This window comes from Pipistrellus kuhlii, unplaced genomic scaffold (genome assembly GCF_014108245.1).
Source record: "Pipistrellus kuhlii isolate mPipKuh1 unplaced genomic scaffold, mPipKuh1.p scaffold_m20_p_9, whole genome shotgun sequence".
Taxonomy (NCBI): domain Eukaryota; kingdom Metazoa; phylum Chordata; class Mammalia; order Chiroptera; family Vespertilionidae; genus Pipistrellus; species Pipistrellus kuhlii.
Window position 1 is genome coordinate 11,997,598 of NW_023425595.1, and position 231,547 is coordinate 12,229,144.

A 231,547-nucleotide genomic window follows, 5' to 3' on the forward strand; every position below is an offset into this window, starting at 1 on the left:
ATTTCATGAGTCTAAAATAAAAAAAAGTGATATGGGTATTTAAATAAAGATATATGCTTTTCTTGGCATATTTTATTCAGAACTACATATGCATAATATTATAAAGGAATTAATATTTCTGTCTTCAGTAAGTCTACTAGTAGAACCAGTTTGCTTGCATATATAATTTTCAAAAGCAAAATGGCCAAAGTATCAGAAAAGATGATTGAGAAATAATACAGGAATTTTTCAGTTTTTCTGTATATGACTACCTTATCTTATATTTTGTAAACAAACAACACTGATTAATAATAATATTATTCATTTTTCTCATTGAAAATAGAAAAGGTTAATGTCACTCATTCAGGGATGCTTCAGTGTTAGATGAGCTCTGTCCTGTGTTATTCCTTTCCTACTCGTTTACACTGAGTTCCTTGCTTGTTCTGGACAACTCCAAGCATGCGCCTGCATCAGGATCTTTGCCCTTGCTGTTACCAATGCTCAGAAAGCTCCCTTACTTCCTTCAGCTCTTTGCTTAAATGTTTCCACACTGTAGTCACCCCACCCACCCGTGGACACTGTTCCTTCTTTGCACTTCTTGCTTTAGTCTTTATAGTTCTGACTAGTACTCAGTTAAGTATTATCATTATTCCTTAATTTTCCTACTGAGAGCCTACACTACCTCAGAGGGGTCACTTTGTCTTCCTAACAACTTCATTTCCAATAGATAAATTACAACCTGCTTTATAATAATTTCTCAACAAACATGTTAATGAATATATTAGTCAAAATTTGGATCCAGCAGTCAATATATTTGAACCACTGATAGTTACATGAGTTCATTATCCATTATAAAATTCTTTAAAAAGGAATTTAGAGACCCTGCCTGGATAGCCTCAGTTAATTAGAATTGCTGTCCATATACCAAAGTTGTAGGTTGGATTCCCAGTTCTTTTATGTTGAAGCTTGCCACATGCATGAAGCAACCAATGATTTAATAAATAAGTGGAACAATAAATCAATGTTTTTCTCTCTCTCAACTCAATCAACTAATCAATACAATTTTAGTGCATTTCATGAGACGTGGCTAGTTTTTTCCCCCCCAATATTATCACTCACTGTATTTACCACTTTTGGACAAATTAATTTTTCAGAAACCGTACTATCAAATGGATCATCAAACCATCTTAATTCTTTTACATTAGTATTTCTCATTAAGTAGAAAACAACACATGAAATAAGTTTTGTTTAATAAATCATAAAAATGAGATTATAATAAGTTTTCTACCTGATTGAATTTGAAAAATATATCCATAAATAATGATTATTTATTGAATGTCAATGGTTATAAACAGAAAAATCTTATGTACCTTTCACCAAATTTCCTCTTTAGTTAATATTTTACTTTATCATATTACATTTGTGAAAACTAAGAAACCAACATTGATTATTACTATTATCAAAAACTTCAAAAAATTATTCAGATAATTATTTTTAACTAAAGGTCATTTTGCTCTTGCAAAATACAATCCAGGATGCAACATTGCACATATTTGTTCTGTTCCTTTAATCTTCTCTGATCTTTACAGCATCTCAGTATTTCCTTATTTTTCATTACCTTAATACATGTTTTGTAGAATGCCTTTCAGCTTCTGTTTCTCTGATGTTTTTTTTTCCACATATTTATACAAAGGTATCAGCTTTGAGAAAGAATAAGAAGTGATCTTTTCATCATGTCCTATTAGGGGATACATGTTACCAACATGACTTGTCACTGGGGGCTTTATCTTGATCAATTAAACAAGATGGTCACTTAAACTTTTGCCAGGTTCTTCCATGTAATGCTACCTGCCCTCTTCCCCATACACTATATACTTTAGAAGCAACTCACCAAATTTCAATGCACACTCAGGTGGAAGAGACTACATTCCACCCCCTAGGAGAGGTCTATATAGATTACTAACAACTTTATTAGGGAAATGCGTATCAAAACTACAATGAGACATCATCTCACCCCTGTTAGAATGTTTATTATCAACATGATAAGTAATACCAAGTGTTAGAGAAAAAGGAAAATTCATTCACTACTGGTGGGAATAAAAAACTGGTACAGCCACTATAGAAAACAGTAGGAAAATACCAAGGAAAAATACCAAGGAAAATACCAAGGAAAATACCAAGGAAAAGGAAAATACCAAGTGTGTGGAGAAAAAGGAAAATTCATTCACTACTGGTGGGAATAAAAAACTGGTACAGCCACTATAGAAAACAGTAGAAATCGATTGAAATGTATATTTTCTTAATTCTAATGATAACTGTTTATGTGGAGAGTGAAAAGGTTCCTAAAAAAATTAAAGCTAGAGTTAACATATATAATTTAGCAACTCCTCTTCAAGGTGTCACCCCCAAAAGTTGGAAACATTTATTCACAAAGATATGCCTCCCTATATTAATTGCAGCACTATTCATGGTTGTCAAGACATGGAAAAAATTGAAGTGTCCTTCAATAGACGATTGGATAAAAGAAATGTGGTACATATAGACAATGGAATACTACTCAGCCATAAGAAAAGATGTAATACTGCCATTTGTGACAACATGGATGGACCTTGAGAATATCATGCTAAGTGAAATAGGTTAGTTAGAAAAAGCTAAGAACCATTTGATTTCATTCATATGTGGGATATAAAACTGAAACTCATAGACTCAGACAACTGTATTGTGGTTACCAGAGAGAAGGGGTTTTGGGGTATTAAAAGGTAAAGGAATCCAAATATGTGGTGACAGAAGATTTTTTTTTACTTAGAGTGGTGGGCACACAATACAATATATAGATCATGTATTATATTAATGTACATTTGAAACCTACATAATCTTATTAACCACTGTTATCCAATAAATTTAATAAGAAATAAAATGTATCTCTAAGGAAGAATTGTTTGTTTGTTTGTTTGTTTGTTTATATCAGGAAAACCCAAACTAAGATTGTGAAGCAAATTGTCAAGAATCCACCCTGGCCAGGGTGGCTCAGTTGGTTGGGTGTCATCCTGTGCACCAAAGGGTTGCTGGTTTGGTGCCAGGTCAGGTGTATGCCCAGGTTGTTGGCTCAATCCACACTGAGGGGTATGAGGCAGGCAGCCGATCAATGTTCTGCTCTTGCATCAGTGTTGTTGTGGGGATTGAGCCCACAACTGGGCCATGTGCCCTGACTGGAAATTGAACTGTGGCCTCTGAGCCATGGGGGCCTGGCAACAATGGTATTACTTGAATTATGGGTCACAGAAAAGCCACTAAGAAGATGAAGGTCCTGTTCAATAATTCTGAATCTGGTTGGTGATAACCACCTAAATTTAAATTATTGTAATTATTGGGCCAGTCTAACTCTACTGTAACAGTGAGGGTTGCGTTGTTTTTCTCTTTAATGGAATTATAAGGCCACCTTGACTCCTCATTTTTCTCCCTTATTACAAATTCTTGGAGAGAAATGGTCACACTATGAGAATGCTGGCCTGAAAATACTATGGAAGAAGACTGGTACAACCTCTGGAGGATGAAAGACCATGTGGAGCAGAGGTAGACAGTATCTAGAATCAGCATGCAGAAATGTAAGGCCATCTTGAACCTTTCAGCCCAACTGACCATGCAGAAGATATGCAACCTCATGAATGAACCCATGTGAAAGCAGCAAACTACCTGTTCTTAGAATTATGATAAATGAAACTGTTGTTTAAAGCCACTAAGTGTTGTGGTAATTTGTTGCATAGCAATAGACAATTGAGAGGTATAATCTCTCTAACCAAAACTATGTGCTGAGCAAGACCTTCATCTTCTTAATGGCTTTTCTGAAAGCATTATTAACCTCTTTATTCCGTAGACTATAGACAATGGGGTTCAACATGGGGACTATTATTGTATAGAACACAGATGCCAATTGGTCGTTGTCCATAGAATGACTAGAACTGGGTTGTAAGTACATGAAGATTACAGTTCCATAGAATATGGTTACAGAAGTGAAGTGAGAAGCACAGGTAGAGAAGGCTTTCTTTCGTCCCTCTGCTGAGCGCATCTTCAAGATGGCAATGAATATGAACAGATAGGAGGTCAAAATAACTGTTAGTGCAAAAGAGACATTGAATGCTGCTAAGATGAAGAGCACAATCTCATTTGTGTAGATGTCAGAGCACGAAAGAGCCAGGATTGCAGGGATATCACAGAAAAAGTGATGGACCACATTGGAGCGGCAGAAGGAGAGACAGAAGGTAAATCCAGTGTGAAGGGCAGATTCAATCAAGCCCCAGACATGGCAGCCTAGGGACATTTGAACACATACCCTATTGGTCATAGTGCTGGTGTAATGTAAGGGTTTACACACAGCTGCATGGCGATCATAAGCCATGACGGCTAGTAGAAAACAGTCGGCACTGGCAAAAGCCACAAAGAAAAACATTTGAGCAGCACATCCCCTGTAGGAGATGACTTTATCCCCTGTGAGGAACCCAGCCATCACTTTGGGAGTAACAGCCGAGGAGTAAGCACAGTCTACCAGAGACAAGTTACTGAGGAAAAAATACATGGGAGTGTGGAGGCAAGAGTCCAACAGAATTAACATGATAATCCCAAGATTTCCCAGGAGAGTGATGAGATAAATAAGAGTGAATATTATGAAGAGAGGGACCTGTAACTCTGGGGTATCGGTCAGTCCCAAGAGTCTAAATTCATTCACTTCTGTGCTATTCTCCATGGAGGTCATTTTAAAATTGTATTTCACCTGTCGAAACAAGAGAAGCAAAATGGATAAATTACTAATGCATGGGAAATGGCTCACAGCATACCCAAGTCACCATGATGCCATTACTAGTGCAAGGTTGCCAATAACCAAGAGACTGCATCTTCTGGCTTCCATCTTTCAACTTGTAAGCGTTTGCACACATTTATTAGTTCCTGACTTCACTCAGATATTCCAGACGCCCTTATCTTCAAAATATCTACTGTTTATTTTCATTTGGGTTGAAAGTTTCTTGCTTTCTCTGTTAATTACTTGGTCATCACTAAGCCATGTAACACTCATATTAATGGAGCACTTACTATGTGCCAGGTAGTCTGAGAATAATAACTACTACCTCATTTAATCTCCCAGCTGTCCTGTTAGTTAATTACATGAGAAAAATGATGTGCCAATGCCTTTCTGGATGTGAAGTTCTATAAAGATTGTCATTTAAGAATTGTGATCCATCTGAGATCTAAGAAAAAATAGTTTCCCTTTCTCTCCTCAGAGAAAACTGTCCCCTGGAAAGATATGCCCACCCCCAAAAGTGTAAAAATCTCAAAACTGTGACCATTCAAACATCTTGCTTCAACTTCTTGAAGGAAGTAGCAGAGAGTGGAGAAAGATACTTGTCACCATTTTATCCCCTTGGGGAGCAATGTAAGTGTCCCCGAGCTTGAATTTCTTCAATAAATAAATAAATAAATAAATAAATAAATAAATAAATAAATAAAGCAAGCATGTGTTTCCTACTCTTGCACAGAATTCTTACAGCAATTTTAAAAGGGAGAGGCAGCATCTCGTGTTGGTAAGAACATGGTCCCTGGGGTCATTCAATTCTTACATTTCCACTTGCCAGGTGGGCAACCTTTGGAAAGTCACAACTTTTCTGAGCCTCAGTTAAAAATAGGGATGTTGATAATAGGATTTTGCAAACTTGGAGAAGTTAATGAGTTGGCATGTTTAAATCACACAGAATACTGCTTAATACATAGTTAGCATGCAAAAAGCCATAAGTTTTATACTATTATAAATAAAAATAAATATTATTATTATTATTAATAGTAGTAGTATATAAGATGGCTGAAAGAAAGTAACAAAAGAAACCTAGCAAAATGGTTGGAATCACGTTATTAAAGAAACTTATGTAACTTCATAACTTAAATCCAAATTTGCTTAAACAAACACTATTTTTACAAATGTTAACAAAAAATTGGGGATCTTTTGCTGTGGATTCTTTGTTCAAAAAAGTCTAAAACATTTGCTCAGGAGCCTTGGGAAAGTTTGTGCAAAGTTACACATGAGAATATGTTTTAATAATACAGGACAATGAACTTCAGAATGTATTTAATAAACAAGTGCAATAAACAATTCATTCAGTGATTCACTCACCCATTTATTTATTTGTTTGTTCACTCATTGCCTCAACAAAGATTTATTTGGTATTCACCATTTTCTAAGTGCTTTCCTAAACACAGAAATTTTAAATGATAAGCAAAATACCATCCTCTGTAATTTGCAAAAAATCATCATTTTCCTAATTAATGGAGGTTGTTGTAACATCTGGACTCTAGCTAAATAAATAGCATGAAAGCATAAGAGTAGTAACACTTGGAATATTAAGCTCTGAAAAAAACATAGGAAGATGTTGCCCTTGTAACTTAACACAGCACACCTAATACCATAATCTAAACAGATCAGAGAATTGAGCTAGAAATTTACCTTGCTCTTCAAAGAAAATAACACAACTTCACATATGATCCTCAAATTGTTACTCCCACTCGAAAAGAAAAGCAGGGTCCTGTTGAAGTTCGTACTAATTGTCTCGTCACAAAGATTCAAGTTCTCTAGAGGCTGGGGAAAAAAAAAAAGGTAATTATCAGGTGAGGATTATAAAATATTCTCCAACCTGTCACACAGGGATACTGTTGGGAGGACAAATAGGAAAAATGTACTCTGTAAATGCTGAGCAGCTCCAAGAAGGAACCATCATACTCACCATGGGGGTTTATCCCTAGCCATTGTTGAAGGCTCAGAGTAATATGCCAGTGAAATAAGGCCACTTAGTAAAATGGACAACATTTTACATTAAGAACAATTAAAGAACACTAAGAGTCTTTGGCATACATACTGGTAGCTAAAATGATGTCAGAGTAATGTTGGCATGTTAGAGGCCAATGATTGGGAACCAGAGGGATTTATACATACATGAAGGTGCCAGGGGACTAAGTACTCAAGAGAGCAATGTGAGTCTTCCATCCCAGTCATTTAGAATAGAAGCAATTGGACTGTAGAGACCTAGCTTAGTTCGTGAAGGCATAGCAGTAATGGGTTTGCATTACTTGGGGATATGTCTTCTTGAAAATGCAGATTCTAGAGCAGAAGAGATTCAGACTTAACTATCCCAGTGGCAATCAGGCAGAATCATGAGGGGGTGATGGAAACAAAGTGGAAGGTTATAAAAGTTGTGCTGACTCAAACCAACACGACTTCCTGAAATTCAAGTAAAAACAGTTACAAGTACTGCAATCCCTCAGAACTTCAGTTCCCTCCATTGTAAATAGAGATGATGATAGTGTCTGCTTCACACAGCATTATGAGGTGCATATAAGTTAATATGTGTAAGAGTTTTAAAGCAGAGCCTGGTATATTGTGAACTCTCATCAAACACTATGAAACAATTACAAAATCTTACTTTGTGTGAGAAAGACTCCATTCACTTTTGAAAGAGTGTCTATTTTATCTAGAATAAAACATTTATCCTTTAGAGACCTTAGAAGTCACCATGAGTTAATTCCAAAGACCCTAACATGTAGTTGTGGGGTTGGAGTGTGTGTTAATAATTAAGGATTCAACCAAAACCGGTTTGGCTCAGTGGATAGAGCGTCGGCCTGCAGACTGAAAGGTCCCGGGTTTGATTCCCGTCAAGGGCATGAACCTTGGTTGCGGGCACATCCCCAGTAGGGGGTGTGCAAGAGGCAGCTGATCGATGATTCTCTCTCATTGATGTTTCTAACTCTCTATCCTTCTCTCTTCCTCTCTGTAAAAAATCAATAAAATATATATATATAAAAAAAAAGGATTCCTCGGTGATACGTTACACACACACACACACACACACACACACACACACACACACAAACTTCCAGGTATATTTCTATGTAGAAACTATAACATGGCCACCAGGAGCTAAGATATGACATTTTTGTGCATGCTCTTTACCCAAACTCTTCCTATTTTTAATAATTCCCCACTGTATGAAAACTGGTGTAAAGAAAAGAACTAAAGAAAATCTAGTTTAAAAAAATTAAGGGACATATTAAAGCAATGTCTCACTAAATAGATAAACCAATAAAGAAATAGATTTCAAAAAACAAATAGCAATTCTTGATTTAAAAATGAAATTAAATAACAAATATTTCATTAAAATGGATCAGTAGCAGATTTAAACAGGCAGGGGGAAATATCAGTGCACTTTAAGATAGGTGAGTTGAGAAATCCAGTCTGAGAAGCAGAAATAAAGAATTTTGAAGGAAAACCATAGTCTCAGAGAACAGTGAAATACTATAAGAGTATTAACCTATGCTTAATGGCAGTCCAAAAAAGGAGAGAGAAAAAGGGCCAGAAAGGATATTTGAAAAAATAAATGGTCAAAAATTTCTCAAATCTGAGGAAAGAAATGGATATACATATAGATTCAAATTTTATCATAGTTAGGTTTAAAATATGAGCACATATGTATACAGTATATTAACAAATTTATATACAAATAAGTTATTAGTGTTGTCTTTTTGGTAATTAAACTTTAAAAATTAAATGTTATATTTTTATTTAAATGAATTAAAATATGCTTTTGTCATTCCTTTTCCCCTTATTTTGTAATATGTTTCCTTCATTAAAATTGTCACATACCTCATTGTGGGGTTGGGGTGATGAGAATAGCTAAACCAAAGAAGTTATATACTTATATGTATAACCCATGGACACAGGCAATAGTAATAGACCTGGGAGGTGGATACGGGCTGGGAGGAGGGGGGTAAAGAGGAGAAATATTTTTTATTTTTAATATATTTTTATTGTTGATACTAGTATTACAAATAGTGTCAACAATAAAAATATTTTTAAAAATAAAAAATAAAAATTTCATATAAACATTATTTTTAGATATGACCTAATTTTTATTATTAGATTTATTGGGGTGACATTAGTCAACATGAAGATACAGGTTTCACGTGGGGGTTTTTATGTTACAAGATCTGTATATTGCACCATGTGTCCACCACCCAAAATCAAATCTTCTATCACCTTATAGTAGGATCCCATTTTCCCTCCATCTCCTTTCCTCTGACTACTACCACACTGCTGTTTGTGTTGATAAGTTTCAGTTTTATATCCCTAACTAGAGGCCTGGTGCATGAAATTTGTGCACAGGGGCAGGGGGGAAGGTGTCCCTCAGCCCAGCCTGCACCCTCTCCAATCTGGGACACCTTGACAGATGTCCGACTGCCTGTTTAGGCCTGATCCTGGTCGGACATCCCTCTCACAATCCAGAACTGCTGGCTCCAACTGCTCGCATGCCTGCCTTCCTGATTTCCCCTAACCGCTTCTGCCTGCCAGCCTGATCACCCCCTAACACCTCCCTTGCCAGCCTGATTGATGTCTAACTGCTCCCCTGCCAGCCTGTTTGCCCTCAACTTTCCTCCTCTGCCAGCCTGGTCACCCCTAACTGCCTTCACCTGCAGGGTTGATCACCTCCAACTGCCTTCCCTTGCAGGCCTGGTCCCTCCCAACTGCCCTCCCTCCTGGCCATCTTGTGGTGGTCATCTTGTGTCCACCTGGGGGCAGGATCTTTGACCACATGGGGGCAGCCATATTGTGTGTTGGAGTGATGGCCAATCTGCATATTACTCTTTTATTAGATAAGATATGAGTGAAATCATATGTTCTTAGCTTTTTCTGACTGACTTATTTTATTTAGAAAAATGTTCTCAAGGCCCATCCATGTTGTTGCAAATGACACTATTTCAGCCTTTCAGACACTATTATAGCTTATTAGTATTTCATTGTGTATATGTACCACATCTTCTTTATCTAGTCCTCTATTGCAAGACTTTTTGATTGTTTCCATGTCTTGGCCACCGTGAATAATTCTGCCATGTACATAGGGGTGCATATTTTTTGTGAATATATGATTTTGAGGTTTTTGGGTATATCCCCAGAAGAGGGATTGCTCGGTTATATGATAGGTCTATACTCAATTTTTTTGAGAAATCACCAGCTTGCTTTCCATAGTGGTTGTACCAGTCTATATTCACACCAGCAATGAATGAGGGTTTTCTTTTTTCCACAACTTTTCCAATACTTGTTAATTCTTGTCTTATTGATAATGGCCATTCTAACAGTTTTGAAGTGGTCTCATAGTTTTTATTTGCATTTCCCTAATTGCCAATAAGGTTGAACATTTTTTCATATATCTAATGGCTGTTTGTATGTCTTCTTGGGAGAGGTGTATTTCCAGGTCCTCTGCCCACTTTTTGATTGGGTTGTTTGATTGTTTGGTGTTGAGTTTTATGAGTTCTTTATATATTTTGGAAATTAAACCTTTGTTGGAGCTATTGTTTGCATATGTCATCTCCTAACTGATTGGCTGCCTCTTTATTTTATTGTCAGTTTCTTTTGCTATGCAGAAGCTTTTTAGTTTGATATAGTCCCATTTATTTTTGCCTTTAGTTCCCTTGTCTTTGAGGTGAAGTTCACAAAAAGTTCTCTATGACCAAGGTAGTTTGGTACCTATATTTTCTTTAATCTTATTGTTTCAGTTCCTATATTAAGGTCTTTGATCTATTGTGAATTAATTTTTGTATGTGGAAACAAACTGTAATACAGTTTCATTTATTTGCATATGGCTTTCCAGTTTCCCCAGCATCATTTGTTGAAGAGACTATCTTTACTCCATTGTGTGTTCCTGGATACTTTTTCAAAAATTATCTGAATATTCATGGATTAATTGTATATACATGTGTTTTTATAGCTGGCCTCTTTATTTTGTTCCATTTGTCTGTGTGTCTGTTCCTATGCCAATACCATGCTGTTTTGATTGCCATAGTTCTGTAGTATAACTTCAAATCAGGTAGCATGAAGATATGACTTATTAACATGAAAATTTGGCAAGGAAAGAAAATGCCTGTGTAAAAGCATGCATTTTCATTACAAAAAAATAATAAATATACACTCAAGAAAGTATTTTATAAGATTAATAAAAATATAAACTCTATTGCTTTTTATATGTAAAAGATAAAGTGAAATACAATTTAACAAACAAACACAGGATATATAACATATATTTTTACTAAGTTAAATATTTATATTAATATGGGGTGGGAGGACTGGATGAAGGAAGGTGAAAAGATTAGTCACAGAACCTATAGGCATAACCCATAGACACATATGTGATGGCCAGAGGGAAGAGAGGGTAGGGGCTGGGTAGAGGTGAGAAAAGTTGGAAAGAAGGGGACATATGTAACAATGTCAACAATTAAAAAAAGAATATGTTCTCAGACACAAAAATAATTGTTTTAAATTCTACTATAACAATGGACTTATGTCATGCACATCTTTTTTAAAATTTAATAAATCTTTATTGTTCAGATTATTACAATTGTTCCTCTTTTTTCCCTCCATAGCTTCCCTCAACAGGGTTCCTACCCTACCCTCTGCCCTTTCCCCACTGTCCTCATCCATAGTGTATGATTTTTGTTCAGTCTCTTCCCACACACACCCTCCCCTTTTCCCTGAGAATCATCAGTCCATTCCCTTTCTATACCCCTGATTCTATTATATTCACCAGTTAATACTGTTCATCAGATTTTTTATTCCCTTGGTTTTTAGATTCACTTGTTGATAGTTAAGTATTTGTTGTTCATAATTTTTATCTTTATCTTCTTCTTTCTCTTCTTAAAGAACCCTCTTCAGCATTTCATATAATTCTGGTTTGGCGGTGCTGAACTCCTTTAACTTTTTTTTATTTGTGAAGCTCTTTATCTGGCCTTCAATTCTGAATGATAGCTTTGCTGGGTAGAGTAATCTTGGTTGTAGGTTTTTGCTATTCATCACTTTGAATATTTCTTGCCACTCCGTCTGACCTGAATAGTTTCTGTTGAGAAATCAGCTGACAATCATATGGGTGCTCCCTTATAGGTAACTAACTGCTTTTCTCTTGCTGCTTTTAATATTCTCTCTTTGTCTCATGCACATCTTAACTAATTTCTCCTTCTATAGTTATGTGGGTTTCACGAGTTTCTCATAAATGATACTTGTGTATACATATACTTATACATACACATTAGTGCACATGTTCATATGGGAGTGGGAGTGAGCACATTTATTTAAAATATTTAAAAAATAATAATTGTATATTTATTGATTAGTATTCTTAACCTATTGTTCCTAGGTGTCATATTTTTAAAGTTTTTTGCATTACCCTAAATGAAATGTCCGTCAGAAAAAGCTAAGAAACATGATTTCATTCATATGTAGGACATAAAACTGACACTCATGAACACAAACAGAAGTGTGGTGGTTGTCAGAGAGAAGGGAATGGGAAGAAAAGGGGGTCCTAATATAAGGTGACAGGAGAAGATTTGACTTTGGGTGGTGGATACACAAGGCAATATACAAATCTTGTAACATAGAAACCCACACCTGAAACCTATGATCATGTTGACCAATGTCACCCCAATCAATTTAATAAATTTAAAAAAAGACATTTGCTTTAGAGATGTAATTGTTGGAGAAATTACTTCAAGGAATTGAGAATTTTGTGGCCAGAAAGGTAAGTATTTTATCCAGATAGATCTGAGCTATATGAAACTGTCTTACTGTTGGTTCTATATAATTAAACTATGAATCCTATAGAGGACTTTGCCTTTCCTACAGCCTTTTTAAAGGCACTCTTGACCTCTTTGTTCCTCAGACTGTAGACCAGAGGGTTCAGCATGGGTATGACCATGGTATAGAACACAGATGCAATTTTGTCTGTGTCCATGGAATGACTGGAGCTGGGCTGTAAATACATGAAGATGCTTGTCCCATAAAAGATGGAGACTGCAATGAGGTGGGAAGCACAGGTGGAAAAGGCCTTTTGGCGGCCCTGAGATGAGTGCATTCTCAGGATGGTGATAAATATAAACAAGTAGGAGAACAAGATGATCAGGACAGAAAAGAGGACATTGAAACCAACCGTCAAAAAAATAACCATCTCAGTGATGTATTTGTCTGAACATGAGAGAGCCAAGAGAGGAGGAGCATCACAGAAAAAATCATCAATCACATTGGACTTACAGAAGGAGAGACTAAACATGTCCCCAGTGTGGATGGAGGCATTCAGGAAACCACAGATGTAGGAGCCTATGACCAGGCGTGCACACACACCTGACGTCATGGTGGTGGTATAATGCAGGGGTTTCCACACTGCTGTGTAGCGGTCATAGGCCATGGAGGCCAAGAGAAAATTCCCTACAGTGATGAAAGCTGCAAAGAAAAAGAACTGGGTGACACAAGCATTATAGTTGATTATTTTTTCTCCTGTGAGGAATCTTGCCATCACTTTGGGAGTGACAGCTGAGGAATAACCAAAGTCCACCAGGGAGAGGTTACTGAGGAAAAAGTACATGGGTGTGTGGAGACGAGAGTCCAACAGGATAAGGTTAATCATCCCCAAGTTCCCAAGCAGAGTGATGAGGTAGATGAGGAAAAAGACTATGAAAAATGGGATCTGCAGTTTCGGATCATCTGTTAGCCCCACAAGAATGAACTCAGTCACCTCGGTACTGTTTTCCATGAGGATCAGTTGAGATTTATGTGGCTGCCCTGTAGCAATGAGAAAACAGAATCAGAATGACAAATGGGGATAAGACTGCTGAAATCAACCAGCATGTCCACTCTTTGGCTCATTTCACTATTGCAACAGCATGTTTCCAGGAGTCTGTAGATCTGAAGGATGGCTATGACAATAAAATGCAGTTATAAATTATTGATAGGTCATGGAATATCCAGGTATAAAGATTTAGAGATAATATATCCTAATCTCCTAACTTCATACAAGACTGAATTAAGATAAAGAGAAGAAAAGAAAGAACGTCTGCAATGTTATCTGACTATAGTTGCTCATGGAAGGAGCACAGACTCCCAATTCAAAGTTTACAGAGCAACCACAAATTATTCTTTATATTAAATTAGAATAACTTCATAAAATTAATGAGAAATTGAATTAATATTACTTCAACTGGCTTTTTTTTTTTTTTGTCTCTTCCATTGAATCAACAGTGAAATTTCAGGTCTAGTAATAATTAATGTCGTTTTTAAACATTCGTTTAAAATCTTGCTTGGCGTTGACTTGTATTGACATAACCTTCAAACACGTGGTATCTACAGAACGTGTGAAGTGCAATTAACAAGTTTTGCTTGAAAAAGTTTGTGTTTGGTTTGGTTTTTGTTGCAAAACTAGGGCTAAGAAGATGGCGGATGAAGAGCATATTCGGCATTGCATGCTTTACGAGTTCCAATTAGGAAGAAAAGCAAGTGAGGCTGCAAAAAACATCTGTAGTGCTCTTGGTCAAGAAGCAGTTAGCGCCAGAAAATGCCAGCACTGGTTTGAGAAATTTCACTAGGGAAATTTTTCGTTAGATGACAAGAGTGGTCGAGGCCGTGTGTCCAATTTTGATCAAGAAGCTCTTCAAGCTCTTTTGAAGAGCTTAAAAATCCTCAAATTACCCAACAAGAGCTTGCGACAACTTTAAATTGTTCACAAAAAACAATTTCCAATCAATTGCGTGCACTTGGCAAAGTCCAAAAGTTTGGAAAATGGGTTCCTCATGAGTTGACCGACAACAACCGTAATCAAAGAGTCACAATTTGCAGTTCGCTCCTCTCTCATCAAAACCAAACCGTTTGCCGTTTTTTAGAGCAAATTGTTACTGGAGATGAAGAATGGGTGCTGTATGTTAATTTGAAAAGGCGGCCTCAATGGTTGGACAAAAATGAGGCTCCGCAGCCCATGCCAAAACCTGACTTGCATGTGAAAAAACTTGATGTTGTGTGTTTGGTGGAATTTTAAAGGAATTCTTCATTATGAACTTTTACCATCTAACCAAACCATTACAAGTGCAGTGTATAGTGCCCAATTGGAAAGGTTAGCCCAAGCTTTAAGAGAAAAAGAACCCGCGCTGATTAATCGGAAGGGCGTAATTCTTCACCACGATAACGCACGACCGCATACTGCAAGAATCACTGCTGAAAAACTGTGCCAGTTGGAATGGGAAGTTCTCCCTCAACCTGCAAATTCTCCTGATATTGCCCCTTCCGATTACCATTTGTTTCGTTCTTTGCAAAACTTTCTTCTTGGAAAAAAATTTAATAATGAAGAATACCTCAAAAATGCATTGACCGAATTTTTTGCATCAAAATCACAAGAATTTTACAACAGAGGGATTAAAATGCTTCCTGAGCGTTGGGCACAAGTAGTAGAAAACAACGGCAACTATATTGTTGATTAAATTTTGTTGTATTGTTTAAATAAATTCGATTTAAAAAAAGTATTAGAAAACGACATTAATTATTACTAGACCTAATATGATAGGGGAAGAGTTAAAACATGTCCTTAGCCTAAAATGCTCTCAATATAGTACATAATGTGTAATTTATCAAATAAGAAGAAGACAATAGAAATTCATTACACTAGTACTATTTTAAACTTCTGCATTCAGATGTCTCTGATCTGGGGACCATGTAAAAGCCATGTTAAAATATGAAAATCCCACCTCCACTACTTACATAATCAATGAACTTGGGCAATGTGCAACATTTTCCCTATCAAAATGAATTGGTCATGAAAACTGGAACTATGTAAGTTGTTAAATATTACAACTTAGAGGGCTAGATCTACTTGGTATAAGAGAAGTGGGTAATATAAGATGGAACTTCCAGATAAGGGCAAAACCAAAGGTTTGATAACATCACTTCTGCTACTTACCATCACAGATAAAAACAATAACAATTTTTAGACATTGCTGATGTTATAAATTATGTAAGGAAATTTTTGCAACCTATATAAAAGCCTATCATGGAATATCTATTTATTTTTTTAAATCAAGAATCATTTCAAAATGAAGTCTAATAATTTTATCTATTTAAAAATTTTAGCTAAGTATTTTAGAGATTAAAAACCTTTAAAAGATTAATTATATTTCAGTACTAATATATTTGGTCCAATGATGCATTTCATTAAAAAAATCTAGTTGAGTGGCTACTATAAGCATGATAATGCCATATACACTGGACATAAAAGGAAAAACAGTAATTTCTATTTTGAAAATGGAGGCAGAAATAGAATAAAATCAATAGGAAAATATATAATATATTTGGATATTTTTTCAAAAGCTAAGTGGGAGATGGGTAACTTTAGAGATAGGTAGGTATATAATTTTAAACATGGTGGTCTAGGAGAGACTCATCCATAAAAGGAAACTTTTGAGCAAATACGTAAAGGAAGCAGGGGAGTAGGGCTTGAACTTTGGGGAAGAATATTTAAGGCCAAAAAAACAAAAACAAAAAACAGGAAATACAAGATTGCTGGGGTTTGAACATGTCAAGATTGTTCAAGGACAGCAAGAAAACATTATGGCTGCAATGCGAAGAGGAGATTGGGTCAGAGAGGTGCAGTGGGGTGAAGCAAGAACTTAATAAATTACTTTTTAAGTTATTAGACTTTTATTCTGAGTGATATTGGAAAGCATTATAGGATTTGAACCATAGGTGACAAAATGGATTACTTATTAAAAAGGATCACTATATTAGATCTGTCGGTAATTAAATTTAGCAGGATAAGAATGAAAGGTGCTGCAGAAACCGGTTTGGCTCAGTGGATAGAGCATCGGTCTGCGGACTGAAAGGTCCCAGGTTTGATTCCGGTCAAGGGCATGTACCTTGGTTGCGGGCACATCCCCAGTAGGGGATGTGCAAGAGGCAGCTGGTTAATGTTTCTCTCTCATCGACATTTCTAGCTCTCTATCTCTCTCCCTTCCTCTCTGTGAAAAATCAATAAAAATAAAAAAAATGAAAGGTGCCAGAAAATTAGGTCATTATCATTCTAGGTAAAAGATGATGATTTCTGGGACCAAGATGATAGTGTGAGGGATAATGAAAAGTTATCCACTTTGGTATATATTTCAAAAGGAGAAGGAACTAAATTTCCTGATATATTGAAAAAGGGGCATGAGAGAGAGAGCAGAGTCAATGCTGACTCCAATTTTTGTACAGCGATATACAGAATAGTGTAAGAGAAACAAATGTTTGGGAAAATGAGGGGGAGATAATTTCATCAAGTTTGAGATCCCTTTTGGATATTCATGTAGAAGTATTGGATAAACAATTGGACATGCAATCTGGAGTTTAGAGATGAGAATGGTTACAACAGATTCATGAATTTGAACTATGTTGGTAATTTCTAATGGTTCAATGCACATATATGTTACTCGCTTAAGGCTAAAGAAAGATGCAGAGCTGGAATTTGAAGCCAAGTTACTGTGAATCTAAATCTTGGCTCTTTATCAAGAAGAAATATTGCCTTAAACTTTTTACATTTAACCTAAACTGGAAACAACTCGTTTAGTTGACTGGTTGATTAACTGATTAAGTCAATCTCTCATTGGAAGTCAATGTGAATAATTAAAAAGTCCAAAGTGAGAATCAAATGGTTGTGTGATTAAATAACTACCTTTCTGGATCTTAGTTGAATAACAAGAACTGGATCCACAAATGTTTACAACCCACTTCAAACCTCAAAAATCCTCAAATAGTTAAAAAAAAAAAAAAAAAAGAGAGAGAGAACCTAACTAATAACACCAACTGGTAAGCCACAGAAAGTGCTGGATGCTGTCCATGACTTCATTCACTTCTTGAATACCAAGTCCCTATAGTGCACCAAGCTGTGTGCTGATTTCCAGGCCTGCTGAGATGCACAAGCAAGATACAGTCCCTGACCCCAGGATATCAGTGGAGTGAAACAGTTATATAAACTGATGAATATTATGAGCTAGTTCAATTTTCCATTCCCAAAAGTAAGCATTGTTTTCTCATTTGCTTAGACTGTGTAATGATAGTTTATCTCATTTACATTGTATTCCATTAGTCAGCCCAAGTAATAGTTAATAAATCAAGTGCCCAACCCCAGATAACTCTTTAATAACAAAGTAGAACTTGAGATCAGATCTATTTCCAAAATTAGTTAAGTCTAAAATGATTTCAGCAATCTTCATTTTAGTTCATTTTATGACTTATTCCTAAGCCTGATTTTTTCTCATTATTATTCTATGTTTCTTTTTTCCCTTTTTAATTATTAGCTCCAATATTACAAGAAAATTTTATATTGATACTCCATTTGATTTTCTCAGCAATTCTGGGATTAGTCAAAATAACTAATACTGTATCACCACATTCCCTGAAAGAGAAAACTGAAGTTAAACTAATTTAAATCAGCTTACACTTAGCAGAGACTTAAATCTTTATGTGTTTTTCCTCTATGTCACATGATAAACATATATGTTCTAACAGGTTCTCTATAATGTTTAGACTATACGATGGCCAGAGGGAAGGGGGCAGGGGACTGAGGAGAGGTGGGGGAAATAGGAGCATCTGTAATAGTGTCAACAAGAAAAGTAGTAAAATGTGGCCCAGCCAGCAAGGCTCAGTGGTTGAGTATGGATTTATGAACCAGATGATTATGGTTTGATTCCTGGTCAGAGCATATGCCTGGGTTTCAGGCTGGATCCCCATTATGGAGTGTGCAGGAAGCTGCAATTCAATGATTTGCTCCCATTATTGATGTTTACATCTCTTTCTCCCTTTCCCTTCCTCTCTGAAATAAAAAAAAAATATTTAAAAAAAAGAAAATCAAAGTTTAAAAAAAGAAATATTCAAGACATTCAAGCACAATCTTTAAATAAATCAAAGGATAAATTACTTTTTGATGCATTTTCTTGATTACCTTCAGCCATGCAAATTTATGCAGACAGCAGACTTGATCTAGTAGATATATAGGTTTACCTTATTCCCTGAAAAAATACATCATACAAGTTCAGCATCTTCATATCTGAGTGAATCTTAAATCAGAAGTTCAGTCTGTGATAAAAGTAACATTCTTTTGGGATGTTCTTCATTAGTGTTTGGCCAAAGTGTTTAAAGTTCTCTGAAGGAAAAAAATGCTATTTTCTTTGGAATCAGCTAACAAAAGATCTAAATCTGAATCTGCTGCTCATTTTTCTTAGGTAAATCACTTCACCATTTTGACTCTTGATATGTTCATATATAAAATGGAAATAATAAAAAGGCAGCTCAATAACACCCTCTCTAAATACTGCTGCTATGTAAGAAAATAAGGACTTCCCTAAAATGTCTTACACTTGGTCAAGGGTGTCCATCATAATCACACTCATTATCACTATTATTTGCAGTTGTTTTCTTTTGACATTGCTTCTTGTTCTTAGAACTATCACAAGGTCATTATGGGGGAAGGTAATTATGGCTACTAGACCACTACTTAAAAATTAGATGAATAAATGAATGGCTAAAGGAACTCTGGTTCTTAGGCTGCCAAATGGAATTAAGTAGGTCTTGAAAAATTAAGGAATAAAACCAGAAGGAAGTTATATAGTCATGGAACTCTCAGAGGATTATACCCTAAGAGAGTTACAAAACTATCTCATTTAACTGGAGAACAAGTGATTAATGTGTCAATGGGGATCCAGCTTTGATTGTTGAGGGATATAATGGGTTCATTTGCACTATACTTTTTCTTTAATAATGAACAAAGCAAGCCATAGCATGACCTCCAGGACTCTAATCTATATATATAAAAGCCAAGTGACCAAACAACCAGAAAGAGTGGTCACTATGACATGCATTGCAGCTGGCCAACCAGCCTGATTGGGGATAGGGCCAGCTGGCCAACCTCTCTAAATCCCTCCCCCACAGCTGGCTGGCCCCAATCAGGAAGGGCCAGCCAGACCCCACCAGTGCACAAATTCGTGCACCGGGCCTCTAGTTTGACATAAATGCTAGAGGATGAAGATGAGGGCTATGCTATTAAACAAGATAACTAGAATTAGTGTTTCACTTAATTTATTGTAAATATTTGTACCACTGAGATAAAATATCAATTTGTTCAACTCTTGATCAATCCCAAATGTGTTTAAGCCATAATGATGAGTCCTGAGAACACACACACACACACACACACACACACACACACACATACACACACACACAAACATGGACCCCAGAGTTTTTGTATTCAGGGTGTTAAGTCTAATAGCGAGGACAGACAGTAAACAACTAAACACTGAGAAGCACATGATTCCATGTAGAACAAAATGCCTTGTGCATGTTTATGTATAGAACTAGTGCCCCAGTGTGTGGATTCATGCACATTGAAAGGAAATTAATTAGAAGGTGGCCATTGGGGCAGGATTGGGCAAGAAAGGCCAGACATGCCCTGGAGCCAACCTCCCACGGTCTCTCCCCAGCTGGCCGCCCTTGAATTAGAGGGGTGGATGTTGTAGTAGATTGCAGAGAAGTATGAAATTTAACATCCCATATACTCACTATTTTCATTTTTTTCTAACCCAAATTCCTTCCACTCTTTATTTCTTCCATACGTCCCCCCACTTCTCCAGACCACTTGTCCTCAGTTACTTCTGTGAAATAAAAATAATAATCACCAAACAATAATATTAATAATGACAACTCATACTTACTAAATTTTAATATGAGCTATGCATTAGGTTGTAAGAATTATGTCAGATAATCTCTAAAAGCCTTATAAAAAACATTACTATTATGATTGCCACTTTATAGGTGGAATTCTAATACTAAGAGATTTTAGTAATTTCCCTAGTGTTGCATCACCTGAAAATGATAAAACAATATTTAAAACTAGGAAGTCTGATGGAAAGAAGCCACAGTCTAAGTTACATAATAAACTACCCTCCTGATTAAATAAAGTAATTATACAATAGCAAGCACTCAATAGGTCAAAGTGATGACTAGTATTTTGTCTAAGTACTGCCTTTGTGCATTCATACTTTGTGCTAATCTACAGTCAAATATTTCTTTTCAGTATCAGAATTTATTTACCGTCTTTGCAGGTTTTTCCCTCCCAGCATTCCTGCTGAAATGAAGGCTCAAAATTCTCTTAGAGAACAAGATTTTTTAATTCTTAAGAAGATATAGCATCTCTCCAGTATGCTCTGCAAAGTTCAAACCTCTGGATTGGTGTCCTTTATCTTCTGTGCACTTATGTGCTCATCACATTTTGAAAGGAAGTTCCTGAACAACAACAATGAGAAAGGTTAAGAACCACAGCTTGGGTGATTATGGCTAAAGCTCGGCTGCTCTATTTATGACAATCTGGGATTTAGTGCCTTCCTCCCTAGTTTGTATTTAATGCCAGGTACCACCTAGATTCTCTTTCTGTCAAAGCTCTGTGGGATGCTGGCATCATTTTATAAGTCCTAAAAATAATTCTGTGATATTAGAAACTCTTTAAAGTTTGAAAACAATGTTTAAGATATCCTAGAGTCAAATGCCCATTAGCCGATTAAAGATGCTGAGAAGTATTGCAATAGAGAAAGCTGTTTAACTGTAAATTGCCCAAGGAAACACTTTTTCCTGTGTAAACCTATTAACTCCCCACAGCATTAGTGTTTGGGGAAAAGAATTTCCTAGTAGACAGAAGTTTGTAATCCATGAAATTCCAAATGTGCCTCCTCCCCCGCCCAGCCAGGAGCAATGCCTTTCAGAGTTACACAGTTCATGCCAAGTTTCAGAGGATCAGTTATAATTTTCTCAATTTCATGATTCTTTCTCTTAGCTTGAGAAGTCTATAAGAACACTGCCTTGCATACCTTCCAAATACCTTCAAAATGTCTAAAATGCATCAGTTAGTAAATACTTTGTGAATAAATGAATAAATCAGAACCTACTGTTTGTTTCATTAGTGGAGAATATAGTAACCAACCATTCCCATTTACCCAGGACTGAGAGATTTCCTGGTACTTTTGGTGCTAATCCAGAAAGTCTCAGGCAAATTGGGGCAAGGTATTCATGCTAGGTGGTGGTGATTCTTTTTTGTTGATTTTTTTTTATTTTAGATTTTTTTTATTGTTGTTAATCCTACTAGAGGATATTTTTCCATTGATTTTTTTTTTAGAGGAAGTGGAAGGGAGGGGGGAAAACCGAGAGAGATACATTGATATGAGAGAGACACACCTATTGGTTGCCTTCCACAGGGCTGAGGATGGAGCTGGCAACAGAAGTGCATGCCCTTGACCAGAATTGAACCCCTGGACCCTTCAGTTTGTAGGCCGACACTCTATCCACTGAGCCAAACTGGCTAGGACATTTTTAGTTATCTTATATGTGCACTACCTCTGTGTTGGGAACTGAGTTAAACACTCGTGATGAATTATTTTGTTTTAATCCTCATAACAATGCCAAGAAATAGGTACTTTTTTGTCTCCATTTCTATGATGAGGAATTTAAGACAAAGGTTTCATGCTTTGCCCAAGAAGACACAGCCTTAACCCCCATCTGGCTCTAGAGCCTATGTCCTTAACCACTTGTTTTGTGCCTTCCAAAATGAATTCTGCAGGGACAGCAAAGAGAATAGGGTCATGAAATTCGTCTTTGAAAATAAGCTCTCAGTAATTCATGTGGAAAATAATGTGGGCAGGCATAATCCACTCCCTGCTGAGTGATAGAGAGCCAGGGAGAGAAACTTGGAAAGCCATAATCTTAACATTAATCCAAGAGGTGAGTAACTTTGAATATGAACTTTTAATATGTTATGAACAGACCAAGCAAGCTGGGAACTACTTTCAGCTGAGTTATGAAATGCAATCACATGGACAGGTGGCCTACATTTTAGTTTCATACTTGGTGAAGAGTTTTGTGTTTGTTTTTTAAATCTAAGTGTGGATGCCACTCTACCAACCATGTTTGGGAAAGGCATCTGGAGTCCTAGAGATGCTGGGTAGAAGAACTATCTGATATTGTCAAGTGGGAGATAGAAAACCTGGGTTTAGCTTCTGCACTGCCATTCTCTAGCAAAATGACTTGGAAAGAGCTATGTAAGGTTTTTGTGCCTCAGTTTCCTCACTAGGAGGTGGAGGAGAGCAATCAAGATACAGTTGAAGGCATAGGAGAGCCAGAAAATAGAATAAAGTCCTGGTTCTACCACTTAGCACCTGTGTATCTGAGCCTGTATCACCATCTGTAAAATAAAAAATTTAACTCATCCCTCACAGTTTTATCATGAATTTTAAAGAAATAATGTACATTATGCTATAGCAAACATATCTGGCATGATAAAGGTACTCAATAATATAATTCCCATTCGTTGAATGTTTAATTGTTCATCACTCATTGAGAATCATTGAGCACCTACTATGTTCCAGGAAGTGAGAGTTACCTTGGGTGAGGTGGCTCCCTTCAGTGGAAGGCAATTCCTGGAAGAAGTTCAGCTATGAGATCCAGGCAGCTCATGGCATCCACTGCGTGAAACATTATTATTGACATATGGAATTGAAATTAAAGAAGGAAAGTGTTAAGATTAGCTAACAGGGAACCTAAAGAAAAGGGATTGCTACAATTAACTTGATAGGCAATATATTGGCTCTCCAGCTGTGAACAGGCCAACATGCCATTCAGGTATAAAATGATCATTATTTGAGGAGAGAATGAGTAATGTGTTTATACAAACAAAGGGTGACTCTATCAAAAATATCCAGGGAGAAACAAGCACGAAATGGGTTGTGGCCAGCAGCTATGGCAGCTGTGGGGTATGCGGTATAGTCTGCAGTGGTGGAATACGGCACAGGATCTGCTGGGCCACTTCCTGAATGAAAGACCCTCAGAGGCCACTTCCCCTCCCCAAGCCTCAACTTCCTTGTCTGTAACTAGCAAAAGTGGAATAAACATAGCCCTAAGATCTCTCTCATTTCTATGTACCAATAATTCCAGGTCTTTATCAGCATTGTTAGCAAGAAAAAAAATGATTATATAATAAAATGGATGACTTGGTAATGACTTCCCTTTCTGCTGGTAAGATAAATTTTGTGACAATGCTTTCCCTGCACTATTAATTCTCATACAAATTTGTTAGTTGAATGCTCTGGTTTCTCTTCAGACCGCATAAATCTTTCGCCTTTTACAAATTTGTTAGTTGAAATCCTTATAGATGCCTCTTGTGTTATTGAGAGTTTTTCAATCCTATTGTTTAGCATTTTACATGTCATTCTATTTTTCAATTTTTTGGAGGACAGGGACTTATCACTTGTTGACTACACAGTTCTTGAAGGAGAAACTCTCATGTAGTAGATAAATCAGTTATATTTTATTACAGAGACCAACTCAGGCTAATGTAAAGAAAAACAAACAAACAAACAAAAAACAAATAGGAGTTAATTGAAAGGATATCAAGAGCTCCACAGAATCAAAGGGAAACTAAGCAAAAGGTAAGAACCAAGGGCATTACAGAGGGTGAAAGAGCAGAAATCAACAGCAAAGAAACTATCAGGATGGCTCAGCCAGAATCCAATCTCAGACAAATGAGCTCTAAGTCCTCATGTTGTCATTGCTTTAGATTCAAATCTGGGGAAGTGAGAACTTGTTATTGGCATAATTTATGACTCATGCCTGCCTCTCTATGTCCCTCTACCCATTTCTCTAGAGAGTGCGGTAAATAAAAAGCTCTCCTTGCCCGAGTTTCCATAGACTTAGGTGGGCATGTGGAGTTATTCTTCACCTACACAATGATTAGGAGATCATTCTTCAAAGAAGTCAATGTTTTGAAGAAGGAAAAATGGATTCTGGATACAATGTCTGCTACAACTGCTGCCCAAATAACTTTTTAGGAAGATATGTGCTCACACATAAAATGCTGAACAATTTGGCTAAAGCAACAGATACTTTACCTTAACATAGGCATGTAAGCAAAATTGTTCCAAATGTTCTTCTACAGCAGATGGAATTCCACTCTTAGCTCTGGCATCTGCATGATGCCCAGACTTTTCCTGTGGAGTTTGAATCTGAAGTTTAAATTTGAAAAATCTTAATCCTCTACCAGTTGGGTACCAATTTATAGCATTTCAAACTTATTTTCCATTATTTCTTTTCATGAATATTATACTCCAGATGAACAGAACACTGTTTGCCTAGCATATCTGCCTAGCTCCCTTCCTATTTCTCTAAACCTATCTTTTTTTAATATATATATTTTATTGATTTTTTTTACAGAGGAAGAGAGAGGGATAGAAAGTTAGAAACATTGATGAGAGAGAAACATCAATCAGCTGCCTCCTGCACACCTCCTGGGATGTGCCCACAACCAATGTACATGCCCTCTACCAGAATCGAACCTGGGACCTCTCAGTCCAAAGGCTGACTCTCTATCCACTGAGCCAAACCGGTTTTGGCTAAACCTATCTTTTTTTGTCCAGACAATGTTATCTTCTTTATTTCCCCAATCTGGTATCTATTCCTTTCTCTATTCTATCTTAGCATTTTATATATATATATCTCAGGTTGGTTTTTTTTATCATTTTCTGCATGGAATTAAAGTTATTTATATGTAGATGCTATCTCTATACTATAAATTTCTTAAATATAGAAGCTCTGTTGAACATACCTTTTTTAAACATTTCAATTGTGATAAATATTGTACATATGTATATACATAAAACATCTAGCTTGAGTTTATTAATAATTACAAAGCAAACACCAATATATAGTTTATCCACCATCCCAGTCAAGAACAGAGCAGAGGCCTCTGTACATGCCTATTCCCATACATTCTGTTTATATCAATTGTGGTTTTCTTTATTTTTACACAACAATAGAAAGATGGCTGAAAGACTTGGGAAGCCCACCCCACAAAGGGGTGTTTAATTTCATCAGCAGTCATGGAAATGCAAGTTAAGACAATATTAACACTAATGTCTCTCCAAATTGGTGTAATTTAAAAGCCTAGAAATAGCAACTGTTGGCAGTGGGAACTCACACACTGTTGATGGGAGTATAAATTGGTACAAGCATTTTGTAAAATAGTGTCACATTATATAGTAAAGTTGAAAGTATATATAACCTATGATTTAGCTATTCCATTACCTGGTTCTTTCTACATTCTCTCTTCAAAGCCTGGATCAACTTGGACTAGAAGCTAAGTCTCCTTTCTTGAAATTCTGGGCTCTTTCTACAATTCTCTCTTCAAAGCCTGGATCAACTTCCACCAGGGAGCTTTCCCTGCCCACAAGATTCTTTCTCATCTCTTTAGAGTTCTAATTATTATTTCTATTTTACTCCCTTGACACTGGCCAGATATGCCTTGAATTGTTATCTATCTTGATGCATGTGTCCTGTTTCATTGCACTGCTTGCATGCTGCTCCTGAAGCAAGAACAGTGTCATGCAGCACCTGGTTCCTTCACAATGTGAGCACCCTATCTCTCCTGCAGCTTGTGCCCTCTAACCACTGTATGAAACTTGGCTATCTCTGTGGGCTGCAGCATTCAAAGAGCCAACACTAACTATCAAGGCTAAAACAAATGTGCTCTGGTCCATTTGTGTTCCATTGAGTATGGGGGAAATTGCTGCTCAGTTACTGAACATTGAGTCATTAATCTCCAAGTACATTACATCAGTCACCCTATATTCAGGAGGATTTACTTTGTTGAAGAAAGAATTACATCTTATAGTCTTATATTTTTATTCTCCAGAGTGCCTTTCCACACAGTAGGAACTTACCATGAAAGAGTAACTTTGAATGATTCATACATCAAATAAGTCCTCTTTGAAATTTACTATAATATAAGGCAACTTTTCTCAGATAATTGGGCAAAGAAGGCAAGACTGGCTCCTCTTGTTAACAGCAGACAGTCAAGTTAACAGCTCAAAGCTTTGGTTTCCTCAACTGCAAAATTAAAGCACAAAAATCTGTCTCATGGTGAACAAATAAGGATAAAAATGTCTTTTGACACATCAAGAAATTTCTGGAATTTACAAGATGAGTAAGAATCAAGTAAGATTTGGTTGTCTGTGAGTTTAAGCAAGTTAAATTGTGGGAATCGGAGTTTTCTATTATAAAATGAGAGGGTTGGTTTAGATTATTTTTAGAAACTCTTTGAGGGTAAAAGTTGTGATTCTGCAATACTAGCCTCAATTGTCAAGAACTCCTAATATTTTATTTTTTCTTTTCCTATACATAAAGCTAAACAAATCATCTAATGCACAAAGGGGGCCTCCTATTTGGATTAATGTGTTTTCACATTCTATTCTCAAACATTTCAGAAAGGAGGTTCTTCTATGCTTTTCCTGCATTATCTTGATCTACAGGCCTTACTCACATTGCCTCTCACTCATCAGACCAGTCCTGCAGGGAAAGGGTGGTGTCATTAATAGCCAAATGGGCATTTGGCTTCCATTTGACAGATTTCCCATGTGGAAGTGAAAAAGCTCCTTATAGGAATGTGTATTCTGGCAACAAGACATCTCCTTTTGCATAGCTTCTGCAAATGGATTCTCATGTAGTGAAAGCTTGAAATTTGTCTGCTGTGGACTGGGAGTTTGGAGGAAAGAAAGTTAAACCATGGATGAAAATAAAGGCTTGGATTTGGACAGGGTGGAGAGAGTGAGAGTCCTCAAAAATGGTAAATACAGGGACAGATACATGAGAGCTATTCCAGTAATCTCAGTGTATCAAATACACATTACGACAAAACTTCTTCATATACTTTATTAAATGTATCTTCACAGTTTGTCCTGTATGTTGTGTTAAAAGAGATGAAATGACTCTTGGAGGTCACACAACTGATATGAAGAATAAGGATTTTCATCCAGTTTTTATATCAGAGCTAGTACTCTTTTATACCTATTTGCAGTTAACTGTAACACTGTAACAGTTACACTGTAACTGTAACACTGTGGGACTTCAACAGAAAATTGAAATATATAGACATTAAGCCTTTCACTCTTAGAAGATCCACAAACATTTTTGCCTTAACTGAAAATGGTAGAAATAAAGAAACATGCCCAGAAACACACTTGACTATGTAATGCCATAATTACAATATACAAACTATAGACTTTAATTTCTTATGTAGACCTAATGGCTTAGTGCTGAGGAAAGTTCTTGTTTGGGCTGAAGACAGAAAGAATTTGAGGAGGAAGGAAGAGGAGGGGAAGAAAGGAATAGAGGAAGTAGAAAAAGAGGAACAGGAAGAAGAGGAAAAGGAGGCAATTCCATCAACCAAAGAGGGAAAGAAACTAAGCTAAGACTAGAATGTGCTCAGTGCTTGAATAGCAAATCTCCAAATTTGGGTACCTTAGCTTTATATCTTCTGTAAGTCACTGAGAAGGACTTCTACATGTAGTGGATCCTGACCTTTCAAGGCTGTTCTATGTGTGTTGCTGGGCAGGCTCCATTGTTAAAAAGGGAAGCAGGAAAACGGATGAAGCAGATCTAGGTTGTCATGGCCTGGAATCCAGGAGAAACTCCTGATCTCTTAGGAGATGGTGGCCTTATGCTGGCCACCTCCTACAAACTAGCCTCATGTTCCAAAATTCTTTCTTGGCTCCTTTCTCCACAAGACTCATGATCAACTCTTCTTAGACTGACACTGCCCTGTGCATAATAGAATTTGATCATCTCAAAGCTGATTTTCTTGATTTAGCACATCAAGATTTCTGGTTTTCAGATTTAAAATATCCAATTTTTTTTTTTTGTGTGTGTGTGTTATCTTGAAATCATGAAAAATTGGGTGACTTAGACTAATTGTAGCTATAAATGCCATCAAGCAGTTGATATGTGAGAAGTTAAATTAATCTGCACACATATTCACTCACACCCTCTAGCACATGAAATAAGACCTGCTGGTAGACTTGCATTGTGCGTCATAATGCCTTTCCTATCTTAAGAATGCAATTTCCACAGGCTTTCTTATTCTCAGAGCATCTAATTACAGAATATCAGAAAGCAACAGGAATCCAGAGGTGAACTGATTATTGAAGAAAGAAAAAACAGAGGAAAAGAGGGCACAGAGAGTTATTATGTGTGTTTTCAATAGATTCACCAAACTTAAGGGTGCTGAGCAAGGCAAGCATTTAATTCAGAAGACAAATATCCTCTTTTATAACTCTTGTGGGAAATTGCTTCTTTTTTTCCAAACCTTCTCTGCAAGTTTTAGTAATGATGTTAGAAAAAGGCCAAAAGCATAGAACAGAATGCAGCTCTTTAAAGAAAGATATGTTTATTCAGGTTAAAGTTTAAACAATTTATCTGCCGAAACTGTCACTTACGAAAGGTAATTTATTGTTTTCTACCAAGGCTGTCCCAATACTTCAATGGAAGGAGATGAAGAATATGACACGCAACTGGTGAGCTAGAGTGACCTATGAGTGGGCACAGAAGGTGGGGCTGGGAAGGATTTAATACTGGGTCACCTGACTCTTGGTCCAGTGCTCTCTAAGACATAACAACCTTCTCTCTAAGGAATTATTAAAAATGCTGAATCATTTTTTCAGCATTTACTTTGCAACCCATAGACCACAGAAATAGAAAGCAACACACTGTTCATTCCAGTTGAAAAATATTATACAGGGACAATATGATCCTGACACCAAATTTTAATAGTGAGTGGAAATTTCTTCCCATTAAAAATAGGAAGGGGAAATTCAGTGCATTCAGCTTGTTTTCATCTTTAGCTTTAAACCATGTCAAGAAACAAATGCAAGAAGGATATAAATGTCCCATGCTGCCATTCACCAAAAATAAAATTATCTTCTTGAGTGAGACATTTCAAAGGGCTGCTTTTACAACATCTGTTAATAGCAGAAGTAGCCATTGTTTCTGATAAAGAAAAAACAAATCTGTCAAACCTCAAAAGTCATGAAGGCATTTAGGTCTGATATTTGAGGTATCTGCCTATTTCCTTCTCACACCTGAAGATTGGGAGTGAAGTATGTTGAGTATTTTCCAGAGAGCATTTTTCACTTCTTTGTTTCGAAGGCTGTAGATCAAGGGGTTCAGCATGGGAATCACCAGAGAATAGAACACAGATGCTATTTTGTCCATGCCCATGGATTGGCTGGAGCTGGGCTGTAAGTACATAAAGATGATTGAGCCATAGAATGTGGACACTGCCGTGAGATGGGACGCACACGTAGAGAAGGCTTTCTTCCTTCCTTCAGCAGAATGTATCCTCTGAATGGTAATATATATGAAGAGGTAAGAGATGAGGATGACCAGGAAGGTGAAAAAGACATTAAAGCCAACAACACAGAAGACAACCAATTTGCTGATATGTGTGTTGGAGCACGAAAGCGCTAGGAGTGGGGGAATGTCACAGAAAAAGTGATTAATTTCATTAGAACCACAGAAGGAGAGCCTGGAGGTATTTGCCGTTTGAATGGAAGCATTGAGGAGGCCACAGGCATAGGAGCTGATTGTCAGGAGGGCACACACACCTGTGGTCATGGTGCTGGTATAATGAAGAGGCCTGCAGATAGCTGCATGGCGGTCATAGGCCATGGAGGCCAGGAGGTAAGCCTCAACAGTGGCAAAACCCACAAACAAAAATAACTGAGCAGCACAGCCATTGTAGGAGATGACTTTGTTCCCTGACTGCAATGCAGCCACCATCTTCGGAGCTACAGCTGATGAGTAAACCAGGTCTACAAAGGACAGGTTGCTGAGGAAGAAGTACATTGGAGTGTGAAGGCGGGAGTCCGAGTGGATTATCACCATGATCCCCCAATTCCCAACGAGAGTGATGAGATAGATGAACAAAAATACAAGAAGAAGGGGAACCTGAAGTTTGAGGTCATCTGTTAATCCTAAGAGGATGAACGTTGTCACTTCTGTGCTATTCTCTATTGAGGTCATCTTGAGTTTACTCTGGCAATTAAAGAAGAGAAGCCAATGATACTCAGATGTACAAAAGGAATTTGGGGGCGTTACTGTCAGGAAGGGGGAGAAATCCCCTCTCTGCCCTTTCTACAACTGGACTAATAATAAAATAATAACATTGATGCAAGACTAGATTATTAGGGAAAAAATAATTTAATATGTGTGCACACAGGAGAATCATAATATGATGCTCAGATCATAAAATGAGGCCCAAAGAAATGATCAAACTAGGCAATTTTTTGTAGTTTTTAAGACAAAGAGACAATAAACTTATAAGAAATTGACAGGACAAGTCAGGCCTCACTAGGGAGGAATCTAAGCAAGGTTGGGCTTGGGTAGTAAAGATTATGAAGTGTGTTTTACAGACTTTTTTAAACTGTGACTTGGGGTGTTTTTGTTTTTTTAATATAATAAGTGTTTTATATATTTATTTGTACATAAATAATATTATGCATAAACAACTGTTACCTTTTTGTTTGTGGAGATAGATTCTCCAAGTATTTTTTATTTTATTTCCCAAAGGCCAGTCATATTTTTTAAATAGGAGGATGATAGCTCAACTAGAATCTTAATAAGATTGCAAGTAATCAGAAGCCTAAAATAACCAGAATTATTAGTAATGCACATATAAGGAATGATAAATGATTAGAAAACAATGTTATTCTTTTAAGAATGCATTGTATCAACACTGACAAAATTTAGCTCATTTTTCTATCTTCTAAAAATCCATACCAACCTTGCTGATTTGGTTCAGTGGGCAAGCATCAGCTTGTGGACTGAAGAGTCTTGGGTTGATTCCAGTCAAGGGATTGGACCTTGGTTGCAGACTTGAACCCCAGCCCTGGTTGGGGCACTTTTGGGAGGCAACCAATGGATGTGTCTCTCTCACATCAATGTTTTTCCTTCTCTCTTCCCTCCCTTCCACTCTCTAAATATCAATGGAAAAGTATCCTCGAGTAAGGATTTTAAAAAATCAATATCAGTAAAATGGGATAAGTCCCAGATATAAAGTCTGAACACCTATCTTTAAAGTTAAACTGAACTTCAAAGAGCCTTAGTTAATCTCTATTCTGGATTTTTATTTTTTAAGAGTTGTGATCAGGTTGTCACTCAGTCCTCAGGAATGGAGAGGTCACCTATCACACAGAGATTTATTTCCTGTATTTAGAGAGACAGAGAGCTCCTCTCATTCCTGCTGCTCCTCAATTCACTTTAGTTTGAAATAATCAATATGCCATTGTGGGATATCTTGGGGTATCATGACCTGGGTCCTGACAATATAAAAATAGAAAACTAATATATATTGAGAATATACTATGTGTAAGGTATATGCCAGACCCTTTCATTATATAATGCTGTTAGATTAATGCTATTATACCAATTTTATAGATGAGAAAGTTAAGGCTTTGAGAGCTTAATGTTGACCAAAATAATCTAATCATTAGAGGTCAGACTCAAAGTTCACATCTTTATATTTTAAAATCCAAAGCCCATACACTCAGAGTTTGAGTTTTTCTACCTGTTTACATAATATAAAACAAATTATAATGTGCCTGGTAGTATAATTTTTAAAATTTTTTATATATACATACATATATATGCATACATATACATATACATATACATATACATATACATATACATATACATAAGCCTAAGTGACCAGTTGACTGTTCAACCAGACAACCAGTAGCTATGATGTGCACTGACCACCAGTGAGCAGATGCTCAAAACAAGAACTACCCCTGGTAGTCAATGTGCTCTCACAGTGGAAGTGCCATTCAGCAAGCTTACTGAGCAGTGGCAGGCACAGATGGGCCGGGATGAGCAGGAGTGGCATCTGGCTCCTCCCCAGCTGCCTGCTGCTTCTCACAGGCCAGGCTGAGGGACCCCACTGGTGCACAAATCCATGCACCAGGCCTCTAGTTTTAAAATAAAAAAGAGAGAATAGTATAAAGTAAAAAGTACAAATCCTCCATTCCTAGTCTTCTTATTTCACTCCCAAGAATATAGCTTCTATGGAGATTTCCTGACATTTTCTATGCACATATAATTACCTGATATTAATCATACTAATCACTTATTATATACCAGGCATTGTTCCAAGGGCTTTACTTTCTTGGAATAATGCCTGGAATACTCATTTGGTTAATTAATTTAATTCTCATACCAATTTTTGGGGTTGATTTTCTTATTTTACACAGGAGTAACTGTACAGATGAACATACTCCACTACCTCATTTCCAACTTGTCACCTTCACAAACAATACCCCAAAGGATAAAACATGCAAACAGAGCATTTTGCTTTCTTACTAGGTTATATCCAGCTATCATTCTAATGTTACACTTGGTCTCCTTTTTCTGGCTACTCTCTGCTCCTAAAGTGTAGTAGCTTTTAGATGGGGACTGGAGAGCTATTATTATAAAATGATGATAATAACAATAATAATAATAAGAAGAAGAAGAATTAGAACTACTGTCCAAAGTCAGATGACTGGTAAGTGTTGGAAGTAGAATTCAAACCTTGGTCTGTTTGATATTATTAAATCTAGAGCTATGAACTTCAATATTTAATGTCTTTATGAGTTTACCTTTTAACAACAACTTAACTGAAAGTCATATTTGTATATTTACATGGAGATAGCTATATCGCCACATCCTATCAGAAGTCTTTGTTATTGATCCCAGTTACTTACCATTATCCTTCCTTCTCTGCTCTCTCAAAGCACACAAGTCTTGGTTGATTATCACACAATTTGTTGGACAACCACCCAGCTCCTTAATGGGTCCTAAGCCCTTTGGGATACAGACTATCTTCATCTCCTCTGCCCTCCAAGCCTACCATGGTCCCTTGCACACATAAACAAATATTTAAAAGAATATCAATAGCCAAAACTGATTTGGCTCAGTGGATAGAGCGTTGGCTTGCGGACTGAAAGGTCCCAGGTTTGATTCCGGTCAAGGGCATGTACCTTGGTTGCGGGCACATCCCCAGTAGGGGGTGTGCAAGAGGCAACTGATCGATGATTCTCTCTCATCGGTGTTTCTAACTCTCTATCTCTCTCTCTCTTCTTCTCTATAAAAAATCAATAAAATATATTTTAATAAATAAATAAATAAAAGAACATCAATAGCAAAGGGTTTAAAAAAATTTGTCATGCTAACTCTACAACAAACAGCTGATTGTTCTCTTGTCTAGTTGGATCCAAGTTTCCTGCCAAAATATTGTCTTCGACTTGTGGTATGAAAAATATTCAGAAGTAAAATGAGATTGGGGATGGGCTGGCCTAGAGAAAGGCTGGTGTCCTGGTGTCCTAATTCTAGGGTACTGTCTCTCTCATTGTTTTTCCTCAGCCTGAGGTGTTTATAGGCCTTCCTGTCCCTGGTCACAGAGTGGATGGCAGCAGGCCCAGACAAGGGGTGGGTGTGGAGCAGCCCAGCCTTTCCTGCCAGGACAACAATTACACACACAGTATGTGGCTGGCATCCTAAGAACTGGCTCAACCAGCTTATGAACCACTACTGGTCAGGAACCAGGATGCCATTTCACTGCTTGTTCCCAATGTTTCACCTAAAAGCCATGCTCCAGAGAATACCCTCAGATATGTGTTCTCACCTTTCTTTCTCTTTCCTTAGAATAAATTCCTAGAATTCTATACTTTTCATCTGCTTTTTGTTTATTGGTAGAGTTCCATCCAACAATGTGCCAATTGACTTTCTTTTTTTTTTTTTTTAATGTATTTTATTGATATTTTACAGAGAGGAAGGGAGAGAGATAGAGAGCTAGAAACATTGATGAGAGAGAAACATCGACCAGCTGCCACTTGCACACCCCCTTCTGGGGATGTGCCCGCAACCAAGGTACATGCCCTTGACCGGAATCGAACCTGGGACCCTTCAGTCCACAGACCGACACTCTACCACTGAGCCAAACCGGTTTCGGCAATGCCAATTGACTTTCTAACCAACAGAACTTCTTGTTACATTTATTCATTCCTTTTGATTATTTTTCTTTTGACATTTGGCATATGCATTACTCCCTAACTTAACAGTGTCCTATAATCTGTTACAAGTAGTTTCCTGATCTTACCTATTAGAAAATTGAGGTATGTGATGTCCTTAAAGGTCACACAATTACTTAACAGAAATATCTATACAATGCTTCAGAGCAGAACTTTTCATCCTTGGCTCTATTAGCATTACAGCTGGACAGTTCTTTGGTTGGAGGTGGGTTGGGTCTGGGGGAGGCTGGCCTATGCATTGCAAGGTGTTTAGCTGTATCCCTGCACTCTACCCACTAGATGCCAGTAACACCTCCCTTCCCCAGTTGTGACAACCAACATTGTCTACAGACACTATCAAATGTTTCCTGGGTGGGGTTAGGGGAAGGCAACAATATCATTCCTAGTTGAAAATTCTAGAGTCTTTAAAACTCTGTTTTTCCTTTTTCATGTACCAGTAATCACAACTATTTCATGAGCCACATATTTTATATATTTTACAGCATACATATATATTTTATGTCTATGTGAGAAAAAGTGGCTAGTTTAAGGTCTAGAGTACCAGCCAAATATTGCCGCATTGGTGGGGGGAGCCAAGAAGAGAAAACTCCTTGCTAAGTACTATGGTTTTTTGACTAAAGAGATATTCACCCTCTTACCTTATAAACCAACCACTTTCCCAATTCAAGCTAGAATAAGCAACCTGGGAAAACTCCAAGAATGAACAGCATGGATTTTGAATTCTATTCCAAAATACCTTCTCAAATGCTTAATCAATAAATTTCATTTTATTACTGACCACCCAGTTACATTCAGCTATAGGTATGATGTCTAACAATTATCACACACTGCCTATATTGAACTGCCCCAGATTGCCATCTTTATACAGCAGCAATTAATACTCAAGACATGGTCTGTGTTCTCTTGATGGGCAACTCTTCCCATTATGCATTGCAGTCACTGTTAATAATTGTGTCTGGATCCAGAGCAGGAGAGAGAAATCTGGATTCATGCAATGAGAGGAAAGACCCCCAACCCAAATCTCATTTGCTTCTGATGCTGGTGTATTTCCTCCCATCCAAGTCCTGCCAAGGCCAATATCCACTGTATAGGCCTAAAATAAATATCACAAGGAGCCTCAAATAAGCAAAGACATTTTAAAAATATTTGAAGATAATACAGGTTGGCCTGTTTTATTGCATAGCAAATGAGAAACTGTGTTAAGGAATTATAGAAGTCTAAGCCACCAAGATAGACAGTCTGAAAATAAAACTTTTATCAAAATTGTTTCTAAAGGGATTTGAAGAATTACCCCCTAGTCATCACATTCCATTTGGGGAGTTCCAAAGATTTTAGTAGAAAACTATCAGACTAAATTCCATGAAGAGACAAATTTGTCACTGTTTTGTGAATCAGTATTCATGGCCTAGACTAGTGCCAGGCATATAGTAGATTTTTAAATATTTGTTAAATGAATGAATGGACTAGAAGCTGAACTGTTGAGTTAGAATAATGGTCGAAAGCTTAATAGCTGTGGGGCTATAAGCAAGTCAAGTTCTCTCCATTAATAGAGAATTAACAAGATAAAATATGAAAAAATAAAGCCACTGTGCGGCCTATGGTGGGTTCTCAACACAGACTAATTTATTTATCTTATTATTAAACTACTGCTTGATCATATGGACTTGGTTCCTGGGTTTTATTAATGCCAGTTGGTAGCAACATTCTATCTAGCAATGACTATGTCCCTCTGACCTGAAATTACCTATGGGAGGCTCACTCTATTTCAATTTTTTATAAGATTGTGGCAGAGGAGAGCAGGGAAAATAGAACTGAATCATTTTTTTTTAAACCGATTTCTGAGCCCTTTCTCCTAGACAAACCCATTATTTCTACCCACAATGTGAAGAATGCGGCTTTAAAAAAAGGTCAGGGAAAACATACCTGGCTCCTTGGGAATTGAGAGATCTAGATCTCAATTTAGAGCTGCCTTCAACTACTGGGCTTTTTGAAGTCTGAAAAGGAAAAGAAAAGCTATTTGGTCTCTGAGGACCTCAGATTTCAAAGAGGAAAAGTCTACCTGAGGCTGTGTGGTAAAGGGGTAAAGACATTTCAGCTTCCTTTGCAGTTGGTTTCAGAGTGAACGGTACCAAACTATGGGATAAGGCTGGGGTCCGCCAGAAGCTGGCTTCTATGTAGATCTGGGAGGGAAGGTCCCTAAGGTCTCAATCCCAAGGGAACCCTAAGGTTCAGTGACAGTCAAATAAGTAATCAAGTGAGGGGTGCTTTCCTGAGGGAGTGAAACATTATTATGCCACGGAAGCAAAGGCTCAGGGGAAGTCCGTTCTTCAGGCTAAATGATGGATGATGGAGTTCCATCATAAATGCCTTCAAAGGAGCTGGAAGGTCCAATCATTCCCCAATCAACCCACAGAGGAGTATTGCTGCGAATATTGGGATCTGGCTCTTTCTCTAAAACCAAACGAAAATTTTTAAATGTCAAATAGAGATGATAAACATCAGAATCTCTATTTTGCCTAAACCCAGCTCTGACCAAAGAGCCCCAAGTTCTAAGGAGCTCTGGATCAAAACACTTTCAGAAAAAAATATTTCCCAATCAACATGGTTTTAAATGAACTTTAGTTTACAGAAAGCAAAAGGTTTTTATTTCAGCCCCTACTGGATTATCACATTCTGGATGCCTTCTGTATTTCAGGCCATTGTTAAGTACTATATGTGTGATAGTTCCCTTAATGTTCACAGAACCCTATGAGAAATGTATTGTCCTTCCAATTTTACAGATGTGCAGTATATAACCAGTGCCCAGATCTTGGTTTCTAAAAACATTTTTCAATAGAATGAATCAGGGCTTCTTGGAGAAATGACTGATTCTAGAACTAAAGCAGGAAATACACCATATAGACTTGGAGCATCTTGTAGTTCTAGAAAGGGATGCTCAAGTCTGACTCGAAGTCTATATACTTTTACACTGTGCCTATCGCTCCTATCAATGCATCATTTCCAATCAATATAGACGAGCAGACTCTAGAAAAAATTCATAATTCCCACGGGGACTCGCAAATGCGTCTTCCAGTAAAGTCAGCTACAAAAGTGAAGCTTGTTTACCTTTTTTTCTTTCATAATACTGTAGCAGAAACTTTTTAAAAAAGATATTTTATTGATTTTTTACAGAGAGGAAGAGAGAGGGATAGAGAGTTAGAAACATCGATGAGAGAGAATCATTGATCAGCTGCCTCTTGCACACCCCCCAATGGGGATGTGCCCACAACCAAGGTATATGCCCTGACCAGAGTCGAATATAGGACCTTTCATTCCGCAGGCCAACACTCTATCCACTTAGCCAAACCGGTTTCGGCTGTAGCAGAAACTTTGGACAGGAACACACAGTGTTCCCCTGGACTAGAACCTGGATTCTTTGTCTGCCAAAATCAAAGAATGAATCCACAGACAGAAGGTACTATAGCAAAGGTGGAGACTATTAAAGAATAAGTACAGACTCCCACATGGGGAGGAGGAAAGGGTCCCAATGAGTTCTTTTTCCCTATGGCTTATAAAGGTTGCAGATTCTGGTGCTTTGATAGCCCCTCTGATTGATCACTGTTCCCTTAGACTGGTTACTATAGTAACTCCTAAGCTCAAAGGTCAAATCTCACTTGGGACAAGTAAAGTTCTCCACCTTCTCCTTCCTTATTATTTTCCTATTCCCATTGAGTTTTCTTCTTTTGGATGAAGGGTTTCCTTCTTTTTATTTTGTAAATGAAGATCTTTTGCTATTCCCAGCTCCCTCATTCTATGGAAATATACCTGTTGCAACTTTCCAGCTTTGCCTATTCTATGGAAATATACCTTCTGCTGCTCTATAGCCCTGTGCTTCTTCCATGGTCCCCTTAGTTTCCAAAATTTTTAAAATTTCCTAAACCTGTCCTATTTGACCCCTAAAATTTCTGTTTCAATACTATTTTTATGGGAGAAATTTTCATTAAAATCTTTTTTAAAAAGAAGAAGAAGAAGAAGAAGAAGAAGAAGAAGAAGAAGAAGAAGAAGAAGGAGAAGAAAAAGAAGAAGAAAAGAAAAAATGAGAAAGGGTCAATTAAGTAGCAAGCAAGTGATAGGCCAAGTATATTTTTGTACCACTCTTGTACAAAAATATAGCACAATATCCTGATCCCAAAGGCTAGATTTCCTCCTCATTATTATATCGAATCAATACAACAACCAAGGAAAAACAAACAAGAGGAAGAGGGGGAGAAAGAAAGAAGAAGGAAAAAAAGGAAAGTGGAGAAGAAAAGCAAGGAGGAGAAGGAGAAAGAAGTGGGAGGCAGAAGAGGAGAGAGAGAAAAGAAGAGGAAATTTCACCTGTAGCTTGAAAACCCCAGCAACTGAGACAATCTAACCCAAACAACTGGCTCTATGAAATAAATGAGTACTCTACTTTATCAGGGTTAAACATTCTTTAAAAAATTAAATAGCCTATGAAGCCTATTATCGTGGCAATGTGCAATGGTACTGAATTTTGGTGAGTGAGAGACCTAGAATCTGCTACTTACTGAATGAGTATCTTAGATCAATCTTTAACCTCTTTGAGACTCATCAATTCCTCATGGCACTGAATTTATCTTTCTTTTCCCTCCCAAATGCTCTTCATTTCTGGGTCAATAATTCTGCTTTGACTTCTCTGGTTTCTTCACTGTTGGCCTTCTTAAAAAATCAAATAGTGTATGTTGAGGTTTTGGAACAATAAAGAAAGGAGAAGAAAGAGGCCAACTCTGACTTGAGTTAGTTCAAGGCCAAATGGCAGTATCTGTCCATCCATCTTCAAGTTAATGCTGCCACCTATTGGCCATTTCTAGTCTTTCATGTGATGAGCTATTTCCCATGGTGCTGTCTGGGTAAAAGGAAAGGCTGTCTTCCTCTGAGGCATTAACAAGTAAATTCATAGAGGAAAAATGCTTTGGACTTAGAAGAGGAATTAAGAAGCTACTAGTTTGTCTAAAAATGTTATGTTCATGGTCACATCGGATGTCAGTTGTCAGAGGCTAAAGCAAACAGCAGCATAACCAATGGATGCAAGACACCAGGGGTGGGGTGGAGGAGGAGGGCATGTGTCAGGGAGGTAAAGGAAACTGAGGGAAGGTCAATGGGGGGAAAAAGGAGACATATGTACTACTACTTGTAATACTTTAAACAATAAGATAAAATAAAATAAATTTAAAAAGGAATCATTGGAAGGCCAATGGAATTTAATATTTAACAAGGCTGAAAATCAGCATAATATTGCCCTGCTGTAGGCTCAATGGCTCAAGGCAATTTCCTAACCTGATAATCCTTATACCGTTTACCAAATGTTACCTTTGATCTGCCTATATGCATTGCTAAAGGGAAAATGTGTATTCAAGTATAATAAGAAGCAGACCAGGAGAGAAATCAGTGAGTCTCTTCAAGAAAGAGGCTCCACCTGGCCCCCAATGGCTTCTAAATTCATATTTCTTGCATAGCATTTGCAATTGTGCATTGGCCCCTCCTTCAGATCCTGGAACCTAATTACTAGTTGTTAAGGTGCTAAAGGCATCATAGCCAGAGGTGATAAGTACAGTCTCTAAAGCCAGATGCATGGATTCAGATCCCAGTTCTCTCTTTTAATGCCTGGAAGGCTCAGCCAACTCATTTAGCTTCTCCAATCTTCTTTTTCTCATTATAGGGTTGTTGTGAGAATTAAGTTAATAAATGTAAAGTACTTATGAAACTGAGCACTATATAAGTATGTCTTGCTTTGCAAATATCTAATTTGATCAAGGAAAAGACTGAGATTCTCAGAGGTGATCTGCCTAAAGCCACTTGAAACCTGTGGCTTATTTCTTGACTTATTTCTGTTCATCCATTTCCCCAGAATTTCCTGAGTTTCCATTGACTCTTCAGCCCCATTCAGGTATCTGCATCTTCTGTGGATGGCATCTTCGTCTCCTTTACTAAGATTGGGGCCATCTAATGTTAATTTTTTCCTTAACCTCTCCATTTAAATCAATCTCATCCTCTTCTGCCTTCCTATCTCAGGATCTCTCCTCTTTTTCTCTTGACCCTTCCATCTATACTGTTGATTCTCTCTCTACTTACTTTTGAGAGCTCTTTCAATAGCAATTAGTGCCTGTTCTTTATATTCTTTTTTTCTTGCTCCTACCAAACTTACCCACAAATATGCTTGTTACCAGAACTGTGAGAAAATAAATTCAATCTCCAGAACTGTGAGGAAATAAATTTCTATTGTGTAAGCCCCCAAGTTCAGTGTTTCATTAAGACAGCCCTAGCAAACAATACAAGTAACAATGATGATGGAAATTTTCCTGGGAATTTCCCTTGAACTATGGTTAGGCCATTGATAGGCAGTGAAAATCACCGCACTGGAAGCTCCCTGAACTTTTTTTCACATGGCTCTGCTCTGTTAAACAAACGTAGCTGTTCTCTATCTGTGGGAAACAGCTAACTGGATGGGTTTCCTGTGCCGCGGAAATCATTCACTCTGGAGCATTTCTTTGTCAATATGTTGCCGCAAAGGAAGATTATGAGCTCAACTCAAGCTCTTCTCCTAATCTTCCAGTATTTTCAGTTCCATCAGCTTTCATCCTGAGCCTTTGAAAAGATTTCTGAAATCATCCCAAAACAACGGAGGGCTGGCTACAGTTTCATAGTCTCTCTGGAAATGCTAGAAGTTGACTTCTTCACTTAGCTCTTGGACTATTTTGCTAATGCCTCTCAGCCTTTCATGTATGGTTCTTGGCAGTTTACAAAGCCCCTTCTAATTTATTATCTTGGTTAATCCTCACTACAAACCCACATGGGAAGTATTATTGCCCATGTTTAGCATACTATGAAACTGAAGTTTGAAGAAGATAAATAGCTTAACTGGGGTTTACACAGTCTGTATGTGGTAGAATCAACATTGAGTGTTGGTTTGTCTTGTGCCAAGGCTACTGCTCTTGTTACTATGCCCCAAAACAACGTAAACTACAGCCGTGAATTATTGTCCTGCCCTAGTGCCCTCATTTGTCCCTTAAAAATTCACCCTGTGGGCCATGTTTCTGAAACGTGTTTTACATTGTTGATATAGAGCCTTACTTTAAAAAGGAGGGGGGAAGTCTTGGGCAAAGACTAAGCAAACCTTGGTCTGGTTCTAGTGTTATCACTAAAATTGAATGATCTGTTCATGTAATATATCATTTTTTTCATAAGTAAAATGAAAATAATAATCCTTGCCCACTCCCTTCCTTAATCCTCTCCCCCATTACAGCACTAGATTAATGCATTAAACTTTAAAGAGCTAGGAAAATTGTAAAACTTTGTAAATAATCGATTACCACACATTCAAAGTATTGTGATTTTTAGTGACTTGAATAGCTTTCCAATGAATTTTTTCTTATATGCTTACCCCTTCCTAACTGTCCCCAACAGATGCTGTAAGATCCCCACTCATATCTGTTGGAACTTACTGCTAGGTACAAGTTGATGCTTTCAGGCTCCTGTGATTTATTCTAAGGACTTTCTCTAACCAGAGAAGTATGTCCAGCTTGTACACAAGCCAGGCCAAAGAAGGCAGATGTGGGGTGGAGGAGATGGATGGACATTCCATGTGTCCTACACTAAATCCCAGAGGTTCTCAATAATATGAACTCCAACTTCATATAGCAGAGACCTGGCCTTTAATACATACTGCATTGGCCTAATTCCCTTTGCTATCTTATTTCCCCACTCTCCTACCTGTGAATCTAGAGTTGCTATAATAAATAGACTATTGCATCTAATCCTCACTCAGGGTCTGCTTCAAGGAAAACCCAAATTAAGAGACACCATAGGGTAATAGTTTCCCAAGGCAGTTTGTATAAAGCAAGTAAATTAATGAAAAGACACACCACCACCACAGCATTCTTATTTACATTAAGATTCATTATCAGTAGCAAAATTACAGTTATGAAGTAGCAATGAAAATAATTTTATGGTTGGGTGTCACCACAACATGAGGAACTGTATTAAAAGGTCGCGGCATTAAAAGGTTAAGAAACACTAGTCCAGAAGAACAAAATAACTTAATGGTCAGGCCTGACACTTGTATATATTACAGGAGCTGATAGTAAAGTTAGCCCATCATAAATAACCACATGGACCAAGTAGGAGAGAGATGTGGTTCCTTGTGGAAAAACTAGACTGAAAAAAAAATGATGCTGAGAAGTGTGCTCCCATTCTATTTCACATCTTCCATTATGTTCAGTCATATTAGTTGTCATAATGTATCACAATCTAACAGCCATAATCTAAAATCAAATGGTTTCATCTCCTTCAAGTTCAAGTTTAAAGGAAGTAAAATCATCTGACTTATTGGTGTGCTCATCTCAGCTATAGAAATTGTTCCATAAGTATCTACAATCTGAGGTATTTCTCACAGATTTATCCCAGTCAAAACCTTATTCCTAGAGTAGTTTTATTTTTTGTGTTATTTTCTAAAAATACATTTTTATTGATTTCGGAGAAACAGGGAGAGGAAGGGAGAGATAGAAACATTAATAATGAGAGAGAATCATTGATCGGCTGTCTCCTGCAGGCTCCCTACTGGAGATGGAGTCCACAACCTGGGCATGTGCCTTGACCAGAATCAAACCTGAAACTCTTCAGTCCACAGACCAACGTTCTATTCTCTGAGCCAAACTGGCTAGGACCCTTGAGTAATTTTTGTTGAGATTTGGTGATATCCAAAATACAAAGGGAAGATGGATCATTCTCACCAAGATGCCAGGAAGTCCATGTGATTGTCCAGGCTATGAATCTAAACATAATTAGGAGCTTTCTTTGCACAGAAAATTAATTTGGACACAGTACATTTGATTAATTTAGGCACAATCAGAAGGTGGAGCCTCCTACATAAACTGTCTCCTTTTTTAAAGAATCAATTTGAGACATTGCTGCTTCCCAGAAAAGTTATACATATGCAACAAGCACAACTCAATCACCAACTCTTATCTGACATTTCTTTCTTTCTCATCCTACAAATCTCAGTAGATTCCAAGTTCTCCTTAGAGTGTGTTCTCAGCACTTACATGTGTGGGGGCAGACAGTCATTCTTTAGTCCCGTATTTTAGTGGCTGCCACCACTACCCTTAAGACACTTGCTTCTAAAGAAAATTGTCCCATCTTTTCACCTTTCTTTTAGCTAGAAGAGCTCCCTTTCCAGATTCTCAGACTGACACTGCTGAGGATGCTTATTACTACTGTGCCATAGGGGCCTAGGGAAGACCAGTATCTCTGGCCTGGCGTATTATTTATATACTAATATGTATACTAGTATAACACCATTATTCCTGGCTCTCCTCTATTTTTTAACTCTGCAGAGTTTTCAGACATGTTCCCTCAGGGTACTGGGAATACCTATTTGCTTACTTTCTGTATTACCTTGAAACTCAGAAAACACTTTAATATTTTTGCTTTAAACATATCTGAAATGTAAAACTCTTTTTAATTAAAGTATAGTTACACACAATATCATATTAATTTCATGTGTACAATATAGTAAAATGTCACATTTATTACAAAGTGATCACTACAAACAGTCTACTACCCATCTGTCACCGTACAAAATTATTGTGATATTGGAACATGTAGTCATGTAAATTGAAGATTTGTTATCTCATTCCTAGCAATACCCAGATTTTTTTTAAAAAAAGTATTCACATCTCCTCCACAAAGTCCTTGTGTTTTCAGGAATTTAGTCCTGCTCCTAATTCTGGGAATAGTCCAATTTGGTTTAAGCCAAGCTGTATAGTCCATTCCCCCAGGGGGAAAAAAAAAAAAAATCACTTGCTGGTGAATGACCTAAGCTAGCCCAGTTAGGAGAATCTCTGAACTTTTCTTACTAAACTAGGAAAAAAGCACTCTTTCTCCCTCTACTGGTCATGAAAAAGAAGTTTATGTGGCTGGCAAATAATTGTTTTTACCATAGTATCACCTTTGGAGGATTATATGCTTATTCTAAAAAAATAAATAAATAAATAAAAAATTGGCCAACAAATTGAAAAATTTCTATTTCAGAATATAGTTTTCAGTATACAGCATATTCTTTTAGGTATATATACCTCACTGGTAGAAAAGCCCTGCTCTTTGAGTGTAACTTTTATTATTATTATTATTTTTTAAAAAACTATGAGTTACTCAGAATCAAGAGTTTGAGTAATAGTATTTATGGTTTTTTATTTTTTTCAAATCTCCAGCTGCCTGAGTAACTTCTTTTTAAAATTTCTTTATTGATTAAGGTATCACATATTTATATACTTATGGTTTTTTAAAGGAAAATGTTTTACTTGCAAATGGCTTCCTTGTGGCTAAAACATTAGTCCCAAAGGCATCATTTCTTTTTGAACAAGTAAACCACCTATATTTACTGTGAGAAGAAAACATCTTCACTTCTCAATTGCACCTTATTGAACTCTGGCTTTTCCCTGATATTTAAAAATATTTAGACCTACTGGTATTTCAAAATAGCTCATCCTTAACAAAAAGTTTTAGCACCCGAACATTCTTTCTTAAAGGCTAAAACCTCAAGTTTACTCAGGCAACCATGAACACTGCCATATTAACACCTGCTTATGACATCATATAGTCAAATGCAGTAAAGGAGATGTTTAGAAGTTGAACGCAAATTTTGCTTAGTCTGGTAAGAAGTTGAATGTAAATTTTGCTTAGTCTGGTACTCTCAGCCAACCAAATAGGACATGAGGCCAGATGGCTTCCTATCTGTGTGGTCTGCTATATAGCTTAGATGCATTTGAAGTTTCTATAACTTTTACCACTTCCTCTTAACTCTCAAACCCCTTATCATTCATTCTAACAAATGGGTGCATGTGAAAAATATATCTGCAAAGGCACTAGATAGCAGGACCCAGATAGATATCATATAATAAAGCTTGGCAAGAATCATTTAATCTATCAGTTCTCCAAGAAGTTCTGTGCCCATACCAATCTAGACACCAAATTAGTTCTATTTTCAATAAATATCTTTAGTTAAGGAGTTTTCCAGTCATTTAATCTATTTTTAACAAATAATCCTGTATCTTTAAGACCATGGTACAAATGATATAATTCAGATCTCATCACTATCTCTTTTGAGTAAGGATGACTTCTTTGAAGCTTACTTGAGGTAAGACATGAGAAAGTCAGATTCTTTAATAACCTGACTAGCTTTTCTACTTTACTTATAATATTTTGCAGAGGAAGAAATAATTAAGTGGAGACTTTCATTGGGGGTTTGAATTTCCTAATCCTAACCAGAAAATGGTAAATGATCTTTTATAACATCTTTCTTCAGAGACATTCTAAGAACAGCCATTGTATTTGTCTTCATGAGACAATTGTGATGTTAAGGAAGACACATTTTCATTTTTTAAAGAATAGCTATATATATTAATAAAAGAGAAACATGCAAATTGACCATCCCTTTGCTATGCCCACCATCCAATCAGGAGTTCGTATGCAAATTAACCCAACCAAGATGGTAGCGACCATGGAGCTGGAGTGAGCAGGAAGCTTGGGTTGCCCCTGGTAATGAAGGAAGCCAAGCTTCCCACCTGCCCTGGCCTCCACTCAAGAAAGGACTAGAAACAAAAAAAGAAAAAAAATGGAGGAGGGGCTAAGAACCTGGGTCACCAGGGGCATGGCCAGCCTGCAAAGAGCCATCAGCCCCTCACTTAGGCTGGTCACACCCCCCTGGAGTAAGTGTACCTGCTGGGGGCCATGATTAGCCTGCAAATAGCCATCAGTCCCTCACCCAGGCTGGCCATGCACCCCCAGTAGTGACTCTCACCCCATGGGGGCATGGCTGGCTTGAAAACCACCACAAGCCCCTAGCTTAGGCTGCCCCACCACCCAAGGGAACCCCTATCTTGATCCGGGATACCCTTCAGGGCAAACCAGCCAGCCCCCATCCATGCACCATGCCTCTACCTATACTAATAAAAGGGTATTATGCTAATTAGACTGGGAGACCTTCCAGGAAACCTTCCAGATATTCTTCTGGATAAAGCCATAGTGGCGGGGCTGAGGTAGAGGTGGTTAGAGGCCAGAGGGAAGGGCAGTTGTGTGTGATCAGGCCAGTGAGGGGAGGAGGGGCATTGGGAGTAATCAGGCCAGCAAGAGGTGAGCAGACCAGCAACAGGGGCCAGTTAGGGGTGAGAAGGCCGTCAATTAGGGTCAGTTGGGGGTGATCAGGCCAGTCGGGAGGGCAGGTGTGGGTGAGCAGGCCAGTAGGGGGGGCAGTTGGGGGTGAGCAGGCTGGCAGGGGGGCATTTGGGGGCAAGCAGGCTGGCAGCAGGGGGCAGTTGGGGGCGAGCAGGACAGCATGCAGAGTGGTTAGGGGCAATCAGGCAGGCAGGCAGGGGAGCAGTCCCGGATTGCGAGAGGGATATCCAACTGCCGGTTTAGGCCCAATCCCTGTAAACCAGCAGTAGGACATCCTTCGAGGGGTCCCAGACTGAAAAGGGTGCAGGCTGGGCTGAAGGAAACTATCTCCCCCCACACATTAATTTCATGCACCGGGTCACCATATAATGCAAATTAGCCGGGATGCCTGCTTAAGGCATCACGGTCGGCTCCAGATGAACTGCGCATGCAGATAGGCTAGAGGGGACTGTGTGCCACCCCCAGCCCCAGTGGCTACAGGGAGACTTAGGCTGGGGCAGGCCGAAAAATAGACACAACATCAGGGCTGGGGGCATGCTCTGAGCAACCTTGACGTGGTTCGGAGCTATCCCCACCCCAGGGGACACAACATAAGGGGGAAACACCTTTTCTGATTTCTCATTGGCTAAGCTCCCTGTACACTGCCATTCACAGTGTTCTTGGTAACTTGGGTATTAAGAATCCAAGAAGGTGATCTAGAGTTTTTCCACCTTACTCCTGGAGGAAAAATGAAGGTCCACTGCTGGAAGGGCTAAGAAATGTCATATTCTGCCCTAGCTAGTTTGGTTCAGTGGATAAAGCCTTGGCCTGTGGACTGTATGGTCTGGGTTTGATTCTGTTTAAGGGCATATACCTAGGTTGCAAGATCGTTGATGGGGGTGACACCTTCTTCTGATCAGCTGGTCACCTCCCACAGAGGGAGGCCAGTCTGCAGCTAAGCCATCAGTAGGACATCCTCTGAGTACTCTCAGACCATGAGAGGGGGTAGGCCGGGCTGAGGGACCCTCCACCTCAGTGCACAAATTTCATGCACCCGACCTTTAGTTGAGATATAATTGATATTCAAGAATCTGGACATATTTAATATATACTTTTTTTAGTTTGGAGACATGCATTTATATGCAAATAAAGATTTGCAAGTGCCTAGTACAAATCCAGTTTTTCTCCTTTAGTAAACAAAGTGATGATAACAATTTTATGAAGCTTTGCCATCTTTTAAAATGATTCATTTATCTAAGTACAAATAAAATAAAATAAAATGAATGTTATTGGTTCAAATTAATAAAAAAAAGTTAGTGACTAGGAGTAGTACATTAAATTAATTAATGTACTTTTAATTTAAAAATGCTTATTTTATGGATGTAAACAAGAGGTATGATATAAATGTAATTAATTGCACAAAGTGCTTAGTTTATTAATATGAGAAGCAGAAGGATCAACTACCAAACTATATTGTATTGAGTCATTAAAACACAAGCTACTTGCCCTGGCCAGTATGACTTGGTTGGTTGGAGTGTTGTCCCATACATCAAAAAGGTTGCAGGTTCAATTCCTGGTCAGGGTGTATATGGGAGGCAACTGATTGATGTTTCTCTCTCACCTCAATGTCTCTCTCTCTCCCTCTCTCTAAAAGCAATGAAAACATATTTAAAACACACACACACACACACACACACACACACACACACCACTTTATTTGTCAATTATGTCAGCACTCAAAATTGTCCAGTTAAAATCTAATTCCTCTTGAAAAAGATAAATATACTGAAGGGAAATGCAAGGAACTTAAGACTGCTACCATGATTGTGAGGAACTGAGTCACAGGGAAATATGGCAAGCTTGAAAAGGAGAGATGTGAGCAGGGCCATCATAGGGGTGAAAAATGGAGAAATCTGAGATAACCAGTTACAAAATGAATGTGTGTGTGTGGAAAATATATCTGCAGAGTCACTAGCTAGCAGGCTCCAATTCTAAATCCAAGTACCCAATTAAAAAAAAAATAAGACTAGAAATCTGAAACTTAAGGCTACAAGTCTAACATCTAGACATTCCCTTCATAGGCTTTACTTTATAAGCCTATTGAACAGAAGGTCAGTAACAGCAAATGTACTCTTTCCTCTCTTGGTTTCAATGTTAAAGGGTATCTGGGGGGGCTGTGGGTTCAGCTGAGATTATACTTGGAAGAGCTTATTGAAGCAGGGTGGACAATAGGTCTTGCCATTCTGTTCCTTAAAGATTCCCTTTGACAACTGCGTCAGGCAGAAAGCACAGACGAAGTGCTCAGGATGGAACTTGTAGCCCATGGCACTGATGCAGCGGCCGGCGATGGGCTGCCCACACCCATGGCAGAGGGTTCCTCGGCGCTGATGGTAATGGAGCTCGCAGAATGGACGTCCATCCAGTTCAAAGAAGGAGCCAGTGGAGAAACTGGTGAAGCAGTCCTGGGGGTGGATAGAAGAGAAAGGAAAGGAAGGCGGATGTCAAGAATAAAACATCAGCAAAGTAAAACTTTCAGCCTAGAAATTCCTGCCAAATGAAGGCTAGAATATGGTCCACTTGCAAAACGGAAAGCAAATGCCACAACAAATGCTGTGTTACATGTCTCCTTTAGAAAGTCCACATCAAGCCCTCATCCCAAGCCCTGACCCCTCTTAGCAGCTCCGCCTCTCAGAGAGGAGAACCCCTGACTTTCCTTAAATCCAAAATAATAATAATAATAATAATAATAATAATAATAATAATAACTGAGTGCACAGACCCCACAAACAAAGCACTCTGGGTGCCAGACAGTGTCCATGGCTGAAAGGTAGTTTTCCAACACTGGGCGGTTGCAGCCCCCACACTTGGGTGAGAACATGGCTAAGAAATCCTTCCGGCAATATGGCTTCTTGTCCTTCTCGTGAAAACCTAGAGAGAGAGAAATCAAGGATTCATTGGTGCAGTTTGAGACCAGAAGCCAAGTTGGAGGTTGAAAAGAGGCCAATGATTTTAAACTCTCCCAAACTCAGTGTATTTGTGTTCAAAATAATGGAGCTAACAACAAATATCTACCTCAAAGGGCCATTCTGAGAAATACAGTGATAATGCAGGTAACATATTTCAGTATTGTACCTGAGTCATAATGAGCATTAACAGTGGTAAGGGCTATTGCTTCTTGATGCCTTAGTATTAACTATTCCCTTCGCCTGGACAGTTCTGCCCCAGATCTCAATATGGCTAGCCTCACCTTGTCATTTATAAATCAGCTTAAAAAAAATCATCTTATCGAAGAGGCATTTCTTCAGCCTGTATCTTGGTCTTTTTCATTGCCTTTATTTACTGTTATCTAAAATCATCTTTGTGGTCTATCTTTCCTAGTGGAACATTAGCTCTGAGAGAAACTAGATCTTGTCACACTGTATCTCCAGTATCTAAAATGGCACCTGGAAAAAATCTGTCTCATATTTAAAAATATAGAACTATGAAATAATAATTTCCAAATAGATGTAAGATCTAAATGTAATAATTCAAACCATACAAATACTTGAATTTAAAAATTGGTGTATTCTTCTTTAATCTGGGAATGAAATAAGAACTGTCATAAAATATCTCAAATTTTAAAAGCAAGTTAAATATTAATAAATTAAGCTACATAAAAATATATATTAATGACATGTGCATAATCAAAAAGCACTATAAGCAAAGCTAAAAGGGAGGAAAAACAAAGGAAATGATTTGTTAGTTATATCTCAGAGAAATATAATGAATATAAAGGTTCCTAAATAATTATATGATTTAGCATGGCTGGTGTGGCTCCACTGTTGAGCATTGAGCCAAGAATTAAGAGGCCGCTGGTTCCATTCCAGGTCAGGGTACATTCCCAAGTTGTAGGCTCAATCCCCTGTCAGGGGGCATTCAGGAGTCAACTGATCAATGATGTTTCTCTTATTGATGTTCCTACCTCTCTATCCCTTTCTATTCCTCTCTAAAATATATGTTTAAAAATAATATGGTTTCAATTATTGTTTTATAAAATGTCTTCCTAAAAATTGAATCAAGTGGAAACAAATTGGTGATATGACCAAGGAAAGGCAATAATTCATTCTAGTGTCCTTAAAACACCGTATTTTGACTGTACAGTCCTACTGGATGAATTCTAAAGACAAAAAGAACTACAAAAAAATCTCAGTACCTCTCTGTGGGACCTGATAGTGTTGGTTGAGCACAAATATCATAAGCCAATATCTCTGCAAATCTGAAAGCTCCACCTGTGCCTACTAAAATAGTGTGAAAGTAAAGCATACTCAGTGGATTGGAAAGTAGCCCACCAAGAGCATTATTTCTAGAAATCTATTTTGATAGTAGCAGCCGAATTAAAAAAGAGAAAAAAGGCAATGGGACCCAAATCAGGTGGTTGTAATCTTCCCATAATCTCCAGTCACTGTTAGATATGTCTTGCCTTGTTCAATGATGCTGTCTTGGAAAAAGCAGATAGCCTAACAGACTTCTGAGGCCTATGGATCTAATAATCCAAACTATAATTGTTTTCTTTCCTCTGAGACAGAGATGAGATTGCTGACTTTTTTTCACTTTATCAAAGAATTTCTAGAGTCTGATCAAGTGCAACTGACTGTGGACAATTCTAGTATTTAAGAAAAACAAACAAAGATGCACAGCCACCTTTCTTGCTTTTGTGTGCCCCAATATTTCTTACACATTCTTGTGCATCCATCACCTGGTGAGATTACTGGCTGGGCCCCACCCCAGAGTGTCTGATTCAGTAGGTCTGGGATGGGGCCTGAGAATTTTTATTTCAGACAAGTCCTCAGGCAATGCAAATGACCTAAAAGTGAGCTTGTTTGTAAGTCAGTGTAACTTGAGAAAACTATAAGACAAGACATGCCAACTGATCTAGGAATGACCCCCATCTAGGCATTTGTAGGGTAGCCGGTCATAAGAATGAGACAACAGAGAAGTGACAGCCTCTGTTTGAACTCAGGTGAGTCTCAGGAGAGGAATCGAAAGCAATAAGCCAAACTTGCTGTGATACCCCTGCATATGTTATGCAATAAGTTGAGAAAGTTTCAGCACCTACTTGCCTAGAGGCTCTCTCTGGGGCCAATTACCTCTGGAGGAGAGACAAGAAACACTAACAATTAAAAGTGCCACACTCTGTGAGGCTCTTATCCGCCAGGGAAATTAGGGAGCACCTGCATGGCCTGGATAATGAACAATTAAAAAGAAGGTAGGCGATGAGGACCTATTCCCTATGGGAGGATGTTAAGGCCTGGTATACTTAGAAGCTTGAGGCTTAAAGAGCAATTCCCTGAACTGAAACAAAAAATGCAGATGAATTTAATTTCCCAGGAGGCCCAAGGAGTTAGCTGTCATTATAGAAGCTCTGTGTGTGACTTGAGTAAAGCAGGATACTACCTAATTGATGGACTAACCCTATAGTAGGAGACCCATTTACAGAAATCAAAGAATAAAAACAAAAATGCTATTCAAGAGGAGCTTCTGATTAGTAGATGGCCTTTTTATTCAATTTTCTAAATAAATATTTCTTAGGTGTGGCTTCATATTTATGTGAATTTATAAATAACCCAAGCTGCCTGTCAGTTTAGAAGAGGCTCAAGTCAAAAGCAATGATGCTTTCTATTCGTCCTATGGATAGGATATTTTCCTGTTGTATCTAACTTACATTTCTTCTTGAAATTCATCTGTATCCTTTTGTTTTGCTCTTAGGCAATGTCCACATCGTAATTATCTCTGGGTCATATTCTATTTACTATTCTATTCAACTAGCTCTTAGAATTCTATGGCTATTGCAATATAAATTCTATGGCTACTGTGCAATATAAATTTGCCATGACACATTTCAATATGCTTTAGATTAAACCCCAATGAAAAATATGCTTAACTAAAGTGCAATCTAGTAATGAAAGGCCTAATGATTTGTGAAAAGCATTGAACAAGCTTCAGTGAACATGCAAATTACTATAAAGCACTTAGCTAGTGGATTATATCAGTGCTATTCAATCCAGGTCTATCTTCAAATAAAGTGCATTATGTTGGTGCCAAAAAAGTACAAAGTTCCAACAGTAGAAGAGGAATTGAGACTTTGTCAAAGAGCACTTAGGATGCTGTAGAAAAGCAAACAAACATGAAACTTGCAAAAACAATACTTTAATTTAAATTCCAATTTTATGACTTTAAGAAAATCACTTTTTGCTGAAATTGAAACCAGTTTGGCTCAGTGGATAGAATGTCGGCCTGCGGACTGAAAGGTCCCAGGTTCGATTCCGGTCAAGGGCATATACCTTGGTTGTGGGCACATCCCCAGTAGGAGGTGTGCAAGAGGCAGCTGATCAATGTTTCTCTCTCATTGATGTTCTAACTCTCTATCCCTCTCCCTTCCTCTCTGTAAAAAAAATCAATAAAACATATTTTCAAAGAAAATAACTTTTCCTTTCTGAGGTTCAGTGTTTTCATCTATAACTAGATAAAGTGGGAATAAAATTAGTCTTACACAGTTGTGGATGGGATTAACTGAATGGTAATTATGAATATACATAATAACAGGCCTGACATTAGTAGAGTCCACATTGGTGAGGGTAAGACTCATGGGATTATCTTCACTTCCATTTGAAACATCACTGACATAATAGTTAAATAATAATCTAAAATAGAAAGACCCATAGGAAAAGGAGAAAAGGAAAAGAGATGCCACAAATGAGATATCAATAAAATTTTTGAAATTTTGAAGTAGGTATAAGTATGACAACTAGCTTGGCAAAGACAAGAACACTGAAATCTACCCGTGTTTCTCTGAAAATAAGACATCCTCCGAAAATAAGACCTAGCGCATGGAAAGATAAGACATCCCCTGAAAATAAGCGCAACTTTGGGAGAAAAAATTAATATAAGACACTGTTTTATTTTCAGGGAAACAGGGTATGTCTCCAGAGAGAGGAGGTCCCAATAAAACTTAAGTTATCTGGAGCTCCAGATTATCAGCTCAGGAACTGAATGCATAAGATAGTCTCAAGACTAAAAACAGGATTGGTTACAATTCTGAGGAGCTGTTAGAAGATCAGATTCCCCACCCTACCATAAGATGCAGTAATTAATTCTGGAGATATCAAACTGGAGATTCTGGGCACCATGAGGAAAGAAGTAAATCTTTCTACTGGGGGAAAAAAAAAGGGGGGGGGGAAAGGGGGGATTACATACAAGCTGGCATTCTGAATGGTGAAACCTCATTTTCTAATCCTTTTAAAAAATTTTCGTAATGTTGGCAGAGAGAACATCTCTTGAATTGATTCAAGATTAAAGGCCGAGCCCTAATCAGTTTGGCTCAGTGGATAGAGTGTCAGCCCACAGATTGAAGATTCTTGGGTTCATTTCCAGTCAAGGGCATGTACATTAGTTGCAGGTTCCCCAGTCCTGTTTGGAGTGCATGCAGGAGGCAACCAATGGATGTGTCTCTCTCACATTGATGTTTCTCTCTATCTCTCCCTTCCACTCCCTCTAAAAATCAATGGAAAAATATCCTCAGATGAGGATTAAGCTGTGGTACATTTGCAACATGGAATACTATGCAACAGTAAAGAAGAGGGATGATGATTATTATTATTATTATTATTGATTTCAGAGAGGAAGGGAGAAGGGAAGAGAAATATCAATGATGAGAGAGAACCACCGATTGGCCATCCCCTGCACACCCCCCATTGGGGATCGAGGTGGCAACCTGGACATGTGCCCCCAATGGGAATCGAACCCAGGACCCTCAGTCTGCAGGCTGACATTCTATCTACTGAGCCAAACTGGCCAGGGCAGAAGAGGGATCTTTTATGCCTTGAGACAGAATGGGGGACCAGTCAAGCATATGCCAAGCAAAATAAGCCAGTCAGAGAAAGACAAGCATCACATTATCTCACTCATATGTGGAATCTAGAGAACAAAATAAACTTATGAACAAAATAGATCCAGAGACATAGAAGCATGGTACAGACTGTGGCATCTCAGAGAGAAGGCAGGGAGAAGGTGGGTAGGTGGGAAGAGATCAACCAAAGAACTTGTATGCATAAATGCATAACCAATGACACAGATAATAAGGTAGTGAAGGCCTAGGGCAGGGGGTGAAGGTGGGCTAGAAAAGGTCAATGGGGGAAAAAGAGGATATATGTAATACTTTTAACAATTTTTAAAAAAGATTTTTAAAAATCATAAAAAGACAAAACAAAAATACTTCTCAACTGTGGAAACTGGAAGACAGTGAAGCAAACAAAGTCTTTAGAATTATGAGGGAAAATAGTTTCCACCTAGAATTGTCTGCCCAGGCAACTGAAGATAGACAACAGATCAAAAATATTTTTAGATATTCAAGGTCTCAAAATTTTTACCTGTTCTCAAGAGTTACTACAGGATGTGTTTTATCAAAATAAAGACAGTAACATGTATTAAAAGACTTGAGGTCCAGGAAACAGAGGATCCAAAGAGTAAAACAGTAAAAGGAATTCCCAAGATAATGGCCCAGAACAGTGGTTGGCAAACTGCAGCTCATGAGCCATAGGCGGCTCTTTGGCCTCCTAAGATTTTAGCAAAAACCAGCTTAGGAGTACCCTAATTAAGTTAATAACAATGTACCTACCTATATAGTTTAAGTTTTAAAAAATTGGCTCTCAAAAGAAATTTCAATCGTTGTACTGCTGATATTTGGCTGTTGACTAATGAGTTTGCTGACCACTGACCCAGAATAACTGCTTCTGAATAGGCCTCAGGCTGGAGCAGGAATATGGGTGTCTCTGGGACAGATGTCTATGAGAAAGAACAAATGGAACTGACCTATCACCACATGTGGTTGACTGCTTTGAGAAAGACTTCATAGTTCTGTCAGAAAATTAGTAATAAGTATAATGAAAATTAAGCTAATGAAAAAAGGATCCAAATGTTGACTTCAGGAAAAAAAAAAAAAAAATATATATATATATATATATATATATATATATATATATATATATATATGTAATTTTATATATGCACTCCATGTGCCAGACACTGTTTTAAGCCTTAATAAAGACTCTTAAAATCCTCATAATGATCCTACAAGGTAGGCATAATTATTAGGGCCATTTTACTGATAAGGAAAGTGAGATACAAAGAGGTTAAGTGACTGGAACAACATCATCCTATATTATAAAACCCTAATATGCAAATCGACCCAACAGTGGAACAACTGGTCACTATGATGCACACTGACCACCAGGGGGCAGATGCTCAACACAGGAGCTGCCCCTTGGTGTCAGTGCTCTCCCTGTGGGAGAGCACCATTCAGAGAGAAGCTGGGCTCATGGCTGGCAAGCTCAGTGGCGGTGGCGGGAGCCTCTCCCACCTTTGCTGTAGGCTGGTGGTAAGGAGTGAGAGGTCCTGGACTGCAAGAGGGATATCTGCCTGCCAGCTTAGGCCAAATAGCTGGCTGGCAGACATCCCTTGAGGGGTCCCGGACTGCAAGAGGGCACAGGTCAGGCTGAGGGACTCCCCCTCCTCGATGTACGAATTTCATGCATTGGGCCTCTAGTATAGTAAATAAATGTCACAGTCCAGATTTAAACCATGTAGTCTGATTCCAAAAGCCAGGTTCTACTGTAATCACAGTTTGCTACCCAGGCTCAACTGTCAGCAATATTTACATGATTATCTACCTATACACACTGAATACTGACCTGACCTGCAATTATGACCTAATTATAAACTGAGAAAATGTGGAAGGGGAAATAGGTTGGTGGTGAAAGTATGGTATCCCTAAATATGGTGGGATAGTAATAACATTTCTAAATCCTCATCTTCTCTAATAGAAAGTGAATACATAATGATTAAAATTAGGCAGAAAACAAATTTGTAGTAATGTATCACTTAAAAAACCTAAGTAAATAACAAAAAGAAAAGCTAAAAAAAATTAAGAGAGAAGTAGGATTGGGGTGGAGAAAGGAGGAGCAGGGGACTGTTCATTTTTAATATCACCCTTGAAGTAATGTTTGAGTTTTTAAACTATGCAATCATGTTTCTTTGGTTAAAATAATTCAATTTTAACAAAATCTATAAGTGTTGGGAAAAGGTAGGGAAGGATGGCATGTGGCACTGAAATAGGCACTTGGGTGGTAGAGGCAGAATCCCGGACAACCAGGACAGATCAAAGTACCCCAGGCCATACCTTCTGCACCAAACACCTCTCCACAGTGAGAGCAGAAGAAGTGCTCTGGGTGCCAGGTTTGGTTCATTGCCGTCAGCACTCTCTGGAAAAGGAACACACGGAGAGATATCAGAATGCCTCCGAATTGTAAACCACGACCCTGGTTCTATAGGAATGATGAAAAACTACAGGAAAGCAGAGGGAGGGGGGTTTACTCACATCCAGGATGGGAGCAGCACAGTAAGCGCAGCGTGGCGAAAACAGGTGGTGGTAGTCCTTGGGGCAGTAGGCCAAGCCACTGCGCTCAAAGAAGGGACTGGAGCCAATCTCTTCTTTGCAGTGACTACAGATGAAGTGCTCTGGATGCCATGCTTGCCCAAGAGCATGGATTACCTGGAAAAGGAAAACAAAGCCTGGTGTGAGAGCCAGGAGGGTGTTCTAGGGCCTGCAGGTTGCACATTGTGGTGGGCACTCTTCACACAGTTTTCTTAGTAAATGACACCCCTGGAGTTAGACAACACTAAGGCCTGGACCTGGGTCCCACCTTTGTCGTCTGTTGCCCATGCTTTATGGAGAGGAAAAAAGTGCCCACTTTCTTGACTGCTCACCCTGATAAAAGCCTATAAATATTTATTACCACTATACTGCCCCAGATGGTATAAGAAACAAAATAGAGCACAGTAGTGATAGAAGCATATAACTACTGCCTTGGCAGGGATCCTAGAAGAGGGAAAGGCCAAAAGACAGTTTTTGTTCCTCTGGTTTGAACATCTCATCTCACGCTCCATGCAGAGTTGGGTCTGAAAACCCTGTGATGAGAGCAGGAGTTAGTGGCGAAGATTTGGAGTTGAATGCAGCTAAAAATTAAATGCAATCGATTTAAACTAGGCATGTTTGCACTGAGGGAACAGTGAGAAAGTTCCTCTCAAGTAAAGGCAGCACAGAGGTTAAAAGCTTAAACTCAGGTTAAAAGCTTGACCATCCTGGGTTCAGATCTTAGCTTTACCTCTTACTAGACCTCAGTTTCATAACCTTTACAAAGGGAATAATACTAGAGTCTCCCTCAAGGACTAATGTGACCATTAAATGAAGAAATACTTGTAAAAGCACTAGCTCACTGCCCAGAGCACTATAAGTGATCAGTAATTATTAAATACTAGAGGCCTGGTGTATGGATTCGTGCACCAGTGGGGTCCCTTGGTCTGGCCTGCACACTCTCACAGTCCAGAACCCCTTGGGGGTTTTTACTGCCAGTTTTGACCCAGCCCCCAGGCCCAGGCTTAAAGGCCCCAACAGTGCACAAATCCATGTACCGAGCCTCTAGTATGCATATAAGATTTTTGGTTAACCTCTTCCCACCCTTCCCCCTGCCCCTTTCCCTCTGAGATTCATCAGTCTGTTACATGTTTCCATGCCTGTGTGTTGAGTGTCTGCCCCCTGGTGGTGAGGGCACATCATAGCTAACAGTCGAATGGTCAAATGGTCACTTAGGTTTTTATATATATAGACTAGAGGCCCTGGTGCATGGGGGCGAGGGTCCCTTCAGCCAAGCCTGAACCATCTCCAATCCAGGACCTGTTGGATGTCTGACTGCTGGTTTTAAACCGGAAGACATTCCTGTTACAATCCTGGACCACTGGCTCCTAACTGTTCACTTGCCTGCCTGTTTAATCACCTCTAACTGCCTCCCCTGCCAGCCTGATAACCCCTAACTGCCTCTGCCTACCAGCCTGATCACCCCTCACTGCCCCCCTCCCATGGCCTGGTTACCCCTAACTGCCCCCCTGCTGGCTGGCCTCATCAACCCTAACTTCCTTTGCCTGCTGGCCTGATCGCACACACACACACACACACACACACACACACACACACACACACCCGCCTGCCAGCCTGGTTGCCTCACACAGCCTGCTGTTCGGTAGTTTGGTTGCCTCTCACTGCCCCCCTCATGGCCTCATCAACCCTAACTGCCTCTGCCTGCTGGCTAATCACCCGCAACTGCCTCCTACCCTCCTGCTGGCCTAGTTGCTCCCATCTGACCCCCCCACCCCACCCCGCTGACCTGGTCGCCCCCCACAGCCTATTGTTCGGTATTTCGGTCACCTCTTACTGCCACCCCTGCTGGCCTTGTTGCCCCATGCAGTCTGCTGCTCGGTCATTTGGTCGTCCCTCACTAACCCCACTGCCGACCTGGTTGCCCCATGCAGCCTGTCATTCGGTTGCGATGATTGCTTAGGCTTTTATATAGATAGATTATTAAAACATCTTAGAATATAATGAGAAATAACAATCTTTGATGGGACAGACACACACACACACACACACACACACACAGACATAGATGGTTGTAGGACCAAAATCTTGGCCCGACTCACCTTTCCAGCAATCAATTTCTGGCAGGAAGCACAATGGCCCTTGGGCACTGTGGCAATCCCAAGGTCCTGCAATTCCTGCTCCAATCCCCCCAGCATTGAGTCCAGGGAGGCCTTGTGATCCTGCTTGTCTGGTAAATACTTCTCGCTGGCATCTGCTTTCACTGCCACCTGGTACCAAAGAGAGAACCATGAACAGAGTCAGCCTCGAGGAATTCATCCTCAGTGGCATCTTCTTCATAATCCTATAAACTCACCTCTACTGATGGACCCTTTAGTCTTTCCTGAAGCTTCCTCCAAGATATAAAAGAATTCAACATTATAACACCAATAAAAATGCTTTCATCTCTTTTTCATTCTAAATTCCTCATGCTGAATGAAATCTGATTAATCTTCCTTCTGGAAATTGAGTGGGTGAAGATAATGCTGGCTATTGTGATAATCACAATTCAGCAGTCTTCTTTTTATTCATTTATTCTGCAGTGTTTATTGAGCACCTAGTTTTCCCCAAACCCTGTTCTAGGCTGGCTCTTGGTAGAGACTATGTACAAGAGCAACCAAATGTCTCTCTTCATAAAGTTTACATTCCCTGGGTGACAGACAATAAAAAATTAAAATGAATATATGATGGCCCTAGCTGGTTTGGCTCAGTGGATAGTGTCGGCCTGTGGACTGGGTCAGTTCCAGTTGGGGGCACATGCCCAGGTTGCAGGCTCAATCCGCAGTAGGGGGCATGCAGGAGGCAGCCTATCAATGATTCTCTCTCATCACCCTTCTTCTTGAAAATCATAGATGTTTCTATCTCTCTCTCATTCTCCCTTCCTCTCTGAAAATCAATAAAAATATGTTAAATAATAATAATAAATGAATATATGATGCAGTGCCAGAAAGAAATATGATATATATTAGTGGTCCAGTGCACAAAATTCATGTACAGAAGAGGGGTTCCCTCAGCCCAGCCTGCACCCTCTTTTATTGGGGACCCCTTGGGGGATATCTGACTGCTGGTTTAAGCCCAATCCCTGTAGAATCAGGGCTAAACCAGCAGTTGGACATCTCTCTCACAATCTGGGACTGCTGGCTCCTAACCGCTCATCTGCCTGCCTACCTGATAGCCCCTAACTGCCTCTGCCTGCCTGCCTGCCTGCCTGATTTGCCCCTAACCCCTCTGCCTGCCTACCTGTTCACCTGCCTGCCTGCCTGCCTGCCTACCTGATTGCCCCTAACATCCCTCCCCTGCTGACCTGATCTCACCCCCAACTACCTCTGCCTGCCTGATTAACCCCAATGACCCTCCTCTGCTGGCCTGATCTTGCCCCCAACTGCCCTCTCCTTAAGGTCTGATCTCACCCCCACCTGCCCTCTTCTGCCAGCCTTATCTTGCCCCCAATTGCCCTCCTCTGCTGGCCAATTTGGTTTTGAATGGTCAGTTTCTATGCCAGCCAGTGTCAAAAGCTCCACCTCCTAGGGAGCCATTGACTCCTCACAGTTCACCCAGATTTGGTTCTGATTGCTCTGTTTCTACACCAGTCAGCATCTCTGGGCCTATCAACAGGGCCTGATCAGAAAGGCAAAGCTGATCAGCAGCCCTGGTGGAGGCCTGGAGATGAATGGAGGTGCAGCTGCTGGCCAGGCCCAAGAGAAAGAGAGAAGCAAATGCTGATCAACAGCTGCCACACAGGCTACAGATCAAACCCTACTTCTCTCTTCAGGCCTCTCTCCGGGCCTGATTCACAGCCCCCTCAGCAGTCAGTGCTGGGCCACTGCACCTGCAGCCTAGCAGTCAGCGCTGGTTGCCACGGCAATCCAGCGCTGACTGCAGGACTGATTTCTGGTTGGTCAAGCCTCCAGTCATTGTGGATGTGATGGACCCAGTGATTTTATATATTAGGATTATACATCAAGATAAAAGTGACTGAGGGTAGGATGGTGAGGAAGAATTGATTGAGATGATGGTGATTAGAGAAGGACCTCTAAGGATGTGATATTTCAGTGGATATTTAAGTGATGTACTTAGGGAATCAGAAATATTGATTTCTGTGGGGAAAGCATTACAGAGGAAGGGGAGAACCAGAGGAAGGAAGTTGCTTGGTACATGAGAAGAATGGTAAAAAAAAAAAAAAAAAGTTAGTGGGGCTAGAGTAGAGAGAGTGAAGTTGTGTGTGGCAGGAGAAGATGATAGAGAAGGAGGCAAAGATCACAATGATCACATTTTTACCCTCATGATAAAAGATATGATTTTATTGCAAAGATAATGGAGTTATTGGAGGATGGAAAGAATCTGATTTATAAGATTCCTATGGTAGCTGAGTGAGGAATTAAGTGTAGAGAGGAATTAGAGGCACTAGTTATGTGGGAGACTATAATAACAGCTCAAACAAGAAATAATGACTTGGACATTCTGGTTGGGGACAAGGGTGGTGAGAAATTGTCAGATAAGACTTGCTGATGAATTGTAGTTATTGAAGAAAAATTCCAAAATAGTTACAAAACATTAAAATAGTTATTTTAAAAAAGAAACTTTTATCATCTAACAGATAACCTTCCTCCTCTATTATATGACATTAGTTAATGTTGAAAAGATCAGTGTTCAAAAGGTTAATGTCTAAAAGGCCTGCAAGGGTGACCAATATTAAGTACAAAAATAAGTAAAAACACAATAATATATCTATATTTACAATGACATTTACATCATATCCTAGAAATACTTCTGAATCAGTATGTAAGAAACAAAAAATATTGATCATCTCCAGGCAGCAGAACTGGATAATTTGGGACAGAGCTGATAAGGAAACTGTTCATTACAAACTTATATGCTTTTGAATTTTGTGCAATGTGAAGGTATGGCCTATTAAAAAAATAACAGATATTTAAAAATGTAAATAAATAAAGAAACATGCTAAATCAATTAGAAAACATCACACAAACATAAAGTCTACTTTTTTTGTATTTCCAAATATACAGTTCAATGAGGAATAAACTCAGCTTTCTTGTAGATATTAAAGAAAAACTTGTTTCTGATGTTTATTCATCTTTTTCTCTAATAAGTATGTATTATTCATTGTCAGGAACTATGCTGAGTCTTGGGAGTCCAACAGTGAGCCACAAAGATAAGGTTCTTATTCTCACCAATCACACACATTTTTATATATTGTTTTGAAATTATTTCATAGTCACTTCATGTGTGTGTAATAAATCCTCCAATGAATTTAGAATGGTTGTAGTCTCTACTTTAAGAATTCTAGGTGATATTTCCTTTGATAAATTCTTAAGCCCATGCAGTTGATTTCCATTCTCTGCCAGGCCACATGAGCTCACCACTCATGCTCTGGAGGCTAGAACAAGGAGACAGATTTTATCTCAATGGAGGGCTTAGGACTCCTCGTAATACCTATTTTGAAAACCACAATTGATCTCTCTTGTGTGTCCTAGCTTGTCCACAGCTCTCCTCTATCCTGCCCAGGAAGGTCCCCTTAACAGTCCTGCCACACTTCAACCAGCATTAGAGACCAGTGCCCACAGGGCTCACTCCAACTCAAAGGATGTCTTCTTTCATCTCTGTATGTCCAAACTCTTTTCATTCTTCAGAGTCTATCCCATACCCATGCCCACCTCTGATGAACTCTCCTTGACTTCTATATATTCCTAACGTTTGCTCCACATATTTTGATAAACCATCTGTCTTTTATTCTATAAATATTAAAGAGGCTTATGCCTCATTTTGCCAAGAACAGCCTAAGCTCCTTGAGATCAGTGCCTGGATCATAGTATCTTTTATGTCCAGATAATACATAGCACAAGGTTGAGTTCATATATTAAATTAAATTTAGTCTGGGAAAAGAAATGACAACTTAAAACTGTCCCTCAAGGGGGAATGCAGATCTGTGTTCCAAAGAGATAAACCCGAAGGCTTTATCATCGGTTCTGTGCTCACCTTGGCCTGCATTTCACACAGGTGGGCCATGAGCTCATCCAACTGAGCAGCTGCTGAGGTTTTGGAATGTGGCAGTGATTCCTTTGGCTCTTGAATGTCACTATAGGGAGAAAACAAACAAACAAATAATCATACTAATACATCAAAACTCAAATAAACGTAAGCCACACATAAAGTACTAGAAAATGTTATTTTAGCTATTAAATGCTTAGATGTCAGTAAAACTAGAGACCGGGAGTATTTTAAAATACATATAGGTGCCAAACTAAAAATGTGCCCCCTTGTTCCCGCTCTGCTCATCTCAAAAAGTGATTATTGTTTTCAAGTGCATGAAGAAAAGCACTGAATGTATAACTGGCAGGCCATTCGCCCACAACAGCAATGTGCAAAGCAGGCTCTGAAAAGTGCTTTAAGATCTTGGCCCAAATGTTTGTTTTTATTTTAATAGCATTCTTTTACAACTTTAAAGTATTATATCTTCTCTCAGTTACTGTCAGGTGAGAGACAACAAATAAATGAGAAACTAGAATAGGCATTCACCCATAAATTGAGGTCTGTGGGCCAAATTCAGCCATGCCCATTCATACTGTCTATAGCTGTTTTCCTACAGAGTTGGGCAGCTGTGGCAGAGAGTATGGTCCACAAACCTAAAATATTTACTACTTTCCCTTTTCAGAAAAGTTTGCAGACTCCTGATAGTTTAGATAATGTGCATAATATTGATTTGATTATAAATTGTTAATAAATAAAAAATTGAACCAAAGACACAGAACACCGTCTATTAAAATACTTGTACAATTCAGCCAGCCACATGGCTTAGTGGTTGAGCCTTGACTTAAGGACCAGGAGGTCATGGTTCAATTCCTGGTCAGGCCATATGGCAGGTTTGCGGGCTGGATCCCTACCTAGTAGGAGGGCGTGCATGAAGCAGCTTATCAATGAAAGTCTCTCATCATTGATATTTTACTCTCTTTTTCTCTCTCCCTTCCTCTCTAAAATCAATAAAAATATCTTTTAAAAAATACTTGCATAATTGTATGAAAGAGAGAAAGAAAAAGAGAGAGGGAGAGAGAGGAAAAAGAAGAAGGAGGAGGAGAAGAAAAGAAAGAGAAAAAAAAGAGATAAGATAAAGGAAATGTGTTTAAAAATAACATGGCTAGCCCTAACCAATTTGGCTCGGTGGATAGAGTGTTGGCCTGCAGACTGAAAAATCCCAGGTTAGATTCCGGTCAAGAGTATGTACCTTGGTAGCAGACACATCCCCAGATGTTTCTCTCATCTATGTTCCTAACTCTCTATCCTTCTCCCTTCCTCTCTGTAAAAAAAATCAATAAAATATATTTTAAAAAAATAAAAATAACATGTCTAGGTAGTGTTTATAATAGTCATACAAGGATGGTTGCACATTACTAAATGGATTAATGTAATCCTATATAATAAAAGGGTAATATGCAAATCAACTGAACTGCCGAACAGCTGAGCGACATCCATACAAACGAACCCCACCCATGCACGAATTCCTGCACTTGGCTCTAGTTTGTTTATAAGAATCCAGACATATCAAGGGAGAGGCTTCATTGTGTAGGACATTTTCCCCCCATCCTTTCCTCTGCAATATTTTTATGAATTGTTCCTCCCTCTTCTTACCAAAATTATTTCTGTGCACATAAAAGATACAATTTCTAAATTTTTGGTCACAAAGCTACTGATATATCACTATATTAGAAATAGCATTGCAGTGCTATATTCATAACTGGAATTGACTATGCTTTCTAGGTCCAATGCAATGTTTACTTCATTTAAGCAAACCAGAGGAAATGGTGAACACAGAATGCAAGAATCTAGATTCTGAATCTCATGCTCTGTCTGTACATGCCAGCCCTGTTTCCTCTGAATGTACCAGCCTCAGAGATTTGTATCACTCTATTACATATTTACTAGGTCACCTGGATTTTGTCTCATTCTCCCATAAAGATCTACACAGCATGTATTATTCAGTAATGGAAAGTATGTCCATCAAGGTCCAATCAGGAAAATACAGATATTGGGAGTCAGAAGAAGGAATTAATCCAGAAATTTGATTACATGGATGATGGGAGAGCTACAAAAGCAAACAGAAGACATTGAGGGAACTCAGAGATTAGTCACGGCAAGAAGTAATTAGGCTGAAGCGACAAAGCAAATAAGCAAAGTGATCAGAGCTCAGGGACCCGGGTCAATAGACATATGCTGGAAGCATAGCAGACCTGTTTTGCTCCATCTGAAGCCATAAAGAATGGAGATTGTGGACAGATATTGGGGGAGAAATGCTTTAAATTTTCGTGCCTTTCACCCTCCAGTCTCTCCACAGTGCCTCCTGTTGGTTGAAGCCTGGAACCTGCAAAACCCAGCCCTCTGGGGTCAGCTTCTCTGGAATACCAGCAAAGCCAAGAGAAGAGAGAAGGATGGGCCTGATGAGAAATCTACTCATATTAGTGACGGGACATTGATAAGTTAGTATGATGTGCCACCAATTGATTGCAGTGCTAGACAGACAGGAAATGGTTGTTTGGACTGGTTTTTATGTTATACTAGAGGCATGGGGGGAGGGGGGGAATGATGTCCCTCAGCCCAGCCTGTGCCCTCTCGCAATGTGGAACCCCCTGGGGGATGTCCAACAACCAGCAGTCGGATATCCCTCTTGCAATCTGGGACACTGCATGTGCCGTACAGGTGAAAGGTATCTTGCTGTTGTATAGGCAGCTACATTTTTTGCCCTGATTATAAAAAGTAGTACATAACATGATCCTTCTGAAGCAGTAGTACCATTTCCCCTATCTTATGGGTGGAAAAACTGAAGCAGAGAGAAGTTAAGTAATTGGCTTTGTCACACAGTTATAAGTGTTAGAATCAGGGCTGACCACAAAATATGTAAGCCAGAGTCCATGCATTGTCATCACTGCATCATCCTGTTTTTTCAGTGTTAGAGTAGCCTTGCCAGGTTTTAATTTTTAAACCTAAGAGACTCTTCCCAATATATAGGGTAGGGTCTCTAAGCCTGGCCAGTAATCAGAGCTGATTTGTGGGGCGACTGGTGGGTGGGGCAATTCTCCCCTCTCCCCACTCTTGCTGGCACCCTCCTAGGCTGGCAGACTGGTTCCACCTGCCAGCAGGCCCCATCTCCCATTGCTGGTCTGCCCCCTGGTGGTCAGTGTGCGTCACAGTTACCAGTCATTAGCCATTCAGTTTATTACATAGGACTAGAGGCCTGGTGCATGAAATTTGTACACTCAGAGGAGGGGGGTCCCTCAGCCTGGCTTGCACCCTCTCACATTCTAGGAGCCATCAGTCAGTCATTCTTAGCACTGCTGCGGAGGCTGGAGAGGCTCCCACCACCACTGCTGCCCTAGTCAGCCATGAGCCCAGCTTCTGGCTGAGCGGTACTCCCCCTGTAGGAGCACATTGACCACCACGAGACAGCTCCTGCATTGAGCATCTGCCCCCTGGTGGTCAGTGCATGTCATAACGACTAGTCATTCTGCTGTTTGGTAGATTTACATATTAACATTTTATTATATAGGATAATGTCTTATTATGGGCAAGGCTTCTAATTCAATTTTTTTTTTTTTTAGGTAGTTAAAGAGAGGGGCAGAATTTTCACTTGAGCCTGTAGCTAAAATTGCCTTAGCTCAAAAAAATATGCATACCACTGAGACACATCTTATCTCTTTAGTGAAAGGAATCTTTTGTTATGTTACAATGACTAACTTTATCTCATGAGTTGTATTTTGGCTTCAAGCCTGTATCCAGTATTCATGCAGCAACTTCAGCTCTTCTGTTCAATATTTACCTGGCATATCTTTTATTTTCTCTAAATCATTCTAGATTTTTATGTATTAGATAGGAATAGCTCATGGACTCAGACAATAGTCTGGCGAAGGCCTGGAAGGGGCGGATGCAGGGTGGAGGAGATCAATGGAAAAAAACACACAAACTAAAACAAAGGGACATCTGTAATACTTTAACAATAAAGATACATTTCAAATAAAGGAAAATATCTTAGTTGGAAAGTTTTATGTGAAATAATATAAGTAATTGTTCTACACTGTGCTTTATATTCTCAACTCCTCTCAAAGAGATATTAATTGACCCTATGTTCAATGACTGCAGGACTGACATCTGCCATCCCAACCCAGCACTGACTCCCACGGAGTCAGTCCGGGCCTGATCGCAGCCCCTGTGGCAGTCAGTGCTGGGTTGCTGAGGCACCCACAGCGACCCAGCACTGACTTCCGGTGTTCAGTGGAGCCTTTGGTTGTTTTGGATGTTATGGACTCTGGCTATATATATATATATATATATATATATATATATATATATTATACAATATGTTCATTAATGTTTGTATCTAAGTCTTGGTTTCCTGGATTTAAAACTCCAAAATTTACTGTGAAACTATTATGTACCAATATATTTGATATTGTTGTTTTGCTTTGTTTGCTTTTTTACAAGGGGGTTTGCCCACTGGAACTGCAACACACTGGCAATTGTATTAATAAATTGGCCTCCCTCCTATCACAATAGAAAGTGTCCTCAAGTGGGAAGCTATAAAAAGACTTTTTGATAGAATAGGTCCTTTCCTTATTTTAACATCATGTACTATTGGCTGCAATTCTGAAACCAAATAAGGTGTGGCACAGTATTCTTTACCAAGCATGAGCCTTTACTACCTACATTTTAAGGCTTTTATTTTGTTTTCCAGACATTGTCTGACTTTTTAAATTTCAAGCTATAACTGAAGAAAAATGGTGGGTTTTGTTTTTGTTTTTGTTTTCATAGACTGCCAATTCTGCTTTGGACAGTAGAAAATATTTAGTAAATGAATCTGTTCAAATCTGTAACTTTTTGTAAAAAGGCAATCTCTCCACCCACTAAATAAATTTTGAGCAAATATGAAAAGAGGTCTATATTCATTTGTCTGCTATGGAGAGCCAATTTCTTAGTTCAACTCTGAAACTAGCTCTGACTTTCAAAAAAAATCCTCACCCAAAGATATTTTCCCATTGATTTTTAGAGAGAATGGAAGAGAGGGAAAGAGACAGAGAGAAACATTGATGTTAGAGACACATTGATTGGATTGGTTGCCTCCTGCACACGCTAGGGATCAAATTTGCAACCTAGGTCGTGATTAGAATTGAACTCAGGGCCCTTCAGTCCACAAGCCAATGCTCTATCTACTGAGCCAAACCAGGCCTAGCTCTGATTTTATTAATGTCTTGCTGAAATTTTATTTGTTGATTTTTCTTCTGTGATCTGGAATAGCTGGGCCAAAGCATCTGTGATGATTAGAACTATTTGCATTTTTTCAGGTGGTGAAGGAAACAGCAGAAACCATTCCACTTTTGCTCAAAAACTATGGAAAGAAAAGGAGAGTAGTAGGAGTTCCAAGCAAAGCATTGTCAAAACACAGATTGATAACAATTATCTAATAACTTTGCTCAATAATTTAATATTTAAAAAATACCTGTAGGCATGGGGCTCCTTGATATTAGTAGTATACACGAGCTGCACCTAAGACAGAGTTATAGAATGGATTTCTGTTAGTGAAATGTTGGTGCTTATCTATAGCCAGAATTTAGCTTCTAAAGGAGACTGATGATTAGTATGTCTCTGAGATATACTTTTAGAAGGCAGAGGAATACCAGCCATCCCACAGAGAAAGGCCAGATTCTAAGTAGAATAGCTGCCATGTAAATAAATAGTGCCCTTCTCCCTCGCCTAAAAGCACTTAAGTAGAGAAGTTCTCAGACAAAAATAATAAGACAACAAAATAAACAAAGCCCCTTTGTAGACCATAACATGAGTAAAATTAGCATACCAAAAGAAACAACGTGTGACTCTAAAAGGTAGTTGGCTAACAGCCCATTTATTTGTTGAACAAATATTTATTGAGAGCCTGTCATATGTCAGGGCTGGAGATGTAGCCATCAAAAAACAAAGCAACAAAAAATAAATAAACAGCCGAAACTGGTTTTGTTCAGTGGATAGAGCATCAGCCTGCGGACTGAAAGGTCCTGGGTTTGATTCCAGAAAAGGGCATGTACCTTGGTTGTGGGCACATCCCCAGTAGGGGGTGTGCAAGAGGCAGCTGATAGATGATTCTCTCTCATCGATGTTTCTAACTCTCTATCCCTCTCTCTTCCTCTCAGTAAAAATCAATAAAAAATCTTTTAAAAATAAATAAACAAATAAGTAAATAAACAAAAATTGTCTACCCTTGATTTAATTGTGAGAAACAAATTAATATCTAAAAATAAATTAATGTAATATATAATATGTAATATCAATTGGGAGTGGGAGATAGGAAATACAGAATAAATGACAATTATAAATATATTCATCACCATAAAAAAGAATTAAATCTTACTGTTTACAACAACACAGATGGACCTAGAGAATAATTTGCTAAGTGAAATAAGTCAGACAGAGGAAGACAAATACCATATGATTTTACTCAAATGTGGAATTTAAAAAACAAAATAAACAGCCGAAACCGGTTTGGCTCAGTGGATAGAGCGTCAGTCTGCGGACTGAAGGGTCCCGGGTTCGATTCCGGTCGGGGGCATGTACCTTGGTTGCAGGCACATCCCCAGTGGGGGGTGTGCAGGAGGCAGCTGATCGATGATTCTCTCTCATCGATGTTTCTAACTCTCTATCCCTCTCTCTTTCTCTCTGTAAAAAAAACAATAAAAATATATTAAAAAATAAATCTTAAAAAAAATAAAAATAAATAAACAAACAAAACAAAAACAGACCCACAGATATATAGAACAAACTGATGTTTGCCAGATGGGAGGAGTGCTAAGGGGATGTATAAAAAAGGTGAAGAGCTTAAGAAATACAATTGGACTAAATACCATAAATATCCTAGAAGAAAACATAGGCGATAAAATCTCTAACATTTCGCTTACTAATATTTTTTTCTGATCTATCTCCCCAGGCAAGGGAAACAAAAGAAAAATTAAATTGGATGACATCAAATTAAAAAATGTTTGTACAGCAAAGGAAATCATCAACAAAATGATAAAAACACCATTGAATGGAAGAATGTATTAGCCAATGGTACATCTAATAAAGGTGTTAATATTCAAAATTGATAAACAACATATATAACTCAACAAAAAAACAAACAATCCAATTTAAAAATGGGCAATGGACTGAATAGATATCTCTCCAACAAGGACACATAGATGGCCAATAGATATATGAAAAGATGCTCAATGGCACTAATTATCAGAAAAATGCAAATTAAAACCACAATGAGGTATCACCTCACATCTGTCAGAATGACTATCATCAATAAATCAACAAACAAGAAGTTTTGATGAGGACATAGAGAAAAAAGGAAACCCTCTGGGAATGCAGATTAGTTTAGCCAGTGTAGAAAACAGAATAAAAGTTCCTCAAAAAATTCAAAATGAAACTGCCTTATGACCCAATGATTTCACATTGAGTATATTTCTTAAGAAATCCAAACCACTAATTCAAAAGAATATATGTACTCCTATGTTTATTGCAGCATTATTTGTACCTAAAGGCCCAGTGCACAGAATTTGTGCATGGGGAAGTATGTCCCTTAGCCCAGCCTGCACTCTCTCCAATCTGAGACCCATCCCTTGGGGGATGTCTGGTGGGATAGGGCCTAAACGGGCAGTCAGACATCCCTCTGACAATCCAGGACTGCTGGCTCCCAACCACTTGCCTGCTTGCCTGCATGATTGCCCCTAACCACTTCTTCCTGTTAGCCTGATCACCTCCTAACCACTCCTCTGCCAGCCCAATTTCCCCTAACTGCCCTCCCCTGCTGGCCTGATTGCCCCCAACTGCCCTACCCTGCAGGCCTGGTCCCTCCCAACTGCCCTTCCCTGCAGACCTGATAACCCCCAATTGACCTCTCTTGAAGACCAAGTCCTTCCCAAGTGCCCTCCCCTGCTGGCCATCTTGTGTCCACATGGGGGCGGCCATCTTGTGTGTTGCATTGATTGTCAATTTGCATATTATCTCTTTATCATATAGGATAGCCCATCAATAGCTGAGTGGATAAAAATGTGGTGTTACATTGCCGAAGCCGGTTTGGCTCAGTGGTAGAGTGTCGGTCTGCGGACTGAAGGGTCCTAGGTTTGATTCCGGTCAAGGGCATGTACATTGGTTGCGGGCACATCCCCAGTAGGGGGTGTGCAAGAGGCAGCTGGTCAATGTTTCTCTCTCATCGACATTTCTAGCTCTCTATCTCTCTCCCTTCCTCTCTGTGAAAAATCAATAAAATATATTTTTTAAAAATGTGGTGTTACATATACACAATGGAATATTACTTGGCCAGCATGAATGGACTTAAAGGGTATTATGCTAAGTGAAATAAATTAGTTAGAGAAAGACAAATACCATATGATTTCACTTATATGTGGAATTGAAAGAACAAAAGAGGTGAACAAGTAATATAGAAACAGACTGATAAATACAGAGAACAGACTGATGGTTGCCAAAAGCAAGGGGTGTTGGGGGACTGGGTGAAAAAGGTGAAAAGATTGAGAAGTACAGATTGCTAGTTAGAAAATAGCCATGTGGATGTAAAGTCCAGCATAGAAAATATAGTCAATAATATTGTAATAACTATATGTGGTGCTAGGTGGGTACTGGAAATATCAGGGGGAACACTTTGTAAAGTATATGATTGTCTAACCACTATGCTGTACACCCTAAAGTAACACAAAATAATATTGAATATAAACTGTAATTGAAAAAAATTAAAAACCTAAAAGAAAAAGAAATACAAATTGAAAGAACAAAATAGTCATGGAGATGTAAAATACAGCATAAGGAATACAGTCAATACTATAGTAATAACAATATATAGTGCCAGCTGGATACTTAGTGGGGGGGATCACTTCAAAAGTTATAAAATTGTCTAACCACTATGCTGTATACCCGAAACTAATATAATATTGAATGTCAACTATAACTGAAATTTTTAAAAAATAAATAAATAAATTGATCTGGAAAGGATTAATTGAGAAGGGGACTCTTGTGCCAGGACTGATAGGAGAAGGTGAGAAAAGTTTGAAGATATCAGGAGTAACCTGGTCCAGGTAGAAGGAACATCAGGGAGAGCACCTTTAAGTTATCATAGAGGGATTTTCTTCTCTTTCTTGGATATATACGATGGTCCTTTCACATTATTTTGTGTAAGAAACAATTCATATTCAGAAAGCGCTCAAACATCTGCATTCAAGGCACTCCAATAAATGCAAAGTTACCTGGAAGGGGCTTGTGTCCTGAACAGAAGAGATGTCTGAAGTCTCAGCACTCTCTTTTCTGGAAATCTGATCCTTGGGAAGAGGAGTGGGGCTGGAGTATTCACCAGTGTCCTCAAGGGTGGAGCGTTCCAATTCCTCCAATAAAGCATCTATATCATAACACAAAAAGGAATCATAGTATAGAATATGGAAGTCTTCTGGAATAATTTCCCTCTTATATAGCTCCCACTGTGCCCCATTCATCTCCTTCTTCTCTTAGGTTAAGGCTATTTTCCTTAAAACATCTTCCCCTTACTCCTTATTTTACTTCTAGAATGTGGTCTATTCTACTAAAAGATGTTTAAAACCTCCATATCCTGTGACCTATTTCTTATTTCCTGTGGTTGTATTCAATTTCATAGTCGCACTCTATAATTTGGCTTATTTTATTGCAGGGTATTAATTTTTGTCATTTATTTGGAGTGAATCACTCATAAAGATTCCCAGTTAGAAAAAAAAAGTAAATTCTACATGTTTTTCCTATCAGAAAAATATAAGCAATTATATTACAGTTTTTAAAAATATACCAGGATGGTAACATTTATTCTTAACCTTGATGTTATTTTTTTTCTTATATCCCAAGAACATAATCAAATTCTCAAAGGAGAGTATAAGTATTCTGTCCTTTTAGGGTATGGGGAGAAAAGGAAATTGGGGGGAGGGGGGAAAAACACACAGTTATAAAATCAAGCAAGATTTTACAGTCCAAATAGTTAATTGTTTCTCTTATATCAATATTTTCTTAAGAACAAACAATGGACTCTGACTTTAAGTATTACAATATTACCTTTCTGTTATGATGAAATTAATAACAAAGAATAAAAATTAAGGATTATATATTTAATTTAGTTATCTTTGAAGCAGATGATATTATTGTGCTCATTTTGTAGTTCAAGAAATTACCAAATAAATTGTTTGAGTTCACACTGTTACTGAGTTCAGACCTGGCTGTCTGATCCTGGGCTATCTGATCCCCAACCCCTGCACTAACTTCAAGTGAGAAATTCCAGACCCCATTCTCACATGGATTCTCTGGGTCATCTGAGCATGACATGTTCTTCTCTGAAGCGATTTCTTCATCTACATGATTAAGCAATTATAGCACAATCATACTTTTCAAACTGTGGATCAAACCAAAGTACAACTAGTGATTTCCTTACCACAGGTTGTACTTTTAAAAAGTTTCCAAAACACTGGATTGTATTGTTTCTAAGTATATGCTCACCTTGGAAGTCCTCAGATGAAGAAAATGAACTTCACACATTATGAAAAAAAAAAGAGTTTCATTTATTTCAGATGTCAGGGGGATGAATACTTCTTGATAGCATAAGAAAAGATCTAATCATTTCTTAAAAATGAAACCTATAGATCTTTCATATGTGAAACATAAAATTGAAAGCAATGAGTAAACAAACAAGACAAGCAAACAACAAAAACTCATAGATACAGACAACAGCATGGTGGTTGAGAGAGGGAAAAGGGGGTAGAAGTAGTAAAGGGTAAAGAGGGGACAAATATATAGGAACAGAGGATATTTGACTTTGGCTGGTAAACACACAATGCGATGCACAGATGATGTATTACAGAAGTGTACATTTGAAACTATATAATTTTATTAACTAATGTCACTGCAATAAATTTAATAAAAATCATATATTTCTAAATCATCCATTTCACAAAAAGATTGAATTTATATACCACTTTAGAAATAAGCAAACTGAGCTAAATTCTTCAGGGAAAATTTCCCTTCACAAATAAATTTTAATGAAAAAAAAGATGGAGAGTGAACTAATAGATTAAAGAAGACTTTAGAAACTTATAACTAATTTTAGTATATGAACCTTAACTTAAAATAATCTGAGGGTAAAAGTAAATAAGCAAACAAAAAAGAAACAATCAGGAATATTAAACACTGACTGGAATTTAGTAACATTAAGTAAATACTATTAATTTATTTTAGGTATAATAAGAATATTTGATTATTTATGTTAATAGTTTAGGTGTGATAATGGTATTTCATAATGTTAAGGAATTACTATTAAAGATTTTGTGGGTGTGATAATGGTATTATGGTTATTTGTGTATGTATAGATTTATTTTAGAGAGTATGATAAAATATTTATAGATGAAATTATATAATGTCTGAGATTGCTTTAAAATAATAGTTATTAAAGGAATGGGTGGGTCTATAAATGAAAAAAGATTGACCAAGTCTTGATAGTTTAAACTGGTTGATAAGCACATCAGATTTTATTAAACTATTTTCTTTACTTTTGCATATTCTTAAATTATCTATATTAAAAAGATTTTTTTAAAGAAGAAAAAATAAAACAAAAACTGAGGTAGAAAGAAAAAGCAAAACTTCCTTTCTCACAACTTTACTAGCCAGACTTGAATGCCAAATTTTTGAGTTCCAAATTTTTAGTCTACATCCATCAAGATATTGCCCCTTTCTTTTCTATTTCTAACCTTTTCTCTAACTAGAAGTCATGGGTCCTCTAGGATTAAAAATAAAAAGGCGTCTACAATAAAGATTAGGAGAGAGGGGAAACCCTTTACAAGAGAAACAAATCATACCACTAAGGGTAGAAGGTTACCCTTAGAAGGTCCAGCTCCCTAAAGTTATTGCAACTCTCTTTCTGGGTCAGGAGTTGACAGGCCCTTCTCTTCCTGTTTCCTGAGTGCACGTATCACCAACACGCAAAGACCATCTTGCCTTTTGCAGATTCTGTAATTTGAAGATGACTAATTTCAGTATGACAAATATGGGATGACTGGTGGTGGGGATACTAGACTGAAAATCCTACAGTCCTCGGTAGCTCTTCATCTGCAGAAATCAAATAGTCATCAGTATTAACATGAAAAGGTTTGTAAAGCATGGTCTCTTTGGGGGTCTCATTGGGTTGTAGTGATTTCATTCAGAGCCAGAGTCTGCTCTTGGTTTCCCTTTATCTAGTATCCCCATGTAAGAAGGACGCAAAGAGGAAATACAGGCCTACCTGTGCCGACCTGCCCCCCATGCTACCTCTCTCAAGCAGGAAGCTTTCTCTACCGTTTTTCCTGCTCAAGAAATGCAAAGCTGTGCAAATCTATTTATTTCGTTTTTTTGTTACCAGGCTTACTCTGTCAGCCAAAACATCTGAACCAACATGTTTCTAAAATAGGAGAGAATACCTTGTAGCTTAATCCGTTTTGGTGTCAGGTGCTCCTGAGAGTGACATTGAACTAGTTATTTTGCTTTTATTAGTTTTCTCATTTAAAAAAAATGTGGATAATACTCATTTTAGCGGATTGCTTCAGACACTAAAATGGTTAACATATGTAAAAATGTCTAGTTTAAGTGACCACAAAAAGTATTACTTGCTTTTTTAATTACCTGCATGAAGGCCATTAGGTATCCCTAACATAAAAAAGCAGAGCTGAACTCTATTTCTAGGGGAACTCAGGTAGAAATATAAAATTCCCCAATCCTAACATAAAATAAGAATTTGGATTCTACCCCGTGTCAAAATAGACTTTACCTCCAAATAGTTTAATACATATTTATCAAACACTACCTTTTCCTCTTCCCTCCTGTAATTTGCCTTCCTTCTTCTACTCTTCCAACTCTCAAAGTACACAATAAACAATTTTAAAAAAAGGCAATATGTAAAATACATTTTTGGTCATTGTTTGCACTTTTGACATGCCCCAAATATACCAAAACCCAGGACATTGTAATTAATACAGCTTGGAAATTGGATTAGTGACTCAGTGTGTTACGGTAGTAAGGATGTCGGCAACAAACGTTGGCAAAGGATATGGAATACATTTCCAAGGATGATAAATCTTATGTTACTCTAAAGGCTTGAAATCAGAGATCTCTCTTGAGCAACGTGGCCAATAATTTCACTTCTGTTTTTAATTGCTTTGGAATGCAAGGAGGCATTATACTTGCAGGCCACAGTAATCTGTTCCTTTAGAGTACCTCTGAATAACAAGCTGACCAATAAAAACCCTGGAGTTATTAGTGCTATGCTGTCTTGATTTAATACTAAATCCTAGAACAATTGAAACCACCCTGGCCTTTCTCCAATCTTTGTGAATCCCTCATTCTTGTACAATACATCTGTTTCTTCCCCTCGTAACACTCATTTCTTTCTTTTTCTTCTCAAATCACACCTCTATGATCTTCAGTAGCCCCCCAAAGGGCAAATGCTCATAATAAACTGACTATTTTAATCACAATTCAATCCAAAAGTATTTGTGTGGAGTTTACTCTGTGGTTAGCACCAAACTCTCTGCCTTTCGTGCCTCAGAAACAGTGAACTCCTATTTCCCCAATCATAGTTCCTTGTGCTTTAATTTGGTGAGGTCAGGAGAGAAGTGAAAATAAAATCTTTCTGCACTGCCCTCCATCTGGCTAAGTAGTACACCCCACTACACATGAAGATGGCAGCCAGGGCTTTATTCTCTCAGAGTTTCTCTACCAGGAAGCTCCTCACTCACCCAACTCTTCCATGGTCACACACCCAAGATGCTCTGGTGCCACAGGTTGTGAGGAACTTCTTTGGTCTGTGCTGAAGAGAAGGACAGCAAAGGAACTGAACGAGACAGCGTGAAGCAGCCTCTATAACCCTTTTTGGTTCCTCTATCTGCTTAGCACTTCCTCTCTTTTGATTTGGTGAGGGTTTTTTTTCTTTTTCTTTTTTTATAGGTCAGAGTTTTTAAAATGGGACCTAAAAAGGCAGGTAGTAAAACTTGAATTCTTGTGGTACACTGGCGAGGGCAGTGGTCGGCAAATGGCGGCTTGCGAGCCACATGCGGCTCTTTGGCCCCTTGAGTGTGGATCTTCCACAAAATACCATGTGCCCTAATTAAGTTAATAGCAATGTACCTTTCTATAATAGTTGAAGTTTAAAACATTTGGCTCTCAAAAGAAATTTCAATCGTTGAACTTTTGATATTTGGCTCTGCTGACTAATGAGTTTGCCGACCACTGGGTTGGGGCAATTAAGATTCAAAAGTAATTTTGAAACGTGAGCACCTACTACATGCCAGAATTCATGGGAATGGCAGATTTGCACTTGCGTTTTTTCCCCAATGTAGGTATCACACTACAACTATATGCATCAGGAAACTTTCCCCCACCTTACCCCACGTGAAGCTGGGGAACGTGTAGGCATAGTTTGTTTCATAGGCAGCACCCGATTCATTTTGCTATCTTTATTTAATTATCCAGACATTTTGCTTACCTAATTTCCTGAATAGATTGTAAGCCTATTGAATTCAGAAGTGTATTCACTTTTAGATTTTCAGGACTTGGTTTATTTCAAGGATCCACAATGCAAACAACCAAAGGAGTCATGAAGAATGAGACTGGACTGTTTAAGACACAAGGTGCTAAGTTGCAAATATCTTAATTAAGCATAATTCCTGCCTACTTACATTGCTTTACAGCAGTTTTCTGAACAGTGACGCTGAAATTAACTTTTACCTTTTTTTAAACCACCGGTTTTATTCACCTTGAACAAAATAGAACATTTACAAAGGCCTATTACGGGAAGAACTATAATTATTATGGCCTGGTGAAATAGGTATTACTCCTATTTTTACCAGTGGAGATTCAAGTAACAGTAACTTGCTAAAGTAGTAGTGTTAATAGGTAGCTTTTCTACCTAATGTAATCTATATTTAATTTCAAGGCCTGTGAACTTTCCTCTGTAACACAGTGGTCCTTCTGTTTTTCAGATGATCTAAAGGAATCATTCACTGTCCATTCCCTGGAGTCGCTGAAAATTTTTTTATTTTTTTTATTTTTTTTTTAAGATTCCCACTCTGCATTACTTTGAGCAGCCATTGGATGTCAGTGCTGTTCCAAAAGCCTGCATACCTTAAAAATGGATTTGCAAAAATTCCCATCCATCTATGCCAGTTTTTACAACTGAAATACCATTAGCCCCACGAAAGTGCAAAATGCTCATTAGAAAATAGAAAGCATTTGCCAAATCTGAAGTAATAGCTGAGCCAAAGAACTGGAAGGAAAATTGCACGTCAGCACTTGGCTTGCATATATTGTACTGTGTCTGCAGCTGTAATTGAATGATTAATGTGAAATTTAAATTGGATTCCCCAGATCTTGTTTCCATCCGCTTTCTTTAGGCTTTTTACCCCCGGATGCTTTATTTTCCAGTGGTAAGAAAGTGGTCCTGCAAATCGCCCTTGGATATAAATGGATGAAAGGAAGAAAGGAATATGAGAGGGCCACTCCCATCATTTTGTAGATAAGCAAATGGAAACTCCCGTTTATGGGATTAGGACAATTTAATTGCACATGTTATTGGGCAGAAAAGAAATTCTGATAAAGGGGCTAATCTGACTGTGCTTCCTGCGCAGCAGAAACACTTAAAAACCGCAGAAGCAGTTGGCTTCAGAGTAGGGAGCCTGAGCGAGGCCTTCAAGCTTCTCCGGGTTGGTGACAGGACACGCTACCAACTTCCCTCCAGTCCAGTGGCCACAGCCAAGTGAAGCAGTGGTCGTAATTCCTAGTAGAAACGCAACTCCAGAGATTTCCACAAACTTTTATTAGTAATCAAATAACTGATGGGTAAGCCCCCGAGGATCTGGCAGAACCAGATTCAGTCCCTGACCTCCAGGGGCTTACAGGTTGGTGGGTCAGACACAGGATGACAAGACGAATATTGCCGACATGAACGCGGGCTGGAGAAGCCATCTAACCAAAACCAAGGTTAAAAGCTATTACGTGACTCCCCTAGAAATGCTTCCCCAACTCCAAGAAAACAAGCAGGGAAAACATTCCCAGGAAATCCTGGCAGGTAACTGGCTCAAAATTTCCGCCAGGATCTGCTTAGGCGTCGCGCTTTAACCCGGAAACACTGCCTCCCAGGAAAAGTGCACTTGGACAGTGGAAATACTACTTTTCCCATCCTGCATCAGTCAAAAACTCCCGGCAACCATTTCGCCTTTGGTTTCCTACCTCCTCCGCCCTCCCCATAGGCTTAGTAGGACTACAACTCCCAGAATGCGTTTGAGCAAGTTGGCTATGCGCATGCGTCGAAGAGGCGGCTCCTCCAGGCCCTCACGACCCCGCCTCTGTTCTATCGCCGCCATTTTTTCAGAGACTTTCATCCGGCAGCGACGGGGCTTTTTTTCTTAAAGGAGAAGCGACAGCTCAAAAAAATTTCCCCCTTCTCCCTCAGGACTTGGCAACGCTGGGGACAGAAAGGCCACATACAGGAAAGTGGGGTCTGGGTGGAGGTACAAGAACGGAGTAGAAGAAGTGGCTTTAAGGAAGGATAGGAAGAGCCCTTGTGGCCTTAGCGGATCCTTAGGGAGGCAGGTGCGCGCGCAGCTACTCCTGGGAGCGCGCCAGGCGGGGTAAGAGGTGCTTTTTTTCCCCGCCACCAACCTCTTCGCGAAACCGGCCCCTCCCACTACCCCTAGAGCGCGTGGAACTCCGGAGAGAGTGAAAGGTCACTGGGATTGTCACAGGACGCGGCCGTTTAACGGTGAGAACGGGTGCGCGGGGAAGGAAACCTCGCGCGCTCCCTTGGAGCTGTCCCCTGATTGGTTGGAGGAAGGAGTGGGGGAGGGAACCCGGTACGTCGCTGCGTGAGAGGGGGCGGGGCGAAGAAGCCATTCTTCCTCTCCGATTGGCTCGCGGAGCGTTTTGTCGGGCGCGCGCGCGGCGCCAGGGGTAGCGGGCCTTGAGTGGCAGGGGGCGGGGGGTACTCTCTGAGCCGGGCGGAGGGGTGGGGGGGGGAGAGAGGAGCGCAGAGTGAGAGAGTGCAGGACGCTCCAGGAGGCAGGGGGCGGGGGGGCGAGCAGCGCCGCGGCCACCGCCGCCTCCGCCTCCACCGCCCGGGACGAGGGGGTGGGGGACGGGCGAGCCCCGATGCCGGGGGAGACAGAAGAGCCGAGACCCCCGGAGCTGCAGGACCAGGAAGGGGGAGAGGCGGTGGTGGCCGAGGCGGCTCCAGAAGAGCTCCAACAACATCCCCTGGAGGTGGAGGTGGAGGCGGAGGCGGCGGCGCCTGCGGGGACCACTAGCAGCCGCGTGCTGAGGGGAGGACGGGACCGGGGCCGGGCCGCTGCGGCTGCGGCGGCGGCCGCCGCTGCCGCCGCCGCCGCTGTGTCCCGTCGGAGGAAGGCCGAGTATCCCCGCCGGCGGAGGAGCAGCCCCAGCGCCAGGCCCCCGGACGCCACCGGGCTGCAGTCCCACCAGGCCGCGAAGCCCGCGTCTCCAGCTCAGGGCAAGAAGAGTCCGCGACTCCTGTGAGTAACGCCGTCTTCCAGGCGGCGAGGTAGACCCCCCTGTGTCCGCACGCTCCCCTCTCGGCTCCCGTAGCGCCCACTCCACGTGACGTCCTGCCCGCTCTGCCCCCTGCCGGCGCGCCCGGCAGATGTCACTCCGCTTCCCTGGCGGCTGTCTTACATTCCTCGTTGTTCCCGCGTCCGCCCGGCCACCTCCCCGCTCCGTGAAATCGTTCTTTGTAGCCTATCCCTCTTCCACCCCCTCGTGACTCACCCGTTCCCTGCCGTCGCAGGCTTATCCCGCACTCTGGCATCTGCATCCCTTTGTCAGCCTATCGCTTTCCCTCCTTGCGCGGCTCGCCAGTATTACATCACTTCCCCCATTAGGAAACGCACAGCACTATCTTGCCTTCTAAAGCGGGTCGATCCCCCCCCCGCCCCACCCCCCCACACACACACTCCCCTTCACTTTAATTATCTTAGGAGCCGGTTGAACTAGTAGCTCGCTATGGAGCTTTTTTTCTCACTACTAAGTTTTCACATTACTTTGTACACGTTTTGGAAATCTGGTGCTTACTAGCAGGAAAAAAAAGAAAAAGTGACTTTGCCAGTTTTGTTAAGTGTAGTCTTTCATTTAGCAAACTTAAATGGGTAATCTTTTTTTTTTTTTTGCCAAGTAACGTTTTATTTATTTATTTATTTATTTATTTATTTTTGCATACGTTTTAATGTAGGAACTTCATCTTTAAAAAGGAGACTAACCTAAAAGGAATTCCTTTATTTCCAAGAGATAATAGAGGAACCAGGAACACAAATATTTAAAAGCTGTTTATTAAAATAATCTTCCTGTGTTGCAAATGCTGAAGCACACATTCGTAAATTCTAGAAGTTAATCACACTAGCCATCGAATTCGTGACTGATAACATCATTTGTGCCTTTTGATTTTCAAGTGAAAAAAGTTGGTAAAAGCAGGGGTTAGTTGAAGAGTGGAAGGAATCAGTTTTAAATCCCCCACTTTTCTGACAGTGTGGCAAGATGTGGTTTATACCAGACCCAGTTGATTTAAAACCACACCTGTTCCAAAATAAGAGTTGTTATTATGAGCCTTATTTGGATCTCAGTTTCTTGCGCAAATTTCTTAAACAGCCTGTGCCTCGTTTTCCTCACCTATAGGATATGTTAATCCCTATGAGATTAGTTTATGAGAATTAAATGCAGCATGTGTAACACTTAGCACAGCTATTTTCAACCTTTTTTATATCTCATGGTACACGTAAGTTAAATACTAAAATATAGCACACCAATAATATATTTTTTGCCAATTTGGCCAAATAGGTATAATTTTGATTCACATCGGACAACTATTGTTGGCTGTTGTCATTATTTTATTTAATAATCTAAGGGAAAAAGAGGTCAGTGCCTCTGACTAGTCTGGTATTGCATGTTTTAAAAATTCTTGCTGAATATGGGTTGAAAATCACTGACAGCACAAAGTCTGTTACATAGTAAATATTTATTAAAAGCTATTGTTTTTAATAGTGATGGTATGAAAAAGGTATTAAGTGTGTAGGGGTGTATTTTCATGTAAAATTAAACTTTTTTCTTTTTTTTCCTATTACCATACATAGGAAGGTTAATAACTTAAAATGTTTTTTAACATCCCCTTTTATTCTCACCTACCCATTTGAGAGTGCAATATACCTATCTCCTTGATACCCTTCCCTTCCTTCCGTTTCAACAGTTTTGCTTACAGAAATGATCTCTTAAGTTTAAGATAATTGTAGCTATAGTGGTGGTAGCTTTACCGTGAAAGTTTATATTTTCCCTGATTCTTGACCAAAAAGTCCCAAAATGAGTCTTGACTTCCACAATATAAATGTTACAACATTCAAACTTGGGTAAGATTATTAAATTAAATCTTTTTTCTCCTTCACAATATTTCTGTGGGGAGGAATAGTCTTAATCCTCTTAGTGTACCTCCCATAATTTTTTTTGTTATACATTTTCAATTTGCTGCAAGCCCTGGAAATCAAAGGAGCTTGGTAAACCTTGATTGAGTGGTAACTAGGCCCGATGGTGTGCTGAGCTAGAGTTTATAAAGATAATGAACTCTAGTCCATTAGACTCAATGGATAGAACATCGACCTGCTGGCTGAAGAGTCCTAGATTTGATTGCTGTCAAGGGCATGTGCCTTCATTGCAGGCTCCATCCCTAGGCTCCATTGTGTGTCTCTCACAATGATGTTTCTCTGTGTCTCTCTCCCTCCCTTTCACTCTCTCTAAAAAAATCAATGGTAAAATATCCTTGGGTGAGGCTTAACAAGGACCTTGTGGGATAAGGGAAGATTCATTGAATAGTGGAGGTGTATGTCTGGATTAGATTTTCAGAGTGATAAAATAAATTTTAAAACTAAGTAGGAAGTTTAATCTTTTAAAAGACATTTCAAGCGGTTTTGAGTTTCAGTTTTTCTAAACCCTGGTCAACTGCCTTCTGACCTTGATTCATCTCTGTTTTCCTAATAACAAGACACGTTTTTTTAAAATGAAGTAAGAAATGTAATCTTTCTCCTAATTTTTTTATTCAAGTCTTTTTTTCCATATCTCAGCATTGCCCCCTATAAACTGGTAAATCATCTGTTTTACCTACATTTCTTTCTCTTGATTGAAGAGACAGTAAAATGTGCAACAGCTGGAAAGGTCAATAAATGCAGCAAATTGGATTGATTGAAACCTCTTTTCCTATTAGAAGGCAAAATAATATACTAGTGGCAGAAGCATTGGACTTAGAAAGTTTCAAGTTCCAGCTTTCTGTACTCACTAAGTGTCCTTGGGCAAGTCACTTAACCTCTTTAAATCTTTTCATCATAATTGACAATTTATGGTTTGTGAAACAAGACTTATAGTTAGATGATAGTTAGGTTAGTTTTCATAAACTTTCTTAAGTTTATAAAAACTCCATTTGCATTGAAATGTTCAGAAGTTAATGAAAAGAGTAGGAAATTTTGTGAAGGGAAATAAGTTTTCAGTAAATGCACTCAAGAGAATAAATAAAAACCTAAAGGCTAAGAAAATATAAACTAAAGTTGAAGAAAGGTTTTATATCAGTACTCTAAAAATTAAGCTCATCATTTTTTGTATTTTAGCTAATAATTCTGCATCACTGTAGAAGAATCTGAAAGAGATAAATATTTGTGCTTTAAGAAAGTGTGCAAGATTGTTCATTTAATTTTTTTTTCTTTCAGATGTATAGAAAAAATAACAACAGACAAAGGTAAGAGTTGGTCATTCTAACCTCTAATGTACATTACACTGATTATTGTCTTACAACCTAATAGAAAATAGAATGAACTTCAGCCTGATTATTTGTTCCCATTTAAAAGTGACTTTTATTTAGTTAAGAATTATTAGAATAGATAAAACCTGCTTAGATAATGGCAGGTTTGTGTAAGTGGAACATTTTGACTTTATTTAGAAACCTAATAATGGAAAAGCAGGTTATTTGATGCCAATTTATTGCAGTTAAGTTTTCGCTCTCTTTCTCTCTCATAAGGTTACAGAAAGAGGAATGATTCACAATATACAGAGTATAGTATATGCAAAATCTTGATGCTGGTAGAGACTCAAATTATAAATGCAGCTTGAAGAATGTGGAAAGAAAGTGTTCTAAGATGTCAGCCTGGTGAATAATTAAATGAGGTCATTAGGTCATTTCTCTTTTAAAGAGTTTTACCAAACCAAGTATGTATATTGAATGTAGTCTTAACTGAATTATGAAGGGAAGCTAATGTTCACTTTTTCTTTAACACTTTTTAAAGAAGACTTCATTCTGGCTATGCAGATTAGGTTATTAAAATCGATTCTACTATATTGGGCCAATTGCTCATTTGTTTCATTTTTTCTAATTTTTAAAGTATTGTTCATTTATTGTATCTGACAGGAATCAACTGAAGTATGACTGGTTAAGTGTCTCTCTCTCTCTCTCTCTCTCTCTCTCTCTCTCTCTCTCTCTTTACCGTGACACACACATACACACATATATGTCCTATATAATAAGTTATATATTCTATATAATAAAAGGCTAATATGCAAATTGTCTCCTTGTCCGAGTGTTCAACCAGGGGACGGGGCCAGCTGGACCCCACCCATGCACGAATGTGTGTGTGTGTGTGTTGATATGTATATACACACATGTGCATGTTTATATACGTGTGTGTGTGTGTAAAGCGTAATATGCTAATTAGAATGGATGGCCTTCTGGACAAAGGGCTGCGAGGGAAGCGAGGGTCCTGGGTGCCTGCCGACAACCTAAGGGGAGCCTGGGTCCCAGGTGCCAGAGGGAAGTCGTTGCTGGCAGCTGACAGGCAGGAAAGCCTTCTCTTGTTCTAATTTTGTGCATCAGGCTCCTAAGATAGATACACACACACACATACACACAAGCACACACATCAGGCTCCTAAGATAGATAGATATACACACACACATAAATACTGAAAGCATTATTTACGAACAGAAAAATCTTTATGAAGAACACATATACTAGTGGCCTGGTGCACAAAATTCGTGAGCAGGGGCGGGTTGTCCCTCAGCCCAGCCTGCACCCTCTCTAATCTGGGACCCCTTGAAGGATGTCCTGCTGGTTTACAGGGATCGGGCCTAAACAGGCAGTTGGACATCCCTCTTACAATTGGGACTGCTGGCTCCTAACTGCTCACCTGCCTTCCTGACTGATTGCCCCTAACCACTCTACCTGCCAGTCTGCTTGCCCCCCCAAATGTGCCCTCCCCCTGCCATTTCACCCCCAACTGCCTGATCACCCCCAACTGCTCCCCCTGCTGGCCCTCCCCTCCCTTCCCCAATGGCCTGCTTGCTTCCAACTGCCCCCGTGCTGGCCTGCTCACTCCAAACTGCCCCCTCCCTTGCTATCCTGATCACCTCCAACTGACCCCCACTGACGGCCTGCTGGCCCCTAACTGGCCCCCCTGCTGGTCTGCTCACCCAACTGCCTCCCTCCCCACCAACCTGATCACCGACGACTGCCATCCCGTCCAGGCCTGATTACCCACAACTGCCCTTTTGGCCTCTAACCGCTTCTACCTCAGTCCTGCCACCATGGCTTTGTCCAGAAGAACATCCAGAAGGTCTCCTGGAAGGTCTCCCAGTCTAATTAGCATATTACCCTTTTATTAGTATAGATATACATATATAAATGTGTGTGTGTGTGTGTGTGTGTGTGTGTGTTTTAAAACCTGTATCTTATGCTGTTTTAGAGAATGACAATGTGTTAGGCCCCAGTAACTTGAAGTGGTGGCTTTTGGTAAATAATTAGATGTCAATGCTCAGGTTTCTCTGAATTTTGGATTCTGAGGCTAGTATTTTCATAGTATACAAGGCAGAAGTATTTTGTATGAGGCAAATTTTTGTGTAGAAAGTTTTATGTGACTATTTTGTCTGGCAAGTTTTTGGTTTTGTTACTGTTACTTGCAAAATAGGTATGTCTGCCAAGAAGGGAAGGGTTTGTGTTCATTTTGGAAGTTTTGTGAAGTGGGGAAATGTAGAGACAACTGGCAATCAAGTATCAGCAGTTCTTACTAAAGCAACAACAACAAAAATCTCATCCTACTTTTATCAGAGCTAAAAGTACTTTGTGTATCTAAAGAATATGTCTAAAAAATTTGGATTGCCTTGAGGATAACTTGGAGAGTGTGGTTGAAATTTTGAACTCTTGTTGAGAGATAAATTAATTGCTCTTTGTGTAGTAGATGTCATAAGCCAGAAATTGGCAACTACTTGAATAGTAGTTGTGCTTTTGTGGAGAGATTAAAACTGCATCATGGGTTATTTATTCAATCACGAAATCAATCCCACTCTAATCCACCACTTAAATGCTCTGGATCTAGAGTTAGAGCTGAGGGTTTGAATTCAAGTTCTGTCTTTTTTGCAAATAATTACAATGCCTAGCATCCAGTGAGCACTCAATAAATAATAGCTGTTAAGTTTGTAAAATTTTGAAGAAATGGATACTCTTTAACTCTCATCTCCATCTCTTAATCTTTAATTTACCTATTACAGTAGCTTTCAACAGCTAGATCAGTGAATAAAGAAATGGAGAGTGTCATAATCACTTTTTACTGCACTGTTTAATATTTAGAATTCACCTCAATTCTTTCCCCTTTCCTTGTCTTTTAACTTCTCAAAAAGTTATTCTGTTACTCCAGAACAATTTTCATATTCAGTCTACTGAATTTTAACTGAAGTAACTCATACTGATTCCAAAGTCTGATGGGTTTTAAAAACTTTGAACAGGTTGCGATATTTTCTAGAGGTACAACCCTTTGTTTTATTAATATTGAAACAACTCTCCTGCACAAATTAAATAATACTCTCCTAAAGTTGGCTTTTTTTCTTATTAGTTAAAAAAAAATTCACTTTTTCTGACTTAATACTTCTGTGAGGTTGGCTAATATTTCAATATAAAGTAATTAGTTATGGGGGAAAAAGTAGAGCTAATTATAGAAATACAGAGTAGTCTGATCAGGTTTCAGAAACTTAAGTATCTGTTACAATAATGTTTATGTTTTAAATGGGTGACAGTACACTAGATAAGCATTTTATTTGCCTATTTCCTTCTTAACCCTTTATCTTAAGATGGCAGAAACCATATTATTTCTCTCAGTTTGAGAATGATCTGTTGGCTACTTATTCCTTCTTTGGATGGCCCATATCTTTAAATCCTTTTCCTGGTTCAGACATCCAGAAGTAGACATAACTCATTTATGATGTATCTGAATTGTCAAATAGGCTTAGAAAGCCTTGATTATCAGCTCATTTCAGTTATAGGACATTATATAAATGAGACTTTCTGTCCCTTACCTATAAGTAACTGTAACACTGTACTAATTCTATTATATAAAAAACCAGGGGCTGTCATGACCGAAACAACAGATGGACAACCGAACATCAGGCTGTGTGGGGCAAACAGGCTGGCAGGGGTTTAGTGATGGACAACCAAACGACTGAACAGCAGGCTGCATAGGGTGACCAGGCTGGCAGGAGGATTAGTGAGGGATGACCAAACCACTGTTGAGGGCAACCAGGCTGGCAGGGAGGTTAGTGAGGAATTATCAAACGACTGAGCATCAGGCTGCGTGGGGTGACCATGTTGGCAGGGGTGTCCGTTGGGGGAGACTAGGCTGGCGGGTTGGGGGGGGGGGGGCGGCAATTGGGTGCGACCAGGCCAGCAGGGGGAGCAGGTAGGGGTGATCAGGCAGGCAGGTGAGCAGTTAGAAGCCAGCGATCCTGGATCGAGAGAGGGATGTCCAATTGCTGGTTTTCGATCATCCCCCAAAAGGCCCCCCTCCATGCATGAATTTCATGCACCAGGCCACTAGTTAACATTATAAGAACACTAGGGACCTAGTGCACGAATTCATGCACCTTGAAAGGAACTGTGGACTGCAAGGCTGTGGTTACAAGGGTGGGTCTCAGCCCATCTTTTACACCCCTACTCAGCCCCTTCCGCCATGGCCCCTGGTCCCTGTCTGCTGGCAGCCCCCACCACTACCATTCCCTTGCACTGATGGCTCAGGCCCTGCTCACATCCACTAATAGCGTGGAGCGATTGGGGCCGGCACCAGCAGCAGGTGTGAGCGGGGCCAGTGCCATCAGAGGGTGTGAGCAGCGGTTGTTGTCCCGATCGCCCCTAAGGACAGGGGAAAGTGGAGAAGCCCTCAGGGGCGATTTTGGCCAACAGCCGCTGCTCACACTCACTGATGGTGCCGAGCGATCCAGCAGTGGATGCAAGCGCCTGGCGGGACTGCAGTTCATGAGAGCAAAGAATTTTCAGTAACCATGAGAGGCTCGCCCCAGTGACAGCAACCAGTGCCTCACCATGATCTGGCATCCCTGCTCACCTGCTCCACCATCTGCTGTGGCTGATGCCAACCATGTTCCCCGCTCTACTGCCTACTGCCAATGCCTGCCATGTTCTGCACTTGCCCCCAGGTGGTCAGCACACATCATGGCGACCAGTTGTTTGGTTGTTCTGCTGTTTGATCTACTTGCACATTAGGGTTTTATACATATAGACTAGCAGCCCAGTGCATGAATTTGTTCACAGATGGGGTCCTGCCAGCCCAGCCCAAGTCAGGGTGTATTGGGGCTGGGCCTGTTGGGAGGAGGAGATGGCAGGATGGCTTGATCAGGGCCCCCAATCAGAGCCAAGTCGGCTGGGGGAAGGGGCTGCAGGCTATTGGCTGGCAGGCCCTGCCCGCAATTAGAGTTGGGGGGCCGACTGGGGGCTGTGGATGGTAGGTCAGCCAGCCCCACGCCCAAATGAGGTGGGTGGAGTTGCTAATCATGGGCCAGTGGCCTGGGGGAGGGGCCATGGGTGATTGGCTGGCTGGCCCTGTCCCTGATCTGGGTGGGCGGGTGATCTGGGGTGGGGCTGGGCGGAGGAAGGGGATGCAGGAGGTTGGCTGGCCAGCCCCACCCCCTATTGAAGTGGGGTGGCCATCAGGGGTAGTGCTGGCCAGGGGCGGGGGGGGGCGGGGGGGTCTTCAGGAGGTTGGTGGCTGGCCAGCCTCACCCCCTATTATCTGTTTTCTAGATATTTTATAAATATGTTTATTGTTTTTGTGTCTCTCGCACTTAGCATAATGTTTTTGAGGTTAATATATGTTGTAGCATGAATTGGTATTTTCATGCCTTTATTATATAATTCCTATAATACTCCTTTATTGTACTAGAGACCCCGTGCATGGAATTTGTGCACAGTAGGGTCCCTACCACTGGCTGGCAACTGGAGTCTTCCTTCCCTGGCTGCTGGCCAGAGCCTGCCTTTGTTCCTCGCTGCCCCTTTGTGGTTAGCACACGTCATAGCAAGTGATTGGACTCCCAGTTGAATTCCTGAGGGGACAGTTTGCATATTAGGCTTGTGTGTGTGTGTGTGTGTGTGTGTGTGTGTGTGTGTGTGTGTAAAATCCACTTGATTTATTCATCAGTTGTCCACTTTTTAGCTGTCATAAATAATAAAGCTTTGAATATTCATGGGAAAGTTTTTGAGCAGACAAATGGCTTTATTTCTTTAGGGTAGATATCTAATAGTGAAATTGCTTGATTTTTTTGGTAAATGTATGTTTAACTAGAAAACTGCAAACATTTCCATAATGGTTGTGATACATCGCATCATCCATAAATGAAGGTTTCTGTTTCTTTGTAATTTTCACCAATTTTTGTTATTGCCATCCCACTATTATCTCAGGTTAGCTTCTTTAGGATGGTGGGGAACATGCTAAGACTAATGAATTCCATAAACATGGGCCCATTGCTGCCTTTCATTTGCTGTGAAATCATTTCCTTGATTAGAAGTGCTGTGTGGAATACCATGACTGTGGATAAGGTTTTCTGTAAGTCCACAAATGGTAGTGTTGGCAGAAGTATTGTGTGTAGGGGAGGCAAATACGTATCTGGAGTGAGTGTCTAATCCAGTATGAACAAAACACTGCCACTTCCATGATAGAAGTGGTCCAGTGTATTGAGTCTGCCTGTTACCGGAATGAGGCCTTCTCAGAGACTCAGTGTGTTGGTCTCTGCCTTTAGCTCATTAGGCTATAGGCAGCAGTAGCTATAGGCAAGTTTGCCTTTATGTGAGATTCTGGATTTGGTTTTCAGCAACCTCACCTCTGCAGCTGTAGGAGATAAGGATTTCTTTCAGATCACTTACGTGGTACTTGAACTGGGAATTTGAGTCTTTTGAGCACATCTTCACCTTTCACCATTTTATCCGTCACAATTTAGGAGTAACCAGCCAATCTCACTATACTTGTTAGTTTGAAATGTTCTAAGGTATCAAATACATGATCGCCAGAACTTGGTCTCTTATTATAAATATACTTGAGAGTATCCATTGTTGATATTTTTGCTCATTTCTGTTGTCACATCAGAAAATGGACTTTTAATGCTCACCTTATTACTGGAAATATTAGTCATTAGTGCCTTTAAATCTAATCAGCCCACAAAAACTAATCAGATCCCCTTAAGGTTCTCTTCTTCTGGAATCACTTTAAGTTATCTGTTTTAGGGTTCTTCAGAGAAACAGTCAGTGAGATAGGCTCCTGCCACTGCTCCTGTGCTTGCCAGCTATAAATCCAGCTTTTGGCTGAGCCATACTTCTACCCTCTCCCCCCCCCCCCCCCCCCCCCGTGGGAGTGCACTGACCACCAGGGGGCAGCTCCTGCATTGAGCGTCTGCCCCTTGGTGGTCAGTGCATGTCTTACCGGCCAATCATTTCACTGTTGGGTTGATTTGTACATTAGTGTTTTATTCATTGCTTAGTCTATTACAGCGATTTTTAGCAAGTCTCATGAATCTTCTCTTACCTACCTAAGTCATTCTCTCACCTGCAACCAGAGTGAACATTAAAACCAAATCTGAACCTGCTTTTGTACTAAAACTTCCCTGGCTTTCTGTGGCTACCTTTCTTATTAGATTTTTCTTATTCAGCAGCATGTTCTCTCTGCTCCAGTCATGTTGGTCTTATTTTCATTTTCCATCTCATGACAATTACGTGCCTACTTTCTCCTAATCTGTCACCCACCCATCTACTCAAGAGTCCAACCATATTTATTTAAACTTAAATGTTAAAATTTTAGCTAATTGCTAGCTATATAAACCATTCAGTTAATAACATGTTTTCAAATTGGCAGTTTCAAAGAAAAAACATCCTTTCACTTTCTCAAACCTATGTTTAAGCAGTCTGTTAATGTGTTGAAGAGACAATGCATTTACCTAAATGCCTGTACTTTGAAAATAAGTGGCACTAATTTGTGATTCTAATTTATCTATAGAAATTTTGCTAATGGTCATTTATATTTTTTATCCTTTTAGTGTTCCTGTAGCTGTTTGGAAATAAAATTAAAACATAGATCTAGTAAACAGTGAAGCTGGTTACTATAACAAAAAAAGAAAAAAATCTAAGTATGTACACAAACAGTCTGGAGGGGAGCCAAGCCACCTTTTGAAAGCTCCTTGGCTACAGCCATTTTTGTTGGGATTTATTTATCTTCTATAATTGAAACATTGTAACCTTGAGCAGAGACCAGGGCTAGCCAGGGTGGGCAGGAAGCTTGGCTTCCTTCATTTCCGGAGAAACCCCAAGCCTCCAGCTCACTCTGTGACCGCAGCCATCTTTGTTGGGTTAATTTGCATACCCACTCTTGGTTGGCTAGTGGGTGTGGCTTGTGGGCGTAGTGGAGGTACAGGCAATTTGCATGTTTCTCTTTTATTAGTATAGTTTGCGCAGACTGGGGTGACCCTACCTCACCTATTCTCCTTTTAAAGTATGGGAAAGTATAGGTTAATAAGAATCAAGGGAAGCGTTCCTGTTATGGAATTTCTTTGTTGTTAAAACATCTATATTTATGATTCTTTCAATGCCTCTGTACTTTTTCAATCATCCCTCACTCAAGTTAGGATCTGTTGTCTTAGATCTAAAAGTTAGAATTTCATGAACTAAATTACTTGGGTATATTTTACATACTCCTCCAAGCATACTTTTTAGTAGATAAATAAGTATAAAATAAGATTTTTCTTTAAAGAGATAATAGTAAGGTAAGTTTTATCTGATTCTCATTTTGTTGTTTCTATTTTGTTTAAGAGGCTGAAAGTTTTTTTGTGTGTTGTTTTTTTGTTTGTTTTTTTTCTCTAAAAAAATATGCTTATTGTGCAGCTGGTTTAGGTCTGGATAAAGCATCAGCTTGTGGACTTGAAGGATCCTGGGTTTGATTCCGGTCAAGGGCGTATGCCCAGGTTATGAGTTCAATCTCTAGCAGGAAGCAGCCAATGATTCTTACTCACCACTGATGTTTTTATCTCTCTCTCCCTCTCCCTTCCTCTCTGAAATCAATAAAAATCTTTATTTTTTAAAAAGTTTACCTTCTTGATTGAGTTTACAATAATAGGTATACAAGTATAGTTTTTGGTTGACTATCAACTTAAAAAGAATGATATGTTTTCGGTTGACTGTCTACTTAAAAAGAATGATATGTTTTCATCTAGATCCCAAGGAAGAGAAAAATGAAGAAGACAGTTCTATCCTCCCTCAGGAAGTTACCATTACTACAACTAGGCCTAGCCGAGGCTGGCGCAGTAGCAGCAGGACATCTATCTCTCGGCATCGTGACACAGAGAACACCCGAAGTTCTAGGTCCAAGACTGGTTCATTGCAGCTCATCTGCAAGTCAGAACCAAATACAGATCAGCTTGATTATGGTATGGGGCAAGCAGATAATGGTTATGTAAGAACCATTGTCTGTTGCTTTTAAATGTAATGCTAAACATTTACCAAAACAGCTTAACTTTCAGGGGAAGGTGTGGTGATATAGGGAGGGTTCTTCTTCTTTTTTTTTTTTTTTTTTTTTTTTGTGACAATTTGTAGATATTCTCCTTTTGTGTGATTACCTGAAGCAGTAATTTGGTCTCTTAGCTGCAGGGAGAAAACTAAATAGGTAATGTTTTGTTTTGGCTTGATTTTTCCAGAAGTTGCAGAAGAGCATCAATCTCCAGGTGGCATCAGGTAAGAAACATTTCATATTTCATCTCTTGGGAACATAGAACACAATCACATTAAATTCTTAAAGTTGTTTTCTATTTGAATTTTGAGCTATAACAAAGAAAGTAACTTCAGAAGTTTTGGTATTTAGTTTAAATCCCACTTTGTGTTTTTTTTGTGTTTTTTTTTTAATCTTCACCAGAGGATTTTTTTTCCCATTGATTTTAAGAGAGAATGGAGGGGAGTCGGAGACAGAGAGAGGAGAAAGAGTGATGTAAGAGAGACACATTCATTGTTTGCCTCTTGCACGTACCCCAACCAGGGCTGGAAATTGAACCTGCAACTCTTGACCTGGAATTGAACCCAAGACCCATAGGCCAGGGCTCTAACCAATGAGCAATACATGCCTGGGCCCACTTTGTTCTTGATTATAGAGCCATGACTATGTAAACTGTAGCTATATAGTTCAGAAGTCATTATCTCAAGCATCTTCTGTGTTCTGGTTTAGTCTATACTTGGCACTAATATGAAATGAGGTTGTTTAGATCAGGGTTATGAAATGTTATCAATATCTTTGGTGGTGAATCACATGATTTTTATTTATTCTTTTGTCTGTTGATAGGTGTTTTTGATATGACAGATTCCTAACCATAGTATTATGAAGTCCATTGGATTTTAGCTCATCACACCATTGAACATTGATCACCTTGCCTTTGTTTAATAAGATGATAGCATATCTAGCATTTTTAGTTACATTTTTTTCTTTAGGGTAGAGCAGGTAGATGCAGTTCAACTAGATCATAAGGATAAAAAGTCTAGATAACTTACTGTGAATCTTTGAATACCTCCAAAAAAATTTACTTAATAATATATACTAAATTAGAAAATCTCCTCAGATTCAATCTTCAGCTAGAATTTCTAATCTTATTTGCTTCTTTTTAGTAGTGAGGAGGAAGAAGAAGAAGAAGAAGAGATGTTAATCAGTGAAGAGGAAATACCATTCAAGGATGACCCAAGAGATGAGACCTATAAACCCCACTTAGAAAGGTATGTCTCATTTTATTCTAGACATGTCAATGAAAAATAAGTTTGGAAAGCACTGTTGCATGTTTTTGCTTTGACTTGTTGCGAAACTAATGGATATAGACTTAATTTTATTAATTTATATTTTTATAAAATATTTTTATTGATTTCAGAGAGGAAGGGAGAGGAAAAGAGAAATAAAAACATCAATGATGAGGGATAATCATTGATTGGCTGCCTCCTGCTTGCCCCCTACTGAGCCCACAACCTGAGCATTTGCCCTTGATTGGAATCAAACCTGGGACCCTTCAGTCCACATGCTGACACTCTATCCACTGAACCATATCAGCTAGGGCTAGACTCAATTTTAAATGGATAATTAATTATGCATGCACTTACTTTGCAAATCTAATATTCTTATTGCCCCTTTTACAACACTTTCTTCCATTATAGAACTTTACTTTGATTATATCCATATTACAATATTATGACGTTTGCATGTTTTATTGTAACAAGATATCATGAATTGCCCGAATACTTGGAATTTTCTGATTTTATTTTGTTTTTCTTTGTAACTATAGTGAGATTTCATTTTAGGACATCATTAGCCTTGGGTGGAGGTTATCCCATAGAATTGAAATATTTGTCATTATTGTGCATATGAGGAATGGTTAGCTGGAAATCATTTCATGAGCCAAGGGTCATCATTTTATAATAAATCCATGATAATCCCAGGCTTTATCTTGTTATCAAGTTTTCCTTGAAAGGATACTTTGCTAGATACCAATGTTGAAATGTATTTGTGCTTTCAGGGAAACCCCAAAACCACGGAGAAAATCAGGAAAAGTGAAAGAGGAGAAAGAGAAGAAAGAAATTAAAGTGGAAGTAGAGGTAGAGGTGAAAGAAGAGGAGAATGAAATTAGGGAAGATGAGGAACCTCCTAGGAAGTGAGTGAGCAATTACTTCTAAAAATGGAAACTTAACATTTTGAAAGCACTAGTGGAAAAATATGGTGGGAGTGTGAGGGGAGATGCTGATATATACATATAGGGTGGAGTAAAAGTATGTTTGTAGGTCCTATGGAAAATAATAAAATAAGTAATAATCTATACTAATAAGAGGGTAATATGCTAATTAGACTGGGCATCCTTCTGGACAAAGCCATGGTGGCAGGGGTCGAGGCAGAGGCGGTTAGGGCAACCAGGCTGTCAGGGGAGGGCAGTTAGGGGAGACCAGGCCAGCAGGTAGAGGCTGTTAGGGGCAATCAGTCCAGCAGGGAAGTAGTTAGGAGTGATCAGGCCAGTAGTCAGAAGTGGTTAGGGGCGATCAGGCATGCAGGCAGGTGAGCGGTTAGGAGCCAGCAGTCCCAGATTGCAGACTTCCAGATGTCCAATATACCCTGAGGGGTCCCAGATTAGAGAGGTTGCAGGCTGGGGTGAGGGGAGACCTTCCCTACCCGCATTCATGAATTTCGTGTACCAGGCCTCTAATAATAAAAGAGAAACATCTAAATTGACCATAGCTATGCTACACTCACCAGCCAATCATGAGTGAATATGCAAATTAACCTGACAAAGATGGCATACACAGGCACCGTGGGGGAGAACAGAGCAGGAGAGCTGGCGGAGAGTGGAGCGGCTTGGGGAACTTGGCTGCCCAAGCCACCAGATGGAGAGCAGAGAGGGAGAGCTAGTGGTTTGGAGGACTTGGAAGAGCAGAAGACTGTGGGATGGAGACAGAGCAGGAAGGGAAAGCCAAGAGCGCAGGGAGCACCAGGGATGCTGGGAATCATAGTTCTTGTGGCAGACATCTAGACACTGGAGCAAAGTGAGCCTGGAGCAAGTTACTGTTGCGGTGGGGGATGGAGGGAAAGCAAAGGTGAGAGACATAAGTAAAATCAGAGTGTCTAGGAAAAATTAAAGGGAAGCTATCCTAAAACTTCCAGGAAATCTCCACCAATGAAGCAAAGGAAAAAAAAGCTTCTATTATTCTGTGAGCAACAAACCAAACTGGGTTGAGGTCTTAGACAATTAGCTCACATGATTGCAAAGACAAACAGAAACTCCCAGATGAGAGAGGGCTCCTCTGAGGGATCGCAGATTGGAGAGGGTGCAGGTCAGGCTGAGGGACCAACCCCCCATGCACGAATCTTCATGCACCGGGCCCCTAGGATATATAAAAGCCTAAGTGACCATTCGCCTGGTATCTTTATGCACACTGACCACAGCGGGAAGATGCTCAACACAGGAGTGGAAACCACAGGCAAGGAAACATGGGACAGATGATGAATCTCAGAGGGAAGGGGGGTGAGAAGAGATTAAGCAAAGATCTTTTATGCATATTAGAGGCCCAGCGCATGGATTTGTGCCCTGGTGGGGTCCCTCAGCCTGGCCTGTGGGGATCTGGTTAAAACTGGCTCTCTGGCATTCCCCAAGACATTGTAAATTGCGAGAGGCACAGCCAGGCTGAGGGACCCACCAGTACATGAATCCCTGCACCAGGCCTCTAATACAGTAATAAACTGTTTCATGTACTTACAACTGTAAACCTATTTTTGCCCCACTCTGTATTCCTGCCTTGAGCAGCTAACAATTGTATTGCAGAGACTATTCTCAAAAAAAGCTTGAAAAGTGTAATTCAGAGGTGATTCTTAAAGACATACAAATGAATAGGCAAGATAGTAAGTTATAGGGATGCAGGAGGAGTAGAACAGCAAGAAAAAGTATGGCAAATGATGTAATAACCTTGATCAAGTAAAACCTTTCTTAGCTAGCAACCATTTCTTGTTGCAGTAATAAGATTTTTGTGTTTTTAGGCTTTCTGGTTTTAGTGCAAGGAGACTATAATTTATATTTTTAGTGTTTTTTAGGTATAGACTCTTCTACTCTTTAATATTTAAGTGGTATACTTTTCACTGAAACAACTTTTCAAGTAGTAACCTTGATATTTATCCAAATCTTCTATAGTGTTGTGTAGTTTATAAATAGTATATTTTTAACTTGTGGTGCAGACTTTTTGGAAAGTAAAATTACTTGCAAGTGAGATCTTGGTTTGGTTTACCAGATATGTTAGTGACTTTATGTATTCTGCTACCTGTTCTTTGGTCTTGAGTATATATATTTTCAGCCATCCTTCAATAAACTTCAATCCAGAATATGTGGACAGTTTACTTTTATTATTATTATTATAGGAGAGGAAGAAGAAGAAAAGATGACAAAAGTCCACGACTACCCAAAAGGAGGTGAGGATTTGTACTCCTGTGTTTTACTTTGTTTCTGGTGGTAGGCATTTTACTCACATATGCCCTTATAATAATCCTGCAGGAATGGACACAAATAACTTTATTAGAGTCCATGATACAGAGGTACTGTGTTTTTATTTCCACTGCAGGACCCGAGTGTTTCTAAAAATCTTAATACTTTTTTACCCATTGGGGATATGGGATTACTAATTTATTTTCTGTTACTTTTTGTATAAACATTATTAAACATTTTGCAATTGCTGGTTACTTGTAACAAATTATATGGAAACTGTAATAATAGTATATACTTGCTATTTCCTAATAGTACAGTTTGAGTTGAAGGTCACTGAGCAGACTGTGTCTTCTCTGTTGCTAACTTTTCTCCTACATGCTGATTTAGAAAAAAGCCTCCAATCCAGTATGTGCGTTGTGAGATGGAAGGATGTGGAACCGTTCTTGCTCACCCTCGCTATTTACAGGTCAGTGAAGTTGTTGTGTAAGAAAGCCTTCCAAGTTAATGTTCCATTATTAGTTCTCAAGCTTCATGGGACTTTATGATGTGTGTTTTTGTGTAAGCTTTATCATTAACATGCAGTGTCAAGAAAAATTTTTATTTAAACATAAAATTAGTTTATTCATTGGTTAAGGGGGGGAAAAAAGGAGGAAGAGAAGTGTCTTAAGAACCTGAGCTCAAATGGAGGATTTTCCTTGGTGGTTCCTATGTACATTCAAACTTGAGAAAAACTCAGTGTTTCCCATTATAGTGCAAATACTTTTGATATAAGATTATTATAATGATACACCAAGACAAAGGAGAACAGGTTTTATTTTAATGTGCATTTTTAAAAGATAAATTTAGTAACTCAAACCAGTGATTTCTTAAATACTGTTTAAAATCAATTAACAATTTTTAATTTGCAGGGTTTTTTAGAAGTGAATAGATTTTTTTTTAAGTAGGAATAAAGATAACAGCTTATTTTTAGGTCTCACAGAAAATATGAAAGTGAATACAAATCATTAAAGCCTAGGAAATGCCTGTTTGATATTTAGTTTAGTAGCAAATACAACATGAGATTCAGGCCTTACTTTCTGTTTTGGTTCTGTTACAATAATGATAGCTAGTGTTTTTGTGCTACGTATCATTTGCTATACGCTAAGCACCATGTAGTATATGATCTCTAGATCCTTACAACATTACAAGACAGGTGATCTCCATTTTACAAATGAGAACTGGAGCTTATAGTATTAAGTGCAAAAAAAAAAAAAAATCCTGAGATCATGCTGTTCCTAAATGACAGGCCCTGATTGGAATCACAAGTTTATTTCTGAAGCCTATGTTCTTAACTATCTATATATATATAAAAGCCTAAGCGACCGAATGACTGATTGACCTGTTGCTATGATGTGCGCTGACTACCAGGGGGCAGACACTCAACTCATGAGCTGCCCCCTGGTAGTCATTGTGCTCCCACAGCCAACCCCCCACAGTTTTTCCCCCCTCCGCCCCTCCTCCTTTCCCCAGGTCCCTCCACCCCGCCATCAGCCCTGATCACCAGCCAGGCCGAGGGACCCCACCTGTGCATGAAATCTAGTTTGATTATATAGCCTCTCTATCCATATACAGAGTATTTGATTTTTTCTTCAGCACTTTGACTTAGCAAAAAAACATATCTGAGAAGCCTTAATTTTTATCCCTCTTCACTTCCTTTTACTGTTTTAGCACCACATTAAATATCAGCATTTGCTGAAGAAGAAATATGTATGCCCTCATCCCTCCTGTGGGCGACTCTTCAGGCTCCAGAAGCAACTTCTGCGACATGCGAAACATCATACAGGTACTTTCAAAATAAAATTTTCAGCAAGTATACAAATGCACTGTACTTTTTAAGTGCAAGTGGTAATTATGTTCTTTTTCTAACATAAATCTTAGAAGAATCTATAGTCAAGGTTGAGAGAAAGGTGGAAAAATAAAATATAATAACATAAATTTTATAAGGGATGACCTGCCAAATCAGCATATGCATTTAACAAGGTCACTTGGTGGTTCCTATGTACATTCAAACTTGAGAAAAACTTGGCTCTTCTCCCATATTTAATTTTAAAACTGTTTGGGATGGAATATAGGATTAATTTTGTTATTCTTTGCCTTTTAACTTATCCTTGTGTTTTCACTACTTATAGTAATATTAAGTGAAAGACATAGAAAATGTACTGGTCATTCATTCAACAAATGGTATTAAGCATCTGTTTGTGCACCCTCTTGTGTACCAAATGATGAACAAGTAATTAAGTATGATGCTCCTTTGCCACATAGATTCCACACCATGTTATCAAATTCATCAAAAATCCTATGAAATTTGAAGGGCTTTTGAAATGACAGAGAGTGGTAGTTGAATGGTACAGATGATGTGGGATAAAAGAATAAGGTAAATACAGGTTCTGTGCAGTATATTTGATAGCAGCAATTTGAGTCTATTGAGAGGTATAAATTGTTTATCTTGGATAACATTTTTAAAGAATCAAATCCATGAAAAATGTAGTTACTGACTTGCCAAGCAATTTATCCAAGATCTGGATTGCTGGTAAAATTAAGATTAGGATTTTAGTTCTCATATATTCCTATTGAGGTGTTTTTTAAAAAAATAGGTTCTTACACTATTGAATGCATGGAGTTAAAAAAAAGAAACAAAATAGAACTGTATATTCTAAATTTTTGTTTATCCAATTTTTATATATTGAAAACAGTGTTGCTCTTACTCTGAAATTGACCTTCCCGATCATCCGCTTACTTATTTTGAACTAGGGGGAAAAAATACTTAAACGGTTTCTGAATGGAAAACAAACCACAATTTTTTCTTCGTAGATCAAAGGGATTATATCTGTGAATACTGTGCTCGGGCCTTCAAGAGTTCCCATAATCTGGCAGTGCACCGGATGATCCATACGGGCGAGAAGCCATTACAGTGAGTACTTATTTATTGATAAACATCTAGGTGAGAAGTACATTTATTTACTCCACTTGAGGGTTAACCTCTTTAAAAACACTTAAGCTTCTGCTATTCTTTACTTTTACCAAATTATAGTGGGTATGGTTTGGGTGAGCCTACTTAGAGAACTTTTTCTGTTGTTTAAACAAACAGAAGAAGTCAGATTAGTGTTCCATCTGGTAACTTTTTCTGGTCTCTCACAAGAAGTATATGTTACTCTATTACTTATGTATGTGATCTCTAAATCACACCTGACTTTGAGTAAGAACTCTTTATTTCTCTATCTGATCAACCATTTTCTTTTCCTCTCCTTAGATGTGAGATCTGTGGATTCACTTGTCGGCAAAAGGCATCCCTTAATTGGCACATGAAGAAGCATGATGCAGACTCCTTCTACCAGTTCTCCTGCAATATCTGTGGCAAAAAATTTGAGAAGAAGGACAGCGTAGTGGCACACAAAGCAAAAAGCCACCCTGAGGTGCTGATTGCCGAAGCTCTGGCTGCCAATGCAGGCGCCCTCATCACCAGCACAGATATCTTAGGCACTAACCCAGAATCTCTGACACAACCTGCAGATGGTCAGGGTCTTCCTCTTCTTCCTGAGCCCTTGGGAAACTCCACCTCTGGAGAGTGCCTCCTGCTAGAGGCTGAAGGGATGTCAAAATCATTCTGTAGTGGGACAGAGCGGGTGAGCCTGATGGCTGATGGGAAGATCTTTGTGGGAAGCAGCAGCAGTGGGGGCACTGAAGGGCTGGTCATGAACTCGGATATACTCGGTGCTACCACAGAGGTTCTGATTGAAGATTCAGACTCTACTGGACCTTAGTAGAAGGGGAGACTAGGCAATGGGACAGCTCAGACTTTGTATTTAAAAGATAAAAAGGACAAAAAAAATTTAAAGCATTTAAGATCTAGTAAAGGAACTGAAGGGCCTGCTCTTTCCAATATGGATCACAGCACACACACATACATCCACTCTTTCTCTCCTCCCTCTTCTCTTCCCTTTATAAAATTGATGTTGCCTTTACCAGAAAGGTAGACAAAAAATACAAAGCTCTTAAAGCGAAGATTATCCTCATGCTCGGTTCCAGCCAGGCAGACTTCTTGTGATTAGCAGATTCCTTTTCCCAACCTGTAAATCTTACATGTTCTGGATCAGCTTTTAACTCTTAGTAGTATATACTGTCCTTCTTCTCTGCTGCTGCCCCATGGTCTGGCTACTACCCACTGCAGCACACTTACTCTCAAAGTATCATATAATTCTAATCTCTGGAGGCTGGCAGCTTGACTTGGCACTTTAGGGCCCCTTAGCAGGGTGAGCTGTTAAAACAGCACACATCTCTCACCCCCTTTTCCTCCGTTCCTCACCTGGTTTCAGAAAGGAAGGATACATACATGGGGACCACTTTGACCCCAGCACCTCAATCCTCCTCCTAATACCTTTATATGGCTCTCAGTGGTGCTCACTTGCTTGGAAGCAGGCTCCCAACAGGGAGGGGCTGCCCTTTACATGGTCTCTTTGACCATAGGACAGGGCTGCGTATCAGTGAGACATAAAAGTCCCAGTTTAATGGCAGAAATTTGCACTTTGAACATGTGTGTTTTTGTGTTGTGGAACCTGAGATTTATTTATTAACGGAAAGTCTGATTTTTTTTCTTTTTTCTTTTTTGTCTTTGTTGCTATATTTTGTGGGGCTGGGAGAGATTACATTAATCTGACATGGGGTCCTTTCCATAAGGTACTTTTGAAGGCAAGATAATAGAGTTGAAGAAGCACAGCCAGCCTCTAAAATCATAGCTTTCCAGTGGCCTTTAAGCTGGTCCTCGGCACTAATAAAATCACTACAGTAGCTTAGTGCTTTTTCAGAAGCCTTTTTAGGGGAGAATGTTATATTTGTGGTCATTAGTGCTCTGTGAGTTTTTAGAACATTGAGATTTAGGAATTTTGAGGGGATGAGGAAGGTTGTTCAGGGTCTGAATTACAGATACGAGATTTTCTCTTGAGAATTAGTTTTTGTTTTTATTTTTCCCCCATCATTTCTTTACGTATACCTCCCTATTGGCCCAACTCTAGCCCCTTGCTTCGTTTTTGTTTTTGCTTTGCTTTATCATTGGCTCATTCCAGCTCCCGATTAGTGAAGGACACTGCCATTAGTGAAGGAATAGTCTAGGAGTCGTACAATTTTAAGTCAAAGAAAATGGTTCTGTTTTGTTTCCTAAGTTTAGTTACAAACACTTCAGAAGAAAAAAAGGCTTCAGTAGACAAAATTAATGTAATAATAGCTTTGGCTCCCACCAGAAATTCTGGGATTTTACCACTTCCCTTGAAATACGAATTTTCAAGGGATGGATTGCTTATTATTGTCCATGAGAGAGGCAATTAATGTTTTTGTATAAGCTCTTAACTCCCAGAAGACAAAAACCTATTTGGGCTCATTTTTAGGGAATTAAAAGGGCAATTTTTGTCCTGTGTACCTCAGAAGCTGGAATTGAAGGCTTGCCCTATGCATTGTTTGTCAGAAATGTGCGATGGCTGTTGGAAAGAATGAAGTTTTGCTGAGAACAAAATGAGGAACAGCTTGTTTTTCACAAACACTAAAACTACAAAGTTTATCAATTTTCTCTTTGACTTTTTTCTTCCAAGAAGAGGGTAACAAAATGTCATCTCTGAAATAGGCGTACTTGACACCCACGAGTGCCCGTGGCTGGGATACCAGAGAGTGGGGAGTGAGGCACCTACAGTGCACAGGCTTAAATGCACTATTGTTTCTCTTCAGTGTGTGGCAGCATTGCCATCCCTCCAGTGGTGTGGGGGTAGAAAGTGGAATAAGGATAGAAGGGATGTAGAATGTGCTTTCCTGCCCACAGTAAGGATTTGGAGTTGACTTTGGTATATTGATTGGATATGAAAATATACATGATTGATTGGGTGGGTCTACAGTAAAATTGTTCTCCTCTCCCCCACATAAGTCTATTTTGTACTGTTTCACTAGCTAACATCCATTCCCCATATTTACCTTTGTCTTCATTACATTTATTTTATCCTTTGTGTCCATAAATTACATTTTTGGTAGTTAGTAATGAGATATTTTAGTCATGAAAGCAAACTGCATTAAAATCTTTGAGATAGAGGTAAATATGTTCTCACACTCCTCTCTCCCTGTCAGAGTTCTAATAATTGAAACTATCTGTTCTTTCTCCCTTTGTTGTCCTCTTCATAGCTACCATTTGCCTATAATATGCTTCAATAAATTATTATAGCAGTTTGCAATAAACTTGTATTTTTCATGGACTTTATCTTTTTTCCTTTTGAGATGAGGATGCTAGCATAGGAAAGAATTTGTGTATGTACTGGGCCCTCTTTTTTTCTTTTCTGCTCTTCATGCTGTTTACTACGTTGTCCTTCCAAGGAGCTCTTTTAATCTTAAAATTCTGCATTTCTTACTTTTAGTCAAATTCTGTTATCCTTTTCCCCCACTGCATATTCTCCATCTTGAATTGGCAACTCTAGATTCTTGAAAATGTAGTTGAGATACAAACATTATTTCTATGCTTCCCCCTTGTTTGATTGCCCAGGATTATTTTGCATAATTGAGACCTAATATGCTTCAGAAAGTTTAGATAAACACTGGCCAGGATTACTGGGAGTAAAAAAATATATTAAGGTATGGAAAGGCATCCACATAGAGCACTTGAACCTCCTTTGTACTTGATTGGAGAAAAAATATAGTGTATTAAATCTGAGGTTATTACAGTCTGGTTGTTTGAAATTCCATTTCTCTCTCTTGTCTTTTTCCCACTTTCCAACGTACTGAAGAAGATTGAAAAATTGTAATGGATCAATTTAAAATATTTTTATTTCCTAAAAGCCTTTTTGCCTATTGTAATATGCAGGACCCTTCTCCTTTTATGGGAGAGATAGGTAGTTACCTGAATCTAGGTTGAAAAGTTATGTAAAAAGAAATTATAATAATAAAAGGGATACTCTGCTTTTCAAATTCTTGTTTTCTCTTAATCTAGGTAAGACATATCCAAAATAAGTATGTAAAGAAGAAAATAAAATTGTCTTCATGGAAGCAACTGGTCTTCCTTGGTTGTACTGAGTTACAGTTGTCCCAGGGTGAAACAATTGATGCAGCTAAATAAGAAAACCAGGTGCCCTTGGAGCAGGCTGTATGTGGCAGATACTGTTTGCTCTGTGGAAAATCAGGGGGGGGTTAACTTTTGACAGTGTTTGGTTCTTGATTTATGATGCTGATATGCCATGTGGTGAGTTGACAAAATATTAACTTTTTAAAAAAAAATAGTATCCTTTTATCTAAGTGAAAGGCTACTGTGACAGCCACCCATACTTCATTTCTTTCTTGTTTACCTATGGAAATTTGTCCCTGAGAAGGCATGTTTCAATTTAGAGGGAATGTCTATGAGAGGAAATAGTGACAGCTAATTAATTCATTTGAAGTTGAGACTTGCAACTTCTACCAGTTAGCACCATCCTCTAACCTTTACTGAGTTAAATGCAATAGAATAGCAACTCTACAGCTGCTTTGAAACTCTTTTGCCCTCATTTCAAAGCCCAACTAATCTTATTTTGTGGAGAAGCATGTGGTATAACTGAGATAAGGAAGAAAAAGAAAAACATGTTGTCACTTGAGTGAGACTGTCTTAGTAATGTTACCATGTCAGGGTTGGGTGTTTACTGTCCTTTGGAAAAGAACAGGCCTAAACAGTATCTTCATCCTGTAGCTATGAGGAAGGCACTGTGATTGAGATCAGAGATGCCTTCTTAGCTAATTTTTAACCAAATGTAAGTTAACTTTAAATACACAGCAAAAGGATGGGAGTAAAAAGAAGCAGTATTTTTTAAAGGACCCTTTTCACGTAAATTTTATGTAAGATGAAGCAAATAATATTTATCTTAGAATCATTCTGAAGATTAAAGGCTTTATAGCCTTGAGCAGTGCCTGGCCCAGGATAGGTACTTAATAAATGGCGGCTATATCCATAATAATGATGTAGTATTGAAGACTACCAGGTCAAAAAGGAAAAGAAAAGGACATGGGGAGCACAAGGGAGAGTGTAATAAAGTGAACTGATGATATGTGTATACAAAATAGATTACATTAGGTATCATGAGGATTAGTGTGATAGTGACCTTGTTGCTAAGTGCAAAAGCAAAACAATGACACAAAAACAAGTAGGCTAGGCACTCGGAGGAGAGAGATGGAGGCAGACGCTGCAGGAAAAAAAAGCTGAGTAAAAGGGGCCTTTGATTCCACAGGCACAAAAATCCACAGCCAGGAATTTGCTGCCACCTCTGAGTCAGGCGGGGTGGGGGTGGGGAACGACATTCCCTTAGAGAATGCCCAGTGGATTTAGTCTGGGTGTCACATTTCTTATTTGGAACAGTGTAGACAGAAACAAACTCAGCTCACTTGTTTCCTGGGACAGTTGAGTTAGGGGATGGCTTTCGCAGAGCACTCATCGCTGACCCCTCACCGTCGTCGGGATCTCTGTAGCCGCTCCATCTGGCTAGCAAGAAAGATTCGTTCAGACCTGACGGCTCTTATGGAATCTTATGTAAGTTGCCTATTTTGCTGTTGTCTATTTTGACTTCATCTATTCTGATCCCACCCTTTACCATCATGCTTCAGCCCCATTACCAATTATGAAAGCACTAATACAGTCAGCTATATAATGGGCACATATCATTTGACATGGCCCCTTCCCTTAAGGAAACTTACATGAGTTTATTTCCTTTCTCTAAGTTTTTTAGGAGATTTGTTCCTGATAGGAAAATACCCATGGGTCGCTAGGTAGGGTTGGCTATATGTCTTGGAGGCTGTTCCTAATTTGATTGCCTACAATCTGAATTCTACCAGAATAGATTAACCATGAGCCCTCTAAGTTTGGGTTCGTCATATAGGTTGTTCTGAATTTTTGAACTATGCAAATGAAAGGCAGAGTAAGGTTTATAGGGTTGGGAGGAGAGCAGTGTAAACCAAATCAATTTCTATATAGTATTAGCTACCCACTTTTTAATTCAACACATCAAAAGTGTTTCTAGAATGCCCTGGCTTGGTTGGTTGGCGCATTGTCCCATGCAATGGAAGGTTGAGGGTTCCATTGCCGGTCGGGGTATACCTAGTTTTCAGGGTTGATTCCCCAGTCATGGCATGTACAGGAGGCAACCAATTGATGTGTTTCACATTGATGTGTCTCTCCTTCCATTTCTCCCTCTCTAAAATCAATATAAAAGGAAAAACGGCCGGGACTGGTTTGGCTCAATGGAGCGTCGGCTTGGGGACTGAAGGGCCCCGGGTTCGATTCCAGTCAAGGGCATGTACCTTGGTTGCGGGCATATCCCCAGTAGGGGGTGTGCAAGAGGCAGCTGATCGATGACTCTTATCGATGTTTCTAACTCTCTATCTCTCTCCTTTCCTCTCTGTATAAAATCAATAAAAAAATATATTTAAAAAATAAATAAAAGGAAAAACGTATTTCTGGATCTAAACAGAAAGGTCACCTATACTATCAAGAGGGTTTCCTAGAAGATTCTCTGGGAAGTGTTATATTCTTAAAGCATTAGCCATGGGTTCCAGATTGGTTTTCTGATAGTGGGAGATTCTCTACCTAAGAGCTGCTGTGAAAACACTTCAGACCCTGTGGAGAGTATCTGCGCAGCCCCACTAGTTTTTCTAACTGATTTCCACTGAATCCTCTAAACCAGTGGTCGCCAACTTTTCGGACCTCATAGACCACCAGTTGCGATCGCTGCTCTAAAGGATTGTCCTCACTACGGAGAGTGAGCAATAGAGAAGAAACAATTAGAAAAATCCTATGGCTACATTCCAGGGCTTCCTCGCTGGGGCCAGTGTCATCAAGTATGTTTAAAATACTTAAAAACTTCAGTATGATTAAAATGCACAGGAGGAAGTTTGTAATGGGAAGAAAAAGTTACTCCAGGCAGTGGTTTTCAACCTTGAAAACCTAAAGAAAATGGCAGAGTCTCCCAAGAAAAATAAATAGGTAGTCAAAGCAATTTGTATAATTTGAGGGACAAAAGTATCTCCCGAAAGTCCAATTATGGACCCTGAATCAAGAGTTTCTGTATCATTTAGGTCCATGACCAGGGAGGTGAATAAGATTTTATATAAGTTTTAGGGATTATTTAATTGAGAATGTGATGTTTTTCTCTATCCTTGGCCAGGTGAAGCATCAGGGCCTGACCAAGGACATGGACCTGGATTCTGTGGATGGAGTGCCAATGGCAAGCACTGATCGCTGGAGTGAGCTGCCTGAGGCAGAACGACTCCTAGAGAACCTCCAAGCTTATCGTACCTTCCATCGTATGTTGATCAGGCTTTTAGATGACCAACGGGTACATTTTACTCCAGCTAACAGTGACTTCCATCAAGCAATACATACCCTTTTACTCCAAGTTGCTGCCTTTGCTTACCAGCTGGAAGAATTAATGGTGCTCCTGGAACACAAGATCCCCCCCAGGGAGGCTGATGCGATACCTGAAATAGCTGGAGACGGTGGTCTCTTTGAAAAGAAGCTGTGGGGCCTAAAGGTGCTCCAAGAGCTTTCCAAGTGGACAGTGAGGTCCATCCATGACCTTCGTGTCATTTCTTCTCATCAGACTGGGATCTCAGCACATGAAAGCCGATATATTGCTAATGACAAGAAAATATAGCAGTTAGTCTGGCTGGAGTGGTTCAGTTGGTTGAGTGTCATCCTGTACACTAAAAGGTTGCTGGTTTGATTCCTGGTTAGGGCACATACTTGGGTTGCGGGTTTAATCTCTGGTTGGGGTACATATAGAAAGAAGGCAGCTGATAGATGTTTTCTCTCCCTCTCTCTCTCTCTTCTCTCTCTCTCCCTCCCTCCCTCCTCTCCCTCTCTCCCTCTCTCCCTCTCTCTTCTCCCTCTCTCCCTCTCCTTCTCCCAACCCTGTCTTTCCTTCCCTTTGTTTCTGCCTCCCTTCCTCTCTCTAAGCATGTCCTTGGGTGAAGATCAATAACAACAAAAGTAACAGTTACCCATCTCTTTCTTCTTTTCTTTTCTAATGGAATATTTATAGTTTTTTGAGGCCTCACTTTCCCATTCTTAAGTTTTTTAAAACTCTTGAGACAACAGAGCTGTATGGGAACGTGGAAGGGGCACCATTGTTCCACCTCAGTGCTCTAACCTTTCCTACCCACGAAGTAACCTCTACAGACATTTGACATTTAACAGCCTCTTAGGCCACGTATATTTTTAACTCTAGTTCTGGAAGACTCTACTAAGAGGACTATAATAGGAAATTAAGAATCATGGACTCTATCCAATTCAAACTCTTGGATAATAAAGATAGTAACTAACACATTTATTGAGTATCTACTATATTGAAGCAATATACCAGGGGCTTTATGTATATTACCATTTTCACAACCATGATGAGGGACATGGTGTTACTCCCATTTGGCAGATGAGGTAACAGGCTCACAGAAACATATAATTTATTTGATATTAGTACACTAAATTTGAACCCAGACCTTTCTGATTTCGGAGCCTCTATGCCCTTTGCTTAGAGGCCTGATATGAACCTCTATCACTTAACCTTTGCCACAGAGGGTTGGAAAATGGATCCATGGAGTATATCCCTAGCACTGAAAAAACCCCCACCATATGGTAGTCCCTCTATCTGCAGTTTCACTTTCCATGGTTTCAGTTATCCATGGTCAACTGCAGTACAAAAATATTAAATGGAAAATTCCAGAAATGAGCTATTTGTAAGTTTCAAGCTGTGTGCTGTCCTGAGTACTGTGATGGAATCTAATGCAGTCTGCTCCATCCCACCCTGGACATGAATCATTCCTTTGTCCAGGGTAACCACGCTGTATACACTGACCTCCCATTAGTCACATAGTCATCTCAGTTATCAGAGAGAGATCACATTCACTTAATGTTTATTACAGGGCATTGTTATAATTGTTTTGTTCTCTGTTATTGCTCATCTTTTATTAAGAAAAACAGGGTTCTCACTATCTGCATTTCAGGCATCTTCTGGAGGTCTTGGATGTCTCCCCATGGATGGGGAGGGGGCTAATGTACATGTCCTGCAGGGCACAATGTTAGTGTCAATGTCCATACTTGTCAAAGAAGAGAGCAGTAGAAAAGATTTTTTCTGCTTGGGGAAAAGATTAGGCTCACCTAACTTCTAAACTTGGGAAGCTGGGGGTGTGCGGTAATGCTTCATGCTTCCAAGTGTCCAATGTTGGTGAGTTCGGGGGTGGGCATACATTTATTGTAATCGGCAATGCTGCAATACAATTACTAACCCAAGCATTCATGGACGATGGGGGTAATACTGCTCAGGTTAAAAAGTCACGGAACTACTTCACCACACATTCTCTGGACTTAGTCATGAGGAGCGGGTGAGGCCCACTCTGTTCCCAGTGGGAAAGCCAGTGCTACTAAAACAAGACACAGCAAAGCCTCCATGCTTCACAACCAAGCGGCAGCACTCTGATGTCCTTGAGAGAAAGAGCAGGACAAGTGCCAACCAGTAAACGAGGGCATTAATGGAAAAGTTCACTGGCAGTTGGGCCCATGAACTAGTAAAAATGTGAATCCAAAAGTTCTCAGGTGTATCATTTCATAACCCCAATCATTTAAGACGCAAGATCTTGGATTGGGGGTCCAAATACATTTCATTTACCTCTTTGAGGTTTTCTTGCATTTTTAAATGAGCCATGAGTCAGAGAGAGCTAGCTCACATAGATTACATGAGGTGGAGTGGGTGACTTACCTTGTGACCTTTCCCACATGGGTGCATGAAGTCAATATGTGAAAACTCTGGTAGAAATTAAGGCAATACAAGGGAAGTAAGGCCCTGTTGTCTAGTATGGAAACAAGGTTGTATGCATATAAGAAATCAATACTAGGTTAGAGGTGTAAGGCATGGGTTTCAATGTTATGGAATTGAAGGAAGGAGCTGCCCTTACCAGTTTGGCTTAGTGGGTAGAGTGTTAGCCTGCAGACTGAAGGGTCTTGGGTTCGATTCCGGTCAAGGGCATGTACCTTAGTTGCAGACTTGATCCCCAGTGTGGGATGTGAGGAGGCAGCTGATGTTTCTCATCGATGTTTCTAACTCTATCCCTCTCCCTCTCTGTAAAAATCATTAAAATATGTTTTTTGTTTTGTTTTTTTAAAGAAGAAGGAGCTCAATGAGGACCAGAAATTACTTCTTCCTGGAGGAGGGAGGGGTTAGTTGTGTCTCGGTTGTTGAATGAGTACCAAATCAATAGAAATCATAACAGAAACAGTAAAAAGAAGAATGTGAGGCAACAATATCCATAGAGGACCAGCTACCCCTTTGGGGATTATTGTTTGGTTTTATTTCATTTGTGATTTTGGTGTAGATCGATAGTCCACCAGTGAGTACATAGAGGTTTATTTAATTCAAGCTTTTTCTATTTAAATTGTTTCTTCTGCTTAACGAGCAGTATTTTTGGTTAATAAGATGCTGCTTATTGACATGAAGTTCTTAAGTTTATATAGTATCAATATTTTGGGCTCTTTGTTTAATGGAGAAAGGTGACTATAAAATTTCTTAATAGGAAATAAATAACATTACAAACTTGCTAAATCTGAAAGGATTTTGCTTCTATATTTGGATGTTGCAGTGCAGACGCCTACAGAGGTTTCAGGGATCCATGGAGCATAGCATAAGCTCTGCTGAGTTGCACGTGAAGGAATGTTTATGCGTAAGAGGCACATTTGAAGTGGCAGAGAGTCCAGAAAAGGTGAAATAGGAAGATGTGTAAGTGGCAGGTCTGTTGAGTGCACCTCCAGCACTGTGCTTTGTATCATTTCTTCAAGAAACTCCCAGGATCCTCCGAAGACGTGTGGGGAGACGCCTCAGAAAAAAAGATGAAGGGGGAAATGAGCACTTAGCTATAATAATAAAGACATGAGCATGCATGGATCTGCATATTAGACATTTCATCAATGCACCTGAAGTGGATGAAGCAGACTGAATGAAGGGTTGACATTAGACCAGGGCTATAGGTGCCTATCCTATAACAAAGGGAAAATGGTGACACTCAGAGTCTATATATTTTTAACCATCCATAATCCAAAAGAGATATTTGATCTTTAGATTTCAACTCTTTTCCTCAGATCTGCATATGGATAGGATCTCTGGGGAAATAATATTTTTATATATTTATATGTGTATATATATATATGTATATATAATATATATATATACATATGTATATAAATATGTACATATAACCATATCCTATATGTGTGTATATGATTAAAATGCACAAATTTAGTTTTTTGCCCCTAACCCTTATTTTGTAAAGAAGATTCTTTCCATCCCACTGTCTCCAGAAATGCTTTCTTCATGGGGAAAGATACTATTTTCCTGACAAAGAATCGCATGTGTGAGAGTTGATAACCTTCTCCTGTGAGCCATTTGGAAAAGATTTGCAAATTAGTACAAACTTGAAGGCCAAGCATAGAATAAAATTAGCTTTAAGATAATCAAGTTTGAGGGAAATGAGCGTTTTAATAAAAATGGAAAGTGTAAAGTCATAGCCCTGGTATGGCTGTTATTTCAGGCCGCTGTGGATTAAAGCCCAATGGGTGACTCACCGTGGTAACTGCTGGTCAAACCGTGAGAGGACAAGTAAATATTTCAGGGAGACATATTTGAAATGTTTAGAATGGTTTTTGTAAATCCTCACCTTGTGAAATAGCTGAGAATAGGGTGGGGTGGGGGAAGGAACTTTCATCGGGTTGAGAAAGGGGTTGATGATGAGGAAAAGGAGAAAGAAAATAGAATTTGGATATAACTTCAATTAATTTATTGTGTGCATGGATGCATATGTGCGTACATGTGTGTCACCAGCATTGTTTAGGCCAGGACATTTAAAAGAATGATTTGGCTTCTTGTCTCACTGCACCTAGGCTTGAAGCCTCAGATCCAGGAATGATGGTACATTCAAAAAATGAACGTGACAAAAATTTCCTCTATTTGCTTAAAAGCGACTATCGAGCTCAAAGGTCTACAGATAAATACAGACAAAAAGTATAATTTGTTCTTTTGATGTAATGTGTGTTGGGCATGAGATAAGAAAATCCATGTGCATGTGATTCTTATAGTACTTGGGTGGATTAATTTCGGGCAAATAGAAAATAAAAGATGCAGGAATGACTCACAATAAAGATTTCACCTCAGCAAGATCATGAGTTTGCTTCTTTTATTTCTGTATCTTTGGGTGAACAAGAGGAATTTCAAGTGATTTCAACTTTGTAATCTTCCCAGCCAGGCCAGGCTCAATCAGGCGTGCTGGGTAAGCCTCCATGAAGCCAGGCCCTTGGGTAAATCTCTACAGGCCACTCAGCTTAGAAAAGGCAGACTGCCCTTATACCCGCCAGCTGGCTTGCAGATGGAGAAGATTTTCTTTAATATGATTTAATCTCAAGTATCTGAATTCCAATCAAACCTTTCAAAGACAGAACTCTGACTACCTCATCTGGTCAGTTTGAGGATAGAAACTGAATTGTGGAAAATCGCATAGGGGAAAATATGAAAAATTGCTAATAGATTCTGTGTTTTTATCTACCTGTTTAAGATGGCATAAAATGAGTACTGCATTTACTTATGTCAGGCATCTCTACACTATTTCATGTCATTTAATCCTCAGATACGATCTCTCTTTCACAATGAGGGGAATGAGGATGAACATTACTGGTCTAAGCCCCTTGCTCCAGTGCTATCTGATAGGACTGCAGTTTTAGTTCTGTCTCCAAAGGTCACTCCACCCCACTGCAATGGGACACCTAGTAATTGAGACAATCTTATCTTGAAATTCCCTTGTTTTTGGACAAAGCCAGTACAGACTTGTACCAAATCTTGCTCTATGGCAAATTCTATGAAGTCTCTAAAGTTTGGGACAAGTCACTTTTTCTGAGCTTCCTCATGTATGAAACAGAAAGGACAAAAACTATCTTCACAGGTCGTCACAAGATTTAGACAAACTTGAGTGTCTGAAAGTGCTTATAAATGACATACAAACATCCAGTGTGTTTAAGGTCTGGAATAGCTTGGATTAAGGTAAGACTTCAGTCTGAGGAGAGCGTTCTGTAAGTTTCTCAGAGAAATACCAGCTGCTTCTCAGGATCGATCTGGTCATAGCCTAGACCAGTGGTCAGCAAACTCATTAGTTAACAGAGCCAAATATCAACAGTACAATGATTGAAATTTCTTTTGAGAGCCAAAATTTTTAAACTTCTTCTAATGCCACTTCTTCAAAATAGACTCGCACAGGCTGTGGTATTTTGTGGAAGAGCCACACTCAAGGGGCCAAAGAGCCACTGTGGTTTGCTGATCACAGGCCTAGACTACACTTTGCCCTGAGCGTGGGCCTTTGGCCACTAGAGACTGACCCAGTCTCACACAGCCTCCAGGAGTCATCTGCCTGTGAAGAGTTGAGACTCAGGCTGTTCACTACACCCAGAAGATGGCTTTCACAGTAGGCGGGCTAGACAAGTTCTGGAGAAGCCTGGCAGGCTCTTCTGGATAGCCAAGGAAACATGCAAACCAAGGCACCACCCAGGATGTGTTAAAGCCTGCATTTGGACGTATAGCTGTCCTGCCATATGTCAGCACCCTCCTGTTAACTCAATCTTAATTTATTTCTATTCCAACATTAAACACAGCACAATGGAGTCAGAAAGGTTCAGTAATTCGTTCCAGTGTCCCAGCTAGAAAATAGAAGAATGAGAACTTAATCCGGGACATTCCCTCCCCACTGCACCTTCCTGCTTCCCTATTAGACCAACTTCATCTTAGGTAACAGTATCTCTATTTCTTTTTACTCTTCACCCAGCGCTCTCTAGCATCCTTATCTCCAATCGGCCTTTGGGAGCCTGGGAATAGCAACTCAATACAAACTCTACTTTAACCAAGATGCTAAATGATTGACATTATGAAAGTTGAGCATTCTTGCTCTGACTAGACTGGGAACTTAAATTATTTGAACTTTTCAGCCCTGTAGATAACTCTCATAATACCCCCTAAAGAACGCATGTATTCTGACCTCCTGACATCTGTCACCAGACTACCCAACATCTGACTAATAACCGCCCTGGTTATTCTCAGCCATGCACTTTTTACAAAAGGAAACCTTACCTTTTCTTTCTTTTTTGGAACACTTCTGGGTTTTTGCCTAGCTGTGGGTCTTTACTCTAAGGCCCTTGAATAAATCTTTATCATTTATTTCTTAGCCAAAGCCTCCAAACTCTTCATGTCCTTTCGGCATTTATGGTGTCAATATCATGGAATCTGGTACTGCCACTGGATTTCAGCTAAGTACCTTCTTGAGCCTTTGGTGCTCTGTCAGCTTCCTGACTGCTTCAGAATTCCAGTGGGTGAGCTCTATTGGTTCAGAGCTTTAATTCTTGGCTCCTCTGATACTAGTTCTAGTAACAGGTACTCTCTTTCTAAGTGTGTTTATGGAGGGACAATGACATTCATTCATTCTACAATGCCAGCTGATTTTATAGGCTGTCCTCTGCTAAATATTTGTCTTGATGGACTTCTGATAAGGACAGTTTGAAATTACAGTGGCCACTTTGGGTATCTTTTGAGATTCTGAAATTAATATGTTTACATGCACAATTAGAAAATCTTAGCTCTGCTAAATAAGCTTAGTGATATTTAAAGGTCCCTAAGAAATTCAATGGTTCAAAGATAGCCTCCCTTCAAGAAACAAATTTGAAACTAAAAAGCAAATTCTGGACTAAACAAAAAGAAATCTAAACTCACTTATTATTGTGCAACTTCCTTGGCCAACCAATAAAAAAGAAATTTCATAGGGGAGCACCCAGACATAAATTCTATAAACCTGTTTTCCAGGCCCACTCCCACTCCCAAAACTAATGAGTTTGCAAATAAACTCCCTGGCACTTTTGACTGACATCTCTTTTGTCTTTTTTTTTTTTTTTTTTTTTTTTTTTTTTTTTTTTGCCTAGCTGTGACACCTTTCAGGAGAATTTATCCTTAAAATACTTATTTATTTGTTTGTTTGTTTGTTTATTTATTTATTTATTTATTTATTTATTTGAGAGAAAAACATCAAATTGTTACATACTCATTTATGCTTTCATTGGTTGATACTTGAATATGCTCTGTCCAAGGATCGAATCCACAACCGTGGTATTTCAGGACCATGCTCTAACCAACTGAGCTATCTGACCAGGGTCAAAACTTATATTTAACATGGAATTTTTATCCTCTAAAAGTCCCCAAAAGCTCCTTCCTAAGGACCTCTAGCTAGCTATATGTATAAATATTTTGGTCCTGCCTCATCTACCTTTTGAATAAAACCAACCAACTTAGCTAAAATAATTTAAAATCGTAACAGTCATTAAGTAAAAACTTTAAGTCCACCTCCAGGGCCTTCCTTAGAGAGGGAATTCTAAACCTCTTGAGGATAATGGAACATATTCTTTGATTTGTAGAAACTTCTAAAAAAACAAACACTGTAAAAAACAGCTCTCGAAGAATCCCAAAATAACTTTGGTCATCTGAGCAGATAATGAAAAGCAAGAATCTCCTGTAATAAACTAGTAAAAAAAATTAAAGATGTAAGAAGTACCTAAAACAAAAGGCTGTAAGACCAATTGGTTATTTATCCTGTCTCTCCCAGCGATAGCTGTTGCCCGTGCCCTAAAGGCTTGGCTTGACCTTTTGCCTACCTGGTGTCATTGAACAGAAAGAGTTTATCCACCCAGGGCTGGTAGAGCCAAACTCTAGGCACCGAGAAATATTGCAGTGGAGAAATATTGGCTATTTATTTATGAATTACATCATCCAGCAGAATGGGAAGCTAGTACTCAAAACACAAACTCCCCGATGGCCTTTAGGTAACAGATTATATAGGGCAAAAATCACAAGACACTATGGGTTCAGGATTCTGGTTGTTGGGAGCTGATTGATCAGAAGTGAGGTAAGGATAGTTAATCATTTCTTCAGGTCTTGAGGACAGTTCTAAGGTCTGTTTCAGTGTCCCTCTTCTGGGAAGTAGCCAGAGGGTCATTCCACCTCATGGCTCAGGAGCTAAAATATAACTTAGGTCAAGATGTTATCTTTAGCCTGCAGAGGTCCTGAGCATGGGAGCATTAGTCAAGTCTAGGCACTGTCTTCTGCTGCCTGGGGGTCACTGATGAGCCGGGGGGGTGGGTGGGTGGGGGGCAAAGTTAGGTCTCTAAGGATTATAGAAGGAAAAAGAAAGAGATGGTTTCTAGAGCTAAACTTCAAATTTTAATTTATAATTTAAAATTAAATTTAATAGAAGTCATAGGACCCTCAGTTTCACTGGGAGGAGCAGGCTGTCAATTATTTCTTTTGGCTATCATAGGAAATAACCCTGGAAGATAAAGACCTGCGTATCCTCTAGAGTCCATGAAATTATTTAATACAGCCAGAAATATTTATTTATGCTGAAATATGACAGATTTGAAAGGATTTGATAATTTTTTTAAAATCAGAAATTTGGCAAAATTGGAAGCTAAAAATGCAAAGCCTTGAACAACAAACCTCTCTCTTTCTCCCTCTCTTTCTCTCTCATGAAAATCAATAAATAAAATTTAAAAATATATGGAGGAAAGAGTGGGGAGAGGAATAGCTGGGAATTGTATTAAGTTCTATATGAAGACTGGGCTCAACTGTAAAGGCCTTGAGCTTTAGATTCATTCTATAGGCGATGTGGAAGCATTCACAGTTTTATTTTTATTTTTTAAATATATTTTTACTGATTTCAGAGAGGAAGGGAGAGGGAGATAGAAACATCAGTGATGAGAGAGAATCATTGACTGACTGGCTGCCTCCTGCATACTCCCCCTAACCCCGTGGGGGATCGAACCCTCAATTCAGGCATGTGCCCTTGGCTGGAATCAAACTCAGGACCCCTCAGTCCATAGGCCAACACTCTACTGGCCAAACCAGTAGGGCCATTCATGGTTTTAGATCAGTGACCCTCTTACAGTCAGCATTAAAGAGATCACAATAAGAAGGAAGGGAAAGGAAAGAAGGAAAAATCACCAGGGGTCAGATCAGTTCTTCCGCCTTAGTCCTAACGGGAAATGCAAGGGTCCCTTGTCTAAATCCAAGCCCAGAGCCTCCGCTCTCCCTACAGTCACCAGAGTTTAGTAGATCTAAGGCATATCAGAAAACCATCCCACTCTTCCTTTCTCATCTTGGGCAAATTTGCATCTCCCCAAAAGGGTTTAATTTTTTGTTGTTGTTTGTTTGTTTTTTGTTTTTGTTTTTGTTCCATTACCTCCCTCTCCACATGAGTAAGTCCTGTCTTGCTTTAAGATTCAGATCATATTTCAACTTCTTTGTGAAAACATCCCTGGTCAATACACCTATCTTTGCTGTGATTGTATCTTATACATCATCTATCACTATTACACCTACTTCTGACTGCTGTTACTACCCCTGCCACTAACAACAACGATCATTTTGAATTCGGACATTGAACTAGATGCTCTGCAGCTCAGTAATCCTCACAACTCCCCATCACACTTGATGTAATCATTTCCACTTACTGGAGAAGAGAACCAAAGCTCCGAAAGGATAAATGACTCACCCAACATTGCAGAACGAATAACTGGCAGAACTGGTATTCACACTGAGGTGTTTGGGTGTACAAGCCATACTTTTTCTTTACATCACCATCACAGGGCTTAGCACACGGCGTATTAACTGTGTGTGTAAACCTCTCTCCTGCCGGCATGTGGGCTCCTTGAAGGCAGGGGCTGCATCTTCCCTGGTATGACAGGAGGGCTGGTTTGTCTGACAGTCTCAGTCCCCACTTGGTTACCATGGTGCTGAAAGGATGAGTACATTTTGGCTTCTGTTGTGTGCTTAATCTGAAAGATTAACAAACTATTTCTTAAAGGGCCAGATAGCAAATATTTTTAGGCGTGGGTGCTATAAGATCTCTCTTGTAGACTCTGCCATTGTAGCATGGAAATAGTTATAGATAGTACGGGAACAAACGAGAGTGGCTGTGTTTCAATAAAGCTTCCTTTGCAAAAGCAGACACCCAGCCTGGGAGTCCTATGCGCTTACCCGTATTTATATGAACGTTATGCTTTGGAGCTTTGAGTTCTTTTAAGTTTTAAGGAAGTTGTAAGGGAGCAAGACTTTATTCCTTCTCCTCTTAGGTCATCAGCTGGTACTCTTAACAAAAAGAATGAACAAGGGGAGAACTATTAAAGCATGCAGTGTACGTGATGTGGGAGAAACCTGCCCAAAAGTCACTCAAGTGGCGGCTGAGATTCCAGCTTATCTGGCATCTTCCGTGGGGCAGAACATATTTTTTTTTTGAGAAAGGACAGGACAAAGGGAAGCGGCCTCTGAGAAGGTAAACTTATGGAGGAAGGTTTCTTTGCAGATTCCCTTGGTGCACCTCTGGGGTGATTAAGAGACTGTCTCCAGTAAAAAGAATTTGCCTTTAGGTAAAAAAGGAGAAGGTTTATTTTGTTTGTTTGTTTTGTGTGTGTGTGTGTGTGAGTGTGTGTGTGTGTGTGTGTGTGTGTGTGTGTGTGTATGTGTTTGCTGCTCCTTAATTGCTTTTAGCTCAAAATAATTTTTATGTCAAAGAGCATATTTTGGGATGACATATTCTGGTGTCCTTCAAAGTCCAACTTATTAACCTGTTCTTTTATGGATTGTGCTTTTAGTGTCGTATCTAATTTTTTTTTTGTTTAACTCAAGGTCACAAAGATGTTTTTCTCTATATTTTACCCTTCAGTGTTTTTTTGTTTTGTTTTTAAATCTTCAGCTTTTAGTAAAGAGTTGTTCTTCTTAAGAATGAATGAATGGCCAAAACCGGTTTGGCTCAGTGGTAGAGCATCGGTCTGCAGACTGAAAGGTCCCAGGTTCGATACAGGTCAAGGGCATGTACATTGGTTGTGGGCACTTCCCCGGTAGGTAGGGGGTGTACAAGAGGCAGCTGGTCGAAGTTTCTCTTTCATCGACTTTTCTAGTTCTCTATCTCTTTCCCTTTCTCTCTGTAAAAAATCAATAAAATATATTAAAAAAAGAATGAATGAATAATTTAAATGCCTTTACTTTCTACTCTCCCCACCCTGGACTCCCTACCATGAAGCTCAACAGAGATTCCTTGAATCCTAGTCTGATTTTTGATCTCCAAACCTGCTGGTTTGTTTGCCTACAATTAATAATTCCCAACCCTTTGGTGTTTCAACACATTTTTTTTTAAATAACATACACCATTCCACTTTTATTTACATCCCCAACCTGATTTTAAAAATTAATTAAATTTAAAATTAGTTTTTTTAAAATATATTTTATTGATTTTTTACAGAGAGGAAGGGAGAGAGGGATAGAGAGTTAGAAACATCGATGAGAGAGAGTCATCGATCAGCTGCCTCCAGCACACCCCCCACTGGGGATGTGCCTGCAACCAAGGTACATGCCCATGACCGGAATCGAACCCGGGACCCTTCAGTCTACAGGCCGGCGCTCTATTCACTAAGCCAAACCGGCCTTGGCTAAAATTAGTTTTTAATGTCAAATTTTTAGGAACTTCCTGAGATCACCAGAGACCATCTGGGTTACAACAGTCCCCTCTATGAAGTACAGAGAACAGTCACTAGACAGGATGGGTTTGGACCAACCTAGGTCAGAGGTATGAGATTGTGGCTGAGACAAGGACTGGGTTCAGAGGTGGGACTCAGAAGTGGATCAGGCCCTTCCTTATATAACAGTCACCTGTCATAACTGCTCAGCTCTGTATACATTTCCTTTATTTTTTTTTAAAAAAACTGATGGTGCTTTGTACAAATACATATAACAAAACTTTGAAAAACAAGTTAATCTGAAGGGAATATAAAGGCAGAAAAGTTGGAACTAAGATTAAATTTAGCAACAATAATGTTGTAGAAGGGATCAAAATTTAGGCCTAAGCTTTCTGGAGGTCAAAGTAAGGAGAAAGATCTTTTCATTTTACATCACAGTGCCTATAATATAGCAACATTCCAGTGTCTAAGAGAGGTTTGTTCCAGGAGAAGACACCGTGCAACGTCACAAGGAAGGTCTCCCTGCCATTTGTTTAGCAGTCCCCATTCTGTCGTCAGGTGGGATGAAATTTCAGCAGCCTCTCCACCCTGTTTCTCACAGTTTCAAAAAGAATGTGCAACTGGATGCTTCCACCATGCTACTCCCTCCCCCTTTCCCATCCCTTTCATTTTTACCTATCTACTTGCCTAGAATATTTGAGACAATGGAAACTGAGTTTTATTCATCTTCACATTTATTTATAAACCTCTTATTATGGACAAAACGGAGCTTAAAACTGGTTTATTAATGAAATAATAGTACATTTAAGAATTCCAAGAGAGGCCAGCAACCTAAAAGGACCGGTGGTAGCTGGGTCTCATCACCTGGGACCACACAAGACTTCTAGTAGAGTACCTGCCTGGTGTTCTGTCTGACGCTGAGCTCTGGAAGCAACTGTGATGGGCATAACACCGTCCCTCCCCCATACAAAGAGCTCATGCAAAGCAACTCGCTCCTTAGTCACATGTGAAGAGGAGTAAGACATGCATCCTTCCTGGAGATTGAGAAGAATGTGAGGGTCAGGGGAGAGGGGGCGAACAAAAAGGCATCTTCGGGGGAGAGGACACTTGAGCCCAGTCTAGATTGATGAGTAAGACTTCAACAGACAAAGGCACAGCCAGGAATTGACATGATGTGGGGACCAATGGGTGGGTGTCAGAGGGAGGAGTTGGCAGAGATCAGGGTGACAGGGTAGGTCAGCCCGTGGCAAACAAGTCCCCTATAAAAGTGGAGTGGCACATTCCAGTTAAACGTGCCCTGTCTAATTATTAATAGCACCTCCTTTGGTCTCAACAGCAGTTCAGATTTGGACTTTAGGGCCGTCCATTCTGCGCCCTTCTTCTTCTTCTTTTTTTTTTTAATCTCATGTCAAAACCTTCATTATGCTCCAATCGCCACCTCATCCCTCTTGGTTGGGTAGCTCAGTGTTGGCAGTCAAAGGGTGGGGGGCCTTATTCCAGAAAATGAACTGAGACCATCAGAGACGGGCCTTCAGCTGTTATGGAAAGGATCCTCTCAGTCCAGAACTGAACAAACCTGATAATGTGCCCAGCTGAGAGGAGTCCTATTCCATCTCAGAAGCCTTGCCATCACCCTCCCACTTAGAATTTGTGACCCTCATTCATTTCCCCATGTTTTGTTTGATGCTAAGACATTTTCACAAGGAGTAATTTATGTTTTTTGGGTGTCTAACCCACTCAACTCTAAACCCTGATCATATATCTTTGTGAACCCAGCACTCCGCTGTTACTCACCTTCACATACCACCATCATTACCTTCAAATAGTTCCAGACACTGTACTAAAGGATTTCCTTGTATTATCTCTCTTAATCCTTGTAATAATAGTTACATGATTATCCCCATTTTGTAGATGAAATAAGTTCTCATAAATGTGAGACAACTTGCCCAAGATCACAGGGTTAGTAAGCAGCTGTGTTGGGACTTCAGCCCAGGTCTGTCTGTCTGTCTTGACTCCCAGAGTCCCAACGTTACTGCAGTGGCAAATCAGACCCCTAGCATTAGTGTGATATATGTCAAATTTAGGAAGGTCAAGATGTTCCAAAGTCTTTGCATCCATTATCGCATTTAATCTCCTCAAGTAACCTAGGAGTTTATCAGGCCAACTCCATTTTATAGAGAACCAAACTGAGGCCTGAGGAATTACCAGAGGCCAATATTTGACCCAGACCACACCCCTAGTTTTCCTGCTATGCTTAGCTTTCAGTTCCTGTGAAAGCTTACCGGATCCAGCCGGTATCACAGGTCCTGAAGGTAGGACTAGGAGGTTTAAGAGAAATAAAGACAAGAGAAAGCGGGGCTTCAGGAGTACTGCTAGTGCATGATGAGACTGCAGCAGCTTTATTAGTTGCAGGCGTACATTTATGCGGCCTTTCTGGGCGTTTCTCCAAGTGCCCCTGTCCCAGGACAAGACCGCCCATCAGCTCCTTAAGGCGTTCTTGGAAAAAGATACATAGAGCAGGCATCTGGCTAGATATCATTGAGAACAGCTTAGCTGAGAACATCCAGATAAGTCATGCATCACACGCACTCCCTAACAATGGGGCTATGGTCTGCCTGTCCCTAGTTGACCCTGAAGGCTTAGGGGAGAGCAGGTAGGCGTCCCTACCCTGTGCTCCATCCTTGCCCTCGGGCCCCTCGGAACACGGCTTCCCACAAAAGCTACTTAAATTCTCTGAACCTCAGTTTCCTCTCTGATAGAATAGGCATATTCACAGTTCCTATCTAATACTGTGTTGTTGTTTTTATAGACTTAAATGAAGTCATCGTTGCAAAGGGCAAATTCTAAATACTCAGTAGGTATGAGCCATTCTTCTTCTAAATATTTAAGTCATGTGACTTTAAGCAAGTCCTATAACCTTTCTGAGCTTCAGTTTCCTCACCCACAGCATAAGAGGTACATCGTCTACTTTGTGAAGATGAAGTGAGATGCTATGGTAAAGGTACTTGCATGCAGAGGAAGTCTCTCTGAATGGTAATGACCACAAGTCTGGAGAAGGCTGTGGAGTGTCACCAGACCAGTAGGCACAGCCATTGTAACCGCCCTGACATTATTTGGATTTCAATTGCCTCTCCCTCTCGGGACTCAGAGTTTGCCCCAATGCTATCTCACCAGTATCCTGATATATTCCAGTTTGTAGTTAGAGTTGAAACCCCAGTAAGTAAAATGACTCACTTAGGTCACCCAGGTCAGGAAGCTCACTGTGAGGCACCTCAGTTTCTCTAGGTGCTTTCATAATTAGCTCACACAGCTGGAGGCTCATTTGGAAGAGGTCTTGATAGGGGTACAAGTAAAAAAATATGATTTTTCCATTTCATTTCTCTCTCCTTTCCCACACTTTTACTAAGAACGTGGAATTGATTAATCAATAGTATATATTTAACCTATGCTCTGGCTAGGATTTTGTTGCAGTTCTCAGGTGACCAGGCAGGAGCAAAAAGGTTTTTAACCCAGCCCTGAATTTACACAACTGGCTACCAGGAATTTGGAGGCTGATCGACTAGGTCTCAGAAACACCCGGGTGCTACTCACTGCCTGACCAGGGTCAGAATGCTGACCATCCTGTTCCAAGACATTCATCAAGACCCAAGACCCCTCAGGGACTCAAATTCCAGGACTGCAAACCACCAGAAACCCCTTATACTTCCTGCCCACATTCCCTTTCCCCAATTTCTCTGTTCTGTTTTCCTTCTCCCTCCTGGTAAAAATGCCTGCTTAAAATGAGAGGGAAAGATGGGTTTTTGAGGACAAAAAAAAAGTCTCCCATCTCCCCAATGGCTGGCAATTGAAATAAACTTCTTCCCTTCACCTCAGCACCTGTCTCGCAAATTTGGTTTTTGTGGCAACAGACCTGGCCACAGGTTATTCCCCCAGTTACAGTCCTGCATGCCCTGTGGTTCCGAGGTTAGGGTTTAATGGGACGCACATGTTTTTCCAAAGCTAAGCTTCATGGAACATCCACTGGAAACATCCAGTGGCTTTTAAATGTTTTGAGTGATCACAATTTGAAATATATCTTACGTTGTGTCCCAGTATATTGGATAAATGTATTAGTTTAAACCACAGAAAATGGCTATTTTTTTTGTGTGAGTCAAAAATGATTAGAAATGGGCAATTTTACATGATCAACTTAATATATTACTCAAACAAATTTCACAAAAAAATAATTCTTATATATTTATTTTATGCAATGCACTATATTTTCTATAACCTTCAAGTAAGTCCTATTAGGAAAAAAACAACAAAAACCTCTGACTTAGATCCAACCCAAGAGAGAACTTTTGGGGTCCAAGGCAATGATTCTGAGAAAGCAGGTTGATAAAATTCCAACTTCAAAGCTATATTTTTATCTCTTATATGTTCTATCCGCTCTATCAATTCCCCCTCCCCCCAAACCCCCCCTCCCCGCCCCACCTGCCAAGGATCACCAGAAACACATCTGTATTTGAACTAAGTTGGGTTTATTGGTTACTTACAACGAGGCAGCAAAACACGGGAACTCACCATGAACTCACAATGCACAGGGTGTTAGGGAAAGGGGTTAAGCTTCTATTAGGCAAGTCAGAGGAGGGTTTGTGGAAGCACAGATTAGTTCTACATTGGTACTTCCAGAAAGTGGGGCTGGTTCTTACCATTTATCTAGGTGGTAGAAGGAGCAGAATGGGCTAAAGCTTTAATTAGTAGCCAGGCACAGACGTGTTTGTTTTTTTCTGTTGCCTGTGCATTCAGACAGAGCTGGGGACTTCAGTGGTTTCAGTGGCCCCGTAGCCAGTCTGTTCCTGGGTCAGGATGCTACCCTGTTTTTTTCCATAGACCCTTTTCTTATAGTACCTGAAGGCATAGCTTAGCCCCAGAGCGACAGCCACCACACCCACTATGGTCCCCAGGCAGGCACCAGCAATGGCCCCGTCACTGGGCCCAGAGGCAGCCTGGCTCAGGAGGCTGGCTGGCAGAGACTTGTCATGGATGTTGGCCTGCCGCCAATGGCCGCAGCCTTTCTGCCTCACCCAGACCTGCTGACCACTGGAGTCCACCAGGTAAGAGAGCCTCTGGGAGCAGCTGCTGTTGCTGAGCGAGAGGGGGCGGGGAAGGAACGGGGGCAAGCGGATAGCTTCCTGCTCCCGGTCCACGATGGTCCCAGCCCTGAGGCAATAGAGGATTTGGCACCCATCGCTGAGGTAAGCCTGGTGCTGGCTGTACCCTTCAGGACACTTCATGGGGTGGGCTGTGGGGGTGTCCTGGTAGAACACCTCCTGCAGGAGCCCAGCGCTCTGGCCCTTCATGAGGCCAGCCAAAGGGTTGCCCACCTGGCAGCTGAAGAACCCCCCAAAGGGAACTGCCTTGGCCGTCCCCATCTCTAAGTCGCTGCTGACACACACCCTGAGGTCGCCGAAGAGTGTCAGTGGGTAGAAGTAGGAGGGGCAGGCCTGGCCTTTCGTCAGCGGGTTGGGGTGGTTGGGGCTATAGAGGCCTCCAAAGAGGAAGCCCACCGCGGGGGGCAGGGAGGCCTCGGCGGGCGCGCACCAGGAGGCGGCCAGGCGCACCACGCTGCGCTCCTCCCGGAAGGTGCACACGGGCTGGCAGCAGGAGAAGAAGAGCCAGCACGTCTCGCACTGCTGGTGGCACACAGAGTGGGTCTTGCTGGATGTCTTCAGCTCGCTGTTCAGGACGCTCGCCTCGTAGCTGGCCGGGCAAGAGGCGTTGCCGGTGAGCGGGTTGGCGGTGCGGTAGCTCTGGCAGAGGTCATCCGCGTCCTTGCCGGACACGGCCTCGCACTCCTGGAAGACGCCCCCGAAGCTGTAGTTGGCTCGGCCGCCGCCCCCGGAGCAGGAGCCATCGTCCACGTTGGCCTTGGGATTGAAGGCGGGCGCCTCCCGCTGCAGGCAGCCGGGGTGCGCGTTGACGGCGTAGTACCGGTAGATGGCGCTGCGCACCGCGGCCGCCACTCGGTGCACCGCGGGCGCTGGGAGCTCCGGCAGCGCCTCTGGCTCCAGCAGCGCGGGCAGGGGCAGGCCGGATCTGCTGATGGCCACCAGCCGGTTGCGGATGCCCTCCTGCCATGTCTGCATGGTGATGCCCGGGTAGAAGGGCACCCCGCCGTGGCTGCGCGTCTTGGAAGCCACCACGCTGCGCACGTAGTTCTGGATGAACTGGTGCTGCTCCTGCCAGGAGGCCGAGGCCCCGACATTGATCAGGCGGTCAAACAAGGCCGAGGCGGCCAGTGTGATGTTGCTCCTGTCTCCGGCCTCGTTGCCCGCAAATGCCCGCTTTATCTGGTCCTCCTGCACCAAGGTCGCGCCGGCCTCCACGCGGGTGAGGACGTGCGTGCCGTACTTGACCACGAGCATCTCCGCCAGGTACTGGGCCTCCCGGGTCTGGTTGTTCTCCAGGTGGTCGCTGAGGATCAGCAGGTGCTGCAGGAAGTCGGGGTGGAAGCCGGGGTCCTCCGAGACCTCCACAGAGTAGACGTTGTGGCGGAGCTGCACCCTGGCCGTGACTGTCTCGTCCTCCAGGCTGTACTTCCTGACTTCCTGGAAGTCCATGGAGAACTTACCGTTGAGGCTGGGGAGGAAGGAGACCTCGGCGTTGATGGAGGCCGCCCAGGCGTCGGTGTAGCTGAGCCACTCGCCCATGAGCTCGGCGCGGGTCTCCACCTGGCTCTCGCGCCGTGGCACCACGCGCACTTGGTCTGGGATCAGGTACTCGCCGTCCTCCGTGGTGCGGCACTGCGCGTAGTCGCGCCCCAGCACCAGCTCCAGCTCCACGTTGCGCAGGTTGTCCCAGCCTCCTCCGGGCAGTGCCCCCAGCGCAGGCACATTCAGTGCCTTCTTGCAGCCTTGGATGTCGGAGACCTCCTGGTTCCCCGTGCTGCCCTGCCCGGCTGAGAGCAAGGCCAGCAGGGATGCCAGGCACAGGGCCATGGCTGAAGGACAGCTTTGCCTTGGCAGTCGGTGGTCCGTTAGCTCCTTCATGGTGTGGGGTCGGAGAGGGGAAAGGCCTAGGCTGGGCAGCTGAAAAAGTCCAGCTACCAGACAATGACTCAGTCCGCCTCAGGCCCCTCCCCAGCGAGCCGTCACGTCCTCTCCTCCAGGTGCCTCCCCCGGAAGTCTCCACGAAATAATTGCAAACATATGCCATATTAGGAGCAGAATCCAAGCCCGGGAGATAGGGACTAGGTTGGTGAAGAGCTAGCTCGCTGCTGTCCCAGGGGCCTGGGAATTCATCTATAGGAAGAAAATCAGTCTTTATCTATTGAACATCTGATATTTAATCATCGCTGGCTCCTGGCCACAGAGGCAGGTAGGGTTCTGCTATTGCTAGTGTCAGGCGCAGATTGGGTGAGGAAGTGGCCTAGGGACCCAGCCTGCGCCTCTCCCCAGGTGGCCTACCAGCCTGTGGGCACTGTGCTTGAGAAGTCACAGGCCACATTCCCTCCAGGCTGATTTCCTGGAATATCCGCAGATATTCCTTCCTGGACAGGCTCCTGGCAACTCTATGAGATGAGATGTTCCAGAGTACTGGGTGTGGCCAGGCAGGACAGTTTCTAAATGGGGGCTTAGCATATCCCACACACAGTTCAGGGCCCAAGAATTTTCCTCCTCTTTTTCCATCTGCTTGGAGCCCTCCAGACACCTTCTTCCCCGGAGATTAGCCACTGCTCAAAATGAGACTCTGGGTTAACTGCTTTATAATCTTACTAGAGGCACTGGTGGTGGGATCGGCCGGCTGTGGGTCGCTCATCCCAGTCGGTCTGCCGAGCAGCTGTGGACCCACCCTCTGAGCAGTTACTCCCTGGTTCGGCATCTTTCGTGGAGCCTGAACACTCGCCTCTCCAGGAGTCCTGGTTGGGGCTGGCCCAGGGACAAAAGCACTGAGAAGCTGTGGAATAGGCCTCAGTCCAGCAGAGGCCAGGAACCCGCCTCCCAGCCTGGGGGGGGGGGGGGGGGGGTGGTGGTGGTGGTGGTGGTGGTGGAGGATAGTGGTGTCAGCTCTGCAAGCCCAGCTGCTGAGCTGTTTGGCCTGCAGGCTTCCAGAGGAGGCAGCGGGGAGCTAGGAGGAGACAATCAAAGCCTACGTTTCTGCCTTTAGGCCCAGGGCTCCCAGCAACCTGGTCGCCAAGCTGCACTCCCATTTGCAGAGGCCCAGGATTAGAATGTGCCCAGCTTCACATCCCTCAGTTGTGCTGAGGCAGCGTAAGGAACACACAGGCAGGACAGCCTTGAGTCAGATGCCAAGGCCTAGGGTGACCTCAGATAAGTGTGACTTCCTACAAATCAGGAACCATTAGGACTTTTTCAGTTGTTAACTTAAAAAAATTACAACAAATGCTTGTTATGAACAAAGTGGAAAGGCTTCCCTCCCCCAGGTCTACTCCCCAGCGATAACCACTGTGTATATCCTTGCCCACCTGCTCCTGTGTGTGGACCTGGGCTCACAGTAGATATTGTTGTTTTGTGTGTTTTTTTTTTACAAAAATGGTAGCAGGCCATACACACTTTTATACCCATGGAGAAGCTGATTTCCAGAGGAAGTGATGTGCACAAGGTCACATGAAGGTAGATTGTAGCAGAACTGGATATGAGTCCCTGCCTCCCAGGCTCAGTCCGTACCCCACCTTGGGCTGTGCACATTCCAATCGAGCACCCTTAATGGACACACACACACACAGTTTCTCTGGCCCATAGGCAGGAAAATGACTCAAACATTTAATAGCCTGCAACTAGCAGGCCCAGCCAATCAGAACTGACAGTAGCTGCAAATGGCCTCCCTGAGGTTACCGGCTAAATATTGGCCCTGAATGTAGGGATCTAATTTCATACCCTACATGTCTCACAATGCATAATTGGGGAGGGAAAACACATACATGAATGAATGACTGAGGAGGCAAAGTGGCCTTAATGTCACACACATACACATTCTTTCGATGGAATCCCAATGTTACTAACTGCAGCATTATCTGACCACATAGTTTTATAACAAGGGCAAGGGACTAGTCATCAGACTGCCTGGAAAAAAAAATAATCTGCTGTGAAAAGGGAAGAGGCAATAATGAAAAAGGAAAGAAGCAGCGAGGAGGAGTTGAAGTTTGCACTTAGTAATTCTGTGACCTTGGATGAGAAACATCTGTGAATGTGAGGAGAGGGAGAGGAACAAAGAGAAATTTAACCAAGATCACATCTACTATATAAGGGGTCAGATGGGCTGAGAGGTCTGGGGGGCTTTTAGTCCAGTGAGCTGACAGTATAAGTCAGGGGTGGCCCAGGGTCCTAAAATATGGCCTTTCTCACTCTGAATGCAAGTACATAGATGAAGATTATTGGTTCAACCTCTAAATCAGTCCTCTTTCCTCTATGTGCATCCCCACTCCCACCCTGCTATGCACACATAGGAATCGCTAAGGAACCTTTAGGCTCAAGAAGCTTCCAGTTCCCCCTCCCCTCCTTCCAAAGGCACCTGGGAATGAATCCCTGCTTCCTGCGGCCTCCCTGCCTTTCCTGTGAATGTGTTTCCTCAAGGATTTCTCCATAGCTGAAACAGGTGTGGCTCAGTGGATAGAGCGCCGGCCTGCGGACTGAAAAGTCCCAGGTTCAATTCTGGGCAAGGGCATATTCCTTGGTTGCGGACACATCCCCAGTGGGGAGTGTGCAGGAGACAGCTGATCAATGTAACTCATCGATGTTTCTAGCTCTCTATATCTCTCCCTTCCTCTCTGTAAAAAAAAAAAAAAAAAAAAATCAATAAAGTATATTTAAAAATCTGCCTTACCTGGCCATGGAGACACGTGTTCTCTGCCACGTAGCTTGGAGAAGACCCAGGGTCATCAAAGAGATGAGGAAAATGGAGAACAGAAAGGCCTTGCCCCACATCATGGAATTAACCCATGCTCTCAAACTCACAGTTTTTACCACCATTCTATCTTGCTTGGATGATCGCTGGGTTCCCCACACAGGTGTCCACATCTCCCAAAGCACAGTTGGGACCCAGGAAGACATGAAGATGAAAAAAACTACAGTGGTTCACTGCTTTGTAGGGTATGAAAAAGAAATTCCTTCTCTCCTTCTGAGTTCTTAACTGAGACCCTCTGTAAAAAAAAACCCCCAAAAAACAAAAACAGGTTAACAAGAGAAAAACAAAAGCTAGAACAGCTATAAATGGGAGATACCCAGGGAAAAATGAATAACTGAGAGGTGGCTTTAAAATTTAGTCTTAAGTACCATGTTATTAGGGAAAGGAATGGGGAGTGTGTAGACATTGTCAAGGAGAATGAATGATTTTTAAGGAAGATGAATGGGCACTTAACAGGAGTGGGGAAACTTTTTTTCTGTCAAGGGCCATTTGGATATTTTTAACATTATTCTTGGGGCATACAGAATTATCAACTTAAAAATTAGCTTGCTAAATTTGGTCAAACATTTAATTAACTCACCCCTAATGCCTTGGCAAGGCCAAACCAATGATTTCTTGGGCCTTATATGGTCTTTGGGCCGGATGTTCCATAACCTTGTATTAGAAGAATAGATGGGATATGATTGTTTAATGACAGTTTAACTGGTGGTGGTGCCGAGTGCTAGTTTCTTCTCATGTGTTAAGAGTCAATCTACCCTGATTGATGAAACTTCCAGGGAGATGACTTGTGACAACAAAGTTCCTTTTGGAGGTTCTATCTTTAGACAGAGAAGACTTCTCCATACATTTTCTATTTTTCAAATGCCTTTAGCTCAAAATAAGCAATATACCAAGGCAGCATATTTTGGGGTGGTGTGTGGGCTCCTCTGTCCTTCAGCTTATAGGGTTGATTCTCCATAAAGCCTGTTAAGAATAGAGGTTCTTGGGTTTCATTGAATAAGAGTGGTTGAAGATGCATTCTGAGAATCTGTATTTTGACAAAGTTATGAGAGCAAATTACCTAGGCTCTACAGAGTTTACTAGACATTAACATGACACTGCTATTCCATTGTCGTCATCAGCAGAACCTTACTATTCTAGGAGATTCTTGCCTAGACAATGCCTTGATGATTCATCATAAATATTTTCCAAAATATCCATCAACTCTTCAGCAAAAGCATCAACAGACAGTTTGTGCCTTAAGGTGATGGAAACCTTTTGCCTACCTTGCTTTGCTGTTCACCTTAGACAGTTGCGTTGTCATCTTTACTTGGTCCTAATCAAGAGCCTGTCATCTCTCTAGTGAGGAACCTGCCTGAAACCAAGCATCCAGTTCTCAATAAGTTCTAACTTTAAATATTTTAACTACAAACAGATTATAGAGGGTAGTCATTTCCTAGGCCGATATTTCCCAAACAAAGATCAACTTTGATCTTCTTTACTGAGCCCATTTGCCCTTTTGCCTCTAAGATAACATATTTATCTATGAGATGTGTGGGTAACTTGTAACTTCTCTTTTTCTGGAGCCCCTGTGGCACAACCAAATGTGGTGGGTGCCAGGACAGATGCCTCAAATTTCTTTGTTATCATGTTAATTGTTCCTGCACTCACCTGAGTACACGTCCTTCGTCCATCGTTTTACTTTTTATCCAATCCCAGGAGTTTCCCACCGCTTTGCTTTCTCCTGCCTCCTTACTCCATCACCAATGAATTTCATGTAACCCACCTATGTCCCTCCTTTGATTGCAATGTATAAATACAGAAATGTAACCCGCCATTCTTCAGAGCATTATCTCAATCCATTGAGGTTCTGCTTCCTGGCATTTGTCGACAGTTTGTCTCAAATAAACTCACAAAAATTATTTACAGGTTTCAATGGTTTTTTCGTTAACACCATGGACCAGTCAAGCCACAGAATAGTGAGGGATAAGAAATTGTTTTAAGCCACTAAGTTTTGTGGTGGCTTGTTATATAGCAACAGACAACCAAATACTCACTTTCAAGGCTATCTCAAAAACTACCCCTGAAGAAGCTTCCTACATGACCCCACTCAACTCCCTCTTCCTCCCCACAGCTGAAGTAGAAATCACCCAGTTCTCTGCCTAAGTCAAACAGAAGGTGTTCAACTTCCGGAATGGCATCTTCCTCCTTTTTTTTTTTTTTTTTTTTTTTTTTTTTTTTTTTTTAATTCAACCTTTTCTAGAGCCAGCCAGCCTTTTTAGGTGAGACCAGAAATTTAGGAAAAAAATATTTTTTCACCAAGGGTTGGAAGAATTTGATAGAGTCCACCCATTCGCCCATAGATCAAGTGCATTGCCTATAAAGATAAAACCACTGTCCTGGGGGGAAATCACCATTTTAACCCCTTGAATTCATCAGGTTATGGTTTACCTGGTAGAAGCTGTGATATGGTGGAGGGGATATGGAGGTAGAACTATGGGGGCAGTGTAAGGGGGGAAAGTGAAGGAGGAAGAGGCTTTCCACCTCCATGGTTTATGGTGCAGACATTTAACTAAGTTCTTGCCCCAGACCTATACTTTCTGTTTTAAAAGCTGAGTGCCTATCAAGTAAAAGACCCCTAGTGGTGAGCAGATTTTATTCTGAACGCAGGGAACATTGTCATCCTCTCTACATTGTCATCACCTACCAGCAGAGGGCAGGGCAGACCGCAGTTGTTGCCTGCCCCGGCCACTTTAAACCAATTCCATGTGGCAGATGTGAAAAGTCAGAAGGTTTCCTTCTCCAGACTTTTATTTTTTTATTTTTTTTTAACATAAAACACTTCCTTTGATTATTTATTAAAATCCACAAGAAAAGTGAAAGGAATATTATTAAGTCTTTATAAGCAAGTCTGAACACAATTGACTGTTTTCTTAATTTCCTGCTCATATGCCCAGTTTAAGAGGCAATGGAGACAGCTAGCCCACTTATCCCAATGATCCAGGAACACCTGCAAGCTAAGGCAGTCATTTAGGGTGGGTGCTTCGGTTCCACACAGACACACCACCTCGCAGGCTGTTTTGTGAAACTGAATGACTCCCCTCCCCTCTGTGGTTAAAAAGACACATCTTTTTTTTTTTTTTTTTTTTTTTTTTTTTTTTTAACATATTTTATTGATTTTTTACAGAGGAAGAGAGAGGGATAGAGAGCTAGAAACATCGATGAGAGAGAATCATCGATCAGCTGCCTCTTGCACACCCCCTACTGGGGATGTGCCCACAACCAAGGTACATGCCCTTGACCGGAATCGAACCCGGGACCTTTCAGTCCGCAGTCCGACGCTCTATCCATTGAGCCAAACCTGTTTCAGCAAAAAAGACACATCTTTAATAATAAAAACATAATATGCTAATTAGACTGTATATCCTTCCAGACGAAGAAGTCGGAGCTGTGAGAAGAGCCCTGGTCCTGGGTGGCCAGAGGGAAGCTCTCAATGTATAGAAAGGCAGTCCAATTCCGCCTTAACCTTCACTTTCTTTCTTTTCTTTTCTTTTTTTAAATATATTTTATTGATTTTGTACAGAGAGGAAGGGAGAAAGATAGAGAGCTAGAAACATCGATGATAGAGAGTCATCGATTAGCTGCCTCTTGCACACCCCCTACTGGGGATATGCCCGCAACCAAGGTACATGCCCTTGACCGGAATCGAACCCGGGACCTTTCAGTCCCCAAGCCGACGCTCTATCCATTGAGCCAAACCGGTCCCGGCAACCTTCACTTTCTGTGTGTGGAGAGCCTCAAGGCCAAGCAGAGGTGAGAGCTTAGTCCTTCGCTGTCATTTTTTGGGCATGCACACAGCCCCAAGTATGTGCATATTCCTATATACATGCAGTCTTCTAGATTCCTAGATATGTTTATAAGACTCGGATCCTATAAAGAAAAGCCCTGAGAGTAGGGGTTTGTAGGGAACTGCTGGAGATCAAATAAAGAAGAACCCTCTGAGAATGCTGGTTTTGGGGGTTCTCCCCTCTCCAGTGGCTCTTATGCTCCTGGTTTTCACCAGGATTACAGGGCTGTTGGTTTACATGGCCCCTGAAAAGCTGGGGGAAAGAATGCTGAGGGCAAGTTACAGCACCATAAAGCTCACTGTTCTTACTAGGATTCAACCATTTTCTTGAATAAACTAGAGGCCTGATGCATGAAATTCATGCATGGGGTGGGGGTGGGGGGAAGGGGTTGCAGGTGTGTGTCCCTCACCCCAACCTCACCCTCTCCAATCTGGGACCCCTCAAGGGATGTCCGACTGCCCATTTAGAATGTCCTACTTGGATCGGGCTTAATCATAACACCCTCAAGTTAAATGGTGTGTGTGTGTGTGTGTGTGTGTGTGTGTGTGTGTGTGTGTGTGATATTTTCAAGTAGGATCAGGCTTAAACGGGTAGGCAGACATCCCTCTCACAATCCAGGACTGCTGTCTCCCAAATGCTTGCCTGCCTGCCTTCCTGATTGCCCCTAACCGCTTCTGCTTGCCAGCCTGATCACCCCCTAACCACTCTACTGCCAGCCTGTTTGCCCCTAACTGCTCTCCTCTACTGGCCCGGTCACCCCTAACTGCCCTCCCCTGTAGGCTTGAATGCCCCCATCTGCCATCCCTTGCAGGCCTGGTCCCTCCCAACTGCCCTCCCCTGCTGGCCATCTTGTGGTGGCCATCTTGTGTCCACATGGAAGCAGTCATCTTTGACTACATGGGGGCAGCCATCTTGTGTGTTGGAGTGATGGTCAATATGCATATTACTCTTCTATTACATAGGATAGAGGCCTGGTGCATTGGTGGGGCTGGCTGGTTTGCCCTGAAGGGTGTCCTGGATCAGGGTGGGGATTCTCTTGGGGCATGGGGCAGCCTGGGCGAGGGTCCTGTGGTGGTTTGTAGGCCAACCACAGCCCCTGGCAACCCAAGTGGAGGCCCTGGTATCTGGGATTTATTTATTTTCTACAACTTTTGCTTGTTCCATGGCAGCAGCCATTTTGTTGGGATTTATGTATCTTCTATAATTGGAACTTTGTAGCATTAAATGGAGGCCTGGGCCGGCCAGGATGTGCGGAAAGCTTGGCTTCCTCCATTGCCAGGGGAAACCCTAGCCTCTTCCTCTTTCCAGCTCCATGGCTGCAGCCATTTCTGTTTGGATTTATGTATCTTCTATCATTGAAACTTTGTAGCCTTGAGTGGAGGCCTAGGCTGGCAAGGGCAGGTGGAAAGCTTGGCTTCCTCTATTGCTGGGGAAACCTAAGCCTCCCTCCTGCTCTCTGTGGCCATAGCCATCTTAGTTGGGCTTATTTGCATATTTGTTTCTGATTGGCTTGTGAGCATAGCTTGTGGGCATGGCTTATGGGTGTAGCAGAGTGAGTGATGGTTAATTTGAATATTACTCTTTTTTTAAATATATATTTTATTGATTTTGTACAGAGAGGAAGGGAGAGAGATAGTCAGAAACATCGATGAGAGAGAGTCATCGATCAGCTGCCTCTTGCACACCCCCTACTGGGGATGTGCCCAAAACCAAGGTACATGCCCTTGACCAGAATCAAACCTGGGACCCTTCAGTCCCCTGGGACCCTTCAGTCCCCAAGCCGACGCTCTATCCATTGAGCCAAACCGGCCTTGGCTGAATATTACTCTTTATTAAATAAGTTCTCCTTGGGTTGTTGCATGCCTTTGGTTAATTTTTAGAGTTCTGAAGATAGACTGATGAATCTCAGAGGGAAGTGGGGAGGTAGAAGGGAAAGAGATTAACCACAGATCTTACCTATGGACACAGGCAGTTAGGGTCCTAAAGGCCTGGGGTGAGTTGGGAACTGTGTGGAGGGGGGCAATGGGAGAAAAAGAGGGGCCATCTGTAATACTCTCAACAATAAAGATTTTTTTAAGTTTCTTTTGACAATTTCCCTGTGTTCTTGCTTTTATGAAGGAAAGGATTTTTATAGGCCTTTACTTTGCCACTCCCACTGATGGCACCTCAAGTCACATCTGCCATCCCTGGAAAAGGACATGGCCTCTGGAGGAATTTTTTAAATCACTTCTTTGCACTCTATCTCATCCCTAGTCCTTCTTTTCTGGGTCTTTTTCTTTTTAGAAGACTCTTTGATCTCCCCTTTAGCAGATTATAATACAGAATGAATAAAAATTAATGAATTTATTTAATTATACCATTAAGAAAGGAAATGGCCTCATCAGTGTCCTTCTCAACTGCTTCACCCCAGTTCCAGGTCACCAGGGCTCCTTACTTCACAGTATCGGCTCTCAGACATCCAAGAGCAAGACAACCCTTCCTTTAAGGCCAATTACCTTCCAATGCCAGCAGCTTTGCAAAAACTATTTTAAGGAAAGGAGACTAGATGGTATTAAGTCCCTCAGAAAGGTGTGGGTAAAATGCTGGAGGAGTTCTTAGGAGAGAGAAATCATTTTCAAATTGGACATTTTAAAAAAGGCTCTACGATAGGAGAAGCTTTGGAGGTTGGCTTTGAATAATGTGTTCTTTTAAAGATATGTCAGTTAATCATGGAGGGACGTGGAGAGTATCATGATAAGTGAAATAAGTCAGTCAGAGAAAGAGAAGTATTACATGAACTCCCTCATATGTGGAATCTAATTAACAAAAATAAACTGATGAACAGAGAGAATCCAGAGACATGGGAGCATGCAACAAAATGCAGAATCTCAGAGGGAAGGCAGGGAGGGTAGGTGGGTGGAGGTAATCAACCAAAGACCTTGTATGTATACTGGTATATGTATAACCCATGGACACGAAAAAAGGACAATTAGGTGGTAAATAATTGGACGAGGGGCAGGGGCAACTGGAGCGGGTTAATGGGGGGAAAAGGAGGACATATGTAATACTTTCAACAATAAAGATAAAAAATAAAAAAATAAAGATATGGCAGTTAAAAGAGAATGGATAAAGAGATGGGAGTAGGTGGGAAGGGTGAGAAATTGAAGAGGAGACGTGACTCAATTTGACCTACCAGGATAATGTCATTTTCAGACCTGTTGAGATCCCCTAGTTACCATAAAGTTGCAGGAAGGGGTCAGGAGTTTTTGATTAGCATTTACTTCAAAGAATAAGATTATGAATGCTTACAGGTCCTAGCACACCCTGACAGAAAGCAAATCATTTGCTAGTGAACACATCTGTAAGAAGGCAGGACAGTGGTCTAGGTGTTTAAGTAATTTACCTGAGTCATGGCTACTTCATAGTAAAACTAAGACTCTTAAAATCCCATCTTCTTTCTGACACATTGCTTAGAATATGATTCCCCTCTTTTTCTAACAGGAGCCTTCTGCCACCTCCTGAAGTCAATTCAAATTTGTAGCTACTTTCACTTTTTTCTTTATAGCACTGCAAATTTCTAAGACTATATTGTTGTAATTGTACTTGTGATCTCCATTTCTTTCCTTAGGTGATTGGTTTATTAGATCCAAACAGTTAAGAATCATCTGTTTTGTTCACCATTGTATGTTAATCAGCACAGGGCCTATTCATGGTATGTGTAAATTCCAACATACGGTATTCTCACCAGGCACTCATATTCTCTCTCTCTCTCTCTCTCTCTCTCTCTCTCTCTCTCTCTCTCTCTCTCTCTCTCTCTCAATTGAAGTAACATTGTATGAGTGTCAGGTGTACAACATTAAAATTCAACATTTGTATACACTACAGCATGCTCACTGTGAAAGATTTATTTTCCTCTGTCACCGTACAATTGACCCCATTTACTGTTTTGCCCCCCGTTTCCAACAGATAAACACCAATTTGCAGTTTGTGTCTACAAGTTTTGTTCCACATATGAATGAGATTATATAGCATTTGTCTTTCTCCATCTGACTTACTCATTTGCATAACACCCTCAAGTTTTATGGTAGTGTGTGTATGTGTGTCATGTTTCACGTGATTATAATATGACTTGAGATGTGACTTGGGGAAGATGACCTGCTGAGAAGACAGACCACTCTCCTGCCAACATTAAAAAAAGAAAGAAAGAAAGAAAGAAAGAAAGAAAGAAAGAAAGAAAGAAAGAAAGAAAGAAAGCAAGCCAGAGGGAAAAAAATATAGAACCCACCAGATAGTATCACCTCCTGGCAAATTGGCAAGGGTCAATCAATGAGCAAGAGTTCCAGGAAGGATAACATAACAAAATGTGTGCAACTGATATTAAGTGTGAGGAAGATCCTGGAAATGTGGAAGCTATGCTGGCTGGGTAACTTCCTAAAAGAAAGCTAAGGGGAGCCTAGGAAGGTAGAATATAAAGGTTGAGGCTGTCCTTAGAGACCACTTCATTATGACAATGTATTATTTCTGTCCATTCATCACAGGTTCCTCCTGCTACAAGACCAGCTCACCTAACACTGTCTTGTCACAGAGGCACACATTGCCACTGGTTCCAGTCACAGGGCATACGGAAACTCTGGATTTTGAAGCACATTCTTTGCATGATGTGGTTGGCTTTATCCACATGGGAATACAAGGGGAAGCCAAGTTTCCCCAGAGCCTGGATCTGGGCACAGATGACATGATAAATGAGATGGTGTCCTCGGTACTCAGGCACAGTGCCTGCCATCCGCAGCTCTCCTGTCTGATCCATCATGGTCCAGGACACAGGGGTCCCCTCGGGTCCCAGCAGACAGAAGGAGGGAAAGGTCTGGATACAGTGCTCAATGAATCTCTGGCTCCTCTCATTGCCGCCAAAATGCCAGAATTTATTCACCAGGGCAGCATGTGTGACATCCAGGGATGAGAATTTAAACATCTCTTGGTTGCTATTGGGAGCAAGGAAAAAGAACAGCTCAAATATCATACACATTGTGAAATATTGCATTTGTTTCCACACAGACAGTGTCATGAGGCAATTAGGCATACATTTAAGGGTTTGTGCTGTGCCTAGGTTTATCAACTGACTACTTGTGTGATTTGGGGCTGATTACTTAATCCCTCATTTCCTTTATTTTGTCATCTAATAACTAGGGATGATAACGACACCACCCTCCCAGAATCATTATAAGGCTTACATGAGCCCATGGATATCAAAGCTCAGAACCAGTACCTGGCAGATAGTAAGCACCTCACCGAAATTAGCTGCAATTGTTTTATTTGGCCCTGGCCATCACCCTCCAAGCTATATAGGGTAAGTGTTCTTATTCTCATTTTGCCTAGAAGTCAAATATTTCCAAGAAATTAAACAAGTTCCCTGATGCACATGTTAATGAGCTGTAGGTAAAACAAGAGCTGAGAATCATGGACTCTTAGGATGTTGGTGGCAAAGGGCCCTTGGCCACTGTGAGGAAGCTCAAGTCCAGAGAGGGGCAGTGATGTGGAGTGCAGGCAGCCCCTGAGGTACAGAACACTGAAGTCTGAAGGCTTCTGCTATGGTATAAAGGGCTTCAGCAAGTGTCTTGGAAGGAACCCACAAAAAAACTAGAAGATGGAGACTCAAGGCCCAGTTATGCCTTGACCTTCCATGTGACCTGAACATGTAAGTTTTTTTTTTCATCTGAGCCTGGTTTCTGACAGGAGACAGATAATATCTCCTACCTTGTCTATCTCATGGAATGGACAAGAAAATCAAATGAGTTGATAGATTTGGGGGTATCTTTCAGGTGGAATTTTTGATGCCATGTGAATAAAGCTTTTCCAAGCATATTAACACAGAGAGGACCAAGGGTTTGAGTGTCTGTCTCTAGGTCAAATCTCTGCCATCACTTTTGAATTCTCTTCAGTGTTTGGTAAAGCACTAATGGGACAAAATACATAATTGGTTGAAATTCTCTTTATTGGAAATCTTTTGTTCTGTGAAACAAATTCGATAAACACATATTTGTTAAGCGCTTACTACAAACCAGCCACTGTGATAGCTATTAAGACTATCATTAAACAAGACAGAGAAGGTGTCTGCAGTTAAAATATTGTTGGTTCAGAGTTTAAACATCAAATAAGTATTTAAGTTAACTAAGTTAGCTAATCCTATCTAATAAAAGAGCAATATGCAAATTGACCATACCACTACTACACTAGCAAGCCATGTGCATCAGCCAGTCAGGAGCAAATATGCAAATTAACCCAACCAAGATGTCTATAGCTACGGAGAGAGCAGGAGGCTTGGGTTTCCCCAGCAATGGAGGAAGCCAAGCTTTCCACTTGCCCTGGCAGGCCTAGGCCTCTGCTCAAGGCTACAAAGTTTCAAAGATAGAAGATAAGTTAATCCTAACAAAAATGGCTGTGACCACGGAGCTAGCAGGAGTCTTGACTTTGCTCAAGGCTGCAAAGTTTCAATTATAGAAGATAAATAAATCCCAGATTCCAGGGCTTTCACTTGAGTCACCAGGGGGTGTGGCCAGCCTGCAAACCACCACAGGCCCCTCGCCCAGGTCACCCCACACCTCAAGGGAACCCCCAACCTGATCCAGGACATCCTTCAGGGCAAACAAGCCAGCTCCCACCCATGCACCAGGCCACTATCCTATCTAATTCTTTCTAATAAAAGGATAATATGCAAATTGACTATCACTCTAACACACAAGATGGCTGCCCCCATGTGGTCAAAGATCCTGCCCCCATGTGGACACAAGATGGCCACCACAAGATGGCCAGCAGGAGAGGGCAGTTGGGAGGCACCAGGTCTACAAGGGAGGGCAGTTGGGGGTGATCAAGCCAGCAGGGGAGGGAAGTTGGGGGGGACTGAGCCTGCAGAGAAGGGCAGTTGGGGGGACCCAGGCCTGTAGGCGAGAGCAGTTGGGGGTGACCAGGCCTGCAGGGGAAGGCAGTTAGGGGTGACCAGACCAGCAGGGGAGGGCAGTTAAGGAAAACAGGCTGGCAGGGGAGCAGTTAGGTATCAATTAGGCTGGCAGCAGAGTGGTTAGGGGGTGATCAGGCTGGTAGGCAGAAGCGGTTAGAGGCAATCAGAAAGGCAGGCAGGTGAGCAGTTGGGAGCCAGCAGTCCTGAATTGTGAGAGGGATCCCAGATTGGAGAGGGTACAGGCTGGGCTAAGGGACACACACACCCATGCCCAAATTTCATGCTCTGGGCCTCTAGTTACAAATAATCATCAATGCCATGAAAAACATAAAACTGAGTCATGTGTGGAAAATAACTGGGAAGTGACTTCAGATGGATGGTGTAGTCAGGACTCTATGCCATTTGAGAAGTCCTGAATAACAAAAGAAGTCATGACAGTAAAGAATGGGTAGAATGGGGGGAAAGACCCTTTAGGGCCTAACATTTAGGCAGAAAGAAGAGCTGATCGAAAGGGTCTGATTTTTCAATGATCAACAGTGGGAGAAAGACAATGTTGCTGGGCAAGTAAGCAAGGGAGATGAGGTCTAAAAGGTAAATGAATGCTGGCTCTCATAGGGCCATGAAGGAGTTCAGAATTATTTCCAGCGGAGACAGGAATACTAAATCTTTTAAGAGGAGAGGGACATGTTCTACTTTTTGTTTTTTAAAAGATTAGTTTGCAGAAAATGGGTTATAAGGAGTGTAAGCAAAAACTGGAAGAGAAATTGGGAGGTAAAGTATGCTGAATGATGTGTTCACTCAAATATATTCCCACCTGGAACCTGAAAACATGACCTTATTTCAAAAAGGGTATTTACAGATGTAACAGATCAAAGCTCTCAAGATGAAATCATCCTGGACCTTAAATCCAAAGACAATCCTTATACCAGACAGAATAAAAGACACACACACAGAAGAGGGAGCCATATAAGCACAACATCAGAGACTTGAGTGATGTAGCCACAAGCCAAAGAATGCTTAGAGCCACCAGAAGCTGGAAGAGGCAAGGAAGAACTCTCTCTTCTAGAGGCTTTGAAGAGAACAAAGGCTTGCCGACACCTTGACTTCAGAGAATAAATTACTGTGGTTCCAAGCCACCTCAGTTTGAGGCCATTTTTCACAAAAATTGGAGAATGAATGCAAGGGCTCCTGAGAGATATGAGCAGTGCAGAGTGGCTGCTGTCAGACTTACATGGAATCATGTGTGCTCTCACTTGGCAGTAACTTCTTTGCATCCAGCAGGGAAGGAGCCAATTTCTTTGCTGTCAGAAGGTTCATATAGAGGAAGCATTGTGTTCGCTTGACCTGACTGAGTTTTACAGCTACAAGATTTTCTATCACCTCATTAAAGTTGGACTGTGAACCTAGATGAAGAAAATAGAATAGGATGAGGTATCACTCTTTCTTTCTATGTTGCCTAGGGACTGTAAAGTTTGTGGTTTAGAGTCCTTGAAACCCATATTCAATCCTGACATGGCCTCTATAAGATTGAGGCTAAATCACTCCCACATTTTTTAAATTAAAAATTGGGACAACACAGTACAATCACGACTATCAAAGGTGATGAGGTACATGATAACCAAAATGTATCAAACAAGCCTATGTGCTACATGCAGTAGGTTGTTGCTGCAATGGTCTTGAGAGGGTTGCATTTTCCTCACTACCCTGATTTTTCCTCCTGATCTGACTCTGGGCTTAACCATGAAACTTGTTTTAGCCAGTGCAATTATAGTAAATGTAATTTAACAAGAAGCTTGGAAAGGGAAGGTACACTGAGTCTCGCCCTCTTTTTTTTATTTTATTTTCTTATTCTTGCCTTCTCTCTCTGCTTTTGAAAACCCTGTGACTTCTATACATTGCCCAATCCATTTCTGCCAGCACAAGAAAAGCCAACAACAACCAGCCCTGGGTCTGTGGCTAACTAGTCCCACCAGCTCATAGACAACCTCCTATGGATAGCAGCCACATGGATAAATCTGGGGTGGGGGGGGGAAATAGCTGAAGAATCACCCAGATGAGTCCCATCTAAATTGCTCACTGGCGTGGTTCAGTGGTTGAACCTATGAACAAGGAGGTCACAGTTCTATTCTCTGTCAGGGTACAAGCTCAGGTTGCGGGCTCCATCCCTAGTGGAGGTGTGCAAGAGTCAGACAATCAATGATTCTCTCTCATCATTGATGTCTCTGCCTCTCTGAAATCAACAAAAATATATTTTAAAATATAAATTGCTACCCCACCAAATTGTGAGCTAATAAATTATTCCTATTATAAGCCACTGTGTCGTGATGGTTTGAAAACCAAATGATAAAACTAGACATAGAGGGTGCCAAGCACTTCTCATTCAAGATCTCATTTAATTGTTCAAAGGCTCTATGTTTTAAATACTACTATAATCCTCATTTTTAGCCAGGAGGAAACTGATCCACAGACAAATTGTTACTTACCCTAGATTACATAACTAATAATAGGCTTAACAGCATCTCAATCTTAGGTAGTATGAGTTCAGAAACCACTAGATTTCTACTTTATAAATATAATAGAATGATAAAACAAATGAGACAGAGGGGAAGTTCTGTTCCTATACTCATCTTCTTTAATAGATCCTGGAAAATAAATCATAAGTCCTTAGTTAGTAAGGAATTATATTGCTTATTATTATTTCTTTGCAAACCCCATGCATTGCCATTTTCAAGTTCTAATTCACTGTGAAGGTGGTGGCAGGAGAGAGGGATTGAGGAAGGGAGAGAGAGAGAGAGAGAGAGAGAGAGAGAGAGAGAGAGAGAGAGAGAGAGAGAGAGAGAGAGAGAGAGAGAGAGAGAGAGAGGATAGCAGACCAAGTGGTCTGGGGCTTGAAGTAAAGATATATGGGATGTAGGGGTGTTATTGGAAATGAAAAGTGACTCTACAAGTATGGACATGGAAAATCCCAGCACCTGGCACATATTCCAGTACCCTTACTTTGAATCTGCAAATGTTGTTTCCAGTTGATGACTTCTGGTGAGCCAAGGAATTTATGACAATTCTTGGGGTCTTTGGAGTAGATTTGGTAAGTATTGGTGTAGTGATCAAGGTCATCTACCATCTCCTGTTTGGGTTGGGAAAAGTAGAATCAACCAAAATAATTGTAGTTTGTGACTGCCATACATTGTCAGTGTTCAATTATATGATGATATTTTAAAGTACTAAAATATTAGGTTTTCCTGTTGGTGTATTGCCTTTATTGAAGAATGATATATATTATTAGGTCAACTCAAGGACTTCTTTATTCAACTAACAATAAAGAAATATCCTGAATAAACTATTCCTAAATAAACTATTACTTTAAAATTTCAAACAAAAATGATCAACTTGGAATTCAACATTGTAAATTGGGTGGAGTGGGGTCTCAGGGAATCACCAGGGTGGAGCAAACAGCAATGGCTGTCAGTCAGCCCTGCACTGGAGAGGTCCCTTTGTTTCTGCGTCTTGCACCTCTGAGAAAAAGCTGCCCTCATATTCCTGTCCTGATGCTAGATAATCCAATTTCTCCCCATATGTGTCTGGGTCTCCCAGAGTCTTGCCCAGAACTTGAGTTCAGAGCAAGCAGCAGCTTATATCTCCCTCCTGATAAAAAGAGCAGGTGCCAGCACTTCCTATACCTCTGCACCCCTTACCAGTTCCAATGTGCTTTCTTCACTTCTCTAGTTGTGGAATTTCCACTCAACCAGCTTTTCCCATGGTTCTCGGTGGTAGTTGTTCTGCTTTGTAGTTGTAATTTAGATGTGCTTGTGAGAAGCAGCAAGTATAGATGTTTACATATGCCGCCATCTTGGTTCTTTCAAGGTTGGTATTTTTAAAAGATAGGAAATAATTTCCCCCCATAGATTAAGAGTTAAAAGTGTCGAAACTGGTTTGGCTCAATGGATAGAGCGTTGGCTTGGGGACTGAAGGGTCCCGCGTTCGATGCCGGCCAAGGGCATGTACCTTGGTTGCCGGCATATCCCCAGTAGGGGGTGTGCAAGAGGCAGCTGATCGATGACTCTCTCTCATTGATGTTTCTAACTCTCTATCTCTCTCCCTTCCTCTCTGTACAAAATCAATAAAATATATTTAAAAAAAATTTTTTTTAAATCACTTCCCCCTTAAAAAAAATAAAAAAGAGTGAAAAGTGTTTGATTCATAACAATAAAGATGTCAAGTCTGATTAATGTTGCTGTAATATCTTGAACCAAAACTCAGCCTTTTGTCTATGTCCTCAACATAATCTTACATTAGCACAACCTTTCATTGGGTGTCTCTCTTCCCATGAATTAGATGCAAGAAATAATGAAGGGTGCTTGGTTGTCAGCATCACCAGAATGCTATTTGGGGCCCTTTCTTGAAAACAAATTAAAACAATGAACGAGTATGAAAAAGTACCATATAGCCTGACTGTTGTGGCTCAGTAGTTGAGCATTGAGCTATGAACCAGGCGGTCATGGTTCCACTCCTAATCAGGGCACATGCCTAGGTTGTGTGATTGATCCCAGTGAGGGGCATGCAGGAGGCAGTCAATCAATGATTCTCTCTTATCTTTGATTTTTCTATCTCTCCCTCTCCCTTATTCTCTGAAATCAATAAAAATATATTTAAAAAAGAAAATATACCATATATAGTTTTAATCAGCTTTCCACGCATGTTACTTCTTTTTTTTATTAACTTTACTTTTCAATTACAGTTGATATTCAATATTATTTTATATTAGTTTTAGGTGTATAGCACAGTGGTTAGATAACAGTTATCTCATTAAATTCTCCCATTGCTGCACATTTTAGACCATGCTGTAATTTATCTCTGGATTCACCTGTATTCTCTTCCAGGTTTGGAAATTTTGAGGACAGGGATGGTTCACTATTCCTGGGATTCATGTCTCTTTGGCCAGGTCTCCCACATTGCCAATTCAGATAAACACCTAGCAAATACATACATAGATGCACATTCATTCCATATCTGACACCTTACCTGCTCCTGAGGGCGGACAACTACTGTATTAAAATCAGGCCACTTGTCCACCAGAGCCTTCAGCTTGAAAGGGTTTCCCTGGTTCATGTGGAAGATGGTCCCATAAACCTGCAGCATTATAAGAAAGTGGGAGGGTCAATATACAGGGGTTGGTAAAAGTAGGTTTATGGTTGTTCATCTAGAAAAAGATATGCAGGCTATGAGTATTACCATAGTTATGTCAACTCTGTTTCACATACTCACAACTATAAACCTACTTTTCCCACCCCTGTATTAGGAAAGAATGGTAAAGTAACTTGTTTGATCAGGGCAGGTATATTTCTATGAAATCATGGAATTTTATCATAGAAAGGTCTCTAATGAGTATTTCTCCCAAATAATTTTACATTTTAGTGTTTTTCCTCAATAAATGTATCTTTTATAAATATATTCACATTGTAAAATATTCAGACTAATAAATTTATGAATAAAAATCAAGAACTGTCCCATTATAGAATTTAATACACATTTAATGTAATGTATGTCAATTGCATCTCAGTTTTTATAAAGGTAAACAAATCTTTTAATAGATTGCTTACTATTATGTACTTGCACAACAAATTTTGCAAACTTAAAAAAATCACATAGATGTGATATTGAAATGTTTTTCTCCATTGAATAAATACATTCTAGTCATATTTAATTTCTAATAAATAAAAATAATTTTAATGATTTCAGAACATTCTATGACATGGATGAACAAACCTTATTTTTTAAACTTTTGATTTATTCACATGGAGTGGCAAAGAAAGTACAAAGAGGTTTCATAATATATCTCCCTTTCAAAGAGGTGATGTGAACTAAATGAAATGTAGTGTGAGTCAATTTCTGACCAGGTGATATTGCTCAATGTTGACCTATGAACCAGGAGGTCATGGTTTGATTCCAGATAAGGGCACATGCCCTGGCTGCCAGCTCAGTCCCCAATAGGGAGCATACAGGTAATAGCTGATAATGACTCTCATCTTTATTTCTATCGCCCCTTTCTCTCTGAAATAAAAATAGATACCTATTAACAGCTCATTCTCTTTCCCACTCTGTCACAGAAGATGCTACCCTTGCTTCCCTGAGATTGTCCCAGTCTCACCTTTAAAGACTCAGGCAGGCTCTTCCTCAAGGATTTTTCTAGCATCTGCAGCATCTGTGGACCCTGTAAGTGGAGCATCTTGGCAGGTATTTTAGCCTAGAGGGAGGACCAACAAACAGCCAGGATGTAAAATGTTGAACCCATAGTAACTAGATCCACACACCTTTACCTGAATCTTAGAAGGCAACAGGTAAGATAAGTCTGCCCTCTTCTAAAGTAACTCCCTTGGGGGAAGAGAAAGTAGAGTCACTCTAGGTTTCTAGCTTTATTCTGAAGGAGACACACCATAAAAGTTTTGAGGGAACTACCAGGGAGAAACAAGAGTAGCAGGTACTATGCTAATGCCCACAACATTCTTCAGTACCCTTTATTGGTGTTACCCACACTGAAGTCCTCAGTAACACCAAGGAAGGAGAAGATTAGCAGGAAGTACCTGGTTCTCTTTCTGAAAGGTTTCCCTTTACTTTCTGCCACAAACCTAAATTTTCATTTAATACCCATTTATTTTGACAAACATTATTTAAATATGCTAGTGAGTCCTTGGGAATCAGGTTGCAGTCAATGATTAGCCCAATGCCACCACTAGCAAGCTCTGTAATCTTCAAAAAGTTACTTACCCTCTTTATACCATGCTTTACTCATTAATCCTAATGAAAACACTCTCTACCTAGAAAAGTATTGCCTCTTTCCCATCAGCAAGATGGTGGGTGAAGAAGCTGAGAGGCAAGATACTAAGGAGAAGAAACCTGGAGCCAAGAAGGCTGATGCTGGTGACAAGGTTAAGAAGGTTAAGCCCTGCCTTAGCTGACTTGGATCAGTGAATAGGGCATCGGACTGTGGACTCAAGGGTTCTGGTTTGATTCCAATCAGGGGAACATGTCCAGGTTGCAGGCTTGATTCCCAGTAGGGGATATGCAGGAGGCAGTCAATCAATTATTCTCTTTCATTGATGTTTCTATCTCTCTCTCCCTCTCCCTCTTCCTTCCTTTCTGAAATAAAGAAAAATATATTTTAAAAAAGAAAGGTAACACCAAGATCAAGACAGTAAGAAGAGGAAACCCTATCCTGGTCAGAGGAATTGGCAGATATTCTTAGTTGGCTATGTATTTCAGAAAGACCATGTACAAGTGGAAGTATTCAGTAGCTAAATCCTGGATTGAAACAAAAAAAGAAGAAAGTTCTTTCTACTGTCACAAAACCAGTTGGAGGTGACAAGAAAGATGCTACCCAAGTGCTTACACTTTGCAAAATACCTAGACACTATCCCACTGAAGATGTGCCACCAACGCTGTTGAGCCACGACAAGAAACCCTTCAGTCAGCACATGAGAAGATAAACTGTGGGCCAACATCACTCCTGGGACCATTCTGATCATCCTCCCTGGGCACCATGGAGGCAGAAGAATGGTTTTCCTGAAGCAGCTGAGCAGGGGCCTTAATGTCTGCAACTCTGTGCCTTAATTAAGTTCCTCTGCCTAGAACACACCAGAAATTTGTCATTAGCACCTCTACCAAGACGGGTACCAGTGGTGTGAAAATCCCAAACATCTCACTAGTAATTCCTTCAGGAAGAAGGAGCAGTGCAAGCCCAGACACTAAGAGGGTGAGCTCCTCATCACAGAGAAACAGAAATATGAGAGGACAGAGGGGAAGGAGGTTGATTAGAAAGCCATGGATTTGCAACTTCTGACAAAAAAGCAAAGGTGTTCCTCAGCTCCGGCTGTCTCCCCTTTGTGGTTGCTCTCACCAACTGGCTCTATTCTTACAAACTGGTGTCCGAAATTTCATACAAAAACCTAACTAAACAGCTTGTTGGTTTAGAAATAAAAAGAATATTATAGAGATGATTAAATGCGTTAATACATATTAAGTGCATAGTAAAGTTTCTAGCATATAATAACTCAAAATAATTATTTTATTACTGTTATTAATATCATTACTGGCATCTAACCACACAATATTTCAGCTCAATCTATTGGATTGTTGTTGTAGTTGTTTTAAGAAATGGGGTGTAACTTTCACCTAGCCCACAGTGTGAGTACTTTCAGTGTGAATCGTGTCCTGAGAATAACACCAACACTTACATTTATGAGGATTAAATGAAGTAATCCAGGCACTGGCACCAAGTGAGTAAAAAAGCCCATGGGAATTTCTTAGTAAGTGCCTGATACAGAATAGTATTTATGTGTCATGATTATCATCATTCCCTGAAGAGAGCAGATAAAAGATTGTTTGATGTACTCAGCCCTTTAGTGCTGAGCTCTCTAGCTATCCAGAACTCTGGCCAGGATGTTCTCCTTTCTCCTTATTTCCTCCTTCCCCCCACCCTCTCTCTCTCATTCTTTCCTTTTTTTCTTTTTTCATTTAAGAAGTAGATCCTGTGGGAATGATTACTACAAAGACTTGTACAGATGGAACCAGTGGTGGTCACTTTCAATGGGAAAATATTTCTGGTTCCAAAGATCTCATATACTCTTTGGCACCTGATGTCTGAACAGGTTGAAATTGCACAACTAAATGTTCTCGACGTTTTCATGTGCGTGTGTCCTGCCCCACACCCTCAGTTGCTTTCCAGCCATTTTATTATCTCTAAGGCTACTTCTGAGTTTGGGAAGAGGACAGTCTTTGCTGGCATCATGATTTTTGTTGTTTCTTTTAAAAACAGCTTCAATACTGAATAATTTAGATGGACATAATTAAAAGCATGTAATGTGAACAAGTCTACAGATTTGACATGTTAATAAGCCCATGAAACCTTCATTACCCTAAGAGAGAGAACATTTCCTTCATCCTCAAGGTTTCTGAAACTTAAGTAGCTCTAAAATAGCTTATGTGAGCTTTCAGCCTTGGCAGTGGGAAAGTCCATAAATAGGGAGCTTTAGAACTAGTCTTCCCCTGACTGGAAATGTTTCAAAAGCAACAACGCAAACAAGGAAAATGAGTTGTAAAGAGTAGTTTTATAAAGCAACATCAAAAAATAGGAAAAAATAAGACACAGTTTCCTTTGTTACTGGAATGAGGTTACATGAATTATGACCTGTTAGTATATTATAATTGCAGGGATCCATTAACAAAAGAACTATGATACAACACAGGCATGCACAGGGACAGTATTAAAACAAAAGGAGAAGATGTAGAAGATGTAGAACAGAAAATAGTACATAGTTTTCTTTTATTATTATAATATATAAACTGTGCTTATACATATACAATATGCAATATACATGAGAATTTTAAGAATATAGAAAGTAAAATTTTAGAAGGTAAAATAAAATATTAAAAAAGTATTTTATAAGGAAAATAAAAATTCTACTATCCAGTTAATATGAATACATATTAACTTGAGAATATGTATCCACTTGTTTTTACACATTAGTTTATTTTTTATGAAAATAAGGCATGACATATATACAATTTTGTAACTTGTTTTAAATTTAAAATAACATATTCCAGGTCATCAAATATGTTTAAAAAATGAATGTTAATAAGCATCTATATATAGTGAATATATATTTCATTCTTACAAATAATAGATATTATATTTTTATTATTTCATTGCATGCATGTACCACACATATTTTGAACCAGTCTCCTAATATTGGACATTAAGGTTATTAACTGTTTTTCTCCATTATTTATAATTTTCTGTTGAATATATTCTGTAATTATACATATATCTATATTTATTTTCTTAATATAAAGTTGTTGGAAGTAGAACTGCTGGATGAAAAGCTTGTTTTTAATCTTAAATAATATTCAAATATACTAAACAAAATTTTAAATTTAAAAAGCCCATTTATGGTCAGAGCATTATAGATAAAATCTTTTAAATTACCCACACACACATGATTTAAATGAATAATACATTTGGTCTGAATATTTCCTCTCTGATTTACTCTCCTGGTTAACGTTTATCCAAGGAACAAGCTACCTGCTTTAGACTATTTCCCCAAGGAAAAACAAAACAATGTCTGCATAGTATCTCTCTACACTAAGTGCTAAATTAATGTTACTTGGACCAACAATCCTTTCTTGCCAATGTTACTACCTCTCCTTTAACCCGCCAGCTTCCAAAATCCCTTCATAACATTTATTTGTTCAGAATGGAGAACTGACTTAGTCCTCCTGAAAATTTTTCCACCATACATTTGCTGTGTACATAGTAGGTGCAGAAACGATGTCTCTCAACCACAGTAAATTCCCTTTACCATAGTCCAAGTATCACTAAATAAGCTCAACACTTGCCTTCTAAAACCACCAAGGTCATTTGTTGTAGGAGAAAAGGGGGGGGGGGGAGAGTTGTCACAAAGCAGTGGTTCTTTCCAATGAGATGAGTTCTCACCTGGAAGGTGAGCTCCACGCAGACTGGTCCCCAGAACAAATGAAAGGCAGCAGACTTTTCCAGAATGTGAAATCCCCTTTATCATTGCGTGCACAGCTCAGACCTGCAAAGGGTGATTTGGTAAAATTTCTACAGAAATCATTAAGCTGAAGCTCTTAATGTGGACCTTGCTCTTTAAAAAGCTGGGGGTGGAGGATGGGGAGGTGGAGAGCTCCTGTAAGCTGGTGTGGGATCCAGAGGCATTCAATCGTTCCCTTTGGGTGGCAATTTCAGAGAGCTGGTTCTCCAAGTTTGGGAATCTGGTTGTGTCCCAGGATTGGGTTCAGTTTCCTCATCTGAAGGTGGGGTGAGTAATGCTACCTATTCTTACTAGTTTCTGGTGTTTTCTTTCTTTCTTTCTTTCTTTCTTTCTTTCTTTCTTTCTTTCTTTCTTTCTTTCTTTCTTTCTTTCTTTTTTAAGTTAAATAAGTTAACATTTGTGAACTGCTATCAGAAGTGATAGTGAAGCATCCATCTTATATAAAAATTGCTGTTTGAAATTTTAACCCTGCTATTTGGCTTCTGTAAATGCTTGCTTGCTTAAATAATAAGGAAAATAAAACTACTCCCACTTCAAAGAGGCCATTAGACCTTCCCCAGATGAAATTATCAGTGTTGGCACCAGGCCAAGCCTTTGGTTGAGGGTTCAAGGCCCCAGCACATAGAGGCTGTTTAAGAACTTGCAAAGGGGGCCAGAAACACCCCACATTTGGAAGACAAAGAAGGTAAAAACATAAGAAGGGAAATTTCCTCCATGTTGGGGCCCAGAATTTGAGAGAAATTTTCCTCTGGATTCGCATGTAATAAATGTAACTCCATCTCTCTCAGTATTGCTTTGTTCTTCTCTGGTTTTCTGTAACAATAGTATTGTTCTCTCTCTTTTTTAAAATAAAGGATCTAGGTTCCATGAGTATAAGTTTGTTTCAACACCATGGAACTGTAACTTATGATATGTGTGTTTGTAAATTATGCCTCATTTTATTTTTTATTTTTTTTAAATATATATATATACTTTATTGATTTTTTACAGAGAGGGAGGGAGAGAGATAGAGAGCCAGAAACGTCGATGAGAGAGAAACATCGACCAGCCGCCTCCTGCACATACTGGGGATGTGCCCGCAGCCAATGTACATGCCCTTGACCGGAATCGAACCCGGGACCCTTCAGTCCGCAGACCGACGCTCTACCGCTGAGCCAAACCGGTTTCGGCTATGCCTCATTTTAAAAGAGAAACTTTCTGTATTAAACTTCCTGAGTATTATATGTCCAATTAAAAAAAAACTGTCCTTCTAATTAAATGCTGTTTTGCCATATTTTATAATGTATTTAACATTTATTTTGTTAGTACATTTTCTTTATTCTTAATTTTTCAATTACATTTGGCACACAATATTATATTAGTTTCAGGTGAACAACATAGTGAATAGACATTTATAAAACTTACAAAGTTACTGGTTCTAATCAGTCTAGTACCCATCTGACACCAAATATGGTTAATACAACATTGTTGACTATATTCCCTATGCTGTACTTTATTCCCAGAGTTTTTGCCTTCCTTTATGTTTGTAGGCCCAAGACCTGGAACTTTGATATTACTTTTTTTTTTTTTTTTTTTTTTTTTTTTACTAGATACCTGGAACTGCTGGTGAGAAATCTGAAGTCAGTGTGATTCTTAGTCTTCTGAACATTAAGTAATCTGTTCTGTCTCTCTGGAACTTTTAGGAATTTGTCTCCATCTCTGGTGCTCTGAAATTGCACAGTAATATGTCTAATGACTTCTTTTCACACTCAGTTTGAAGTGCATTCTTTCAATCTTAAGACATTCTTCACTTTTCGAAAAATTTCTGCTTCTTCTGCAAAGTTTGCCTTTTCCTCCTTTGAAATTACTGCTATAATTCCATTTGTACTGTTTTCACTTTCTGGAATGCCATTTAAGTAGATGTTCAAACTTGTCAGTGTTATTTAGTTCTCTTGTCTTTTCTTTGATATTTCCCATCTGGTCTTCATTTTGTGCTATGATCTGCTAGATCATCCAGCTTTCTAATTATCTGTCAACTGTGTCCACTTTGCTACTCAGTCTGTCCACTGGGATCTTTTACTAAAGTTGCATTATTTAATTTCAAAAATCTCTAAGTGATTCTTTAATACGCATGTAGCAGGAAATACTTGAAAGTCTTCTCCTTGATCTATTTCTCCTTCAGCAGGTGTGAATTCAGCCACAGGATGAGTCTGATGCCTCTCTCTTTTTTTTTTTTTTTTTTTTTTAATTCTTTAGTAATTCCTGATTTTCATTTTATCTTGAGTTTGAGGGTTCCTCTTCACACCTAAAAAAAAATGACAGTTGCATGTGCCTGGTATTTTGGGAAGATGGGATGGGACACATTGCAAGATATGACAATAGTTTGCCATCTTTTTGTTAAGACCCTCTGCTCTTCCAAGGGTCAAAGACTCCATTCCTTTCCATTCCCAGTATCTCTCCTCACTGACTCACACTAAACAATGCTTAGCAAAAATCAGAATGGAATCGATGGTCAACGTGCCAAGCCTTCTGTAATCTAGCTCTGATCAATAATAGGCCTGAGTTGGGTTTTCTCCAATTTGTGTGTTGACTTTAGGTTGATCCTCCCCTTGTGCCTTCCTAGCAGACATTTCACATGCATTTTAGATGGTGGATTCTTGCAGTTTCATTTCTCCCTAATCCTGATCTTCACTCTCTAGCTTGTAGGAATTCCCCAACACCACTGAAGCATTAATGAAATGCAACACCACTGAAGCATTAATGAAAAGCTCTTGTTGATGTTAATTTAATCATTAAATGAAGCTTAGGCAGATAATAACTAGGCTCCACCTGCAATATTGAACCAATTCTCTAACATGCACTTATACAATTCTCTTTATATCTATTTTTACAATGCATATATTTAACTACATTTTTGAAATGAGAAATAAAAACATAGCATGTTAATGTAATTTGCCCAGTATCTTCCAATGAATGGCTGAACTACAACCATCCTGACCTCCATTCCTTCCTTGTTACCACATTACCTAGTTCACTATATTTGGGCGTTTAAAGAAATAATCTGTAGTTCCACTACATGTAGCAGCAGTCACAAGTCACTTACACATACAGTGTGTTCTCTTTTCCCTATAAAACTAATTTTCCTCACACACTAGAGGCCCATTGCACAAAGATTCTTGCAATACGACTTCCTTCTCGTGGCTGCCAGCACCAGTTTTCCTCTGGCACCCAAGACTCGGGCCACATTGGAGCCAAGCCTTTAGCATTCAGGCTTGGCTTTGGCTGCAGTGGAACCAAACCTTCAGCCTTCACCAGAGCCAAACTTTCAGCCTTCAGTAGAGCCTCCAGTCTTTAGTCTTAAGTCTTCAGTCTTTAGTCTTTGCTTGGGTGGAGTCTTCAGTCTTTGATCTGTGCCTGCATATGCAAATTAACCCGCCATTTTTTGTGTTGGGTTACTTTGCATACTCACTCTTGATTGGCTGGTGGGCTTCATGGAGGTATGGCCAATTTGCATATTTCTCTTTTATTAGTGTAGATATATATGCCAGAGAGGGAAAGAGAGGGAGAGGAAAAATAGAAACATCAATGATAAGAGAGAATCAGCAGCCTCCCTCACATCTTTTACTAGGGATCACAGCCACAACACTGGCATGTGCCCTACCAGGAATCAAACTTGACCTCTTGGTTCAAAGGTCAATGCTCGAGTAGTAAGCCATGCCATCTGGGCCTTACGAAAGCTCTTGATAAAGTACTATTATTTCCCCCAGGCAAGAAATCCTTGATATTAAAACAAATAAGAAAATTAGCAGAGACAATTGAGCTCTGTTAGGTAGACTTGGGGTCTAGAAACTTTAAGACTTTAGATGGACATGAGGGTAAATCCTGAGGTATTCTGGATATTTTTCTACTATCTGCATCAAACAATAAAGCACTCAGCATGCTAAAACATATCCAAAGATATGCATCAAAAATTGCAAAGTCATCTTATTTCCCATAAAATATCTTATCTTCATCTTTAAGGATATTGGATTGTTCCTTTAAAAGAACTCTATATTAAGTTAGCATCCAGGAGCTTTGTAAAAGAAGCAACTTGGCTGGGACCTTCAGCTTAAGGAAGACTAAGAAATATTACAGATGTGAGAGGAGTTGAGAGTGAAATAAAAAATGAATGTCCTAGGTGAATGGCTTGAGCCTTTTCTAAAGCAAGTACATTAATCATAGACCAATGAATTCCTCACCAATTCTTGAAGAATTGAAATAATCAGAAAATCTATTTCATTTTTTTTTCATTTCAGTTACAATAATAAGGGAAGGTAACATGTATTGTGGACCAGACAATGGGATCTGAAATTTATATGAACTATCTTGTTTAATGATTTTAACAAGACAGTGTTAATAGGCAGTGCTATTCTCATTCTACATATGAATATTTTGAGATACAGACATTCTTATCTCTAACACTAATTTTTATCAGTAAAAAGAACTATGACTTCTCTGAAGAAATAATTGATTCTGTTTTTTTGCAGAGAGTTATAAAATAATTTTGAACCATTTTTTTTAAAAAATATTTTTTTATTGATTTTCACAGAGAGGAAGAGAGAGGGATAGAGAGTTAGAAACATCGATGAGAGAGAATCATTAATCAGCTGCCTCTTGCACACCCCCCACTGGGGATGTGCCCGCAACCAAGGTACATGCCCTTGCCCGGAATCGAACCTGGAACCTTTCAGTCCGCAGGCCGACGCTCTATCCACTGAGCCAAACTGGTTGCGGCTAATTTTGAACCATTTTATATGTAAGAAAGCAAGAAAGCTTTCAAACATTAGTGAGGTCATGTCCAATGAATTTAAGCATCAACAGAATAGGGGGTTCTATTGGTGAAAGTTACAATAATGGAGAGCTATGCGTGTCATTGAAATACATCAACTCTATGAGGCATTATGAGTCCATAATTACACACAGACAATGTGATATTGTTAACTGATTTATTGGATCATTGAAAAATGTGAAAATCAATTGATCCTATCCATAAGATAAGGCATTTTTAAAATATGGACCTTTATTTTATAAAATTGCAAATCCTTAAAATTACAACAATAACATATGAAACGCCACCCTCACTTTGCCTGCTGTGTTCCACAATATATCCTATTGATTTCATAAATGTCATGAGATCTCGTCTTTTGTGCTGGTGTCATGAGTGGAGTGTGCTCTCCTTTACCTGACCGTGAGGTCCTTTTCCCTATTTCAGAGTCATCAGCCTCTTCCTCCTCACTGACCACAGGTACTTCTTGAAGGTGCAGGGTTTATCTTGTCCACTGTAATCCTTTCTGCTCTTGACAAAGGCACTGAAAACTAAAAAACAAATGGAATCTTTCATGTGTGGAAGTTTCCAGCTTAGCTCATAAAGCACCTTGAAGAATGCAAGATTGTGTGTGCAGCTTACCTTGGGGTGTTATGAAGGGGGCTCATGACAAGTATTTGTAGAACTGGGCTGTTGCTGAGGAGCATAGACAGAATATGTGCCCTTAAATGTGGGATCAAGAGGACAGCAAAGACGTCACTCTGAATAGAAAAGATCCTTTAGGTCAGATTTCAAATAACCCAGTTGAATATACATTTTGAGCAAGACTTATCACTCAAAGGTCTGTGCTTTTCCACTGCATAACACTTAATAGCTGAAGATTTTTTCCACATTTATTAAAAAAGAATCTCAGGTGCACTCTAGTTGTCAGGTTTCATGTCAAAGTTTTAAAAGGATAGTTTGGTTTTTGGCTATTGTACTGTTTAATGGCAATGTTTATGTAAGTTTTGAGAATTTTTTGTGATGGCATAGTTATTAGGCTAAGTAAAGTAAGTCAGATAAAGAAAGGCAAATACCACACAATTTCAACTCTATGTGGAATCTAAAGAACAAAATAAATGAGCAAACAAAATAAAACAAACTCATAGATAAAAAGAACAAACTGATGTTTGTCAGATGGGAGGGTCAGAAGGTAGGTGGAAAAGGTGAAGAAATTGAGAAATACAAATTGACAGTTACAACATAATCATAAGGATTTAAATTATAGTATAGGGAATCTATCATCTATCTATCTATCTATCTATCTATCTATCTATCTATCTATCTATTATCTATCTATCTATAAAAACCAGTGGCCATGATGACCAGGATGGTCAAACAATCAGTCCATCCCCCTATACCTCAGGCTCCGATTGATCAGAAGATGGCTAAAGAAGGAACCGGGGTTTCTCAGGTTCTGATCAATCAGTGGCAGTGCCAACTACCAAGTGGCTGGAAGGCAGACCTTTTGATCCCTAATATTAGCTCTCAGACTCCAAAAAATCAGTGGCAGAGATGCGGTGGAACTGGGCACTGGCACCCTTAGTAGTCCTGCAGGTTCAATCAACAGAGGACAGGCCAGGCACCAAAGGATCAGCCGCTACCACAATTTTCACGGTACTGTCAGATTCATGGAAATTGGCCTTGGGCAATGCATCTGCCTCCCCTCCCTAAACACTGCAGAAGGAAGAAAGAATGCTGCCAGCAGTGCCATGGGCAACCAGCAGTGCCTACTCTCCCTGTGCTTCCTTCAGGTCACTTGAGCCGGCCCCCACCGTCCCCACTCAGATGAAGTGTGAGTACTGCACAAGGAAGGAATGTAGTGAAAAACAAAAACTGATGACCAAGAGAATGTTGTAGTCAATGTCTGGAGTCCGGCTCAGGAGAAGGAAGAATTCCATAGTTGGCCAATGCAAGATGTCTTTGAGTGACTGCCTGGTGTGTGACAGTTGTGTGACCACAGAGGATGGAGTCCAAGTTTCTCAGCAGAACACGAAGATGTTCTTCCCTGTTCTGAACCTTAATAAGACATGAGATACTTCACACCACAAGGTTAAGGTGACCAGACGTCCCGCTTTTGGCGGGACAGTCCCGATTTTTAACAAGTTGTCCCGCGTCCCGAGGCATTTAAAAAAAGTCCCAATCTTTCAAAAAATCGGGACTTTTTTAAAACGCCACAGGACACTGGACAAATGGTTAAAAATCGGGACTATCTTGCCAAAAGCGGGACATCTGGTCACCTTACACAAGGTGCTGGCAGTGTCCATGTGTTCTCAGTCTCTGCCACCTTTTGCTGGTAAATTCAGCCTCCGTGTCACTGATGGGTCCAGAAGGCTCGTGGCTTCCTCAAAGGCCTTGGGGAACACTGTCTTTGACATGAAGATAGCTGCAGATTTCAGCATCCAGGAGAGTCAGAAGGAATTTGTGCATTGATACTGCCAGCACCGTGAGGAAGAGCCCTGGCTACCCTTGCTGACCTTCACCTACCCTAGCTTCGTCTGATATGCAGAGCCTGTGCCTGGTCACCTCATCACCACCCCCCACCTCTGTATAGCCAAGTATCCCCAGAAGATCATGGCCTTTCTGATGAAGGATCAATTCTCCAGACTGCAAAACCTGTTCCCAGATAAGATTTTGCAAGTCACTGTGGCCCCGTGTTATGACACTAAACTGAAAGTGCTTCAAGAAGTTCCCACAGCTTTGCATAGTTCCTGGGGATGTTGACTGAGTGTTAACCTCAGGTGAAATTGTCCTGAAAATAGAGCAAAGTGACCTCGCCTCGAATGACACTGGCATGGACACTCTGTTTGCAGGCATGAAGGAGGAGCAGTTGAAGTTCCACAAGATTGTCAGCTCCAACAAGTACCTGGGGCACATCTTCAGGCACATGGCCAAGGAGCTGTTCAGTGAAGACGTGGGGGTGCTCACCTACCACACCCTGAGTTACAAAGACTTCCAGGAGGACACCCTTGAAAGGGATGGTGAGGTTCTGCTATGCTTTGAGGCTGCTATCGCTTTTGGAACATCCAGAAGTGGTACTGAAGCTGTAAAGGGGAAAGTTCCCCTGCCACTTTGTGGAGGTCGTGACCTGCACTACGGATGCCTAAGCAGCAGGGGTCAGACCTAGGGAGAGGGCAGGCATACAGATAGGGCGTGTTGTAGCAAATTGAAGGCATCTATGCTGCCAACCAGCGCCCATGTGAAGGAGCAGTACCAGCTGGCAGGGTGACATCTCCCCATGGGCCCAGGCAGCCCTGCACAATGCCTAGGAGGGCTAAGGGAAGCCTGCCAAGACATCAAGTGGTAAAGGTCCAGCAGATGCCCAGCCTACAGGCCACCTGAGGAGGGGTTTCAGACTCGTGAAGGAAATGCTTATTGTCATTGCCTTGATTTTCAGAATTCCCTGCTCCCCATCTGTCAACTCCCTCCCTCTGAGTGGAGCTATTGTGGTCACATGGGTGCAACTAATATTGTATCTTGAGAAGATTGCCCTAATGTATGTATCCTTTTATCCAATAATGAAAAAATCCCAAAGAACCAGAATGGAGAAAATCTACTGTCCTTAGGCTTAAAAAACACCCTGGAAATATCTGGCTAAGAGCTGAAACTTGGTTCTGTCCATATGCCTCAGAGAGATTGGATGAGTACATGGCCCGGTTTGGCCCTGACTTTAGTCACTTACGTTACTCTTAAAGGTGTCTTTGCCACAATGTGAATGAATTGTCGCTTTTTGGAATAGGGGCTTATATGAAATTCTGCATTCCCAACTTTTCTTGAAACAGATGTATGTTCTACAGGTGTGGCCACTATCCTGAGACCAGGTCCTGTTGCTTAGAATCAGGGGGTAACTGGAGTGGAGCCCCCTCCCCTTGCCCTCTTACATTCAGGGATTGAGCTGAACTCACTTTGGGGGAGGCCTGGCAAGTGTGACAGGTGTCACAGATGCAAGGATAGAGAATGGAGAGGCAGACACTCTGCTTAGTCCCTGCCTGGGTGGGGTCAGGCAGGTTAAGACTGACCAGCCCACACCACAATTGGGTGAAGTAGTGTCCTCTGTGTCCACCTCTCACCCCATGGGCCTGGCCACTTCATTCAGCTTTGGGCAGCCCTCTGCATTCCACAACATTGCACTCCGCACTTACATGCTATTCGCCCTAAATGAGAAGGAAGAAAGCAGTTGGCCCACAAAAAAACTACACGGAAAGATGGGGCTTACATCTGGTGAGCACAGGGACGGTGGGAGGAGCCTCTCCTGCCTCTGTGGCAGCACTAAGGACCAGTGAGCCAAATGGTAAGATGCAGAGAGCAGATGGGCGGTAAGGAGGGGTCCTGTACTGTGAGAGGAATTTCCAACTGTTGGCTTAGGCCCGTTTTCCTGGGGCTAATGGGCCTAAGATGACAGATGGACTTCCCCTGAGGGGTCCCAGACAGCGAGAGGGTGCAGGCCAGGTTGATGGACACCTTACAGTGCACAAATTTTGTGCACTGCGCCTCTAGTCCTATATAATAAAACCCTAATATGCAAATTGACTGAGTGGTGAAATGACAACTTTATAACAAGCACTGACCACCAGGGGGCAGAAGCTCAATGCAGCAGCTGCCCCTTGGTAATTAGTACACTTCCACAGGGAAATTGCCACTCAGCCAGAAGCCAGGCTCATTGCTGGCGAGCACAGTGGCAGTGGTGGGAGCCTCTCTTGCTTTTGCAGCAGCACTAAGGACAAATTGGGCATCCCTCAAGGGGTCCCAAACTGCAAGAGGGCACAGGCCAGGCTGAGGGCCCCCCCAACTCAGTGCACAACTGTCATCCACTGGGCCTCTAGTATAGTAAAAAATCTATATATAAAAAAGCTTATGTGACTGTTAGAACTGAATGACTGGACTGACTGGTTGACTAGTCACTATGATGCACACTGACCATCAGGGGGCAGACGCCCAATGCAGGAGCTTCCCCCTGGTGGTCAGTGTGCACCCACAGCCAACCTCTCATGGCCCCTACACCCAGCTGACTAACCTCCCACAGTCCCTCCCCGCTACCAGCCAGCCCCCAGATAGGCCCTGATGGGGTTGTTGGCTGGCCAAAATTCCAGGGTCCCTCCTTCTGGCCTGCAGGCCACCCTATGGACCTCAATCTCCAGCTAGGCCGAGGGTTCCCACCCATGCACGAATTTGTGCACTGGGCTTTTAGTATTGTAATAACTATGTATGGAGCAAGGTAGGAACTAAACTTATTGGGGAAACCATGTTGGAAATTACATAGTAACTATCTAACTATTATCCTATATAATAAAGAGCTAATATTCTAATTAGACTGGAAGGCAGAACAGCCTTCTGGAATGGCCTGTGAGAACTACCAGTGGGTGGGTTTTGGGGTCAGCAAGCTGGTGCTGCCAGGCCAGCCATGGAGGTCCCAGCATCCCCTGCTTCTGCAAAGGTGGTGGGAGAGGCAGAGGCATGGGTCTCGGCCTGGTTTCTGGCCTTCTGAGGAGTCGGCTGCAAAAGAGCTGGCCTGGGCAGCATTGGACATCCCATGAGAGCTCCCATGCTGCCAGATGTCTGACTGACAGCTAGGCCTGATCCCCTGGGAAGTGTGCCTAAGCCATCCCCAAGAGGTGCCAGACTGCAAGAGGGTGTAGGACAGGCTGAGAGACCCCCAAGTACATGAATTTTCATGCACTGGACCTCTAGAAATATATAGATGCAGTGAATATAATATATTGAAGGTCTATTTAACTGAAAAAATTTTAATGAAATATGACATATTAATTAGAAAAATTTTACATTGCCCTAGCCAGTTTGGCTCAATAAATAGAATGTCAGCTTGGGGACTAAATGGTCTTAATTCTGGTCAAAGGCATATGTGCAAGTTGCAGGCACAATCCCCAGTAGAGAACATGCAGGAAGCAGCCGATCAATGATTCTTTCTTATCACTGATGTTTCTATTTATCTCTCTTTCTCATTTCTTCTCTGAAATCAATAAAATAGATTTTAAAAAATTACATTATAAGTACTAAAGAAAAACAATGTAGCTAAGAAGTGTGCAATACTAATTTTCATCTATAGTTCTATGGCTCTTGGAATAGCAGCATCAGAAAACTTCCAAGAAATGCAAATCTGGGACTCTAACCCAAATCTACTGAATCAGAAAATATAAGGGTGAGGCCCACTATCTGTATTAACAATTCCCTGAAATGCTTCAAATGTATCCTAAAGTGAGAAAACCTCGACTACTATCCTAGTGGCTCTCAACTGAAGTTGATTTTGCCACCAGGGTAGGTTATCAAGAGCTGGAGACATTTTTAGTTGTTATAACTGAAATGGAAAGTGTTACTGATAAGGAGAGGATCCAAGATGGCTGCTCAGGTAGACACCTAACCACAGCAGCACACAACAATTTCAATGGAATACAACTAAAATGTAGAGCGGACATTGCCCAGAACTACAGGTAGTCGACTGACTGAAAATTCTACAACAAGAAGGAAAGAGAAAACCAGAAGGAAAATCAGAGGAGTTGAAAAATCCTAAGGTACGGAGACATGCTGCACTCACGCACGTGCGCCGAGAGGACGCAGCCAGAGAGGAGGAGAAGGCTGGGTGCTTGCCTGGGGTTCTCTACCAGGAAGGAAATAAAAACCCCGGCCTGGGCTGAACCCCAGAACCGGCAGCGCTGAGCCCCAGTTATGGGCCAGACCCTGGGGACCCAGGCTCGGGCAGGGGGAGACGGGGCTGTGAGGCGGAATCCCAGGGGAGCGGCGAAAAGCAGAGCCCCCGGAGTCGCGCACATTGCGCGCAGAGGACAGTCTGTTGACTCTGATGCTGGATTGCCCTGGAGGGAAGAAACAAAACCTTCAGCGATGCTGAGCCCCACTCCCGACTGCTCTGAACCCCAGTTCTAGGCCAATCCCTGGGGACCCAGGCTCAAGCAGAGGGAGACGGGGTTGTGAGGTGGAGCCCTGGGGGAGCAGCGAAAAGCGAGCCTCTGGAGTCACGCACATTGCATTCAGAGGACAGTCTGTTGACTCTGATGCTAGACGCCCCTAGCGGGAAGGAGAAAAAAAGCTCCAGATTGGAGGAATGTGACAAGGAGCAGGAGCCCCTGCCGGACACCGGCCAGCAGGGTGCCAGCAAGGAGCTGGGTGACGGGGCCCCCAGCGGGGGGGTGCCCGTGGGCCTTCGACCTCTGAGCGCGGGCCACGGAGCCGAGGCCGGGGCCTGCTTCCTGGGCGGTGCCGACCCCTGCAACAGGCTGAAGCAGCACAGGAGCCCACGGAGAAGAAAGGGGTGCCACAGGCCAACCTGCTGAGCTTCCAGGACAAGGAGGAAGAAACCGAAGAAGTTTTCAATGCGAAGAAATCAAGTGAGAGCAAAAGATAGTAAAATTACTTAAGAAAGAATACAAAGAAGATCTTGAAAAATCGAAGACTAAGCCAGAACTCAACTCAGCAGCCAACATTGCAACATAAATGTGTTTAAAAAAAAAAAAAAAAGGACAGAATGTTGGAAGGCTGCAGCCAGGCCTAGAGTGGCCAGGCACAAGGCAGTGGCAGCCGGGCCTGGAGCAGCAACAGCCAGACCCCAGAGCAGCAGCAGTCAGAACCAGAGCAGCAACAGCCAGGCCTGGAGCAGCCAGACCTGGGGCAGTGGCAGCCAGGCCTGAGGCGGAGGCAGCCAAGCCCAGGGTGGCCAGTCCAGGAACACCCAGACCCAGAGTGGCCAGGCCCGGAGAAGCCAGACCCAGAGCAGCCGGGTCCGGAGCAGCCAGGCCCAGAACAGCAGCAGCAAAGCCCGGAGCATCCAGGCCGGGAGCTGCCAGGCTCGGAGCTGCTGGGCCCGGGGCAGCCGGGCCCAGAGCAGCTGGGTTGGTAGCAGCCAGGCACAGAGCAGCAGCAACCATGCTTGGAGCAGCCAGGTCAGGAGCGGCCAGGCCCAGAGCAGCCTGGTCGGGTGCGGCCAGGCCCGGGGCAGCAGCAGCTACACCCAGAGCAACCAGATCGGGAGCTGCAGTGGCCAGACCCGGAGCAGCTGGTTGTGGAACGGACCAGAGCAACAGAGGCCAGGCCCAGAGCAGCCAGGCCCAGAACAGCTCGCTCCTCGCCTGCCTCCACCCCACAGCTGCCTCTCAGACATGGCTGGAAACTTTTGGGGGAACTTGAGGGTCTGCTGAATCAAATGAGGAAGGCTTAGATCTGGATGTGTTGAGTTAGTATAGCGCTGGGGTGTTGATCTGTTAGTGCCTTGTGTGGGGCCTGGATGAGGTTGGTTGATCTATATTTGGAAATGTCTTTTGTGTGAAGTGTATCCCTGGGCATGTGGAGGTATTATTGATTTGAGAAAATGCTAAGTAACTGATTTACTATCTGAAAAATTTAAAGTTCTGAAAGTTTAAGGTCTCTTGCCAAAAAGAGGTTTTAAAGCTAACACCTTAATTTTAATGGAGAAAAAGAATGACAAGCCCTTCCCACCCAGAACAGGTAATCCGATTCCAACCAGCAGCTATGTTTAAACAATGTGTCTATTTACACTTGAATGGCTACACCTTTTGATAGCCTAATGGCAAGTTTACATGTAAACAAGTTTGCTCCCAATTCCCAGGGCAGAAAAAAAACAAGGTTTAAAATTATTAGATTTTAAAATTTATTCTTAGAAGTGTAAAAGTTTATTAATTAAAACAACAACAACAACAACAACAACAACAACAACAAAGGAGATTGAAAAAACCTGATGAACAATAATAGCGGTTCATTGTAGTAGAGTCGGCGATATGGGAGGGGAGTGGACTGACTGTTCTTGAGGAAAGGGAGAGACTGAACATAAACTGTGCACCTATGGATGAGAACAATGGGGGGTGGGGAGGGGGTGGAGGATGGGGTGGGAACCTGGTGGAAGGGGGAAGAAATGAGGAACCTTTGTAATAATATGAACAATAAAGATTGATTTAAAAAAAAAAAAGAAAGAAAAAGAAAAAAGAAAAGAGAAAAAAAAGAAAAAGAAAGTGTTATTGATAACCAATGGGTAGTGAGCAGGGATCCTGCTCCATATCCTATAACTGCAAAGGATGGCCCTATAACAAAGAATTGTCCACACTATAATGCCCATTGTACCAAAGTTGAGAATCCTTTCTCTAAACTGAGCCTCCACTCTTTGGAGTGTACAAGAAATTAAACCTCACACATTGGTTTCTCTGTTTGTGGGGCTTTCATCCTCAATTCCACAGCCTAATTTTAGTTGGATATGGATCAAAGCATGCAGGTTATTAATCCAAGTGACTATCTTCAGTCCAGTGCTCTCTTTGTTGCCCAGTGCCAAGGTTTAGTACTATTCCTGTTTAAATGATGGGACAGTTAACTCTCCCAACTACCCCAATCCAACTGGGACAAAAATTGCTCCACTCCACCACACTATGAGACTGTTGTCTGAACTGCATAGAATTTAGGCATCCTGAAACAATGTGCCACGGTCAAGTAAAACAGTAGGTGCCCATGATGTACTGCCCTCCCCCTAAAAGTCTCTCTTCTCAATAAATAGCCACCTCCCGAGTCTGGGTCTTCCTATTCTCCATAAACCCAAACTTCAACTTGCACAATCAAACAGAAAGTCTCTTTATTGTTTGGGGTTTGGGTGGATTTAGAAAATTCTGCTTTGAGAAGCAACATTGAATCATTTTCCCTGATGTGGGAGTGAGGAGGGGAGAGGTTAATATAAGTTAGTCTTTTCCTTCAAAACTCTCCCTGCCATATCGTTTACACTATGTTTAACCTAGTATTTTATACATATTTGTGTACAATCTTTTATTTTTTATTTTATCTTTTTAAAAAATATATTTTATTGATTTTACACAGAGAGGAATTGAGAGGGATAGAGAGTTAGAAACGTCGATGAGAGGGAAACATAGACCAAGTGCCTCTTGCACACCCCCCACTGGGGATGTGTCCGCAACCAAGGTACTTGCCCTTGACCGGAATCGAACCCTGGACCTTTCAGTCCGCAGGCCGACACTCTATCCACTGAGCCAAACCGGTTTCGGCTGTGTACAATCTTTTAATGTATTGAGAAAGCTGCAATCAGAGGAGAGAATAATCTCTACAGATCTACTGAGCAGAGTCCACTTGCTGATCATGTACACTATGTTTAACCAAGTATTTCATACATATTTATGTATCTTTTATGTATTGAGAAAGCAGCAATCAGAAGAGAGGATGATCTCTACAGACCTACTGAGCAGAGCCCACTTGCTGACATTAAGAGAAAGACCATAGAAAGAGAGAAGAATAAGTCATAATGCTCAGAAACTATACCTCTCCCTGGAAAATCTGGAAAGGCTCTTTACATCCAAACACTGTGAGTTTCAGGAGAAGCCATTCTGGGCAGCAGGCAGCTGATGACAGTGTCATGCAGATCCTTAGAAGTGTGGGGAACTAAACCATGTGGAGTGCCTGGGGCTGTGTCAACCTGAGACATCTAAGGGAAGCCAGCAGTGACTTGAGTACAGGGAACATGATATTGAACATTCACACTGCCTCTCCAGAGGCCACTAGTTTACTAATAATTACAATTATGTACAATTCATTCTTTCTCTCTGCCCACCCATCCATTGTTCTAGCCCCATGTTGGGGCCCATCTGATACTTGTTTGTAGGATGGAGTTACAAGGACACACAGTTCCACTGGTTCCAGGCACAGGGCATGCAGATATAATGCAGATTGTAAATCATTTTCTGCATAATGTTGTTATTCTTTGCAATGTGACCATATACGGGGAAGCCAAGATTGTTTAGAGCCTGGGTATGGATATAGGTGATATAGGAGATGAGGCCCTGGTTCCGGTACTCAGGCAGGGTGCCTGCCATCCGTATCTCTCCTGTCTGGTCAATCAGGACCCAGCACACTGGGTTCCCCTCAGGCTCCAGCAGACAGAACGTGGGGAAGGTCTTTATACAGCGCTCGATGAATCTCTGGCTCCTCTCATTGCCGCCAAAATGCCAGAATTTATTCACCAGGGCAGCGTGGGTAACATCCAGGGATGAGAGTTTAAACATTTCTTGATTGCTATGGAGGTTCCAAGAGAAAAGTAAAGTCCATGAGTACATATTATATTTGTTCTTTTCCCTACTGTGTATAATGCATTCCTGAAAAAAATGATTTGGGCTATTTTGAAGAATATTGGCCATAGGGGGGAGGGTGCAGGAGTGAAAGCAGAAAGAGAAGTTGGGAGGCTACTTCAGGAATAGGAGGTGTAAGTAGTGCGATGGCTTTTAACAAACTTACATGGCCTTGGGTTTGCCACCACCAGGTAGTAAGCTCTTTACATCCAACAAGGAAGGAATCAGTTTCTTTACAGTGTTAAGTTCTGCATAGAGAAAGCACTCTGTGTGCTTGACTTTGAAGGATTTCCTGGCTGCGAGATTTTGTATCACCTCATTGAGGTTGGGCTGGGAACCTAGATGGGGTTTTAAGAGACATGCAATTATTTCAGTGCATTTTATGGAGAAGCTGTAAAGTGGAGTGGTACGTGTCTACATTTTCAATCTGAAAACCTAGATTCTGACTTCGTATTGCCAAGGTGTGATCAGACATCTCCTAGTCAGGATTTGTGCAATGAATATCCTCAGAGATTCATTCACAGCCATAGTCATACCATTCATGGCAAATGCAAAAACTGGAATCAAATTTCTGGGTTACATGAACATATTATTTTGATAATCACAGGAGATGCATTATAAAACAATAGTAGCAAACATCTCTTATGTGCTTACTCCGTTCATAGTATGGCAGATTGCTGCAGGAATAACCCACAATGTGCCCATATCTCTGTATCTTTTCCCTGGAATAGTCCCCTCCTGCACTGCATCTGGCCTTGCTCATTTGGCTTGCTTTTTCCACTGGGAAAGAGTAATTTTGATGCATGGAGAGGCTAAAGGGGGCTTGCACCATGGGCTTTCTCTGTGCTCCTGATTTCCTTGAGACTAACACTATATGGATAGGATTAGGCTAGTCATATAAGGACTTGTGTGCCTGTCACAAGTCCTTATATGCCAGCACCAACAGCAAGAACCATCATTAATGCATGGGAGTGAGGTTAGCAACCAGTATATAGTCCATCCATTAATGCCCTACAGCTGCAAGAGTAAACTGAGGTGAAATCAGCAGAACTGCCTTGCAAAACTCAGCCCAAAGTTTGATTCACAGAATTATGAGGTTTGCTATGCAGTCCAAATTAATTGACACAACCAGCTATTGTGCTAAGCAATTCCTATTCAACATGTTATCTGATCTTTTCAACACCCCTGTGTTTTATTCCATTGTTATCCTCATTTTTATATATGACTCAGTGAGGATAATTCAAGTGGCTAAAATAATATCAGGTATCTGTCAAATGCCATCCTAGAGAGTGTGATTATGGATGGCATACTCATAACCATGACTGTTTCCCTAATGACCTAGGAGGTGCTTTTTAGCATGAGTTTTCATTCTTATTCCTGTCATGGAAGGCCCAAGGGCAAGCTTTGCCCTGACATTCAATCAAAGGGATTCTGGATATATCTGCAAAATAAATTTGTAGCTATCAAACAATTATATTATGTTTTCTATATGAAGCATATTTTATTTTTGCAAGCTTTGAGGGTGTTTTCCCCCATTACAAGTATATTCACAGCTGAGTAAAAAACTGATAGCAGGCTGAGGGACTGAAGTGTGGATAAAGACATGAATCATAAGGGAAATTGTCAGGAGAGAGAAGTGAGTTAGCACACTTCCATTCCCCTTACTTACTTTGGATCTGCAAATGCTGTTTCCAATTGATGACTTCTGGTGAGCCAAGCAATTCCTGACAGTTCTTGAGATTGTTGGAGTAGATTTGGTAAGTATTTGTGTAGTGATCAAGGTCGTCCACCATTTCCTGTTTGCATTGGAAAAAGCAGAATCAACCAAAATATTTGTATTTTGTGATTGCCCTACCTGTTGTCAGTGTTTCATTTTGCTCTGATATTTTTAAATATCAGGTGTTTTGTTGGTGTATTATTTTTATTGAGAAATTATTTATGTTATGAAGTCAAGTCAAGGACTTCCTTATTCAAGTCATATTTAAGCATTTCCTGAATAAAACTATGCTGAACTCAGCTCTTGCTTTAAAATTCAAACAAAAATTACTCATTTAAAATTTAGCATTTCTTTCAAAAAGCACAAGACAATTAGACTTTTAATAAAATGCTTTTTGTACATGTTTATTCTCTGGTAGTAAATGTGTTAGCTCCAACGGCCTTAGTAAACAAAGCAGAAGCAAAGCAAAACAAAACAAAAACAAAAATACTTTATGTTCTCTTATGATTTTTAAACAAATCAGATTAGGGAAATGTTCATATTCTATCATGCTGTGCAAATTCTTAGGAATAGCTAGATGCAATTATCAGAACTTTCTAATCATAAATAATGATTTTATATAATAAAACGCCAGGAGCCATAAGTGTCAAGATCACAATGACCAGAGACCAGACCACCATGGCCCCTTACGGAGCTGGCCCTGCCCCCAAGCAAGCAGTTAGGTGTGATCAGGCAAGCAGTCAGAGTGGTTAATTCTGATCAGTCAGACCCCAGCAGCAAGCTAAGCTACTGGTTAGAGAATCTGCCCCCTGGTGGTCAGTGCACTTCATAGAGAATGGCTGACCAGTCTATTGTCTGCCTCCTGATGTCAGTGCATGTCATAGCAAGCAATTGAGTGGCCTTAGCATATTATTAGCATATTGCACTTTTATTGGTTGAACAGATGACCAGAATACCAGACATTTAGCATATTAGGCTGTTATTATATAGAATTTTTTGTTTTGAAAAATTTAACTATTTAATTTCATTAACTTTTAAAAATTATCACAATATGTAACCAACAACTACAACCATGTCATTTTGCTCTTAAAATTCTCTAATGTACTGTGCTGTTTTAGACATTATGTCTCACAATTTCTAATTTATTTGCTTTGGATGAAGCCCTGTCCTGACCCTCTATAAATTTTTTTAAAATTAATCCTTGACATGCAGTTTTGGTAAATTTTCTACTAGGAAGCATTTTTGATCCTTTCCCTGCAAACTTTACTACATATGTTTTTTTTCAATGCCCTATTTTATTGACTTTATTGATGACATTTGGTTAAAATACCATTGGGCCTTTCAATGAGAATGCAGTATCACAAAGAGAAGTTGTGAGTTAGCACTAGTGAGTTGTGGTTTCAAGGTTGATATTTTTAATTTTTTTTCAAAATTTTTTTAAATTGATTTTTCACAGAGAGGAAGAGAGAGAGATAGAGAGTTAGAAACATCGATGAGAGAGAGTCATTGATCAGCTGCCTCTTGCACACCCCCTACTGGGGATGTGCCCGCAACCACTGTACATGCCCTTGACCGGAATCGAACCTGGGACCTTTCAGTCCGCAGGCCGACGCTCTATCCCCTGAGCCAAACCGGTCCCGGCTCAAGGTTGATATTTTTAAAACATAGGAAATAATTTTCCCCCATAGGTTAAGAGTTAAAAATGGACCTAGAGTTTGATTCATACCAATAAAAGATGTTGAGTCTTAGAAATGTTGTTTTAGTATCTTGAACCAAAGATCAGCCTTTTGTCTATGCCCTCAACATAATCTTACATTAGCACTATCTTCCATTGGGAGCCTCCTTCCCATAAACTAGATGCAAGAAATAATGTATTACTATGCTGCTATGAAAAAGAAGGAATTCTTACCATTTGCAACAGCCTGGTTGGAACTGGAGAGCATTATATTAAGTGAAATAAGCCAGTCAGAGAAAGATAAGTATTACATGATCTCACTCATTTGTGGAATACAATGAACAACATAAACTGAGGAACCAACATAGAACCAGAGTCATAGAAGCATCAAACAAACTGTCCAACCTATGAGGGAAGTCAGAGGTTGAGGGGAGGTAAGAGATCAATCAAAGGACTTATTTGCATGCATATGAGCAAAATCAATGGACACAGATAAACAGGAGGGGGGAAATAGGCATATGCTGAGGGGTGGGGGCAGCTAGAAAGAGGTCAATAGAGGAAAAAGGAGACTTATGTAATGTTTTCAACAATAAAGAATTTAAATTAAAAAAAAGAAATTAATGAAGGGTGCTTGGAGTTCAGCATAGCCAGCGTGCGACTTGGAGTTCTGTCTTGAAAATCAATTAAAACAATGAGTGAGTATAAAAATGTCTTCTATGTAATTTTAATCAGCTTTCCATCTGTGTTATTTCTTTGTATAACAAAGTTTATTTTCCAATTATGATTGCTCTTCAATATTATCTTATACTATAGGCCCCATGCATAAAATTCATGCATGGGCAGGGACCCGAGGCCTGACCAGTGATCAGGGCAGATCTGTGGAGCAATGGGCAGGGTGATTGGGTGGTAGTGCTGACCCGCTCACTGGATGGCCCCCCCTTCTGACCATTCCTGCCCTCCAGCACCACCAGTTGCCTCCCTCTGCAGGGGAACTGTAGGAGCAATCTGGGGGTCCCGCTGGCACCAACCTTGTCTGGCCTGGGTCTTGCAGGCAGGGGGAAGTTCCTGTATTGAGCATCTCCCCCCGGTGGTCAGTGTGTATCGTAGTGACCAGTCTTTTACTATTCATTCTGCCATTCATTTCGTTTGCATATTAGGCTTTTATATATAGGACTAGAGGCCCAGTGCATGAAATTCCTGCACAGAGGTGTGTGTCCCTCAGGCCAACCTGAACCCTCTCCAATCTGGGACCCTTTGGGGGATGTCTGACTGCCAGGCCTAAACAGGTAGTCGGACATTCCTCTCACAGTTCTGGATTGCTGGCTCTCAACTGCTCGCCTGCCTGCCTTCCTGATTGCCCCTAACCGCTTCTGCCTGCCAGCATGATCACCCCCTAACCACTCCCCTGCCAGCATGATCAATGCCTAACTGCTCTCCTGCCAGCCCGATCGTCCCCAACTGCATTCCCCTGACAGCCTGGTCACCCCCAAATGCCCTTCCCTGCATATTCTCTCTTTATTAGATAGGATTTTTTTCCCTTTAACATATTGAACAGCCCTAACTGGTTTGGTTCAGTGGATGGAGCAATGGCCTGCAAACTCAAGTGTTCCAGGTTCGATTTCAGTCAAGGCAATGAACCTTGGTTGGGGGCACATACCCAGCCACTTGGCACCTACACTTATAGGCACTAAGTGGCCAGGGGGCATTCTGGGACCCCTGCCACTCAGGGCCTAAATACCTGGCTACAGGCTAGGAGCAGCCTGGTCAAGAGGATGTTCCCGGGACCCAGGCTGCATGGCACCTGCTTATGCAAATTAACTGCCATATTTGTTGGCTTAATTTGCATACTAAATGATTGGCTGTGGGCATAGCAAAGGTGCAGTCAATTCACATTTTTATCTTTTATAGTGTAGACTAGGGACCTGGTGCATAAAATTCCTGTATGGGAGGGGTCCCTCAGCCTGGCCTGCACCCTCTTCAAATGGAGCCCCTTAGGAATTGTTAGAGTGCCAGTTTAGGCCCGATGCCATAAAGATCCCTTATGGGATCCAGCCTAAACCGGCAGTTGGACATCCCTCTCAGAATCTGAACTATTGGCTCCTAACCACTCACTTGCCTGCCTCCTGATTACCCCTAAACATTCTGCCTGCCGTCCTGATCACCTCCAAATGCCCCAGGTTACCCTTAACTGCCCACCCCCTGCTGACTGCTCACCCTTCATTGCCCTCCTCTGTTGGCCTGATCACCCCTAACTGCCCTCCCCTGCTGTCCTGTTTGCCCCTAATTGGCCACCCTGCCAGCCTGATTACCCCAAACTGCCCCTTCTACCAGCCCAGTGGCCACCAACAGCCTCCCCTGCTTGATCTCAACTGCCCACCTTTTGCCAGCCTGATCACCCCTAACCGCTTCTGCCTTGGCCCCGCCACCATGGGTTTGTCCTGAAGGATGTCTAAAAGGTCTCCCAAAAGGTATCCCAGTATAATTAGCATATTACCCTTTTATTAGTATAGATGGTTTTGGTGTTCAGCACAATGTTTAGACAATCATTATCTCATTCAATTCTCCTGTTGCTGCCCATTTCAGACCATGCTATAATTTATCTGTGGATTCATCTATATTTTCTTCCAGGCTGTGGAATGTTTGAGGACAGGGACTGTTTACTATTCCTGGAATTCATTTCTATATACCCAGTTCTCCAACATTGCCAATTCAGATAAACACCTAGCAAATACACACATAGATGCACAGTCATGCCATATCTGACACTTTACCTGCTCCTGAGGGCGAACAACTACTGTCTTAAAATCAGGCCACTTGTCCACCAGAGCCTTCAGCTTGAAAGGGTTTCCCTGGTTCATGTGGAAGATGGTCCCATAAACCTGCAGCATTACAAGAAAGTGGGAGTGTTAATATACAGGGGTTGATAAAAGTAGGTTTATGGTTGTTCATCTGGAAAAACCATGCAGGTTATGATTATTACCATAGTTTTATTAACTCTTTTTCACATACAAATGTAAAACTATTTTTCTCCAATCCTATCTTGTGAAATTTATAAAATAAATATAAACTTCTTTATATTTAGAGTTCAACAAACATTTAGTGTAATGTATGTCAATTATACCTCAATTTTAAAAAAATAGAAAAATATTTTAATAGATTTCCTACTATTCATGTATATACACATGAACTTTTACAAAATAACAATTTCAGATAATATGATTTTAAAATGTTTTTCTCAATTGAATAATACATTCTAGTCATATTTTTTCAATAACAATTTTAATGACATCAGAGCATTCTATGACATGGATGAACAAACCTTATTTCTTAAACTTTTATTTTAAAATATATTTTTATTAATTTTAGAGAGAAAGGGAGAGGGAGAGAGGGATAGGAACATCAATGATGAGAGAGAATTATTGATTGGCTGCCTCCTGCATGCTCCCCACTGGGGATCAAGCCCGCAACCCAGGCAGGTGCCCTTGACCAGAATTGAACCAGGGACCATTCAGTCCTTAGGCCAATACTTTATCCACTAAGCCAAATTGACTATAGCTATTTTGTAAACCTTTAATTTATTCACATGAAGTAGCAAAGAGTACAAAGAAGTTCTATAATATACCTCCCTTGCAAAGAGGTGATGTGAACATGAGTGTAAATGATGTGGAGCATGAGTGAATTCCCACCACAAAATAGCTGCTCATTAAAACATCGTCCTCTTCCACATTTCTATCAAAAGAATACACAACCCTTGCTTTCTCTGAGATTGTCTCACTCTCACCTTTAAAGACTCAGGAAGGCTCTTCCTCAAGGACCTTTCTAGCATCTGCAGCATCTGTGGAACCCGTAAGTGGAGCATCTTGGCAGGTATTTTAGCCTAGAGGGAGAATCAACAAACAGTCAGGATGAGAAAACATTGAACCCATAGGAACTAGATCCTCACACCTTTACCTGAATCTTAGAAGGTAACAGGTAAGATAAGTCTGCCCACTTATAAAATAACTGTCTTGGGTGGAGAGAAAGTAGAGTCACACTAGATTTCTACCGTTACTATGAAGGAGAACAATGTAAAAGTTCAGATGGGACCAACACCAAGAGACAAGAGTAGCAGGTCCAATGCTAATGTTCAGGACCATCTTCAGTGCCTTCTTTTGGTGGTACCCACACTGAAGTCATCCGTAACACCAAGAAAGGAGAAAATTGGCAGAAAACACCTGGCTCTCTTTTTGAAAATCTTCTCTTCACTTTCTTACATCATCCTGAAAATTTATTTAATAAACATTTATATTAACAAATATGTTATTTAAATATGCTAGTGCATCTTTGGGGATTAGGTTACAGTCAGTGATTCCCCCAGTGCCACCACTAATAACTTCTGTAGCCTTTGAAAAGTTCCTTACCCTCTTGGTTCCATGGTTTACTCATTACTCCTAATTAAAACAGATTCTACCTAGAAAATTATTGTCTCTTTCCCATCTTGCAAGATGGAGGGTGAAGAAGCTGAGAAGCTGGATACTAAGGAGGTGAAACCTGGAGCCAAGAAGGCTGATGCTGGTGACAAGGACAGGAAGAGTAACCCCAAGGTCGATGTGTAAGAAGAGGAAGCCCCACAGAGGTGAAACCCTTTCCTGGTCAGAGGAATTGGCAGATATTCCTGGTCGGCTATGTATTCGTAAAGGCCATGCAAAAATGGAAGTATTCATTAGCTAAATCCTGGATTGAAACAAAAAAGTAGAAAGTTCTTACTACTCTCACAAAACCAGTTTGGTAGTGACAAGAAATGTGCTACCCAAGTGCTTACACTTTGAAAATTACCTAGACACTATCCCACTGAAGATGTGCCATCAAAGCAGTTGAGCCACCAAAAGAAACCCTTCAGTCAGCATGTGAGAAGATAAACTGTGGGCCAGCATCACTCCTGGGACCATTCTGATCATCCTCCCTGGGCACCACGGAGGCAAGAGTGGTTTTCCTGAAGCAGCTGAGCGGGAGGGAGCCTTAATGTCTGCAACTCTGTGCCTTAATTAAGTTCTTCTGCATAGAACACACCAGAAATTCATCATTGCCACATTTCCTAAGATCAACATCAGTGTTTAATTAGTTTTATTTTTTTGTAAGAAATTTACTATAATACATAAGTTAGTGAGAATAAAGCCCACTGGTGAGAGAAGATACATAGGAGAGGTGAAAATCCCAAACATCTCACTGGTGCTTCCTTCAGGAAGAAGGAGCAGTGCAAGCCCAGACACTAAGAGGGTGAGCTCCTCAACACAGAGAAACAGAAACATGAGAGGACAGAGAGGAGGGAGATTGATCAGAAAGCCATGGGTTTGCAACTTCTGCCAAAAAGCAAAGGTGTTGCTCAGCTCCGGCTGCCTCCCCTTTGTGGTTGCTCTCAACAATTGGCTCTATTCTCACAAACTGGTGTCCGAAATTTCATACAAAAACCTAACTGAACACCTTATTGGTATAGAAATAAAAAGAAAATCATAGGGATAGTTAAATGTGATAATACATATTAAGTACATAGTAGATTTTCTAGCATATAATAACTCAAAATCATTATTTTTATTACTATTATTAATATAATTTCAGCTCAGTCAATTGGATTATTGTTGTTGTTTTAAGAAATGGGGTGTGACTTTAACCTAGCTATCAGTGTGAGTGCTTTCAGTGTGAATCGTGTCCTGAGAATAACATCAACACTTACGTTAGATAGTTTGTGATGATTAAATGAGGTAATCTAGGCACTGGGACCAAGTGAGTAAAAAATCCCATGCAAATTTCTTAGTAAGTGCCTGGCACAGAATAGTATTTGTGTGTCATTATTATCATCATTCCCTGAAGAAAACAGATAAAAGATTGTTTGATCTACTCAGCCTTTTAGTGCTCAGCACTTTGGCTATCTAGTCCTTTGGCTTCCTTCCTTTTTCTTCTCCTTTTCTTTCTTTCTTTCTTTGTTTTTCTTTCTTTCTTCTTCTTCTTCTTCTTCTTCTTCCTTCCTTCCTTCTCCTTCTTCTTTCTTTCTTTCTTTCTTCTTCCTCTCTCTCTCTCTCTCTCTCTCTCTCTCTCTCTCTCTCTCTCTCTCTCTCTCTCTCTCTCTTCTCTTCCTTTCCCTTCTCTTCCTTCCCTTCCCTTCCCTTCCTTTCCTTCCCTTCCTAACTGCCCTCTCTTTCAGGACTGATTCATTCCAACTGCCCACCCCTACTGGCCATCTTGTGGAATCCAACTTGTGTCCACATGTGGGCCACCATTGTGTGTATTGGAGTGATTGTCAATTTGCATATTACTTCTTTATTATATAGGATACTAAACAAAATTTAAAATTTTTAAAAATCTATTTTATGGTCAGAGCATTATAGATAAAACCTTTAAATTACTCCCCTCATACAAACACACACACACACACACACACACACGCGCGATTTAAATAAACTGTACATTTGGTCTGAATATTTTCTCTCTGATTTTAATAGAGTACTTTACTTTCCTGGTTAACATTTATCCAAGGAACAAGCTGCCTGCTTTAGACTATTTTCCCAAAGAAAAACAAAATAATGTTTGCATAGTATCTCTTTACACTAGGTGCTAAATTAATGTTACTTGGACCAAGAATCCTTTCTGGCTAATGTTATTACATCTCCTTTAACCCACAAGCTCCCAAAATCCCTTCATAACATTTATTTGTTCAGAATGGAGTACTGACTTAGTCCTCCTGAGAATTTTTCCACCCTACATCTGCTGTGTACATTGTAGGTGCAGAAATCTTGTCTCTCAACAGGAATAGATTCCCTTTTCCATAGTCCAAGTATCACTAAATAAGCTCAACACTCCCCCTCTAAAACCACCAAGGTCGTTTGTTGTAGGAGAAAAGGAAGAAGAGGGGGGATGTCACAAAGCAGTGGTTCTTTCCAGTAAGATGAGTTCTCACCTGGAAGGTGAACTCCACGCAGACTGGTCCCCAGAACAAATGAGAGCAGCAGACCTTCCCAGAATATAAAATCCCCTTTATCCTTGCATGCACAGCTCAGACCTGCAAAGCGTTTTTTGGTAAACTTTCTACAGAAATCATTAAGCTGAAGCTCTTACTGCAGGACTTGCCCTTTTAAATGCTGGGAGGAGTGGAAAACTTCTGGTAACCAGTGTGGGATCCAGAGGCATTCAGTCCCTCCCTCTTGGTGGCTTATTCAGCAAGCTGGTTCTACAAGTTTGGGAGTCTACAAGTTTGTGTCCCAGGGTTGGATCCATTCACTAGTGTTTGTCCTGTTATCTAATCTTTGTGCTTCAGTTTTCTCATCTACAGATAGGGTGCATAACAGTGCCCACTCTTATTGGTGTTTTTGTTCTTAAGTTAAATAAGCTAGCATGTATGAAGTGCTATCAGAAGTCATAATATTGTTCTTTTTCTTTGAAAATGATATAGGTTCCATAAGTGTAAACTTGATTCAACTCCATAAAATTGCAACTTAAAATTTAAGTGTTTGTAAATTCTACCTCATTTTAAAAGAAAATGAGAACCTCTGTGTATTAAACTTACTGAGTTAATTCTATGTCCAATTTTTTAAAAATTGTTCTTCTAATTAAATGCTCTTTTGTCATATTTTATAAATAGAGGTCTGGTGCATGAAATTCATTCATGGGGGTGGGTGTCTCTCAGCCCAGTCTGCGCCCTCTCCAATCTGGGACCCCTCAAATGATGTCCTACTGCTGGTATACAGGGATCATGACTATACCAGCAGTCAGACATTCTTTTTCCAAGCTGGGACTGCTGGTTTCTAACCATTCATCTGCCTGCCTGCCTGCTTGATTGCCCCTAACCACTTTGCCTGCTGGCCTGCTCACCCACAAATGCCCCCATGCCAGCCTGATTACCCCAGCTGCCCACCCCCAGTGCCAGTGTGCTCATCCCCTCTACCCCCCATACTGATCAGCTCACACTCACCTTCCCTCCGCACTGGCCTGCTGGCCCCCAACTGCCCCCTGCTGGCCTTCTCCCTCCAAACTGCTCCTTCTGCTGCCTGATCACCTCCAACTGACCCCCATTGATGGGTTGAGGGACTGATGGTTGTTTTCAGGTTGGACATGCCCCTGGGGATCAAGGCTTCCCGCTGCTTCTTTTTTTCTTTTCTTTCTTTTTTGTCAGTGCCTCCTCGAGTGGCATTTTGAGTCCACAATTACACACAGACAATGTGCTATTATTAACTAATTTATTCGATCATTAAAAATGAGAAAATCAATTAACCTATCCACAACATAAGGCATTTTTAAAATACGGACTTTTATTTTATAAATTTACATATCCTTAAAATTTCAACAATAACACATTAAACTCCACCTTCACTTTGCCTGCTGTGTTCCACAGTATATCCTATTGATTTTATAAATGTCATGAGATCTCGCCTTTAGTGCTAGTGTCATGAGTGGAGTGTGCTCTCCTTTACCTGACCCTGAGGTCCTTCTCCCTATTTCAGAGTCATCAGCCTCTTCCTCCTCACTGACCACAGGTACTTCTTGGACGGGTGGGGCTTATCTTGTCCACTGTAATCCTTTCTGCTCTTGACTAAACACAAATGGCAGCTTTCATGTGTGGAGGTCTCCAACTTAGCTCATAAAGCACCTTGAAGAATGCAAGATTGTGTGTGCAACTTACCTTGGGGTGGTATGAAGGGGCTCATGACAAGTATTTGTAGAGCTGGGCTGGTGCTGAGGAGCATAGACAGAAAATGTGCCCTTAAATGTGGGGTCAAGAGGACAGTAAAGATGTCACTATAAATAAAAAAGATCCTTTAGGTCAGATTTCAAACAACCCAGTTGAATATACATTTTGGGCAGAACTTATCACACAAAGGTCTGTGTTTTTCCACTGCACAACACTCAATAGCTGAAGATTTGTCCTCCATTTATTAAAAAAGAATCTCAGGTGCTTTCTAGTTTTTAGGTTTCATGGCAAAGTTGTTAAAGGTAGTTTGTTGTTTGGCTATTTCACTGTTTAATGACTATGTTTATGTATGTTTTGAGAATTTGTTATGATAGGCCTAGAGATATTGAACTAAGTGAAGTAAGTCAGATAGAGAAAGGCAAATACCACACAATTTTAACTTTATGTGTAATCTAAAGAACAAAAGTAAATGAGCAAACAAAATAAAACAGATTCATAGATACAGAGAACAAACCGATGTTTGCCAGATGGGAGGGAGTCAGGAGGTTAGGTGGAAAAGGTAAAAGAATTAAGAAGTACAAATTGGCAGTTACAACATTGTCATAAGGATGTATAGTAAAGGGAATCTATATATTTATATATAAAAATCCTGTGGTCATGATGACCCGGACAATCAAACAATCAGACCATCCCCCTGTACCTCAGGCTCCGATTGATCAGAGGGTGGCTAAAGAAGGAATCAGGGTTCCTCAGGCTATGATCAATCGGTGGCAGTGTCAACTGGTGAGTGGCTGGAAGACAGACCTTTTGGTACCTAATCTAGGCTCTCAGACTCCAAAAAATCAGTGGCAGAGATCGGTGGAAATGGGCACTGGCACACTTAGCAGTCCTGCAGGTTCAATCTCCAGAAGACAGGCCAGGCACCAACGGATCAGCACCGCTGGCACAATTTCCAGAGTACTGTCAGATTCCTGGAAATTGGCCTTGGAAATTGGCCTCTGCCTCCTCCCTAAACACTGTAGAAAGAAGATAGGATACTGCCAGCAGTGCCATGGGCAACCAGCAGTGCCTACTCTCCTTGTGCTTCCTTCAGGTCACTTAGGCCGGCCCCCACCCACTCCAGATGAAGTGTGAGCACTGCACAGGAATGTAGTAAAAAACAAAAACTGATGACCAAGAGAATATTGTAGTCAATGTCTGGAGTCTGGCTCAGGAAAAGAGAGAATTCCATAGTTGGCCAATGCCAAAAGGTTTCTGAGTGACTGCCTGGTGTGTGACAGTTGTATGACCACAGAGGATGGAGTCCAAGTTTCTCACCAAGAACTTCTTCCAAGTTCTGTACCTTAATAAGAAGTGTGATATATGACAGTGTCGGTATGACCTCAGTCTTTGATTTCTTTTGCTGGTAAATTCAGCCTCAGTGTCACTGATGCGTCCAGAAGGCTCTGTGGCTTCCTCAAAGACCTCAGGTGCACTGTCTTTGACATGAAGATATCAGGAGATATGATATCGGGTGCACTGTCTTTGACACTTCAGCATCCAGGAGAGTCAGAAGGAATTTGTGCACTGGTACTGCCAGCACCATGAGGAAGTGCTCTGGCTACCTATGCAGACCTTTGGCTACCTTGGCTGGGTCCGATATAACCCATCACCTCATTACCCCCCTTACCCCTCCCCGTCTCTGTACGGCCAAGTCTCCCCAACAGAACATGGCCTCTCTGATGAAAGATTACTTCACCAGACAGCAGAAACTGTTCTCAGAAAAGATTTTCCAAGTCATTGTGGCCCTGTGTTATGACCCTAAACTGGAGGCCTTTCAAGAAGATGTTGCCACTGCATTGCCTAGTTCCCACGGTTCTGACTGAGTGTTAACCTCCGGTGAAATTGTTCCGATATTGGGGCAAAGTGAGCTCACCTCGAATGACATTGGCATGGACACTCTGTTTGCATACATAAAGGTGGAGGAGTTGAGACTCCTCTAAGGTGCCAGCTCCAACGAGGACCTGGCTGATATCTTCAGGCACATGGCCAAGGAGCTGTTCAACGAGGATGTGAGGGAGCTCCCCTACCACACCCTGAGTCACAAAGACTTCCAGGAGGTCACCTTTGAAAGGGACAGAGAGGTTCTGCTATGTTTTGAGGCTGCTATGGCTTTTGGAACATCCAGAAGTGGTACTGAAGCTGTAGAGGGGCAAGTTCCCCTGCCACTTTGTGGAGGTCCTGGCCTGTGCCAGGGATGCCTAAGCAGCAGGGTCCAGGCCCAGGTGGAGGATGGGAGTGCAAATAGGGCTTGCTGCAACAGATGGAAGGCACCTATGCTGCCATCCATTGTGGCCCCCGGAGACTAGCACCCATGTGCAGGAGCAGTACCAGGAGTGGCTGGGAGAAGGGGCAACTCCCCCTGGGCACACTGGATCCTATACATTGCCTAGCAGGGCTCAGGGCAGCCTGACAGGACATCAAGTGGTAAAAGTTCAGCAGACATCTGGCCAAAAGGCCGCCTGAGGAGGGGTGTCAAATGTGTGAAGGAAAGGCTTAGGTTTTCAGAATTCCCTACTCCCCATCTGTGGGCTTCCTCCCTCTGAGTGGCACTATTGTGGTCACATGGGTGCAACTAATATTGTATCTTGAGAGGATTGCCCTAATGTATGTATCCTTTTATCCAACAATGAAAAAATCCCAAAGAACAAGAATAGAGATGGTCTACTGTCCTTTAGGCTTAAAAAATACCCTGGAAATATCTGGCTAAGAGCTGAAACTTGGTTCTGTCCATATGCCTCAGAGAGATTGGATGAGTACATGGCCCGGTTTGACCCTGACTTTAGACACTTACGTTACTCTTAAAGGTGTCTTTGCCACAATGTGAATGAATTGCCTCTTTTTGGAATAGGGGCTTATATGAAATTCTGCATTCCCAACTTTTCTTGAAACAGATGTATGTTCTACAGGTGTGGCCACTATCCTGAGACCAGGTCCTGTTGCTTAGAATCAGGGATAACTGAAGTGGAGCCCCTTCCTTTTGCCCTCTTACATTCAGGGATTAAGCTGAACTCACTTTGGGGGAGGCCTGGCAAGTGTGACAGGTGTCACAGATGGAAGGATGGAGAATGGAGAGGCAGACACTCTGCTTGGTCCCTTCTTGGGTGGGGTCAGGCAGATGAAGGCTGGCCAGCCCGCCCCACAATTGGGTGAGATAGTGTCCTCTGTGTCCACCTCTCACCCATGGGCCTGACCACTCCCCTCAGCTCTGGGTTGTCCAGTGCATTCCACAACATTGCACTCTGCTCTCTCATGCTGCTGGCCCTAAATGAGAAGGAAGAAAGCAGTTGGCCCACAAAAAAAACTACAGAGAAAGATGGGGCTTACATCTGGTGAGCACAGTGGCAGTGGCAGGATCCTCTCCTGCCTCTGTGGCAGCACTAAGGAGCAATGAACCGAATGGTAAAAAGCAAAGAGCAGGTGGGCTGTAAGAAGGGGCCCTGGGCTGTGAGAGGAATTCCTAACTGTTGGTTTAGGCCCGTTTCCTCTGGGACACCCCTTGAGGGGTTCAGACTGCAAGAGGGTGTAGGCCAGGCTGGTGGACCCTTCTCCAGTGCACGAATTTTGTGCACCAGGCTTCTAGTCCTATGTAATAAAACTCTAATATGCAAATGGACCAAATGGTGGAACAACCAGTCTCTATTACATGCACTGACCACCAGGTGGCAGAAGATCAATGGGGTAGTGACACTCAGCCAGAAGCCAGGCTCATGACTGGCAAGCACAGTGGCAGTGGTGGGAGCTTCTCTAGCCTCTGCAGCAACACTAGGAACAAATTGGGCACCTCCCCCTCCCCCCAAGGAATTGTAAACTGCAAGAGGGCACAGGCTGGGCTGAGGTCCCCTCCCACCACCCAGTGCACAAATGTCATTCAGCTGCCCTCTAGTATACTCTATATATAAAAAAGCTTAAGTGACCATTGCAACTGAATGACTGGAATGACTGGTCGACCAGTCACTATGACACACACTGACCAGCAAGGAGCAGATACTCAACTCAGGGGCTGACCCCTGATTGTCTGTGTGCCCCCACAGCCAACCTCTCATGGCCCCTTCAGCCAGCTGACTAACATCCCACGGTCCCTCCCCGCTACTAACCAGCACCCCCATAGGCCCTGGTTGGGGGTCTGCAGGCCAATCTTCTGAGGTCCCATCCCCTGGCCCACGTGCCAACCAATAGACCTCAATCACCAGCCAGACCGAGGGACATGCACAAATTTGTGCACTGGGCCTCTAGTATTGTAATAACTATGTATGGAGTGAGGTAGGAACTAAACTTATTGGGAAAACCATGTTGTAAATTATATAACTAACTAACTACTATCCTACATAATAAAGAGCTAATATTACAATTAGGCCAGAGAGCAGAATAACCTTCTGGAACAACCTGCCAAACAACCGGTGGGTGGGCACCAGGGCAAGCAAGCTGGTGCTACCAGGTCGTCTATGAGGTCCAGGCACCACTCGCTTCTGCAAAGATGCTGAGAGAGGCAGAGACATGGGCCTGGTCCCAGTGCCATGTCTTCCGAGGAGGCGCCCTCAAAGGAGCTGGACTGGGCTGCAATTGGACATCCCCTGAGGGCTCCCAGGCTGCCAGAGGGATGTCTGACTGACAGCTTAGGCCTGATCCCTTCAGAGTATGCCTAAACCATCAGTCAGACATCCCCAAGGGGTCCCAGACTGAAAGAGTGTGTAGGATGGGTTAAGGGACCCCTGAGTACACAAATTTTCATGAAGTGGACCTCTAGTAATATATACATGCAGTGAATATAAACTGAAAGTAACATTTTCTGAAATATCACATATTAATAAAAAATAAATAAAAAAATTTTACATTGCCCTAGCCAGTTTGACTCAATGAATAGAGTGTTCATCTTGGGACTAAAGGGTCATGGTGCAATCCCAGTCAAGGGCACATACTCAGGTTGCAGGCTCAATCCTCAGTAGGGGGCATGCAGGAAGCAGCCGATCAACGATTCTTTCTAATTACTAATGTTTCTGCTTCTCCCTCCTTCTCCCTTCCTTTCTGAAATCAATAAAAATATATTTCAATAAATTTTACATTATAAACACTAAGGTAAAACATATCTGCGTGCAATACTAATTTTCATCCATAGTTCTATGGCTCTGGACCAGCAGCATCAGGTAACTTGTTAGAAATGTAAATCTGGGACTCTACTCAAAATCTACTGAATCAGGAATTCTAAAGGTGAGGCCACTCTCTGTATTAACAATCCCCCTACATGCTTCAGATGCATCCTCAAGTGGGAGAAGCTCAACTGCTACACCAGTGGCTCTCAATTGAAGTCAGTTTTGCCACCAGGGGAGTTATCAAGAGCTGGAGACATTTTTAGTGGTCATAACTGGAATGGAAAGTGTTACTGACAGCCAATGAGTAGTGGACAGACATCCTGTTCCATATGCTATAAATGCACAGGATGGCCCTATAACAAAGAATTGTCCACACTATAATGCCCATTGTACCAATGTTGAGAATCCCTTCTCTAAACTAAGCCTTCACTCATTTGAGTGGACAAGAAATTAAACCTCACACATTGGTTTCTCAGTTTGTGGGGCCTTCATTCTCAATTCCACAGCCTAATCCTTATTGTAGATGGACCAGAAGTATGCAGGTGGCTACCTTCAGTCCAGTGTTCTCTTTCCCTATGCCAGGTTTGGTGCTGTTCCTGTTGAAATGGGGCAGGAAACTCTCCCACCTACCCTGATCCAACTGGGACAAAAATTGCTCCACACCACCACACTATGAGACTATTGTCTGAACTGCATAGAATTTAGGCATCCTGAAACAATGTCCCAAGGTCAAGTGAAACAGCAGGTATGCATGATGTACTGCCCTGCCCCTAAAATTCTCTCTTCTCAATAAATAGCCATCACCCTGGGTTTGGGTCTTCCCATTCTCCATAAACCCACCCCAATCTCTTCCCATCACAGACTACTTCACTTCAACTTCCACAATCAAACACAAAATCTCTTTATTGTTTGGGATTTGGGTGGATTCAGAAAGTTCTGCTTTAAGAAGCAACATTGAATCATTTTCCCTGATGTGGGAGTGAGGAGGGGACAGGCTAATATAAGTTAGTCTCTTTCTCCAAAACTCTCCCTGCCATATCATGGACATTGTGTTGTATTGAGAAAGCAGCAATCAGAAGAAAGAATAATCTCTGCAGACCTACTGAGCAGAGTCCACTTGCTGATCATTAAGAGAAAGAGCAAAGAATAAGTCATAATGCTAAGAAATTATACCTCTCCCTGGAAAATCTGGCAAGGCTCTACACATTCACACACTATGAGTTCCAGGAAAAGCCATCTGGGCAGCATGCAGCTGATTGGAGTGTCATGGAGATGCCTGGAAGCATGGGGGAACCAAACCATGTGTAGTGAGTGCCTGGGGCTGCGTCACCCTGAGACATCTAAGGGAAGTCCGCAGTGACTTGAGTGCAGGGAACATGGTATTGAACATTCACACTGCCTCCCCAGAGCCCACTACTTTACTGATCATTACAATTATTACTGATCAGTCTTTCTCTCTGCCCACCCATCCATTGCCCCAGCCACACGTTGGAGCCCATCTGATACTTGTTTGTAGGATGGAGTCACAGAGGCACACAGTTCCACTGGTTCCAAGTACAGGGCATGCGGATATGATGCAAATTGTCACTCATTTTCTGCATAATTTTGTTATTCTTGTCAACATGAGAATATATGGGGAAGCCAAGTTTGTTTAGAGCCTGGGTCTGAATATAGACGATATAGGAGATGAGGCCCTGCTTCCGGTACTCAGGCAGGGTGCCTGCCATCCGTATCTCTCCTGTCTGGTCCATCAGGTCCCAGCACACAGGTTTCTCCTCAGGCCCCAGCAGACAGAACGTGGGGAAGTTCTGTATACAGCGCTCGATGAATCTCTGGCTCCTCTCATTGCCACCAAAATGCCAGTATTTATTCACCAGGGCAGCATGGGTAACATCCAGGGATGAGAGTTTAAGCATTTCTTGATTGCTATGGAGGTTCCAAGAGAAAATAATGTCCATGAGTACGTATTATATTATTTGTTATCCCTATTCTCCATAATACATTTCTGAAAACCGATGATTTGGGCTATTTTGAAGAATATTGACCATAGGGGAAGGGTGCAGGAGTAAAGCAGAAAGAGACTTTGGGAGGATACTTCAGGAATGGAAGGTGTAAGTAGTGCAGTGACTTTTTATCAAACTTACAATGCTTTGGGTTTGCCACCACCAGGTGGTAAGTTCTTTACATCGAACAAGGAAGGAATCAGTTTCTTTACAGTGTCAGGTTCCATATAGAGAAAGCGCTCTGTGTGCTTCACTTTGAAGGGTTTCCTGGCTGCGAGATTTTGTATCACCTCATTGAGGTTAGACTGGGAACCTAGATGGGGTTTTAAGGAGACTGAAATTATTTCAGTTCATTTTATGGATAAGCTGTCCAGTAGAGAGGTACATGTCTACATTTACAGTCTAAAAACCTTGGTTTTGGCTTAGTATTGCCAACATGTGATTACATAGCCAGGATTTGCACAATGAAGATGCTCAGAGATTCTATCAAAACCATGGCCATACCATTCATGGCAATGCAAAGAAAAAAACCAAGTTTTCTGGGGTACATGAACATATTTTTTTCATAATCATAGAGATTCATTATAAAAACAATAGTAGCCAACATCTCTTGTGTGCTTACTACGTTCATAGTATGGCAGCTTGTTGCAGGAATAGCCCACAATGTGCCCACATCTCTTTGTATCTTTTCCCTGGAATAGTCCCCTCCTGCACTGTATCTGACCTTGCCAACATGGCTTGCTTTTTCCACTGGGAAAGAGTAATTTTGATGCATGGAGAGGCTAAAGGGGGCTTGCACCATGGGCTTTCTTTGTGCTCCTGATTTCTTTGAGACTAACACTATATGGATAGGATTAGGCTAGTCATATAAGGACTTGTGAGCCTGTCATGCTGTCACTATGATGGCCAGCACCAACAGCAAGAACCGTCATTCAGGCAAGTGAGTGAGGCTATATTAGAGCAACCAGCACATAGTCCATCCATTAACACCCTACAGCTGCAAGAGAAAATCCAGCAGAAGAACTGCCTTGCAAAACCCAGTCCAAATATTGATTCACAGGATTATGAGGTTTGTTATGCAGTCCTAGTTAATTGACACAGCCAGGTGTTGTGCTACGCAATTTTCCTATTCAACATGTTATCTAATCTTTTCAATACCCGTGTGTTTTAGCTACCATTGTTATCCTCGTTTTCATATATAACTCACTGAGGATAATTCAATTTCATATATGACTCACTGAGGCTAAGATGACATAGCAAGTAACAGGCAAATGCCATCCTAGGGAGTGTGATTCTGGATGGCACGCTCACAACCACAACGGTTTCCTTAATGACCTAAGAGGTGCTTTATGACAGGACTTGCATTCCTATTCCTGGCATGGAAAGCCCTGGGGACCTGAGGGAAGCTCTACTCTGGCTCCTAATAATTTTAAGTGATGCTGGGTATGTCTGCAAAATATGGCATAAATTTTTGGCTATCAAGGCGTTGTGTTGTTTCCCTATATGAAGCTTCCCGCCCCCCCACTCCTTTTTTTTTTTTTTTGCAAGCTTTGAGGATGTTTTTCCCCATTATAGGTTATATTCTCAGCTGAGTAAAAAAAACAAAACTGACAGCAGGCTGAGGGTTTGAAATATGGAGAAACACAAGAGTCATAGGGGAAATTATCAGGGCAGAGTATACTTCCTACTCAGTTTACTTACTTTGGATCTGCAAATGCTGTTTCCAGTTGATGACTTCTGGTGAAACAAGAAATTCCTGACAGATATTGGGGTCCTTGGAGTAGATTTGGTATGTATTGGTGTAATGATCCCAGTTATCAACCATCTCCTGTTGTCATTGGTGAAATTAGGCAAATTAAGCAAAACCATGTAGTCCATAATTGCAATAGTTTTTATTTTATTCCATTACACTGTGATATATTTAAGTACTAAACTATTGGCATTTTTATTGATGAATTACAATTATTTCTGAATCATTTAAATCATGTGATCAAGATGAGAGATTCAAGTATTCAATTTATGATATAAAATTGCAGAACAATACTATTTTTAGCTTTTATTGCATTAAAATTTCAAATTAAACAAAGATAACTATTTAGAAAGCATTCTTCTGTATTTCCATCCTTTTCCTCAGGATGAATGACAAGCAGTTGACAAGGAAAAGTTTCTGTTGCAATAATAAATTTTACTACATTTCAAACAGGAGCAGAATACAAAAACTATGAACATGATAGTTTCAAATTTGGTTGCAGATTACTCTAGATTAAATCTCCATCTATATTTAATGAAGCCAAAGAAGATGAAAACTGGTTAGAAATGCATTCTTAAAACAATACTATGCTTATGCTCATTGTAGTTTTAGAACAAAGGTACTGCTTACTTAGAAAGATTCCCTAAAATTATTTTTAAAAAAGAAGAAAAAAAAAGATGAGATTATTAAAAAAAAGGAAGCACACGAAAATATTACCAGGATTAGTTCAGAATTGAACAGCCTTTTTAAAAATAGTTAGAATATGTACAAAATGCACTCGTGGTAAGCAATGATACCACTAACATATTTACGATAAAAGTTCTAATTATTTAATTTAATTTATAATTTTATTTCAGTTCAGTTTTTGCTATTGACACAAATTTATTCACTTTATATATTGTCTAACTTAGTGCTTTCAAAGTAATTTTATTTGTCTGAAAGGTATACTACTTGTATTTGTTATAAATTTATCATTTCACTGCATGTTTTAAAGTGAACTTATAATTTTTGTTTTTGATATTGAGTTGCACTAATTTTTTAAATGTTTTTGCCAAAATGTATATGGAAATTATAGTATTATGAATTTACTTTTTAGAATCACCCCAACTCATTGTCCTTGCCCTTTCTATGTCATTTTTTCCTTGTCAGCCTAAAAAATATAATTATCTACAAAATATAATTCAGGTAAAGGTTCAACCAAGATGTATCTATAAGCTCTTCCTATGACCTCCATCTTCAACCTCCACAGTTTAATCAGCTTCTGTCTGTGCTATTTCTGTACATTGTGCATCTTCTGTTGTTATACACTTCTCATCAAATTGTAGTTTACTTGCTTAGCTACCTTTTCCTCCAAAAGGTGAGCTACTTGAGGATGAGAATTTGTTCACCATCACTGTGATTTATTTATCTATTCCCTGAGTCTACATTGCTATGTGCATTGTAGGCACATATAGCAAATAGAAGTGTATGCATTCCACATCTGGCAACTTACCTGCTCCTGAGGGCGGACAACCACTGTACTAAAATCAGGCCACTTGTCCACCAGGGCCTTTAGCTTGAATGGGTTTCCCTGGTTCATGTGGAAAACAGTCCCATACACCTGTACATGATGAAAAAGTGAGAAGGTCAGCTTATTGAGAAGAGACGGACCAGTGCCCTGTTTCATCAGGATAAGAATTATTTCTATGAAATTAGAGTAAGTAACTGATAGGGCACCTACTTCAAACTGTCTACTTTATTACTCCAATGGAAATAGATTTTGGGGTCAAACCATGAGAACATTATATAAATGTGGTCAAGTATCCAGATATATAAAATAAATTAATGAAAAATTATTCATGATCACAATGTAGAATTCAGTGACATATCTTTCCATTTTATTCCACTTGCTTACATAGTTACACCTAATTTTTAAATAATGACAGAACCTAATCTCCATCCACACACACTGTACAATGATTATACATTTTTTAATCCTCAGCCAAGGATATGTTTTTTTATTAATTTTATAGAGAGAGGAAGGTAGAGAGAAACATGGATGTGAAAGGCAACATTGATAGGTTGCCTCCTGTGCACACCCAGAACGGGGATTGAACCTGCAACCTGTATGTGCCCTGGTAGGGAATTGATCCTGCAATCTTTTGGTGTATGAGACAGTGCTCCAGGCAACTGAGCAACCCAGCCAGGGCACTATGATCATATTTTTGACAGTGTGGTGATTCTTCCTCAAGGGCACCCATTCTTCCCTTCATTCAAGGGGTTCTAGGTCTGTTATCTGGTTCAAGCCTGGGAATTAATTGAGACACAATGTTTCTCTGTATGATTCAAGTAAGACCTTTGAGTTTGTGTAAAGTACTTGCTGTAATTCCTCATACTTAGTAAATGTTTCTGAAGTATATTAATTTTATCATATTTTATTTGGTAACCCTGGTAAAGTTCAGAAATATCTACCAGAAAGTATTGATTTTCTAGTTTTACTTATGTTATATCCCAGAACATGGAGACTCATATATATTTACTTTTGCAATGTTTCCTAGGAAACAGTGAATTGTGGAATCACAACAGTATGACTCTACACCCTGCCTTCTTCATAATTGCCCTACCCTATGTCAATCAGAACGATCAGTGATTTGGGTTTGCACTAAATGCCTGTAACTTAGTCTACAAAAGATCCCTACATATGGTGTCAGAAAGCCTGGGAAAATCTTTTGGTAATTTGTGCTTTTCGCAGGACATAAATTGTGAAAATTATGTATTTCATGTTGCTAATAGTATGTCCTTGTTTATCCTTATAATGGCCATTGGGTTTGTAGTAATGTCCCCTATTTAATTCCTGTCATGGAAAATTTGTCTTTCTTTAAATTTGTTGGTCAATTTGACTATTAATCTTTTCAAAAAACTAGATTTTAGAGTCATTGGTTTTTCTTAATTGTTTTTCTCCTCTCAAATTCATTGGTTTCAGCTCTTATCTTTTATAATTTTCTTAATTCTGTTTGCTTTGGAGTTAATTTACTCATTTTTGCTAGTTTTAAGGGTGAAAACTTAAAGCATGGATTTGAGAGCATTATCCTTTTATAGTACAAGTAGAGAATGCTATATATTTCCCACTTATTCTTGCTTTAGTTGCATCCCAGAACTTTAGAGATTGTGTATTTCCATTCCAATAAAGTATTTTCTAATTTTTTGTATGACATTAAAGCATGATTTATTTATAAGTGTATTGTATAATTTCTAAATGTGTAGGTATTTTTCAGGTTTTGTTAAATTTTAAATTTAATTTCATGTTGCTCAAGGATATACTTTAAATTATTTCAATTTTTTAAAAAACGTTTTCAAATATCATTTATCTTGGCAAATGTCCAATGTGCATTTAAAAATAATATATATTTTACTGTTGTTGAGGAAAACATTCCATATCAGTTAGTTAAAGTTGGCTCATAGTATTGTTCATATCTTCCATATCTTTATAGGTTTTATGTCTGTTCTCTAAATTGTTGAGAGAGGAGTGTTGAAGTCTTAAATTATATCTGTGGGTTTACCTGTTTCTTCTTTTAGTTCCATTAGTTTTTACTTCATGTACTCTAAGCCTCTGTATATATTTTAGCATTTTTTTTGGTCTTTTTGGTGAATTGGTACCTTGATCATAATGCTATGGCATTTATCCCTGATAATATGTTAGTCCCTTTGCAACATATATTATTGCAATAAAAATAAAAGAAAAACAACCAAAAAAACCTTCTCTATGGTAAAAGATCATTGTTCCATTTCTAAATCTAAATATCTGTGTCATCTCAAGTGAAACACAATAGATTTGGGTATGAAAAAATAGAAATTGATCTGTAATTAATTTCAAAGAAGAATCAAATTGGTTAAGCTTTCATCAGTTACTTGATTGTTTAGAAAAAAATAATTTAAACATGAATGCATTAGTTACAGACAACTTTGAAATTCTGGAAACACTTCCATTGCTCTCTGACACTACTCTTAGAAGGGCACAGGGAATGATCTTGGATCATCACACAGCAAAGACCATAGTGGGTTCATATCATAGCATTGCCACTCACCACTTGTGTGATCTTGGTCGAGTCATATAACTGCCAGATCCTCTTAGGTTACATGAATATAATAGACCTGCCTGGCAACAAGATGATGTGAACTATGTGAGATGCAAGATGAGTGAGTGACTGGCACAGAACAGGGGCTAATTCTCTTTCCCACGTTTTTCATAGGCAGTAGCTATTCTTTTTTTTCCTAGGAGGTTGCACTCTCACCTTTAGGGACTCAGGGAGGCATTTCCTCAAGGATTTCTCTAGCATCTGCAGCAGTTGTGGGCCTTGTAATTGGAACATCTTGGCAGGTACCTTATCCTAAAGAGGGGATCAAGAAATATCAAGGAATGAGAAGTGCTAGATGACATACTAAGACACAAAACAGACCCTATAGGCAGTTCTAACCTTTATCACAGCCATTTCATTGGTGCCTATTCACTAAACTCCTCACCAACTCTAAGGAAGAATAAGTCTGGCAGAAAGCACAGATGCCTCTTTCTGAAATTATTTGTACTGTTTTTAAACTTAAAAAAAATATTTCTGAAAACATTATTTTGAATTTTACATCACCCAGCATTCCAGTAATTAAGGATTCACAGAGATTAAGAAATATATTCTCTAAGCATGAATGAGCATCCTTTGAGATTAAGCTTCCATTCATGACAAACCTTACTTTGCCAGTTAGAAGCTATATGACATAGGACAAATTACTTAATTCCTCTGCCTTGGTTTTCTCCTCTATAATTGACAATGACTATAGTACCTGCACCACAGAGTAATTGAACAGTTAAATAAATCACTACATGTAAGCTTCTTAGAAGAGTGTCTGGGACATAGCAAGCACTTAACTAATGATTATAATCAGAATTCTGTTTATTATTATCATTAGTAGAAGCAAAATTTAACCACATATCATCCAAAAAGTCTTTTGAGTGACTTTTTCTGCACAAGAATTTCTGATGAAGTTTAAATGGGGAAGAACCCATAGAATCTGACATGTGATAAATGAGACATTTAATCTTAAATCTTACAGTATGCCTGCCTTGGAGTAGTACTCAATATGTGTCAGCATTTTTATTATTGTTATCACTTTAACTTAAATAAAGCACATATCTTTTCTTACTTCTAGATCCCCAAAATATTAAAGAACCCTTATATAGGAGACAAATAAATGATGCAATGAAACATTTTCCAAACTCAACTATGTGTTAGAGCAGTGGTCAGCAAATTGCAGCTCCTGAGTCACATGCAGCTCTTTGGCCCCTTGAGTGTGGCTCTTCCACAAAATACCACAGCCTGGAGGAGTCTATTTTGAAGAAGTGGTGTTAGAAGAAGTTTAAGTTTAAAAAATTTGGTTCTCAAAAGAAATTTCAATCATTGTACTGTTGATATTTGGCTCTGTTGATGACTAATTAGTTTGCCGACCACTGTGTTAGAGACATCTAAAATAATTAAAATTACTTAATCCTGCTTCTGGGGAGGTCTGGGACAAGATGGCGACCGAATAGACGGACTTGTTCTGACTCCGGTCCCAAAACAGATAAAAGCAGCCTCTGAGTCGCACAGGGAATGTTGATTGGCAGCTAAGGGGCAGCTGAACTCTCAAGGAAGGTAAGGAAGGGTCCGCTGGACAGGATTTCCTGACCAAGTGGCCAGCACTGTCGCGGCAGCTCTCCCGGAGCTGCTGGCTCGGAGGGAAGGCTACGCCATCTTATCAGGAAAAGAGGAGCTTCTCTGAGGCCTGGGAAACCCACAGCGGAGGAGTCCATTGAGCAGCTGTGATGCCCCAATCAGCGCAAACATGTGGATTCAAGGGAGTTCTTCAATCACGCACTGAAAGGTCAGAGTTTGCGGGGCAGGCAGCTACAGTAGCTGCGGAGCTCCCGTGAGGCCTCACCCCCACTATAGCCTGGAGAGCCCAAGCGGCTTCCTGCACCAGGCTGCGCCCAAAGAAGGCTGCAGCCAGAATCCTGTTGGGCTGCAGTCAGAATCCTGCCTGGCTACAGCCAGTGCTGGGTTTGAAGTAATCCTCCCCAGAAGCGGGACTTTTTTAAAATGCCAGGGGACACGGGACAGATTGTTAAGAATCGCGGCTGTCCCGCCAAGGGCAGAACATCTGGACACCTTGGCGTCTGATCCCCTTCACCCCCTTGTGTCTGAATACTAGGGAAGGACTGCCCAGTTGGGCATATCCGGGGTAATTGCAGGGGGAAATTGCCTTTCTGGAAACAAGGGATCGGAGCCAGAAGAGAGAGTCTGGGAGCCAGTTGGCACTCTGCCAGCTAGAGCCATAGAGAAAGGCCAGAGCAACCAAAAAGACTGGGAGGTCAAACTGGAAACACTGACACCTAAGAGCTGAATTACAAACTGCCTTTTTTTCTTTTTTCTTTTTTCTTTTTTTTTTCTTTTTTCTTTTAATCAAAAATAAATGGACACAAATAACTAAGATATAGCCTACTTAAAATTAAGAATTACCTTACAAAACTGAGGTGCAGTGGAATGCTGGGAACTGCAAGACTCTCTGATCCAAGAATCAGGAGTGCCAAATACAATAACAGAGGAAGTGAATGACCACTACTGGACATTTTTTATGCTAATTTTACTATTCTTTATTTTATTTTCATTTTTTACATCTTTTACTTAAGAAACAAATTTTTTTCTATTTTCCTTACTTGACTTTACCTTTTTAATTATTACATTTTTCAATCTCTATCATCACTATTACTACTGCTATTTTGCAATTTTTGTGTGTTTTTTTTCCTCTCCAGTACCATTTTATTTTTTCTTTATTTTACATTGGGAGTAACCTTCATTCTATTTTAATCTCTACTAGAGCATCATTCAAACCTATCTCAACTTGACCTTTACATCATCACTCTCTTACTAAACTTTACCCTTTTAGTCTCCAGTTTATCCTATCCCTTTCCGGCTTTAGTTTTTCCTCTATTCTTTCTGTATACCTCCTGATAAAGCTCTCACTATACTTATAGACCTAAGTTCCAACCCCTGATCCAAGTGTATAAATACCACTCTCTGCACTATATTAACCAGTTAAAATAACAAAACTGTTCTCCCCTCTATCCTTTTCTCATTGTTTGTGTGAAGGTTGATTATTGTGAACTTTTATGCTTGTTAGTGAAATTGTTATGCTTATTCCTGTGTTGTTATTGTTGCTTTGTATTTTTTTTAAATCCTCTGTTTTTGTTTGTTTCTTTTACTTCTGTATATCATAGCCTTACTTAATAATAGTGGATATTGTAGTTTGTATTAATCTCCAAGTATTGTTACTGGCATTGGCTGGGTTCAGTGGTTGTCCTATGGCAATTTTCTTCACATATATATAGTTTGTTTCCCATTTCTCTTTTAGTTTGTGTCTTTTCTCTCTTTCTTTCTCTCCCTCTCTTTTCTTTCCCCCCCCTGTTTTCCAACTTCATTTTCTCATTACTTTTCTTTCTTCTTTTTTATCTCTTTATCCCTCTTTTTTATTTTATTTATTTATTTATTTATTTATTTATTTATTTATTTATTTAATTTTTCTTTATTTTATTTTTACCTTTCTTCCTTCTCTCCTATCTCCTAATTTGCCTTTCTCTAGTGGTCACCTTTACTAGAGGTTATTAATATTGTAAATACATTCCTGTTAAGTGCCTCTTGTGTTGTACCTGGTAGGGTGGTATTTTGTACCTTTAAATCAACGCAGGAGAAGGAACACCACATAACCAGACATCCTGAAAAGAGAGGCCATGGGGAGACCAAAAAATAGCCCGCACATGAAAGAAAAGCAGGCATCACCAGAAAAGGAAGTAAACAAGTCAGAGGCAAGCAGCCTACCAGAGCAAGAATTCAGAATAATGATCATAGAATGGCTAAAAAGAATGGAAGAGAAATTTGACAATAACCAAGAAGAAATGAGGAAGAACCATGAGGAATTGAAGAAGAACCATGAGGAATTGAAGAAGAATCAAGAGGAATTGAAGAACCAAGAAGAAATGAAAAATGACATCGCTACCATGAAGAATTCAATAGAAAGCATCAAGAGTAGACTAGATGAAGCAGAGGACCGCATCAGGGGGCTAGAAGACAAGATGGAAAAAAAATACGCAAGTAGAGCAGCTTCTAGAAAAAAAGATTAAAAAGCAGGAGGAGAGCCTACGGGAGCTTTGGGACAATACAAAACAAAATAATATTCAAATAATAGGGGTTCCAGAAGGAAAGGAAACTGAGGTAGACATGGAAAAAGTATTTCAAGAAATAATGACAGAAAACTTTTCTGAGATAGAGAAGAAAAAACCCACACAAATCCAAGATGCTCGCAGAGTCCCAAGCAAAATGAATCCCAGAAGACAGACTCCAAGGCACATTATAATTAAATTGGCAAACAACAACGACAAAGTAAGAATATTAAAAGCAGCCAGAGAGAGACAGAAAGTTACATACAAAGGAACCCCCATCAGACTAGCAACTGATTTCTAAACAGAAACTTATCACGCCAGAAGGGAATGGGATGAAATATACAAAGTCATGCAAAGGCAGGGTCTGAATCCAAGAATACTGTACCCAGCAAGGCTATCAATCAGAATTGAAGGGGAAATCAGGAGCTTCACAGACAAAAAAAGACTGAAGGAATTTATCTCCACCAAACCAGCAATGCAAGAAATGCTAAAGGGTCTACTGTAAAAATAAAGAAATAGGGAGTGAAGAAGGAACACAGGTATAGAATAAAAATGGCATCAAATGAGTACCTATCAATAATAACCTTAAATGTAAATGGATTAAATGCTACAATCAAAAGACATAGGGTAACAGATTGGATAAGAAAACAAGACCCATACATCTGTTGTCTACAAGAAACCCACCTCAGGAAAAAAGATGCGCACAGTCTGAGGGTGAAGGGATGGAAAAAGGTTTTCCAGGCAAATGGAAATGAAAAGAAAGCTGGGGTAGCAATACTTATATCTGACAAATTAGATCTCAGAGTGAAGGACATAACAAGAGATAATGAAGGCCACTTCATAATACTAAAGGGAACAATCCAACAAGAAATAACCCTGGTAAATATATATGCACCCAATACAGGAGCACCCAAATACATAAAAAAAACTGCTGGAGGACATTAAGGGAGAGGTTAATAGCAATGCAATCATAGTAGGAGATTTTAATACCCCACTGTCACCCTTTGACAAATCATCTAAACAAAAAATCAGCAAAAAATATCAATCCTAAATGACTCACTAGACCAGATGGAATTAATTGACATCTTCAGAACATTCCACCCCAAAGCCACAGAATATACATTCTTCTCAAGTGCACATGGGACATTTTCAAAGATAGACCACATCTTGGGACATAGGCAAAGTCTCTTCAAATTCAAGAAGATAGAAATCATATCAAGCATCTTCTCAGATCATAATGGCATAAAACTGGAAATTAACTACAATAAAAGTAATCCAAAGAAATCAAACACATGGAGACTAAACAGCATGCTATTAAACAAGGACTGGGTTACCAGAGAAATCAAGGAAGAAATTAAAAACATCCTGGAAACAAATGACAATGAAAACACAACAATCCAAAATCTATGGGACACAGCAAAAGCAGTTTTGAGAGGGAAGTTCATATCCTTACAAGCCTATTGCAAAAAACTAGAAAAAATGGTAACAGATGATCTAACTCTACAACTCAAAGAGTTAGAAAAAGAGCAACAAGAAAAGCCCAGTGTAAGCACAAGGAAGGAAATAACAAAAATCAGAGCACAGATAAACAACATAGAGACCAAAGAAACAACACATAAGATCAACAAAACCAAGAGCTGGTTCTTTGAAAGAATAAACAAGATAGATGAACCTCTAGTCAAGCTAACCAAGAAACAAAGAGAGAGGACCCAAATAAACAAAATCAGAAATGAAAGAGGTGAAATAACAACGGACCCCACCGAAATACAACAGATTGTTACAAAATACTATGAACAACTCTATTCCAACAAACTGAACAACCTGGAGGAAATGGACATATTCCTAGAAAAATACAAACTTCCAAAACTCAATCAGGAAGAATCTAAAAATCTCAATAGACCAGTGACTTGGGAAGAAATTGAAACAGTCATCAAAAAGCTTCCAGCAAACAAAAGCCCAGGGCCAGATGGCTTCACAGGAGAGTTTTACCAAACATTCAAGGAAGAACTAAAATCTATCCTCCTCAGACTATTCCAAAAAATCCAAGAGGAAGGAACACTTACAAACTCCTTCTATGAAGCCAGCATCATCCTAATACCAAAACCAGATAAAGATAACTCAATAGAAAGAGAATTACAGGCCAATATCCCTCATGAACATAGACGCCAAAATCCTCAACAAAATTCTAGCAAATCAACTCCAGAAGAACATCACAAAGATCATACACCATGACCAAGTAGGATTTATTCCAGGAATGCAAGGATGGTACAATATCCGCAAATCAATAAACGTGATACATCACATAAACAAATTGAAAGATAAAAATCATATAGTTATATCAATTGATGCAGAAAAAGCATTTGATAAAATTCAACACCCTTTCCTGATAAAAACTCTTAACAAGGTGGGAGTACAAGGATCATACCTCAACATAATAAAAGCTATATATGATAAACCCACAGCCAACATTATACTCAATGGGCAAAAACTAAAACCATTCCCTCTAAGAACAGGAACAAGACAGGGATGCCCACTCTTGCCACTCCTGTTTGACATAGTACTGGAAGTACTAGCTATTGCAATTAGACAAGAGGAGGAAATAAAAGGCATCCAAATTGGAAAAGAAGTAAAGTTATCCTTATTTGCAGATGACATGATATTGTACATAAAAACCCAAAAGACTCCATTAAAAAACTAATTGACTTAATAAATGAATTTGGCAATGTATTGATAGCAGGATACAAAATTAACACCAAGAAATCCATGGCATTTCTATACACCTACAGTGAAAACTACAGATACAGGGACTAAAAAAGGAATTCCATTTACCATCACACCAAAAAAATGAAGATACCTAGGAATAAATTTAACTAAGGAAGTAAAGGATCTATATGCGGAAAACTACATGACACTGAAAAAAGAGATAGAGGAAGATGTAAAGAGATGGAAGAACATACCATGTTCATGAATTGGTAGAATCAACATCATCAAAATGTCCATACTTCCTAAAGCAATCTATAGGTTCAATGCACTCCCCATTAAAATACCAATGGCATATTTCACTGACCTAGAAAGAACTCTCCAAAAGTTCATTTGGAACAATAAAAGACCCCGAATAGCCACAGCAATCCTGAGAAAGAAGAGTAAAGTAGGAGGGATCTCAATACCAGACTTCAAACTATATTACAAAGCCACTGTTCTCAAAACAATCTGGTACTGGCACAAGAATAGACATATAGATCAATGGAATAGAATTGAGAACCCAGATATCAACCCAAATCACTATGCTCAATTAATATTTGACAAAGGAGGCACGAATATACAATGGAGTCGAGACAGTTTCTTCAATAAATGGTGTTGGGAAAATTAGACAGACACATGCAAAAGAATGAAACTAGATCATCAACTTACACCATACACAAAAATAAACTCAAAATGGATACAGGACTTAAACATCAGATGGGAAACCATAAAAATACTAGAAGCATCCACAGGCAGCAAAATCTCAGACGTATGCCAAAAGAACTTCTTCACTGATACTGCCCCTAGGGCAATGGAAGCTAAAGAGAAAATAAACAAATGGGACTACATCAAAATATTGTAAAAGCTTTTTTACAGCAAAAGAAACCATCAAAAAAACAACAAGAAAGCCCACGGTGTGGGAGAACATATTTGCAAATAATACCACTGATAAAGGTTTAATCTTCAACATCTATAGACAGCTGATACAACTAAATAAAAGGAAGATGAATGATCCAATTAAGAAATGGGCAATGGACCTAAATAGAATATTTTCAAAAAAAGACAGAAGAAAGGCCAAAAGGCACATGAAAACATGCTCAAGGTCACTAATTATCCGAGAGATGCAAATCAAAACAACAATGCGGTACCATCTCACACCTGTCAGAATGGCCAACATCAACAAATCAACAAATGACAAGTGTTGGCGAGGTTGCAGAGAAAAAGGAACCCTCGTGCACTGCTGGTGGGAATGCAGACTGGTGCAACCACTGTGGAGAACAGTGTGGAGTTTCATCAAAAAACTGAAAATGGAACTCCCATTTTACCCAGTAATCCCACTTCTAAGAATATATCCCAAGAAACTAGAAACATAAATCAGAAAGGATATATGCACTCTTATGTTCATAGCAGCACAATCTACAATAGCCAGAATTTGGAAACAGCCTAGGTGCCCGTCAGCAGATGATTGGATCCAAAAACCGTGGTACATCTATACAATGGAATACTATGCTACCATAAAAAAGAAGGAATTCTCATCATTTGCAGCAACCTGGATGGAATTGGAGAACATCATGCTGAGTGAAATAAGCCAGTCAATGAAAGAGAAACACCACATGACCTCACTCATTTATGGATAATAAAGAACATTATAAACTGATGAACCAAAAGATAGATATAGAGACAGTAAAGCAATAAGCAGACTGTCAGTTTACAGTGGGGAGGGGAGGGAGATCTGGGGGAGATAATAGAGCAACTGAAGGACTTGTATACATGCATATAAGTACAACCAATAGACATAAAACTCTGGGGAGGGAGGGTATCTATGGGAGGGAGGGGGGCAAAAAAAATCAATAAAATATATTAAAAAAACAACAACAACAAAGCTGTAATGGCTCCTAATTAGAACTCTGACAGATTGTTTGGGCTTGCTTTTAAATATACGTGGGGAAATTTCTAATGTGTGGTACAGGAACCATGTGTTAAGAGTCTTCAAGGAAAAATAAATGTAGGAAGTTCTGGGGGAAAAAAATCCTGCTTCTGGTATTTTGTTGTTTAGAAGTTCTTAAGGGAATATGAGATGTATAATTATATATATATTTTTAAAAGTTCTTTAGGCTATTTTTATTACTGTTGTTCAGCTTAATTAAGATATAATTTACATACAATAAATCCTCAACAATACTTTTCAAATCAGGAAAGCAAGAAGAGCTAATTCTCAAAGCTGGCCAAAAGGCTGGGGTCAAAGTGTATTTCAGTATATGCAATTCTTTGGCAGATGGACAATATTGAACTTTACCCAAGTCCTGTTATCCTGGAAAACATGAGTGGTTAAAAAGTTTCTTCACCAACTTTGCATTCCTGAAATGGCTCACTGCAAGGAGCAAGCCTTCCACCATCTGACTTAAGGCACATAGTGGTCCCCCCTGTTTACCTCTAATAAAGCCAGATGCTGATGCTCCAAATTCCCAGTGTTTGTCTCATGAATGATTAGCTAACTATGGATCCCCACTAACATTTCAGAACAAACTGCTTTAAACCAAACTTGAGTTCATTTTCTCTCCTTCCCCTCAACTGAGTCAGCATATAACCCCTACCAAGAAGAGGCTGAACTCAGGGTAAAACATTATCTGCACTGTGTGCATCCTGCCTCTCTTGCAGTCCTCGCGTCCTTTCAGGAGTCTCTCTAGACCTGTTTACACTTCCCTCATAAATGGTTAGCAAACCAATCTACCAGGACAAAGTTCTGATGTGCTAACAAAGTGTTAGTGAATTTAACTAAACTTTAAGCCTCTCTCCTCTATACAGGACTGATCTTTGACCCACATTCAGCCTGGGTCCAGCAAAAGGCCATCCCTTGCAGAAAGATACTCCATGTATCTTGCTTACTTATTTTTACAAACTAATAGTCATTTCTGCTTGAACTTTCAGATGGTCTGGGGTTCTCCCTGTTGAATTAGTGTCCCCTCCCTATTATTATAACAGTCCCCTTTCTCCTACTTGCAATAATCCTTTCAAATAAATTCTCTCCTTACCTAAGTGTGGAGTTGTTTTCTACTTAGCAATACTTTGGTATAGCTTCATTTTAAGTAAATGGACTTGTGACTAGCCTGGAAATATAAGTATCAATCTGTTTATTTATTCATTCTCTCAATAAATATTGATTGAGACTTTTTATTGAATTTATTAGAGTTACATTGGTCAGTATAATTATATAGCACATCTGCACATCTTCTCACCATCCAAAGTCTAGTCTCCTTTCAACATCATTTATCCCTCATTTACTTCCGCCACCTGCACCTCTCTAGTTCCCTCTGGTAATCACCATTCTATTGATTGAGAACTTCACTATTGTGGCTTTGTAAGATATACTTCAGCTTGGCTGGACTATATTTCCTGGAATTCCCTTTGAATTTCATGGGAATCCTATGGGGGACTTGGAAGGCAGGATGGAGCCACAGACTTTTTGTAGCTGACTTGGAGACATGAGGCAGTGGCTGGGCTGGCAAGGGTTTCGCTGTTCCCTGAGTTTGCCTTCATCTTCACTGTCATCTAGTCCAGGATGTTTAGCTCCCTAATGAAGGAGCCTGGCTTTTGCAGAGTACCCATTCTCCCAAGGTCAAAGTCAGCAAGAAATAACAAGGTCTCGGTTCCTGTGGGGGCCAGCTTGTAGTGTGTGTTTTGCTTGTTCTTGTTCTCTTCCACTTTAAATTATTTTCTCTTTCCCTACTACCTCTTCTGGTAGTTTAGTCTTCAGCATCATATGAGAAGAAACAGCCTACAGAAATTGCTGAACTACCACACAGAAGTGCAGAAGGCTGAATCCTGGGACACATCTACTTCTGCTTCTCTTTGAACCCTGACTGATATACACAACTCTGATCAATAATCTGAGCAACTGTGAGCTTAGAAGAAACTTGAATAAATTACCTGTAAATAACTCATAATCTAATAAAGGAAAAAAAACATGTACATAACTAAAAAAAAAATGCCTCTGAATTACTTCATATATGTGCTGTGGGTTTTATGACATTTTGATACAGCCTTTTTTATGGGGGACATTTTGATGTCTGGAACTGAAATAATTTTTTTTCTTTTTTTTTTAAATATATTTTTATTGATTTTGTACAGAAAGGAAGGGAGAGAGATAGAGAGTTAGAAACATCGATGAGAGAGAGTCATCGATCAGCTGCCTCTTGCACACCCCCTACTGGGGATATGCCTGCAACCAAGGTACATGCCCTTGACCGGAATCGAACCCGGGACCCTTCAGTCCCCAAGCCGACGCTCTAGCCATTGAGCCAAACCGGTCTCGGCTTTTTTTCAATTGTACATTTAAATTATATTAAAAACTGATTAACTTAGCGTATCCCCAATCCTTACCTCTTCTTAAGCTTTTATCCCATCCTTAAACCTAAGGGTGAGGTGTATATAGTGTATATTACTACTTAATATGAACAGCATTTGTCTGTTTTGATTCACTGCATCAAACTGGGATTTCAAGATGATTGGATCAAGCATACTGACTAAAACTAGTGGACAAGAAAATCAAGAGTTTTTCCTAAACTCTATGAGATTTCATAAGAGGGAGCTATTACTTCTAAGTGGAAGTTTATAGGGTTCTCATAGGAGAACTGGAGGGGAGGGTGGTGTTAGTTGCCATATTCCTGGGAAATACGGGTTAGGAACCATGGAAAAAAGTATTCATGTGAAGCTCCAATTGTGTTAAAACTTGGATTTGCAAACTCCTATAGATATCAGGAGAAAGTCACTGCTGTCTAGATTCATTTTTCTACCTACTTTAATGACCATTCATTTAAGGTCCACCCTTGTTCTACTTTTGATGTCCATGAACTTTTGTGAATTAATATTAACTGATTGGAAAGTACCTGACACAATTTGTTTCTCTTCAAAGAAATAACTTTACTACTCTAAGACCCATTCACATGAAAGTTATGATATTTATGGTGCCAAATGGGAGAGTCTTAAAATGAACATGAAAAAGTTAAGAAAATTACAGTTCAGCTGAGATTACTAACATCACATTTATTTCTTATGATTTTAAGTTAGCAATTAATCTGATCTGCATTTTAGTTCTTGCACCAGACTATTCTTTTGAAATTTTAAGGAAGGAAATTAATGTTCCTGGTCATTATTTATCCAAGGGGGGGAAATCTATTTTAGAATGTTACCAAAGATTAAAGAAGACAATGCTTGTATGGTATGTCTACAAACTGCTATATAAATGTCATCTGAATCAGCATATTCCTTCTCAAAGGCTGTTACATTTTCTGTACTACCAATGGCAAGTTCTCAATTCTTCTCACATTTATTTACCAATCCAAAGCAAAACCCTGACTTTAGTCAATCAAGAATTTCTTACACTACTAGGGTACTTCCCTATACACCCTAGGTTCCTAATTACAGGTTTCTCAAATGGAAATGCTTTCTTTTCCCCTGCAGAATTCTCAATATAAATCAACCAGAAATTTTCATACACACCCAACTGTAGCATTGTGAATCACTCCCCTACAGAGGGAAAGCAAAAGGAGATGAGGGGTCCCAGAGCAATTATTCTCCCTTGTTCTCACCTGCAAAGCTGTTCTCTCATTCAATCTCTGCAGAGATCCTCAGAGAAAGACAAGGAGCAGCAGATTATTCCAGAAGATGAAATATGTTGTCTGATATAATGATCTTGCAGAGTGTACTTTGATCTCTTTCCTCCCCAACACGGTGAGCTGATTTCTTAATAGAACCTGTGTAGCATGCTGTGGAATCTTCAGGCAGCAGAGTGTGAGATGAAGAACCTCCCCCTGAGTCCCATGGTTCTACCATCAGGTTTTGCCAACACTTTATTGACCTTTAAACTTTTAAACAAAAAACAAACAAAAAAAAAAAACACGTATAACCAGGAGGATTAAATATAGTGATGTTTGCAGTGTTTCTCACATATATGCTTCACTTACCCAGAAAGTGCCCAACTCTCTCCTCATTCATTAATCAGTTCAGATTAGAAACCTGCAAGAAATTTTTCATAGTGCCTAACAGATTGCTTTTCACAGAGGAGAAGCCACATGTATGTGCCTTTGGTATATGGTGCTACTGAACATAACACAATATGAGCATTTTGATTTGTGTCACTTAAATGGAGAGCATTTTGATTTGTGTCACTTAAGTGGAGAGGATGTCACTTTTGTGGGGGAGGAGAGAAGCACAAGTCCTTACCTGGGGAGCTGTTTCCACACCAATCTTTACACATGTCCCAAAGACAAATGAAAATGGAAGACTTCACCATGATGCAATTACCTCTTAATGCAGGCAGTTCAACAGGATCTAACAGAGTGCATTTCAGTATGTCTCCTCCAGAAATTGTTGAACTTGTAAGGTGGACAGTGCGCAAAGCAATATCTTTTGGTGTCAGCTATCATGAACTCCAACCCTTCTTCTCTGCGTTAAGGGTGAAGGAGCTGGCTCTTCAAACTTCAAAGGCTGACAGTGTGCCATCAGAGCTACCCCCCACCAAATGCCAGATTGCTCTTTGGCCCCACAGGCCATGCCATGACTCTGTAAAATGTATGTGAAACCACCAGGCCAGATACTGATAAGAGAGTAAGATTGTGTAGACAATGCCTTCTTCCTTCCCTTCTCATTTTCAAGTACCTGCAATAAGAGCAAGGTAGTAGACAAGATATAAATGATATCTGATTTGCAGAATCAGATCTATTTTCTTATACATACACAGAATAGAATATCACATGTATGGAGTGGCTAAAACTGTTAGAACTCTTCTTTTTTTGTATAAGCGGTGCCCTCTCCACTGCCCATTCTGAAGCTGCAGATAAGCATCCTAAATATGACTCAATGTGGGCACTTCTTAATCTCACTTTTAAAAAAAGTTGTTTTAATTGATTTGAGAGAGAAGAAGGGAGAAAGAGAAAAGGATAGAAACATCAATGATGAGAATCACTGATTGGCTGACTACTCACCTCCCTCCCCCACTGGGGATCAAGCCCACAACCTACGCATATGCCTTGACCTGGAATCTTACAGTGACCTCCTGCTTCATGGGTAGACACTCAACCCTGGAGCCACACCAGCTGGGCTTAGTCTTACTTTTATAAAGAAGAAAACTGAGTCTCAGTGTGGCTGAATTAGATATAATTTAAACCCAGAGACTCTATTCCAATGTGCTCACTCCCCCACATTAACTCTTGCTCTACCATCCTCAGAAAAGAAAAGGGAATTCATAGAAGTGATATTTTGAATACCAAAGCCACTATGTGAAACAACTAAGGAAAGAAGTTTGACACTATATCTTGTCTCATCAATGTTAATTTTTGTTTACCACATTAGAGTTTCAGTGTGGAGGCAACAAGAGTAACTTTAACCAGAGAAGCAGAGACAGGTGTAGCTGTTGTCCAGAGAGAACATAAGAAGAGCTTGAATGATCCTTCACTCCATGGATCAGCACAACACAGGTTTGTATACATACATATTTTTTGTCCTTTCTAGGAGTCATGTCCCTCCTAGACTATTAATTTTCAACCTTATCTCCGGGGTTAAAGTCATTATGATCATTTATTACTCTTTCTCTAAAGCCAAAGGCCAATGAAACTATTCTGTCACTATCAAAGGAGAGTGGACCCCTTGACCCCAGTAGTATCTGTATCTCACTAAAGTTGATTACAACAAAAGACTGGGATCCTTCTGTACCCAGTTCTAGAAGTCAGACCCCTAGTCCTCTCCTTCAGCTATCACCTGCACCCAGTCACTCAGAAGATTCCAGGGCCTCTACCCCCAAGCCCTGTATCTTAAACTAGTTTCTTAACCTCTCTAGGTTGTTTCCCCAACTGTCAAGAGTGCTTTTGTACTAGGTAACAAAGAATTGTTCTGCTCTTCCTTGTCTCCATGCTTTTATCCTTGCTGTGTTACATGAAGTAATTAATGAAAATTTTCTTACACTCTGTGGGAGCAGGTACAAGGAAAAGGGTTTAGAAGCTCTTGTGTCAGTCTTCATCTCCATGTTTTTCCCTGAGTGATGGAGTGAGGTGCTGGCAATGATGCTAGAAGCAGCTTAGCATAATGGCTCAGAGGGATGACAATGGGGCCAAACTAACAGGGTTGAGATCCTAACTGCACTACTTACATATGATGTGACCTTAGATAGACTATCTCATCTTTCATGCTCTTTTTCTGAATATATAAAGAGCAGTAAATAATAGTACTTATTTAGTAGCGTTTTGAGTTCTTTCTATGCTCAGTTTTGGGGGGACAGAAACTAACAAGTGTGACAAAGATATAGAGATACTGGGACTTTTGTACACTAGTGATAAGAATGTAAAATAGTGTAGCCACTGTTATAATCAATATGAGAATTCCACACAAAAAAAAGATACATCTACCTTATTACCCAGATATCCCACTTCTGGGAATATATCCACAGGAGTTGAAATCAGGACCTTGAATAGCTTTCTTCACTTCCATGTTCATTGCAGCCTTATTCACAATAGCCAAGAAGTGAAGCAACCTAAGTGTCAATCAACAGATGACTTGATAAAGCAAATGTGGTCTATATACACTGAGTGGCCAGATTACAATCTAGCCACTCAGTGTATATTAGAGGCCTGGTGCATGAATTAATGCATTGGTGGGGTCTGGCCAGCCTGGCCAGAGCAAGGGGATATGGGCGGTTGGCTGGCCTGCCTGCTGGGGACAATTTGCATACTAGCCTTTTATTATATAGGATATACACTGAATGGCCAGATTATTATGTGTTCAGAGATCATAATAATCTGGCCACTCAGTGTATATAGTGGAATATTATTCAGTCTTTGAAAAAGAGGAAAATCCTGCCATATGTGACAAGATAGATGAAACTTGAAGACATTATGCTAAGTAAATAAGCCAGACAAAGAAGGACAAATATTGTATGATTCCATCTAAATGATACTCATAGAAGCTAAGAGTAAAGTAGAACTTACTGGGAGCTGGGGAGAGGGAAGCATAATAACTTGTTCAAAGGGAAAAATATGTTTGTTATGCAAGATGAAGAAGTTCTAGAGATCCGTTGTACAACATTGTGCTTATAGATAACAATACTGTGCTAAACATTTAAATATTTGTCGAGATTCATTTTTTTAAAATTTAATTTTATAGAATTTATTGGGGTTATGTTAGTTAATAAAATTATATAAGTTGTCGGTATACAATCTAAAATACATCCTCTGTATACTGTATTTTGTATTCGTTATCCCACGTTGTGTCTCTATGTCTTTTTCCATCATCATTTATCCCCCATTTACCATCTCCAGGTCCCCCTAATCACATTCCTTCTGGGAATGACTAGTATATTGTTTTCTGTCTATGAAATTTTATTTTGCTTAATTCCTTTACCTTTTTTACCCAGCTTCCCTACTGCCTTTCTTCTAACAGCTACGAGTCTATTTCTATTTTGTTGGTTATTTTATTTTGTTCATTAGAATACACCTTTAAATGGAATCTTATATTTGTTTTCTCTAATTGAACTATTTTACTTTCAATAATATTCTCCAGGTACATTCATGCAATTGCAAAAGATAAGATTTCTTTCCTTTTTTATGGCTGAGTAATATTGTATTATGTGACACAGGGTTTTTTTATCCACTCATCTCCTAATGGGCACTTGAGCTGCTTTCAAATTTGGCTATTGTAAATAATGCTACAATAAAAAGAGAGATGCACATATTCTTTCAAATTAGTGTTTCAGAAAATGTATGCACCTTTATATTTATAGTAGCACAATTTACAACAGCTAAGATCAGTAGATGCCCATCTATAAATGAGTGGATAGAAAAGCCCTGGTATATTTATATCATGAATAACTATGTAGCAGTAAAAAAGAAGAATTTCTTACTTTTTGAGATAGCATGGAGGGACCTGCACAGTATCATGTTAAGTAAAAATAAGTCAGTCAGAAAAATACAAGTATCACATATCTCACTCATATGTAAAATCTAACAAAATAAACTGATGAATGGAGTGGATCCAGAGATATAGAAGCATAAAATAGAGTGCAGAATTTGGAGGGAAGGAGGGAGAATATAGGTGGGGGGGGGGGAGTAATTAACTGAAGATCTTGTATGCATATATGCAATATGCATAACCCATGGACACAGACAACAGGTTGGTGAGGGGTAGTGGCAGGCTAGATGGTGTCAATAGGGGAGAAATGAGACATACTGTATATAAGACTTTCAACAATAAAAATTTATTTTTACAAATTTCAGGTTTCTTCAGATAAATTCTTGGAAGTAGAATCTTGGGTCACAAAGCAGATCCATTTTTAATTTTTTGAGCTAACTCCATACTGCTTTTTAAAATGGCTGCATTAATCTATATTCCCTCCAACAGTGCATCAGTGTTCCCCTTTATCCACATCTTAACCAAAATTTGTCATTTATTGATTTATTGATAATAGCCATTCTGACAGGGGTGAGATGATATTCCATTGGGGTTTTAATTTGCATTTCTCTGATGATTAGTAACATTGAGTTACTAATTTAGTTACTAATTAGTAACATTGAGTTACATCTTTTCATAAGTCTAATGGCCATGTTTGTCCTCTTTGAAGAATTGTCTGTTCTGGTCTTTTGCTTATTTCTTAATTGGATTCTTTGAGATTTTGCATTGAGCTTTATAAGTTCTTTACAAATTTTTAACCTCTTATCAGATATATACACAAATAAGTTCTCTTATTCAGTGGGTTGTCTTTACCTTTTGTTGATAATTTCCTTTGTTGTGCAAAAACTTTTAAGTTATATGTAGTCATATTTACTTTTTCTCTTTTGTTTCCCTTGCTCTAGGAGTTATATATATATATATATATCAGAAAACATAATGCTATGAGAAATGTCCAAAATATTACTGCCTATTTTTTCTTCTAGAATTTTTGTGGTTTCAGGTCTAACATTTAGGTCTTTGATCCATTTTGAGTTTATTCTTGTGTGGGATAAAAAAGGTGACCTACTTTCATTTTTTTGCAATGTACCTGTCCAATTTCCCCATTGACAACAATTCACATGGAGATAGGAGTCCAGGAGAAGTGTTAGGGCAGTGTGCAGCTTAATAAAGAGTATCACTGAGATCCACAAGTGTAGGAAACAGAACAAGATCAGGGTTGACTACAGCAACTTCTGTCTATGCCAGGTCTGCTGGACTCAGGGGAAATTCATGAACAGGGACTGTGTCGCTCATCTTGACCACCCACACTGCTTCTACAGAGCTCACAAAACATGAACTGCTTTATTGCTGATCATCATTCCTTTTTTCTTTTCATCCATCCACATGTTTCTCCTGCTGTAAGACCAACTCACTCAATTCTGTCTTGTATTCATGGCTACTTCAAAGAGGCACACATTGCCACTGATTCCAGTCACAGGGCAAGCGGACATGGTGCAGATTATGACTGCATTTCTGAATGATATTGTTGGCTTTGTCTGTATGGTTATATATAGGAAAGCCACGTTTGTCCAAAGCCTGAGTAGTGGCAAACAACATATGGGTTATTAGACCCTGGCCCCGGTACTCAGGAAGAGTGGCCCCCATTCGTATCTCTCCTGTCTGGTCCATTAGGTTCCAGCATACAGGGGTTCCCTCAGGCCCCAGCAGACAGAAGGAGGGGAAGGTCTGGATACAGCGCTTGATGAATCTCTGGCTTCTCTCATTGCCACCGAAATGCCAGAATTTATCCACCAGGGTAGCATGGGTAACATCCAGGGAGGAGAGTTTAAACAACTCTTCATTACTGTTAGAAAAAAAAAGATGAAAATATCACACACATTGTGTAGGATTATATTCATTTTCCCCCAAATTGTCTCTGGATAATGCCTCTATAGCCAGCATGCATGGATGCATAATCTGACTTAGCTGTGTGATCTTTAGCATGTTTTGTGAGCTCTGTAGAAGCAGTGTGGGTGGTCAAGATGACCGACAATGTCTTTCTGTCTCCATTTATTTCTTCATAAAATAGGGATATTAAGAACATCCTTAGTAAAAGTAACTCTGAGAGGGAAGTCCATAGCATTACAGGCCTATCTCAAAAATGTAGAATTAGAAGATGCACACTCAGCCCCAGTTGTGCCTTGACCTTTTACATGACCTGAACAAGTCATTTGTTCATCCAAGCCTGTTTTCTGGCAGGAAATGAGGATAATATCACCTACCTTGTCTACCTCATGGGATGGACAAAAAAAAATCAAATGAGTTGATATATTTGGAGGTATCTTTCAGGTGTAATGTGCAATGCAATGTGAATATAACTTTTCCAGGCATGTTAATAAACACAGGGCCAAGGGGTTGGGCATCTCCAAATCTCATTTCCACCATCACTGCTCAGTTATATTCAGTATTAAACTGGAAGTCAATAGTGGAACACATTATTTGTTTAAATTCTCATTATTAAAAAACTTTTGCTCCACAAATTTATTCCAGCATATTTGTCAAGATTCTAGTCCAGTCTGTGTTCTGTTCTGGTTGTTGAATATCTATCAATGAATAACATAAAGAGGGTGCCTGCTCTTGTAAAATTTGAAATAAAATAGGAAAGGATCAAACAACAGGTAGGTAAATACACAAATAAGCTAATTTCTGATCATAATAAGTGCAATAAAAAATAAAAATTGAGTTATGTGATGAAGAATTATGTGAGAAGGATGTTCTAGAAATAGTGCTCTGAGAAGAACCATCTAAGGAAATTTGAGAGTATGAATGTCACAAAAGAGACAAATATATGACGATCAGAGGGAAGGGCATTTAGGTAGACAAAGAGCATATGCCATGGCTTAAAGGCATGTGTGAGTGTATGAGATCAAGTTGCAGAAGGAAGATAAGAACCACTGGTGATAGCAAGCAAGTCAGACAGGATGATATACAAGAGGTGATGAATTCCAGATCTCACAGGCCCTTGAAGGTCCATAAAGGGCTTTAGCCTTTATTCAAGGTGAGCTGAGAAATATCAATGACTTTAAATGGCTGAATGGACATGATCCATCTTACATGCTAAAAGAATCACTCTGTTCTTTATTATCCATAAATGAGTGAGGTCATGTGGTGTTTCCCTTTCATTGATTGGCTTATTTCATCATAAACTGATGAACCAAAAGATAGATATAGAGACAGTAAAGCAACAAGCAGACTGTCAAATTTCAGTGGGGAGGGGAGGGAGATCTGGGGGAGATAACTGATCAACCAAAGGACTTGTATACATGCATATAAGTACAACCAATGGACATAAAACTTTGGGGAGGGAGGGTAAGTAAGGGAAGGAGGGAGGGGGGTCAAAAAAATCAATAAAATATATTAAAATTTAAAAAAAAGAATCACTCTGGAAGTGAATTGTAGGGAGGCAAGAGTGAATGTAAGAAGGAAAGTAGTCAAAGGTGTGAGTAGTGAGAGCATCTTTTTTCAAACTCACATGGATTTGGGTTTGCCAGTATTAAGAGTAAAGTTGTTTGCCTCTGGCAGGGAAGGGAGCAGTCTTCTGGCTGTCTTGGGCATCATATAGAGGATGCATTGTGATTGCTTGACTTTGACATGTTTAATGGCTGCAAGATTGTGTATATTCTCTTCCAGGCTGGACTGTGAACCTAGTGGGGATAAAGTAAGGAAACAAGTGAGATGCTACAAGAAGTTTCCTAATGGATGTTTGCAGGATTTAAATCCAGGCAATGTTGCTTCTGGTGTTGCCAATGACCATGTGACCTTAGCCATGTCACTGCCTGAGCATGCTTTCTCTAATGCGAAACAGAGGTACTAGAAATCCTGACTCTATGACTGTGAAATCAAAGGAGAAGTGATATAAGAAGGAAAGGGGTATGGGAGGTGCAAGAAGAGACTGGACTAAAATCGTGCACCTATGGATGAGGACAATGGTGTGGGGGGAGGTAAGGGCAAAGGTTGGGGTGAGAACCATCTAGAAAGAAGCTATGGGGGTGGGAGAAACAATTGTAATAATCTGAACAATAAAGATTTATTTAATTAAAAAAATAGTAGCCAAGTTTGCATGGGCACATACAAAATGCCCAGGTATTGGTCTAATATCACATTTGATCCTTACCTTGACCCTATGTTTTACATACTCCTCGTATCCTCATTTTTTTATATCCAAGAAAACTGAATAATGGACAAGTTACATCACTTGTTCAAGATCACAAAGAAACTAACCTGCAGAATAAGGATGCCATCCTAGGGAGCCTGACTCTGGAGGGTATGATCATAACAATTATTCTTGTCACCTGGGATGTGCTTTATGGAACAGGGTGCTATCATTCTTATTCTGGGCATGAAGACCACAAGGGTCGTTCTGCTCTTATACCTAAACACCCTATGGGATCCAGAATATGACTTCAAAAATATAACCTCAGCTAACAAGAAGTTTACTTACTCACAGAACCCTATATGAACTCTATAATTTGCAATGTTTGAATTCTACTGCACTGATGAAAAAGGTGGTGGCAGCTGATACAAGGAATAAATATCGAGTTGAGTGTCTAAGTTTTAGTAGAAGGAATAAATGTAAGAGGTGAATATTCTTGAGATGAAAAGTGACCCACCACGTTTAGACATTAGCTGTCTTAGCAGCTAACACACACCCCAAATTTCTTACTTACTTTGGATCTGTAAATGTTGTTTCCAATTGATGATGTCTGATGTGCCAAGGAATTCTTGACAGTTCTTGGGATCTTTGGAATAGATTTGGTAGGTATTGGTATACTGATCAAAGTCATCTGTCATCTCCTGTTTTATTGAGTAACATGATATAAATCAAACTGATTATAACAAGGGACTGGAATACCTGAGTTTAGGATTTTCATTATACTACTTTATTATTTTATAAACTTATATATTGATATTTTTCTTAACATGCTATCATTATCTGTGTATCATTTACATCATAAGACCACATTATGTATTTAATCAATTATTCAATTTGTGTTTAAGAAAAACTTGCTGAACTGGATATTTATATCTTGCATATTTATATCTTATATCTTAAATACAAGTTTGAATCAACCAAACATGTATTGCTTCAGAAAGAATTTTTCTGTAATTCTGGACTTCTTGGGAGAAATAAAGTGCTCTTATCAAAGGCAAGTTTCCACTGAAAGAGTAAATCTTACTCCATTTTAAAGAGTCTCAGAACAAGTGGATCATGAACATGACAATATGGAAATTGACACAGGCAAGAGAAACAATGCTAAACAAATGCTTAGAATGCACCTTCTGTTCTTGTCAAGCTGTCGAAAATCTATTTATCTCCAAAATCTAGTTTGGGTGAAAAGGTTATCAGGAAGGTTCCTTTCCTCTCTCTCCATACCCTGACATCTAGGCTTTAATCACTTCTTAGCCAGTGCTGCTTCTGTCGCTTGTATGTTCATGAGTGTTTTCATACATTTTCACACCATATTGTAATACCTATACTTTCCTTCAGGCTGTAAACTCCTTGAGGACAAGGACCTGTTCAACATCATTATGATTCATTTCTCTGTTCCTTGGGTCTCCATAGTAGACACATAAAGCAAATAGAAGTGCATGCATTCCACGCATGGTACCTTACCTGCTCCTGAGGGCGGACAACCACTGTATTAAAATCAGGCCACTTGTCCACCAGGGCCTTTAGCTTGAATGGGTTTCCCTGGTTCATGTGGAAGACAGTTCCATAAACCTGTAGCATCATGAGAAAGTGAGAGAGTGGGGGGATGGCCAGTGCCCTGTTTTATAAGAATGAATATTATTTCTATAAAATCAGGTTAAGTAACTGGTAGGGCACCTACTTCAATCAGTCTTCAGGTCCTACTTTATTACTCCAATAGAAATAAATTTTTTTGGTTGAGCCCTGAGGATATTATGTAGTCAAATATCCAGATATATAAAATAAATTAATTAAAAATCATTCACTATCACATTGTAGAATTTTGTGAAATATTTTTTCATTTTATTCCACTCACATAGTCACACCAAATTTTTAAATAATGAAATTACCTATATGTATTTGTTTAACATCTATCCTCCTCCACACACACATACATACACACACTATACAATTATCATATTTTCTTTTCTTTTTTAAAGTTCTTGTCAAAGAATGTGTTTTTATTGATTTTATAGAAAGAGAAAGGGAGAGAAAAACATGGATGTGAGAAGTAACAGCAATTAATTGCCTCCTGTACACACCCAGAATGGGGATTAAACCTGCAACTTCTGTGTGCCCTGATAGGGAATCAATCCCACAACTTTTTAGTGTATGAGTCAATGCTCCAGGCAGCTAAACCATCCATCCAGGGCACAATGGTCATATTTTTGAAAGTGTAGTGATTTCAAAAATCATTCAAGTGAGTCTAGGTCTGTAATCTCATTTAAGCCTGGGAATTAATTGAGAGGTAGTAAGACCTTTGAGTTTATGTAAAATACTTGCTGTAACTCCTGATAATAACTCTTCAAGAAGAATTGGATATTAATTTTATCATATTTTATTGGTAACCCAAGTAAAGATTGAGAAACATCTATCAAAAAGTATACACTTTCTGCTTTTACTCATTTTACATCCAAGAACACTGAGAATCATTGATGTTTAACTTTTGCAATGTTTCCCAGAAAACAGTAAATTGTGGAATCACAACAGTCTGACTCTAGATCCCGCTTTCTCCACGGTTAATCTATCCTATGTTAGTCAGAACAATTAGTGATTTAGATTTATACTAAATGCCTGTGGCTTAAGTCTACAAAAGATTCCCACATTAAGTGAAAGAGAAGCAGGAAAAGTCAGTGATAGGTAATATGTGCTTTTCACAGGCCATAAATTGTGAAAATTATGGGCCTAGTTCTGATAATAATACATCCTTATACAGTATCTTAATACTAAAAGCCCAGGATTGTAACAACCACTCACGATCAAACACTGACCATCCGGAAGTCAGCGCTAGGTTGCCCAGCTGCAGCCTGGTGACCCAGCACTGACTACCCAGGTGGCTAAGACACATAAAGTGAGTCAGTGTCTGATCTTCAGCTTCAGTGGGAGCTGTTGATCAGTGTAATTAACCTCTCTCTTTCTCTGCCTCTTTCTTTCTAATCTTTGTCAGCATCCAGGCTTTTCTTTCTCTCCCAGCCTTCCCCTCTTTGATCAGGCACAGAATAGGATTGGAAATGCTAACTGGCACAGGAACCAATCAGAACCAAAGGTGGGTGCTATGGGGAACCAATGGCTGCCTAGGAGGCAGAGCTTTTGATGCTGACTGGTACAGGAACCAACCAATCAGAACCAAATTGGCCAGTAGAGGAGGATAGTTGGGGGCAACATCAGGCCTGCAGGGGAAGGCCATTGGGGGTGAAATCACGCTGGCAGGGGAGGGCAGTTGAGAGCAACCAGGCCACCAGGGGAGGACAGTTAGGGGTGATCAGGTTGGCAGGCAGAGGCAATTAAGGGCAATCAAGCAGGCAGGCAGGTGAGCAGTTAGGAGCCAGTGGTCCCAGATTGTGAGAGGAGTATCTAACTGCTGGTATAGGCCCAATGTCTGGGGTCAGGCCTGAAATGGCAGTTGGACATCCTGCAACGGGTTCCCAATTGGAGAGGGTGCAGACTGAGTTGAGGGAAACCCCGCTCCATGCAGAAATTTCATACACCAAGTCTCTAGTATCCTTATAATGTCTATTGGGTTTGTAGTAATGTCCCCTATTTCATTCTTAATGTGGGTAATTTGCTTCTTTCTTAATTTCTTGGTTTGTTTATTAATATTTTCAAAGAACAAAATTTTGAAATCATTGATTTTCTTAATTGCTCTTCTGTCCCCACATTCATTGGTTTCACTCTTATCTTTTATAATTTCCTTAATTCTATTTGCTTTGGGATTAATTTACCTTCCTTTTGCTAATTTTTAAGAGAAAACTTGAAAGATTGATTTGAGACCATTATTCTCTTATAGTACAAACACTGAATTTCCCGCTTATCACTGCTTTAGTTGCATCCCTGAACATTAGAGATGTTGTACTTCCATTTTCACACAAATAAAGTATTTTATAGCTTATCTGTGACATTAAAGCATGGTTTATTTAGAAGTGTATTGTATAATTTCTAAATATGTAGATATTTTGCAGATAATGCTTAAGTTTTGTTAAATTTTAAGTTTGATTCCACATTGATTAGGACCTACTTGATATAACTTCTAATCTTTTAAATTTTTTTAAATATGATCTATTTTTGTAAATATTCAATGTACTTTAAAAAGTAATAAGTGAAGAAACCACGATGATGGCGTAGGTAAACACCTGAACTTGCTGTCACGTGCAACCACTTCAACTACGACTAAAAGACAAAATGGATATCATCCAGAACCATGGGAAGGCAGGCTGAGTGGAAATTATACAACTAGAAGAAAAGGGAAAATCACACTGAGAGGAGGAGGTGCAGAAGTTAAGTGCGGAAGTATAGAGGTGCACATGTGTGGAAAAGGGGCAAGCAACTGAGGACACTGTTGTCTTTTTCAATCAGGAGGGAGACACAAGCTCCAGACTGCTCTGAACTCCAGCTCCAGGTGAGACTCTGGGGACCCAGACTCATACGGGGAGAAACTGGACTGTCTGGCATTGAGCCAAAACATGAGGGCGGCTTTCTCCCACCTTTTCCACAGACAGATGCTTGTCCTTTTTCCCTAAGAAGATTCCACTCTCACCTTTAGGGACTCAGGGAGGAATTTCCTCAAAGATTTCTCTAGCATCTGCAGCATTCGTGGGTCTTGTAATTGGAACATCTTGGCAGGTACCTAATTCTAAAGAGGAGATCAAGAAACATCAAGGAATGAGAAGTGCTGGAATACATACAAAGGAACAAAGAAGGCAGTTCTAGCTAATAGTCCGGCCTTTATCCCAGGAATTGCATTGGTGCCCCATTCACTCAACTCTTCACCAACTCAAAGAAAGCATAAGTCTGGCAAAAAAGCACAGGTGCCTCTTTCTTTCTTTCTTTCTTTATTTCTTTCTTTCTTTCTTTCTTTCTTTCTTTCTTTCTTTCTTTCTTTTATGATAGAATAGAAAAGTTTTATTATAGTAACAATAAGCAAATAATTGAAGTAGGAAGGAGAAGCAGTGTGGAATGATCCACCTAGCAGTAAATAATCAAGGTGTGGGGTGATGAATGTGCAGTAGCAATAGTTAATTTTACAAAGAGAGAGAGAGAGAGAGAGAGAGAGAGAGAGAGAGAGAGAGAGAGAGAGAGAGAAGAGAAGAGAAGAGAAGAGAAGAGAAGAGAAGAGAAGAGAAGAGAAGAGAAGAGAACTAGTTATTCAGAAAAGTTGTTACCTTGAGGTTGCTCAAAGACTTTCTACAGAAACATCTCAATATTAGAACATTGTTCTTTTAGCTGTTGAATCTCTGTTTTTTACTCTTTCTGGCATTTCACTTAGTTGAGTTCTGAGAAATCTGTTTTTCAGACAACTCTTTGTTCTTGAGTGGAAAGGTGATAAGGAACTATTTCAGTCTTTCCATAAGAATGTAGTTCAATAAATTTATGGTCATTTAGAAAGAATTCAATAAACATCTCTAGCTATCCATTACCTAATGCAAATAATTTATTTCTTTAACCACATGGGTAAATGATCATTGTCATCCAAAAGGCAAAAATGTGGAGTAGAAGCCACAGTTGGAGATTATGTGCCAATCTAGGAAGACTCTAGAGAATCATTGTCTTTTGGTCTCCTGCATTCCCTTTCTCTGTCTCTAAGAAAGAGTTCATATGATAGGGAGAATCCATACTTTCTACTTTGGAGTTTTGCAAATTGAGAATGTGTCTCATCCCTGTTAAATAAATCAAACAGATATCTACCAATTGCCAATAAGAAACTTTACTAAACACTCCAGTCCTGATAACTTGAAGGACAGAAACAGAGCTCTGACTTCGGGGAATGAGTTATATGGGAAGCAACACTTGAAAATATACAGGAAACAGATTTTCAAAAAGCTTAATTTCTCTTGAATAGAATAAACAAAAAAGGCAAAGTGATCACCATTATTATATCCTTGATTATGTCAAGTATATTAATATCTTGCTTACTCTCAACTTCATCTCTGGCTTCTTGAAGCCTTTTTATATAACAAATCTCCCTTTCTGCCAATTCCCTCTCCATTTCTACCTTTCTTTTTTCTTGCTCCAGTTTATCCTCCAGGTTTCTGATTTTTTTTAAAAAATATATATTTTTTCTCTTACTTTCCTTTATCTCTCTCCAGATCAGCTTTGTATTTTTCTTGTTTCACTTGAACCTATTTCTGAATCTCCTCTTCAGCCCTTTGGTACATCTTATCAGTGGAGAATTCTCCCTCATTCTCCATCACCATGCGCTGGACCAGGTCCAACAGTTGTGCCCTCTGAGCCTCCTGCTTAGCTCCTGTTGCCTTATTGTTGAACTCACAGTGACGACCCCTGAACTGTTCTATCAGATCTTGAATGCCTTTTGGAGCTTCCTTTAAGTAATCATGGAACTCCATGCCATTCAGATCATCTTTCATGATGAATAAGAGAATCATGTATCTCCTAGCTTTGTATCCAAATATTTGACAGCATCTTCTCCATGGCCTTTTTAAAATATATATATATTTTATTAATTTTTTACAGAGAGGAAGGGAGAGGGATAGAGAGTTAGAAACATCCATCAGCTGCCTCCTGCACACCTCCTACTGGGCTTGTGCCAGCAACCAGGGTACATGCCCTTGACAAGAACCAAACCTGTGACCTTTCAGTCCACAGGCCATTGCTCTATCCACTGAGCCAAACCAGTCTCCATGGCCTTTTGTTCTTCGTGTACCCACCCAGAGGGACCACCAGGAGCCCAGCATGAGGCCCCGGGGAGGTCAGGAGGATGCATTTAGCAATCTGCCTTTGCATGTCAGCATCCTGTTCCTCGGTGTTGAAAATGCCAGGTGTGTTCATGACAACAATTTCTCTCCCATTCCACGTGCTGCTTCCTTTCTGACAGACCTTGGTGCTGGATTTTGCTGCATTGCTGGTATTAAATGCTTTCTTTCCAAGGATGCTGTTCCCTGTGGCACTTTTCCCTGATCCAGTCTTACCCACTAAGACAAGTTGCAGTTGTGAATCTCTGGGGTCTTGGTTTCCAATCCCATGGCCAGTCCTGGGTTCACTAAAATTGGCAGAGGTGCAGGAGAAGGTGCAGACTTGTGGAGTCTGGGGAGAGGTTGGGAAGAGGTGGGGATCCAGGAGAAATGGCAGCAAGTCTGGTGCTGAGTCATTAGATGCCTCTTTCTGAAGTTATTTTTTAATGTTTTTAAACTTTAAAAAAAATATTTCTGAAAATATTATTTTGATTTTTAAATCGTATTACATTCCAGTAATTAAGGATTCACAGAGACTAAGAAATATATTCTCTAAGCATGAATGAGCATCCTTTGAGGTTAAGCTTCCATTCATGACAAGCCTGACTTTGCCAATTAGAAGCTATATGACATTAGGCAAGTCACTTTATTCTTCTGTGCCTTGGTTTTCTCCTCTATAAATAACAATGACTATAGAACCTGCACCATAGAGTAATTGAACAGTTAAATAAATCAGAACATGTAAGCTCCTTAGAAGAGTATCTGGGACATAATAATCACTCAATTAATTATTATAATCAGTATTCTCTACATTAGTAGAAGCAAAATTTAACCACATATCATCCAAAAAGTCTATTGAGTGATTCTTTTTCTGCACAAGAATTTCTGATGAAGTTTAAATGTGGGAGAATCTATGAAATCTGACACATGGTAATTAAGGAATGACCTATCATTACTTTACTACTCTAAGACCCATTCATACAAAGTTTATGATATATATGGTGCCATATGGGAGAAGCTTAAAATTAACATAAAGAAGGTGGAAAAAATGGCATTAATCTGAGATTAAAACTACATTTATTTTTATGCCTTTCAGTTAATAATTAATCTCATCTGAATTGTAGTCCTAGTACCAGAATCTACATTGTCCTTTTGAAGCTCTAAGCAGGGAATGTAATTTTCCTAGACATTATTTATCCAAGGGAAAAAAACCTTAGACTGTTACCAGGAATTTAAAAAAAATAAACATTTGCACGTACAAACTATGCTATATAAATGTCACCTTTGCCAGTATATTCCTCCCCATGGAATGTTACATTTTCTGTTACTTATCTACCAATGGAAAACTCTTAATTTTTTCACATTTATTTACTAATTCAGAGCAAAAGCTTGACTTTAGTCAATCGAAAATTTCTCACAGAACTAGGGTATTGCGTCATACACTCTAGGTTCCTAATACAGATTTCTCAAATGGAATTGCTTTATTTTCCCCTGCAAAATTCCAAAACTTTCATGCACACCCAACAGTAGCATTGTGAATCACTCCCCTACAGAGGGGAAGCAAAGAGAGATGAGGGGTCCCAGAGCAATGATTCTCCCTTGTTCTCACCTGCAAAGCTGTTCTCTCACTCAATCTCTGCAGAGATCCTCAGGGAAAGACAAGGAGCAGCAGATTATTCCAGAAGATGAAATATGTTGTCTGAGTATAGTGATCTTGAAGAGTGTACTTTGATCTCTTTCCTCCCCCACACAGTGAGCTAATTTTTTTAAAAAGAACTTGTGTAGCATGCTGTGGAATCTTCAGGCAGCAGAGTGTGAGATGAAGAACCTCTCCCTGGGTCCTATGTTCAAGGTCATGGCTCTGTCACAAGGTTGTGCCAACACTTTATTGTCTTTTAAACTTCCATTAACTTTTCTGTACCCTCCTCAATATATCCTGTGCATAATCAAGAGGAGACTGAAATTCCAAGGAGGCTCACTCATAAATAGAGAGCAGGCTGACAGCTCTGGTATAGGGGAGGGTATTGAGAGTGTTGGAGCAATTGAGAGGGGGAAAAAAAAACAAACGAGAAAGAGAGAATTCATGGACATGGACAACAGAATGGTGATTGCAACAGTGGAGGGGATGGGTGGAGGTGAAAGAGGGCTTAGAGCAAGCATGTCAATCTCAAAGGATAAAACAGGCCAAATAAACAAGGTTTAAGTTTAAGTGGCCTGCGAAACAACAAAAACTTCAAATTTCATATAAACGTAGGGTGTTTTTTTTTATAGAGACCTGCTCAATACAAAGGGCTGTAATAAGTGAGTAATTGTTAACATAAAATAATAGAACAGTTTAATAAAAATTAATATTTTTTTCTTGAACATTAACTTACCAGACACTGACTAACTGCACAAATTAATAAGCATAATGCAAATAAACCTATTTTTCTTGTTCTCCAAAAGTGAAATATTCCCTGTTGCACACATCAAACAAGTCAGTCCAAGACTAATGATGTGGAATCGGCTGCTAAAATATTCACTGCTTGTATTAGTGGAGAGAAATGGTGTGCCTGGACATAAGGTATGTAAGGTAAATAAATGCAACACAATAATTATAGTAATAAGTCATTAGTGAACATTGTAGTTATTAATAATTATGTATGACAGGATACTGTAAAAATTAAGTTACAAAATTTTTATTAAAACATTACTTATATATCACTAGATAATCAGTGCATGAAATTCATGCACTGGGAGAATCCCTAGTGGCTGCTGGCTGCCAGTTGCTAGCTGTCAGCCAGGTACTCCCTCTTTTCCCCCTGGGCCTGCCCCGCCCCTTTTCCCCTTGGTTGAACTCCCAGACAACTCCCAGTTGAGGGGACAATTTGAATACTATGCTTTTATTATATAGGATTATATTGTCTGGGCTGAAAAAATATTCGTTGTGGGCCTCAGGCTGCAAGTTTGACATGCTTGGCTTAGAGAGTATAAATGATGATTGGAAAAATGAAATAAATTAAAAGGGTCAATTTTTACATTTTTCTTTTTGATTAATGTATGATGCAACTAATATTCATTGGGAAAAAATAAATTATAATATAATCAGGAGGATTAAATATGATCATGTTTTCAGTTTTTCCCACATTAAGTGCTCCAATCACCCACCTACTTTCAGAAAGTGCCCAAATTTCTCTTCATTCATTCATCTATTAAATTTTTCAGTGCCTAAAATGTTGCCTGTTTCAGAGTAGGTGCTAGATGTACATTCTTGAAGTTGAAGTTATTCCTTATCCTTAGGCATATGGCATTACTGAACATAACACAATATGGATATTGAGGTTTGTGTCATATAAGTGGAGAGGACCACAAAGCAATGATTATGTTTTTTGGGGGGAGGAGAGAAGCATGAGCCCTTACCTGGGGAGCTGCCTCCACACCGAACTTCACAGGTGTCCCCAGAGACAAATGAGAATGGAAGACTTCTCCATGATGCAATTACCTCTTAATCCAGGCAGTTAAATAGGATCTAACATAGTGCATTCCAAGAATTGCTGAGTTGAGGCTTATAAAGTGGATATTGCACAGAGCAAATTCTTCTGGTGTCATGAAATCCAGCCCTTCCTCTCTGCGTTCAGGGTGAAGAAGCTGGCTCTGCAAGGTTCAGAGGCTGGCAGTGAACTATAATACCACCACCAAATGCCAAGTTGCTCTTTGCCCCTACAGGCCCTGCCATGCATCTGCAATGTGTATGAGACTGCGAGGCCTGAGACTAGAAGGAGGGTCAGATTGTGTAGACTATTCCTTCTTTCCCTTCCCAGTTTCAAGTACCTGTAATAAGAGCAAGGTAGTAGGAAAGATATGGATAAGATCTGATTTGCAGAATCAGATCTATTTTCTTACATAAATGCAGAACAGAATATCACTTGAATGGTGTTACTAAAGCTTTTAGGATCCTCCTTTTTTTAGTATAAGCTGTGCTCTCTCCACTGCCCATTCCAAGGCTGCAGATAAGCATCCTAAATATTACTCAAGTGGGCTCTTCTTAGTCTCACTTTCATAGAGAAGGAAACTGAGGCTCAACGTGGCTGAGTTAGATAGAATTTAAACCCAGAGCCTCTTCATTCTAACATGCTCACTATCCCACATTAACTCTTGATCTATCATCCTCAGAAAAGAAAGGGGGGATTCATAGAAGTGATCATTTGAATATCAATGCATCTGTGTGAGAAAACAAAGGAGGGAGGTTTGCTACTACCTCTATCTTGTGTCCTCATCATGCTTAGCCTGTTTACCACATTAGTAGAGTTTCATTACAGAGTCAATAAGAGTAACTAATCCAAGGAATGGGGACAGGGTAGCAAAAGTAAAAAGAGAGAAAATGTGAATAGCTTGAGTGCTCCTTCAGTCCATGGACCAATGCAGAACATGTTTGCATTTTTTTTTATGCTCTATTTTAGGAGTTCTGTCCCTCCTTGTGCTGGGAACCAATCCCAGCCTGTAATAATTACAAGAGTTTAATCAAAAGGTTGGTGAAGCTTAGCCACTTATGTAGTTTACCTGTTGGAACTGGCTGAACGGCCTTTCTCCAAACCTGAATAGGATTGTCTACTGCCAGACAACTCTTAAATCTGCATGTTATTACCTCCTGTTGGCCAAACATCTGAACAGCTATAAGCTATTCCCCAATCTGACAATGCTTCTGTAAACCCTACCCTTTGAAGTATATTATGTCCACCTTGCCTTAAGACAAATTGTGTTAATAAATAGCACAATGAGGTCTCTTTAAAACATTTTTTTAATCTTCACACAAGAATATTTTTTCATTGATTTTTATTACTTTTATTTTTTAAATAAATCTTTATTGTTCAGATTACTACAGGTGTTCCTCTTTTTCCCTCCCATACCCTCTCTCCACCTGATTCCCGACCCCACCCAATGCCCTTACCCCTTGCCACTGTCTTCATCTATATGTGTAAGACTTTTATCCAATCTCTTTAATCAGATAGTCCAGCTTCTTTCCAGGAACTGGATTTCAGAGAAATCAGGAGTTTGTCTCCCTTCAGGTTGAAGAAAGCAACACCCACCGCCAGTCCAGTTCGCACGCACCCCCCATACATCGGCTTTTCAGCACTTGTGCACTGAATGCTCTTTTCTCTTTCCTTTTAGTTATAGAACTTCCACTCAGCCAGCCCTCCAGTGGCTCTGGGTGATAGACGTTTTGTCTTTTAGTTGTAGTTTTGAAATTGTTGTGCAAGACAGCAGTTTAGGTGTTTACTACGCCACCATCTTGGGTACTCTTGGCCCTGCAGGCAGATGTGTAGAGGGTACACTGGGCAGTTTGATTGGGGGTTCTTCCTTGTCACCCACATGTAATAACTTCCGAGCCAATTCCTTCTGTTCTAGGTCCTCTAGGTCCTCCAACAGTTCATCCTCATTCACATCATCTGCAAAGCCCATAGGCTGAGAAATGGCAACAGAAATCTGCTGGGCCACCTCCTGTTGTTCGGCCACCAGTTCATCCACATTGTCAATATCCCTCTCTTATTTTTGGTCCCATGCTTCTTGTCTGTGTGTAGCTCCTATTGAATCTTCTGTTCTGGAAACTCCTGTTTCTTGATCAGTATCATCTTTGTTTCCTTCAGTTTCTATATAGCCTCTTCAGGGGTTTGTCCCTTTTCCTCCTTCCCCCTCCTAAGAGTCAGCTGAGACCACTCATTGCCCCTGCCTCTTCTGCCTCAGCCCCACAGTGTCCTGCACACTTCCGCCTTGCTTCTGGGAGAGTGCATCTATCCTTTTCATTGATTTTTAGAGAGTTAAAGAGAGAGGGAAAGACAGAAATATCAATGTGAGAGAAACACATCCATTGGTTGCCTCCTGCACATGCCCTGGGCCTGGACTGGGAAGGAGCCTGCCACAGAGGAATGTGCCCTGGACCAGAATCAAACCAGGGACCTTCAGTCTGCTAGCTAGGGCTCTTTTAAATTTTAATTCCATGTAATACAAGGACATACTTGATATGACTTCAATTCTTTTTAAAAAATTTAAATATGGTCTATTTTGATAAATGTTCAATATGCTTTTTAAAATAATATGCATTTTGCTATTGTTGAGAAAAATATTATGTAAATGTCAGTTTGTTCAAGTTGGCTTATATTATTGCTCAGCTCTTCTATATCCTTACAGGTTTTATATATAGCCTATAAATTATTGAGAGAGAAGTGTTGGGGTCTTAAATTATATCTGTGGGTTTATCTATTTCTTCTTTCAGTTCCATCAGTTTTTACTTCATGTACTTTGAGCCTCTGTTGTTATGTGTAGACATGTTAGCATTTTTTTGTTGTTGTTGCTCTTTTTGGTGAATTGATACTTCGATCATAATACAATGGCACTTTTTATCCCTGGTGATATTCTAGCCCTTTTCCAAAATATATTATTGCAATATATATATATATATATATATATAAAACAAAAACAAAAACAAAAAAACAAGAATATCTCTATGGAAAAGATCATTGTTCTATTTCTAAACCTAAATATCTGTATAATCTCAAATTAGATATAATCCATTTGGTTTTAATAAAATAAAAATAGACCCATTATAAATTTCAAAGAATCATAATGTTTAAATTTTCAGCACTCACTTGATTATTTAGAAAGAATAATTTAGATAGCAATGTGTTAGTTACAGTCAACTTTTAAATTCTGGAAACACTTCTATTGCTATCTGACATAATTCTTAAAAGACACAAAGGAATGGTCTTGGGTCATCACACAGTAAAGACCATAGTGGGTTTATATCATAGCATTGCCACTCACTACATCTGTGATCTTGGTCAAGTCATATAACTGCCAGATCCTCTTAGGTTACATGGATATAATAGACTTGCCTGGCAACAAGATGATGTGAACTATGTGAGATGCAAGATGAGTGAGTGACTGGCACAGAACAGGGGCTCGGTGAGTGCTAATTCTCTTTCCCACGTTTTTCATAGACAGTCCCTATTCCTTTTGCCCTAAGAGGTTGCACTCACCTTTAGAGACTCAGGGAGGCATTTCCTCAAGGATTTCTCTAGCATCTGCAGCAGTTGTGGGCCTTGTAATTGGAACATCTTGGCAGGGACCTTATCCTAAAGAGGGGATCAAGAAACATCAAGGAATGAGAAGTGCTAGATAGCATACTGAGACCCAATACAGACCCAATAGGTAGTTCTAGCTTATCGTCTGGCCTTTATCCCAGCCATTTCATTGATGCCCATTCACTACACTCCTCACTAACTCTAAGGAAGGATAAGTCTGGCAGAAGGCACAGGTGCTACTTTCTAAAATTATTTTTTCATATATTTTATTCTTTAAAAAAATATTTCTAAATTTTCATTTTAATTTTTATATTCTCCAAAATTCCAATAATAAAGGATTTACTGAGATTAACAACTATATTCTCTAAGCATCAATGAGTGCCCTTTGAGATTAACTTTTATTCATGACAAGCCTCATTTGCCAATTAGAAGCTATATGCCTTTGGGCAATTTACTTTAACTCTTCTGTGCCTTGGTTTTCTCTTCTATAAATGACAATGACTATAGCAACTGTCCCATAGAGTAGCTGAACAATTAAATAAATCAATATATGTAAGGTACTTAGAACAGTGCCTGGGACATAGTAAGCACTCAATTAATTATTATAATTATTAGTATCCTGTTTATTATCATTAGTAGAAGCAACAGTTTCTACACTGTCATCCAAAATGTTTATTGAATGACTAACTATATGCAGTCTGGCTCATGGTAAGTGAGACATTTAATTTTACATCTAAATAGTACTCAGTATGTGTCAACCATTTTTATTATTACTATCACTTTAACTTAAATAAAGCCTATATTTTCTTGCTTCTAGAGCAAAAAATAAAAAATAAAGAAATATATAAAAGAATGCTTATATAGAAGAAAAACAAGTGCTGTAGTAAAATGTTTTCCAAATTCAACTATGTGTTAAAGACATCTGAAAAAATGTTTAAAATTATTGAATCCCCCCAAAAAATTATTTAATCCTGTTTCTAATATTTTGTTATTTAGAACATTTTATGTGAAATGAGGTCTAAATTACATATTTAATTTTTTTCAGACTATTTTTATTGTTTGTTGTTCAGCTTAATCTTACCTAATAATAGACAAACATGTAAAATGACTGTACCTCCACTATGCCACCAGCCAGTCAGGAGTGATATGCAAATTAGCCCAATAAAAATGGTGGTTAATTTGCATACACAGGCGCCCAGTGATGGGAGCAGGACACTTGTGTCATTGCCATGGCGACAATGCAGGTTTTCTGCCCCACCTCCAGTCTCTCAGGGCCTCTGGGCAGTGTGGGAAAGTGGAGCTGGAGCAGAAAGAGGTGGCTCCCAGAATGAAAAGACATGGCTCCTGGAGCAGAAAGAGGCAGCTCTGGGGCCTGAGGGGAAAGGGGCTGGGCCGGAGTGGAAAGGTGGTGCTGGCAGCAAGGGAAAGAAAAGCCCATCTAGCATGAATCTTCATGCATCAGGCTTCTAGTTGAGATATACTTTACATACAATACTAACTTTAAGTGTATAATACCAACTTTAAGCCGACACTTTATGAGTTTTAATATATATATATATATATATATATATTTGTGTAACTAGCACCATAATAACATTTGGTCAATTTGGATACCTTATGTCCCTTGCAATTCATATTTCTCTTACTTCCAGTTCCTAACAATCATTAATTTGATTTTCTTTACATAATATCAAATATAAGAAATTAGTTAGTATGAATCTTTTTTAGTCTATGCTCCAATAGTAAAAATGTCTTTGAGAATAGTTCAAATTGTTATATATATAGTTCATTTCCTTATATTGCTTAATAGTATTTCCTTGCAAGGATCTACCAAAATTTGCTTATCTGGTCACTTGTTGAAAAACATTTGTGTTGTTTCTCATATTTAATGATTATAACTAAAGCTGCTATGAACATTCATGTAAAATATTTGAACTTAAATTTTTGTTCCTTTTAGGGAAATGCATAGAAGTGCATATGTATAGTCACACGTATGTTGAACTTCAAAGGAAACTGCCAAAGTGTTTTCCTAAAGTGGCTGCACTAGTTTATGTTCCCATAGCAGTGGAGGGGCTTTCCATGTGCTCCATATCCCCTCCAACACTTGTCTCATGCAGCCATATTCAGAATAATTATATAGCAGTTAAAATCTTCAACAATACCCTTCAAATAATTAAAGCAAAAAGACTTGTAGAGCTAATTCTCAAAGCCAGCCAAAAGGCTGAGGTCAAAGTGTATTTCAATAGATGCAGTTCTCTGGCTGGTACATTCCTGAAATGGCTGACTGCAGGGAACCAGCCTTTCCCAATCTGACCTAAGACACATGGATGTCCTCCTTGTTTACTTCTAATAGAGCTAGATGCTGATGTTCTAAATTCTCATTGTTTGTCTCATGAATGATTAGCTAACTGTGAATCCCCACTGACATTTCAGAACAAACTGCTTGTTAACCAAACTTGAGTTCAGTTTCTCTCCTTCCCCTCGACTGAGTCAGCATATAACCGCATTCTTAGTCCCTACCAAGAAGAGGCTGAACTCGGTAAAACATTCTCTGAGCTGTATCCATCCTGCCTCTCTTGCATTCCTCCCTTTCAGGCTTCTCTCTAACCCTGTTTAGACTTACCTCTAAGTGTGAGAACCACACCAGAGACCCCAGATAGTCAAGGCCTTATTGTTAGCATGCCAGAATGGCCAAGACCACTTTGAACATGGAAATGTTAGTCAGAATGTTCAAACCTAAGATACCATAAGCAGGTGCAAAGCCACAGTGATCCCATGGTATACTGAGAACCTGTGCCCTTCTATAGCCCAAATGTTTGATGTCATTGTTGGTGAGAGGCCTCTTTTGTTGAAATGGTATAATACATGGTAATAACCAGCTAGAATGTGCTGGAGAAGCTGAGGTAGGCACAGATGATGTAGCTACTATGTAAGGCTGGAGAGGTTGGAGAAGGTGCTGAGGCAGAAAGATCAGGTGTTGCGGTATAAAGTGGTGAATCTCGGGGCAGCATGTGGCTGTTCAGATAATAGCTGTGGGCACAGAAGACGCTACTGCTTTTGTAGGAAAGATGTATTTGGTTTATCAGTCAATGTGCGGTGACCTATGTGGAACTTCGCTGTAAAGAACTGTTTTGTCTGATGGCTATATGGCCACTGGCTCCTGCAATAAAGACTCATTCTTATACACCCACAATTTCTCATGACTTCTCCATCTAAGACTAGGTGTCCCAGAAGGCCTAGCTCCTGGCAGAGGGGCTTGGACCCAACAGTTAGGGAAATGGGCAGAGTTTGAGAAGGAACCTGCCTTGATAGTTAGCGTAGTTGAGCAGAATTCAGAAGAATATATGGACTCAGAGCAGCAGTGATCTGGCAGAGCTCTAGCTGTTTCTGACACCTTATAAATGGTTAGCTTAGCTGTTCAATGCCACCAATCCATGAGAACAAAGTTCTGATGTGTTAGCAAAGTGTTAATGGACTTAACCAAACTTAAACTTCTATCCTCTGCTTAGAACTGAACTTGGCCTGGCCGAAATTGGCAATGGGGAGACCCATGTGCCTGGTTTAAGCCTCTTTATAAAAGAATAGTCGTTTCTGCTTGACCCTTCAGATGGTCTGGGGTTCTCCTTGTTGAAATAGTCCCCCCCTCCCTCTCATAACAGCCCCCTTTCCTTTCTCCTCTTGCAATAATCCTCTCAAGTAAATCCTCGCCTTACGTAAGGGCGGAGTTGCTTTCTATTTAGCAATACTTTGGCACAGCTTCATTATAAGTAAATAGATTTTGTGACTACCTTGGATGCAGGGATGACCTTCTGTGCCTCCACCATTGTGGAGCCCCCCAATCTTGTCGATGGGGATTGCCAAGGGATCTGTGGTCTTAACCAGTGAGAATCTGATTGTGATGGAGTAGTGGGCAGGGATTGCAACAGGCAGCACTGGGATCTGGACAGTCTGAGTTCCTGCCTGCGGGACTCAAGTAGTAGAATTTTGCTCATGTGTAGAGCCAAGACAAGGTGCTATATGACAGGGGAACTCAGAGAGGAACAGGCTGGTCCGACTTGAGTTATCAAAGAGCAACATAGCCATAGAGGCTGGTCTGCCATGCCTCACCCCAATCCCAGCCCAG

The 231,547-nt window shown here is 40.2% G+C and overlaps 11 protein-coding genes, 1 long non-coding RNA gene and 4 pseudogenes across 38 annotated transcripts; 6 read left to right on the top strand and 10 right to left on the bottom strand.

Annotated features, from left to right (window-relative positions):
- Nucleotides 1–3,781: 3,781 nt before the first annotated feature.
- On the bottom strand, nt 3,782–4,729 carry LOC118713405 (olfactory receptor 5B2-like). Its single transcript, XM_036427886.1, has one exon. It carries the CDS (start codon nt 4,727–4,729, stop codon nt 3,782–3,784), a length of 948 nt encoding a protein of 315 aa, XP_036283779.1.
- A 7,909-nt stretch (nt 4,730–12,638) lies between these two features.
- LOC118713407 (olfactory receptor 5B12-like) lies at nt 12,639–13,586 on the bottom strand. The gene has a single exon (XM_036427889.1). The coding sequence runs from the start codon at nt 13,581–13,583 to the stop codon at nt 12,639–12,641; it is 945 nt and encodes a 314-aa protein (XP_036283782.1). The 5' UTR covers nt 13,584–13,586.
- Nucleotides 13,587–29,477: 15,891 nt separating this feature from the next.
- LOC118713406 (olfactory receptor 1444-like) lies at nt 29,478–30,761 on the bottom strand. Its single transcript, XM_036427887.2, has one exon. It carries the CDS (start codon nt 30,731–30,733, stop codon nt 29,774–29,776), a length of 960 nt encoding a protein of 319 aa, XP_036283780.1. The 5' UTR covers nt 30,734–30,761; the 3' UTR covers nt 29,478–29,773.
- Nucleotides 30,762–48,382: 17,621 nt separating this feature from the next.
- On the bottom strand, nt 48,383–81,428 carry LPXN (leupaxin). 7 transcript variants are annotated; one of them, XM_036426305.2, is made up of 9 exons: nt 81,326–81,427; nt 72,760–72,908; nt 68,970–69,016; nt 63,467–63,566; nt 59,536–59,703; nt 57,380–57,553; nt 57,182–57,263; nt 49,748–49,896; nt 48,383–49,430 (listed from the first exon to the last, which is right to left on the bottom strand). In XM_036426305.2, exons 1-9 carry the CDS (start codon nt 81,369–81,371, stop codon nt 49,161–49,163), a joined length of 1,185 nt encoding a protein of 394 aa, XP_036282198.1. In that variant the 5' UTR covers nt 81,372–81,427; the 3' UTR covers nt 48,383–49,160. The 7 variants fall into 7 exon arrangements, with proteins under 7 accessions (XP_036282198.1, XP_036282199.1, XP_036282202.1 ...); XM_036426306.2 differs by lacking the exon at nt 81,326–81,427 and adding an exon at nt 77,287–77,507; XM_036426309.2 differs by lacking the exon at nt 68,970–69,016 and having other exon boundaries at nt 81,326–81,428.
- On the top strand, nt 80,521–102,684 carry ZFP91 (ZFP91 zinc finger protein, atypical E3 ubiquitin ligase). Of its 4 annotated transcripts, none has more exons than XM_036426304.2 (11): nt 80,521–81,072; nt 84,295–84,323; nt 93,107–93,319; nt 93,587–93,623; nt 94,545–94,646; nt 95,435–95,569; nt 97,813–97,863; nt 98,264–98,342; nt 99,584–99,698; nt 100,727–100,826; nt 101,166–102,684. In XM_036426304.2, exons 1-11 carry the CDS (start codon nt 80,693–80,695, stop codon nt 101,674–101,676), a joined length of 1,752 nt encoding a protein of 583 aa, XP_036282197.1. In that variant the 5' UTR covers nt 80,521–80,692; the 3' UTR covers nt 101,677–102,684. The 4 variants fall into 4 exon arrangements, with proteins under 4 accessions (XP_036282197.1, XP_045433860.1, XP_036282196.1 ...); XM_036426303.2 differs by having other exon boundaries at nt 80,559–81,072; nt 94,542–94,646; XM_045577904.1 differs by lacking the exon at nt 95,435–95,569 and having other exon boundaries at nt 80,558–81,072.
- A 556-nt stretch (nt 102,685–103,240) lies between these two features.
- On the top strand, nt 103,241–108,776 carry CNTF (ciliary neurotrophic factor). Its single transcript, XM_036426313.2, has 2 exons — nt 103,241–106,430; nt 108,061–108,776. The coding sequence occupies exons 1-2, from the start codon at nt 106,314–106,316 to the stop codon at nt 108,547–108,549; spliced, it is 606 nt and encodes a 201-aa protein (XP_036282206.1). The 5' UTR covers nt 103,241–106,313; the 3' UTR covers nt 108,550–108,776.
- Nucleotides 108,777–118,180: 9,404 nt separating this feature from the next.
- LOC118712816 lies at nt 118,181–120,702 on the top strand. Its single transcript, XR_004986137.1, has 2 exons — nt 118,181–119,287; nt 120,472–120,702. It is a non-coding gene; the product is annotated as an uncharacterized LOC118712816 (long non-coding RNA).
- Nucleotides 120,703–124,970: 4,268 nt separating this feature from the next.
- LOC118712809 (macrophage-expressed gene 1 protein-like) lies at nt 124,971–127,678 on the bottom strand. The gene has a single exon (XM_036426975.2). It carries the CDS (start codon nt 127,496–127,498, stop codon nt 125,252–125,254), a length of 2,247 nt encoding a protein of 748 aa, XP_036282868.1. The 5' UTR covers nt 127,499–127,678; the 3' UTR covers nt 124,971–125,251.
- A 10,774-nt stretch (nt 127,679–138,452) lies between these two features.
- On the bottom strand, nt 138,453–178,529 carry LOC118712812 (glycine N-acyltransferase-like protein Keg1). Of its 6 annotated transcripts, none has more exons than XM_045577484.1 (6): nt 177,944–178,529; nt 147,280–147,375; nt 146,154–146,261; nt 144,132–144,258; nt 142,366–142,537; nt 138,453–139,161 (listed from the first exon to the last, which is right to left on the bottom strand). In XM_045577484.1, exons 2-6 carry the CDS (start codon nt 147,355–147,357, stop codon nt 138,759–138,761), a joined length of 888 nt encoding a protein of 295 aa, XP_045433440.1. In that variant the 5' UTR covers nt 147,358–147,375; nt 177,944–178,529; the 3' UTR covers nt 138,453–138,758. The 6 variants fall into 6 exon arrangements, with proteins under 6 accessions (XP_045433440.1, XP_036282876.1, XP_036282877.1 ...); XM_036426983.2 differs by lacking the exon at nt 177,944–178,529 and adding an exon at nt 151,621–151,986; XM_036426984.2 differs by lacking the exon at nt 177,944–178,529 and adding an exon at nt 147,664–147,775.
- On the top strand, nt 147,868–149,160 carry LOC118713139 (annotated as a pseudogene).
- Nucleotides 157,922–160,298, top strand: LOC118713140 (annotated as a pseudogene).
- LOC118712813 (glycine N-phenylacetyltransferase) lies at nt 166,102–222,111 on the bottom strand. 6 transcript variants are annotated; one of them, XM_045577478.1, is made up of 9 exons: nt 205,105–205,335; nt 201,699–201,827; nt 192,825–192,920; nt 190,046–190,153; nt 188,505–188,631; nt 186,945–187,116; nt 185,900–186,726; nt 166,555–166,610; nt 166,102–166,307 (listed from the first exon to the last, which is right to left on the bottom strand). In XM_045577478.1, exons 3-7 carry the CDS (start codon nt 192,900–192,902, stop codon nt 186,324–186,326), a joined length of 888 nt encoding a protein of 295 aa, XP_045433434.1. In that variant the 5' UTR covers nt 192,903–192,920; nt 201,699–201,827; nt 205,105–205,335; the 3' UTR covers nt 166,102–166,307; nt 166,555–166,610; nt 185,900–186,323. The 6 variants fall into 6 exon arrangements, with proteins under 6 accessions (XP_045433434.1, XP_036282879.1, XP_045433435.1 ...); XM_036426986.2 differs by lacking the exons at nt 201,699–201,827; nt 205,105–205,335 and adding an exon at nt 221,976–222,111; XM_045577479.1 differs by lacking the exon at nt 190,046–190,153 and having other exon boundaries at nt 205,105–205,338.
- LOC118712815 (glycine N-phenylacetyltransferase) lies at nt 166,641–174,886 on the bottom strand. Its single transcript, XM_036426989.2, has 5 exons — nt 174,794–174,886; nt 173,784–173,891; nt 169,290–169,416; nt 167,787–167,958; nt 166,641–167,567 (listed from the first exon to the last, which is right to left on the bottom strand). The coding sequence occupies exons 1-5, from the start codon at nt 174,869–174,871 to the stop codon at nt 167,165–167,167; spliced, it is 888 nt and encodes a 295-aa protein (XP_036282882.1). The 5' UTR covers nt 174,872–174,886; the 3' UTR covers nt 166,641–167,164.
- On the top strand, nt 175,497–176,134 carry LOC118713141 (annotated as a pseudogene).
- LOC118712811 (glycine N-phenylacetyltransferase-like) lies at nt 210,461–229,692 on the bottom strand. 8 transcript variants are annotated; one of them, XM_036426980.2, is made up of 6 exons: nt 229,587–229,683; nt 227,380–227,475; nt 215,106–215,213; nt 214,159–214,285; nt 212,964–213,135; nt 210,461–211,295 (listed from the first exon to the last, which is right to left on the bottom strand). In XM_036426980.2, exons 2-6 carry the CDS (start codon nt 227,455–227,457, stop codon nt 210,893–210,895), a joined length of 888 nt encoding a protein of 295 aa, XP_036282873.1. In that variant the 5' UTR covers nt 227,458–227,475; nt 229,587–229,683; the 3' UTR covers nt 210,461–210,892. The 8 variants fall into 8 exon arrangements, 6 of the variants coding, with proteins under 6 accessions (XP_036282873.1, XP_045433430.1, XP_045433431.1 ...); XM_045577474.1 differs by lacking the exons at nt 227,380–227,475; nt 229,587–229,683 and adding exons at nt 218,215–218,310; nt 223,766–223,892; XM_045577475.1 differs by lacking the exons at nt 227,380–227,475; nt 229,587–229,683 and adding exons at nt 218,215–218,310; nt 222,742–222,759.
- On the bottom strand, nt 218,922–220,186 carry LOC118713005 (annotated as a pseudogene).
- Nucleotides 229,693–231,547: the final 1,855 nt, after the last annotated feature.

Coding starts and splice junctions, on each gene's coding strand:
- LOC118713405 (XM_036427886.1), bottom strand. CDS start 4,729: ATGACCTCCATGGAGAATAGCACAGAAGTGAATGAATTTAGACTCTTG.
- LOC118713407 (XM_036427889.1), bottom strand. CDS start 13,583: ATGGAAAACAGTACCGAGGTGACTGAGTTCATTCTTGTGGGGCTAACA.
- LOC118713406 (XM_036427887.2), bottom strand. CDS start 30,733: ATGACCTCAATAGAGAATAGCACAGAAGTGACAACGTTCATCCTCTTA.
- ZFP91 (XM_036426303.2), top strand. CDS start 80,693: ATGCCGGGGGAGACAGAAGAGCCGAGACCCCCGGAGCTGCAGGACCAG. Junction 81,073..84,294: donor AAGAAGAGTCCGCGACTCCT/GTGAGTAACGCC, acceptor TTTTTCTTTCAG/ATGTATAGAAAAAATAACAA. Junction 99,699..100,726: donor ACATGCGAAACATCATACAG/GTACTTTCAAAA, acceptor TTTTCTTCGTAG/ATCAAAGGGATTATATCTGT.
- LPXN (XM_036426305.2), bottom strand. CDS start 81,371: ATGCAGATGCCAGAGTGCGGGATAAGCCTGCGACGGCAGGGAACGG. Junction 72,909..81,325: donor CCTGCGACGGCAGGGAACGG/GTGAGTCACGAG, acceptor GTTATGATATAG/ATGCTTTATTGGAGGAATTG. Junction 57,554..59,535: donor AGAAATTGATTGCTGGAAAG/GTGAGTCGGGCC, acceptor TTCCTTTTCCAG/GTAATCCATGCTCTTGGGCA.
- CNTF (XM_036426313.2), top strand. CDS start 106,314: ATGGCTTTCGCAGAGCACTCATCGCTGACCCCTCACCGTCGTCGGGAT. Junction 106,431..108,060: donor CGGCTCTTATGGAATCTTAT/GTAAGTTGCCTA, acceptor ATCCTTGGCCAG/GTGAAGCATCAGGGCCTGAC.
- LOC118712809 (XM_036426975.2), bottom strand. CDS start 127,498: ATGAAGGAGCTAACGGACCACCGACTGCCAAGGCAAAGCTGTCCTTCA.
- LOC118712812 (XM_045577484.1), bottom strand. CDS start 147,357: ATGCTCCACTTACAGGGTCCACAGATGCTGCAGATGCTAGAAAAATCC. Junction 144,259..146,153: donor TTGTCCGCCCTCAGGAGCAG/GTAAGGTGTCAG, acceptor CAACCCAAACAG/GAGATGGTAGATGACCTTGA. Junction 139,162..142,365: donor GAGAGCACACATGATTCCAT/GTAAGTCTGACA, acceptor TGCTCCCAATAG/CAACCAAGAGATGTTTAAAT.
- LOC118712815 (XM_036426989.2), bottom strand. CDS start 174,871: ATGCTCCACTTACGGGTTCCACAGATGCTGCAGATGCTAGAAAGGTCC. Junction 173,892..174,793: donor GCCTTCCTGAGTCTTTAAAG/GTGAGAGTGAGA, acceptor GTAATGCTGCAG/GTTTATGGGACCATCTTCCA. Junction 169,417..173,783: donor TTGTTCGCCCTCAGGAGCAG/GTAAAGTGTCAG, acceptor CAATGCAAACAG/GAAATGGTGGACGACCTTGA.
- LOC118712813 (XM_036426986.2), bottom strand. CDS start 192,902: ATGTTCCAATTACAAGGCCCACAACTGCTGCAGATGCTAGAGAAATCC. Junction 188,632..190,045: donor TTGTCCGCCCTCAGGAGCAG/GTAAGTTGCCAG, acceptor CAATGACAACAG/GAGATGGTTGATAACTGGGA. Junction 186,727..186,944: donor GGTGGCAAACCCAAAGCATT/GTAAGTTTGATA, acceptor GAACCTCCATAG/CAATCAAGAAATGCTTAAAC.
- LOC118712811 (XM_036426980.2), bottom strand. CDS start 227,457: ATGTTCCAATTACAAGGCCCACAACTGCTGCAGATGCTAGAGAAATCC. Junction 214,286..215,105: donor TTGTCCGCCCTCAGGAGCAG/GTAAGGTACCAT, acceptor TCAATAAAACAG/GAGATGACAGATGACTTTGA. Junction 211,296..212,963: donor ACTGGCAAACCCAAATCCAT/GTGAGTTTGAAA, acceptor TTTTTCTAACAG/TAATGAAGAGTTGTTTAAAC.